The sequence below is a fragment of the Triturus cristatus genome, chromosome 9 (assembly GCF_964204655.1).
Source record: "Triturus cristatus chromosome 9, aTriCri1.1, whole genome shotgun sequence".
NCBI classification, from domain to species: domain Eukaryota; kingdom Metazoa; phylum Chordata; class Amphibia; order Caudata; family Salamandridae; genus Triturus; species Triturus cristatus.
Genome location: NC_140592.1, coordinates 658,785,609 through 659,073,966, shown reverse-complemented (window position 1 = coordinate 659,073,966; position 288,358 = coordinate 658,785,609). Strand labels below are relative to the sequence as shown.

The 288,358-nt window shown below is 45.6% G+C and overlaps 1 long non-coding RNA gene across 3 annotated transcripts; it reads right to left on the bottom strand.

The window, feature by feature from the left end:
• Nucleotides 1-81,660: 81,660 nt before the first annotated feature.
• Nucleotides 81,661-280,738, bottom strand: LOC146798452 (uncharacterized). 3 transcript variants are annotated; one of them, XR_014969169.1, is made up of 5 exons: nucleotides 280,405-280,738; nucleotides 170,998-171,069; nucleotides 82,319-82,403; nucleotides 82,146-82,228; nucleotides 81,661-81,907 (listed from the first exon to the last, which is right to left on the bottom strand). It is a non-coding gene; the product is annotated as an uncharacterized LOC146798452 (long non-coding RNA). The 3 variants fall into 3 exon arrangements; XR_014969167.1 differs by lacking the exon at nucleotides 280,405-280,738 and adding an exon at nucleotides 272,779-273,161; XR_014969168.1 differs by lacking the exon at nucleotides 280,405-280,738 and adding an exon at nucleotides 272,828-273,161.
• Nucleotides 280,739-288,358: the final 7,620 nt, after the last annotated feature.

The window sequence follows — 288,358 nt, the reverse complement described above, 5'->3', positions numbered from 1 at the left end:
GAAAGGGATATCGCCAGAAACATATTACAACAATATATAGTAAAAACTAGCAGTGTAAACAAAAATAATTTCATTATTCAGGAATTAACAATTCAACAAGAGGCAGAACAGAAATGGCAATCAACATTCATTAATAATAACAAAATCATTAATAATAACAACACAATCAAGGAGGTTTAGAAACCTCCTCCCTGCAAGGATTATGTAATGGAAGGGGTTGGGCAGACAAATTCAAAAAGGTAGTAATGAGTAACCATAATAAGTCTCTTTTAATAGCAAGGGTAATAGGATGAACATAAGCCCTGTCTAGTCTATGATTATAACAAACCCCATACCACCAGGCTTGATAAGAAATAAGGGAGGTATCTTTCCACGCTTTCGTGATCTGTTGAAATGCCACAGCAAGAAGGAGGTCAACAATGGAGGTGTTAACACTAGAAGAGGACCATATTTGTGAAATACTACCAAGAAAAATATGAGAAAGAGAAAAGGGGAAATTGGAAGAGAAAATGGTATTAATTTGTTGCCATACTTTACCCCAGAAAAGGTGAACAGCAGGACAGGTAAACAACATATGTTTAAGATCAGCTACCAAGGCCGAACAAGACCAACAGAGAGACGGGATAGAAGAGTCAATTTGATGTAATTTGTATGGGGTCATTAAAAGTCTATTGTATATAAAAAATAAAGTTTGGGTTGTATTTGCCGCTCTAGAATATTTCCTTATTTTGATCCAGATGTTATCCCAGGTAGAAAGAGGAAAAGAATCGTCTAAATCTGACTCCCAAGCGCACTCCACAGCAGACTTCTCTCGATGAGCAGCCGTATCTCGCAATTTTTTGTAAATCTGAGAAGCAGAGGGGGAAGAGTGTAAAAATGTTAAGGGAATGGGAGAAGAATTATATTGTATGGAAGCACCAGTAAGAGCGACATAAGCAGCTTGAGCCGCCGTTTTTAATAAGGTATACTTGGGGTAAAAAGATAGGGGGAGAGAGAAACGAGCTTGAAGAACAGAAAAGGGAATAAAAGATCCATCGTGAAAAAGCTGATAAGTCCATTTAAGACCAAGAGTTAACCAGTCATTCCAAAAAATAGATCTATTTTTGATTTTGATAAGGGAATTATATCAAATAGGAGATTGTAAAAAACGAGCACGATCATCTAAGTTATGCAAAATAATAGGACGAAAGGTTTTGCGAACGTGCTGAAGGATGGGAAGAGAAAATTTCTTTGGAGCTTGAGCCAAGGAAACAAACTCCTCAAACGTAAAGGGATGAAAAAAGGAGGATTCAACTTCTACCCACAAAGGCCGAGAAAAGGGATCAGGAATATGAGCAGAAATTAAAGAGGTAGAGTGAGTAAGGAAGAAGGAAGTGTGATACGAAGAGAAATCAGGAAAATTAATACCACCTAAATGTTTAGGAGATTTAAGTTTAGAAAAAGACATTCTGGCAGTTTTGTTTTGCCATAAAAATTTTGATAGTATGGAATAAATACTTTTGTAATAAGAGTTGGGAATGTTAACTGGAATATTCGACAAGAAAAATAAGACTATTGGAACTAACATCATTTTGATAGAGTCTAATCTACCCCACCAAGATAAGACCAAGGGATGCCATTTCTTCGTAGAAGCAGTAAGGGATGATAGTAAATTTTTAAGATTCAATGCTATAGTATCCTTAATAGAAGGTGTGAACCAGAGACCAAGGTATTTGATTTTATTTGGACTCCAATGGAAGGAAGAAGATAAAAAGTCAGCATGAAAACAGAATTTATTTAGAGGAAGGATTTCACATTTATCTACATTAAGCTTATAACCTGACACTGATGCATAATCCGAAACCTCTAATAAAAATGACGGAAGAGACGTATGAGGATTCGAGATAAATAAAAGGATATCGTCTGCGTATGCAGAGATCTTTAGCTGTTTATCACCATAGGGGAAACCAGAAGTTTCATCATTCATACGAATTTTAGTTAAGAAAGGTTCTAATGCTAGAATAAATAAGAGCGGAGAAAGCGGACAGCCCTGCTGGACACCTCGAAGAAGAGGGAAAGTGGAAGAGACAAGACCATTGGCCAAAATAAAAGACCTAGGAAAAGAATAGAGCAGTGAGATATAGGAAAGGAATTTAGGGCCAAAACCGAACCAAGAAAGAGAAGAAAAGATAAATTGCCAGTTGATTCTGTCAAAAGCTTTCTCAGCATCCAATGCAACTGCCGCCAATTAAGCCTTGTGGGAATGAGATTTACTTAAGACATTAAAGAAAAGACGGGTGTTATCAGATAAATGACGGCCTTTGATAAAGCCACATTGCTCTTTATTAATTAATTGTGGGAGAACTTTTTTCAAACGAAGTGCAAGAATCTTTGCAAAAATTTTATAATCTAGATTAATTAAGGAAATTGGCCTGTAATTTTTACAGAGAGTGTGATCTTTGTCCTCTTTAGGAAGGAGACAAATTAGAGCTTCCTGAAAGGAGCCCTCAGATTTCTGGGTTGCAATAAAGAATGAAAAAAGTTGATAAATTCTAGGAAGAAGCAAGGAGGAAAAATGGGAATAGAATTCTATGGTAAACCCATCTGGGCCAGGAGCCTTACCTCTTTTTAGAACTTGAATAGCCTCCAGAACATCTTTATGTGTTATATCAGCCTCTAATGGGGAGAAGTCAACATCTGAAGAGGAAGGTGAAGAAATGGAAGATAAATAGCGAGTAATGTCAGACAATAAAGGAGAGGACTCAGGAGTGTATAATTGTTGATAAAAATCCGTGAATTCAGCTAAAATATCTTCATCTTTATGAACCATAACATTGGAGGAAGTAACAATGGATTCAATTTTAGTACGCTCTTTCTTAAATTTGAGGTACCTAGCTCAAACCGGCTTTATTTTGTGCGCTGTAATATTTAGCACTAGACTTAAGTAAAAATAAATTGGCAGAATCAGTAGAAATTTTATTAAAGGACTGTTTAGCCTTAATAAGATCATCCAGGTCAGATTGTTTCTTAGAAAGATAAAAGGAGTGTTCTAGTTTTTTAATCTGTGTGTTAAGCAAATGAATAGATTGAGAGGCCGTGCGGCGCTTCCGGGCAACAAATGTAATAATGAAATCTCTAGAAGCGGCTTTAAAGGTATCCCAAATAAGGGAAGGGGTTAACTGAGGCGAGTCATTATCATCAAAAAATGAAGAGGCAAATTCAAGAAAGGCTTGTGTAAACTGCGGGTCCAATAAAAGAGAATTATTAAACCTCCATCTCCTAGTGCCTTTCACGGGAGGGATTACATCTAGATTTAAAGAGACTGGGGCATGATCAGAAATTAAAATAGAACCTATTTCAGAGAGAGTAATGTGTTGAGTAAGGGCTTTGGAAATGAAAATATAATCTAACCGGGACTGGGAGGAGTGAGGAGGCGAGTAGAAGGTGTATTCTCGGAGAGTAGGGTGGCAAAGTCTCCAAGAATCTACAAGTGCTCTTTGGGAAATAGTGGAGGTAAATAAAGAATGCATAGGGGAGGGAGAGAACCTAGAATCAGATCTTCTATCCAAAAAGGGGTCCATAACCATATTACAATCACCGCCGAAAATCAGGTAGTCATCAGTACATTGCATGAGCAGGGAAAGAATATGGGGCCAAAAGACTTTATCTGGAACAGTGGGAGCATAGATATTAATAATAGTTAGAGGAATTTTATTAATCAACAAAGAGACTGCTACCCACCTACCCTCTAAATCATTATCTTGGTTAACAAGATGAACATCCAAACTCTTATGGCATAAAATAGCAACGCCATTACGCTTCCCAGAACCAGGAGAGGCAAAAACATGACCAACCCAATGACGACGTAATTTAGGAATTTCAGTATCTTTAACATGAATTTCTTGTAATAAAGCAATATCCCCTTTTAAATTTGCTATATGAGACAATACTCTTTGACGTTTAATAGGAGAACCAAGTCCTTTAACATTCCAAGATAAAATATTCAAAGACATCTACAAATAAGAGTTAAAATGCAAATTGAGAGAAAAACACAAAAGTGTGAATAATTAAAGAAAGGATAACAAAAGAAGGAAAAACAAAACATTGCAGGCCAAAGAATTAATAATAAATATATAGAGGGAAATAAGATACATAACCATATATATACAACTGAAGAACTGCCATAAACACATTGTATTTAGAAGGCAAGGAAATTAAAAAGTAAACAAAGATATGAAATTGAAAAAGGTGAAGAGAAGGGAAATAAGAGGATGAAAAAGAGAGCCAAAAATTAGGTCGAATTAAAGGATTCAGAGGAGAGAGATAAAGAGAAGGAAAAGAACCAGGAATAAAAACAGAGAGAAAAGTAGAGAAACAAAGAAGGAAAAAGAAGCTAGGAAAAGCAAAAGAAGGACACAAAACAAAAAGAAGAAAGTAACAAGTCAAACGAAACCATTCATGTAAAAATAAGAACTCAATAGCAAAGGACATACCACAAGAAAACAAGAAGGATGAGGGTGGTGGAACCATACAGGGGAGATGGGACGCCGAACGGGAAACCTCAGAACAACAACGACAGGGAGGACGTCATCCAGGAAGAATGAAGGAAATAACATACAGAGGATCATATATCCAAATCTAAGGAGAAAAAGACAAAATACATATGTTAACAGTGTATAACATTGATGCCAAAATATAACAGAACATCAAGTAGTCAGCATAATGAAAACAAAACAGTTACGATCTGGATACATCCATAGAGTCATGACGACAGGTATTCAAAAATTGTTGAAGAACGGCTGGGTCTTCATAAGATGTAGTCTTATTGTTATAAGTCACTTTGAAAAGGCAGGGATGGAAAAGACCATATCTAGCATTGAGACTTCGAAGAGTAGGTCTCATTTCCAGGAACTTTTTCCGACGATCTGCAGTCACCTTTGCATAGTCCTGAGTGAAAAATAGATTGGAACCACGCCAAGAAATCTTTCCTTTTTGCTTGGCAGCTTGGAGTACCTTGAGCAAGTCAGTATATTCCAGAAAATATAAAATAACACCTCTAGGTCTCGCCGAAGAGGAGGAAGAGCTAGAGATCCGACCCAGGTGATGAGCGCGTTGAATGTTTAAAGGAGGAGATTCAGGAAGTCCAAGAAGAGACGGTAAAAATGACTGGAAAAATGAAATTGGATTAGCACCTTCAAGACCTTGAACCAAACCATAAATACGTAGGTTATTGCGTCTATTGCGGTTTTCCAATTGCTCAACCTGTTGCTTGAGGTGATCAATCTCTCTATGCAAAGTGGGGACTTGATTCATTGAGTCCACAGCTGCGTCAACTCTCTACTCAAGAACCACAACCCGTTGAACAGTATGAGACCAATTGTCTTCAAGACTTTGTAAACGCAAATTGGTTTCTTCCATGTATGGTTTCAAAGCACGGATTTCATCGGGGAGAAGCTCCATAGAGATTGAAGAAGGAGGATTAGGAGGGGACGGAGGATTAACCTTCTCCCTTTTTCCGGATGGAGAAGCCGCTGGCAGCTTAGAGACCTGTTTGGGACGGGTGCCTGAAGTGGTCGAACCTTTAGATTCAGAGGACTCAAGGGGTACTTCATCTATAGTGTCACGTAGGACATTGAAAGGGTTAGCGTCAGCCAAAGACGGGTTGCCAGCTTGCTGCACCCCATTACGAGCTCCACGCGGCATTGCCATGAGGAAAAGGAAACAAAATTCCCCTTAAAAAGTGTCAGAGAACTTCACAAGGAAAGGAAGGCTCGAATAACAATAAGACTCAATAGTAGAGGAGGTCCGCAGAGAAACATTTAGGAAGAATAAAAGCAAAAATGAACCATCCAATCAGGAAAAGAGACTGCAGTGAGCTTCTCAGCAAATACTACGAAGATTTCAATAAAAATGCCAACAGTAGTTGAGGAAAAAACCTTTGTGTACATATTAATAGCAGAAAGCCTGAAGATTGTAAGTATCAGGGCAATGGCAGTAGCAGTAGAACGAAGGATGCAGCAGGAAAACAAAATCAGAGGAAACAAAATGGCGGCCGTAGCGCTGACAGACGGCATTTGAGGAGAGAATATCACCTTATCATCCTAGAAACGCTCCGCACATCTTCGCAGCGGTAGCAGAGGCGTTCCGACGCTTAAAAACGCCGGTTTCGCGATCTGAAGCAAAGAAAAAGAAGCCTGGAGGTCCTTCGCCGTCTACGTCCCCGCGGAGCTCCCGAAGACGGCGGCCATCTCCAACGGCTCCGAAGCCACGCCCCCAGCACTGACATTTTTAATATCATGTATAGGACTATGTTATTTCTGATTGGAGCACAAGTACAGATATGTAGGTTCTATCAATTATTTTTGTATTTTTCACAGTTACACTTTTGTGTCCAATACGTCGTTTTACAATGTGCTGTCTTGTTTAGGGGGACCCTAACTGAAACGAAGACCTCGTCTCGCCTCTGATCATGGATTGCTCAATCATTTAGTTCTCTGGACCTGGTCTGCGCCACTCACTCGAAATATCCCGGTGGTAAACCTCCTGATGGAAGGCACCCCCAGGAGTCCACTTCGGGCAAGAAGGCGCAGAACAGACAGGGCAAGATAAAAAAAAGGCAAATTTTTTAGGAAAGGTAGACAGCTAAAAATGTATAAACATTACAAAACATTGAAATACCTAGTGTGTGAGCCCTCTGTTGGTCTGACCATAGGAAAATCCCTGAACAGGTGTCTATCTTTAATGCGTGCATTGGCTGTCAATCCAGCAACAGTTTCCTATCACATTTTAAACAGGTTGTCACCCAAATGCCCTCACACCTGCTCACATGCACCTCTTGACCAACAACCAATCCTCCATTATCTCCATCACTTAACTGATAGTTTCTTCGCCAGCTGGGCCCTTATGTCAAGCAAGTAAAAATGATTCCCAAGAAAAGACAATGCACCCTGACCTGATGAAACAACGAAAAAAACCTTCTTTGTGATGTTCTCATGTTCAATTACACCTATCCCTTTAAGCTGACAAAAGTGATGCATTTGCCTGTTAACCTTGTGTCTGGCAATTGCGTTGTATTTGACAGACCACCGTCAAACTTATCTAGAGCTGTCCAGAAAATATAAGTTCCAGACCATGACCTTCTTATCTCCTCCAAATCTGTTTTCATGACTTTGATCAAACCAAGACCTGACAGTTGCACTAAATCATCACCTGGGTGTATGATTAGCACATTAGGGCAGGGTCGCATTTTCACCAAGTCTGAGATCTGTGGTAGGAATTGTCCTCATCTCATACCTCTTTTGCCCCACCAGTCAATTTTAAACTCCTAAATTCTGAATGCTTCACTGCCCACTTTATAAACAAATCCCTGATAATCCAAATGGAGAGTAATGCCAAACTTAGGCCTGTGACACAAACTGAAATGAAAGACCATGTTAACTAAGCATTCACTGCATGCATTCAATATGGAATATATAAAGAAAGGTGGTTTGAAATCAGGGTACTAGCGCGCGTCAGATAAGTACATCCTATCTATGTGTCATGGATCTATAATGCGGTGCTTGCAAGGTAGAGAGAACCACCCATCTCTCTATGAAGTGGCCAGGCCGACCAAATCACACACAAAATTCCCCAACACACGCTAAAAGTTTAAGAAATTCAGTATTGACAGTTGTGTCTACTTCTTTTATTCTTCTTATAGTCGTAGATCCACCATTCTCAGCCAACACGTATTTCGTTGCTTATCTGGCAACACATCCCGCAATTTCTTCAGGACTAAGAAATCATGTATAACAAGATTTGCTGTAGCATAGTTACTCATCCAACTTATAAAATACATCACTCTAGTGACTTTCATGCAAGTATCAAACCATTACATTTTTCAAGATTCATCATTGGAAATCACTTGTGGAAACCCATGCACAACAGTAACAAAATGATACTTCAATAGTATAATTATTATTCATAAATTCTTCACGTTATCTATAACGTTTATGCACCCTGTACGAGCCTAAATCTGGCTCTCTGTAAACATCACTAAACATCTTCCTGCCACAAAACACCATTGTCTCCACATGATGTGCCAGCACCACCATGCCCTAATGTGTATGAAAAGACTATATACAAGTACATGAAATAGTGCATCAATATTTAAGTGATCAATGGTACTATTGAGAAATGTCATGGGTTCATTGAACAATAACCCATCAAATATCAAATTTGCTTGTGAACACAGTAGGAATATAGTGTCCTTTCTAGATGTAGTATTGTACGTAATGGATGGCAAAATACATAGTAGGTTGCACCGGAAGCCTACGGCATGTAATGCAGTATTACATGCTAGGAGTGCACATCCAAAACATCAGATTACGGCAATCCCTTTTGAAGAATTTACAGGTGCCAGATGAAACTGTAGTTATGATCCAGAATTTATTGAATGTACACAGGATATGATGGAATGTTTTAAGAGGAGGGGATATGATTCGAACATATGGCCAAAGCTAATAGGAGAATCAAGAATATTGCAAGACATGAAACATTGAGGGAGCATACCAAAGTTATTAAACAAGATGACAAAGTACGTCTGGTCACAGAATATACCAGTTCATAACAGATAATGATATGCAGTCTGAATAGACATTGGCATATTTTACAGGCAGATAAATTGCTTGAACGATGTATTACTAGTAGACCAGATATTATGTATCGCAAAGGAACTTGCCTCAAGAGATCTACTAAGTCCCACTTATCGGATAGCCAGTTCTAAGACCAACTGGCTTACCTGTCACACACATGGATTTTACAAATGTGGTCCTTGTGTAGTCTGTAAATGGGCTAGTGACAAGAAAAAACACTTTATAAGGGCCCAGACAGAAGAAATATATGATCACTTCTTATATGAGGTGTAACACCAAATATGTAATCTATATAATTGAATGCAGATGCGGAACGATGTATGAAGGTAACACTATTATATCCCTGAAGGAAAGAATGTCAGAACACATTAGAGCGGTCACATAGGGCCATATAAGGTATCCTATTTCCGCTCACATATTAGACTGTCTTACACAAGATGGAAGTAAGAAATGTTCTTTCTATGGAATTGAACATGTACAGAGGCATCCTAGAGGTGGCAATAGGGAATTGGCCCGAAGCAGGAGGGAAGCCATGTGGATCCTGAAATGATGTAGTGTAGAAACCGTCCTGAATATTGATCAGCAATTAAATCACTTTTTGGGGAAATTATATGTTGGTAACAATTGTAAAAATATGTCATAATATAGTACCACTCCTCTACAATGATGAATTCATATCGTTTATAGTAATGGAGGACTTACCTTGTGCGATTAACTGACTGAATACATTGCTTTATATCATACTCATTGTGAGATCCCCGGGCTTATTTTGGGGGGGATGAGTTGCTGGTATTTAAAGGATGAAATTATTTAGGATGGCGCTATTAACAGCATAACACACGGGTATTTCTTGTACACAAAGCTTAGATGTGATTAAAAGATGTATATTCTGTTGTGTTTACACTGTTGGATTTGCTAATATGTATTTGAATAATCTCAATCAAGGATATTTGACAACGAGTGATGATAAATTTGGGGTAGGTATGTACTTAGAATGATACCTTCTGGATCATATCTACATATGATATGCCTCACACCGACTCACGATATAGGTTTGTGTTGTATAATATACGTATAATTATACAGTTGGCTGCAGATCTGTTATCTACCGAGCAGCATGATTGCAGACTGCTGCCCTTAATCTAGCGAATTTTAGTTTATTTTACTTGAATGCAGAGTCACCTCATGTTTTCAACATATCTGCTACACTATAATTTTGTGATTAAGTTCCTGCCCCTCTTCTAAGTTTTGAGTATTACCAACAGCCAGGCCAGCTTATTTAGTAGAGCTATTCACTCTCAGCTAATTCCTTATTAGTTAGATTCGACAATTCCAAGATGGCGCCTGATTTTCAGCCTCCATCCTTGGGTCCTTTGTTAATTTCTATACCTGAGTGCTATCGTGGGAAGTTTATTTGAACTACTGCCTCTGACTAGACATCAGAATGGAGAAGGGTAGCATACTCGCTTCCACTAAACAGCATGATAACGACTCTGGTAAGTTATGGAACATTTAATGTTTGTGGGGGCCGTCTTACAATTTTGTTTTGCAACCCAAGATCACCGCTGTGGCCCAGTATGTTGTAAGAGGGGAGAGAGATCACCTTGGAGGTAGGTACATGGGTGACTGCTGGGGGACCCCTTTCACCTATCCAGGGGGCTGCCCTCAGGATGCGCACTAACAGTGCACCACCTTTTTTGGGTCACTGTCAGTGCGCCTCCTAAGGGCATGCTTACCTCTGTGCCCGCATCTATAATATGGTGCGGGTGCAGAGAGAAATTGATTCCCTCATTTGTATGGGGCCATCACCTGATACAAATGAGGGAAAGCCTTCAGAAAATCACTCTGGCGGTATATGTGTGCCAGCGCTATCAGAATTACAGAAGGGGCCACACAGGCATCTACAGCCCCATTTGTAATGCCTTAGTGCCCCGGGACATAACAAGCAGGCACACAAGCCCACTGCACCCCCGGGGGCACAATCTGTAATATGGCTCCTGGTTGTTGACATGTAAGACCTCCGCTCTAATATTGCACTAGACAAGCTTAAGCAACATTTTTAACATTTGACACTTCAGAAAATCCCCCCCTCCCACAAATGTCATACGTCATCAATCCATCTATAAACATAAGAGCTTAAATAACAAGCATTAGCAAAGCTCCTAGGTCTCGCTTATTTAAGTAGAGCTATTGACTTTGCCAAGGCCTTTTAGCCATGTTGGACAGCAGGTTGACTGCTGTTCAGAATGGCTAAAAGTTAGCAGTGTGGCATAGACTAGAGTGACATAGAGGAGAGTGGCATAGGGGAGATTGGTGTAGAGTTGTGTACAATGGAGTGGCATATGGTAGAATGGCACAGAGTAGAGTGGAGTGGCGTACAGTAAAGTAGCATAGACTGGCGTGGCAAAGAGTAGAATGGCGTAGAGTGGCATACAATGGAGTTGCACAGGATAAAGTAGCGTAAAGTAGAGTGGAGTGGCATACAGTAGAGTAGCGTACACTAGAGTGGCATAGAGTAGAGTGGCTAAGAATAAAGTGGCATAGAGTAGAGTGGCGTAGAGCAAAGAGGCATAGAGCAGAGTGGTGTGGCGTACGGTGGCGTGGAGCAGCGTAGGTTAGAGTGGCATAGAGTGATGTAGAGTGGAATGGAGTGGCATGCAGTGAAGTGTTGTAGAGGTGAGTAAATAGAGCACAGGGGTGTAGAGTAGAGTGGTGTAGCGTAGGGTGATGTAGAGTATGAGTGTGTAAAGTGGATTGACATTGAGCAGCATTGTATGGAGTGAAGTTGAGCAGAGTGACACGTAGTGGCGCAGCGTAGGTATACTGCAGTGGTGTAGAGTAGAGAGACATAGAGTAGATTGGTATAGAGTGGAGTGGTGTGCGGTGGCAAAGAGTTGGGTGGCACAGAGCGGTGGAGTAGAGTGGTGTGCAGTACAGTGGCCTGTGGGGAGTGGTGTGTGGTAGAGTGATGTGGAGTAAAGTAGAGTGGAGCGGTGTAGAATGGAGTGGTAGGGAGAAGAGTGACATGGTGCAGGGTGGCGTGAAGTAGAGGGGGTGGGGTAGAGTGGCATTGAGTGGAGTGGAATGCAATAGAATAGAATGGCATAGAGTGGAGTAGAGTGGCATAGAGTGAGGTGTCGTTGAGTGGAGTGGTGTAGAGGGGGTGGTGTAAAGTGAAGTGGCGTAAAAGTGGAGTCTGTAGGGTGCCATTGATTAGAGTGACGTAGAGTAAAATGGCATAGAGATGGAGTTGCATAGAATGGGGGGCAGTGTAGTAGAGTAGAGTGCTATAGAGTGGCATTGTGTTGAGTGGAGAGGGAGAGAGTAGAGTGGTATGGAGTAGAATGACATGGAGTAGTGTAGAACAGAGTGGAGTGGAATAGAGTGGAGTGACATAAAATGAAGTGGCATAGGGTGGAGCTGCGGAGTAGCAGGGCCTCGAGTAGAGTGGAGTGGCTTAGAGTGGAGTGGAATTGTGTGAAGAGGAGTAGCTTAGAATAGAATGGCATAGAGTGGAGTGGCGTAGAGGAGCATTGAGTAGAGTGGAGTATCGTGGAGTAACGTACAATAGAGTAGTGTAGGGTAGAAAGGAGTAGAGTAGAGTGGAGTGGAATAGAGTGAATTAGAGTGGAATTGTGTGGAGTGGCTTAAAACAGAGTGGCGTAGAGTATAGTGGAATAGAGTAGAGTGGGGTGGAGTAGAGGGGTGTAGAGTAGAGTGGCGTAGAGTGGACTAGAATGCCATTATGTAGAGTAGCATAGAGAAGTATTGTGTGGAATGATGCATAGTAGAGTGGCATAGTGTAGAGTGGAGTAGAGTAGAGTGGCATAGGGTGGAGTGGTGAAGAGTGCTGTAGGGGGCATTGTGTGGTGTGAAGTAGCATATAGAGGAATGGAGTACAGTGGCATGGAGTAGAATGGCATAAAGTGGAGTGGCACAGACTAGAGTAGCATAGAGTGGAGTGCATACAGTGGCATAAAGTTTAGTGTAGTGTGATAGAGTATGGTGGAGTGGCATAGAGTACAGAGCCGTGGAGTGATATAGAGTGGAGTGGCATAGAGTGAAATGATGGAGAGTGGAGTGGTGTATGGTAGAATGGCTTAGAGAAGAGTGGAGTGGCATAGAGCAGAGTAGAGTGGCATAAAATGGAATGAGGTGTAGAAAGGAGTACAGCAGAGTCCCATAGGGCAGCATTGAGTGGAGTGGGTTCGCGTATAATAGGGTGGAGTACAGTAGAGTGGCGAAGAGAAGAGTGGCCTAGAGTGGCCTAGAGTGATGTAGAGTAATGTGGTGTAGAGTAGAGTGGCATAGAGAGGTGTAGAGTGGAGTGCGCAGAGTGGTGTAGAGTGTGGAGGAATGAAGTAGACTGAAGTAGAGTAGGGAGGAATTGTGTTGAATAGCGTGGAGTAAAGTGGAGTAGAATAGCATTGTGTGGAGTGGAGTAAAGTGGTATGGAGAGCATAGAATAGAATGGCATTGAGTAGAGTGGGGTAAAGTAGAGTGGCATGGAGTAGAATGGCATAGAGTGAAGCAGAGTGGTTTAGACTAGAGTGGCAGAGTAGAGTGGCATATAGTGAAGTAGCATAGAGTGTCTTAGAGTGGCATACTAAAGAGTGAAGTGGCATAGAGTGAGATGAAGTGGAGTGGCATACAGTACAGTTGAGTGGCATAGAGTAGCGTAGATTGGTGTAAAGTAGAGTGGTGTAGGATGGAGTGGAATAGAGTAGAGTCTAGTGGAGTAGAGTTGAGTAGTGGAGAGTGGTCTAAAGAAAAGTGCTGTAGAGTGGTACAGCAGTGGGTGTAAGTAACTAAACATCAAAAGAGACGGCAGATAGGGTGAACGCAACATAAATATACCTAATACCTGTCTTAAAAGCAGACTGCACATTCAGGAATATACCAAAACGCTTATAAAATAAAAACATAGTGCATTGCAAAAAGATGAGGAAAAATAAAGACAGGGAAGAACAAATGTACTTGCTCCATGCTCCAGTGGGGAGCTAACACAAGAAAGAGAAGGAAGCCTACAAAACAGCCATGGCCCGTGCAGGTAAGAGCAGTGAGGCATGGTGGAGGGGGATTTCGACGGATGATGCTGAAGGAAAATGAATTAATTATTTAATTTTCCCTCGTCATCGTCGTCGAAATCCTCCAGAAGCTAAGCAATCAAAAGGTTACAAATGAGAGTGACAATGAAAACAACTTATGGTATGCTGTGGGCGGGTTGTAAGCCCACTGAATTGTAAACAATATGGTTTGCAGCACAGTGCACCCTCTGTTTTGGCGCGAACTAAAATATACAGGTAGAATCACAAGGCTACTTCTCAAGAACACTATTGAGGCTTTAAGGATGTTTCTGTCAGCTGTTCTTTTCGGTCTCCTCTGGTCACTCCTCATTTAGAAAATATATTGATTATATTTTAATTGCACTGGCATAGTAGGTTCGCCCTGTGTAACAGGGGCTTTAGTAATCAGACATCATAGCATAGGCAGCAGAAAGCTGCTGTATTATTGTGGGAAGGGAAGACAAATAAACGGCTGTCTAGATTTAATTATGTGGTGCCTCTTGGTCTTCATGCGGCTCCAGGCCTGCAAGCCTTCGTCTCATTTCACTGCTAGATTAATTATTGGTGGCATTGTTTATTTATACACTGGCATTTAATTAAGTGTCCCTGACTGCTGCAATTGTTATGAATTTCTAAGATTGCCTAAATGTTACATTCTGCATGAATTGTCATCACGCATTGGTGAGTCACGGCTTAAATTCGAAAAGTATTACATTCTAGAGGCTTGATGGACATTTGTGCAATTAGTTAGTAGGCATGCGTAAACACGAAATTATAAATTGTGTAAATATGAAATGATCGTGTTTACTGTCGTCCTCCAAAGAAGAAAGGGAAAACAATTTCTCCAAGCTTTTCCTGGGCTCGCACAACTTGAGAATTGGGTGGACCCCAAAGAACACATTCGTCTGTGATGCACTTGCCTTCTACCTAAAATGTTTCCTCTGGGCCCTGATCATGCGAGGGTTGGTGTTTTCCATCGCCAGAGAACACACACTTTATGCACAGGGGCCCGAATTACGAGTTGGGTGGTATATACCGCATACCGTAGTTATCAGGTGAGTTAAATTCAACACTCTTCCTTAGTTTTCGGCACCTCAAACGTTCCGGAATTTAGCAGAGTACAAGGGTACAGTATTTATCATTCCATATGGTTTTTAGTGTGTTTAGCGCCAAAATCCGCACGTTAATACTCTAGAAACTCTTAACATGTGCTGTCTCTCACAGTCAACAAATAACGCCGACCCCCAGGGTATCATTGTTTATCTGGTGTGATAAAAAGCACCTGAATTCCAACAAATTTAGAATCAGGGCCAAATGTGTTTTGTTATCCCTGGGCTGTAAGATTTCACATTTTTTACCAACCTACTTTCAGCTTTCATCATTTAATGTATTACATGACATGAATTGTGGCCTATGTTTTTGTTAGTTCACTTAGAGCTACAAGTATCACAATTAACTTTTCTTGGTGGTGATACTTTGAAAATGTTTTACTAGTGCACAGAAAAGCTTAGCAACTGTAATCAGAAGGGCCGACCTGGGTGAATAAGTAGGCATCATTCGCCCTCTGCCTAGTATGGCATTGGGATTCACAGCTGAATGATAGTTTACTGACTGAATTACAGCGCTTTAAATGGGATGAAAAACGTAAGAGTGGCTCTCTCAAATGTGTAGGCATAAGAATCATAAAGTACCCTGTATTAGAGGCGTGGCCTATGCAAACAAGGGCGTGCCCTGATAAACACGTGATCAGGAAAATTTACTTTCTGCTACTGCTAGGCTTGGAGAATCACGTGCACAAAGTGGGTACCTTGGCTAGTCACTTAAAATGGGATAGTTGTTTTGGTCTTAGGGCCCCAATGGTGAACAGCAGTGTCCACCACAGATGCTGCCAGTGGCGTAATGAAACTTGAGGGGCCACCAGGAAGGTGCAAGGAGGGGCCAATCAGGAGCTCTTGGGCCAGAGTACTGTGCTGAGGGGGCCCCTCTGCAGCCGTGGGTCCCCCGCACCGCGGGGGCTGCCAGGCCTGTGTTACACCACTGAATACTGCCCAATAACCATCTACTGTCACTGAACTAGGAGACAAGGACTCACAATCTCCATCTGCCTCTAGTCCCTTCCCATCAAACATTTGGAGTGCTTAGAAACTGGTTCAATACAACTAGTGCTTGCTCTAACACTCCTTGACTGGGCTCCTCACAAGGTGTGTATACTGCACGGGGGTAGGACAGCAGACAGCCCCACCCCTATGTGGTCCTGTACATCTGACATCTAGTCTTGCCTTTACGAATATATGTTTGTAATAAAATGTGACCATTGCCTGTAGAGTTGGGCCTCAGGCCCACATAATAGCAATGACGGACTCGGACACCGGGGTCTGTACAGTAGTAACTAGCCACGAGCACGTGCACCCGGGCCTTTTTATTAGCGGGGCCACGTCACTCGTGACACCCGTGATGGATGGGTGTCGGGTGCAGTGTGTCCAGCCCTCGAGGGAGTGGCTGGGGTTACAGCTTCCTGTGAGACACTAGAGCGTGTCTCGCAGGACACTACATTGCCTACCTCAAAGTTCAGTGTCCATTTATTTTCACTGCCAGAGCTCAGCCCATGCAGGTCTGGGTCTACTTAGAGCATCACTCAGCTATCACTGAAATTACAAGCTGCTCTCAGTTATAGAAATAGCTGCTGAACCACAGTCACACATTTACCAACGGTTAAATTTGGCATTCCTGGGGTGGATAAACTCGGAGGCGGGTGATTGAGTCTCTTCTGCCATGGGTAACATGGAGAAATGCACTCACCCCTAAATTTTTCACAACCGTTTCGGATTTTTCTGTTGTACAACAGAGTGGTAATAGGGTAGTAGGGCCATAACTATAGTAATTTCTTAAGGTAACGCATCAGGCAGTTTCAAACGAACGCTGAGCGCTTTCTCTTGAACAGAATGAGCCCAATTGTTTTTATCATATCTTGCAGTGACGTGCCACTTCTTAAGTAATCTGGCAACATAACACCATTTTTATCAAATTCATTTTAACAATAGATTCTTGTAGTTTTGACCGATTAAGTGCCTTTAATTCAATTATACCAGCTCAGAGATCACTCACAACGTAGTTACTTGAGCTCTCACATTGCGGAGTAATTGACTAAAGCTATAATAAGTTAAACGATGGAAATTCTATTTTTTTAAGGAAAACCAGCTTCATTGAGAAAAATGATACCATTAGCAGAAGTGACAATATCAAGTAGTATGTGTATATCATAGGAATGAAGTCAGCAAAATATCCTAAAGAATAGAAGTTGTTTAACATTTTCGAAATATAATGGGGAAAAAGGAGAAGGGTGGGGAGAGAAATGTATAAAGGAAGACCAATTTAACAACACTGTAGAACATTCCTAAAAGAATAGCGTTACAATATAACAGAAAAAACAAGCAATTATTACTAAGGTAGTGCATATGGCACGGAAACAGAGAATTCATGGCAGTTTAAAATTTTCAGATGAAGTACAATTAGGAGATTTATGAGCAACAACATTGACAAATGAAGCCAGAGGTAACCAATAGAAATCTGTATTAACAGATGGACAATAAAAAGAGGTAAAAGTAGTGTCTAATCTATGATAGTGACATACATTATACTACCTAGCTTTGTAAGAAATATTTAATGAGCATTTCCAATTGACAGAATTTCTTGAAAAGCCAGAACTAGCATATGATCTAACAACCATAAATTACTATAGTGTGAGTAGATATTTCCAGAAAGACTGCCCAGAAAAAAAATGGTCAGGGGAGTAATGGTCAACTTACATTAAAAATTAAGGAGAGTTGAGACTAAACCTTTTCCCAAAAATAAGCTGTTTGAAGACAATGGAACAGCAAATGCATAGGGTCACTAACATGGTGAATACAGGACCCACATTTTGAAGATGAACCCATGGAGAACCTAGCTATTGTGGAATGGGTGAGATATAACCTATGATAGAGAAAGAACAAAGACTGAGGAAGTAGAAGCTGGTCTGGAAGTTTTGTACAGTTTATCTAAAATCTTATTCCAAAATGTAATAGTCCAGGTACATCCCAAATCTAATTCGCATTGCATCTCTATCTTAGATTTGGATCTTATTGAAGATGAAGAATGAAGTTTGTAGATAGGTGAAGCTTTAGGAATAAAAGTAAGAATTGAACAAAGAGGGGACTAGGATAGTGAAAAAGAGAAAGGGTTAGACAATGGAGGAAGAACATCAAGGAGAAAGAGGATCATTATTAGAAAATAAATCTTTGACCCAAATAATACCTTTTGGTCTCCAAAATTTCCAAAATAACGATTTTTTATTAATAGTAATAAGATTATTGTACCAGAGAGGAGATTGTTGGAAGGATTCACAAGTTATGATCTGTGACTGAGAAACAGATTTCAGGGTGATACAACTGTGTTTAAAAAGAGGAGAAGATGTTAAAGAAGTCTTAGCAGAGAGAAGGATAAAACTTCACAGGGTAGAAAAAGAACTAGAAAAAAACATTCAATATCCATCCATAAAGGAGTAAATGGAGTTTGTCACATAGAAAGCCATCTAGAGCCTCGTTGTAAGCAAAAAGAATTATGATTTAACCAGAAGTCAGGGAAATTAACTCCACCTTATTGGTTAGATTTCATAAGGTAAGCAAAATAAATTCTATATTTATTATTCATCCAAAGAAATGTAGATAATTTTGAATTTAATTTTTTTTAATGTATCAGGGATAAAAACTGTGGTCATTGAAAGGACATACATTATTATGGGTGAAATCATGATTTTAATAAAATCCATATGACCCCACCAGGAGAGAAAGAGAGGATTCCAAGAGGAAAAAATTGATCTTCTCTATCTAAACAGTTATTAATGTTTTCCATTGTCGTATCTTTGATGGAAGGGGCAAACCAGATTGTGAGAAGTTGGCCTGGTATATGCTGTCCATTTATTATAGTGGACACCCTGTACCAGTTCAAACAACCCTTAAGAGGTAATTTAAGAGGTCAAAAATAACCTTTGAAAGCTATCCAAGGGTGTCATGACTTACCTTGGGTCCGGAGTCATTATGCTGTTGCTTCCTCGGTCCGGATGGCCGAAGCTGTGGGAGTTAACATCTAGACTACAATTCCCATGAGTCCGTGCACCGCTTCCGGTTTCCTGGCTCAGAGGATGGCAAGGATTTCCGGATGGAATCCTTAAGTGCGGTTACACGAATGGCTCGAGGCAGATTATTCATTCCTGCCAGTCGAGCGTGACCTGTGTCAGGAGTAGGGGTGGGCGGAATTTGCGGAATTAACCTTCGCAAATTATCGCGAGAATGTTTAAAATTATCGCAAACAAGCAGAAATATCGCGAAGATGCGGAAGTTTTTTTCCGGCATGTTCGCGAGATTTTCTGCATGGTTGCGGGTCGCCAACTTACCCATGTGGTTGCTTGCGGGCGCGGCCATCTTGTTTTGAGTTGTTCTCGCGGTGCATGATCGCGAGAAGAAAGACGTGATCGCGCGACGCATGACGTCACTGCGGGCGCGAACTGTCGCGAGACAGCGCAAATGGCTAAAAACAATACAACATCTCATGGAGAACGCGACCGGATCAAGAAAACTTGTTGGCGAACGCAGGGATTCAGGTAAGGCGATCGCGCGCGCGCAAGAATGTATCATTTTACAGCGCGAGCAAGAAACAAATTATCGCCAAGCTGCGGAAACCGGAATTTTTGACATTTTCGCGCTCTCCGCGGAACGCAAAAATGTCAAATTATCGCAATTTCCGCGAACGGAACGAAATTTTTGCCCAGGCCTAGTCAGGAGCAGTTCCTGAAGACCTTTAATCGACTGTTCTACGTTGGGTAACGTATCTGGGTTGGTGCGCAGTTGTTTGTGCGTACCTAGAGACTCTTAACATTTGCTTTGCATTTTCTTTGACTCAACGTTCTTGGTGCAGTGGTTTCTCTGGGCTGTGTACATTGCTTCTGATTGTTTAAACCTCTCTACTAACGTTGTGCATTACTTACACCTCAAGGAGAGGTTTCAGGTTTTCGGGTTGACGCAGTAGAGTCGGCGCTTCTTTCTTAACCTCAAGGAGAGGTGTTTTGTTTTTGTTAAAGACTTGTAGGAGTCTGTACTTATTTTCTTACATTTTGCTTATTTTGATCTTGGTGTCCTTGCCTCTTCCACCACTGCATGAGTGGGAACAACCCATGCAGATACTTCATTCATGAAACCTACTAACATGATTTATAGTATTGTGGCAAGGATTCATTGAGGCTCTCATTATACCATATTTTCTCTATTGCCAATTTAACAGGGGAGGATCTCTGGTGAAGTATCTTCTCTTCCCCTCTGACGCTCGGCATTCCATACCTTTTGGTAGGTACTGGTTCTTCTGTAAATCATACAGGAATTAGCAAGACTTATTGAGGTTGTTTTTTGTTCATCAAACCTTTTTGTGCCTTCTGTGTATAAAAGGATTGTATTCTGACGGTGCTTAAGGATTAATACGCATTACTACGCAGCCTGCCTTTATTTTTTTTACAAGTATATAGAGATCTGTCCTTTTGCTTGTACTATTTGAGGTGCTTATATGGTAGCTAATGTGTGTATGTCTCTTCTAGGTCTCCTTCCCCGCTGTTCCCTTCCTTTCCTTCCCCGCTTGATCCAATCAAAATTCTGTGTATTTTATAAGGCAGAATTGAGACAATCAAGAGGTGGACCCTAATTGAGCATCAAATCGACTCTGAGGTATTCACAGATGACAAAGCGGTAGCAGTGGAGAGCATTCTTCAGGCTTAGTCTTAAAGGAATGTTAAGCAGCTTGTTTTACTAGAATGCAACCTCATTGTATTGGTTAAATGAAAGGAGAACCACACAGTAGTTATATAAATATGCATTTATTAATATAACACACTCTAAATACTTCACAGTATCTGCTACATGCAGATAATCACAAAGCACGCAATACTGTAGCACAGAAACAGTAGTAAGTAGCACTAATACACAGTGGGTCTCCGGGGAGATCAAACCATATACTAAAATAGTGGTATAAGAACCATGACTCGAGCTAAGACAATGTCTAGAGGATGTAGAAGCGCTGGGACCCCAAGGAACCACTCAAGGTGAGTAAGTTCGGACCCCACGGAGGACGGGTGCAGTGTGGGAACACGACCGCGAGCACCGTACAATTCTATGGGAGAGTCGCGGTTGCAGTTTTAAAGTTTAAGGACTCTTCCCAGTGGCTTACGAGGAAGCCCTTTGGATCATAGAAGGTTGAAGAGCCACCCCACCCATGGATACCGTAGTACCAGAGTTACCTATCCCAGGGGAGCCGGGTGCATAGGGCTGAAGTGGTATCAGAAAAAGCAGTTGATCTCAATGGAGGACTTCAAAGAAATGCCACTGCAGGAAAGAAGAAACATGTTTGATGGAATCCAAAGGTGGATTCTTGATGAAGAGTGCATGAAAGCAGAGGGGACAGAGTCTGGGTCCCTCAGGAGTGACCAGGGGCTTAGTAAATGAATTCCCACCAATGTCGGGTGCTTCAGGTGCGTTGAGGGGGTTCTTGACTCTGCAGCTACTGGGACCCGGAGATGTCGATGATGACTAGGAGCCGGATACGAGCTGTCCCACGAAGGATGTCGAGTGCTGAGGGGTCGTGTCCAGCGAGAGCACCAAAAAGCCTTGGTGGTGGCAACTCACGAGGATGGTCAAGAAAGGTTATGGCTCGGACCAGCAAGGTCCAGGAGACTCACCAAACACAGTAGAGTCAGGGCAAGCCTGGACCATGCAGGGGAGCCCAAGAAAAACAAAGCTGACCCTCAAGAGGACCCGCTGGCCTGAGACACAGGAATCGCAAGGGGACATCAAGCAAAATTTACAAAGCAACAGCCCACGAAGCACTCAGTGCGAGGAGGCCAACGTTCTTTGGTGGAAATGATGCCAGAGGTTGGGGCTACTCGGAGACCAGTGCACTTGTTTTGGGAATGCCAACAAGCATATGCACTTGCAAAAGTATGTGGTGCACAGGGGTACAGGCATTGCTGCCCCCATGAGGGATTTTGACCTCCAACTTGGTGAGAGGGCAGCTTGGACCTTGAGAGACTTGAAAACCCACCACCTGTGTTGCTGGAGCCTTCAGAGTCCACAGGAGCTCAGGATCAGCAGACTGGTCAGTTGCGTTGCGGTGCCTGCGGTTGCAGGGGAGTGAGTCCTTCACTCCATGGGAGATGCCTTTGGTTGTTCTTGATGCTTCACAGGTCCTGCACAGAGCCTGTATGTGGCATGATCAGAAATCACAATTGGTTCCATAATAAAGCTTATGAGATTTTGAGCAAGCAATTTAGAAACAAAGATATGGTCAAGTCTAGAGAGGGAGACATGTGGTGCAGGAAAAAAGGAACATTCTCTACTGGAAGGATTGCAAATTCTCCATGAGTCCACCAAAAGATGCTGGGTGGTAAAGGAAAGAAATTACTTGTGCATTTTTGGAGGAATATATTTAACTGGGGATTGATGATCAATAAAGGGGTCCATTACTTGATACAATCACTGCCCAAAATAAAAAAGTCATCAGCATATTGCACACACTTCTTGAAGATAGCACGCCACAAGGAATTATCAAATTGAGTGGGAACATGAATTTTACAAATAGTCAAAGGGATATCATTAACAATTAACTGAACAAAAAGTCATCTGCCTTCAGTATCAGAATCCTGAGAAATAGTTACCAAATTTAAATTCTTGTGACAAAGAAGAATAACGCCATTTTTCTTATTCAAGGAAGGAGAAACAAAAAAAGAACCCTCCCAACCTCGTTTAAATTTTAAAGCCTCAAGTTCAGAAAGGTGAGTTTCTTGGAGAAGAACGAGGTCAGGAGAATATTTAGCCAAATGAGTTAAAATTCTGTGCCTCTTTATAGAGTTAATAACTCCTTTAACATTCCAAGAGATAACTCTGAATGGAACAACAAATAACAATATGTAGAAATAATCAGTCTTTTAGGATAGTAAATTCAACAATCATTAAAAATTCGAAAAAGAGGAAAGAAAGAGACAAAAGAAAAATTAGGTCAGAGGGAAGAAGAGGAGAGGAAGGAAAGAAGAAGATCAAAAAGGAGAGACAGTACATGTAAAACAGTTATGACTGCAAAAACATACCTGATGAGGATGAACAGTGGGAAGGGTTGACAACAGCACAGGGTAAAGACAGTGAGAACGCATCGACAGACGGACGAAACACAAACAAGAAAAAATATCTGGAGAGAACACCAAGGAACATGTAAAAAAGAAACAAATTGGCCAGTATAAGTGAAAGTAAAACAAGCGTACAAGATTAGCATGAGACTGCAATTGAAAAATTACACCAAGAACTAAAAGATTATGCAAGAGTCAGGAGTAAACATGAAATACAGTCATCTTAACGAGGAAGCAGAAGTCTCCATGGAGCTGGAAGAATGAACACTAATAAATTCTCGTAGATCTACAGTAGCAGTGAAGGGAGAATTTATTTTCTGAAATGTTACTTTGAAGAGACACGGGTGGAATAGACCAAAGCTTGCACCTAAAGAGTGTAATTGAGGATGGAGATCCAGGAACTCTTTCCGCATGGGCGCTGTAGCTCTTGAGACTAACCCCGGGTGTGGCTGGCATAGCGGTACTATGCGGAGGTCCATGGAGTTGGGAACAAACTCTGTGGATCTCCACTCCGCCACCCGCCTCCACCTCCCCTACTAAAAATGAATTATACATTAATAAAAATAAAAAATAAAAAACACTTACCTGTACTGTGGCATCCCCGGGCTGCCCTCCTCCTCTTCTTCGCCGTCTCTCTCCTACTAGGGTCGATCATCTCGCGAAAACTGCACATGAACGCATGCCCACGCATGCGCATTTCTCGCAAGAAATAGCGAGGGAGAGGAGGAGGGCAGCCCGGGAACACCGCAGTACAGGTAAGTGTTTCTTTTTTTTTGCAGAGTTTTATATAGCGCGAACTTGACCCGAATCGGGTATCAGAGCGCTTTACATAGCATCAGTTACGTTACACGAGGACACACATTCATTTTTGTTAGGCACAGGGAGATTAAGTGATTTGCCCAGAATCGCAGGATGTTCAGCGTCATTGCCGAGACTCGAACCCAGTTCCCCAGATTCCAGGTTGACCACCCTAGCCGTTAGGCCAACTCCTCTCCTCAAATGTATAATTAATGTATATTAATGTATAACTCATTTTTAATAGGGGGTGGAGGCAGGGGCTGGCCAACTCTGCTCCACTGCGGAGTCGGAGGTGTGCCTTATATTACGCGAGTAGGCAAATCTCCACACACTCCGAGGGTGGAGCGGAGTGCTTTACTCGCCCCTATTATGAGACATCCTGTGAGATGAAAATCTTACTTTCTTGCCAAAAAAAAGCTTTTTAGATTTTTTTGCTTTAAAGGCTTTCAGTAAGTCAATAAATTCCAGAAAAAAGATAATGACTCCTCTGGGCTTAGGTGACGCAGAAGAAGATTGAGAGCGTGGACCTAGACAATGAGCTCTCTGAATATTTAGGTTGTAGAAGATGGTAAGCCCACCATGTGAGGTAAAAAAGAAGTAAAAAAGGAAATAGGATCCATTCCTTTGACACCTTCTTGAAGACCATAAAGACACAGGTTATTTAATATATTGCTATTTTCTAAGTCTTTGGAGTGAGCCTTCAACAACAACACCTCTTTTTCCAAAGCAGAAATGTTTGTCACCTCATCTTGTACATCACTAGTACGCTGTACTAGATCTGAAACTCTGTATCCTATTTTAGACCATTGGTCATCCAGATTCTGAATGCACATATTGGTTTCTTCTGCAAATGGACGTAGTGCATACATTTCCTCAAGCACCAGATCAAGAGAGATCGGAGAAGAGGATTTTACAGGAGAAGGCGGGTTCTACCTGACTCTCTTGTGAGTAGACAAGGTCCTAGTCGGACCAGTTTTAGTAGAAGATGAGGTGGAAGACGACACATTAAGTGTAGATAAAGAGCACCTTGTTGGACAGTTGTCAGTCTTTAAGAATAGCAATAATTTTTGTGAGGAGGATGCTGCGTGATGAGTAGAAGCCTTGTTCTTCTTCCATCTGCCCATAAAGCGCTCAAATAAACTTTCCTGAACTGGGTGACAAAAACTGGGCAGAGCACTGTATAACGTGGGCCACTTAGCATGAAGGATTAAAAATATGTAGCATGAATACAGCAGGAAAGTAAAAAAAAACATACAGCACTAATAGGAAGCCATATAGTTTGTGAAGCAAGTCTTTAAAAGCAGAAAAAAACCTCCTGGAGAAGCATGCCAAAGAATGCAGGATAAAGGCCACTGAGAGAGAAGAGAAAAAGACATAATTTTGGCCTGAAAAGGGGTCAAAAATTGTTGCCACACATATAGGGCCACTCACCATGTCATCCGGTTCACAAATCAACGACTCATGCAGTAAAGAAAAGAAAACAACGGCTCCATATCTGATTCAGCTGTACGGCAATGTGAGAAGCTCCCGAACTAGGTGGCCATCTAAGCCGGTGGTCCGCACGCCTCCCAAAAAAGATGGAAGATTTATAAACATCTCGTTTTCATACGGCACTGCTTCATTTGGTTTTAAACAAACATCGTATTTTTACATTTGAATACTAAGAGTTCAGTCCAAAGTACTTTATTTCGGTAGATTATACAACCATGAAAGTATATTACAAAAACATTATTAAAAAAGTGCCATATAATTACAGGTCTTGACCAAGATTGTCTAATGCTCAACAATTAGGCCGTGAAGAAGAGGTAATATCAGCTTAAAACTCAGGCGCATATTTACAAGCCCCTATCGCCACCACAACATCACTTTTCAGAACGTGGCGGTGGCAATAGGGGCTTCGCCTTATTTACAAGGCAGGGTTAAGCCACTTCGCGTGGCTAAATGCTGCCTTGTGAATAAGTCACCCTTTCACACTATTCTTGGTGTGAAAGGGGAGGGCAATGGGTGTTGTTGTTGGTGTTCCACAGCTATAACCATTGATTTTGACGCTGCCCCATATTTACAAGGGTGGCGTAAATATGGGGCAGTGCCAAAATTAAGACCAAGGAAAACCTGGTCTTACCCTGGTGAAACGAGGAGAAATGTTACATTTTTCCTCGTTTTTGCTGTTTCCATGTGTGCTGCATTGTTCGTTTCGCACCCAAGTATCCTAGCAGCTTCCCTTTAGTATACCGCACCCATTGACTTACAAACCGAGATGATCGATCTTGTCCGAGGCAGTACATAGGTTGGGGAAAAGAAAAAAAAGTGGTCCACTGACTCCTCCGACCATAAGCAGAAAGGGCAGAAAGGAAGTACAGAATCACTTTTGTCCCATTTATTTGTAAAAGACTTGAGTGTCAGGGTGCTAATCGTAAATTTTAAGTACAAACATTTGGCTTGTAATTGCTGAATCATGTCCAGGAAGGATTCAAATCTAAAGAAGCATATGTGGTAAGGAATTTCTCAGTGGTAATCCTCGGATTTTGGTTTTTCCACAATTCTTCCGGCATAGAATCCCAGTATGCTTGCTTCAATTTTGTGAGAGTGCCTTTTGACATTTGGGTATGGAAATACCAGCGTTCCTCCATCTTTACAAACTCACACAGCTTTTTTATTTTCTTTAGCCAAACAATACGAACTCCTAGTGATTAGCTCTGCCGGCCCCTTTCTGTGAGGTTTCAATGTGGGTGTGCCGGAGGGAGGGTCAAAAGCTAAAGCTAGGAGGCCGTATTATGGGCTCAATTTTAGCTATTTATTGAGATATACAAACAAAATAAAGGTTCTTTTTTTTTTCAATTCACAGTCCGTTTTTCTTTCTTTTCTTTTCCTTTGTTCGTCTTCTTCCAACGTTCTCAGTGGTTGAGATGGTTTTCTACGTACTTCAGCCCCCTTTTGGTTTCTGTTGCTTCTTGGCGTGATTATTCATTTGCTGTTTCCTCAACGTCTCTTCTCTTCTCTTTCTTTTGTAGGTTTCATCACAGATGATGGACACACCCCAGGAGTCTCGGTTGAAAAGGAGAAGGTGGTGAGTATCAGATCCTCTTTAATATTCCTTTCTCTAGGAAATACCGCCACCAAACTGAAAGAGAAAAGAGAAATGTGGCTAAGGTTGGTGTTTTTTTTTATAGTGAGGAGGGTTTGTGAGGAAGTAGAAAGGACAGTGTCCACACATGCACCCAGATCCCTCTCTTTTCCTCTCTTCCTTCTTCCCTGTCTTTTTCTAGGGAGCAAGGAGTGGTACAACTTCTCACTGCTCAGTGGCTGACATGTATCAGAAGGGGGGTGGTTGGGACTTTGTGCGCTCGAACAAAAGAAACTGAGCAAATCAAAGAGTGACTACAAGCAACAAAAAATAACGTGAAAACAAATAAAGGTAAGCACTGTTGTCCTCCTTTAAAGTGCCAATACCGTTGTCTAAACTGTATCTGCACTGTATTTATATAGAGAGAGAGTCAATCCCCGCCCTCCTCCCTTGTTTGAGCACTCACCATGGAAGCCGCAACTCTTCTGAGTTGCGGCAACACTGTATCGGCTCTCCTGAGGGGTGCACCAGTCTTTGGACCAGTTCTCCGTGGCAGTCTTCTCGGTCCTCTTGGTAGTCTGGATCTTGGTGTCGGCGTGTGGAGTCTTCTTCCTTCACGTTCGGCGTCTTGACCTCCGCTCTACGCTGATCCCCGGCGTCTTCCTCAATTTCCTGCTTTTGTGCGTCGTCGATGTCCTCTCCCTCACTTGGAACCTCCTTTTCTTCGCTGATTGGTCTTCCTGTGAGGCGGACTTGTCGGCAGCCTGTATGGGGTAGGTCAGGAGTTTATCCCCTTGGTTCCTTCCCCTTGTCGCCGGATGCCCTCGCTCTATGCTGGTTCCCAAGAAGACGGCCTCAGGTAGGGATATAAAATTAGCTAGCATTAGCGCCAAGAATTTTCAATTCTATTAAAGACACGGAGGCGAGGATTATGCTTCTCTTTCTTATTTATTGCTACTCACAGCAGCCAATGAAAACTTTTCTTATGCAAAACAAACTACATTTCCCATGATGCATGCACCACATCACTTCCTGCAGAGCCCCATAAAAGCCAGTAATACCGGAACCAGTCCTCTTTCTTTGCTCCGAACCATAAGTCCAATAATTATAACAAAGTTCAACAACAGCTTCCAACGTGGAAGAAACCAGACCAGCTGGGAAGAACGTCAACTCCAAGCAGGATTACGACTAATCCATCTTCTTTTCGGATCCTGAAAAAACAGAGATAGAACAACCCATAACTTCTGTATAATCAGAGTATATATGCAAAACGGGTGGGCAATAATTACAATACTGTAATTTAACCGGGTGGGATAATCCTCGCCTCCGTGTCCTTAATAGAATTGAAAATTCCTGGCGCGAATGCTAGCTAATTTTATATTCTATTACAGGACCGGAGGCTTCGTATTATGCTTGTTTAACGCTGATTTGAAACAACAGAGGATATGTCACCTACCGGTTTATAATAAAATTGTTTAAACGTTGACTCAGATGACCAGTCTGCAGAATGCATGATATCCTGTACAGTAGAACCCAACATGAAGGTCTTAGAGGCCACAGCGCCTCGAACAGAATGTGCACCAAAGACCTGAGCATCTACACCAACTTCCTGCATAACATGTTTGAGCCATCTGGCTATAGTAGCCGCAGTCACAGGTTTGTACGGTTTTTGCAGAGCAATCAACAATTGTACCACACCATAGTCCTGGTACATTGTTCATAAGCCTTAAGGCATTGGACCACACAAAGTTTAGCATTGTCGGGAAAAGCATGATAATCCACACTGCGTGACATGGTTTTAGTTCTAGACGTAATATTAAACGAAACTCCCTCCGGAGAAAATACTCTACCTGTAATATCAAGAGCTTTAACATCCGAGGAACGTCTACAGGCCGCTAGGCAGAGCAACATGGCCAGTTTGGCTGACAATTGTTTCCTGGACAATATATTGTAGCCGGGCCATCTGTTAAACAGTGACAGAACCATCAAGACATCCCACAAAGAAGAATACTTTGGTTTGGGTGGATTAGCTACTCTGATACCCTTTAGCAGTTTACATATTAAAGGATGCATTCCGACAGGTTTGCCCTCGATCTGAGAGTGGCCTGCCGATATGGCGGAACGGAAGTTATTAACAGAGCGATACGCTAAACCTTCTGACGCTTTTTCTGACAGGAAGTTTACAATAAAGGGTAATCCTGCCTCCACTGGATCCACATGCTGTCCCATGCACCAACGAACCCAGCATCCCCAGGCTGAAGAATATCGTTTCCTGGTAGAGGGAGCCCAAACTTGGTTGATAAAGCCTGAAGCTTGTTCTGAAAATCCTGGCATTTGCCAACGTTGCCTGAAAGTCTCCAGGCCATCAGAGACAGATGCCCCGATAGAACCATCGGGTGTTTCTCTCCGTGAGGGCCCTGGAGCATCGTCGAGGACCATGGGATCCTCCTGGGGAAGTTGCAACTCGCCTCCAGCAACAACGGGAACCAAGGCTGCGACTTCCACAAGGGAGTCACTAATATCACTTCTGCTTTCTGGCGCATCACCTGCGTGAACACGCGAGGAATGAGAATGAAGGGTGGAAACGCATAATTCAACTTCTGAGTCCACTCCTGCGCAAAGACATCCGTCGCCAGCGCCAATGGGTCCGGCCTCCAGCTGAAAAACTTCGTCATTTGATGGTTCAGACTGGAGGCAAACAGGTCGTTCTCGCAAAACCCCCATATCTCCTGCAACCACTGGACCACCCGTGGGAGAAGTTGCCAGTCGCTGTAGTCCCTGAGGTGGCGAGAGTTCCAATCCGCCGCCACATTGGACTGACCCGGAATGTATTCTGCAATGACTGAAATCTGATGACTCAGGCAATAGTGACAAAAAGCCTTCGCTATCTCCACCAACATTGAGGACCTCGTGCTCCCCAGTTTGTTGATGTACCGCACCGCCGATATGTTGTCCATCCGAAGAAGGATGCAACATGAGACCTGCCTGGGAGATAGTGTCCGGATCGCAAATGATCCTGCGAGGAGTTCTAGACAATTTATGTGAAGATTTAACTCTTCCAGGGACCAACGTCCCCCTGTGGAAATATTTCCGCAGCGCGCTCCCCAACCCCAACGGCTGGCGTCGGATTCTATGACTACCTCCGGTAGAGAGCCGAAAATCGCTCTGCAGTTCCACGCCTCGACGTGGGCCAACCACCACTGCATCTCTTCCCTCACTTCTTGGGACAGAGGGACTACGTCCGTGTATGAAAGACCCTTCTGCAAGTGCTGAATTTTGAGTCGTTGAAGGGCCCTGTAGTGTAGGGGTCCCGGAAATATTGCTTGAATGGACGACGCAAGAAGTCCCACTATCCAGGCAATCCCCCTGAGAGAAACCCTTGGTTTGGTCAGGAAGGATCGAAGCTCCTTCTTGATATCTCGAAGCTTGGAATTTGGAAGACTGAGCTGGGCCGTCTGAGAGTTTATGACGAACCCCAGAAAATCTATTGTCTGCATGGGACACAGAACCGATTTTGGCTCGTTGATCACGAACCCCAAGTTCTGCAAGATACGAATGGTCATGCGCAAGTGCTGAACCGCCAACGCCTGAGACTGCGCCATGATGAGCATGTCGTCCAGGTAGACAATCATGAGAACCCCTTGTTCCCTGAGGTAGGCTACGACCGGTTTCAGAACCTTGGTGAAGCACCACGGTGCTGAGGAAAGTCCGAAAGGAAGGACCAAATATTCGTACCACCGGTTCCGTCATTGAAATTGAAGGAATCTGCGATGGGGACGATATATGGGAACGGACAAATAGGCGTCCTTCAGGTCCAGACGGACCAACCAGTCCCCCTGCTTCAATAGGTCTGCCAGCAGATGGATGCCCTCCATCTTGAAGTGCTTGTAAGTCATATAGTGGTTGAAATCCTTCAAATTGAGTACCAACCTGTAACCACCGCCTCTCTTCTGCACCAGAAAAATATTGCTGCAGAAACCGCGAGGGCCCTCGTCGCAAAGTGCTATCGCGTGTTTCTGCAGCAATCCTTCTATTTCTGAATCTATGAAATCGCACTCTAGTTGGGAAAAAGAAAGCTGTCTGGGCCGATGAACCTGACAGGGTGTCTGTAAGAACTCTAGATGGAACCCCTGAACTGTCTGCAACACCCAGGCGTCCTGCGATATTTGAACCCAGTTGTGATAAAACTGCTGAATACGTCCCCCCAATGGAAGAAGAAATAAGTCTGGAGCGCTCACCTGAAGACTCAGTGTTCTGGAATCCTCCCCGATAGGATCCCCTGTTAAATAGTCGCTTGTTGAAGCGCTGCCTGGTGGGGTAGAAGGTGCCACCGCGGGTGGAGTCCCACTCTCCCCTGCCGCGTCCGAAATCTCCTCGCTGAGGACCTTGGGAGAATTGACGGCCAAACGAGCGTCCCCGGCCTCGTCCGGCCCTGTTAAAAACCCCTGCATGGAATACCCGTTTGATTCCTACCTGAGCTTTGTCCAGGGTTGTGAAGGTGCCCACGTATTTCGCCACATCTTTGACGAAGCGGTCGGAGAATAGGTTGCCGTCCGCCAATGGGCCAGGCTCCGCCGCCGCCAACTCCATAAGGTTAGCGTCCATGCGCATCAGAATGGACTTTCTGCGCTCCGTGGAGATTGCGCAGTTGGCATTACCTAATAGGCAGATAGCCCGCTGGGTCCAGCCCGCCAATACATGGGAATCAATAGCGGTTCCCGATTCCTGCGCCTCCAGAGCCATCTCCAATATCTTGGCTAGGGGACCGACCACATCAAGAAGCTTGTCTTGGCACCCTTGCCATGCGCGATCTATACCCTTCTTGGGGTCCTTGGCAAACTTTTTAAGGAAAGTTAGCAGACTGGAGTCAATTTCCGGCGTTTCCGCCACCTCGTCCGTAAGATCCGGTCGGGGACATTCAGACCGCAGTCTGTTGCGCACTTCCTTGTCAAAGCTCTTGCGCAAGTTCTCATGTAGGTACGCTGCCACCTCCGGGGCAGGCAACCAATCCGAGGATCTAGGGTGAACAATATCCGAGGGGTTGAAGGTGAAAGGCGTAGGGGCCGCCTGTGGAGTCTCCACATTCTTAACCTTCCGAGATTTCTTCTTGGGAGGGGAATCATCAGGGGTGTCCGAGGAGGTGGAACCAGGTTCTGAATCAGTGTCCTGAACCCTCTCCCTCTCTGTCGCAGGGCGCGGGAGTGATGAATAGGAAGCAGAATGAGGCCAGGACTTAGGGCGTGGCACCTCTGCCGGCTCCTCAGTTGGGGTAGTGAAGCCATGATGCTTCGCGAACCTCTCCAGTTGCCTAGTAATAGGCCTCAATGCAGTCGCCAATACCTGCTGCACAGTTCCCGGAACTGCCTTCTCCAGGGCCTTGTTGACTGACTCCTGCACGGAAGCGTCCAGGGCCTCAACAATATTATCTTCGATGGCAGGTGTACCCACCTCCTCCTCATACAAGGTGTCATCCTCCTCATAGTGTACCCAATTTTCCATGGTGGAACCAAATTTGTAGACGTACTTGCTCATAAGGCAGCAGTAAGGAGGAGTAACAGGGGGGGAGCTAACCCTCAGCACCACAGCACCGGTACCTAGCTCCTCAGCAAAAGCTGTATCTCAATTATTACAGCCTACAGGGCGTAGTGGAGCCAAAAGAGCAAGAAAAGATCCAAGGAGGTGTGCTTCCTCCAGGCCCAAGTCATTTTTACAGCCAGCCAGGCGTAATAGATACTCTCTGTATGGAAATCAGCCTGGAATGGCGAAAAACGAAAGAAAAAACTACAGAAAACAGGCAGTTACGACGCGCGTAGCCCAAATCCTACCAAAATAGCCCAATTGGGCTACGCATGTGGAAACCTGAAGCAAAAACGAAAGTGACCGGCTCCCAGCGCACCGGCTTATTAGGAGAGCCTTCGCGCTATACAATAATGATATGCAATAATGATATGCACCCACCGAAGGCGGGGCGGTACCGTGCTGTTGTAAAATTGAAGCGCTTCCACGCGCTGCTGTGCAATCTACAAGGCGCGCTTGGGAAAATGCCATAAACCGGCGCGATGCCCCCACGCATCGAGCGCCATATGTATGGAACTCCGCTAAGTCTTGAAACCTCCCCGCTCCCAGCGGAGCTCCGTAGCACCCAGGGCGCGAAATCAGGCTCGTCCCGCAAAATCGGGCATTCGTGTCACAATGCAACGCGGCGTTAGAGAAGACTTTAAACCATACAACAAAGCGCCGCTGGCAGCATATAACGCATCAATCATCCAAATAAAGCATTTAATATTGTAGTAATCGAGAGCTCAACTTATCTGTCTGCGTGAGCAGCAAAGAAAGAGGACTGGTTCCGGTATTACTGGCTCTTATGGGGCTCTGCAGGAAGTGATGTGGTGCATGCATCATGGGAAATGTAGTTTGTTTTGCATAAGAAAAGTTTTCATTGGCTGCTGTGAGTAGCAATAAATAAGAAAGAGAAGCATAATACGAAGCCTCCGGTCCTGTAATAGAATCGTGGTTCTGATTGTATCCCTCCCTCACAGGATGTCATCCAAATAGCTACTAGTATGTCAGGAGTTTTAATAATACCAAAAAGGTCTATCAGCTTTAATGCTAAAACAAGTCATTAAGGTAGGATGGGAGAGCTCAGTGGCAAGTTAAAAAGTGACCTAACAAATAGATTTTCCATTCCAGCAGGCATGGAAGCATCGCCACAACTCCAGAGTTCAGCACTCTATGTAGCCCGCTGCTGTGGTCCTGCATACATTAATGAGCTGCATTACTGCTCCACTGGAAGCCGCCTTGTCAGCGGCGGTTTCTCTCTGGGGGCGGAAGTGCGTCGCCCCCCTGAATTTGTTGCCCCCTGCCTCATTGCAAATGTTAAATTATAATGTCAATATTTATTTAAATATTTAAGTTCCCTGCCACATTGTTCTTATTTTAGCCGCAGGCCGGCCGAGTGCACATTATGATTACAGGCGGATGCCTAGTCTTCCAATCATGCTTGGGGGGGCAACTTACAGACCGCACAAAGGCAGACTGGCTGTATGTCTGAAGTGTTAGTGTGCATGTCGGGTTGAACAGGGGCCTTCCTACGACCAAACCGACATGCGTACTTGAGGCCTTACCTACCAGCACAACCTAGTGAGCCGGAGATCACAGCTGCAGCGAACCGGTTTCCTAAGGAGTGGTGACTTTGTCCACTCCAGCCAGTCCTGGTGCTGCTCTTATGCTGTTTGCTGAAATGAACAGCAAAGGAGCAGTGTCTGGATTGGCTCAAGAGAGACAGGAGTAGGTGGGCCTAGTCTTGAAAAGAGTAGGTGGGCCTAGTCTTGAAAAGAGTAGGTGGGCCTAGTCTTGAAAAGACTAGGTTTAAGTAGCCCCGACTCACCAAGAACAATTTATAATTCAAGCTATCCACACCATCCAGTCCTGGTCCCAAGTGACCCACAAAGTGACCTGTAAGTGCTGCCTGTTAGGTTTGTCTGTATCTTTTAGTTTGGGTCAGATTGTCCATCTGTGGAAGGGCTTTTTCATTGGTAAGGATGCCTCGGTTTTGAATGTTTAAGTGTGGCTTACAAACTGGTGCTGGCTCTTCTGTGCTAATGAGCCATGCATAGTGATAATACATGTTGTTTGGATTTTCGAGCGTGTTTCATAATTGTTCGCAATTTTCTCTGTGCATGATTGTAATAAATACGGGAAGGAACGCCTCTGCAGCAGTTTAATGACTTTTCCGAGTACTTTCACTTTAATCTTTAAAAATGACTTGGTGCCATAAATAACTGTGAATGCACTGCTATTAGGCACGTTGTGGTTCTTTAATGAGCATTAGAATTGCTACAACTTTTGCTGTCAATTGGTTTGCATGACATATTTGTATTTGTGGAACTGATTGGTTAGCTTATTACATCTAAATCTGCACATTTTCTTCTTTTGGTTTTCCTTATCATGGGCCGGCCATTCTGAGTCAATATAACTGCACACTGAGCTGGAGTTACGGCTGCCTAGAACACTGAGTCCCAGAGCCACCTCAACATCCTGCAATTCTGGGCCAATCAATTAATCTCCCCATGCCTAAAAAAAGTAATGTGACTTTGTGTAATTGTACTTGGTGTAAAGTGCTTCGATGCCCTTGGGATGAGTTCACAGTATATTAAAAAAAAAAAAAATGTACACAGTAGAACACACTGAGCATGTATATTTAGATAAGTGATAACACTGAATCTTGCTAAAATCTAAGTGCTATTCGAAGCTAATAATGTTGAAGACATTCAAAGCTCCGTAGGTGTCAACACACGGAACCACATTTGAGGCAGGTTTTTAGGTCTCGGCTAGGCAGCGCATGCGCTGTCTCGTCGAGAGATGCTGTATACAGTATAGTGGGGAAAGCTCCACCCACTTTCCGCCTATCATTTTGATTGGCTGCAATTCTAAATGCTGCATTTTGATTGGTTTTCGGGAACTTAATCCCGCCTCCTGACGGCCATGTCGTCATTTTCCTCCTTCCGAGGCCATCAGCCCCTTTACTTCCAAAACAGTTTTGTTCCCCTGCCTCTCCCCGTTCCCTCCCGTAGTCCATAACTTCTTGGACCATCACCACTCAGACCACCCCCTCCCGTCCATGCCTTCTTTCACGCACGCACTTCTGTTGAAAATGCAATAGGTCTTGCGTAAATATGAGTCCTATTGCATTTTCAATGCTTGTTTTTAAATTAGTCCTATCGTGGGGCCGCACTGAGGAGGAGTAGAGAGCTGACACATGTAGAATGCCTGTGCAGAAGCGTGCGCAGTCAGACGTTGGCTCATTGGCCCAGCCGCTCTCCAGTAATCCCACGCTCTCTTGCCCATTGGCCCGGTCTCCCTCCACGCCGCTGTAGCGCCCGGGCCTCACGCCTCCTTTGCATCACCTGCCGGCCGCCGCAGGGCCGGGCCATGACCATGGAGCAGAGTGTGCTGCAGCAGACCTTGCAGAAGGTGAGTCTCGCCTGCACCGGAGATCAAGCAGCTGGCACGATCCCCGGCCTGTGCCCTCCCCCGAAGCCATTATCCCTAAAGCAGTATGTCCTATTATGTTAAAAAAATTAACTTCTGGAGCGCTCAAATGCCCGGGCCCCCCGGGGGAGTCTTCGCACTGGAGTAAATTTTTTTAATTTTCATTATGAATAAAACAACTACTTGCGACGCCAGAACTGATTGGGAGACACCAATGGAATCCACCAGCAGCTCAGCGGGAGATCCGGCACCCATCCTTGCTGCAGACTCCCAGCAGCTGACAGCACCAACCCCAACAGGATCCCAAAAGACACCTGCGCTCTGATCCCAGCCATAGATGCCCGGCGCGCAGCAGCTCCTCATTCCGCCCTGTAACCCTCTACAAGCAGCAGCACCACAGCACAGCACGAGACCCCCTAAACACGTACCAGTAACTCACACTAATAGGTGACAATAGTCCCAAGACCGGGACTGCCAGAAATTATTTGCATCCCTCCTTAGTCTGAAACCTGTAGCAGAAACCAGCATCACCTGTACCTCGCCCTAGCAGAAGACCCCATTACAGGTGCCAGTCCACACCCAAGAGGCAGCCTCACCAGCAGCTACCAGTACCCTCTGCATCTCACAGAAGCATCTCACGCAGAGGTACAGCCAACCACCCAGCAGATTCATACCTCGGGGCACCCACTCCCTCATTAGGAAAACAACACCCAAATGTCCCAGAGGGTGCTCTGTACTAACGGTACTATCCCAGAAATAGCACGCCTGACGAGTACACCCCTAACTCGGTCAGGTACGTCTCTCACCCCGGTACAGGAGTAGCCCAGCGGGAGTACCTAACTAACTCTACAGGAGCAGCCAAAGAGGAATACCTAGCTACTCCTGAAGGTGCAAACCGACAGGAGTACCTCACTACCCTTGCAGGAGCAGCCCAGCGGGAGTACTTTGATAACTTTACAGGAGCAGCCCAAGAGGAATAGCTAGCTATCTGTACAGGTACAACCCAGCAGGAGTTCCTCGCAACCCTTCAGAGGCGGTCCAGTTTCACTAGGCTTAGTAGGTGAAGGGTTGGCAGGAAGTCAGTGGGGGATTCAGTGAGTGGGTCGGGTGGCAGTAAAGAGTAGATCATTCAAGTAGTGACCAGTGAGAAGATGGTTACGTAGCAGATGGAGAGTCGTAGAATATTAGTGTTAGAAGTAGGTTTTTAGAAGTATATTTGGAACTGTTAGTAAGTGGGCAACCGTAGGGTGTAGGACGTCACTGAGGGGGGATCCAGGACATATTCAGGATGATCTGCAGAATGGCAAGTTATAAGTGCGTTGATCAGGGAATGCGTGGGTTGATAATGCATAGTCCCGCTTATTGAAGTAGAGCACAGTGTGAATTGGGTCGCAGTGCATGTGCCACTTCGGGTTCGATTACAATACTGAGAGTCTTCACAGATCCCAATGCCTGTTTAACTTTTACATTGTATATGTCCTTTGGAGTACTTCAAAGACTAACCAATCGATTGCAACCCATTTTCCTTTAAAAGTGGCGACCTGGCTTCCCATATAAGTAATAATGTATGAAACCTCTGACCGATCACAAGAGTCTTTTGCGCCTCGCAGTGGTGCATAAACTGTGAGGCTATGGCATCAAAGTAAAGCACAGGAACAGCAATCAGCGGTTGCCTACCGAAAAAGTGAGATCTGTGGGGACCCCCGACAAAGTAAGTACAAACATGGCTCAGATGCACGAGAAATTATTAATATACGAGACATACATTATTATATATACATCTGTCACACTTGTGCCGTTTCTAGGCTTTAATATTAAGAAGTGGTAATCCTAACAAATGTATGGTCCTTAATAAACTGATCTTCATTAAGATGACAGACTGAGTTGGCCTTACCAGGATTCGCACCCTTGGCATGTAGGCTATTCCCTATTTCAACAGTGAGCGTTCAAGATCCTGCTAGCTGAGTAACTATACTACCCAGAGACTGCTGTAAATGTACTAATTATAAGGTAATTGTGACATCTTAATGGTCCTGTCATATGAAATGCTCCGTGACTGTTGTGTAATACCTTTGTTGCAGATAAAATGGAGCTAAGATTAATTTATTAAGGGCTTTCTTGTCAGTCTTTGAAGACCACCAGCTCCTCAGTCCTGCATAGCAGCTGCAAAGAAGGCCCCTTTCTTCTGTTGGGCATGCCGGCCTGAGGAGATGGTGGGCTTCAGTGATTGCCTTTTGCTTGATACTGTATGTACAGCACTCGGTTGCTACTTAAGCTAGTAATTTTTAAATAACATATTTCTGCATCTTCACCCTCGAGCCTTCTCCTTAGTCTGATTTCACAAACTTTAGTTTGTCGTTTCTAAAATGAAATTGAACCCTGAATCTTGGCACTCCAAAAGTGAACGGTTGATGGTGACTAAACCTTGTTTTTTTCTATCTTATTATTGCTTTCCTGATACTGTGTTTTTTCTCGTCCCAATGCTGTTACTACTATCCTGCTAATTCTGCTGTTAGCGTGTCCTGCTAATTTCATTGTCACTGCTATCCTGCTAACTCTGCTGTCACTGATGTTCTGCTCTCACTTCTCTCCTACTGTTACCAATGCTGTCCTCCTCCTACTGCAGTCAGTATTTTACTAAGACTGCTCACACTATTGTCCCACTGCCATTGCTATAGTTACACTCCTATTATTGCTTTCCTGCTACTGTTTGTGTTCCTCACACTGCTGTTACTACTAATCTGCTAATTTTGCTGTTAGTGTGTCCTGCTAATTTAATTGTCACTGAAGTCCTGCTAACTCAGCTGTCACTGATGTCCTGCTCTCACTGCTCACATTACTGGCATACTAAATCTGTTGTCACTGCTGTACTGCTCACTCTTTATCCTACTAACTCTAATGTAGCAGTTATCCTGCTTATATTGTTATTACTGCTGTCTTGGTAACTATGCTGTGACTGCTATTTGTTACCTCTACTGTTACTGTTATATTTCTCACTTGCGTGTTACTGTCTTTCTGCAAATTGTACTGTCACAGCTATTATTCTGCTAACTATGCTGTAACTGCTGTATTGCTTATACTGCTGTTACTGTTGTACTCCTTATACTGCGGCTTCAAGCACTTTTGCTGACTCTGCTGTTACTACAATTTTGCTAACTCTGCTGTCCTTGCTATTTTGCAAACTGCTGTCACTGCTATCCTGTTAACTCTATTGTCACTGCTATATTGTGCAGACTGCTGTTACTGCTATTCCGTTAAGTTTACTGTGTCTTTCATCCTACTAAAACTAGTCACTGCTGTCACTACTGTGCTACTTACAGTACTGTTACTGCTATCCTACTAACTATATTGTCACTGCTTACTACTAACACTGCTATCCTGCTGACTATTGTCACTACATCGTACTAATCTACTGTCACTGCTGTACTGGACAGAACGTTGTCACTGCTAGTCCTGTAGCTCTACTGTTACTTTTGTACTGCTTATATTGCTGTCACTGCTATCTTGTTAACATTACCATTAATGCTCTCGTGCTAACTGCTGTCACTGCTCTCCTAAGAACTCTACAACCACTGGTCTTTTTCTCCTGCTGACTGCACTAATGATACTTTACCTGCTGTTTCTATTGTACCTATACTGCCATCACTGCTCTCCTGCTGATACTGTCTTTCTTCTCCTCTTACTGTTGTTTTTGCTATCCTGCTAATTGTTAACACTCCTGTTACTGCTCTACTGATAACTGCTGATACTCCCGTCAGTGCTATTCTGTAACCTCTGCTGTCACTTTTATCATGCGCAATCTATCACTGCTATCCTCCTAGCTCTGCAGTCACTGCTGTGATTACTCTGTTGCTTCTCATACTACTGACACCAATGTTATGCTATTGCTCTTACTACTTTTTTACAAATTATACTGTTACTACTAATGTACTAATGCTGCTGTCAAAAAGCTACTCATGCTCCCATTACTGCTCTCCTACTGCTATTCTGTTCTTCTTCTTTACTACTGTTACTGCTATCCTGTTAACTGCTAATACTGCTGTGAGTGCCTGCTGCTGTCTTTGCTATTCCTGGCACTTCTGTTACTGCTTTCCTACTTACACTTCTGTTACTGTTGTACTCCTTAGACTACTATCAGTGCAGTTTTACTAACACTACTATTAATGCTCTCTTGCTAACTTTTATCACTGCTCTCCTGGTAACTTATTAAATGCTGCTCCCCTGGTACTGCACACAGTACTCTACTAAAGCTACCAACACTGCTGTCACAAATCTACTCATGCCCCTATTACTGCTCTCCTGCTGCTATTATGTTCTTCTCCTTTACTACTGTTACTGCTAGCCTGTTAACTACTGATACCACTGTAGCTGTCTATTGCTAATGAACAAGTTACTTACGTTCCGTAACGCTTTTTCTGGTGGATACAGTATCTGCCTGTGGATTCCTCACCTTGTGAATATCCCATGCGCCAGCATTCCACTGAACTTTTTTCCCCAGCTCTCTATGCCGCCATGGACATCATAATACCTCGGCTCCGCTCGCCGACGTCACCGGAGCCATAAGAGAGCCACGTCGGCGTGATGACGTCAGTTCCACCCATTTTTTCCGTGCCTCCAAGGCGAACAGGTGGACCGACAACAGATTCAAAGTATACACAGTATACAACATTCGAACAAATATACATAGTACATATACAAAAAGGAAAGCTAAGGAACAAAAGCATTTCCTATAAGTGTACCAGATAAAACAACATGTCAAGCAAGGCATCCTATAAGGTATACAAAGGTGGACAACGGGGAGGCGGGTGGGCCAGTGAGGAATCCACAGGCAGATACTATATCCACCAGAAAAAGCGTTACCGAAGGTAAGTAACTTGTTCTTCTGATGGATACATCTGCCAGTGAATTCCTCACCTTGTGAATAGATTCCCACAGCAGTCGCACTCCTGGAGGAGGGTGTCCACCTTCCTATACCAAAAAGTCCTGCAAGATAGAGCGCGCAAAATGGCCCTCCCTCCTCATCTCAGAGTACAAGCAATAATGCTTTGCGAAAGTATGGAGGGAGGCCCAAGTCGCGGGTTTACAAATGTCTGCCACAGGAACACCCCTGGCCAAAGCAGAGGTGGAAGACTTAGCTCTAGTTGAATGAGCTCTAATACCTTCAGGAGGAACCTTACCAGCAAGGGCGTAGCAGATCTTGATGGCTAGGATGATCCATCTGGACAGAGTGCGCTTGTGCACAGCATTGCCTTTAGATTGTCCAACATAGCCCACGAAGAGCTGATCATCCAAACGAAAGTCCTTCGTTCTGTCCAAATAAAAGCTCACAGCTCTTTTTGGGTCCAATCGGTGAAGTCTTTCCTCCTCCTTGGAAGGATGAGGAGGTGGATAAAACACAGGGAGAGTAATGGACTGCCCCAGATGAAAGAGAGTAACTACCTTAGGTAGGAAAGCAGCCCTGGTCCTAAGAACCATCCTTTCAGCATGTAAGGTTAAAAACGGGGGTTTTGAACTAAGGGCTTGAAGCTCACTCACCCTCCTTGCCGAGGTTATGGCTACAAGAAAGACCGTCTTAAACTATGAAGGGGCTCAAAAGGAGACCCCATCAAAAAAGTCAGAACAAGATTAAGGTCCCACTGCGGCATTACAAAAGGAGTAGGTGGAAACCTGTTAGTAAGGCCTTTGATAAATCTTAGTACAATAGGAGATTTAAATAAAGACGGCTGATCTGGAAGACAAAGAAAAGCCGATAAATAGCCCTTGACCGTGGCCACAGCACAGCCCTGCTGAGCCAAGGAAACAGCAAACTGAAGCACATTAGAAACATGGGCTTTTAAAGGGTCAATGCATCTCTCTCCACACCATTTAACAAACTTAGATCACCTATATGAGTACATGGACTTGGTGGAGTGTCGCCTGGCCGATAAAAAAACATCCACCACATCAGGCGGGAGAGAGAAGGAACTCAGGTTGCCTCGTTCAATCTCCAGGCATGAAGGTGCAGGCTCTGGAGGTGGGGGTGAAGAACCTGCCCCTCCGATTGCGAGAGGAGGTCTGCCCTGAGAGGGAGACGGAGCGGAAGGGTGCGATGAAAGGTGAAGTAGATCTGTGTACCACACCCTTCTCGGCCAATCCGGAGCGACCAAAATAACGTGGGCCCGGTCTTGGCGAATTTTCCTCAGAACCCGAGGAATCAAGAGTATGGGAGGAAACGCGTAAAGGAGATGTGGGCTCCAACTCAACTGAAACGCGTCCCCCAACGTCCCCTGCAACGGAAACTGGAGACTGCAGAATGACGGGCAATGCGCGTTCTCGCGGGTGGCAAATAGGTCTATCCGAGGAGTCCCCCACGTCTGGAAGACGTGACGAACCACCTCCGTATGAAGCCTTCACTCGTGGTCGTCGGAGAACTGCCGACTGAGACTGTCCGCACGTACGTTCAGCACCCTGGCCAGATGATTCGCCATCAAGCAAATCCGATGATGTTGAGCCCAGGACCAGAGCCGTAACGCTTCTCTGCAGAGACGATACGACCCTACTCCTTCCTGCTTGTTGACATACCACATCGCGGTAGTGTTGTCCATCAGGAATTGAACCGACTGACCGCGAAGGGAAGGGAGAAAGGCCTTGAGCGCCAAACGTATCGCCCGCAATTCCAGAAGATTGATATGAGACAATCTTTCCTCTGGAGACCAAATACCCTTGATCTCCAGATCCCCCAGATGAGCACCCCACCCTAGGGTGGAGGCATCCGTTATCACTGTGGCCACCGATGGAGGAAGATGAAAGGGTTTTCCTTGAGACAGATTGCCCCCCACGCTCCACCAAGACAGATCCGCTGCAGCTTCTCTGGAGATCCTGATCGACTCCCTGAGATCTCCGTTGTGCTGATACCACCTCCTGCAGAGGCACCACTGGAGTGCCTTCATGTGCCAGCGTGCATGGTTGACCAACAGAATTCAGGAGGCGAACAGACCGAGCAGGCAAAGGACTGGTACAACCGCTCCATTGTGGAATATAGGGATCATCTCCTGAATGTCGAGAATTCTTTGTGGAGGAGGAAATGCCCGACACATAGTAGTGTCCATGTGAAGGGCTGCCACACCCGGCGTACCCGATGTTGGGATCTTCCCGCACTTTACCTCACAATGACTTACCGGTCAGGACGACCGCAACGAGGTGCAAAAACGTGAAGACGCTGTTTCCTTATGTAACTCTTCCCCCGTGTCCTCTGCCCGTACAGCGCCGTGACGCCCACACCGACGGAGTGAACAGAGGCGAAGCCAACCCCAGAAGTGGTTCAGCGAGGGAGGAGAAAAGGGCCAGAGAAACCAATGAGGGAGGCGAAGAAGCCGGAAAGAAGGAAGAGTGCCGAGGGAACCGAGACGAGGAAGGAGTAGTCGCAGGAGAACAGGAAGAAGAAGACGAGACGTGGTGAGAGGACAGGTGGTCCCCACCAGAGGTGGCTGAAGAGTGGCCGTAACTCAGGAGAGTTGCGGCGGAGCCAGTGAGTGGCCCGAATCAGGGAGAAAAGGGAGCGGGGAAGCGGGTGGTTTAAGGGTGTACAGGAGGGTGGTGGGTGGTTTGTAAGATAAAGAAAGGAGGATGGGGGGTTTTCTTTAATCGACGTATCGTTTTTCTGTTATTTCCCTTTGTCCTCACTATCGCACTCGGCCGGGGAGCGAGATTGGACTTTACCCCAGGAGGGTTGTATTTAATTTCATCCTCTGTACCACAGTATATGCGAGGGCGAGACGTACCTTCGCTCATAAAACCAGGGGCACCTGTAATTCACCTCCTCTCCTAATTGCCTGTTTCCCCTGTGCAAGGTATACACCCAAGATTCCTCCTCCACTACCTTCCCTCACAAAGAAACCAACCCCTCTTCACATTCCCTTCAAACCCTGATACCCCTGGACACCAACCGGGTATGGTGACGGTATTGTCTAGAAAGCGGGAAACCCAGAAACGACTGACGGCTTCCTTTTACTTTTCTCTTCTGAGCCTCCCCGGGAAGGACCATCCAGCACAAAGGCGGCCCAATTGAAAACGGAGGAGACCCGGAACCATCCCTGAAGAAAATCCTGAACAATAGCCGCGGAACCCCAAAGTCAGTACCTGGAGAGGCACCTTGCCTTAATTGTATTTAATAAAACAGTCCAACTGGCCCACTATATACAGCCTCCTCGTCTGTTTGTCCGACCCGCTTTCCCACAGTCCAGTACTGCCCCTATAAACAGGTTGCGTTGAGAGGGCACCAGGTGAGATTTGGGCACATTGATCGAAAAACCCAAGTCAAATAACAGTTGAGATGTTACATGCAGATGATGTTGCACCACCTCTGGGGACTCTGCTTTCAGAAGCCAGTCGTCCAGGTAGGGGAAAACCGGAATCCCCGACCTCCTGAGATAAGCAGCCACCACGGCCATCACCTTTGTGAAGACTCGAGGTGCGGTAGTAAGACCAAACGGGAGAACCGCAAATTGGTAGTGTTGCGACCCAACCGTAAAACAGAGAAACTTCCTGTGCGACTCCAGAATTGGGATGGGAAAATATACATTCTGCAAGTCGACCGACACCATCCAGTCTCCTTGCTGCAATACTTGAAGAACCTGTGCAAGGGTCAGCATCTTGAATTTCTCCTGCTTCAGGTAAAAATTCAAGACTCTGAGGTCCAGGATTGGACGCAATCTGCCATCCTTTTTGGGAATCAGGAAATACCGGGAGTAGCATCCCAGACCCCTTTCCTGCTCTGGAACCACCTCTATTGCACCTTTTTGTAGCAATGCGAGAACCTCCTTTTGCAGAAGAAGCAGATAGTCCTCTGAGCAAAAACCTTGGCAAGGAGGGTAAGGGGGAGGAAACTCCCGAAAGGGAAGGGCGTACCCATTCTCTACGAGGTTTAAAACTCAAAGGTCTGTCGTGACCGTTTTCCAACCTCGCAGAAAGTGGGACACCCGACCCCCCACAGGTCTCACATGATCTAGGATGGGGGATCTAGGGCTGCTTCCCTGAAGCTTCATTGGGGGCATAGGAGGCAGAAGATGAAGATGGGTGGTGCAGTTCGGGTTCCTCAATTTCCCCTTACTACCACAGACAGAGTGATTTCGCAGTCACACACACACATACACATCACACGCTGGTGGGGCCCATAACACCAACATTCATTCTAATCAATCTATCCGTACCTTTTACTCAGAAGGGGATAATCATTTGGTTCCGAACTACACTGCTTCCCTTGATGGGAAACCCGCTAACATAACTAACAAGGATCCCTCGCTTCTCTTCCCATCAAGGAGAAACAAATCTCGGTCAATGAATCATTTAGTTGGAATTAGATTAATGACTCCTTAATTCTCTGAATCAATCAATAATACATTTCAATGAAAGAACAACCCGACACATGAATTCAATTAATATTTCTTTATCTAAATCAAATGCAGGTTAAACCCTAATTAATACATTTTATCTTTTGTCATATTTACCTAATCTGGCTATTTGTCGTTTTCTAAGTCTGAATCTGGTCCTCAGTCAAATCATCAAAATTCTGTTCTATCATGCAGAGTCACCGTCCTCTCCGTCAGCATAACATCAGGATACTGGAAATGATGAAGTACGTTCTAAACGACCCTCTCTAGTCTACTATTATTTATACTAAAAATTACATTCTAAATGTTACAATCAATATTTTCAGAGCTTCTCATTGGTCAACTGAAATACATTCTAATACATCAGGAAACATTCGATGTCATTCCCACATATTAAAAGTTCCAAAACGAATGTATGGGAACGTTAGTAATCCATAGTTCAGGTTGCAACAATTTCTGTTGAAGGGTTGGCCTTTCGCCCGAAGCAGCCTTGATGGGCACAGCGATGACAGTTCATCGGCAGGTCGCAGCTGCTGAAGTTTGCGCAGGCGCGTTTCTCCTTTCCCTTCATGGATATTACTTCGTAAATGTCTGATTCACTCAGCGGCCATTTTATAGCAGGCCCAAATGGTCAACTTAAGCAAAGAAACACAAAATCGTCATTAATACATTGAAATGATTAAACAGTGTTATTTCCCTTGCTAATACCCATATGTGTGTGCATTTATCTAGCCATATGCCACGTTCAAAGCCATTAGTACTCGTTTATTTAAGCATAATTCACGACAACATCACATAAGCAACGTTTATCCTCTTAATATGCATACAGACTTAGTTTAGATATTATTTTTAGCCATGCAAAGCAATCCCACGTGTATTCTCTCGGTTAATAAGGTTGGTTAGTTTTTCATACAACACTCTGTTAATTATTATGATTAATCATTAGTCATTTTAATACAAACATACATAAATGGATTGGGTATATAAAAAGAAAACATTTTACCCGCTCCATCAATCCCCCCTTTGGTGATTTTATCACCATAAAATAAAACCCACAAAATCAATTTATTTTTCCCTTTTATGGAAATTCGAAATGTTTTCTTGCTTAATTATAATTCTGTTTCCCCTTCATCTTCTCTTTTTGTTTTGTCATACATACTCTGCTTCCATTCTTCCAATTCTATCTCTTCAAAATCCCTTTCTTATTTCTTTTCCTTCTTTTTGATAATTTCTCGTCTAATTTTCTTTTTTATTTCTTTTATGTCTGCAACACATACATCCTAATCTAAGTATTAATAATATGAAAATTACACACGTTAATGGAAATAATATTTTCCCTAATATAGTACTACCTAATTTACCTAAGAAAGTCTTAATAGCAGCCATCTTATTACTAATTTTAGTCCAGATACTTTCAACCTCCAGTTGTACTATTTCATCATGCAGTTCAGTAATATTCTTGATATAAACCTTTAGATCTTTGCTTTCATCAGGAATGTAAGTACAACAATGTTGAACTTTCAGCATTCCACAGACTCCACCCTCTTTTGCCAATAAGATATAAAGGGCAAGTCGATTTTGCATTACCATAACACGCATAGCAACCATTTCAGTGTTTACCAAAAGAAATCCTCCAGCAGTGCTTGTTTACAAGCGATCCACTATGGTTGACAATTTCCGAATATTATTTGCATTCAAAGATATTCCCACTGCTGGTATCAAGGCTCCAAAAATGTCACCTACAATTTCTAACCAAGTTTCTCTTCTACTACGCATTAAGAGGTTATGTGGTCCATTATTTTCTACTCTATCCATGTGAAAGATCTTTGGAAAGACCAGGCCAACATAACATGTGCCATACCAATGGTCGGGCAACCTGTAATAAGCCTTGTTCCCACAAATGTAGTACAATCCAGGAAAGACTGGATCCTCTCCGCCTCTAAATCCCCACCCAGATGCAATAAAATATGTATCATGACACTCACTTGTCCCTATATAATAATAATCATATTGAGATCTTTCCCTCATAATACATAATTTGCCTTTCTGTGGTGAATCTATAGCTATTGTTGGTCTAGCTTCACCTTTTGTCTCCCTTTTCCCGTCTATGTCCCAAACATTTTCTCCTACTTCATGTCCTTCTGCCTTTTTATGCATTTTCAATCTCCTTTCTTCAACCATGTCCAGAAATGTTTTCTCTTCTCTCTTCAAACTGCAAGTTAAATTGTTTCTAAAAATATGTTCTAAGGTTAGTTCTTTAGTTTCTATAAAAATCTCACCTAATAAATTAGCAGGTTTAGCAGGATTCAATTCATTATTCATGGGCAATTGTCCAAGAATGTTATCTACATTAGACAGATTATATTCTAATTTCCCTACTTGATAAAATATACTTGTTAAAACGCTACATGTTATTCCATAAGTTGCTGGGAGGTGATGATAAGTCACTCCTTCTGAAACAGAGGCAGGCAACTGCATACATACGTAGCAATCCCTTACATCCATTGTTTTTACATATTCATACAATAATTTTGAAAATACATTGCTAGAAAAATCAGTTATAGACCTATCCTTGTGTATATGTTCAATGCTTATTTTCAAAGGAACTACCTTTTGTGAACTCTTCACTACGTTAGTCATATTCTCTGTATGCCCTTTTAGGGTATCTAAAGTTACTTTGAAAGAGATCAAAAGAGCGAGTACGCTCCAAAGAAGCATTAATAACCCTGTACAACAACAACATATTTTACACCATCTTCTCATAAAGGTACATCTACTCTTGTTATCATCTATGTTAGCCATCTTGTTAAATTGACCGTGTCTTTTGACTTAGCCTCTTCTACTCCACTCCTTGTACTTTCACCTGAAAGAGCTAAGCACTCATCAGGTTATCCCAGTCCTTCAATTTCTTATTCAATCCTTTATATTTTCTACAAAGAGCTTCTTGAATTTACTCAGTTTGGCTTCACATCGTTTTTCACTTCCTTCTCATCATCCACATACAGAACTTCCTGAATTTCCTCTTCTTCTCCAATATCGGATAGGATAACTCTCAGGATTTCCGCTGTTTCTTCTTCCTCCACCACTTTCTGTAAAGTCTCCTCTGGATTTCCTTGACTATCTACCTCTTCTCCTTGTTCAGGCAGTGCCACATACGTCCATTCAGGTGACTTATACTTCTGGTTTGGTTTTCTTGATCGTTTGTTTTCTTCAGACACTTATGTCTCTCCCTCTTTTTCTTTGTGCTGACTTGTTACTTCGTTCACTTGTTCAGCTTTTGAGGGTTTAACTCGTGTCAATCTATATCTCAGTCTCTTTATTTTGTTTGGCCAAAGGTCTCCTTTAGCATTTCTTCTTGGTTTGCCTTCTTTACTGTTTCTTTCTTCGATCCAAGTTCTCTTTCTCAGAACTCGACCTTCTGGTTCACTGTCTTCAGATTCTGTCTCATTTGGCTTTTCTTTTCCACCAGCTACTTTCTCCACCTCTTGTGTTTGCCCTACTTCTGTCCCTCCTCGGGTCTCCGACACGCAATCTTTCTGCTTGCTGCTTGTCCCTTCACTTAACTCAGTGTTGGATGTCCCTACACCTCCTCGGGGGTCTTGCGCAGAAATCTGTCCCTCTCTCTCTATTTCTCTCCCTTCTTCTCCTTCAAGAATTTTGTCAGGTGGAACTTCTCTTACTCTTTCATTTGGTGTGAATGTCACTTCTGTCGAGACATTCTCTTCTTTTCTCTTCTTCTTTTTGTGCTCGCCACTGGCATTTTGCTCATCTCCAGAATCTGAACTATCTGAAATCTGCAATCTCTTCCTCAGGATTTCTTCTCTTGGAGCTGGAACTAGTCTTCGCTCCTCCCCTCCTTTCGAGATTTTCTTCTGTCTTTGAATTCTCATTGTCTGAATCAGCACTTGATTTCGAATCATCAAAATATTCTTTTCCAATGCTGTCTGCTGGATTTGGAACTCTCAAAGTGTGACTTGCATGTATCGAATTTTTCAGTCCAGCACACTTCACAGCAGTCGTTGTGGTCAGGATAACTTGCCTTGGCCTTCCCCACCTTGGAACCAAGCAATTCCTTCTTCTGTGGACTTTTATTCTCACCCAGTCACCTGGGCTCAGGTCATGGGCTGGTTTTCTTTCAAGGGTGGTGGCATCCGCTCCAACCTGGTGAAACACAGAATGGACTGGGTCAGCCAGGCATTTACAGTAATCCAAAATCATGTCATCAGTTATTGTCATCAATTTGTTGACTGGAACAAATACGTGTCTCATGGCCCGTCCCATGATAATTTCGTGGGGACTCAAACCTGTAGTTCTGACTGGAGTAGATCTGATTGTCATCAAGACTAGAGGCAAGACATCAGGCCATTTCATTCCTGTGGCTAAACACATTTTCCCTATTCTGTTTTTGATCGTACCATTCATTTGTTCAACCACACCAGAAGCCTCTGGTCGATAGGCACAATGTAGTTTTTGTTGTACACCCAATGCTTCACAAATCAATCTCATGATCTCATTGTAAAAGTGTCCTCCTCTGTCTGATTCAATGGTCACTGGGAACCCGAACCTTGGGATGAATTCCCTTAACAATAGCTTGGCCACTGTGATTCCATCATTTCTTCTTGTTGGGTATGCCTCCACCCACCTGGAGAACAGACAAACTACCACCAGAACATACCTTAACCTGTTATAAGGGGGCATTTCAATGAAATCTATTTGCATTCTGGTGAAAGGTCCTCCCTCTCGGCCTATTGTGCCTAGGCTCACCACTGTTTTCCTTCCCGGATTGTACTGCTGACATATCAGGCATCTTTGACAGAGACTCAGCTATCAACCTGAATTTTGCATTGTACCAGGTCTGCTTAAAGGCCCTTATCATGGCATCTCTCCCTAGATGTCCTTGGCCATGATACATCCGTGCAATGGTTGACATCATGCTATCAGGCATTACTGGTCTTCCATCCCGATACACCCACACATGATCTTTCTCCCTCGGTGCACAACCTGCTTTTACCCACTGTTTCATTTCTTCATCTCCTGCTTCATCCTGCAACTGCCTCACTTCTTCCCATGTTCCCACAACGTTAGTAAACATTATGGAGCAAGAAAATATTTCCTTTTCCTTTGCCCTATTGATTGAATACTGGTTTCGGGCACAGTGCTGAGCCATGTCATTGGCATATCGGTTCCCCGTAGTGATGTAATCACTACCTTGACTGTGAGCAGCACATTTTACAACCAACAGTTCTTTGGGCAACTGTATTGCTTCAAGCAATTTTCCCACCACTTCTGCATTTTTTATAGGAGTTCCACTTGAGGTCAGGAAACCTCTCTGCAGCCAAAGTTGGCCAACATCATGGCTGTCAGTTATCACAGTCACTCTCACATTCTTCCCAATTTTGCATGCCCTTGTCAATGCCACTAGTTCTGCTACTTGAGCGGATTTAATTCCTTTCAAGTGCGATGCTTCTATGACTGCTGCAACTGTGCATATAGCATATGCGGCACTCAGCAATCCTTCATCCGTTCTCAAACAAGATCCATCCACAAACAACACATAATCACTTTCTGGCAAAGGTAAATCTTTTATGTCTGGTCTGGGTTTCGTGCAAACATCAAGCACATCCAAGCAATCATGATCAACATCATCTCTTACCTCCACTCTCTCTGCATCTGGCAATAGTGTGGCTGGATTCACATTCACACATCTTTCCAAACTCACATTTGTTGCACCTAGAATGACCTTCTCATACTTAGTCAGCCGACTATGTGACATGAACTGTGTTCGGCTCCTTGTTAAAAGGATCGCCACATCATGAGGTACAAACACTCTTACTGGATATCCCATCACAATTCCTTCACTCTGCTCTAGGCTTCGGCAGGTAGCAGCTACTGCTTTCAGACATCCTGGCAAACCTACCGCCACTGGATCGAGCATTGATGAGAAATATGCAACTGGTCTCCTCAATCTTCCATGTTTCTGTATTAACACTGAGAGTGCACATCCGTTTCTCTCACTGCAGTACAACTCAAATTCTTTCTCATAGTCTGGCATTCCCAGAGCTGGGGCTTCACAAAGGCTGTCTTTTAATTGTCTGAATGCTGCCAATTCTTCTTTGTTCAATTCAAGAGGGTCTTTAACCTCACTTTTGGTCAACCTTACCAATGGTTTGGCAATCAGGGAAAAGTTATTTATCCACTGACGACAGTAGCCAACCATCCCTAGGAACATTCTCACTTCTCTTTGTGTCATTGGAGCTCTCATTCCTTTGATAATTCTGATTCTGTCTATTGTTACTTTCCTCAGGCCTTTTTCAATGTTATGTCCTAGGTATTGTACTTCCTTTTTACAGAATTGCAATTTTGTTGGAGATACTTTTAGTCCTCCATCTGCCAAATGATTCAGCAAAGCTATCGTGTCTGTTTCACAAGCTTCGCGTGTTTTCGAGGCCACCAATAGGTCATCGATATACTGGACCAAAACTGAATTTTCAGGCATTGTTAGACTTTCCAGAGATTTCTTCAGCAACTGATTGAAAATTGAGGGGCTCTCTGTGTACCCCTGTGGGATTCGGCACCATGCCAAAATACGCTCTCCAAACCGAAATGTAAAAATCGGCTGGCTGTCATAATGCAACGGAATGGAAAAGAAAGCATTACACAAATCAATTACTATGTACCATTCTGCATCATGAGGAATCTGATACAAAATCACTGATGGATTTGGAACAATGGGACAGCATGACACAACAATCTCGTTAATCTTTCTCAAATCCTGCACAATCCTGAACTTCCCATTAGGCTTCTTCAGTCCCATTATAGGTGAGTTACATGGACTGCTCATTATTTCCCTCAAAACCCCTTGTTGAATCATTTTCTCAATTAAAGGTGTCACTCCTTCAATTATTTCAGGTGTCAGTCTGTATTGTGGAATGTTTGGATAAACTAATCCTTCTTTTAGTGTAATTTTTACTGGATCTATATTTCTCATAAGGCCTACATCTTCTCCAGTAAAATCCCAGACTCCTGCTTTCACTGACTGCTTAAATTCTTTGTGTAATTCATCAGGGTTGAATACTGCATAAATTCCTGTAATTCCATTCGCTTGATTAGCTATTGTCATTTTATACAGTACATCCTCATCTGGTGTCTCAAATGCTATTCCATCTGGGGTACAGAATATAGTGCAATTCATCTTGCACAGAAGATCCCTTCCTAGCAAATTCACAGGACTGGTACCGCACACCACAAATCGGTGCATGTCTGTGAATTTCCCTATTTTATCCTTTACCGGTTCGGTAAGGTAGGTCCTAATCTGGGTGTTTGACACACCAACTACTTGGATTGTTTCATCCGAGAGAGGAAGTTTCTTTACATCTGCTGACCTGACAGTAGATCGCGTAGCTCCAGTGTCTACTAGAAAAGTAATGTTTTCATCATTAATTTTCCCATCCACAAATGGTCCTGTCTGATCTATTTCTAGAGTTGCGCCAAGCACGCACTCTTCTTCCTCCCTTCGGCACCGTCAATAATTCTCCTCTGACATAATCATCGGACCCGGGGAAAAAGAGAAAAAAAAAAAACCCCGGTATCCTAGCTCCAATTTATTAGGAGATCCCAGAAAGACAAATTCTTATTGGAGCATGATCTGGCCAAATCAGTCTTGGAAGTTTCATACAATTATGTCAGCCAAGCTGTGTGTGATGGGGCTTTAGCTTCTACCCAAACTTTGCATATTTGTCGTCTTGCGAGAATAATGGAGTAAAAAAGAAAAGACTTTGCCTGTCCATTTATGTTTTCCTCCAATCCAAAAATTATTAACGGGAGAGTAACTTTCAGTGATATACTTAAAATAGATTCCAGAGTAGCTGTTACTTCTTCCCAAAATAACCTAATAACCGGACATTCCATAAACATGTGTATATCTGAGGCAGCCGCCAAATTACACTTATTACATTTCTTCCCTGGAAGAAACTTGGACAGCCTTAGAGGTGAAAAATAGGCCCGGTGCAGGGTAAACAGGTGGTTACGTCTTAGCCAGGCTGGTTTCACTATTTTATAAAGAAAAGAAAAGGATCTAATCCATAAATCCTCACACTGAAGGGCAAACTCATTTCCCCATAACTTATCTGGTAAGATGAAATCTCCATCCGCCTCCTCTACCATAGACCAGTACCAGACAGCCACTTCTTTGCCCCCTTCTTGCTTTTCTACAAGTTGTTTTTCAAATTGGCTATATTTCCCCACTTGAAGACCCTTCCTATTCTGTGCACGTACCCAACTGTCCAACTGTAAATATTTAAACCTAGAAAAGGCCATACCCACCTTTTCCCGCAACACCTCCCAATCTTGTACCCTGCCATCCTCCAGTAATTCTCCCCATCTTTGAATCCCAGCGTCCTTTAACGGAATTGCTAACATGTCCTGCATACAAAGTGGGAGCCCGGGAGAATCCCAGACCGGCGCAAAGTTTGAGTAATAATGTAGCCTGACATTTTTTCTAATCTGAACCCAGTTTGATATGGCTGACTGCAAAATCTTTAGTCTAACTTTCTTGAAGTATTTCATGTCTCCAAACTTAAATAGAAAGCTATCCGGTAGTATGTCTACTCCCCCTAACATGGCCCTGAACATAACCCCCAAAGATGATATTGCGGGGGTTTTCAAAAGCATCCTTGAATAGGTTAGCTGAAATGCCCATGCATAATATAACAGGTCTGGCAAAGCCAACCCCCCCTTTTCCCTCCTCCTTCTCAACTTTTTCCAGGCCCGCCTAGCTGTTCTAAAATTCCAGATGAAGGAATTTATTTCTCGCTGGCATTTCTCCAATTTTTTCCGATCGAAGGACAGGGGAATTGAGTTAAAAATGAAAGTCAATTTTGGTATTATGGACATTTTAACTAGATTTATTCTCCCAAAAATCGAGAGTGGCAGAAACGTCCATGATCTCAGAAGTTTCCTACAGTCTGTAGCAACCCGATCTAAATTGATCTGTGCCAAGCTTCCTATATCCTGAGTGATACGTATTCCCAAGTATCTCATTGATGTTACAACTGTAGACTGTATATTTGGAACGTTCCAACACATAATCTCTGTTTTACTGGGATTGATGTCATATCCAGAAATTTGCCCAAATTCTCCTGCCTTTTTAATTACCATCGGGAAAGCTCTCCGCGGGTCTGACGTATACACCAGAATATCATCCGCGTAAAGTGCTGTCCGCTTCTCCCATTCACCAAATACAAAGGGAGGAATGTCCACTTCCTCTCTCAGAGCGTAGGCAAACGGCTCAATATAAAGGTTAAATAATAACGGGGATAACGGGCAGCCCTGTCTAGTGCCTCTAGTAATTTTTATCGAATCTGTTAAAGTGCCATTGACTAATATTCTGGCGGTGGGGGCACTATACAATATCTCAATTACCCGACAAAAGGGATCCCCCAACCCGAATCTTCTCATAACCTCCGCCAGATAGGGCCAGTTGACCCTATCAAAGGCTTTTGTGGCATCTAGGGTCAGGATGGCCAATGGGAGAGAGAAGGTAGTTGCAATATCAATTGCCCCCACTAAGTCTCGAGTATGGTCAGCCAACTGACGTCCTCTTATAAAGCCCCTTTGATCTTGATGGATTATTGATCCGATTACCTCCCCCAATCTTTTTGCTAAGATTGATGTAAAGATTTTGTAATCATTATTTAGGAGGGAAATCGGCCTATAAGACCCACACTCTGAAAGCTTTTTTCCAGGCTTTGGAATGAGAACAATCGTGGCCTCTTTCCATGATTCAGGAGAATTCTCCCCTCTCAAAAGAATCCCATTAAAAAGACTTGTCAATATTGGGATAATGACGGGGCTTATCACTCGATATAATTCTCCAGGTAGGCCATCCGGACCTGCCGCTTTCCCCTTTTTTAAATGGCCAATCGCAACTCCCACCTCCTCTTCTGAAATCTCCTTTTCTAAGCTAACCCGTTGTAGTGTTTGCAGGAGTGGTAAATCGATGTTATTTAACCAACTCTCCCTGGCTTCCGGGTCGTCCCGGACCTCTTCCTTGTATATTTCTTGAAAAAATTCTTGGAAAGCAGTTCCTATTTCCCGATCTGAAGTCCTGATAGTGGTCTCTCCATGTTTTTGGATTTCTTTGATATATTTTCTAGCCTGTTCTTTCTTAACCTTCCATGCCAGAACTTTTCCTGCAGCCTCCCCAAATTCAAAATTGGAAATCTTGCTCGCCTCCCATCTTTTAGTTAATCTTTCTTGTAATATGGTTTCAAGCTGACATCTCAGATTAGCCTGTTTTTCTGCCACCCCCAAGGAAGCGATATTAGGACCCAGCTGTTGCTCTATTCTAGCTAGCTCCATCTCAATGTTTTGTATCTTCTGCCGATAAAGTTTCCTTCTGTAGGTAGCTCTATTAGTTATGCAGCCCCTAATGAAAGCCTTCATGGTATCCCAAACTAAATTAATATTTGCCGAACCCAAGTTTATATCTAAGAAGGACTTCACTTCTGTTAACAGGAAATTGGTCTCTTCTACTTCCAGTAGTATCGTACGGTCAAAAGACCAGGAAGATTCTTTCTTAAAGGTGGCCCCTTGAAGATCAAAAATGATGGCCATATGATCTGACATATGTGAGGGAAGTTATTTAAGCCCTGTTAAAGAATCTTTTAAGATGTAGCTGAAAAGGGCATAATCAATTCTTGATTTGTGTTTATATTTAAAATTTTGAAAAGAAACTCCCAGCTTATTACCTGACCTTTCCCTCCATACATCTGCTAGACCAAGGTTTTCCATAATATCTAAGAGAGCCAATCTTGATTTCGATAGGACAAGTGCTCTTGAACTAGAAGATTTATCTAACAAAGGATTAAGGACAATGTTGAAGTCACCAACCCATATGACTGGATCCTGTGAAAGTATAAGGTGTTCCTGAATTACTTTCAAGTGAGAAGGGTCATCTTGATTCGGTCCGTAATACCCTACCAATGTTAGCGGAATACCCTCCAATAGTATCCTCGAAATTAACCATCTCCCACTGCGATCCTCCTTACATTCCAAAATCTGAACCTTGACTGGTTTTTTAAAGATAAGTAGTATCCCTCTGATATTAACCGCTTGGTCCGTGCATAGGAACGTCTCTACCCAACTCTGTTTTTTTAATATCTCAGAGACCTCTAGCTTTAATAAATGGGTTTCCTGGATGACGATGACCTGTGCAGAAGAATCTCTCAAGTACTGTAAGATTTTATGTCTACGGCTTTTCACTCGCAAGCCATTGACATTCCAGGATAGAAACCTGATGGAGATCATCATCTATAAGGGTTTATATTATTCATTCTTTTGTTGTTTTTTTTTTTGTTTTTGTTTTTTCCTCCTTTTTCCAGCGTTGCCTTCGACTGCCATAGAAAATATGATATCACATGTAATGCCACGAGCTAGAATAGACCCTTTCTCTAATGGTGTAAGGCTTATGAAAGGTACAAAAATCCTATCCTTTATGAAGTCTGGCTCTTGAGAACTTTTTATTGCTTTTCCCCACTTCCCCCTATTCCCCCTGTGCCCCCCCACCCCCCCCCTGGAAAACCCTACCTTCCTAACTCTTGCCAGATGTATAGCAAGGTTTACGTCTCTCCCTCCCGTCCCGCTCCTTGTTTTAAAGAAAGAAAAATAGTTTCTGTGAGTCCAGGATCTCTTTTCCTTGGGCTCCTCTCTTATGTTAGAGTAAAAAATCGGAGACAATACCTAGAGGGGAAAAAAAAGAAAGAAAACAAAAACCTAGTGCCTCCAAACGGAAACTTTGCTTTCACCCCATTGCCCCCTTCCTGTAACAGGGAAAGTAGGGAAAGAAAACTACTTGAAAGAAAAAAAAAAAAATAGAAAAGAAAACTGGAAAAAAAAGCTACTTAGGCCAGACTTTAAACAACCGTCACTTCAATTTGATCCAATTTTTCCTAGGAATTCATCTACTTCAGTAGGGGAACGAAAGTTATGCATCTTATTGTTATACATGACCCGCAGAAATGCGGGGAATTGCATCTGAACGGAGGCCCCAACCTCCCTAAGCTTTTGCATCCTCTGGCCCAATTCCCACTGCCGCTCCAGTGTTACCTTAGACAAGTCTGACCTAATTTCACAAATGAAGTCAGGACCCTTGAGAGACTTTGATTTTAAAGCAAGAGTCAGAATTTTTTCTTTCAAGGAATAAGTCTGAAAGTTAACCAGAATCTTACGCGGTTTAGTTCTGCCAAGATTAAGGCGGAAGGGGTCACGGTGAATCCGTTGTATATCATTTTCTAGCACCTCTGCGGTCTCGTCGAGTTTAAGTGAATCTCTCAAAAGTGTTTCTCTTTTTCCCCGGGTCCGATGATTATGTCAACTATGCTCCAGAAGATCCTGGGAAGCGGTCCCCCTCGCATGTAAGCTCTGGGTCTTGTCACTACTGACTGGTGCTTCTCCGTTTTTCTGCCTAATGAGGTAGTCTCCCGCCTTATTCAACAAATCCTGCCTGGAATACGATATGGCGGATAGACCGTCAAAATCAGTCTAAGGCAGACGTCTGGTGGTTGGCTCTCGTGGGTAGATGGAGGTATTGGCAAATGAGGACAAAAAAAAAAAATTCTCCTCTGAATCACTCTCGTCATTTCGCAGCCAATATTGTCAAACAGCGCTCCCACGTTGCGGTTTGTTTACCTGTTCTTCATTGTAGAATCCCACTTCTTTGCTATATTTCTGGGTGTTTCTGCTTTGCGGTAATGGCGGTTTTGGCACCTGATTCTGTGGATTAACAGCCTTCTGCTGTTGCTGTGTTGGGCCACTCACCTCACACTGCACCTGTGGTTTCAATGATGGATTTTCATTATTAGTACTTGGTGGATATTTACACTCGGATTTCCAATGCCCTAACCTTCCGCAATTGTGGCATGGAAACTTCTTTTTAGCTTCTTCTATATTACCTTTACCCTTTCCTGGGCCAAATCTTGGTTTGATTCCTGGGTTATTGGCTTGTTCGACTAACTGAGCTTCCTGTCGTTCTGCAACCTTCACTTGTGCCCACATTGCTTTTTCCTTTAGTTTTCGCTGCTTTGCCTCAATCTCATCACTAAAGTATTTGGCATGTCTTAGGATTTCATCAATTTTCTTGCTTTGCCAATCAACAGTGTGCTACTTAATCATTTCACTAATTTCGGGACGTAAACCATACACAAATCTGTACACAAAATGACTCAGATCCTTCTCTCCAAGATTCTCATCTCCACTAAACTGCTTGAAAGCTAGTATTAGTCTCTCATAGTAAGCATGAACTGATTCTTTCACTTCCTGATGCGTTCGATCTATTTTAACCCAATCTGTTTCTTTTGGAGGCACTTTATTTTTCAAAAATGCCATAACTTGTTCGTATTTTTTCATTACCTCGGGGTCTGGTGCTCCTGTTTTGGGATCTCTCGGGTATTCTTTGGCTGGTAAATCTATGACTATTTTGCATTCTGCCCATAAGTCTGCTGGTACTATTATATCAAATAGGCTATTTAGATTAATCCACAGTACCTTTGACAGCTTTACAAATCTGTCTAACTGTCTGTACCACTCGACGGGCTTTTCTCGCAATCGAGGGAAGTCATTTGTAAATGACAAAATGTCCTGTCTTGTCCATGGGACATGCACATATCCCCCTCCTGCAATCTCTCTCATGGGAAACTCTGTCACTACCTTTTCTTTTTCTCTCACAGGAAATGCTGGGAAAGTTCTGTCTGAGGTATCATCTCGCTTTCTAAACCACCTACTTTTCCATTTGTCCACATCTCCCCATTTTCTTAACAATGTGATTATGTCCTTAATCTGCCCTATTCGTCCTGCAGTGTTCAGATTTTCAATATCCTTTTCCGTGAAATCCACGCGGTAAGGCTTTTGTAAAGCTTTTACCTTGTTCATGTCAATTCCCATTTCACTTGCTATTTCTTCTAACCAGTCATGTAAATTCTTTGCTCTCCAAGTGACACTCTTGCATAAAAACAACAGCTCTTCATCCTGGTAATTTTTCAGCTTTTCTGTGGGGATTGTCCCTACTATTAATTCTTCTAACACCATGCGAAATTTTGCCACATCAATGGTTTGGGATTCTTTCTCTTTCCCTTGCAAGCCCTTCAGCCATTCGTTCAATTCATCTGTAGTTATACCTACTGATTTTTCTACATTCCCTGGTTCTGTCATTCTCTGTGGTTCTAATATTGGTCCTCCTACCATTCTGTTTCTTTCTACAGTATCAGGACTATAAAACGGGTTATTTGACACATGTAGTTCACCTTCACTCATTGTGTGTCTCCAAGGATTCTCCCTTGCTCTCATTAGGGGTTGTTCCGCTTGTCTATTGCTCACATACGGAACTGTAAGACCATGCTCGCTTTCTTTCTGCTTCTCAAAAATGGGCATAACTGGACCTATGGTTACAGGGACTGTAACTGCTTCTAGATTTTTAGTCAATTTTCTCTGTCAGTTCTAACGTGGTTTTTGCTAATTCCCTCGAATTTTCACTTTCAGCCTTATTTTCCATCTCTCTTTCCCTAAGGGAATTTCTTCTCTTCACCTCTGGAGTCATAACCTCTGTTTTGATGATTCGCAGGGTTTCCCTCACTGGAGTGCCTGAAGTTAATGTCTCTGATTCCTGTCTGTATGGAGGTGGGTTTTTGTAAAACATATCATCTAGGACATCATCCTCTGATTCATTTGCTCCATACCTTCTAGGTTCTACATTATGTCTTTTCTCTATACATTTCCATCCTTCATTTTCTCCTGCAGCCCTTACGGGAAATAGTCCTTCAGTCATACTTGCGTCTCGCCACCTTCTCATTCGATCACAATGAGTTTCGCGATCATTTGGCCGTCCAAACATATATCTATATCTACTGCCATTTCTCTGTTTTTCTCGCTCATGCATCTTGTCTTCCCACTCAGTCAAAGCCTTAAACTGTGTCGGTCTAGGCCGTGGATCTAAGCTCATCATTCTCTCCCGCAAGTTCCTTAAAATTGGCAAATTAAACGAACCATTTTCTGGGAATGCTAAAACTCCATCTTCCTTTGTATACTTTGCCCAATTGTCTAACCACATGCAAGTATGGTATCCATATTTCGCAACCATGAAGGATGCGGGTGTTTTCGTCAGAGGAAGTAACTGTCCTTCCCTAGTCACAATCTCTTTGTCTTTCACAAACCATCCTTTTATTTTACTAAACAAACATTTTTTCTTCTTTTCGACTGAATGATAATACATTTTCCTTTCTCCCGTGAACCCTTAGTCTTTTCTTCAACTGTACGATATTTAGTCCAATAGCAGCGCGACTCTCACTAACGCACCAATCCTGGGGTGTCTACGTCACTGTCACAATCCTCAAATCCCAGCGCGACTCACACTAACGCACCAATCCTGGAGCGTCTACGTCACCCTGTACTTCTCCAATCCTAGCGCGGCTTCACACCAACGTACCAAACCAAGGTGTTTTACGCTTCTGACTAGCTGTCCAATCCCAGCGCGGTCTTTCTGACGTCAGCAGTCGCTGCGGCAGCTCCTGCTCCTGACTCCTGTCTCCAGTCTACCCCTCCTTTACAAACTACTCGGTAGACTTTGTTTCAATTATACAATACCGTTAGTTACAACATATAAACATCTCCATTGTCTGCTCCGCTAACCACAGAATAGCAATAGACCTTTCCCACGAGAATCCTGTTTTTCCCGAGAGCAGCGCTTACCTCTGCCCTACTACAGAATCGTTACGTCCGTTGGCAAAGTAGCACATCCCTCTACTTCACCCTTCTATCAAGCATCAATTAACTGTTTCTCCAGATTTAAGACACATAGTTGGAAATGCAATGCTCCTGAGAAATAAAACCAGAGTTTCACAATTAACCCGAATGCTATTTCATTCACACACTTTCACACAAGAAAATGTAGTCCATTCACACAGAATCCTGTCTTTTCCGAGAACAGCGATCAGTCTGTCCTACCACAGAATTATGACATACGTTAACAAAGCAGCGCTTACCTCTACTTTGTCCTTCTAACAAGCTCAGAGAACACCTGCTACCTTTTAAGTGATAAGCGTTATAGGTATGCCAATTGGTTTCCTGGTACGTAAAGACCAAAATTTCACAGGTACCCTTCACTATCATTCACACTTCTCTCATACAGGAAATATTGACTAATGGTAACACACAGCGATGCTACCGAATCGAACCCAGACAATGCGCCGTGCAACTTCTGTTGTCACACGTTTTTCCCGTGTACCTACGGGCAACCACAATCCCATCTTTCCCGAGAGCAGCGCTTACCTCTGCTCTGCTACGGAACTGTTACCAATTCCCGACTTCCTACATCCCAGAAGCCGTGCAGACAACATAAAACTCAATACGACTTTAACATATAGTGTTAGTACATATATCAATACCAATCAATAATCGATCAGCTATATACATGCCAAACATCATTAAACCAAAACAATAAAAACCATCTCTAGCTACCAGAAAAACTGTTGCAGTTCGGGTTCCTCAATTTCCCCTTACTGCCACGGACAGAGTGATTTCGCAGTCACACACACACATACACCTACACACACTGGTGGGGCCCATAACACCAACATTCATTCTAATCAATCTATCCGTACCTTTTACTCAGAAGGGGATAAACATTTGGTTCCGAACTACACTGCTTCCCTTGATGGGAAACCCGCTAACATAACTAACAAGGATCCCTCGCTTCTCTTCCCATCAAGGAGAAACAAATCTCGGTCAATGAATCATTTAGTTTGAATTAGCTTAATGACTCCTTAATTCTCTAAATCAATCAATAATACATTTCAATGAAAGAACAACCTGACACATGAATTCAATTAATATTTCTTTATCTAAATCAAAAGCAGGTTAAACCCTAATTAATAAATGTTATCTTTTGTCATATTTACCTAATCTGGCTATTTGTCGTTTTCTAAGTCAGAATCTGGTCCTCAGTCAAATCATCAAAGTTCTGTTCTATCATGCAAAGTCACCGTCCTCTCCGTCAGCATAACATCAGGATACTGGAAACGATGAAGTGCGTTCGAAACGGCCCTCTCTAGTCTACTATTATTTATACTAAAAATTACATTATAAATGTTACAATCAATATTTTCAGAGCTTCTCATTGGTCAACTGAAATGCATTCTAATACATCAGGAAACATTCAATGTCATTCCCACATATTAAAAGTTCCAAAACGAATGTATGGGAACGTTAGTAATCCATAGTTCAGGTTGCAACAATTTCTGTTGAAGGGTTGGCCTTTCGCCCGGAGCAGCCTTGATGGGCACAGCGATGACAGTTCACCGGCAGGTCGCAGCTGCTGAAGTTTGCGCAGGCGCGTTTCTCCTTTCCCTTCATGGATATTACTTCGTAAATGTCTGATTCAGTCGGCGGCCATTTTATAGCAGGCCCAAATGGTCAACTTAAGCAAAGAAACACAAAAACGTCATTAATACATTGAAATGATTAAACAGTGGTATTTCCCTTGCTAATACCCATATGTGTGTGCATTTATCTAGCCATATGCCACGTTCAAAGCCATTAGTACTCGTTTATTTAAGCATAATTCACGACAACATCACATAAGCAACGTTTATCCTCTTAATATGCATACAGACTTAGTTTACATATTATTTTTAGCCATGCAAAGCAATCCCACGTGTATTCTCTCGGTTAATAAGGTTGGTTAGTTTTTCATACAACACTCTGTTAATTATTATGATTAATCATTAGTCATTTTAATACAAACATACATAAATGCATTGGGTATATAAAAAGAAAACATTTTACCCGCTCCATCATGGGTTGCGGCCAGAACCTCTCCGACCCCATTGTCTTCCTCTATATGACCTATAGAGAGGATTCTGCTGCTGCTGTTGTTGTTGTTGTTGAGGTTGACGGAAGGTACGAAATGAAGACCTCCCAAATCCTCTATACTTTCTGAAGCCAAATCCCTTAGCCGGAGTCTGTAAACCCAAAGACTTCGCAGTAACCCTGCTATCTTTAAACCTCTGTAAGGCGGAATCGTCTTTCTCCCCAAACAGTTTTTCTCCATCAAAAGGCAAGTCAACTAACGTGGCCTGAACATCCGCAGAGAAGCCAGAAGAGCAAAGCCAAGCTTGCCTCCTAGTGGCTATCGAAGACCCCATAATTCTAGCCACAGAATCAGCCGTGTCTAGACCCGACTGAATAACCTGCCTTGCGGCGGCTTGAGTGTCCGAAACACCCTACATAAAAAAGGCCTTCTCTTCTTCAGGCAGCTTAGGGGCTAATAGCTTCATCGAGTCCATCAGGGCATGAACGTAACGCCCCAATAAGCAAGTGGCATTAGTTAATTTAAGAGCCATGCTTCCAGATGAAAAGACCTTTTTGGCTGATTGTTCGGTCTTTTTAGAATCCCTATCCGCTGGTGCTTGAGGGAAGGCGCCTTGCTTCAAGCAGGAAGCTTGCACCACAAGGCTCTCTGGTGAAGGGTGAGAAGAAAGGAAGCTTGGATCCCCCGGAGCCACCCTGTATCTCCTTGCTACTTGTCTGGATACTGCAGGCGAAGAAAGAGGCTTGCGCCAAACATCCATCACTGGCTCTAAAATAGCCTCATTAAAGCGCAACAAGGGCTCTACAATAGACGATGGTGAATGTAGGACTTCAGTTAAAAGGTTTGGTTTATATTCTGCAGAGGGCAACTGTATGTCCAGCAACTCTGCAGCCTTTCTGATGACCGAATGATAAGGAGCCAACTCTTGTGGAGGAGAAGGCCTAGCAGAAGAATGCTCCCATTCTGGAGTAGTATCAAGTCCACTAGCATCCTGAATGCCTTCAAACTCATCAGTTGATTCACCAACCTCACCTTCCTCCACTTCCTCTCTATATCACTCCGCCTCCAAAATCCTCTGGGCCTCTCTTCGAGAATGGATATGAGGACCCGGCGTCGGCGGTGCCGTATGCAGAGTCGGCGGCCCCGAACGTGGAGTCAGCGGCGCCGGAGGAGTAAGCGGTGCCGGCCGTGGAGCAGATGGAGTCGGCATCGGAGTCGAGGGAGGCTCCGAAGAAGGCAACCGATCCAGACGAAGCCGGGATGGATCTCCAGACGGTGCCATGGAACTGCCATGAAGGAGCCATTGGCAAGAAGGGCATAAAAGGAGCTTGAGCATAATGCTGCGGCACTCCCAAGGTGTATGCCATTGGACCCACGGGACCAGATGGTGCGCCGGATGGGAAGGCAGCCCTTTGAAAAACCCCATACATCGCATTGAGGAAATGCGTTGGATCCGCACCCGGAGTGGGGAATTGTGGGTATGGGTTTGACCCTGAATTCTGTCGAGAAGTATCAGGAACCGGAGCCGAAGTGTCCTCCACTGGCGCTGCAGGTTCAGCTGGCACCAGAGAAAGCTCTTCCTCCTGATCCGGATCGGCGTCGGAAGCTGGAGACTCCACTGGCGCCTGTGACTGCGCCGGTGACTGCGCCGGGGACTGTGCCAGAGTCAACTTCGGCGAAGGTGTCTTCTCTGGAGACATGCGAGAAGGGGAAGGAGAAGGAGAAATAACTTCCTTGCTGAGGCGCTGAGGCGACGGCGACCTCGAAGCCTTACTCCTCGATGATCGGCGCCGAGAGCTATGCTTCCTGTTCTTACGGTGTTTCTTTGACATCGAAGAGTGTGAAGTCGACGACTCCAACCTCGACATCTCCTTATTCCTACCTCTTCTTTCCTTCTTCGCCTTGGCCATGAAGAGTTTTGCCTCCCTCTCCTTCAGGGCCTTGGGGTTCATCTTTCTACAGCAGGAGCAGTCATCCACATCATTATCTGAAGAAAGACACCACAAACAATCTTCGTGGGGGGCAGTAATGGACATGTGGCCCCCACATTCCCTGCAAGGTTTAAAACCTGACTTTCTCGTCGAAGACATGGCTTATCCAGAAACAGTAACCCACTGCAAGACAACAAAGTAGCAGGAGAGTGCTGGAAAACCGTTACGCGTCAACGGCGCGGAAAAAAGGGAACTGACGTCATCATGCCGACATGGCTCTCTTATGGCTCCGGTGACGTCATACGGAGTCGCAAGCGGAGCCGAGGTATTATGACGTCCACGTCGGTGTAGAGGGCTGGGGAAAAAAGTTCAGTGGAATGCTGGTGCAGGCAATATTCACAAGGTGAGGAATCCACTGACAGATGTATCCATCAGAAAATGCAGTTACTGCTTACATAGAACTTCTGTCACAACTCTCACAATAACTCCGCTATTAAAGCTCTACAAATACCACTGCTGTTCCTGCTCTCCTAATGCTTTTATTATTGTTCTCCTGTTAGTGCAGTTCTACTCTAAAAAAGCTGCTCACAATACCGTTCTACTGTTACTTCTGTAATCTTACTCCTATTACTATTCTCCTGGTGAAATTGTATTTGTTCTCCTTATATTACTGTTATTGCTAAACTGCTCAATCTGCTGACACTGCTATCATACTAACTTTGCTAATACTGCTGTTCTGCTAACACTAATAGCAATGCTCTAATGTTAACTGCTATCACTACTCCATTGCTCCTGCTGTAACTGTTTTACTACTAAATCTGCTGCATTACTATTCTGGTACTTCAGAAGTCATTGCTAAACTGCTAACTTATTCATCTGATACTAAACACGGTATATTAATATATTTATAATTGCAACTACACCACTAAACTCCTTAATATACTGAGACCAATTGGCATTACAGGATGTTCAGCTTCATTGCCGCAACTCAAACCCAGTTCCCCAGAGTCAAGGCTGCCTGCCCTAGCCGTTAGGCCAACTCCTCTCCCCTATTATGCCGATATAATCAGTGCGCTGCAGAGAGGCTCAGTCTCACTCAATTAACCTCTTCAGTGCCCATGACGAGATAGTCTCGTCATGGAGCACGGTTGCGCTGTGCCCATGACGAGACTTTCTAGTCATGAACCCCGCCCGCTAATGTAACGCCCGGCACAGGGCGGGGCACTGAAGGGGTTAATGAGCCCTAGGGAGGTGCAGCCTTTCGCCGTGTTTCTCTTTGTTTGTGCGTCTGCAGCAGCTCCCTGTAACGGGCCCGCCCCTCTGCTCCCAGTGTGTACCGGTCATGTCACCCTTACTTTACTGCTTGGGCTTTAGAACACAAGAGTGGTGAGAGATGCACCGGCGCGGAGTGCTGGGTGTCACCATCAACAAGGAGAAAGTGGCAGTCACGGCTATTGGGCCATAGTTTCATCTGAGTTTAACCCATAACAGGCTACCGTTGCCTGACAATACCGTAAATATGAACGGTGCACTTAGGAGACAGAGCCGGTCTCTTTAAAAGCCCTGCATTCCTTTTATTAACATGGTTGCAAAGCATGCTTTGTTATAGCTGCCCCCAAAGCCCTCGCACATCTAATGTAATCTAATTCCGTGAGCTTCATGTCTTTCTCACGCTCAGTTCCTGTCAGTAACATCTGTTAGAGTTGTAGTCTCGGCGTCCCCTCAGCATCCTGTGATTCTGGGCAAATCACTTAATCTCGTTGGGCCTAAAAAAGGAATGTGGCTTCTGTAATATAACAGGTTGCCAATATAAACTGGCGGTGCTCTTGCACACTGCTCCAATACTTCGTTTGTGCTATATAAAATGAAAAAAACGGAGTTTCAGGCAGTATGATGCTTAGACAACAAATCTAAATCAGAAGAGGGCAAGTGAACAAAAACGATTCAGTCCTACATAGTTTTTTCTTTAAATTGTAGGACTTGTAGTCCTTGCTCCCTCCACTATAAAACAGGACTACAAGTCTCAGAATTCAAAGAAAAACCCTAGATTGGAATAGCACATCAAAGATGGAACTGGGAAACTAGAATGCTATGAAGATTGTGTTTCACAGTGCTTTATATCACTGGTATTTGTACAGCACTTTCAGCCATCGTCGCATGTCATCATAGCACTATTTTCATCTGTGCAGAACAAAAGATACCATTGTTTAATAATGTGTGACGCGATTTGGTTGTGTGCAGGTGTTAGGTATTTTATTCACTCTTTGGTTTCAATAGGAATGTCTGTGGTAGCACTGCGCAGGGGTCTTCACAGTCACATAACATAATCAAAGGAACTGGTGCCACACAGAAAAGGATTCCTATTAATTACCCATATACCGATCCTGAGCGCATTTCCCATGTGTCTGTCTGTGTCACAATAAACTCAAAGTGTCACACATTTGGCTTTAGAATGACACTCCAGAGTACACAGTGAAACTATGGAAATGTCACATAAGCAAAGTGAAAACTTGGCCACTATGTAATTTTCTTTACCTTGGCTTCCTAATTCAATTTACTTTTAGGAGCTCGTCATTCAGCCTAAAGTTACAGCTAAGACCTCAGCATCGCACAGTGAATCATGGTCTGCAGTAAAATCAGGTTACAATGATATCTGGTGCTCTGCAGACGTTTTTACGTCTCGCCTGACCTAGCGCATGCGCTGGTCTGGCGAGACTTTTAGTAAGTAAAAATGCTGCCATGGCTGGCCTAGAGCATGAGTGCATGTGAACGGGCGCGCTCTTTGCGTGCCTCTCTCCGCGCCTCAATTACATTAAAATTAAAGCGCTGGTGCGGTGATTATAGGAAAAATAAAGAAATAGATGGTTTTTTCTATTTCTTTACTTTTGCTATAATTGCGGTACCTGCGCTTTACTTTCAATATTAAAAGTAAAGTGCGGGTGCCGTGATTATAGCAAAAGTAAAGAAATAGAAAAAAACATCTATTTCTTTACTTTTCCTATAATCGCGGCACCCGTGCTTCACTTTTAATGTTAAAAGTAAAGTGTGGGTGCCAAAAGCGAGACCTATTGGCTATGCCACTGCTTTTTGATCTCGTCACTAAGTCACAAAGGTGCCTTCCCTGCTTGCTTGCAGTTTATTTGCTAATAAGACATGCTGTGTGCCCACGTCCAAAGTATTTTCAATTAAGTTTTGCAAGTACATTTTTTGACCTTATCTAGTTTTATTGTTTTGTGCAGCACCTTTTACGCAAGGATGTTGTCATACCTTTCAGAATTTACTTTATTTGTGTTTTTCTTTAGCTTCTCACAACTGATTTTGAAATGACGTTTCCCTCCCCTCATCTCCTCAGGGTGGAAGCAGTTGCTATGAAATGGACTTTTTAATGGCTTTCTAATGGATGTTTTCTCCCACATATTCCTTGAGTGAAACCCTGTCCCGGTATGAGGCGCAAATTATTTCAGCAATAGCTAGTCACCGGCGTCCGGTTGGTACTGAATGATGACGTCTTTACAAGGGGAAGTTACATCAGTGATGCACATACGGGGCCACAGGAAAGAGTAATATCCATTTCTTTTTCACTATGCCTCAGTATTTGTGTGATTCTTCGGAGCTGTCATTTCTCAACTATTTTCCAACGTCTTTGTCGGGGTTTCTTGAGATTTTCGGAGCAGCTCTTTTCACAAATCTTCCAGCTTCAGGCCCAGCAGCTCGGCCATTAGCACATATTAGCGACATGTGCTCACCTGGAGTCTTGAAAGATCACGATACCAAGTAATTTCATCTGTTTGCCGACATCCACCTCAAGATACTCTGTGGGATAAAGGCTAAGCTGCCGATGGCCTTTCTCAGAGAGAAATCTCAATCTCTTTCCAGAACCAGACCCATTCATAAAGCCCTTCCACTCATTTGATGAATTAGCAGTAAGAACCCACGAAGCTAGGAGCAGACATAGGCTCTGGGACTTTTGTTTTAACTGTGCCACTACTTTTTAAACACACATTGGCATAGCCAATAGGTCTCGCTTTTGGGACCTTATAAGTGTTTAGCCATGCAACAGTTGATGTTGTTGCACAAAGGATAATGTGCTGCATAGCTAAATACTTTCAAGGTCCCAAAAGACGTTGGAGACAGGAGGTGGACGGTAGGTGAAAGTGTACTGTTAAAGACTAATTGTCAAAGAAAGACAGGTTTGATTCTGCTCTGAAGCAGCTCCTTAAATAGCTGACCTCGCTGCCTCTCCCTGACTCACCCTTTCGGTACTTTAGGCCTGGGGGAGGGGTTGGGAAAAGAACAGATATTGCTGGGGTATGCTCAGTCTTTCTCTATCCCTTGCATATTCTCCAAAGCTCTACATTCTTAAAAGACATTGCCATTTACATCACCAATAGCTCTATCTCCCCAAAAATGCGAGACCTATTGCATTTCTAATGCTTGTTTTTAATGTTGTTCCCTAAAAATGCACATTTCCTTCTATGCACTGTAAACATATTGATTGTGTCCAGGTTCTCGCTTTATTGAAAAGTAACCATCGTCAGAATGTGTGCAGGGCTGCCTGCGTGATAGCTTGATTGATAGTAATGTCCCATAATCTGCCTGCTCTCTGCCTCTGCCCCGTGCTTGCCTCTCAGGTTAATCCACTTTAATAAAGTCAACACAATTTGAAGTTTTGCACAGTAAAGAGTAGGCCAGTGAAGTCTTAGTCTCTGGAATGCAAACCATTTGTCAAGAGTGGACTCATATAACCGGGCCAGGTCAGGGCCCGCTTTTGCGCTGGTGGTGCCCTGTGCGACAATATTTGTTGGCGCCCCCCCATGGGCACCCCTCACGGATTTCCTCACTACCACCCTTTAACAGTGCCCCTTCAAGTCTCCATAACCACTTTCTTTCAGATGTATTTAATTAGTTATATAGCGCCTTCTATACTAGTGTACAGTGTCAGAGCACTTTCATCATGCACACATTACATAGGGACAATCAATCATTTGTGTGTAAATCAGTGTATAGGAAATGTTAAATAAGCCAGAAGACTACAAGGTGAGTCACATGTCATCCATAGTGGTAGACAGTATAGTTTGAGTGCTTGGTCTGGAGAAGCACAGACTCAGAATTTAAAACATAACCCCATGGTTGGGGGTTACATTTAATAATGAGGATTTTTTTTTTCCGAAATGAACCCTTTTTGAAAAATGAAAATAATAATAGACAGAGGAAAAAATCATAATGCTGTAATATACACCTTGCAGTTTGCATGCAGCTCTTTGAGAAAGTTATTAGCTCACTGTTCCATGTTAGGATTTTAACATCTACACTGCTAGGAACAAAAGGATCTCTCTGACAAAAGCACTGACCTATTTAAACTATATGCACTTTGTGATCTGCACGGTACACATTCTTTGCAGCAGGCACATTAACCCTCTGTGCTACAATAAAATGAGTTAAAACTTCCACTAGACAAAACTCCTTCCCTCTGCAGGAAGAACATGAATCACCTGAGTTAACTTGAAGTTTTTATCGTTGTATGAAACTTGTCAGAGGCCAGGACCGCGGCAGTAGGTGCTTTTAAAACCATAAAATACTTCCAAACAGGTGCCCCCCCCACCCGAAGAGTCAACACCCGGTGCGGTGGCACCGGTCACACCGCCCTAGAGCTGACCCAGTGGCAGGTAGTAGATGGCAGCGTTTGATGCTAAGTGGTGGGAATGAATGATGATGACACACATGGGTGGGGCTTTGGGGCAACCCATACCAGTATCTTTGTTCTAGACTCTATATAGCTCACTAAAGTGGTCTACCCTAGCCTCTGGGTGAACCACAGTGTCAACATGGCTATCTATTGTTTGTGGCTCCTTCACAATTAGTTTCCAAAAGGTCTTGCTGTTCTTATTATTGATGGCTTCGGAAAGTTCTTCCCACTGTTCTGACTCCCACCTCCTTTTGGCCTTAATCAAAGGTGACTTATAGGTTCTCTGGCAGGGATGATTTCGCTCCTTTCACCTCCTTTTGAAGCCACAATTAGTGTCGCTTTGGCGTGTCTCCAGAGTTTAGTTTTTGTTAATTTTAGATGATGCAGTGAATTACCACTTGTTGAGTGCTAAAGGTGACTGAATAAGAAATTTCGTCAAATGAAGTTTATATACCGATTCCTGTGTTATGGCCTAGTAAGTGACACGTTTCCTTCCGAAAGCACTTATTTCTCACTGAGAACATAGTTACTTAAGCTCCTGGAGTTAAGATCCCCTTCCTAAAACCAAAAGTAGTTAAAATATGCACGAATTACAATTGTACCTTTTCAATGTAGTTCTTCTGCTAAGGTATCATTTAGTTTTAAACAAATGCCGAATGTTTTAACTTGAAAAAAAGGACAAAAATCTATGTCAAGTCCAGAGGCTTCCGCTCATGCTTTTCTATCTTCTTTATTTGAGACTCAGAAGCCAACAATATATCAGTAACATAGGTACTACATATCCCATGAGTCTCTAAGAAAACCGTAGACAACAGCACTGTCTCAACCCACATATAACTGACATCAAGGAAACAACACCTCCTCTTTCTCCGCTACGCAGCAGCCAGTTAATTGCCATTTTCTTGATGTTGTTATTTTGGGGTATTATTTAATTTTACCATTTACTTCTTGTCTTTATTCAAGCAATAGTCTTACATGGCTCCTGTGGTGCCGCCTGTGAGAAGCTAACCTGGTATATGCTGTCGACTAATTAAAGTGGGCACCTTGCACCAGTTCAAACGACCCTTATGATGCATGAGGTCAAAGATAACCTTTAGAAAGCTAGCCTAGTGGTAGCTGTGGAGAGCATCCTTCAGGCTTAATCTTAAAGGAATGTAATGCAGCTTGTTTTACAAGAATATCACCTTCTATATTGACTAAATGAAAGGAAAGCCACACAGTAGTTATATAAAAATATGTATTTATTAATATAACACTCTTTAGTATCCTCTACACGAGGATAGAACACAAAGCACACAAGACGAGATCAATAGAACAGTTGTAAGTAGCACAATACACCGTGGGCCCCAGGGGGGACCAAACCATATACTAAAATAGTGGTATAACAATCACGGCTTGGATCAAGACACAGTCTAGAACATGTAGAATCGCTGGGACTCCGAGGAACCACCCAATGTGAGTAGATAGGGACCCCACGGAGGACGGGTAGAGTGTGGTAACACGACTGCGGGCTCCATACAATTCTATAGGAAAGTCGCAGTTGCAGTTTTAAAGTTTAAGGACCCTTCTAGGAGGACTTCGGTCAAACCCTTTGGAACTTAGAAGGTTGGAGAGCCACCTCACCCATGGATACCAGAGTTACCTATCCCAGAGGAGCCAGATGCAGAGGTCTTGAGTGGTGTTGGAAACCGCTGTGGTTCTCAATGGTGGGCTGTGAAGAAGTACTGCTGCCGTGAAGGTGAAGAGGGTCCGGAGGAATACAAGCCTGGAATATGGAAGGAAGGAATCTGAAAGCAGAGGGGACAGAGTCTGGGTCACTTCAGGGTGACCAGGGGCTTGGTAGTCGAATGCCCACCGATGTCGGGTGCTTTAGGTGCGAGGAAGGATGCTTGACTCTGCAGCCACGAGGACCAGGAGACGTCAAGGATGACCAAGAGCCAGAGGTGAGCTGTCCCACAAAGGATGTCGAGTGCTGAGGGGTCGGTGTCCGGCAGGAGCACCAACAAGCCTTGGCAAAAGCAACCCACGCAGGAAGGTCAAGCAGGTTGCGGTGTGGATCAGCAAGGCCCAGGGGACTGACCAAGCAATGGGGAGTCAGGGCACGTCTGGAGCAACCAGGAAAGACAACAGTAATCAAGATGACCCTCAGAGGGACCCACAGGCCAAAGGACCAGGAGTCACGAGGGGACCTCGAGCATGATTACAAAGTATCAGCCCACGGAGCACTCGGTGTGAGGAGGCCAGAGTTCTTTGGTGCAAATACTGCTCCCGGGTTAGGATTACACAGAGTCCAATGCACAAGCTCAGGAATCATCAACAAGCATATGCACTTGCAAATGGACGCGGTGCACAGGGGTTTTAGTTACGCAGGCCCCACGAGGGATACTGGCCTCAGACTTGCTGAGAGGGCAGATCGACCTCAGGGTCCTTTGGAAACCCCACTTCTGTGTTGCTGAAATCCGCAGGAGCTCAGGAGCAGCAGATCGGTCTTTTGCATTATGGTGCCTGCAGTTCACTCCAAGGAAGATTCTTCAGTTGTCCTTAGTGCACCACACGTCCTGCACAGAGCCTGTATGGAGCAAGGGCACAGACAAAGCTTTGGACGGAGAGGGAGATGAAGTCGGGCCCAGTCGAAGTCCAGCGAAGTCCAGTGTGTCCAGATGGTCGAAGGTCAGTGGTTTCTTCTTGTAGAATCTTGTCCATGTAAAATCCAAATTCTTACAGCCAGGTAAGCCCTTTTGTACCCAAGGGAGATGGTTGGACAGATTCGGGGGACCCTCCTCGGGGAGGGGCAGGACAGAGGGGTGGTTACACCCATGTCCTTTGTCCAGTTTCGCGCCAGAGCAGGAGACAATGGCTCCCAGAATTAGTTTGAGCTGGACTATGCACAGGGACACCAAATGTGCAGACTTTCAGGCACTCTCAGAGTGCACCCACCAAGCCCCAATTCACTAAATCCTGTCTGGGAGGTGGTCACACCTCCCTGTGACAGGATGCCTATTATGCTGCCTTCTCCTGCTCGAGCTTGGCTCAGCAGCAGGAGGGCAGAAATGTGTGTTGGGTCGGCAGCATCCATTTTGTGCTGTCTGGGACGAGAAGGCTGGCACCAGATGGATAGTGACCCCATGAAGCTCTCTTTGGAAGGGTGGAATCATACCTCCCACACCAGTTACTGGTGTGGAGGTATGATTCCAAGTTGTTTGATACCAAATATATGATATGTTTCTATGCAGCTGTTTTCAAGTTAGCATTTACCGCAAGGTTATATTGCACCTCTACCTACTAAATGAAGGGAGAACCACACAGTAGTTAGATAAAAATATGTATTTATTAATATAACACTCTTTAGTATCCTCTGAACGAGGATCGAACACAAAGCACACAAGACGAGATCAATAGAACAGTTGTAAGTAGCACAATACACCGTGGGCCCCAGGGGGGACCAAACCATATACCAAAATAGTGGTATAACAATTGGATCAAGACAGTCTAGAGCACGTAGAATCGCTGGGCCCCCAAGGAACTACCCAAGGTGAGTAGATAGGGACCCCACGGAGGACGGGTAGAGTGTGGGAACATGACTGCGGGCTCCGTACAATTCAATAGGAAAGTCGCGGTTGCAGTTTTAAACTTTAAGGACCCTTCTAGGAGGACTTCGAGCAAACCCTTTGGAACTTAGAAGGTTGGAGAGCCACCCAACCCATGGATACCATAGTACCAGAGTTACCTATCCCAGAGGAGCCGGATACAGAGGTCTCGAGTGGTGTCGGAAACCGCTGTCGTTCTCAATGGAGGGCTGTGAAGAAGTACTGCTGCCGTGAAGGTGAAGAGGGTTCGCAGGAATCCAAGCCTGGAATCTGGAAGGAAGGAATCTGGGACGGGAAGGCGGCACCAGATGGACAGTGACCCAATGAAGCTCGCTTTGGAAGGGTGGAATCATACCTCCCACACCAGTTGCTTGTGTGGAGGTATGATTCCAAGTTGTTTGATACCAAACACGATATGTTTCTATGCAGCTGTTTTCAAGATAGCAATTACCGCAAGGTTATATTGCACCTCTACCTATATGTCCGGCTGGGTCACAGACAACCCGGGAGAATGGTCTCCGAAGGCTGCAGAGAGTCTCTGCTCATGCAGGGGCGCCCTCTCACATAAAACCCATCACCCTGCCTTCAGGATTGTTAAGGCCTGCTACAGGGGTGACTTATAAGTTTTAAGTGTAGTGACCAATAGATATACTGAACCTATAGCTAAAGTAAGTGGTGCAAGCACCTGCTTACACCGGCTGCAGTAGCAGAGCTAGAGTTCCATTTTGAATGGCCTCTCATGGGTGGCATAATACATGCTTGAGCCCATTGGAGGCCTCTGGCATACCTATGCCTTGGGTACATGTGTACCATATACTAGGGACTGATAAGGGAACCCCAGTATCCAATCTGGAGTATAGTAAAGTACATGTATGTCAATTTAAGGGAGAATGCAGATAGACTGGGGTCCTGATTAGCAGGATCCTAGTCAGACAACAACAGTGAAACATCAAGCAAAAAGTGGGGGGTAACCTTAAGAAGCAGATCCTACTTTCCTACACCGCCCAAGCCACCTATGGTGGTCAGGGGTGTTGTTTGGCTAATCGCTAAACACTCCTTCATGCCAGCCCAACAGGAATCACTGCCTTCTATTGAGCTGGGTCGTGATGGAAAGGGGCTTTGTCTTATTTGAGATTGCATGAACCACGGATAGGCAGCTGCTTGTCGCAGCATTTCACCAAGGCCCAGCACTTGAGTCACGCTTAGGGTGCAGTGCACCAGGCCTGCCGCTAGTGGGCGCAGTCTTCAATACGAACACATGCTCCACTTTGCCTGACAACTCTTCTCAAGCTCTTGTTCCCTAAAGAGGCATATGTTTCAAAAGCACAGTCACAGTCAGGCAATTGATTTTCTCAGTCCAGTTAGTGCTCCTAATAGTTTAGGGTGGGCTGTATCCCTTATTAGCACTGTTTATCCAATGTAGGTTTCTGTTTTGGCAGAAGTCTGAGTATCTTTCTGCACCAACTTAACAAGAAGGAGCACTAGTGTGCCTTATTCTTTTCGGTTGACTGCCATCTGCAAGGACCTGTTGCTAGTTTAATCAGCATTTTGACCCGATCATAATTGCACAGTCACAAGACTCCATTTACTTGTAAAACAACTCAGCAAAGCTATATGTTCTGCCTAATGCTGGCAGTTTGGTGGAGGCAATCAATTATTTGCTTCAAAAGATAGTCTCTTCCACTTTGTAGCCTCTAGGAAGGCAATGTATTTTGCTTGCCTCTGCACAGATCATTCTACCCCAACAGAAGAAGATCCAAAGCCTATTAGGCTGCTTGAACGCTAAAGTGCCTCCCAAAACACCCCTATTTAGCCTCCTCGCTTTTAGACTGCATTCTTAAAATGTGTGCCGGCTCTGGACCCACCCTGGCAAGAGGATTAGTCTGGATAAACCTCTGCAGAGAAATCCTCCCTTTCTCGTTCCAGAGACATAGAAGACAGGGTAGATGTGGATCGTCTGGACCCTGGAGATGATTTGGGAGACATAACAAGTAATAGCAGTCCCTGGCCGGAGGTGGGTGCTAAATGCCCCAGACTGGATGACAGGAGCACTTTGAGGACAATACTCTAGTCAACATGAGAGATACGGAGAACATTTACCATCCCTGCTCTGCTAATTGGACTCTGGCTGACAAAGTTGCTCAATATTTGGGTGGCAGATTTCAGAAACCTATTGATAAAAAGGTTTGGAGTTGCTCAAAGTGGAGTGTCCCAGACATTCCCTAGAATGCAATGTGACAGTGACACTGGAGATCAATGCGAAGATGGCAATGTTCATCACTATCAATCAATCAATCAATGACATTTATAGAGCGCACTACATACCCGTAGGGTCTCAAGGCGCTGGGGGTGGGGGGGTGCCGCTACTGCTCGAACAGCCATGTCTTCAGCTTCTTCCTGAAGGAGAGGTGGTCTTGGGTCAGGCGCAGGTCGGTCGGGAGGGAGTTCCAGGTCTTGGCGGCCAGGTAGGAGAAGGACCTTCCTCCTGTAGTCGCTCTTCGGATGCGGGGGACGGCGGCGAGGGCGAGGTTGGCTGATCGGAGGTGGCGTTTGGGAGCGTGGAAGTTGACTCGGCTGTTGAGGTAGCTCGGGCCTTGGTCGTGTAGGGCTTTGTGTGCGTGGGTGAGGAGGCGGAAGGTGATTCTTTTGTTGACGGGGATCCAGTGCAGGTCTCTCAGATGTCCGGAGATGTGGCTGGTTCGTGGGATGTCGAGGATGAGTCTGGCTGAGGCGTTCTGGATCCGCTGGAGTCTCTTCTGGAGCTTGGCGGTGGTACCGGCGTAGAGGGCGTTGCCGTAGTCCAGTCGGCTGGTGACGAGGGCCTGGGTGACGGTCTTCCTGGTCTCGGTGGGGATCCACCAGAAGATCTTCCGTAGCATGCGTAGGATGTTGAAGCACGCCGAGGAGACGGCGTTGACTTGCCTGGTCATGGAGAGGGAGGAGTCCAGGATGAAGCCCAGGTTGCGTGCATGGTCTGTCGGTTTGGGTGCGGTGCCCAGGGCGGGAGGCCACCAGGAGTCGTCCCAGGCGGAGGGTGAGGAGCCCAGGATGAGGACCTCCGTCTTGTCCGAGTTCAGCTTCAGGCGGCTGGTCGTCATCCACTCGGCTACCTCTTTCATCCCTTCGTGTAGGTTGGCTCTGGCGGCGGCGGGGTCGTTGGTCAGGGAGAGGATCAGCTGGGTGTCGTCGGCGTAGGAGATTATGTTGAGGTTGTGTTGGCGTGCGATGGCCGCGAGGGGGCTCATGTAGACGTTGAAGAGGGTGGGGCTCAGAGATGATCCTTGAGGGACGCCGCAGATGACATCGGTGGCCTCTGACTTGTACGGTGGTAGACGGACTCTCTGTGTTCTTCCGTCGAGGAAGGAGATGATCCATTCCAGCGCCTTGTCCTGGATTCCGACGTTGCTGAGGCGCTGTACTAGGGTGCGGTGGCAGACAGTGTCGAATGCTGCGGAGAGGTCTAGGAGGATGAGGGCCGCTGTTTCTCCGTTGTCCATCAGGGCTCGAATGTCATCGGTGGCGGCGATGAGGGCGGTCTCGGTGCTGTGATTGGCTCGGAAGCCGGACTGTGAGGGGTCGAGGGATCCATTCGTCTCGAGGAAGGCGGCCATCTGCTTGTTGACGGTCTTCTCGATGACTTTGGCTGGAAACGGGAGGAGCGAGATGGGGCGGTAGTTCTTGAGTTCGGTGGGGTCCGCTGTGGGTTTCTTGAGTAGAGCGCTGAGTTCGGCGTGCTTCCAGCTCTCAGGGAAGGTGGCGGTGTCGAAGGAGGTGTTGATGATGTCTCGCAGGTGGGGTGCGATGACAGCGTCAGCCTTGTTGAAGACGTGGTGAGGGCAGGGGTCGGTCGGTGATCCGGAGTGGATGGAGTTCATCGTGCGGATGGTGTCTTCGGTGCTGATCGGAGTCCAGGCGTGGAGGGTGGTGGTGAGGGGTGGTTGTTCGGTCTTGGTGTGCGTTGGTTGGTTGTTGATGCTGTTGTGTATGTCCGCGATCTTGTTGTGGAAGTATGAAGCGAGGGAGTTGCAGAGGTCTTGCGATGGGGTGATGTCGTTGTTTCCTGCGCTGGGGTTGGAGAGCTCTTTCACGATGTTGAAGAGTTCCTTGCAGTTGTGTGCGTTGTTGTCCAGCCGGTCCTTGAAGGCAGTTTTCTTGGCGGCGCGGATCAGCTGGTGGTGCTTCCGGGTGGCCAGCTTGAAGGTGGCCCTGTTGTCCGGTGTTGGTTCTCTTCTCCAGACTTTCTCGAGGGCTCGGCAGTTCTTCTTGGAGCTCTTGAGTTCGTCGGTGAACCACGGGGCTTTCTTGCTGCCGGGTCTGCTGGGCGGGGTCCTCAGTGGGGCGAGTTCGTCCGCGCAGTTGCTGATCCACTTTGTGAGGTTGTTGGCGGCCTGGCTGGGGTTCGCTGAGCTGGCAGGAGGGTGCTGGCTCAGGGAGGTGGCGAGCTGGTCTGCTGTGATCTTGTTCCAGCTTGCGGGCGGCCTGTTGCTGGTGATGGTGGGTCGTCGTTCTCTTGAAGGTGAAGTGGACGCAGCTGTGGTCCGTCCATTGAAGCTCTGTGGCGTGGCTGAAGTCGATGTCTTTGCAGGATGAGAAGACGGCGTCGAGTGTGTGTCCGGCGAGGTGGGTGGGGGTGGATACCAGCTGCTTGAGTCCAAGATTGGCGAGGTTGTCGAGCAGGGTGCTGCTGTTGCGGTCGTTGTTGTTCTCCAGGTGGAAGTTGAGGTCCCCCAGGAGGATGTAGTCGGCGGAGGGGAGAGCATGCGGGCTGACGAAGTCGGCGATGTCCTCGCTGAATTGTGTGCGTGGTCCCGGGGGTCGGTAGATCAGGGTGCCTCTGAGGGTGGTGTTCGGGTCGGTGTGGATCTGGAAATGCAGGTGTTCGGCGGTGGTCAGGGAGTTGTCGGTGCTGGTCGTGAGACGGATGGTGTTCCTGTGGATGATGGCGATGCCTCCTCCCATCTGGTTGGCGTTGCGGTCCCTCCGGACGATCTTGTAGCCCTCCGGGATAGCGATGGCGATGTCGGGGGCTGAAGAGGCGTTCATCCAGGTCTCCGTGAGGAAGGCAACGTCAGGGGCTGTGGCGTCTAGGAGGTTCCAGAGTTCCACGGCGTGTCTGTGGACGGAGCGGGTGTTGAGCAGGATGCACTTGAGGTGGGTGCTGCTGGTGTTCGACTTGGCGGCTGCTGGTGCGGGGCAGGTCCGGATGCAGGAGAACTTGCAGGCGTGGCAGCTGAAAGGTCTGTGGGTGAGTCGTGGTGTGGCTTGGTGGCATTCTGGGGGTCGGCCGGTGTTGAGTGCGGTGAGGGTGGCGGCGGAGTACGTCAGGCGGGTAGATCGGGGTCTTCGTGGGCCAGGGGTCTGGCGCTGGTCGCGATCCGGTCGCGGACGGGCGCAGACGGGCTTACCTTTGGCGCGCCTTCGGCGCACAATCGGCGCGCCCGCTGCGCGTGACCGCTGCGCGTTCGCACGGTCGCCATATAAGGCCAAGTGCGCGGGTGGGCGGGGCAGCTGGGAGGCGGGAGCGGGGAGGGATACAGAAGGCAAAAGGGGCGGGGCTAAGCGGCAGTGGCGGGAAGCGGGGAGGGAGAGCGGGGCTCGGCGAGGTAGGCAGGCAGACAGGAAGGAGATAGCAAAACACGGGCACAATTACCAGAATACTTTCACAAAAACACTACATTTGTTAAGGATCCCAAGAAAGGGATTGATAGGTCTAGAGATCATGCCAGGCAAATTATCAGACATAAAGCGCCTTCTTACAAAATCCTGTGGTTGAGGAGGCCAAAGAGGCTGGCAATTTTATCTTCCTGTCGATCCTGTTGGGTGGACAAGCATCCTGGGACCAGTTTCTGGGCTTCACCCCTCGTCAACCAGGCTAGCTTAAATCCTGTGGTGCATACCCTTCCCATTTAGGGCGACAATGTGTTTCTAATGTAAGGGTATTAGATTTATATGCCAGGTCCTTTGCACCTGAAGGGATATCTTTTACTGTTATTAGAAGAACTAAAAATAGCATCAAAGTGGCATCCTACCCAGCTTTCTCTGTTACCCACAAACTTTGTGTGGTAACTGTCTACGGTCACATGAGGCAATGACAGAAGAAATTAGGTCACCTGGTACCAAACAGCTCCATATCTCCATACGTAGGCAGGCACTGGCACTTCCCAATTTGGAAGACACTCGACCAGAGGTGCAATGGTGTCTAGGGCCTCCTCTCTTTGCTGTTGCATGAAAGATATTTCACAGGCAGTGGAATGGTCTTCGGACTCAACTTTTAAACGGGACTTACTTTAAACCGGTGGTGGGTGTGGCATGACAGGTAGTGAGTAAAATTTTCATTAGCATAATCCAAAGCCTCTGGTCCTGACATAGAAAGTAAAGATTCCTAGGTATTGTAACTGTTAGAGGCAGTTTTTTAAGACCGGAAAATAGCTGGTCTTATAAATGGAGATAACACTTGGGGCCTCTTTTCAGCAGGTTTTGTTGCTGGACAGCGCTGCAAGCAATGTTGCTGTGCTTCCCTGCAACAAAACTACAGGGCAGGAATGCACACCATCAATTAGATAGTGCTCATTCCCGGGCCTCAGTCATGAAAAATGTTACAGTGATGAGACAAGACAGCGTTGCAACACTTTTCGCTACCCCCTTCTTGCGACTAACCCTGGGCGTAGTTTGCCTAGACACGCTACGCTACACGATGTGCACTTTGCACTACGTTGCGCTACGCGTAGCTATGCAAACTGCTTAATGCGGTAGGGAAATGTTGTTCGCAATGATTGCACTGTGCCAGATGCTTGTCCGCACTGAACAACCATTGCAAATGGCATCATACACAGTGCAAGCGGTCGTTTTCTGCCGCTCGAGTAGATTTGTACTCGAGCGGCAGCTTTCTCAACGCGGACTGGTAGTTTCTCATCACGAGCAGTCACGAGCACCCGTGACCACTCGCAAAGAGAAACCTGACCTCCCCACATTGAGAATCTCGCTGGGAGGTTTATTTTCCATGCTCGCGATCGGCAACTTGATGTTGCCGATCGGGAACGAGGAAAAAGTCTCATCGGGATGTTGTTTTGCTTGCTCGCGGTCGTCAACTTGACTTTGAGGACTGCGAGTGAACAAAAAATGCCTGCTACGCTACGCATTTTTGCACTGTGCTACATGTGATTCGCGAAGTGCGTAGTTGCGCTCACTACACACACTCCACAAGCGTAGCGTAGTTTTACGCCCAGGGTTACTTGCGACACCATGGATGCGCTGTATTCACTGGACTATTAGGGAAGATGTGCCAACAAGGGATTTATTCAAAAAAGCTTATTTCTCATCAATTATCTTTCAGATAATTCTTTGATAGTTCACTGTTAGTAAAATCATGAACCAGCATTCAAATAAATTGAGTAATTTGTGCAATGAATGCGCAGAGAATTAAAGCAACAGAATAAACACGGGAATATCTTGAAATCAATTTATGAATATTTTTTCATTTGTAAATCAAATTTAGCAGGGTACAATCAGAAGTAAAATTAATTCAATGCATACACATGAGAAAGGTACAGCACAATTCGACCTATACTTCATGGGTAATAACATCCATTCCTTTTTCAATTACAAAAGTTACAAGAATCCTGATAGATGAGACAGTCACTTAGAATACATGAATTATTGGGGAATTGGACAGTACAGACATTTCGGTCTTCTGTGATGTAAATCTCTCAGACCATCTTCAGGATAAAGGAAACTGCATATAGCAATGACCCCTACAAGAACATAATGTATATCATTACATTTATGTCATTCTAAATCAGATTAAAAATAAAATCAAAGATAACCTGTGTAACAATAATTGGCATTTATGCATGAAGATTGGTATTCTTCCACTAACATTTTACTATATCGACATCAAGGTTACAGTTTCTTAGTAAATCATCAATCAAATATAGGGGATATTTCATCCTATCAGTTTTTGAACAAATAAGTTAAAATCAAAGTGCTTACTTTTAATAAAAAAGCCAATCTTCAAAGACTTTTACAAAAATGGTTCACTTATCGGGACACTCACTGGTGCTCCTTTCCTCGCTCTGGAAATGAAACATAAATATTATCCCACAGTTCATTTTTCTTGATATTTATGTAATTTAGCCCATTTTCAAACAATGTATATAGTATACCTGTTGTATTGGATGACGGAGGAGTATTGTCGATTTCGTATGACGTATGAATTAATCTTGTCATTCAAAATTTGTCTCGGCCAATCTGAAAAAGTGACAGCATACTAGTTTCATCATGTCACCCAGATAATTCATACCAAAAAAGACATTCTATTGTAAACGTAACCAGGTTTGTGTATCTCATGTAGATATTAAAAATCAGACACCGCTGATCAAAGTGGTGATTTTCTATTCAGAATATATGAATTCATTCCATCTGAATACTCTATTTTGTTCTCAAAAATAATATACGATACAGCTTGAGTCCAAAGTTACTGTGTACTCGGCAAAAATGAATCGCCAGTGCGTCCATATCAGTAAAATCGGCTATGTTCAAAGCTTAGCTCATCATAAAATGTTTTTCAATATTTTGCAGTAGTGGCTACTCTTATTAAGAGAATATTGCATACTGCAATCCACTATTAGACGTTATCTTCTTCGTTTACGACTGTCCAAATAACACAGCGAAAAAACATGAGCCCACAGAATCATGTGAACGCCACATCAAGAAATGTTAAATAATTGGCGTTCTATAACGAAAAGATTACCATACTTGAATTAGTCGATACAAAGATACAAAGATAGTGGCAATCTAATGAGCCTCATAAAGAAGTATCAGTAAAGTAGGCAGTGATGTTAATTGCCTAACTTAATGACAAATAAATGCATAAACAGCGTTGAGGTATATTTAGCTCGCGTTTCATTCCGGCAGTGCAATATTGTTAAGTTACCTAACTTGACAAAATATAGTCAACACATGGACAGCGTTAGGGTATATTTAACTTACATTCAATCCGGCAAACGGACGGCAATCCCCCGAGTTAGACGATATAGTCGGAAGTAACCCGGTGAGGTGTACTTTTAAGTTGATATGCCCGGAAGTCAACCTTGAAGTAACCGGAAGTGATTATAACACCTACTCTGTTGGTGTGGCGGCCATCTTAGAATGTCTAATTGTTATAAAAGAACTATTATTTGCAGTAAAATCTTAAATCTTCTTTTGATAATCGTAACAAATAGACTTAATGTTTTCAAATTACTCAAAATATTGACAGTCCACTTTTATTAGCACAGATGTAACATGTCTAAAGCGTGAGGTTTGAAGTGTCATCATGCCATTTTAGTTGTCTATTGAATGGACATAGAATATGAAGCGTTAAAAAACCTTTGAGCCACTCAGATGTTCGATACAATATTTCAAATGCATGTCTTACATATAGACAATGATGATTAATATGTTTGTTCGGAATTCTTTATACAATACCTTTAACATTCATTACAGTGTGTGAAATTGCCCAATGGAGTGCACTCTAATCACGTATCCCTAACCTCGTACAATTATGTATGAAGTGGGTTGAGTAGAAAAATAGTCCTTATTAGACGCGTTACATCTGTGCTAATAAAAGTAGACTGTCAATATTTTGAGGAATTTGAAAACATTAAGTCTATTTGTTACGATTATCAAATGAAGATTTAAGATGCCCACCATTGGTAATCCTTTCCGTGCACCCCATTGTATAGTAGTATGCAATGCAGACCTCCCTATGTTGGTGCGCATGAGCGCCTCTACCATTCACAGCTCCAAGGGGCTCAAGGCGGTCTTCTCACACAGGTCAGCAACATGTCTCCATGCAACCTGCCAGACTTCACCACCAGGTATGGGCAATCGCCGTGCCTCAATGTCTACTGCCACAGCTCATCGACTCCACAGCTCCTCCGCATCCCACTCCAGGCTCCAGACGCAGGTCTAGCGAGGCATCACGGCTCCGGATGCAGGTCCAGCGATGCATCCAGGCTCCAGAAGTAGGTCCAGCAAGGCATCCATTCTCTAGACGCAGGTCCAGCGAGGCATCCAGGCTCCAGGCGCAAGTCCAGTGAGGCATCCAGGCTCCAGACACAGCTTCAGCGAGGCATCCAGGCTCCAGGCGTGGGTCCGGCAAGGTATCCAGGCTCAAGGTGCAGGAGCTGCGAGGCATCCAGGCTCTCATCCTGGTCATCCTGGATGTTGGGAGGCTTGAGGGGGGTGTTGATGTGTGCTGCACTTGGCCCTAGCTGCTCCATTCTGCATTTAATTGTTTTCTTTGCCTATTTTCTATTGGAGGTCGACTGATAGGCTATTTTTTCAATAGAGGCAAAAAAACTCACATTGGGCTGACTAACGCGTTTTTTTGCCGCTAATGGACCTTTCGTTGGTTTTCGCCTGCTAACGCCGGGATTCCTATCGCCATCACGCTAATGTTAGTGCCAGTTTTTGCCACCGATCCCTGAAACTATCGGCATGTAGCGATGGCTTGTAAATTTGTCGCTAACATGGTGATAGTCTTCAGCGGTATACGGCGGTAAGAAAACTGTCACTACCTAACCTTAGCGATAGTTTTCGCCAGTCCTTGTACATATGGCCCTAAGTTATTTTACAGATTCTTGTGTTTTGGCCAAATTAGTGCCAGAATTCCTTCTGAACACACGTATTTCAAATAAGATATTATTAAGAAAATGGTTGCTTATGCTCCCACGGTGAAGATCCATTTGCTAACACTACAACTATTTATAAGATATATGGTACAGGATAGTGGTATTAATCATAGAGAAGGTGCCTCTGGAAATATTCACTGTATATTTTTGCGGAACCAGTATTTATGCGGTGCTAAAGGGAGGAGAGAACCACCGACTTCTCCAAATTTCTGCAGCCTAGACTGCAACACAAATATGCATAGGGTTCCCTAGCACACGACAAGTATATAACGTAACAGTAGTACAGTAAGTTATTGTAGAGATGAGATCTTGACACAAAATTAAATAAGCGTGAATCTTCAGTCTTTATGAATCCTTGTCTTGATCCTTCTTTAATGTAAGACATTGTGACTGTTCCAAAGCCCAAATGCCAACACGTGTTTCATTGTTTCTGTATATTTGTACATACGGCTTTTTCAAGGCTTAGTAATCTTCTTTTAGTGCTTCTTAGCGTGTGGTCATACTTCCAACCCACACGATCCTCCAGAGTGGGTAGAGTTTCTAAGGGAGTATTCAAAAACGTTGTTCTTTGTCCCGATTGGTATGGCCAACTTCGAATTGTAAAGTCCCGTTGTCTATGAATCCCACAACGTACTCGAGGACGCCGGCGTGGGATTCATAGACAACGGGACTTGTTGGACGTAGTTGTGTGCCTTTGAAGTGGGGAAACGCTTCTAGAGGCATGCCTTTAGAGTACACAGATGCCCTTTTTGCAGGGTCATCCCTAAACTTTTTGCCTTTCTCCTAGCCTTTTGTCAGACATGGTGTTGGTGGTTTAAGGACTCTGGGCACTTTAGCACTGCTGGTCAGTGTAAAGTGCGTGTGCTCTCTGAGATAAATATGGTAAGATTGGTCTACACCTGTTTGGCCTATTTAATTAACCTGTCAGTCCCTTGTAAAGCAGTATCTCATATACCCAGGGCTGGTAAATTAAATGCTACTGGTGGGCTTGTAGCGCTAGTTGCTCCACCCACCAAAGTAGCCTTGCAACACCTATCTCAGGCCTCTGCCATTGCAGGGCCTGTGCGCGCAGTGTTACTGCCGCTGTGACGTGGCACCTAAAGTGTGTGCCATGTCCATGACCCCCCTTGTACTACACATGTCAGTCACCCCTAAGGAAGGCCGTAGCTAGCCCTAGCCCTATGGGCAGGGTGCATTGTAGGTAAAAGGACATGTACCTTAAGTGTGTGACATGTCCTAGTAGTGACAAACTGCCATTTTGGTTTCTCACTACTGTGGGGTTGTCCTCCCATAGGAATGCATTGGGGATTCCCTGATAAGTGTTTCAGTGGTATTTCCTCATATGAGAGGCGCAGCGTGGTCAAGTTTGGTATGTTCGGAATAGTGATAATAAATGCTACGCAATGGTGTGCACAGATTTATTATAACTATTTTAGAAATGCCACTTTTAGAAGTTGGCATTTCTGTGTGCTATGTGCCTGCCTGCCTGATGTGAATTGCATGTCTGGCTTTTGAGTGACAGGGGCTGGTGAGGTGTGTGTGGCTCCAGGCGGGCCAGGGTGAGTCAGCGCTAGGCTGAATGGGACATCTGCATTTGGAGTTGTGGGAGGAGTAGTCCCCTGACCCTGAATAGGATTTGCCTGTACTGTGCAATGCTGGCTCCACCCCCCCTGTGGCGTGTCTGATGACGAGCCCCTACCTGACAAAGGGGAAGAGGAGCCTTGAAAAAAAAGTGCTCCAATTCCCTCCTGAACCAGTTTTTGCTGGTTCCCCCCCAACCCTGTGCTGGCACAGACAATGGGAAAAGGTGATGTAAATATAGGGGCTGTGACCCCATGAAGGGTGTGCTGTTCCTGACTTGCTTGGGCTTGCTGCTGCTGGGGCCCAGGAGGAACCTCCATGGGGGCGTGCCTCCCTGCTGGAGGGCCCTGTGTGCTGGCCTCCCTGGGCCCAACTATGCCCCATGTACCCGAGAAGACTTTTTGCACCCTGTGAGCGCTTTTCCTTTTCATTTTCCAGGACCTTAAGGACTTTTTAGAACTCTTGCGCCCTGTAAGCGCTTCTATTTTAAGTGGCACCAAGAAGAGAAGCGCGTGATTTGCAGCGCTAAGCTGCAATCGTTTCCGAGGGAATCCTGACATGAGTATTCCCCTGCAGTGCGTGGGAAGCAGGAGCCCACCCTGCTGGATTATACCTCGGGAAGAGCGGGTGCCCACCCCGCGTTTGTGCGAGTCTCGAGGCGGGAGTCCACCCCACCTTTATGCTGTTGCGGGAGCCTACCCCATGGATTGAGGCTCAAAAACCGAGCAGGAGCCCACCCCGCATCGGTGCCTTTAGAGCGGGTGCCCACACCGCATTGTGTGCTTCGCGGGAGCCCACCCCGCACTTTGAAATTGCTTTAAGAGCCACTGCTCCGGGAGCGGCCCGGAAGCCAGGCGTCTATGCCTGGTTGTGGGCGGGGCCCCGAAACGAAAGCAGGAAGTCCGGAGCCTCGCAGGCTCTGCATCGAAGTCCCGGGTCCCGGGTCCCAGGAGGGCACCCGGGCGAAGTGAGGAGAGGCCAGGTGCAGAGTACGACAGGTGAGCTGGTACCAAATTGTCGGCGGGGCTTTCATGTCTGGAGAGAGCCCCACATGCTGAGTGAGGGAGAGGAGGCGCCTGGCCGGAGCCTCCAGGTCTCCCAGTGGAGAGAGACTTCCCCCAACAGTGGAGAGCCCCGGTGAGTGGGGGCTCAGATTGGGCCGTGTCCCTGTCGGCCTCTGGCCACGCGTTGGCATATTGGTGTTTAGGAGTCCCGGATTGGGGCTCCAAGGGCACAGTGGTGCCCGGGCTAACTCTGCATTCAGCTGCCCCACTTGACAGAGGGCAGCTGCAATGTTGGGGGCAATCTTGGCTCCACCAAGGCACATTGTCAGTGCCTGGAGCCGCGTCGGTGCTCCCTGAGGCCCTGTAGTGCCAGCGCTTGTTTGGTTTCCTCAGCTGCGCCACCGTAGCAGACAGCTGCAACTTGGGGCAAAGTTTTATTTACAGAGTCCCAGAGTGGGGCTTACCAGGCACAGTAGTGCCAGTGCCATTTTCCTTTGGGGGCATTTGGTTTTTCATGAGAAGAAAGAAGTGGGATACACTCCCACGCCCTGGCACATTTGCGCACTTTGCTTACACTGCCAGGCACGGTTTAGCGCCCTGATATTTCTGAGGGCATTTTTAACCCCAGTGGAAGGCCAGTTGGCCTGGGGGTCATTGTGGATACCTGCGTTTTGGTAGGGCGCAAGGCCCTAAGGTAATGCCCGCAGAGGTGGCATCATGTGGTTAGGCTTATATGATGATTGCATAATATGCTATATGCTAATGTGATTGAGTAATGTGATTTATGCCTAATGTGATTGCGTAATGTGATGCTTTTGATGCCTATGACATAATGTGTTTATGTTTAGGATATTTATGCATAATGTGCTTATGCTGGTGAGGCCTAGTGCGTAATGTGTTTATGCTAATGAGGTTTGCGCCTAATGTGATGTATTGCCTAATGTCACGCAATTATATTTTAGGATGGTGTCTAATGCTTATGTGATAATAAATAGGTCATTATGGTACCAGTAGTTACTGGTTGTGTTTTGCATTTACTTACCTGTTCTGATGGTTCTGACCGTGGCCCGATTGGCCTAGTCCTGTATATAATCCCCTGTGAATATTGCCAGTGCCAGTTAGCACAGTGTAAATGTATGATTATGTTTCTAATGTGTTTATGATAATACAAAGGCTATTTTTTATATAACCTTGTGTGGAGTTTCTTTTGTAGTGTGCCTAGTGTGTTGCTGCTGTGTGTGTGTGTTGCGCAAACGCTATACACATTGCCTCTGGGATAAGCCTGACTGCTCGTGCCAAGCTACCAAGGGGGTGAGCAGAGGTTATCTTCAGCGTGTAACTCCCTTGCCCTGACTAGAGTGGTGGTTTCTGCCTGGCTTTGGCGCAAGCCCGAGCCAACCAGAAATCCCCCTGCTAACACCCTGCCTTCCATACCCTACCTCCAGACTAACTACAAGGGGTATGCAGCCCTTTGTGTGGGAACAGGACACAGCCTTTTCAGGTAGTGTTTCCCTAACTTTTTGGTTTTTCCTCTTCTGGTTTGCTTATTCTCCCGTGGAGTCTCGAGGCTCCGAGCCCTTTCCCACTGTACTGCAATGTGAAAGTGTGTGCACTCTTCCGACACATGCTAGGGAGTGGTGCAGGCATAAAGTTTGCACACGTAGGTCAGGCCTGCCTTGGCGGCCTGGGTGTGCACTTTTACTGCTGGTGTGGTTTACCTACGTGTCTGACCTACTATTCCAGGCCAGTGTGCGTACTCGCACGGACTGTGTTTGAATGTGTATGACCTGACAGAGCAGGTCTGTGAGAGTGCCTTTACACTCGTACTCCGGGTGGCCTGTAACAAACATGGTCCACCTGGAGGTGGCCTTTCACCTCCACTCAGATGGAAAGTGAAGGGCTGGGCAGGCACCCATGGGTATTTGCTGCCCAGGTAGGAAGTAAAGACCCACGAGTGTTCCCTTACTATGGAGGCTTGCTCTTTCTTTAAGTTAGAATGGGGAAGGATTTGCCTGTATTTCAAGCTGCAATAATGGATTGCAGTGGCACAGCCTCGTGATGTTTCCTATCAATGGATTCGTTAGGCCAAACCCATTTCAATCGTAACAGGGAGCTTAGCGTATCTTGTGTGTAAATGCTACTTATGGAAAGTGTAGATTTCTATGAATCAAACCTTTTGTGTGCTATAGTGTTTGGTGCCGGTCAACACAGGAAGTACGGTAAGCACATCTGGACATTTCCTAGCGACAGCCATAAACCATTGGGCATGCAAGATAGCCGACCTCTGCCATTTGCGGGTCTGGTGGAATATATGGGGCAGAGATTGTGACACCTGCCTTCTGGGGCTAGATCAGGGCCCCCATAAAGATAGAGATCTGCATTCCATGGCCTCAAGGCAGACAGGACGGACATTTTGGGGACACATCTGTGGTTCAAAGGAATACCCTTTGAACTTTCCCCCAACTTCAAAGGCCCAATGGGGTATAACTACCCAGTGCCATACCACCGAGAGAAAAGATCCATTTGTGGCAGAGGACTCTATTGGGCACTGGGAGGATAACTGCCCGTGGAAAGGACTGTGTGCCTTCCTGAAAAGTGGCTGGCCTGGGACGACTACCTGCTGACATGTGGCACCCTGAAGTGGGCTCCCAAGGAACAGTTGGCTAGCCTTCTGTTCTCTCTGAGGTTTTAGGGATATCAAAGATCTCCTATGAGGAGCCAACACCATCTACCGGTGACATCGGGAGAGCGGTAAAATGCCAACATCGCCTGATAAAAGTTGGACAGCATGGTGTGAACTTGGAACTAATGAACCGTGCTTAGAGACTGGAGTGCCTGGTGTGGAGCTCAAGAAGTAGCCCGCATCTACGGCAAAGTGGTTTCTTTACTGCAGGGACCCCGGCATTAAAAAGTGGCCTGCTTTATCGGCTGTGCCGCTTTTCTCTTGTGCTCCATGTCGATTGCATGCTCATTGCGTGCAGTGTCCGATTCACGTGTTGCGACCATCGGAAGTGGGGGACACACCCTATGCAGAGTCTCATTCTACCTCGTGAGGCCTTGCTGAACTTGCACCAGTGTGTGTGTCTGGAATAGTCTGGTGCTACTGACGTCAAGGTGTACCAGACATTGTGCCTAATTTCCAGGGAGTTCTGGAATTGCAACTTTACTTCGTGTAACCTGAAGTATCTGGTGTGACTCATCTTGTTGTATACCAGACCAGGTGCCCGGATTTACGGGGCACCACTCATATCAACGTGTACCAGATGGGGTGCCTGCTTAAACCGAGAGGCTCCCCCGTGTGTTGTTTCACATTCACTGCTTGTTCCCTCACTGGCTCCATTATGGTGGTCCAACTGCCCTCTCCCCCATCTGGCCCTTCTGAGGATTTTGTGGTGCCAGGTAGGAGTGAGAGGAATTGAAAAGGTTGGAGGGACTCTTCTGAGAAGGTTCGGGAGCAGGTCAAGAGACTGCGTGACCCCATTGTGCTTCGCAGAACTGGGCTGGTGCCAGAAGACCCTGGTGGACACCTGCTTGTAATGAATTGTTGCTCTTTGCCTGTTTCTTCTTCTCAACTTATTGGTGAACTTCCTGAGTGGCGCCAATACCCCCTTTTGTTTATGTCTACCTCTTATTTATGCTTCCAGCTATCCCCACCTGCTTACAGGGACCCAGATGAGGTATGGCCTCAGACATGTTTGGCCTTGTGTCTGAGGGAGGGGCTGATGAACTGTCATCTGGGGTATCTGGAACAGTGAGGTGAATTGAAGGGTGGCTAGAGACTTGGAGCCATGGGGTCTGTGGAGTGTTAACTATTGACCTGTTTGGTATCAGTGGCACCGCATTAGGGTGTCAGGTGCGTTTGGTGTGTGAAAGTGTCCATACAGACTGGGCTGGTACCTATCGCATTGCTAGCGGTGCAAAGTGAGTGTGAGTGTGTGGGAGTGACCATCTTTGAAACCGCATGTGCTTCATGACACTGGTCAGCGGAGTTGGTTTATATGTTGTTCTCTTGCCGAAAGCACTTCACCTCTCAACAGTGGGTTTACCTGCGTGACCTTGTCCCGCAGTGCTGCTAAAAGTGTTATAATTCGGTGTATGCACATATTACTGATATCATTGTAGCCCATTGTGCACCCAAAGCCGTGTGAAATTGCATTATTAGGATTATGGGGGATGGGTCAGGGGCTGACAATGCATTGCACCGCACAAGGGCATCGTGTGGAGTTTAGAATAGAACTTTTCCCATGTGTGCATATTATACAGATCTGATCAACACGAATTGGGCCTGATACTGCTAGTAATATTGCCAAGTGTGATTTATGCCCTGAACTCCATTATATTCATGTTGCCTTGTTTAATGTATGTGCTGTATATAAATTACATTTCTCAACCTCAAGTGTGAAATATCTCTTTTGTGTCATGTGGTCTATTTATTGTGTATGAGTGCTGTGAGAAGGTGGCCTGATATATGCTGTCCACTAGTTCTAGTGGACACCTTGTATCAGTCCAAACAACCCCTTATGGTGATAGGTTTCAGACGACCTTTATTGAAAGCTATCCTAGTGGTAGCTATGGAGAGCAGCCTTCAGGCTAAGTCTTGAAGGAATGTAAAGCAGCTTGTTTTACCAGTCTATAATCTCTTGAACGATCAAATGAAAGGACAACCACACCAGGTATAAATTTAAAATATATGTATTTAGGTTAAAACACACCCCTCTAGTCTCTTTATGAGACAGGAGTTCGAAGTACTTAAGTTACAAGTGAGCAATCACCAGTAATAGCACAAATACCATCATCATCATCATCATAGTCTTTATTCGAATTAAAAATAATTCATACAAGACACAAACAAAACACAGTTATAAAATATCACAATCACTTGATAATATAAAATCTTTCCAATAAATGGATAAAATTTGTGAATAAGAGAAATATTAAACATTGCAGCAGACAAGATGATGTACAATACACAACAATAATAAAAGCAGTGATTAAAACGAGGATAACAAACTAATGGTGGCAGAATTATAGCGGAATTTAAGGCCCTACCTATGCACCTTCTCAGTGCATTTGAGGGCTTTAAGTCTGAGAGACCAAGCCCACCCCAGATATTTGGCTAAGACTATTGAATGGACTGGTAAAGTGCTTGTGTGTAGGATTCTAATAGCTACAGCAGAACTCCTTGTGCCCAGTAATTTACATAGAGGAGAGAGCCAATAACGTCTAGGAGTAGCGTATGCAGGGCAAACAAACAGAAAGTGGGCGATAGTTTCTTCTTTGGCACCACAAACAGGGCATGAACATGTGCTTGCACCAAACCACCCGCTAGTTAGGGCCCTGAGTGGAAGGGAACCTGCTCTAAGTTGAAAATAGAGTTTCCTATCCCTTGGCAAGGTGATCAGATCCCAAAAAGGTTCTAAAAGAGGTGTGACCTTTGCCTCTAAAAAACGGCTGGTCATCGTGGAGGAAGTAGAAGCGCCCCACACCCTGTGAGTTACCTGTTCCCAGTATAATGTTTTCAATAGCTTTTTGGGAGGAAACTCAGCAACAACTGGATCGTTCCATAGGCCTACCAACCCCAGAGCTTTTAAAGATTCACGGAGGTTCCTTAGCCACCCTATCTTATGGAACTTGTCAGCCTGAATTACGTCCATGATACCCATTGCGTAGGATCGGAGCTCAGGTGTAGTCCATAGTCTCCTCCAGTATAAAACCGGACGGAGATTGGCCAGGTCCTTAATGGCCTTTCTACCTAGATCGTAACGCAATAGGACCATTGGCGTGCTTTGTGGTAAGCCAGTAATGTAGCGAAAAAATTTGTTTTCAACGGCTGTTAAGGATGTTAGAGCATCAAAACCCCAAAGCTCTGCCCCATACAGGACCGAGTTTAGGGCCTTTGCCTCATATACTTGTAACGCTGGTTTGACCGGTTTAGTAAGGGATTTTTTATGCTCTTTGACCAGCGCTCCCGTAATCTGGGTGAGTTTCAACGTGGACAATTCTAAATGTCTGTTCCACCGATTATTGTGGGACACATGAATGCCCAAGTAGGTGAAGTTTGTTACCTCCTCCAGAATTTGGCCGTTCATTATGAGCTTACCAGTTCTATAACTTGGGTGTGGGTTGAATGTCATAAGCTTAGTCTTTGACACATTAACCTCCAAGCCATGATCTTTGCAAAAGTTTTCAAAAATTGACAGAGCCCTTTGCATGCTGCACGGGGTTTTAGACACTATAAGGGTGTCGTCGGCAAACATTAATATTGGTATAGGGGCTCCTGCCAACTTGGGAGCGTCGGTGTTGGCTTTAAGCATATAATCAACTACTCCGTTAATATACAAAGAAAAAAGTGTTGGGGCCATGGCGCATCCTTGACGCACCCCTCGCTCAACAGGAAACTCGGGGGGTGTTTCCCCCGGGCCGCCCCATTGTATTTTCGCGAAGTTAGGCTCATGCAGTCTCCTGATTAGAGTCAAGCGCTCCAGGGGTAAACCGAGCTTTTTGAGAACTCTCCAGAATTGCTCTCGGGGGACAAGGTCAAAGGCAGCTCTTAGATCAACAAAAGTGACGTAGAGACTGCCTTTGCCTAGTTCGACAACCTTCCAGAGCAATTGCTTAAAGCGAAACACCTGATCCACGGTGCTGGTGAATTTGCGAAAGCCCGCTTGGAGACTAGAAAGGATCTTATTAGCTTCAATCCAAGTGAGTACCTCATTCAGTACCATCCTCCCAATGACTTTTTGGATTGTGTCGATTAGGCTGATGGGCCTGTAGTTCCCTGGGAGGGTTTTATCACCCTTTTTATATATTGGGATAATGATAGCACCCCCCCAGGATTTAGGTACTGGGGCACCTTCAGCCACAGCATTCGCAATTAGAGTGATATACTTGCTCCAGGGAGCTTTGTTGTCAAGGAAAAGATCAGATGGAACACCGTCCAAGCCAGGGGCCCGCCCTGCCGCTACACAAGACAAAGCGGCTAAAACATCATTAGAACTAAAGGGCCCGGACAAATAAAAGACATACGGAATTGAGCCCAAATTTCTATAATGGGGGTCACGTGCATATTGGGGTTTAAAATACGCCAACCAATCTTCTTGAGTGACGTGGTTTGAGGGGTTTTCAGGCAAGCCCCCTCTGCCCCACTTTAACACATTCCAAAACAGTCTGGTGTCCCGGGCATAGCAAGCCTCATTCAAGTCAAGCCAGAACATTTCGTCCCATTTTCTTTTTGCTTGGGCGAGGCTTTTCTTGTAAGCAGATCTAGCAGATTGAATGAGAGGAATACTCCTACTAGAGAGGGCTTGAGCCAAAGTGCCTCTTGCACTTTTGCATTGCTTGTCATACCACCAAGGTTGCTTAGAAGGTGGCATGGTGCCCTTTCTAGATTGCGTGAAGAAGAGGGGACGTAGACCCTCAAAAAATAACTCATGTATTCTGATTGCTTGCACATTTTGGTCTTTAGTTTTCAAAATTTCCTCAAGGTTCGCATTGGTTGCAGAGAGATTAGTATTGATACAGGCCATTACTGAGGCATTAGTCTTTACTGAAGTCCATTTTAGCCTCCGCATATCGTTTGTTAGCACACACATCGAGTGAGCCAAAGTAGGTTCTTTGGTCAATGAGCGGAGTTTGCCCCACCATCTATGAGAAACACAAATGGGGTTGTGGTCACTCTCTAATCTAGGCTTCACCACCATATCTATAGGATGGCACCACAGCCTCAAAGAGCAAAGGACATAATCGATCCTGCTAGCTGAACGGCCATTATCAAAGGTGGGTGCTCCCAGCTTGTCTCCTTTTGTTCTTCCGTTCAGTGCCCGTAGGCTGCTTTCAAGGCAAAGTGCATTTACCTGAACTGCTGCCATGGACCACCTTTTAATAGCGGGTAGCAAGAGTACCGGGATACCCCATTGTCGGTCCTCATCGGGGTCGAAACCCCATTCGGAGTCTGAATCTAGAAGGGGTTCGAAAGTAACATTAAAATCCCCGGCTACGATCAAGTCCCTGTTGCACGATTTAGATTCTATGAGTGTAGATAAAATGTCCAACTCCCTTGACTTTTTCCCTTTCGTTCCCCGAAGATAGATGTTATAAATATCCAAAGAGCCCTTGTGATCAAAAGTTAGTCTCACTAATTGAATATCCAGGGACCCAGTGTCGATCACAACAGCGCGTGAAAATAAATCCTGGCGAGCCCAAATAATTAGTCCACCAGATGGACGGCCTTTCGGCCCTTTAGTTGCTGGGACGTAAAAATTCAAGTATCCCGGCATGAACCGAGCCTCAGAGGACCATGTTTCCTGCAATAGGCAGACATCATAGTTGTTAACAAAGCTAACCCATTCAGGTGAGTCAAATTTAGTCTTAATGCCAGCCAAATTCCAGGACAAGAGGGTGCCAGAGTGGTTACTAGGCCGTGTGGTGTCATGCACAATAGTCTGTCTAAGTGCATTTACCCTCTCGCTCATCACGGGTTGACGCGGCGATAGGGCTCTGGGTGATGTGTGTGGTCCTGGCGAGGCCAGAGAAGTAACCGCCTGGGCATCTATGAATATACTATCGTTTGCCCTCAGTGTCTTAAGAGGTAAGGGTATTGTCATACTATGGAGTTGTCATTGACAAAAATCTCGAGTGTAAAAATAGTTCAGGTTGTGGGCCTCTATACCAGATCTAGAGCCGTAGGGTATGTGGTCAGTAATGAACCTAGAAAGACGTGGGTCTTTGAAATTGACAATAATGCAATCTCCCTGGATGTTTTTAGGTTGAGAGCCTATCCATTGGACCCTTCTAACGAAAAGAATCCGACCATTCAGTTCGTTCGGGATTGGTCTGTGGATGTTGAGCCAGTGACTTACTTTATTTTTTAGTTGCTCAAAAGATTCATTTTTGTTGGTGGGAAGTTCAGGGACGCCCGTTAATACCACAACATAGGGAAAGGATTCTAGTGGTAGATGAATTTGGGCCGAGAGTGGGCTGGATGCATTACCTGGGAGGGCTATATCAACAGTCGTGCTCGGGTTTTCTAAATTCATAGTGTTAGTGCCCATGGGTGCTTTACTTGGCCGGCCCTCCCGCCTCGGGTGCTGATTATTTTGTAAAACTCCCTCCCGCCGTAGAGGTTGTTGGGTATTTGGAGGTGGCATAGTTAGATCTATGCCTAAACCAATACCTGTAGTAGTAGGAACAGGGGCGGGAGGTATGCCAAGTGAGGATGGTGCAGCAAAGGTAGAGTTTGCTTCATGGGTACAATTAGTTTTGGATATATCCCTAGTACACTGTTTAACAACATTCTTTAGCGAACAAAAATTATCCAGGATAGATTGTTCCAATTTATCAACTTTTGTTGCCACCTTTTCGATCCTTTCCAATAATGGGGAAATTAAGGATCGAACAATTCGTTCTAACTGAGAGACTATGTTGCTAGTATCAGATAAAAGGGGCACATGTGTGCTGGAGTCAATCGTGGAGGGATGGACGCTAGTGCTTGAGATGTCGGGAGGTACCGTGTTTTTAGATGCTTTGGGTATTTTCGCCAGCCTGCCGCCATCCATGGCCCCTCCCCTTTTCCTTTTCTGAATGACTGATCTGGTAGATGTAATTGATCTAGCCCCTGCTCTAGTCTGAGGACGGGGAGCATGGGGAACGTTGGGCACGGGTGTAGATACAGCTTCCTCCTCTAGCACTACATCCGTCATAACTGCGAGATCTATCGACCTCCCGAGTGAAGATGACAGTCGCTGAGAGGAATCAGACGTTGAAAGTGGTGTTACCTCCTCCCGCAGCTGCTCTCTAAGAATATTTGGAGATTTTACAAGAGCTAGCGGGCCCAATGATGAACGCCTGTCAAGCGAGGGATCAATCGAAAGGCGTCTTTCAGTAATGGCTATTTCATGTTCCAATACCGAGACAGCGCGAGTAATGAATTGGTCCATAGTCCCAGCCACTGTGGAGGGGGCTTTGAGACGCCTCCCCTTTCCAGCCATTTGACACAGGACCAAACAGGGCAATAGGCAACGACAGTCAAAGATTGCACAAATGACAATAGTCCGGGAGCTGTAACAGCAACAACTTACTTTTGGGACGTAATATCAAGGGGAGAGCCCAGCCCGGCCTGGTCGGCCCCGGACGGCCACAGACGGCCCACCCTTTGCCCGGGCTTAGCCCGGCGACGCCCGCGCGCGTCCCGCGACGCGGAGGAAGTGCCGAGTTTTTAAGCGCCTCCTGGCGCGGGAAACGCTATCGGCGGGTCTCCGGCCGCACAGACTGCTGGGAGTTGTAGTTGGTTAATCCCCACTCAGCGGCCGCTGTTGGTGTTGGCGGCGGCGGAGGACGGAAGAGTCAGCAGGGCAAGGCACACAGGGCGCACCAGGTGAGGCAAGTAACGGGAGTTAGCAGCGCACCCACAGATCAGCAAAGGAGCTCCCGCCAGACTTAAGACCAGAGTTCTTCTGCTTTTACCCGCGACATAACCGGCTTCAATAGCACAAATACACGTTTGGGCCCTAGGGGCGTACCAAACCATATACCAAAAAAGTGCTATAAGAACCACGACTGAACTAGACACAAGGCCTAGAGCCTGTAGAATCGCTGGGACCCCAAGGAGCCACCCAAGGTAGGAACACAGGGGATCTACGGGGACTGTATGCAGTGTTTGAACACAACCGCCGGTTCCCGTTATCTTCTATGGGCAATGTCGCGGTTGGAAATTTAAAGATTAGGGACACTTAGAATCGAGTCAGGACCAAACCCTTTTGGACTTAAGAAATTCTAGGGCTAGCACCCACGGGAGCATCGGAGTACTCGAGTTACCTCACCCACGGAAGCCGGGTGCATAGGTGTCTTTTGGTGTCGGGTCGCGTCGCGTCGTCGATTTCAATGGAAGCCTGCAAAGTACTGCTGCTGCCGTGAAGAGGAGAAGTGTCCGAAGAGATCCAAGCCAGGATCTAGGATGGAAGGAACCTGAAAGCAGAGGGGACAGAGTCTGGGTCACTAGCCAGTGACCAAGGGCAGGATGGACCAATGCCCACAGATGTCGGGTGCTTCAGGTGAGTTGACGGGTGTCTTGACTCTTCAGCACGAGGTCCAGGAGGCGTCAACGAAGTCCATGATTCGAGCTGTCCCACAAAGTCTGTCAAGCGCTGCAGTGTCGGCGACCAGAATGGACCCAACAAGCCTTGGCTACGGCAAGTCACTGGAATTCAGAGAAAGGACTGCGGTGCAGACCAGCAAGGTCTGAGGGACTCACCCAGCAAGGGTAAGTCAGGGCACGTCTGGAGCAACCAGGAAAGCCCAAGTAGAAGAGGAGTTGCCTTCATGGGGACCTGCTAGCCAACAGGCTAGTGATCGCGAAGGAGCCTCAAGCAGTCGCACTTGAAACTGGTCCACGGGTCACTCGTGGAGTGGAGGCCAGCAATCTTCGGCGCAAGAGGTGCTCAAGGCTGGGGCTACTCGGAGCCCAAAGCACAACTTCGAGGAGGACCAGGAAGATAGTGTTGCTGCAAAAGTTCACGGTGTCCAGGAGTCACGGTTCCACATCACCCGCGATAGCCATGGGCCTCAGCTTTGCTGTGGACTCAGGGTAGCCTCGGAGAAGTCTGGAAATCTACCTCTGGTGATGCAAAGACTTCGGCGTCCGGCGGGAGCTTCAGCGATGCAGACCGGTCAGTTGCTTCTTTGGTGCCTGCCAAGCAGGGGAGTCACTCCTTGACCCCAAGGGAGATTTCTTCAGATTTCTTCAGTCTTCTAGTCAGGATAGAATGTCGAAGGTCCAGGATATATGTTGCAGAGTTTCGTCCAGGATAATCTAAAGTCCTAGGGACTGGATTCCTATACTTATACTAAGTTTAGGGGATGGACTAACTCTAAGGCCCCACCTATGGGTTGGCTTGGAAAGAGGGGTGGTTACACCGATTTCATTTGTCCAGTTTTGCGCCAGAGCAGGGGCAGGTAGCCCCTGCAACCGTTTTGTACTGGACTATGCACAGGGACAGCAAACGTGCCCCCAGTGCAAGACTTCAAAGCACCAGAGAGTGCCCCCGCCCAGCCCCAATACACATCTGCCTGTCTGGGGAGGTGGTTACACCTCCCATCGACAGTAAACCTATTGTCCAGGGCTAACCTGACGGAGTTTCAGTCAGCAGCAGGAGGCCAGACCCGTGTCTGTGGCAGAGGCATCCATTTTGTGATGCCAGGGCTTTGGAAAGTTTTAACCAGGTAGAGCAGTGTGAACATGTCTCTTCCTCTAGAAGGGTGGAATGCTACCCCCGCTGCCAGGACTGGCAGGGGGGTGGGTAGTATTCCAAGATGTTTGGCACCAAACACGACATGTTTTGATGCAGCCATTCCAAAGTTAGCATTTACCGCGAGGTTATAATGCACTTAAGAGTATATGGTATGGCTGTATCACAGAACAGCCATAAGGAAGTATTTCCGAAAGCTGCAGAGGGGCTCAGCTCATGCTTGGGCACCCTCTCACACAAAACTGTCAAGGCCTGCTATAGGAGTGATTTACAGGTTTATATGTGTCTCTATATATAGGTGGATATAGGTAGCCTATACCACTGTAAGGGGTGCAAGACCACCTTACCCAGGCTGCAGTAGCAGACCTGTGGTGTCATTTTGGAGTGGTTCCCAGGGGTGGCATAATACATGCTTCAGCCCCTGGTAGGCCTCTGAGGTACCTATGCCCTAGGTACATAGTATACCATATACTAGGGGCTTATAAGGCACTCCAGAATCCAATTAGAAATGTACCTAATGTACATGGAAACCATTTTACAGAGAAAGCAGATAGACTGGGGCCTTGAATAGCAGGATCCCAGTTCAACTTAGTCATAAACCAGAAAAACACCAGGAAAAAAGTGGGGGCAACCATATAGTCAGATTCCACCTTCCTACAAGTGCTGTGCTCTTGCTTTAAACATTGCTTCTGAGGGACACCTGACTGCTCAGTGCCAAGCTATCCAAGGGTGAGCAAGGATTGTACAGTGTATGTAATCACTTGCCCTCGACGGGAGCGGTTCATTCTGCCTGGCAGAGGCACCCCTTCAGCCAACTGGACAACACCTTTAATATTAGCTATTAATATTTGATGGTGAGTCACAACCATCTGGTTGCTAAATATGGGTAAATGAAGCACATTGTATTTATCAGTGGCAGTACTATATGTAAGTGTTTGATGCACATAGCACAAATACATTTCTGGAACTATCATACAGATTTTGTATAAATGACTAAATTATGTGTATTCTAAGAAAACGTCAAGCTGATGTTTTGAACAAAATACTGCATGACCATAACAAATGTAAGGTTTGATTTGAGTGATACATCATCATTTACTGCTGATATTATTTTCTTTGTAGCAGAGGGCTGCTATATCATGATTTATGAACAGGCATGTCATCTTCGATACTGAGTAGGCTTTTTATAGCTTTCTCACCGTGACTATTGCATGAGGCCAGAGTCAGAAAAATGGGTGTAAAGTTTTGGGTTGGTTCTACAGTTTAAGCCTAAAATGGCTCTGTAAACTTAGTAGTAGATCTAGTGTCTTAGAGGTGAGATCGAGCTACACTGAGGAGCAATGTTCCCTCTAATTTTTTCCTCTATGTGCGGCAGTGTAAGGTCTCTGTGCACTGCAACCTAAGCTATGTGCACCGGGAACCAGACCACGCGTTTGCGCTGCAATTAACATGAATACTTCAGCCATGCCAAGTAGCACGCATTAGGCGTGGTCCGCAACACCACACTAAAATGCATTAATCACGCATTTCTAGCACCATGACAATGCCTGTGTACTAGGATTCAGTGATCGTGAGTGTTGGGGCTGAATTTACAGCAGTGCAGCAAGTGTTGGGCATACGGTGTTATAGGTGGGACAATGGAGAATGGAACGAGGGGCTTCCTGCTTGCGTCATTGTTTCAAGTAAGCATTTTACGTCATGTCTGATTACTCTGTTCTGATGTTGTGCAGCCGAGCATGGGAAGGGCTGTACTGTGCATGTCTGCCTTGGAGAGGGTTCTTGGTGAACGCTGTATGCACTCACAGGTAAAAGCATGTGACTTGCGCACGAGCCCCCATTAGCCCTGACTGCTGTCAGGCACTGACAGGTGTGCATTGGCACATGCGCCCCACGGATCCCAGGTCCAATGTGAGAAGAGGGGAGGGCGTGGCTCGCGCCCACAGGCCGTGCACTGGCAGCAGCTTAGGTGTGAACAGGTAACCTCGGAAAGCAGGCTTCCATCTGTGAGAGGCCAATGTAAGGGCTCCTGCATGCACAGGAACGATGAAGGGAATGCAGGTTTGTAAAGAAAGGTTCAACTTTAAATACAACAACATGTGCATCCACAGGAATGCTGAGGGGGATATGCAGATTTGTAAAGCTTTGTACTTTAAATACAACAATATGTGCATGCAGAGGAATGTCTGAATGTCGGGTCTCGTCTATGCACAGTATAATGCCATAGCAGACCGGGGAAAGGGATACACAGCAGAACTGAAGCATTGCATGTGCGCAGCTTGTTTGTTGGTGTGTGTCTTCTTTATGCTGATGGCCCAGAGCTTCCCTGCTCGGCTCAGCGATGCTGCATGTGACGCCTCACTATGGCCGAGGCCGTTAGCAACTCCGGAGTGTGGCAGTGAGACAATAGGAATTTATAGTATTAAAGCAGAGAAGCTGAGGGGGAGGCCTGATGTCTCATGCTCCCACTCACAGATACCAGAGAAGGCGCTTTCAGCCTGCCACTCCACTGCACTTGTGTTGTGTTTGTGTCTGCCAGTCTCAGTGCTGTGCGTCCTCCCCACTCCCTTTTGGCCGGGCATTCTTCGGTGCCTTGTCTCGCCAGGGTGCACAGTCACAGGTGATGCCGAGATCTGCACGAGGAGGTGTGCCAGGGCCCCAATGTAAAGAGTAAAATAACTCCCACAGCTGGTGCTGAGCCCTTCCCAGCCCTGTGTGCTGGTGTCATTGCACCTGCTGCACCTCTGGTATCTCCGCCCTCGACATAAATACAGTAAATGTTCCCATTTCCGGGACACCTATACACCGCCTGCACTTCGAGGAGCTATCCTTCTCTGGCATATAAGACCAGCCTCTCTCTGATACCTCCCTGTCCAGAGCTGACAGGGACTCTGAGTTATCACAGAGTTGTTCTCTGGTGAAGGAGGGGGCTGCACAGGACAAGCAGGGCACACACTGCACAAATATCCTCACAGGACTCGGGCAGAATCTGTGTTGATCCTCTCCCCCCTCCCCCAAGCAGCTGTTAATACCACCTTTATTAAAACAACTCCTCTGTAGTTTCAGGTAGGCTCCCTTTCCCTTTCATTTGAAATTACTTTTAAAGACTAAAACAGCAAGAAGGTTTTGCAGTTTTCAATGTGAGAAAGATGGTAACTACTTGTCTTTTGTGATGGCGAGAAACTTTTGAGAGAAGCGTGGGCAAATGGTACATCTTCAATTAAATTTGGGAAAACAAGAAGGTTAATAAAGCAATTGTGAAAGTGCAGTTATTACATTAATGAAGAGATGTCATATAAAATAGGTAGCTGCTTATTCAGTATAACCACAGAGCTTCCTAACATTGGTGGAGTATTGGGGGTAGGGCGGGGGGGCTGGGGTTCAAAGCATAACAAAGTGCACCTGGCTAGCAGATTGTCCATTTTTGTCAATGATGTGTGTTATTACAAAGCAAAACAATACCACCCTTCTCATGTGACAGAAATTGTTATTGTGTCCCAGAATGGGATGTTGAGTGGACCAGGAAGCATCGCCACCAGGCAGTTACCCTGCACCACCGCCCTGGCTGGCACATGAAGTAGATACATAACATGTTGATCTGATGGTGGCACAGAATGGGCAGTGGCTCGACATGTAACAGAGGAGGAAGGGGAAGGCAGACTTCCTGTCTGTGCCTGAAGTAGACCCACCCAAACCCCCACCCTGGATGGAACACCCTATCAAAAGGGAACGGAGCTCCCCGCCACCCCTCACATGGACACATGACTTGTTTGCACCTTGGAGGGTCTGGGCGGGGTTGAGGGGTCCAGGGACTGCTTGAGTCAATGAACTGCCCGTAAATCACGTAATAGGACCGTGAGTCAGCCAGAAATCCTCTCTCTGAAAAGAAGGGTCGAGTGTTTAAGTGTAATAATTTGTGTCATTGTCTTAGGTACAACAGCTGTAGCCTAGGGTGAAACATCAAAGCAGGGCATCCTCACCCCTATTTACCCCACGTAGAATGAAGGCTTTCTTTCCCCATTAGGGCGTCTGAGACGGTGGGTGCATGTAGCGCCCATTAGGGATCGATATTTAAGGATTAGCTGGGTGCTACATAAACTTGGTAGAAAGAACAGAGTGCCACAAATCGCTCCTATGCCCCTTAACGTGTCCACTCAGAGGCTGAGGCCGATCCGGTGTCCATGGGCACGAACCAGCTCTGTTGCCAGTCCTATTCACAGAGTGCCAGGTGCCAGCCTTCCCCTTCACTGCGGGCTAGGGAGCACCTCTTGCGGGAGGGGTGGGGGCCCAAGAGCAGCTGACTGAGGTGCACTGGAGGGGGAGGATGGAGCGAGTGGAACGGGGGGTCATGTGCAAGGCATACATTTGAGGTGTATATGAGCACAGCCCCTAAAATATGACCCTATTAGTCTTCCACTGCGAGCCTCACTTGGAGGCTGAAGAAACAGGAAGGAGGCATAAGAAGGGGGTTTGTGGGAGATGGACAGGGACGATGGTGTGGGGAAAGAGGCTTGAAGGTACGTGCTACTTAGGAAACAGCGGCTTTATGTGGCCTTTGTGGATCTGCGAGCTGCGTTTGACTTGGTGCCACTCAACTTGTTGTGGAAGACTATGCTTGACCAAGGTGCCCCGGCTGATTTGGTGACTATGATTGCCAGGTTGCATAAGGACACTTATGCTCAGGTTAGGTGGGGGGTAAATGGGGAACTGACGGAGAGGATTCTGATAGAACGCGGGGTACGCCAAGGGTGCGTCCTCGCTTCCACATTGTTTCTCTGTACATTAATGATGTGGTAAGCTGCTTAATGGATTGCAATAATGATGACCCCTCACTGAATAGCGCAAAAGTACCTATCTTACTCTTCGCGGATGATTTGCTTTTAATATTCACTACCCCCATGGGCTTACAAGTCTTATTGAATAAATTCCTGGGTTTTGTAAGGATAGGAAACTGGAACTGAACACCACAAAAACTAAATTTATGGTGTTCGGTAAAACAAGGGGTGGTATTCGAGAGGTTAAGATCATGCATGAACCTCTGGAATGTGTAAAGGATTTTGATTACTTGGGCTTAGGCTTAAGTGAGTCACTTAGCTGGGATTATCAATTGAGGAAGAGCTACTTGACCTTATGCCAAAGATCTAAATCAGTATTAAGATTCTTTAAACAATCTTACACCCTACCCCTCTCCCTGGCCCTTGAAATATATCGCGCAAAAGCCCAGAACGGAGCTCTGTATGGAGCGGAGATCTGGGGATTTACCCCTGTAACCCAGCTAACAACCTGCAAGAATAACTTTGCAAGGGCTCTGATTGCACTACCTGTCACAACATCACTTACCCCACCTTTTTGTGACCTTGGGCTAAAAAGAATCGGTGACTTGGTTGCCCTGAAACCCTTAATTTATTGTCTGCGCCTATGGACCACTCTCCAATTAACTGAATATCGTAACTCTTTACGGGAGGTCCTGGCACTTAAGGGGGCAAAACAAATTCCCTGGTTCAAGCATATCGCTAAATGGTGCAAGTCACTGAACCTAATGGGTCTATGGGAGAATCCAGAACGGGCTACCGGACTTGACATTCTGTCCCTTAAAGCTATTTACTGGAAGGTGGTGGGGGAGCATGTGAGAAGTTGGCTTGGTATATGCTGTTCACTAGTTAAAGTGGAGACCTAGCACCAGTACAATTCGACTCTTATGGTAGTAGGTTTTAGACAACCTTTCAAGAAAGCTATCCTAGTGGTAGCTGTGGAGAGCAGCCTTCAGGCTAAGTCTTTAGAAGAATGTAAAGCAGCTTGTTTTGCCTCATAATCTCTTGAATTACTAAATGAAAGGACACCACACAGGTATATATATCAAATATATATGTATTTATTACTAACAACTCTCTGCTAATCTCTTTATGATATTAGAAGTCAGGAACATATGCACAAATCAACATTTCACAATAAGTTAAGCATAAATATGGCTGGGGCCCTAGAGGCGTACCAGACCATATACTAAAAAAGAGACTTAGAGATAATGGCTTGTGAGGGGACAAGGCCTAGGGCCTTCAGAAGTGCTGGGGCCTCACAAAACCACCCAAGGCAGGTAAGTAAAGGACCCACGGGAGACACATGCAGTGTGAGAACAAGTCTCGTGGAAAGGATAAAAAGTCACCACTGCAGACCAGCAAGGTCTGAGGGACTCACCAAGCAAGGGTAAGTCAGGGCAGGCCTGGAGCAACCAGGGGAGCCCTTTGGAACTGTAGCAAAGTCTTCTGAGGACCCACAAGCCAACCGGCAAGGGATCGCGAAGACGCCTCAGGAGAATTCACTCAACAGTGGTCCAATGCACAAGTTCATAGAACGTCGTGAAGGGGTTGCACTCAAAAATAGTGCACGGTACCCAGGGATTGCGGTTCCTCATCACTCGTGGGGTCCACTTGCCTCAGCGTCGCTGGGGACTCACGATGGCCTTGGAGAAGTCAGGAAATCCTCTTCCTGGGCTGCAGGGACTTCGGACTCCTGCATGAGTGGGAAGTTTGCGACCGTTGATTGCAAGATTGGGTGCCTGCCAAGCAGGGGAGTCACTCCTTGACTCCAAGGGAGATTCTTCCGTCTTCCAGAGGTAATGGAACGTCGAAGGTCCAGGATTCTTCTTCAGAGCGTTGTCAAGGGATATCTAGTTTGCAATGGCAAGGGTTCCCTAACTTATACTGAAAGAAAGGGAGGGACTAGCTCTATGACCCCACCTATGGGAGGGTCAGCGGAGTGGGTGGCTACACCCACTTCCCTTTGTCCAGTTTCGTGCGAGAGCAGGGGCAGGTAGCCCCTTAGCCGGTTTGAACTGGTGTATGCACAGAGTAGCCTACTGCTCCCCCAGTGCAGGACTTCAAAGCACTCAAGGAGTGCACCCACCCAGCCCCAATACACTAAACGATGTCTGGGAGGTGGTCACACCTTCCTGTGACAGGATGCCTATTGTTGGGCCTCCTCCACTGCGAGTTTCGGTCATCAGCAGGAGGGCAGCCCAGTGTCTGTGACTGGTGGCATCCATTTTGTCAGGATTCTACCGTGTTTCCACAGTAGGTACATGTCTATCCCTCTAGAAGGGTGGGATCATACTCCCTCACCAGTTACTGGTGTGGGGGTATGATTCGAAAGCGTTTGACACCAAACACGACATGTTTTGATGCAGCCATTCCAAAGTTAGCATTTACCGCAAGGTTATAATGCACTTAAGAATATATGGTTTGACCGCAATCACAAATAGCCCCAGAGAATGGACTCTGAGAGCTGCAGAGGGGCCCTGCTCAGGCAGAGGCACCCCCTCAAATGGAAACCAAGCACCCTGCCCTCAGGATTGATAGGGCCTGCCTTAGGGGTGACTGATAGGTTTAAATGTGTGCGCAGGAAGAGATATAGTGAACCTATATCTCATTGAGGAGTGCTAACACTACCTCACCCAGGCTGCAGTAGCAGGCCTGTGGTGTCAGATTTAGTCTGCTTCCCAGGGGTGGCATAATACATGCTTCAGCCCCTGGTAGGCCTGTGAAGTACCTATGCCCTTGGTACCTAAGTTACCATCTACTAGGGGCTCATAAGGTACCACAGTATCCAATCACTAGTGCACCTAATATGCACTCCAAGTTGTTTAGAGAGAACAAAGAGGCTGGGGCCTTGATTAGCAGGGTCCTAGCCAGACTATAGCCAGAAACCAGCGTAAACATCAGAAAAAAAGTGGGGGCAACATAAGAGGCAGATCATATTCTCCCACAGAGCACTACACTAATAATTTAGCTAGTGGACAGCTAACAGCAATTTTTTTTATTATAAAATCCTGCTCCTCTTTTGAACCATTCCTTGACTTGATCTCGCCTTCACTTGCTAAAAGCCTATATGTCAGGTTTAGGTATGGTAACTTATTACTGAAATTTCCAGGGAGAGGGGTTTAGTAATTGACACCTGCCCTGCATTCTGCGAAGCTGACGAAACCGAAGAACACATATTGTTCGTCTGCTCCAAGTAAAGGCAGCTACGCAGGAGATGGATTAGACCCATTTGCCTTAATATGGGTGTCAGGAAGTACCAGATTGCGTTTAGAATTTTTAAAGCAGACACTTCTGGACCAATTGTTTTTTCCCTTAGTCGTTTTCTGTTATCCTTTTGGTTCATTCGTAAAAAAATCCTTTGTTAGTTATGATATTATTCTAAAAAATCTCCTGTGTAGTTATCACACCGTTTTAATCTTTTTTTTTTCTTGTTTTTTTTTTCTTTCTTTCCCTAGCCGATTTATATGGTTTCTCTTTCTTATGTTTGTTGGTTGCATTGCTCCTCTCCATAAGCATGATGGTACATGTATTCATGTTCCTAAATTGATTCGATATGTCATTTGTATTCATGATTGCAATGGTTTAATACTATTTTTATTGTAGATATATTTATGTTTCATATTTTGTACACTTTGATGGTTTTTACAAATGACCGAATAAAGATATGATGATGATGATGATGACCCTATTAGTCTTCCACTGCGAGCCTCACTCGGAGGCTGAAGAAACAGGAGGGAGGAATAAGAAGGGGGTTCGTGGGAGATGGACAGGGACGATGGTGTGGGGAAAGAGGCATGGGAGGCATGCATGGGAAGAAGGATAGTTAAGAGAGAGAGCGGAGCAAAGGAGAGGAGAGCTATAGAAAGGATGAGAGAAAGCAGGTATTCATTGCAGGCAGATTATTGGCACACTGAATAAAAATGTATCTTAAAAAGTGAGAAGGAACAGTGCATCCTGGAAGAGGGGGAGAAAGGCATGTACATACTAGACATACACACAGACATGCTCACACAAGCACACATATACGCACTCACACGCACGTGCACACACACACCGGCAAACAGACATACAGAGGCACACTCAGACACGTACACAGGCGCTTACATTTACACACTCTCACACGCACACTTGCTCACATAATATAAACCGAGGCCAGTCCTTTTCCTGTTCTCTTGATAAATGCATTTCCCTAAGCCTGAACAGGCTTGTCTGAAACATGCCTCGAGCGCGTGAGGCCCCATCACATTCTAAAGCAGGACGTTTGCTTTCAGACTCTGAAAGCACACGTCCTGTTGGAGACTCTCCATTTCTTTTATTGATAGTGCACAGCTGCGGGGCTGATTGAGGGCCTTTGCGAAAGTATTCGTGTTAATTGCAGCGCCGTCATGTGCTGCAATTAACATGAATACTATTTCAAGGGCCCACAATCAGCCCCGCAGCTGTGCACTATCGATAAAAGAAATACACAGTCTTCACAGGACGTGTGCTTTCAGAGTCTGAAAGCACATGTCCTGCTTTAGATTTGCTGCACTCCTGTCCTTAATAGTTTGTAGCTGCAGGGCTGATTGAGGGCCTTTGAGATAGCATTCATGTTAATTGCAGCACAAGACGGTGCTGCAATTAACATGAATACTTTCACAAAGGCCCTCAACAGCCCCGCAGCTACGCACTATTATGGAAAGAAATTGAGGAAGTGCCAATTCCACTTGCTGGTGAACGGGAGCCCTCCCGAACCCCAAAGACACTTGCCGCTTCCGGGATGTGCTGTGTGCATGCAAAATATTGTACACTGTGCACTCCGAGTGACTTCAGTGCGCGGGCGCGCGGGTGCGCACGCGCGCACGTTAAAGGGAACAGTGCTGAGGATTACTTCCAGTGTCTGTGTCTGAGATTGAAATCTAGGTAACATTTTTGTTTTTCTACACTCTCCATCCAAGTTGGTCTTTACTCACAACACATGACTAAGGACCTTCTTAGTCAGTAGGGAAAAATGGAAGGACTTGGAAGGTAGAAGTAAAGAAAGATGCTACCTATATAACTGTTTGTGAATATGTCAGAACGAGTAAAAGTAATCAAATATTCCCTGGAATCAATTCCAATTTATTTTGTCGTGTTTCATTGCAAGGTGAGAACATTTTATAGCCAACACGTGTTTCGCCCCATTACAATGGCCATCCGGCCTGGGGCTTCATAAGGGCATTTTGATTTGGTAGCTAGGATCAGAGGGGTAATCGGTCCTTACCCAGAAAATATTGAGGTCCAGTAAAGCGATGGAAAAGGCGTCTGTGGTCGTCAGTCAGCGTTTTTTTATTACTTTAACTCATTCTGACATATTCACAAGTACTTTAACAATAATGGGGAATGGGTTTCCCATTGTCATGAACAAGTAAATTTCACCAGATCAGTTCTATTGCCATTGGTTCACTGAGGCCTTGGACCCTTTACCCCCCACCCCTATATAACGGTTTGCAAACTCTATGGGCTCAGCCAATTTATTTTAAAATGATGCAGTAAAATGCACTACTATTCAGAGGACTTATTTATGCCCTACCAATTTCAAAGTGTTGAGTCTGTGTATCGGTTTGAATACGTGGATACCTAGCTCTCTCAGGTTTGCCCTGGTATCTCTGTAACAGTTAAACTTGTTGTCTATGCCTTTAGCAAGACCTGTTTTCTCACACTGTTTGCTCCCTTCCCAGTTTATGTCCCCCCTCCTCTCTTAGAGGAAAGAAAAGAGGGGGTGCTGAAGAGTTTTTTCTGTGAGCTCTGAGGGGGAGCCAGTCAGTGTTAATATGACAACTCCGTATTTACGCTGTGAAGAAATGTTGCTCAAGGACATGGGGTTTCAGCTCCATAAAAAGTGATGATGGGAAAGAACCTTGATCATCGGCCCAGGATGGTATTGCAGATCGTTGGAGCACAGGAGGAGAATGCCTGTTATCTTGTTTCTTCCTCCTGTGTTTTTGGTTTCCAGTTTGGCAATGCTTTTGCAGCATGTTATGCATACACCACTGGGAGTAGTCACGCTGGTCACCAGGTACAGTGGGTGCCATATTTGTGGGTGTTAAAAAGAGTGCAGCATTTGTTGGGCTGTGAGATCAGGTGCAGTAGCCTGCAGGCTGGAGACAGACTGTCATACTAAGAAAGATCTTCAATGAGGTGAGCTGCTTCGTGAAGGGTTCTCTTCCTATGCCCAGGTGCATCGCAGGGACGCTGACCAGTAAACCAATGGATCGAGGACTGAATGGTAGTTGTGAAGTCGACTTGCGGTAAGAAAGGCTTGATCCTGCAGCACACTGCTAGTTAACGCAAGGCAGTCTTCACTCTTGAGGACAATGTCAACCTTGAAGCTGAAATTCATGTAAATGTAAATAAAAGCCCAGGGGCTCATGACCATCAACAAACAGGGAAAGAAGCATTTATAATTCATCCAATTGAGCCAGCCTCGTATTTGTTATTTACAATTACTGGCACTTACAAGAAATGTCATCTTTGGGGTTCAGTTTGAGGTAAGCCTTAATCAGCCAAACTTGAATCATAATAAGCAATCTTGTGCATATCTTTAATGTTGTGACTAAATGAGACTTTACAAAGACTGTAATTCACATAGTGGTGGAATCAGACACCTTTATGATCAAAAGGACTCATGGGGTCTCTATATATTGATTTATATTTATGGGTAAGAAGATGGAGCTTTAATGGAGCCCCTGAATTATGGTTGGATCTGGAAATTTACATTTGGACCTATTTGGGTGGCTTGCATGAACAATTCTCTTGTATCCTCCTTCCTGTTCTTATGTCAGTTATGGTGCTTTGAGATGGCCATAGAGCTGCATATGAGTGTCTGTGTGCATGGATACCTATTTGTCTTCTGCCCTGCATTTGTGGATTTCGGTAGTTTTCTTGGTCTCTTTGTTCATGGATGTCTAAAGGATGCTGTTCTGTCTGTGTGTGTGTCATCTGTGTCACTGTGTACCAAATGTGTGTTTGTGTGCATGAACTACAAATATAAAAGTAAAACGTATTGGCTTTGTCAAGTCAGGTCAAAGATTCTTTATTTGGCCACTAAAAGCCGTAAAATCACACAGGTTAATACACTCAAAAACACAATTGCTAAAAAGATTACCATACATACGTACAGAATCCAAATAACTCAATTAAATTTGTCTAAGACTATTTGTACAGACAAGTAAGAATAAAAGTTGTTATTAAAAACGAGTACAGAATGCCACCCTGGATGTAAAATTCAACATATAAAGTGCAAAAGTGACAAAACATTGGCAAAGTAAACAAGCTACATAATCAAACCATACCATGCACAAAGAATAGACACATGTATTTCCCAGAAAGCATTAGAAGGATCCAGCCTAACTACACCATGAGCATCTTCTTCCTATGTCTTAGGGCCCCTATAAAGAAACTTTCAACACCAAATCAGACCTTAGGGGAGGAAAGCATTTGTAAATAAAATAGTGCAGGCCATTCTTGGACAAATTGGCCTGATCTAAGGAGCAGGAGAATACATGTTTTATGCAAGGGTGCAAAAAAATCACAGAAGAAGGTGAAATGTACAGTGTCCTGATGAGAAAAATTGTCACATGGACAGGACATTAGAGCACCAGGCTTCGTGAAGCCTTTGGGAAAGGCTAACAACCAGTGGATGAGGTTCGATCTGAATCTGGTTAGCACAAAGCAATGCTGCACATTGATGACCAGTGGTGTTATTATGGTCGGAATGTAGAAAAGCCACAAAATCTGCATCCAAGCCCAGATCCAAAAGAATCAACCTCAATTTGGATCTGTTAACATGGTCGAACGCCGATGTTAGGTCCATAAATGGCATGTGCAAGGAACCCTTTTTCGCTATTATGTTGTTCCTCACCACCAAGTGTAGGTTAATACATTGGTCTAGCATCCCTTTACCTTGCCTTAACCATAATGTAGGTCAGAAATGACATTAAAATGATCTAACCAAGAAGTTAGATGGCTCAAAATCACTTTCCCCATAATTTTAGCGGCCAAATCTAAAAGAGAAATAGGTCAGTAAGATGCTGGGTCATTCCTCAAACCTTTTTTTAAAAATAGGTCAAATAAAGGCCTTTGCCCAAGAAGAGGGAAAACCACACAATATGTGTCAATAGCCTGGCCCAAGCCAGTGGGTAAGCTTTATACAGGTCCGAAGGAACCCTATCCGGATCTCGCACTTTCCCACCGGCTAATGCCAGGATAGCTTTGTGTACCTCGTCAATATTGAGATGCGATGGCACACTAGCTGTACCGATGTCCCATAGACCTTCCTAGATCATCACCACTATAAAGCCCTTCAAAGAGGTGGACCCATCTTACTGCAGCTTTGGTAAAATCTGTTCTGGAATTTGCTGGATCCGAAAAAAGGGGGCTGTTAACCACTTCCAAGAACTTTGTGCTATCTGTTGCCCGACCAAGGGCCTCCCGAGCCTGTTCCCTGATGGACTTCTTCCTCTTTTAGATTACAAGTTTGTAGGCCCTCCTGGAAGACCTAACCCCAGCCTCGTCCCTCGAGAAATGTTTTAGTGCCAGTATTAAGTTCCTGTGAGCCTTGGAACAGGTACCATCAAACCACCTTTTCTCCTAACTTTAGACCTGCTCTTAATGGTTAGAGTATTGGCTATCTGCTTGGTTAATTTATCAAAAGCATCTAGAACAATTCTATCCTGCAGCCTTGTATCCAAACAGAGTGAAATCTCAACTGCAGACTCTGCATAGAGGTTATCAAGAAAGGTCTACGGTATCACCTTTTCCCACTCCAACATACGTGCTGGATCTTTTGTGTGGATGACAGAATTTGGATTGCTCCTACACTCCCCACCATGTGGGTCAGAGGTGTAGACTAATTCGAGCAATAAGGGATTGTGGTCGCTATGACTGCTCCAGGAAACACTCAGCTTGTGGTCTGCAGATGCTAAAGGTAAGAAGAGCATTATGAAATCCATGATACTGGAAAAAACCCTGCCTATGTAGGTGGGAACAGGAACGTTCACTCCCATTTGTTCAAGGCAGGACAAATTGTTGACTTCTAGGAGCTCTTCTATGAGATGACCTGATTCCGGGTGCTCAAGATGGGCTGCCAATGTTAAGAAATCCACATGGTACTTTACAGGAGACATTTAAAATGTCATTGATGAGTCTTAAAATCACCTAAGATTATGACCTTGTAATAAAAAAATTCCTCTCCCTGTATTGTTCGAGAAACCTATCTGATGCTCCTAAGTGTTCAGTATCACAATTTCTAGTAAAAGAATTATAAAAATGTACAACCAACAGAAGGGGGTGGTTCTCAAGTAGCAGCTCAATTGCTAACAATTGGGAGGAGTGACAATCTACCATTCTGGATTTGCAGGTTAATTTAAGTGAAACCAGAAGGAAAAGACCTCCCTTTGCTCTGTCCACTGTTGATCGAGATGCACATTTAAAAAACGGGGGGAAACCATCCAGAAAAAACTCTGGTTGTGTTCCTTGTTTCCTGTAAAGTGACTAGATGACAACATAAAAGGGACCTCTGCCAAAGCACATCATCTCTTTTAGACCTCACTCCTGCTATATTCCAGGACAGAATCTTCAAACAAGAGGGACCTGGGATCATAGGAGCTGGCTTGGGGGGTAAGATAGGTGCTGCCTTGGGGGGTAAGATAGGTACATTACCACTGACCCACAGGCCTTAGGCCCTGCAACTCATCCTGGGCGCATAATAGTCAATCATTGACATCTAACGCATCTAAACTTAGCAAAGGTTCGAATCTATTAGCTACGGGAAGTGCAAATCTTCCAGTATCATCCTGGGCAGACCTTGCTGGCCTAAATACAGTCTGTCTGGGGCAGTCAGAAAATAAAAAGTAAGTGGGATAGACATGCTGAAGGGGGACAGCCTTGGTCAATGTTTTAGAGCTTTGCATGAAGTGGCACTCAACAAGCGCTTTAGCATGAACAGGACATCTTACATTAACTACAACACAGTCCCCTCTCTACATTTTTCTTTACCCTGAGACCCACTCAACCCACTCTTCTGGCCATAATACTATAGGGAGACAGATTTATTAGACCCGGAGGTATCAGAGCGCTTTACATGGGGATCAGCAAGTTACAGGTTACATAATTACTTCAATTACAGGAGCCAAGTATAGACATAGGAGAAAAACATGAGATTACACAATAATATGAGATATTAGAGTGTAGCATAGCCAAGACACAAGTCGTATGGGGAATGAAAGGGATAAGGAATGAGGATAGAGTCAGGCAAGGTGGAAAAGTACTTCCAGGGGAAACAAAGCAGTCAAAGTGGAAGACAGACAAAACCGATCTGAGTATCGGTGAAAGTATACGAAGGGAGGGGTGTCAGAGACCATAGGGGAGGGGATGGACTAGAAGAAAAGGTAAATCAGGCGATCAAGGAGCAGTCCAGCAGCAAAGAGGAGAGGTCTAAACCGCCAAGATGGAGGACCCATAGAAGCCAATAGCATTATCCCAAAATGGCAGATATACAAAATCCAACAAAAAAACAATAAAAGTAGCTGGTTCCACGCAGGGCTGGAAATGGGGAGGTAGCCAAAGAATCAAGGAGGGAGGAGGTGGGGGAGGGAAGGAAACACAACAGGAGACGAGGAAAACAATATCAGATGTCCGGCTTGGTAGGTGACGGCCGAGGAGGTGAACCAGGCCCAAACTCCTCTATAGCTGCATAGGACAGCTCCACCGGGCATCGGCCAAGGTTGCTCGGGCAACAGATGTTGCCCATTTACTACATTAGTGCCACACCAATGAGTGACGTTGTGCATAAGATCCACTGTGGATTATTTAGATCCTTGTGTAATTGGTGGTACTCTCAGCAAGATTGCAATTAGCGGTGCTGAGTTTGGGGGTAGCTCTAGGGAACTCAAGGTTTCTACTTGAGACATTGAGAACTGTTCATGGTAGATGTGTGGGCTATACTCCCCTTTAATGATGGGGCCCCTTGCATGTGAACCACCTGAATGGTAGTGTCCTAATCGTTCATAGCATGGGTGATCCCGAACCCTTGGACCTCCCAAGGCGTCGGTGGCATACTATTTTGAGAAACCTGTTTTGAACTACTGATTACAAGAGGGGGCACCCCTTTGCTGGTGTGAGCCCAACCGCACGACTAGTCCCCTCAGCCGCGGACTCAATACAGGGGGTTGAGTCCCAGGTGCTGGCAGGGAGAAGGAATTAAGCTTCGCCTCTATGCCTTCCAATCATAGCAGAATATGGGGGCTATCAGCATGTTAAACAAAGATTCCAACCTGGGAAAAAGAATATCTGAAAGTTGTTCAGAATCAATAATGGCTGATGTAGGTGCCTTATTCTAGAGTAGGGTCGAGGAACTCTTTTCCCTCCAGTCCTCTTCCTTTTCATTGGGTGTCCATCCAGAACTGTGTCATCTTCCGCCATTAACTGACCAGCCATAGCATTTAAAACCTCAGTTGATGATATTGCAGCAGTTGGTGAAACTGAACCAGATATTACCCCTTCGGCCTCGTGATTGTCCTTTGAAATCAAATCCTGTGTAATTTTCCAGGTCTCCATAGAGAGCCTCCTCTCAGTCAGGGCTATCTCCTTTGTAATGACATTAGCTGTCCTAATTAAAAAGGAGTCTATAGTCGTTACAGTATCACCCCCTGTTGCCCCAACAGTCATTTTCCTTCGGCCCTTGATTATGGGCCTTGTACGCTTACAATAAAAGATTAGGGGATCACGGAAATATAATGAGTATATACTACCTCACAATATGTCTTATCAACTTAAGTCATCTGGATATCGTGTCCCAGCAGCAGGCTATGCAAGCTCTTAGAGCAGACAAGAGAGGGCGGGGCACTCCCCCAACTTGCAAGAGGCCACCATTAGGGTGCATAAAAAAATGCGAACAGGTTTAAAAAGGGGAATAAATAAATGAGAAAGAAAAAAGACAGTATCTTTTGGCAAACCAAGACGCCAAGAGACCTGGCCCAGCCCACCTCTCCCAGCACCTGACAGGCACAGACGGCCTGCTCTTGGCCCGGTCTTCGCCAAGGCACGAGCCCGGGTGCATCCTGCGCCTGTCCCGCACTGCGGGAGCCTCAAGCAGCCTAAGTACACGCCTCCTGGCGTGGGAGAACTGAACTGGCATGGGCGGGGGCTGCTACAAACTGCACTGGGGCTTTTTGTCCTGCCCCCTAGTCCTGGTCAGCAGGCGTCCCGTGCTGTGGGAGCCCAAAGCAACCTAAGTACGCGCATCCTGGTGCGGGAGAAGTGGCATGGACGGCGGCTGCCGCAAACTTCACTGGGGCTTGTGATCCTGCCTCTCGTCCTGGTGAGCGGGCGTTCCGTGCTGCAGGAGCCCAAAGCAGCCTAAGTACGTGCCTCCTGGTGCAGGAGAACCGGCGTGGGCGGTGGTTGCCGCAAACTTCAGTGGGGCTTGTGATCCTGTCCCCTCGTCCTGGTCGGCAGGCGTCCCGCGCTGCAGTAGCCCAAAGCAGCCTAAGTAGGTGTCTCCTGGTGCAGGAGAACTGGCTTGGCGGCCTGGGCAACTGCAATGGGGCTTGTGGTCCTGCCCCCTCGTCCTGGACAGCGGACTCATGGGGTCTCTATATATTGATTTATATCCTGATCCTAATATCCAATTAATGGACTCATTTTGAAAATCTTCAGTTGAAAGATAACTTCTATTTTTATATCCAAGGCAGTTTTTGTGTGATTGAAATACATTGCGACCTGGTACCAACGATATAGTAAAACACAAAAAGAACAAGATTGGAATCATAAGACAGACCAGCATCGTAGACAGTTATATAATACATGTCCTTAGGTACCAACAAATATTAATTAACACATTTCACCAACAAAACAGCGACAAGGGAAGAACGGAAGGGGACAGGTAAAGGACGTGAAGAGGGGAAGGGAGAAAAGTCATGAGAGAGGGAGGGAGATAGCGGAGCAGTAAGAAGAGAAAACTTTGGGGCGAGTGACATCAGTGTTAGGAGATAATCAGAAGAGATATAGACTAGCCTGCTAATCACGGTAAGTGGGTATCCGTACAAAGAAGGATGTATAATGGCGGCCTGCATTTCTGTAGCTAAAGATCAATGGTACCCCATAGTTTGTGGACTGGTGCAGCCAATGCGATTTCTGGAAAGTGATGTTGTCTGCTTTACGTGTGAAACACAACCTCGTCCACCATGTGTGGAATTAAATGTTCTTTGAACTCTTCCTTTACGAGAGCATGAGCTTTGTACCCACATCTAACAATAGGTCTAACAAGATAGTGTCCAACAATATAGGGTATGGGGGATCTTCTGATTCGTTTATTCCTAAAACAGCAATGTCAGGTGTGCTACAGAGCTGAATGTAAATATTTGCAATCGAAAAGCATGTGGTGTTAGTTGCTTTTGACTAGATTATAGCTCCAGCAAAGATCTGATTCTTTGAGACCCAGTTTAGGGATCCTATATCGGGGGTTCAATAGGCGGAGTTTATCGTCCATAGTTTGGTTTGCCCAAAGGCAGATGTAAATTTCACTTTAAATGGGGAATTGCATATGTTTGCCCAAGCTGAGGGGGACAACGGAGTAGAAGACTGCGTCAATTGATGCTGGCTCAAAAAGTTAAGTGGTCTTATAGTCAGATGTGGTCTGGCTTGAGGGAGAAGATTGTATAGTTTTGAAGCCATATGTCCACTGTTATTTTACTTTGTGAGTAGAATAGGAAGGTCTGGAGGGTGCAGGGATTTAAGTCTCTGGAAGGCCACTTTGTTTTAAAAAGTTATAGAAGTCCAGATTGAATAAGCCGAACTGTGACTGCAGTTTTGCGTTGGACTAAGGGCTATCGTGGGGGTCAAGGTCTTAGATAGTATTTAAACCCTTGTAAGTACAATCTTCCCAGAAGACTGATGTGCCCTCTATCTTGATTGCTTTATAGTGCCAAATGATGCTAAAAGGGACTTTGCCTATCTGATAACTTTTTATTTTTAATGGCTTATTTGTTCGTGAACAAAACACGAAATTTTGGATGAGCACAAGTAATAAAAAGACTAAAAATCAAAAGTTTGATATGTGAGAAATCTATGTGCTCTTTAGTAGAACTAGACATTTGTGCAGCTTTGTCACATATTTTCTGCTTGGTGAGCAGCTTTTCTGCACTCTACAGGAGCCAATCCCATGGCTGCAACCGGTGTTGTGCAGTGCAGCTCAGCCTTTGTCATGGTTCTGGGATAAAGGCAGCATGAATCACGGCTTTCTTAAAAGAACAGGTGCAGAGATAATACAAGGGATTGCATGCTTCACGGCTTAGCTTTTCATCTGATGGCATAGACATTTGTGTTAGGTGCCTGTGGGCTCACCAGCAGCTGCTTTTACTTTCCGTGCATGAAATGCTCCATGATAGCGTGACTGCTACAGGGACAGTGACTGACACCTGAGTAAGGTTTGTTTTTCAAACTAAGATAGTTATCGCTGCATGGGATGCCCTGGTACCTCTCTTTCTATGCCACTTTATTACTTTCATTCCTTTCCATCCAAATCTGATTGTCCTTCAACTAGATTAGGCGGACGCTAGAGTTTTTTGCCATAAGAGAAAGGGAACAAATAAGCTTCACCAAACACTCCCCTTTCTAGTACGTGCATGATCAAACACATACACAGAAAAATCCAGTACCATTTACAAAGTTAATTACATGTACCGTTTTCACAATTAAAGGATTAATTAAGCGTAGAAGTCACCCAAAGTGAAAACATTTTAAAACAAATTGCAAGATAGTATACATTGATTAACATTTAATTTAACACTTTTGATTGTTACTGATAAAAAAAATGTGCAGGTGATGCATATTACATAAAAGAAAATGACTTTAAAAAATGACAATGGGTCTCAAAGAATATGCCTCCTTACATCGCATGCCTTTTCTCCACATGCAATTACAGCGCAGTCATTACAACGTAGTAACAACGCATACCATTACCCCGCAAGTCATAACAACGACCTGCTCTAGTGGGGGCGCTGGATGTTTGAATAGTATAATTTACTATTCCAACTCCAGTATGTGCAACAGTAGGGAAGGCGTTGCCAGACTTGCTGGGTAATGCTATGCATTGTTACAACGTGGTTGTTGTAATGACAGCGTTGTAAGTACATGTGTTGAAAAAGATTTGTGATAAGCAATATTTACCAATCTCAAAACCATTACCAGTTCCAAATAAATACAAGTAGCTCATTTTATTTGACAGAGAAAGCATATGCATCCCCACAGCAGTGTTCAGGAGGCTGATAATTTCTAGGTTTACCCTTGACAGCACATGCGCTCTCTGCAAGACATATTGTTTGCATAAAGTGGACTTACAGCCAGCCCATAGCTTACCATTTGTTAGCTTCAGCGTCGCTATAATTTCCTTCGTACCTCTTCTTGTATTCAGCCCTCCCATGGAGCATGGACCACATACTTGTGCCCATCCAATGCTCCCGTTTTTGGAGCTGCTTTCTTCTTTGTGTTCAAGCACTCTATATGAGTGCCTATGTTTTCAGTCCGTCTCCCATATCCCTGTAAATGTAGCAGCTATTCTCTCCCACCAGTGTCCCTTCCATGTTGCTGCTTTTCCCTTCCACCCCCCACCATGTACTCTAAGCCACTGCACTCTAATCTATGCTACTACACTCTATGTTACTACTCTATTCCACTCTACCAGGGGCAACTACATCATCCCCCTACATTCTTTGCCCCCTGACTCCAGTAGTCGGTCATTTAGTTTAGGTTTGTTTTTTACCAGGGGGGCTGGCAGCGGCAATGTTTTCTTTGGTGGTGCTAATCAAAATGAAGGAGAGCACCGGGGCCGGGCAGGGGTGCGAGGGGCTTCACAGCAGGCTTTGGTTGTAGTAAAGTGCCCACGTCAAGTTGGACAGGTGCCTTTCAGCGTCCAACCCAACATGCGCACTTGAGGCTTCCAATGTCCAACACTAGTGAGGAGGGCGAGTTGCAGCTGCAACCCCTCGGTCTCTGAAGGAGCGCTGCATTTGCAAGCTCCAGTCAATCCAAAGGTGCAGCTTCCATGCTGTTTGATAACAGGAAGCAGCGTCTGGATTGGCTCCAGAGATGCAGGTCGTCCCCTGAGCTATCGCAACCGGCCCCGGTGGAGTTCAGCCTGTGCCCGCAATTTTCTTCCATCGTAATTACTGAGGCTTGAAGTGTATTAATCAGCAAGTCTTGCCCACACTTCTGAGAGTATTCACTGTGTAACCATTTCTGAAAATGTTTTATATTTAAAAGACTTTCAAGTAGCACAGTGGCCATGTACAGCCAATTACCTTAACTAAGGGCTTGTGCAGTAGCGCTCTGTGAGCTTCAGATGGCGCTGTTAGCATTTGTGCTGCTCTACTCCAGGAAGTGACCTGCCCAGCCCCAGAGCCTCCTGTTATCCAGCCAAGGATTTGTCCTCTGCTCCCAGGCCAACCCATCTTTCTTCACACACCGAGGCCCAGCGGCGCAGACGCATCCACTGATGCAACGCAAGTAAAGCCTCTCCGCGGCAGTGTCAGCTGGGAGTTTATTTGTGGTAGCATCAGTCCTAAAAAAAGAAGTGGGGGACACTGACGTCATGAAAGGTGGCTTGCACCATCAGACTCATTGCCTCCCCTCGCTCACCCCTTAGATGCGATTGCATCAGAGAAGCCAGTGCGTGAGCAGCGTTCTGTATGAGCTCCGATCTCGCCCCAGAGAGGCCAAAGAGTGAATGTGTGGCTCCATTTCCTCCAGTTATCGAGCTCCCGGTAAAATAAGTGGGGGGACGCCGTCCACCCGCGTGGTACCCTGACTCGAGCCCTGTGTAACATGAACGAGGCACTATTATCCTTGTTTAATTCAAGTACCACTGCCAGCCTGTGTGAGGATTCGGGAAAGAGTAAAGCTGCCAGTGAGCAGGATTCACTCATGTGTGTCCTGATCAAGTCCCAGCAAAAGTTGCCTAATAGTTAGAAAACTTGAACATGCGCTCTAAAGAGGTGAAAGAATGAAGCAAAGTGAATATAATGTACTCAGTGTGTGACCCTGATGCTGCTATTGCTGGAGTGGGGTTTTCTTTAAAAATCATATACCCTCTCCATTTTGCATGTTTAGATTAATAAGATTAATTAATTAATGGTACTTATACTAATGGTTTGCTGTGTGAATTGATCAACATTACTAATATAAGAAATATATGTGGGAAATTGCATTTGCATGGCCTAACTAATGACGTAAACTAAATGTGTATGCATATCAATGATATATATTCAGAAAGTGCATGATTGTGTGTTGTTTTCTGTGATTTGTGCTTTATTAATGTGAATATAACCCGCATTAAGTGTTGCTTTTGCTAGATAAATACATTCACATATGGGTATTAGTAAGGGGATAACAGATTATTAGTCATTTCTTTGTATTAATTACATTTTGTGTTTCTTTGCTTAAGTTGACCATTTGGTGGCCACAAAATGGCTGACGTCCCTGTTAGACGAGAACAACTCCATTATGAGCATCTCTGGGTGAAGAGCGCATGCGTCGCCATCAGCTGCCGCAACCTTTACATGACCCTGACTCAACTGTGACAACCAAGGCTATTTCCCGGGCTTACGGCCAAGCTGCTTTGAAAGAAACAATGAAAAGATACTATTGAATGGATTGGAACTATATCTAAAGACACATTATATGTATGGGAAAGGAGTCGAACTTTTCTCAATGGACCAATTAAAATTGTCTAAAATATAAATCGTTACACTTTGGAATGTAAATTTACTATAAAAATGGTAGACTAGAGAGGTTAGTCGTCATTCATTATCGGTGATTCGTTCGAGACCCTTCAGATTTCCTGACGTTATGCTGAAGGAGAGGACGGTGACACTGCAGGACAGCTGTTTTCCAAAGACTCTGACAGTATGAACTGTTGACCGAGATTTTGACTTAGAGGGCGACTTCTTAGCCAGAATAGGTAACTATGATGATCTAATTTGCTTGATTAAAACCCAGAGAATCGAAATCAATTATTTAGATAAAATTTAATATTCATAACTGTGTTGGGTCGTTATTATTTAAGAAAATGTATTTATATAAATGATGTTATAGATTTCGTTATCACTTCAATCTGCAGCTAGTAGATCCATGGCCTATACATGGGAGGAGTACTAAAGATGAAGTTTAGATCTTTATGAATAGGGATATGTAAGTACTCTCTTCCATTACAGCGAGTGGAACAATCACCTCTTTGAAACAGGTTATTCGATGGGTGTATGTTGGTGTTATGGGCCCCACCAGCGTATGTAGTATTGTTTGTGATCTATGACCTGTGACGAAGAGAGGGATTTTGCATTCCGCGCTGCATCACTATCATTTCCAGGCTCCGGGAAAGTGGATTGGTTTGTGACCTCTAAAAATCATACTTCAGGGTCTAGAGCAGTATTAGTATATTACATTAAATACACTGGGCTTCTTGTGTTTTTCTTTTGTTGTAACTGTTTCTTAAATTAACATTTTATTTGGGACACTATAACCAACATCAGTTTGTTCGATTAATATGGATACTGCGGAAAATTAATGTGCATTGGAATAGATGGGCAGAGGAACTGTGAAAAGCAGGATGGGCGAGCGAGTTAGACATTTAGGTAGTGTGACGGGAATGTTAATGAGTAGTCAGTCAGTTCGTCACTGTCAGTAAGTCAATTAATATTTTTTCTTTTCAGTTATATATAGTGCCCACATTGACCTGATCCCTACTCCTAACGCTTTAAAGAGAGCGCAAAAGAACGACGAAATGATCTATATTGTATGTGATGGTACTATTCTAAGGCTGGCTGAAAAAGGGTGCAGTTAGTTACCTCCTCGTTTGCCCAGGGCCCTGTTCGCTGCTATGCCAATCTATTGCTGAGCGCTCCATTTTTCCCCCTGCCATTCGCTTCTCACATACTATGCTAACCACATTGGCCAGAGGCAGTGCTGAGTGTACAGCGTTGTGCAGCATCGATTTCCCCCTCCTCCCTCCGCACTGACACTTGCCTGAGGTACATGGCTTCATCCTGCTTGTTCCCCTGCCCTCTCTTCTCGCTCACAGTTATGTGACTTAGATGACATTTGTTCACATTTTATGTTTCTGCAAAATCGTCTGTTTTCATTTTTATTATTGCCTTTCTATCTTTATCTGCTTTAATTATCCTTGGTCCTTAAGACAGCTCGAGAACACATTTGAAGTGCTTTTCTCTTATAATTACTGTCATTTGTTTATGGAATTCAATCTTTCTGACTTAATTCCTAATCGCACGCAGTTGAGTTTAGATGATGGCATTACTTAAAATCCTGGCATGCTGTTTTTTCTTCTGTGAAGCTATCGCTGTGTCGATGCATGCTGCCATCTCTTCAGTTTAATACATTGCTTTGACCAGGAACTGACAAGCGGCCATTGTAAGAAAGATGCTCTTTAGTGCCCCATCTCTTTAATTTCCCCTCTAATAAATAGAGGTTTTGCCTAAGCAATGTGATCCCAAAATAAGAGTGAACCCGCCTTTATTAATGAGCTGAAACAAAACTTGCAGAACACAAGGCTCACACTTGTCATCTGTAAGGGTGTAGTGTGTAACTGGTGGTCGTGCAGTTTGGGGAACACTGTCTTTTTGCAAATATATTATTAATGATCACAACAGGATAAACGTGGCTGTGCACATCCATCTTGTGTCTTTGGCAGTGGTATCCAAAGCTATTTTCATGAACAAGATAACCTATAGTTTTTTATAGTGGTGGTCATGTGGTGACAGCACCTAACCATCTTAGGTGCCTTTCGCCATACTGCAAAGGCAGTCAGGACTAATCATAAGCATGCAATACCACCGGGGGGGGGCGTGGCTTGGACGGAGAAGATGGCGGACGCGTGAGCGAGGAGCTCTGCACCAGCCGATCATTTCTCCTTCTGAAACCTGCGGCCGGGGCACTTTTAAGCCTTCTACTCCCAGTCGGGTTTTGAAGGACATCAGGAGGGCACTCGCTCCGCTTTTGAAGGATCCCAGAGTTCCGTGCAGTTAGCCGCGGCTGCAGACGTGGCGGGGCTGATGACGGCCGTGCTCGCTGACACCTGTGGCGGCCGCAGTATTAATTTACCTCCCGGCCGGAGAGCTGCGTAGCGGCCGCTTTAACCAGCGGGTGCTCTTCCCGGCGCCGGATGATTGCGGGGTCGCTCGGAGGCAGCATCGGAGGAATGCGCACTGCCCTTGGGCCACGGAGGGTGCAGTACCCTAGCACAACATCACTATAGGGCAGGGGCACGGTTTCTGGGAGGCCCTGGGCCCACGCCGGTGGAATGAGCTTGAATTGACGATGGTGTCACCCTGAACAAGACACCAGGAGCCGGATCTAAACAAAGAGCCCTGGACCTGATTGGGGGGGCAGGACAACTGAGCCCAGAGCACGCAGGAGTGGGGGACATGGCCGGAAGTTGGCGCTGAGGGCGGAGGGCGGCGAAAGTGCGCAACAGGTGGCCCTGTCTCTTCCATGTTGGACTGGGGCCTGCAGGGGCTCAAGCTGCCTTCCCCTCGACGGACTGGAGTGACCCCAAGCGAGAGACGACCCAGAGGTCTGCAGCTTGGCCACTGGGGGGTGACCAGAACTCAGGAGACGACCGGGCATACGAGTGCGGAGGTCGGGCCTACCTCGTGGCGGGGGCCCAATGGCCGACCTTTGGAGTGAGCAGGGGTGAGTCTTTGACCGTTGGGGACAGCGGGGGTGCGGACCGTACCTGCTTGGCGCTTTGCAGGGACTGCTTCACCGTTGTGGGTGGCCCTTGGTGACTCAGAGCTAGGGGTTAGTGCCCAATGAGGGCGCAGGTCCCACCGGGGATTGTCTGCCGTCATGGGGAAACCAAGTGGTTACCGAACCGGCGCCACAATGGACCTGGAAGATAGCACGCAAGAACAGTCACTGACCAATTCAGATGACCCAACTCAGCAGCAGCTCAACAAAATCTTGGAGGCGATTGCAGAAACCAAAGCCACCCTCCACCAAGACATTACTACGGTCGCAGTGGGGCTTGGCCTGTTGTGCGAAGAACACAAAAAACTGTCGGAGAGGGTCAAAGAGACGGAGTCTACCATAGCGGAGCTGGTGCCTGCACAGAAGGCATTGGAACAACAGGTGGGGGGCCTCGCGGACAGAGTGGGTCAATTGGAATGCAGGGCGGAAGATGCTGAAGGGCGCAACCGGAGGAACAATGTACGCGCCCTAGGCCTGCCAGATGGAACGGAAGGCGGTGATATGGTGGCCTTCCTTGAGAACTGGTTTAAATCTGTTGTGGCGCCGGAGTCCTCTCCTCCTTCTACACTCTTGAACGTGCGCACAGGGTGCCGGGCAGACCTCTGGCGCCAGGGAGACCCCCACGTCCGGTGGTGGCCCGTCTGCTCAATTTCCACGACAGGGATCTCCTCTTACATAAGGCGAGAGTGGACGGCCCTTTCACTGTTGATAACAGTAAAGTCTCACTCTTCCCAGATTACACGCTGGAAGTCCAGAGGAAACGGTCTTCATATCAGGAGGTCAAGAGAGCCTTAAGAGAGGAGGGCCTTCAATACTCCCTGATGTTTCTGGCCGCCTCCGCGTCATACTGGATGGGACCACTAGCGATGCATGGGACTGGTTGGAGACTTACAGGGGCGAGCAGTCCAAGTCTGGCGGCCCTAGGAGTGGTGGGCAGCAGCCTCAGGAGCAACGGAAATGGTTAAGACGGCGCATCCGTAAGGGGGCCTCCAAGAAGCTGTCTATATCACAGACAGTGAAAGAGAGGGAGGAGGCTCTGCGGGCTGTGGTTGATCTGATGGGGAGTCAGGGCTCATCTCCGGGTGCAGGGACCGGCACCTCTAGAGAGTCCGGCGACAATGAAACGGACACCTCCCAAAGCGATAGTGTGAAGATGCCTGAAGTGACGCCTCGCTCGGCAGATGACATCATCTGATGTGTCTGGTAACCTAGGGCGGAAGTGCTAACTAGAGACTTAATGTTTGAATGTAGTCCGTCTTGAGCCCTGTGCTGTGTCTTGCTTATTGTAGGCTGGTGCGCTCTCCCTGAGAGAACACTTCTTTTCAGTCCTTTCTTGCTCTTTTCTGCCTAGCCTACCCCCCGTTGAGTGCCTCACTAGGTTGGGACCTCACTTAGCACGTATTGTTACATAAGATGTTTGGGCAGCTGACCGTTGTTGGACCGCCCTGGGATCGGGGAGTTGACCACCATGGGGTTTTTTTCATTGTTGTTTTTATGACCTGGAATTATTGCAGAGGGGCGGAAAATTGCATGCAGTGGGTGGGTGGGGTGGGGAACCTGGGGGCCGGGATGCTTCTTGGTGTGTTACAGCAGGAATGGCTGGGGCTCAACAGCATATACGGTTCCTAACGTGGAACATTAGAGGGATGGGATCCATGGTGAAGCGTCATAATATTTACTCCTACTTGAGACGTAGGGACTTACACATAGCCCTCTTGCAGGAAACCCATTTAAACTGTGAGGAAGCTGGGAAACTGAATTAACGTTGGAATGGGCAGGTATTCGCGACCACCTGCTCAGCTTTTGCCAAAGGGGTGCTGATTTGGGTGAAACCGGGAGTTCCTTTTGCAGTAAAGAGACCATGGTTGGATGAGGGAGGCAGATATGTCCTGGTGGCGGGGAGACTGGCAGGGCGTGAGGTTACGCTTGGAGATGTTTATGCCCCTAATCAGGACCAGGTTGGCTTTCTGGACCTATTTTCTGCTGATTGATTGATTGATTGATAGGCTTTATTTAGATACATAAAATATCTTAAAAGCAGTTCAACAGTTAAAGAAAACAGCAAATACAACACTTTCCCAGAAAAATAAAATAAAAACAATAACTTAATAAATACAATTAATACAGTTAAAATCAGGATTAAATTGATACGGAAAGCCTTTTTGCACGAATCAACCAGGTCCACTTTAAGAATTTAGACACACCACAAACCACTAAAGTGGATGTGGCAGACAATAAAATACGTAGGGCCACAGTGTGATAGCGAGTTCCCAACTGTCTACAAAGTGGTGTGAGCCAGCGCCTCCTGAGAGAGCAATAGTCAGGGCATTCAAAAAGAATATGTGCCACCGTCTCGACCCGCGTGGAACAGAGGGCACAAAAGGGGGAGGGCTGGGGGGACAATTTCCACCGGGATATCAGGTCACCTACAGGTAAAATCCCTACTCTAAATTTAAAATATAAAGCCCTATCAAAAGGAATGGAAATCATGTCAAGATAGGGTTCGTAAGCTACCACGTCTTTAATCCTCAAAAAGGCTACAGTTGACTTACATAGGCGTGGATCGACAGTGAGTTTAAACGAAACCCAATCCCAATACAATTTCTTTAAAGTGGCTTTAGGAGGGGCAGATCGAGTAACCCAAGCTTCACCTAAGCCCAGCTCCCCCAAAAGATGTTTAACGTCCCTCAACCATTTAATCCTATACCAGCCCCCCCTTGACATCACCTCACACAGTTCCTCCGCATAGGAGGCTAATTCGGGCACCCTCCACAAGCGGGCCCACAGGAGCAGGGGACGAAGTCAAGCTTGGTCCGCAATTGATCTGCAGCCTAGATCCAACAAGACTGGAACTGTGGGTGTGCTCAAAGGGAGAGCCATCAGATCTTTCAAAAATTTGCTCTCCGATTTTGCAAGTACATCAAGATTGCCTGTACCCCACAACTCCGCCTCATACAAGGCAGCACTAACCCCTCTAGCTTTATAAATCTCCACAACTGGGGCAATAAATTGTTTTTTGAAAGAACGATGTTCCCTAAGCAACACACCACCCACCCTTTTGTGGGTAAGGAGCATCTTGTGGATATGCGGAGTCCAAATCATAGAGTCGCTAAGGCGGATTCCCAGGTAGTCAAACTCTGATACCCTCTCCGGGTGAGCAGAGTTCAAGACCGGGAGGCGCCCCAGTTTCCCAGGTGGATTCATGATCAAATATTTGGTCTTGTCAACATTGATCACCAATCCCCTAAGGGAACAAAACTCCTGGAAGCGGTTAAGAAGTTTTTGGAGGCCCTGGGGGGTCTTTGCAATAAGGAGGGTATCATCTGCAAAGAGCAGTGTGGGGATCCGAGTGCCCGCCAGGGAGGGTGCATCAGCAGGTTCTTGTAGCAAATACTCAACCACACCATTCACATAGAGAGAGAATAGGGTGGGAGCTAACACACATCCCTGGCGGACGCCCCTACTCACTGGAATTCTGTCAGTTTTCTCCCCATTCTTACCCCACCGCACCTGCGCATAATTGCCTGTGTGTAATTTTATCAGGAGTGATAGGATATAATAAGGCACCCCCAGACCCTGCAAGACCCTCCACAGTTCCTCCCTAGGTACCAGGTCAAAGGCAGTCTTAAAGTCAATAAAGGCCAGATAAAGACTGCCCTTGCCCAGCACCACCACCTTCCAATGCAGGAGCGCCAGTCTGAAGACTTGCTCAATGGTCCCGGTTCCAGAGCGAAAACCAGCCTGGAAATCTGACAGAATCTTATTATCATCCACCCATTGGAGGATCCTCCCCAGAATCACCTTCCCTGCCACCGTTTGGGATGAGTCAATAAGGCTTATGGGCCTATAGTTAGTGGGGTTGTCCCGACATCCCTTCTTGAATATCGGGACAACCTCCGCCCCTTTCCAGGATTCAGGTACAGATGCTCCCCCCATAATAGCATTCAATAGAGTGGAAACCAACTTCCCCCATTGCTTGGGATTGGCACGTAACAAGTCACCGGGTATCCCGTCAGGCCCGGCAGCTTTTAGGGGGACCAGGGACTTGATTACGAGCTCCACTTCTCTGTCAGTAAAGGGATCAGCCTCAGTGTCCACTGGCTCGACCACCAGAGCAAAGGAGTCATTAAGGACCCCCTCGGCAGGGGTATAAAGGGACAAGAAGTGGCTAAACCAATTCTGAGCTGGGATATTACATGTCAGCAATGTGCCAACAGGCCTATCCCTGGATCTTACCAAACTCCAAAATCCCCTAGCATTCCTGTCCAAGCTTGCAGCCAAGAGGTTCGCCCAGAACTTCTCCTCCCCCTCTCTTTTTGCTACCTTTAAAGTCTGGGAGTAATCTTTCCTTGCGAGCCTAATTGCAACCTGGGATTTAGATTTAAAAGCCCCTACCAGCGCTTTTTTCTTGACTCTGCATTTTTTTGTGAACCAACCCTGCGTTTTGGGCAGCAACTTCCTGTTGTTAGCACGAGGAGCCATGCTAGGGAGAATAAATAGGTTGCTCAGCGCCCTATTTAAGTCGCAGAAGGTCAGCGTGATCTCCTCAGGCGATCGGGTCAGCGACTCCAATTTGCACTGTGCTGCAGCCAGGAGTGCCCCTATATCTGCCACTTTCTCTTCGGACATGATAAGCTTAGCCCACTTCAGCCGTCTACCACAATTGGATGGGAAAACTTTGTGGGGATGTGGAGCTATATAAGATGATAATCCCCCCTTATCAGTTAACCACTGGGGAAAGAGAGCGAGTGAGAGGAGATTATGATCACTCTCAGTTGTTGGTATGATCTCCATATCCTTCAGGATGCTCCATAGACTTACGTCAAGAAGAATGTAATCTATTCTAGACGTATGGTTTGGCCTATTATAAGTATGAGCACCCACTAAGTCAGACCTGGACCTCCCATTAACAGCCCTAAGGTCAAATTTCATGTTGAGGGAATTAATCTGTACCGCCACTTGGGTCCACCTCTTGATGGGAGGCAGTGCGAGGGCAGGAATCCCCCTCCTGGAGTCCTCCTCACCACTTCCCAATGTATCGTCCAGGCCCAAAGGCTCGAAAGTACAATTCAGGTCTCCTGCCACCAAGATGCGAGATTTATTGGGGCGCTGCCTGAGCAGACCTTCTAATAGGTATATTGTGGCCGATAGTATACCACCCTTCGTGCCTCTGGCGTAGATGTTGAAGATGTCCAGGAGGAGGCCACCCCGTGCACCCATTATAGTAATATTGAGGAGATCGGGAGAGTTGGTGGGGTGCTGAACCACCTGACAATCGAGAGCAACATCAACCCATATGAGGAGACCGCCCGAAAGGCGTCCCTTCCCTGAAACAGGGGGGACAGCAGGAACAAAATATGTTGAATATCCTACCTTGTGGCAGGGCTCCCTGCACCATGTTTCTTGAAAAATGCAAATGGAGTAGCCCTCCAAAAGCGCATTCCAGTCTGGTAGTCCCAGCTTCCTTGAGATACCCGCGATGTTCCAGCTAAAAATCTTAAAGTCTGGATCCGCCACAACCGACTGCCTGCGGGGCTCGGTGTTTAGTGCCCCCTCCGTCAGATCTATAAGACTTGATCTACTGCCCCCACTTAGTCTTCCTGCGAGTGAGTTAATGTCCTGTGGTAGGTTGGTGGCTTCGTCTAACTGAGAGGGAAGAAAGGCATTGCTTTCACCCGACTCGTTTGGCAGAGGACCACCTGGGCTTTGGTCCCTGAAGGCCACCCTATGGCAAGTGTCGGTTCAATATCCTGACGGCCCCCCATAAGACCCGGGCCAGACTGCCGGTTGAAATAAATGAGGGATGACAGGATTCTCGGGATGGATAGGGTTATTGCTCCAACCCCCACCAGAATGTAAACCATTATAATTTGCGGCAGTCCTAGGGTAAAAATAGGTTAAATCTACTACACCAATGCTTGCCCCCCCAATTGCATACTCTTGATTGCAAATAGTTTGAGCAACCCTATTGTCTTTGAAGTTTACCACCACACAATCTCCTTCTAGGTGCTTACGACCATATCCTACCCACCCTACCCTTCTCACTCCTAGGATCAGCCCATCTAGACCCCTAGGAAGAGGTCTATTGATCTTTAACCAGTGCATGGTTTTATTTTTTAAAGCCTGGTGGGATTCATAATAATCATCCTTCAAAGTGGGTACGTTGGTAAGTATGGCGACATACGGGTGGCACTCGGGGGGCAAATTCACCGGTGGAAAAGTTGGAGCCGCTTTAGGGGACGATTCTTCTGGCTGGGTTTCTCTGGGGAGGTTAGTACACGTTCTGGTCGAGTGGGCTTGATCGGGACCATTGTCTTTGGCAATCCCATTCGAGGTTCCCTTATATTTAGGAGGTCCCTTTCTACCCGGCAGCTCAGCCCGGATAGGTTTCTTTACCGAGACTTTAAGGGGCTTAGGTACACTCAGTTGTGCTAGCCCTAATTGACTAGTACTACCTGAGGTATCCGCAGCCTGTGCAGCAGGTGCATTAGCCACAGCCAACATGTTTACAGTGTTTGCTGTATTAGAGGTGGTAGGTGTGTCCTGTGTGGATGCAGGGAACATCCGGGTGCCACTATCCCCTCCCTGTCCATCCTCCTTGATTTTAGAGTGCAGTTTGATATGGGTTTTCAGAGAGAAGAAATTATCCAAGGTTGCCTGTTCAAATCTATCCAACCTCTCTCCCAACCCTTTTACTCTCTCCACAATCGGGGACAATAATGTTATCATCAGATCTTCAAATTGTGTAATTGTTACAGAGTCATTAGGTGGAGCTAAATGACAGTCTGATGTTGGATCTACACATGCTTCCTCAATCATATGACCTGAATGATCTCCCCCCTTTTCCATCCCGGGATTTTTCGTGCCCAACCCCTCACCCACTTTAGTTCCTATTCCCCTTGCACCATACTTCCTTGGTCTCTTATAAAGTTTTGGGAAGCTGCCTTTACGTGGGCTAGCAATCCTTTTCCTTTTAGTATAAGTTACATTCTTGGATACCGTTAGTGGTAAGACAGGTGGCTGAGGGATATTAACTTGGGTAGTAGGAATAATAGGGCGAGTTGTTAGGACAGGGAATTCACTGGAGCATGGGTCAGAACTACTGCTATCAACGGGAGGGGGAATAGATATGGCTGCCAAGCTCTCCAACCTATCTATACTGGCCCTCAGAGATGCAACCCGTAAAAGCTCCAGTGGAGGGGATGTAATTGAAAGGGGATCTGAACTACATACAGGCGAGGTAACAAGCGCCAGGGAACCCAATGAGGACCGTTTCGACAGAAGAAGTTCTTGGGAGAGACGCCGCTCTGTCATTACAATCTCCTTCTCTATGACAGCAGCAACCCGTGTGATAAACTGATCCATAGTGCCTATAATACAGCTGGCTCCACCCTCACCTCCTCTCCTGAGGCTCTTCCCTGAGCGGGTGGACATTAACACAGGCTATAGTGGTAACCAGATATTAATAAGATTAGTAAAACCCCTATGCGTCTAAAGGTACCAGTGATGTTGTCAGGGGGGTGGCCCGACCCGGCCCTGGACAGCCCCGGACTGCCACAGACTGCCCGCCCTTTGCCCGGGCTTCGCTCCGAGCTTCGACCCGCGCGCGACCTGCGTTCGCGAACGTGAGCGTGATTAAATACGTATACGCTGGGGGCGTGGCTTGCAGGGAGAGCGGGCCAGGTGTCAGCTATTGGCCAGGCAGGGACTCCTTTGAGATGGAGTCCCTGCAGTAACGCTCGGAGCCCTGCTGTACTGCCACAAACCTCCCCAGCTGCCGTACGAACTACAAGTACTCCGCTGATTTGTCCCGTGAAGCGGACAAGGAGCTTCGCCAGGAGGTCCTCACTTTGGAAGAGAACATTCGCAGGTTAGATAACATTCAAGGTACAGGGGAGGCGGCTCCACTGGCATTGCAGGAAGCGCGGGCACGTTATAATACAGCCCTTGAACGTTTACGTTGTTACAATTATAATGAATACCTTGAGAAAGAGAGGAAGGGAAAGCGGGCCGTCTTTTAGCTAGATTGATCCAACCTGAACTGGGTGGCTCCCCTAGTACACAATTGAATACAGAGGCTGGTGGAGTGCAGTACTGCCCCGATGACATTAATGATTCCTTTGCAGCATATTATGAACTCCTTTATACGGCTCCGGCGGAGGTCCCTTTTTCTGTGATTGGAGAGTTTTTGGACCCTTTGCCCCTTCGGGTGTTGGCAGATGAGGATCGGGAGGTGCTGGGTGACCCAATTACCTTGGAACAAATTGAAGCCGCCATTCATGCGTTGGCAGCTGGTAAGACGCTGGGGCCGGATGGCCTTCTGGGCGAATTTCACCAGCGCTTCTCTGATATACTGGCGCCACAATTGGTCCGGCTGTATGCAGATGCCTATGAGGCCGGGGTTCTACCTGACTCCACTCGGAGCGCCCTCGTAATCCCTCTTCCGAAAATCAAGTTGCCGAGGGCCGGAGTCGAGGATTATAGGCCCCTTTTCATGCTCAACCTGGATTTCAAGATCCTGAGCAAGGTGTTGGCCGGCAGGCTGGCCCCTCACATGAAGGTGCTTGTGCATTCGGATCAGAATGGGTTAATACCTACCCGTAACACCTCCTATAACCCTCGTAGGCTTTATTCCATACTGTACCAGGCTGATGCTCCGCTTCACCCTCGAGCTGCGGTGCTTTCTGTTGACCTGGAAAAGGCCTTCGATACAGTGGGATGGAAGTTTTTGTTTGAAGTGATGAGGCGCATGGGGTTAGGAGACGAATGGATCCGTTGGGTGCGGTTATTATATGCGGCGCCCTCTGCCAGGGTTCGAACGGCTAGGACAATATCCAGGGAATACGGCGTGTTTTGAGGGACCAGACAGGGGTGTCCCCTCTCCCCCCTTCTTTTCGCCTTGGCGATCGAACCTATAGCCGAGACACTGCTGGGCGGATGCATTACATCTCCCTATATGCAGATGATCTTCTGGTCTATCTCGAGGATGCTGTGGTGGGCGCCCCGACGGTAATGCAAATATTGGAAGATTTTGCTGGCCTCTCGGGCTTGCGGGTTAACAAGGCGAAAACCTACCTATTCCCTGTGGCAGGCCCCATTCCTAGGCCGGACACATTGGCGCCCGATATTGTATGGGCTCAGCACACGTTTAAATATCTGTGTATACAAGTGTTCCATTCATTAGATGACTTGAAGGAGGGTAATCTCGGAAAGGCGGTGCGATCCCTACGGGGGAGTGATCAGTTTTGGCGCACGCTGCGGCTGCCAGTAATGTCCAGGGTCTCTTTATCCAAAATGGTCATGCTTCCACGCTTTTTGTAGTTTTTTGTCAATCTTCATGTCCTCATGCCTAGCCGGTGGATCCGCCCCCTGAATGCTCTGCTTCGGCATCTGGTATGGGGAGATGGCAGTTCCCGGGTGTCGCTGACAACACTGCAGCGTCCGGCTGCTGAGGGTGGCCTGGGTGTGCCGAATTTTGAATATTATATGCTAGTTGGTCAATTACAGTGGCTGGCGCAGTGGATAGAAGAGGTAAATGAGGAAGGTACATTCTTGGCACACCCGGATACCCGTCCTAGATTGGTAATGGCAAAATTGCTACAGCCTAGGACGCTTACACCATACAGTTCCTTTCTACAATGCACTGCCTTTCAGGCCTGGTGGCGATGTGGGAACAGAGGACGAGAGACCGCTAAATACACCCCGGTGCTGCCCCTGGTGGGCCTGCCGCATGGCGACCCCCAGTCCATCTTTACCGTCGAGCAACTGGCCCCCTGGACAGATGTGGGACTAGACGGGGCTGGAGATTGTTTCTTGGACAAGTCTCTAATTCCCTTTGATGGCCTAGTGGAGGATTGTGGTCTGCCCCCTGGCCAATTCCTGCATTATGAAGCCTTGGTCCGAACTTTTACACAGTTGTGGGAGGTGGGTAGAGATGAACCGGAAACACATCCGGTGCTTCACGCCTTGTTCACACTCGGCACGGCGAGGCACCTTGTGAAATGGTTCTATGTGGCCCTCCAGGAGGCCTCGGTACGCCCCTTGACCAGACTACGTGCTAAATGGGATGAGATTGGGGGTAAAGAGTTAACAGATGTGGAATGGCAAAGGGTCTTGCGTTATCCCAAGGAAATCTCTCGAAACACCCGCCTCAAATATATTCAGTTTAATTATACGCATATGGCCTACATGACCCCACATCAACTCAATGTGTCATATGGAGGTGAGGTTCGTTCTTGCCCCAGATGCTCTCACCCAGATGCAGACTTTGGTCACATGATATGGGAGTGTGATGCCTTGCGACCTTTCTGGGAGGCAGTCATGGGTAAGCTAACTGAAGTACTGGGCAGAGATTTACCTCTCACATTACAGACTTGCATTTTGGGTCTTTTTCCTAGGCCGCCGAAGTGTAAGGTGGGGAACAGACTTGTGGTCCTAGGGCTGGGACTAGCGAAACGCCGTATTGCACTGGAATGGAAATCTGCCAGGGGTCCACGGTTCGCGACCTGGCATAGAGATGTTATTGTGTGGGGTGGAGCGGAGAGTAGAGCACTCAGTTGGGAAGAATCTAAGGGTATGAGGAAGCTCCCAATGGCTGGCCAATGGAGGGAAGTGCTGGTGACCTGGGAGAATCCAGAGGGACAGGAGAAGAGGGAGATGGGTTCGGGCCCCGAATCAAATACGGAAGCACGCGCAGGGGCGTCTCAGCCTGTGTCACCTGCCGCTACTTTAGAAGGTTTGTGGCCCTGGTGGGGCAATATGTCCAATTGCTGAGTGAGTAAGAGCTTACAAAATCTGTGTAACCTGGAGGAGGCACCTTTATTGGTAGCTATGGGCCTCTCACCTATGTGTCAACCTGCTTGTTCTCTGCTGTAATTTCTTTCTATAAAATTCCCCCACCACAAGCCGAAATAGATGTACAAGATATGTTTCCCCCTCTGCAGAAGGTCTTTTCTCTGGTGTTTTGTTGTTGTTTTTTCTCCTTTTTTCATTTCTTTTGCCCCAGTTGGGCCATTTGTTTTGGAGTTATTTTATTATCATGCTATTGGAATTATGTTTTTGATAATTGAAGTGGAATTTTGCAAATTTGAATTGTTATTTGGGTTCCCTGGTAGATTGGTGGTTAGCCCTACACTGCACATTGTCAAGTATTGAGTAGGACGGGCCATGTATTGTGACCTATGGCAAATATTATGCATTGTGGCTATCCCGATAACTGTACTTAGGACTGTTTTGAATATGCCTATTTTATAAGACTTGTATTGCAAAAATTGAAAATGCCAATAAAGATACTTTTAAAAAAAAAAAAAAGCATGCAATACCACCGAAGCACACGCAACACAGTTTCATTACTCCAGTCCTTGATAAGAAAGTACACTATGGTCCTGAATGATGATATGTTCTGCGCTTTAATTCATAGAAAAGTTTCTGTATGAGCTGTATTCCCACCGAAAGCAACTGACGCGTGTTTCGTACACCAAGACTTTTTCAGGGCTGCAAAATCATCAGTACCCATAAGCATTTGTATCATTCCAACCTTTGTTACATATCCAAATATGTGTCAACATGCCACCATATAGTGAGGGCCACAGAAAAGAAAAAAGTGATGTAGAAAAGAGATCACAAACCATGCATATACTGCAAAAGAATTATGCTGTACATAAATCAATTTTATAGAAAAACCCTGTTTTTCCTTATAGGACAATGTTAAAAACACCAAGAAAAGACTCCCACATACATCAGAAAACACCTCATGCATCCAGTGAATAGTCAACCCAAAAAGAACAATCATTGGCATAGCCAATAGGTCTCGCCTTTGGGACCTTATAAGTGCTTATCCAGAGCTTTCGCAGTGACTGCATGCTGACTAATACACAAAACGAACATGTGGCATGCAAAACATGGGTATATAGCGTGTGCGGTATATTCATTCAACCAATCACAGCGTTCTCAATAATGTCCTGGCTGAAACCCAAATCTTTATGTGCTGGAAAGAGGCATGGCCAGCCAAGGGTGGAACATGCCCTAATGCAACCAAGGGAAGTGGGCTTCCGCTGGCCCTAGTTGAGGACCCTTGCACATGCTACACTATTTATTGTCACACACTGCTCCGGCGGTAGGAGATGAATACCCAGTTACTGATTGTGGACTCAGTGAACAGTCAGTTTCGCAATTAATTTTCGTGTTTTTAAAACTCAAATATGAAAAATGGAGCTGTACTACATAGAATCAAATTTGTACAGCACTTTTCTATCAATTAGTCATGTCAACTCATCGAGAACTTAAACTGCATTTCAGCATTTACCCAACCTGATTAATAACCTCACACCTGAACATGTCAAGTCAAGTCAAGTCAAAATTGCTTTGTGACAGAGAGGGCAGTCCTGGCCTTAGCACTTTTCCTCTCATTACAAGAGAGGAAACATGCAGATTGATCACTCTCACGAAATCAGGTTCACCTAAGGATCCCTGCCCACCTGTTGTTATGCACCTTGCGGCAGATCAGATTGCCGGAGAGTTATGCCCTTTAATCAACCAAGTAATAGAATCTGGCAATTATCCTATTAGCTGGAAGAGTGCAACGATTAGGCCACTATTAAAAAAACCTTCATTAGACCCTCTCACACTAAAAAACTATCGCCCAATCGCCGCATTACCTTTTGCAGCCAAAATTATGGCAAGGGAGCTAAACAAGGCACTGACTGAAGGATGTATGATGTTACAACGCATGCTTTTACAACGCATGCTGTTACAACGAAATTTTTACAATGCAAATGCAGTGACAACGCAAGTCTTTACAACGCAAGTCTTTACATCGACTTGCACTAGATGGCGTGCTAACATTAAAAAAGTGTAATTTACTATTCTAACTCTAGTCCACGTAACAGTAGGGAAGGTGTTTGGATAGTAAACTACACTATTTTTAATGTTAGCACGCCATCTAGTGCAAGTCGATGTAAAGACTTGCGTTGTAATGGCATGCGTTGTCAATGCATTTGCGTTGTAACAGTTTCGTTGTAATGGCAGTGCGTTGTAAAAGTTGCGTTGTAAAGGTTGTTCCCCCTGACTGAATATCTAGGCGTTCATAATTTACTTGACTCGACCCAACATGGTTTTCGGGCACAACATTCTACTGAATCAGCTCTTCTGGTGGCAGCAGAAGAGATTCGTAACATTGTGGACAAGGGAGGCAAAGCAGTCCTCGTGATGCTAGACTTATCAGCAGCCTTCGATACCGTAAATCATACGGTGTTGATTCAGAGGCTTCGGGAGATCGGTATCCAGGGGACCGCGCTGTCCCTGCTCTCGTCTTTTTTGGAAGGGAGGGAGCAAAACTTGCTTTGGGACAGGCTAGAATCAGACACCTTCCAGCTGCCATGTGGTGTTCCGCAGGGATCAGCATTGTCACCAACGCTGTTTAATATCTATCTGACTCCATTGGCGAAACTTATTAGAAAATATGGTTTCCTATGCTGATGACTCTCAGCTCATAGTTTCCGCGACTAAGCAATCCAAGGACATCGCCCTCAAATTTCACAGCTGTCTGACGGAAATTATGAGCTGGATGCAGCAAAACTTACTCAAGATTAATACAGAGAAAACTGAGATTATGGAGTTTGGACATGGCAGTCCCCTGTGGAACGGATCCTGGTGGCCAGTAGGTGCTGGGGAATGTCCCTGTCCCGTGCCCAAAGTAAGAAATCTGGGCGTGATATTTGACAACCAGCTGAATTTTTCAGCACATGTCAATAGCCTGGCATCCTCCTGCTCCTTTATCATCAGGACATTGCGTAAGATCTTTCCTTTCATTAGCGCGGAGATGCGTAAGGCGGTAGCAGTAGGACTGGTCCTATCTAGGCTGGACTACTGCAACGCTCTACTATTAGGGACAAATAAAACGTTGATAAATAGGTTGCAGACTCTCCAGAACGCGGCGGCAAGATTGCTGCTGGATATCCCAAGATATCATTCAATCTCAAGGGGAATTGCTGTATTACATTGGCTCCCTGTCCACTTGCGCATAGATTTCAAAGCCATTTGTCTGGTACACAAAGCGGTCTTTGGAGGTGGTGCCAGGGACGTGCAGAAGCTGTTCATCCCTTATACCACAGGCCGGGTGCTAAGATCTAGCACTCAGAGTCTCATTAAAATCAATCGGATCAGGAAAGCCAGATGGAGTGGTAGAGCGTTTTCGGTTCGGGCAGCAGGACTTTGGAATAAGCTCCCCCATCCTTTGAAATCAACACATATCCACTTCGCTTTCAGAAAAATGTTAAAGACACGGCTTTTTCAAGAGGTTACTATTTGAGGAATATGTCTCCCTATGTGTGGTATCAGCGCCAGGACGCTTCGGCATTCGATGCGCTATATAAATACACATCCTATCCTATCCTATCCATTATTTCGATAGCCAATATCTTAAAAGCATTTCTTGCAACTTTCAATTTATAAAAGCCATAAAAATATTTTAAAAAGAGACAACAATTTAAAAGGAATGAAATCCGATAAAACATTAAGTCATTAAATTCATCAATTTTTAATTGCCCTAAAGATTACAAAAAATGGTGGTAGTAAGAATGAGCTTGGGTAAGTAATAAATAAAAATTCATTGCAAGCCCTTCTTCACATAAAGCCCCCTTCTCCCCCCCCCACCCCTCCATTAGGTTGTTCTTGGACCAAAAATAGGGAATAAAGTGTCAGTGCATAATATCATGTGCAAACCTTCAAGATGAGAATATAGAGACATAATTCATTAAAAAACTCCATGCAAAAATTTGAACCTTACAATCCAGGCACAACCAAGATATTTGGCTACGCCACAAGCATAAAGAGAGCGCGCATCGGCCTTTAGAATACGTAAAGCAGTACGGTATTCGCGCGTCTTCAACTCTCTGCAAATGGGTTTAAGCCATCTGGTTCTTATACTTATGTAAGCAGGGCAGGCAAACATGAAGTGGGCTATGGTCTCTACCGGTGTTTTACAACAGGGGCACCCTAGTGGTGTCCGATGTGGGGTGCTCCATTTCGCAGTTAACTCTCTAACCGGCAGCGAGCCTACCCTAAACTGTATATAGAGTGCTCTATCCCGTGGTATTTGGATAAAATCTAAATACGGTTCTAAAAATGTGTATTGCTTGTGGAGGTAAAACTCCTCCGTCAGTCTGCCTACTCCTGAATTATTAAGCTCTTGGGCATTGACCCAAGCCCAGTAGCATCTTTTGAGGTCGGCCTTGCTAGGGGGGGTTTGTGTATCCCAAGCTTCCTTTAGGCCTAATGCGATAAGAGATTTTTTGAGATTGTGTATCCAGCTAATTCTTTGGTTGACATCTAAGGCCATGACTTCTGTTAGCGCGGCGGCGTAGCTAGTTAATTCTGGGGTATGGCATAAGCGAGCCCAGAATAACAAGGGTCGTAACCTAGCTGTGTCTTTAAAGGAGTGCCTACCCATATCTTTTAACAACGGTTTCAATGGCACACTGCGTGGAAGCATCACTAAATTTCTTAAAAATGTATGTTCAGACATGCAAAGAACATGTGAAATAAGGCTCATTTTCTGAAATGAAAGCTGCGGAGCTAAGGTGCCCCTTAACCGCCCTGTGTGTACTGCACAGTTTGAAGACATGACACGTGGGACAAAGGCCTACTTTCCCGGAGTGATGATGTGTTATAATCCCTCCTACGGGATGTTCTCTCTCATGTCAGTGCGTTTTATTCATCTGCATTGATCAAATAGATGTTTTGGATTTCCGATTAACAGCATCAGTATTGAAGCTCGGGCACGGTTTACATAGGGTACACACAGGTTCGATAGGCTAAGACACATTGCTCTGCATTCAGCCTTCTGAGCCTGACAAGTTACAAGTGGAGACATAATGTACTGCTTCGGAGAAATACTGCTCCTCATTACTGGTCAGAAGTACTATAACATTTAACTGGTTGAGTGCTCATGACGAGCCGAGCTCGTCATAACGGCCGTGGCCCGCCCATGTGCGATTGATTCCCCGCCTGTGCCGGAGAATTAATGAGTGGGCGGGGTCGTGACGAGCTCCACTGAGTCATGACGAGCTGAGCTCGTCACGAGCACAGCGGTTCCGCTGCTCCCCCCCCCCCCCGCACCGCAGAAAATTACCCCCGCGGGGAAGGGTTTAATGAGCTTCTCTCAGCAGCTGCCTAGAAAACCTATGATTGTTCACAATATATCTGAACCATTTCCCAACTAAATGAATTAGCTGTCCCAATTTATAATGCAGCAATGGAATCGGCCATCAAACGCCCATGACTGTGGTAAAGCGGGCCCGACCTGCACACTAGGTGAAAAAACAGTAGGTGGACGTGTATGAAAACATGTACTAGAACTTCTATTAGTCCACAGACCAGCTCTGAACATCAGCTCCGTCAAAACTCCAAACACAATGCATTTACAAGCAAGCCGACGGTCGAAGCGCGATACTGGTTTACCTCAAAAGCCACGGGGTTACAGATGCACGCCAACTCCAGTGTGTCCTCCTCCACTTGTGCGTTTGCAGAGGAAGTCATCCTCAGGACTGAAAGTGAAAACCGCCACTCTGACAAGAGGGGAAGGATAGAGAAACAAGCATTTACAATGCAATGGTCTCGGCAATATTATAGGTAGAGCTATTGGTATTGCTCATTATTTTTTTATCATTTTTGTACCCCTAAATAAATGGCATTGTCATTTCTATTGGCATTAGTTTTTTTTTTGCATATGTGATACCTATTGCATTAGCAGAGAGAGAGTGAGGTAGTGAGATAGAGAGAGCGTGAGGTATTGAGAGAGAGAGTGAGGTAGTGAGAGAGTGAGGTAGATAGAGAGTGAGGTAGTGAAAGAGTGAGTTAGTGAGCGAGGTATTTTCTGACGTAGTGAGATAGAAACAGTGAGTGATGTGAGATGGCGAAAGATTGAGGTAGTGAAAGAGAGAGTGAGGTAGTGAGGGATGTTGTGAGGTATTAAGATAGAAACAGAGTGATGTAGTGAAGTAGTGAGATAGAGTGATGTAGTGAAAGAGTGAGTGTAAGTGACTTTGTGTATTTGAGAGAGAGAGTGAGGTAGTGAGATAGAGTGAATTAGTGAGTTAGAAAGAGAGAGTGAATTTGCGAGGTAGTGAGAGAGTGATGTAGTGAAGTCTTGAGAGAGTGTGTTGTGATATAGTGAGGTAGTGAGAGTGAGATAGAAATAGATCATAATAGATGTTCTTATTACCTAAGAGCCATTTTATTGACATGGCTGGGATTCGAACCACTACCCCTAATAGGAGCGCCACTCTGTGACCTATTTTAGAGGTTTAAGAAAATACCTGATCATTTTCAACAGATTTAGGTCCGTTCCAGGCCTATTTTCACAGACCTGGTGACGAGAGGCACATTTGGCAGGCCCCGGCTGGAGGTGTGAAGCCCTTCTGCGTGCTGGGAAAGTGACACCTCCGCGGGGAGAGGAGGCCTGCCGTTCCTGCATGTGCCCCCGACGTGTGACCGACGCCCCGGCTCACTTGTGCTACCCGTGTGAAGAGCATTTGTAAGAGACACACTTTTTCACGCCTGGCCAGATGGGCAGCTTCTGCCAGCCGTGGTTCCCAGGCCTGAGGGGAGGGGGAGGTGCGGTTTCATCCAGCAGCGATCGCGCTCTTCAGCGTGCTCCATTGTGGGGGCACGTGGACCGCACCTCTGTAGGACTCCAGACCCACGCTTGGATATTAGGAAAACATCTGCACTGCAACCTCGACATATGCACACAACCGAAGTCGTGCTGACAACACCGACCCAGAAGCCCGGGTGGAAATCATCAACAAAAAGTGATTTCCGGAAACACGTCACAATTTCCAAACGCCAGCACCAACTATGTTGGTCCCACAGGGAGGGGTGGGGGTGACAGAGGTCTCAACAGCCGTCCCTGCCACGATTGGACGTACCAAGGGTTACAGATATGAATAGTGCAGCAAACGCAGTAGCACCAGGACCCCCAGGTCAAACCGGTTGGCCCGGCTGCGAAAGAGAGAGCAAACCCAACGGTTCTCGCCGTGTAGATTCTATCTCCTCTTTCCTAGACCCGCGGCGGACATTTCAATTACAGGCTGACGTTTTACGCTGTTCAGGGCGGGAAACGAGCAGGGAGCCCACAACCTCCTGAAAGCATGAATGCAGGAGGGAGGTGCAGGAACTCTGTAGGCCTCCCTGCTACCCTGCGGGGTCTGAAGGAAGATGGCACTTGGCACTGTTTTCGCTCTCCGGGAGACGCGCACTGAAGCCCTCGGGCGCCCCCGAGATGATACACGCTGGGAACGCTGGACACGCTGGGACCACAGGAATAAGGCAGAGCAAAAGGCAAGCACACCACTGCCTTTCTCCGATGCAAAGCAGAAATGCCTCGGAGAAACGCAGTGAGGGTTTCAGATTCGGGGGCGTGTTTCTTTTTCTCTCCTCTTGCCATTGGCAGGAGGAGAGAAAAACACGCCTAAAAAGGGCGTTGCTAAAAAGTGGAAAGAACACCAAAAAACACGCCCCCGAATCTGAAAAAGACGGAGCCTATTTGGAGGGACGGCTCTCTCCTCCAATAGCTGGCCTCCGTTTAGGAAGCCAGCCAATGGAGGAGAAGCTAAAAGAGAGGCGGGCTAAATCGCCACTCTAGAAAACATTAAATCTTCCGACTTCCGGTTCTGCCTTCGGCAGACCGGTAGTCCTCGACCTAAAAAGATTCAGAGTAAATTGAGGGGCTGTGTATGCAGTTCGGAAGCTTTCGTAAACTTTGTAAAAAAAAAAAGAGATACGAAAATTACATTTGCTTGGCGCGGTAGAAATAATTGCTTGTACTAAGATCAATCCCTCCCCATCAGCTCATGTTTGTCATGTGCACAACTGTTAATTGTTAAGTTGTGCAAAGTCCGCTTGGGAAACGGTGTCTGTCTGTCATTAACTTGAATGAATCTGTGAAACACGCAACCCCATAATGAGTTTCTTAATGAAAAGTAAACGTGCAATGCAGGAGTTTATTTTTTATTTATTAAAATGTTGACAATGACATGCACGTTTGAAGAGGCTCCTCCCTAGTTTCACTAATTAGCAGCTTTGCCGGACGCACTGAAGGGCAGACGGGGTGAATGTGCTGATAGAAGTTAGCTGATTAGCAGCAGTAAACGAACTCCCGTAGGGTGACCACAACATTTAAAAACACAGCAAACACAAGCAGAAAGCAACAATTAACAAGCACAAAACAAAACAACGGGGGGGATGGCTGCAGAAAAGGAGCGCATCGCCCAGCATCATCGTGCGCTCTGCTGAGGCCTTATCTCGGTTCTGCTGCCATCCTTTTGAAGTCTCAATTAGTAACATGATCCAAGGGAAGAATGCAGATGACACAATGCGTGCCACTGCTCGCTCCCGACACCAAAACGCTATGGGAGGAAACATTTAGACAAAAGGTGGGGCAAACACACGCCTTTGGCCAATTGGTTGCTTTGATGTTTTTGAAAGCCACACGCAAAGGCCAATAGGATTTCACAACCAGATGCACAAGCTTTCTGAAAGCTTTCTGAATGTCTGGAATGATTACAAGAGGCCTAAAAACTGCATATACTTAAAACTTGTATGTGATCCATGCTGAATGATACAAAAGTAGTGACTCTAACAAGTTCCGTATTCTCTGAATATGTAAACAAAGGTGTCCAATAGACCTGTTATTGAAGGGAGTACATAAATATTTCAAAGATTAGGGACATGATCGTAGGAGCAGTATAGGATACTAATTGTCACCACATTATGTAGAAAAAACAAGAAAACACAGTTTGACTCACCCCCAGTCCATTATCGACCCAATCTGGGTATGCAAGGGGGCAGCCATCCCTCTGAGATTCTGAAGTTTCATCCGATTATCTTGAGTATGCTGCCAATTAAAATTGCAGGACCAGGATAAGCCTGCCACTACATCAATCAATCAATCAATCAATCAATCAATCAATCAATCAATCAATCAATCAGTCAGATGGATTGTACAGTGTGACTACTCACCCTTGAGGGTCTCAAGGGACTGGGGGGGAGGGTTCTGCTAGTCCGTCGAAGGTGCTGTCGTTCAGTAGAAGAGCCAGGTCTTGAGGTCTTTCCTGAATTGAGGCAGTGATGGTGATTGCCTTAGGTGGAGAGGAAAGGTGTTCCAGGTCTTTGCTGGGAGGTAGGAGAAGGATCTTCCTCCAGCTGTTGTCTTGCAGATCTGTGTTACAGTAGCCAGGGCTAGTTGGGCGGAGCAGAGGTCTCTGGTGGGTGTGTGGGATGCGAGGCAGTTGTTGGGGTACACAGGTACCACATCGAGTAGGGCTTTGCAGGTGTGTGGGAGGACCTTGAATGTGATTCTTTTGTTGACTGGGAGCCAGTGGAGGTCTCTCAGGTGGCTGGTTATGTGGCTGCAGCGGGGGATGTTGAGGATGAGCGTTCTGAATGTTTTGCAGTTTCTTGAGGAGTTTCTAGGTGATGCTGGCATAGAGTGCCTTGCTGTAGTTGATTCTTCTGCTACTAAGTGCATGGATGGCTGTCTTTTCTGGACTCTGTGGGGATCCACTTGAAGATCTTTTAGAGCAGGCGTAGCGTGTGGAAGTAGGATGAAGAGACAGTGTTGATCTTGTGGTTCATGCTGAGCAAGGAGTCCAGGATGATGCTGAGGTTTCGTAAGTGGTCTGTGGGTGTGGGGGTTACAAGTGCTGCGGGCCACCAGGAGTCATCCTAGGAGTAGGGAGTGGAGCTCATGATGAGTACTTCGGTCTACTCTGAGTTGAGGTTGAGGCAGCTGTTCTTCATCCAGGTGGCAACAGCTTTCATTCCATCATGGAAGTTGATCTTGGCAGCTTTGGGTTTGTCGGTGAGGGAGAGAATCAGGTCAGTGTCATCAGCATATGAGATGATGTTGAATCCATGGTTCCTGATGAAGGCTGCGAGCAGGGCCATGTAGATGTTGAAGAGCGTGGTGCTCAGGGAGGAGCCCTGAGGCACTCCGCAGCTGATCTCTGTGGTTTTCGAGAGGAACAGTGGTGGTCTTACTCTTTTTGTTTGCCCGGTGATCAAGAAGCAGATCCATTCCAGGGCTTTGTGGTGGATGCTGGCGTTATGGAACCTTGTGCATAGGGTGCGCTGAGATATGGTATTGAAGGCAGCCAAGAGGTCAAGGAGAATGAGGGCTGCAGTTTCACCCTGGTTGAGGAGGGTGCGGACATCACCTGTGGTGGCACGGAGCACGGTCTCTGTGCTGTGGTTGCTTCAGAAGCCGGATTGGGAGAGGTCCAGGATGTGGTTCACTTCGATGAACTTGGAAAGTTGGGCGTTGATGGCCTTCTCGATGACCTTGGCTGGGAAGGGGACGAAAGAGATGGGTTTGAGGTTCTTGAGGTCCATCGAGTTGGCAGAGGGTTTCTTCAGCAAGAGGTTGATCTCTACATGTTTCCAGTCTTTTGGGAAGGGGGCAGAGTTGATGGAGCAGTTGATGGTGCAGCAGAGTTCGGGGGCAATGGTGGTGCCGACTCTGTTGAAGATGTGACGTGAGCTGGGGACCTAGGGTGCGCTGGAGTGGATGCTCATGATCTTGAGGGTGTCATCCATTGTGAAGGGGAATCCAGTTGAGTAGGATCTGTTGGGGTCCGGAGTCATAGGGTGCAGTGGTTGCGGGTGGGGTGGGAGGTCCTTGAGGCTGTTGTATATCTCCTTGATCTTGTGGTGGAAGTAGGTGCCAAGGTTGTTGCAGAGGTCTTTGTGAGGGAGGATGTCTGCTGTCTCTCTGCTGGGTCTGGGAATTCTTTGACCATGGCGAAAAGTCCTTTACTATTGACTGCATTTGCTTTGATCCTTTCTTGTAGGGTCTCTTTCTTTGTTCCTCTGATGAGGTGGTGGTGTGCGGTGATAGCAGTCTTGAAGGCTGAGTGGTGTTCCTGAGTTTTGCTGACCCTCAATCTCTTCTCGAACTGTCTACAGGTGAGTCTGGACTCATAAATGTCAGGAGAGAACCAGCTGGCTTTCTTGGAGTGTCGACTGCTTGGGGCTTTCTTTAGGGGAGCCAGAGTGTCGGTGCGGTCGGAGATCCATTGGTGAAGGTTGATTGCTGAGGTATTAGTGTATGAGGATGCCAGTGCAGGAGTTTTGCTAAGGGAGGTGGTGAGCTGTTCTTTATGACCTTGTTCCAACCTTTGCATGGGTAGCAGTGGGATTGGTGGTGTACGGTGGGTTTGGTGAAGAAGTGGATGCAGCTGTGGTCGGTCTACTGGAGCTCAGTGGTGTGGATGAAAGTGATGTTGTCACTGACGGAGAAGATGGGGTAGAGCATGTGTCCTGCTGAGTGGGGTGGGGAAGTGACCAGTTGTTTGACTCCGATGGTGGCGAGGTTCTCCAGCAGATGCGAGGTGTTTTTGTCAATGGAGTATTCCATGTGAAAGTTGAGGTCACTGAGGAGGATGTAGTCTGTGAAGGCAAGAGCGTAGGGTGCTTGGCGTGGTACATCAGAAAAATGGAAGCATCAGGAATAAGATAAAGTGTAAAAGAAGTTGTTAGCTGCTGGCATTGACTAGTTCTCAATAGGGGAGCAGCTTTCTTCCCTGTCAGAAGTTAGCGGTCCCTGTATGCTATGCACAGACAGCAACCATGGCACTGGAAGGTGCATGTGATTCAAAATATAAACAATCGAGAGAGGAAAAGATTATCGCCGCCATGTTTGAAGAGTATATTATGGGTGCTCGATGAGTTACTGTTGGGAAAGCAAGTAGTAAAAAAGATGTTAACGGCTAAGGTGGCGAGTTCACAGCTGAGTAAGCCATTCTTTTGCCATCTAGTCATCGGCAGCCCCTGTACATTGTTGTTGGGGTGCAGCAAAGTCCCTATGATGTGCATATGAGTGAAAAAGCTTGAAGTCAATGAAGGACTTGTTCCAACAAGAATATGGCACCGCCATATTTGAACGGTGTAAAACACTCAGACCCGGTATGCGAGTGGTCCCAATGGACAGTAATCATACAGGATCTGTGACGACGAACAAAGGGGAATATGTGAGGTATAAACATGTAAGTGTATGTGGTCGCACTAGTACTTTGTGAGGAATGTGCAATCCAAGAGTAAATGAAGCAAAAAATCAGGCCTGTGACATACAGGCTCCCGATTTGAGTAAATCCAGGCCAGTCACACAGTTCTATTTTGAACCGTCCTGGCTGTAAAAAGTCCAGAAGGCCAGTGCCTAATGAAGGCTGACTCATTCCTACATTCTATCCTTCGTCCTGGAGTAAGATCCAGCTTTTAATAGACAGCCAATCTAACCAAGAAAGTAAGAAGGCTGACTCTAGGTCCATTTGGTCTTTGAATAATTATGCCTCATTGTGTATTTTTAATATAGTATACGGCTGGCAGACTGCTAAAGCTGTAGCTAAGCCAGACCTACCAGTGGCAAGAATACACCCTATGGAACATATTCCTTTAAGCCATAACACTCCTGACACATTATAAACAGACGTGATACTGCAAATGATGTGGTTTCATGCTGCTCTGCTTACCTCACTGCTCAATGCGTGTAAGATACTGTCAGGAACACTGGCAGCTCTCGTGGGGCAGCACGTGCTGCACTGCACTGATCCAACAAGGAACTTCACAGAGGGCTGCAAGTGAGCCAAACACATCTCACCATACACTAGGCCGAGGGTGTGCTCAGTAATAGTGATGACAGGACATTCTTTTTCCTTTCTGAGTGTCTCTAAACACATCTAACTGTGGCTGCTTGCATTGTTCTGGTAAATTACACTGTTTGCATGTTTTCTAATGAGTGTTAATGTTAGCCTATTAGCAGTGAGATGCTCGCAATTACGTCTGAAAAGTGATCTCTGCTCTCTCACCCACTGAGCTGTTTAACACGGGATAGTCTACAATAAAAAAAGAAAAAAGCCTGGAACTAACTTTTAGCTTACATTTCACAACTATGCACTTTGGCACCATGACATAAGATACAATCATCTATTTTTCAGCATGGTGCACTGTGGGGCGTGTAGTTTTTTCAAAACAGTTTCACCCTAGCACAAAACACCAGTATACAAGGTGTTATTGGATAAAATATCAGAATTGGCCACTTCTCAGTTCTGCTTTAACATTTTACAAAGTTGCCTGGTCAACTGGTATACATTTGTATAAAGTCATCATGTCAGTTATTTTAAAATTTTGCAAAGTCGACTACTCCATTTAGAAAAATATTTATTTCACACATGAATCCAAAAGAAAACTCTGCGCATACATTTTGCGAGGGTTCACTCCTTCTCGCGCATCATGCATTAAACAAGCATTGGCAATGAGAATAGTTTTTTCTTATGCATATTGGAAACTTTTATACAGAGCTTCATAACACAATAAAGGTACAACATGGGTGGCAGCAGTAGAATGAAAAGAACATGATTCTCTCACACATACAACACCGGCAGCTAACACATTAAAGAGTGAATGAGAGGTGGTAAATGACTATTGTGCGATTTCCATAAACATAAAAGAAGTTCAAAACTTCTGTAAGAAACAGCTAAACCTCTCATGAAATAATTATAAATTCATGCACCCATATAGGATGATGAACCCTCACATTCCCTTAGTATAGTATGCTTTATCAGTGGGCTCTACATCTTCCATTGGGAAGCATTCAAGAGTAGCACTGGCCAATGGTTGTACAGTCTCCTAGTACAGGTTCCCTAGTCTGGGTGTGGGTATGCCACTTATATCGACTTTTGTTTTCTCTCTGTTAAACTGTCAGACCTACATTAAGATTGTATGCGGATGACATAAAAAATGTGTTGACTGGTGTCTCCCTACCACAAGGTTAAAAAAGGTAGCGCTTGACGGGGAATCCAACTTCTCTTTTCCATCAGCATGTTTTGGTGGTCAAATATTGCCTCTTGGGGTCAAGCGTCTACCCATGGAATATATATATCTGAGCTCAAATGCTGGGAAACAGTCTCTGCTTCCTAGTGTGTGTTCAGCAGCCTCAGGCTACATTTCTTGAAGAGGCCTGCTATTGGTAAGGATATCCACACATGCAGCATGTTTCAGAGGGCGAGTAATCATAGCAGGTGCTATCAGACAGGCCATGCCCACGCTGCCAAGCCACACTCACAGCTGACTACCTGTGGCAAGCGGGTGTGCATTAGCCTTGAGACTGCAAACCACACAAACAACACCAAAGCATCACCTGCATGGCTACCAGTACCAATAGGTCAGTGGAAGTAAGGCAATGATGGACAGGTCCCATAATTCTCTACTGCCTTGTTTGTGTTGCATCCTGTCTGGAAAACTGCATCATGGAGGCTGCTCTAAACTGCCGAGCGCCCATCCTGGACCTCATGCCCTGCTGAAAGGGCCGCTGGCTGACACTTTATTTATAGCTGAGTTTCAAACTTTTGCATAGAAAGTGTATTTTGGGGATTGTTTCACTTTATACATTAGGCTATATCACTGCACAAAGTGGCCTTTATTAGAATTAGTGAACCGTTCCCTTTCTACCGGAACAGTTTTACTATTGACTCAAGAGGCAAGTAATTTGTCTTGTTTTTCCTATATAAGCCTTCATTTATATAGATAGAGCAACATTATGGGGCCCCATTACACATGCGGTGCACTTTCCTTCATTGAGCCTGGCGCACCTTTAAAAAGGTGTGCCCGGAACAATGAAGGAAAGTGTGCTGCATTATTGTGAATGTGCTGCCCCCAGGGCAGCAGCGAACTCATGCTGCCCTAGGAGCAGCACATTCACGTGAAATACGGAGCTGCTGCTTTGGAGCTGTTCCATGTTTCACTGTCAAGGCGGCAACCCGCTTGGATTTTTAAAGGGGAATAGAGTTTCCCTTGCAGGCAGGTACAGTCAGAGACTGCACCTGCCTGCAAGGGTATGTCTGGGGGGTCTATGGGACCCCCTTTACCCCCTGCAGAGGGAAGCTCTCAGGAGGCGCACAGACAGTGCCCCACCTTTGAGGTGAAGCACTATTAGTGTGCCTCCTGAGGACTTCTTTGCCTCTGTTCCCCCATCTGTTATGCGGCGCGGGTGCAGAGGCAAAGGGATTCCCTCATTTGCATGGAGCCCACCCTCATGCAAATAAGTGAACACCCCCTTGAAGATAGCGCTGGTGCTTTATGTGCGCCAGTGCTATTGGTATTACAGAAGGGGCCACACAAGCGTCTGTGGCCCCTTCTGTATTACCAAAGTGCCCCGGGGGCGCACAAAGCGGGCACAAACACCTGTTGCACCCCCGGAACACTTTATGTAATACGGCCCATGGTCTATTAAATTATACAGAAGAGAGATTGTAGTATAGTGTGCGTCCTGAACTACATTATTAGAAGGTGCTTTCTGATGTGATGATCATGGAAAAGGAGGCGCCAGGAAGAGAAATATTCACCTGCGCTCACACTGATTGGTCGAGTTTGGAAGCCAGGATTAAAACCAGGATTCCTGATTAGACAATGTGAAATTCTGACACTGAATGGGCATCACATGCTTTTCCCCTTCTGCCCTGATGACAATTTCATTAATGACCAAACATGCAAGTCAATTGTGTCATGTGCCACCTAGTCAAGGCATTTATTGTTGTTATAGATGAAGCAACATTATGGTCTATTAAACTATATGAGAGAGGTTTCTGTACAATGTACATCATGAACTGAATTATTTGAAGGTACTCTTAAGTGTGATGATCCAATCAAGATTGTGATGAATTAATAAAAAGAGGCTGAGGGAAGAAAGTAATTTCTTTGGGTCACACAGTTTTGTCAAGCTGGGAAACTGTGACTAAAACCAGGGGCACTGGGTCAGGGCCGCAACTAGGTTTTGCCCTACATTCACAATATCCTCTGTATTTTTATTAGCTGAAGAAAAAACATTGCAACTACCCCTCTTGCAAGCTTCCCAACTTCAGAGGAAAGGTACAGCTAGGTAGCATAGGCACAAGCCTTTCCAATTACAGTACAGGTTCATACTAGGCAGCAGCACTGAAGGCTTTTCTTTCTCACAGAACTGAGACTGTATCAATATAACCTTTATTCGGCATGTACAAACAACCATAAAAACAATTATAAGTTTAAAATATAATTCTAAAAACAGTGCTTTAAAAAAAAAATACATTTCACAGTTATTCATAAAACACTCTATATCAAATACTTGTTGATCAATTATCAGAAGACAATGCCTTTTCCTATATTAATTGCTTTTAGAATAAATAATGCAACATTAAAACATATCCCAGGATCATTAGCAGCGAGTAGTTTCAATGCAGCTTTATACGTTCTCACATTGTATTTTATAAAAAGTGGTTTCAAATAATAACGCCTAAAACACAGATAAAAATTACAAAAGAGCATACGGTGCATTGTGCTTTGCTTAGATTGCCCATCACAAAGGCAGGGAGTAGAATCTAGGGGGCACATTTTCATCACAGGAAAAGTGACTAAATGGTGTACTATTCCAAGTCTCAGTCTAATCAATACAAACGATGTGTAGGCTTTGTCACCTGAGTTAGAAAATCTAAGTGTAACAAGTACATCATAGATAAAACATTCCAAATAACAATAACAAAGCGCCATGGCAACCAACTATGTTCCTCTTGGAGCTGCGAAAGGATAGACAACTTCTTCCAAGATAAACGTCATTATGACTTCTTTACAAAGATGTAGAGTCTGGAATAGAAAAAAGGAATATTGGTAGAGACTATTTCCATAAATCCATATAAGTAACTTTGATATAAATTAACATTGGTAAAACATCCACCAGGGAGTGGTGGGAGGGATAATGTCAGCCTCCGTTGTCTTTAATGAAATCAAGATTCTCTCTGTATGATAATTGGAGAATCGTCATTTCATTACAAGACCGGAGGCTACATTATGCAAGTTTAAAGCTCTGCAATGCTACGTTGCTTACATGTTCTACAGGTTTAAGATGTGTAGGGTGAGTTCCTCCTAGGACCATTTCCCCCCAGTTTCTATTTTTCCTAGTTTGGCACCCCAGCCTAGATTGCTCGCATTGAATTCCAGTGTGTGATGTGGAGTATTCCTGAATATTGCTTTCCCATTCCAACTGTCTAAGTTGTTGTGCCACCATAGGAGATCCTCTCGAGCTTCCAGAGACAGGGGATCGATGTCCGAGTACCAAAGACCTTTCTTCAGTCCTGAAGATTTTAGTCTCTGTAAGACCCTGTAGTGAAGGGGCCCTGGGGAAATTGCTTGAATGGATGAAGATAAGAGCCCTACTATCCTTGCTAGTTCCCTCAGGCTCACTGTGTCTTTGGACAAAACATAGGAAACTTCTTTATTTATTTTTGATAATTTCTTCGAGGGAAGTTGTAATTGAGTTAGAGGTGTGTTCACCTGAAAACCTAGAACCTCTAGGTTTTGTGAAGGGGTCATAATGGATTTCTCTACATTGATAATGAAACCTAGACTCTCTAGGAGATCTACAGTCCATTTCATGTGAGTCAGTAATTCTGCCTGGCTTTGAGATATCAATAAGATGTCGTCTAGGTAGATAATCAGACGTACTCCTCTTCTCCTTAAAGAGGTGACCACTGGCCTCAGGACCTTGGTGAAGCACCAAGGAGCTGAGGATAGGCCGAAGGGGAGACAGCGAAACTGGTAGGTTGTATTCCTCCATACAAACCTTGGGTATTTCTGAGAATCTGGATCCATAGTGATTGTAAAATAGATGTCCTTGAGGTCTAGTTTTATAAGCCAATCTCTCTCTTGGAGAATATCTCTCAGAAGATGTATACCCTCCATTTTGAAGTGTCTGTATACAAGGAAGGAGTTTAATTCCTTTAGATTTATTACGGGGCGCCAGCCCTTTTCTTTCTTTTTCACGAGAAAGATTGTGCTCACAAAGCCCGGACCAATATTTGAAACAATAAGAAACGCCCCTTTGGCTAACATTTGACTCACTTCGGCATCTACTAGCGTGGATTGTTCTTGGTCTAGTGAAAGTTCTCTGGGTTGTTTGGTCTGATAAGGAGTAGTAATAAAATCTATTTTGAAGCATTTTACAGTCTCTAGGACCCAGACATCGTTCATTATGGATGACCAATTGTGGCTGAAAAGAGAGAGCCTTCCCCCTACCTTTGGGGGGAAGAACCAAGAGGAGAGCTCATTACCTCGTTGTCCTTGATCTTGCAATCTTCCTCGATTGTTTCCGCCTTGTGTTCGACTGTTGCAGCCCCTCTGGGGGAAGAAGCTGTTATTCCCGATAGTATCTTGAAAAACCGCGTTGGTTTGTTGGTAAAGGACCTGTTATATCCACGCCGCGCAGCTGGTCCTGCCCTGACAGCCCTTCCAAAAACTCTTCCTTCGAACATGCGTCTCATGTTTGTTTGGGCTTTGTTAAAGGCGGAGAATGTGGAGACGTATTTACCAAGTGTCTTAATGAAGGTCTCTCCAAAGAGTAGACCATTCGGGTCTCCTTGAACATCTTTGTTCGCTAGATCTCCCAACTAGGGGTTCATGCGCATTAATTTTGCCCTTCGTCTTTCGGAGGTTAGATTGGCGTTAGCGTTTCCGAGCAGGCAAATGGCACGTTGGCTCCAACCTCGTAGGAGTTCAGTGTCAACCGGGATCCCATTCATTGAGGACTCCTCAGGTACATCCTCATCTTTTAGAGGAAAAAATGAACCTTCTTGCCTGGAAGATTTCAGGGGTTCGAGAAGATACTCAGGCCATTCGGGAGAAGCTAAAGACCTTTTGGACGAGTCTTGGGCTCCAGGAACAAGGAGAAGATACACTGGGGCTTGGAAAAGATGGTGTAGTTGGTGCGTGGAATGGAATATGGATCCTGTGGAGCCACCTGTAACTGACGTAGCCAACTTCCTAGCAGACCTCTTTAAATCAGGTCTTTGCTATAGAACAGTTAATTGCTATAGATCAGCAATTTCCGCAGGCCATTCCTTATTAAATGATTTCTCTATCGGTACTGACCCCCTAATTCGTAGAGTGATGAAAGGTATAAGACTCAAACGTCCCCCTAAGTCAAAATATGATTCTTTATGGAACGTTAATCTTGTCTTTGAACTTTTTTCTTCTTGGCCCGATAATTCTTCTCTTACGAGAAAACAACTCTCCATTAAGTTAGCTACACTACTTTGCCTTATATCTTTTAGTGTCAGATGTTAAAGCGCTAGAAATTTCTAATAGATTTTATTCTCCTGATGGTGTACTCTTTGAAATATGGAAAAGAACCAAAACAATGTCTGAAAATATTTTCTACCCTTTATTTTTTGACTGTCCCAAACTTTGTGTGGTAAGTTGCATGAAAGTATATGAACAAAAAATGAATGTATTTAGACCCATAGATGAAAAGCAGCTACTGATTTCCTTTGTTAAACCCTACAAGGCAGTCTCTTCTGCTACTATTTCTAGATGGGTTAGAACTGTTATGTTGGAAGCAGGTATATCAAAATTTGGTGCACATTCCTCACGAGGGGCTATGGCCAGCAAAGTTTTCTGGGGGGGAGGCTCACTCTCTGATATCCTTAAAGCAGCAAATGCTTCCACTTTTGTTAAATTCTACCTTAAACCTGTAGAGCATGTAAACAATGTAGTTTTGCGAAGCTTTAAACTTGCATAATGTAGCCTCCGGTCTTGTAATGAAATGACGATTCTCCAATTATCATACAGAGAGAATCTTGATTTCATTAAAGACAACGGAGGTTGACATTATCCCTCCCACCACTCCCTGGTGGATGTATACTTATATTTTAATTATTTATTTCAATTTATTTTTTTGGCTACCAATATTCTTTCTTTTTCAGACTCATCCTCCTTGTAAATTCAGATCGACACTGACGTCTATGGTGAAGAAGTTGTCATATCTTTTCGCAGCTCTAAGAGGAAGATACTTGGATGCTATGGCACATGGTTATGTTGATTGGAATGTTTTATTTGTGATGTAATGATTTTACACTTTGAAGGGCTGCATATCTTGGGCAGCAATAATAGTTATTGCATAATGTAGGCTCCGGTCTTGTAATGAAATCTAGGGGGCACATTTTCATCACAGGAAAAGCGACTAAATGGTGTACTATTCCAAGTCTCAGTCTAATCAATAAAAAACGATGTGTAGGCTTTGTCACCCGAGTCAGAAAATCTAGGACTCCCTTCCTAGATTCGATTGTTTGGTAAAATATGAAAGTTGATTGTTTCCCTACCACTCTCATACGGGCCTCTGTTTTATAAGTCAAAAATGCATCCTTAATTTCCTGTTTAGTTAAGGTAATCACTTGGCCTGGTTTTATTTCAATGTTTAACTTAAATAATTTACTATATATGTCACTTATATATTTTACCAAGGAATGCACTTTTTTTATCCAGGCAGAGGCAGTCCTTAATGATTGATTTTGTAAAGTTAGTTTCATCTTTAGCCCAGATAGATCTCCATAACAACAGCGGCTGCATAGCAATCAGATCGGCTAAGTATACGAATCCTACTTCTTGATGTATTACTTCTGTGGACGCTGTTTGGGTAAACTTAAGAGATGTTTTAAAAAGGAGTTTTCTTCTCGCAGCAGTATCTGGCTACAGTTATGACCCCACACCCCTGCACCATATAGGGCAGTAGCAACAGTTCAAGCCTTATATATTGCTAACATTTCCTTGAAAGGGTGATTGCCTAATTTTGATGCAAATCTAAAAACCCCATATGCGCTCTTAATCATCTTAGATCGAACATTGGTTAATTCATGTATCCAATTCCCACTGCCCGAGAAGGTTACTCCCAGGTAGCAAAAAGTGTTAACAGTTTCTACAGGGGTGCTATCAATAAAAAAAGTTTTACATTTCTTTTTTTTAGGACCACATATCATAGTAAAAGTTTTTGTTTTGTTAATTAGCAGTTTCCTTGCAGCAAACAAATTTGTAAAATTATCAATTCATCATTGTAGGCCTACCGGGGTCCTAGAAAGCAACACAGCGTTGTCTGCATATAGCAACACCGGTATATATTTAGAGGTGATTTGTGGGGTGTCTATCTGGACAAATTGCAAAACTTTGTCGACCTCATTTATAAATAACAAAAAAAAGAGTGGGGCGAGGATGCAGCTCAAGCGAATACCTCATTTTAAATCAAAATTTGGTGTACACTCGCCACGATGCCCATATCGCACCTTGCATGATAGCATCTCATAAAGCCTTGCAAGGAAACAGATGATCGGTTTAGGCGTGCCAAGGTTAAGCAGAGTTGGCCAAAGATTTGTGTGGTCAACAAGATCAAAAGCACTGCTAAAATCTGCAAAGCAAAGATATAATCTCCCTTCTTTGGTGCATGTATATTTGCCTATTAGTAATTTCAAATTAATGCATTGCTCTATCGTCCCTAACCCAATCCTACAACCATATCGCGCTGGGGAGAGTATCTCATTTTCATTTGCCCACTCTTCTAATCTCACTAATAATACTTTACTCATCACCTTTACTGACAAATCTAGGAGCGATCATTTTTTGCTTCTGACTTATTGCCTTTCTTATAAATAGGAATAATAACAGATTGACCCCATTGGGGAGGTATATTCTCTGTTGCGGCTGTATTAAAAACCCTAGTAAGAATGGGCCCCCATACATCTGTTGCAGCTGTATATACATCTACTGGGACCCTATCCGAGCCCGGGGCTTTTCCCCCCTGCTTCCCTTTAATCCCATATGAACCTCTTCAGTTGTGATATTTAGTGGTAAAGCAGGCCAAATACTCTGTGCAAGATGCTTCATAATCTGATGGAATAAAAATACTTAAGAAATGCGACACCCACGCTTCACATGTAACATGGAATAGCAATTCAGAGAATGAATCAAACTTTAAAAATGGCGAATTCACTGTTTCCCAAAATAACTTATTATTAGCTGTATCTGCTGCCGTGGATAGCTTATCCCAAGCTAGATCCTGTAGCTCCTTTTTCCTCACCTCAAGGAAAGATTTATAATTAAACTGAAGATTTTTCATTAGTGCATTGTCTCTTGGTTTGCAGTGTAGGGCCTGTTTCAGTTGATTTAGAGCTTGGGTGCAGGTATAGTCAACCCCCCCTCTACATTGCCTATTTTTCCCTAAAAGGAGCAGTCAGAATTCCATCAATATTAGTATTAATATTGGTCAAATTAGCTGTCAACTCATAGGAGCTAACAACAATGTTATGGCAATAGAAATCTCCATGCCACAGTTTATAACAATTTCATGCAAACATTTTTGGGGTTTCACACCCTCCCATTTAACACAGGCCCTAGGTCTAAATGCAGCAATATTAGTTATGGTACTTGGATGGACTATGGCTTTTGTACCCGAGAAGGGGACTCATTATAATACAGTTGTGACCACTCAGTGCTAGCTGGGCAACCCGTGGAGAAGAACACATAAAGCTAGCACTAGAATCAATTAACACATGATTGATGATAGATGCAGCATTCCTACCTATAAAAGTTGGTATTAGGTCACCGTTAATATTACTAGCACACTGTAACAATTCTAAATCATACTTGGCAATCATGAGTTCAGGGCTTCTCCATAATCATTGTGTGGGAAATGAATATAATCATCACCCTCTTCGTTCTTAACCCCACATACTTGAGTAGCCAACAAAGGGCATATTTAAATATTAAAATCCCCAACCCAAATAAATATGATGTTGTTGTTAATAGAACTTAACAATGTATTATCATGCCCTTTTTCCAACTCTAGAACAATACTACTGCGGGTTGAGTCAAACACATTATTATGATAATTAACCACAACCACATCTCTACTATCGTTACAATGTAACCACATGATTTGTGAGTGCGCTCCTATTGTGACAACCCTCTTTACAATTACCGGTAACTTTTTTGAGACAAGGATGAGGAGCCCATCCCTTCGCTCTTCCAGCAGGAGATGGTACTGCCTATAACCAGTGTGAGGAGAATCCTTCTATATAAATAGGGTCAATGCACCAGGTTTCTTGTAAGCAAATCATGTCTAGTTCGTTGATAAAATCTTGTCATCCCAAAGAATCATTGTTAGACCGGGCACCATTGGCGTGGGTCACCCTTCCATTTTTGTTTGTGCCTCAATGTATTTTTGTGCTGGTGTTAGCTGCTCAGGGCCCTGTGACACTGCCATCCAGTGCACAGGGCAAGTGCTCCCTATGGTAAAATGTATTATGTGAATTGACTTCCATGTTTGGCTTATTTGGTTTACTATCAGTCCCTAGTAGAGTGCACCAGGGGTGCCAAGGGCTTGTATATCCAAATGCTGCTAGTGGGCTCGCAGCACTGGTTGTGCCACCCACAGAAGCAGCGGGGTAAAATGTGTCTAAGGTCTGCCATTTCAGAACCTGCATGCAGGCTGGTACTGTCATGCTGACTGGGCAAGTGTCCCCACTTGCCAGTCCCTAAACCTTCCCTTACCTTCATATTAGTCACCCCTATGGTAGGCCCTAGGGCAGGGTGCATTGTAAGGATAAGGTAGGACATGCCCTGTGGTGTGTGGCATGTCCTAATAGTGAATTACACCCATTTTCGTTTTTCACTATTGAAGGCTACCTGCACTCCATAGGCCAGAATGGGCTGCTAGATTATAACACTCTATAATCCTAGCAGGCTCAGGAAGCATGGTAGAAATTCATGTTTAGTATGCCTGAACTCAGAATAATAAAATACATCTTTTAGTAAAGTTTATTTTAATATCCTGTGTTTGCAAATGCTGCTTTTAGAAAGTTAGCATTTGCTTGCCTAACCATTTCAGTCCGCCTCTGGAGGGGAGGGCTATCTTCTTTGTGTGTAGCCTGAGTGACAGGGCTGGGAAGTTCCAGGAGACAGGCTGGGGCTGCCAAGTGGTGAATAGAAAGATTACACCAGGATGGGTGGGAGGAGTGCACCTTGACTCTGAATAGGACAGTGCTCTGCCTCCACAATGCTGGCTCCACCCCCTGGGGAGCGTCTGATGTCTCTGCCCTGCCTTCTGAAAGAAGAAGCCAGAGTCTCAACAACAAAGTGCTCCTCACTGAAAAGAACTGGACTGGGATTATGCAAAGGCCCCCCTGGCCTGTAAAGACAAAAGAAACTTGGTATAAATGTAGGAGCCCTGCTCCTAAGAAATCAGATCCTGATTGAACCACGAAGAAACTCTGCCTGACTAGAAGGACCTGAAAGAAGCTGAAGGAGGAGTAACTTTCCCTGACCTGGGGGATTGGCCTGCAGTTGGTGCCTTGCTGAGAAAGGAGAGGAAAAGACTGAAAAAGACTTTGTACTTTGTTTTTCAACTATCTCCAAGGGCTTGGAAGAAGAGCTTGCCCCCTGAACTGAGTCCCAGGACCATTGGACTCAACTGCCTTCCAAAATTGAGTTGCCTGGACGATCTGTGCTTGTTTCCCGCTGGATTTGGCCCCAGTACGCCTCGTACTACATCCACCGCGAAGCCGTGTCTTTGCCGCCCGGCACCGTGCGTCTACGCTGATCCAAAAGCGTTAGTACGCGCCGTATCCCTCCCGGCTGCATTGCACCTAACCTTCCCCGCCAATTCGAGGCGTACAACCCTGGCTGCCGAACCCTGTACGCCGGACTCAAGGTCCATCGTCCCGCAGGTACGGTCCGTACGCTGCTAACGTACTGCACCGTGCCGTACTCAGAGCCGAGAAGCCGCAGTACGCTGATCCTCCCCGTACGCTGTACGGCGCCGAGAAGTGTCGCCGCCGATCCGCACCGAAGGTACGGCCCGAACGCCGACGCCACGGACTCTGCAAGCTGATCCGGATCATCTGCCCGTACCCCTGAAGGGCCCGTACCAACGCCGCGTCCCGACGCCGCGACCGGACCAGACCGAGTACGCTGCCGAACTACGACCCGGACCCATCAACTTGTCCCGCACTGTCCGTCGCGGACCCCACGAACTTAAGGTACTTTGTTCTGTTCGCACCGCAGCATGCGCTTCCCGGACCCCGGAGTCCGCACCGATTGTTGGACTCGTACTTTCTTTGTTTTTAATGCGGACGAGTCATACACCCAGGTACGAACCGTACAAAGCCTGAAAAGAAGCAGAATTGAGTAAAAGAAGCCTATTTTTGCATTTTAAGCCTTTTTGCAAGAACATTGAACTTTAAAATAATACTGTGGTCATTTTAATCGTTGTTCTGGTCTTGTGCTAAGCCTTATATAAAGAAACCTATTTTTGATATAACCTTGACTGGTGTCCATTTGTGATGTGTCATTGTATTACTGTATGTGTTCACAAATGCTTACCCTATGACGCCCTGAGAATAGTCTTGACTGCTTGCGCCACACTACCTGAAGGGTGAGCAGGGGTTATTTAAAAGGGTGATCCCCTTACTCTGACTTGGAATTGAGAGTCCCTGCTTGTCGCAAGTGCATACCTGTGCCAACTAGAGACCCCCATTTCTAACAATCATGTTTACTTATTAGACCAGCAATATTCCAAATTGCAATTTTATATCCATTTTCTACTTCAATCCCTGAGTTAACAGTAGAGGACTCACACTTGCTTTCCTTATCCTCATTTTGGTTAAAAATAGCTAAGGGGGTTCTCTCTATATTTGTGGGGGTGCACTTGAAATTTGTGGAGTCAGTTCCCGAATCTTTATCAGGAGAGGCAATGGCGTCTAGATATACCCCACCATGGTCAGCGTTCCCATCTTTAGCGGTAAAGATCTTAGCACTGAGGGCATAGTTGACTTCTTGTCAATCATTATCTTACAGGGTACCCAGGGCTTGATATCTATTGGAGACCGGCAGTACATATGGTGGATGGATTTTGAATTCTTGGGTCATACGTAGATGATCAGACCCATCTTCCCCGTATTGTGTCAACCTTAGATGCCTATAGAAGAAACCAAGAGGTTGTAATTGACATATTCTGGTAGACCTGAATCGGTGGGGTGGTTCTATCTAGGGTGTTTCTTGCCCAACTTGGATTTCATTAATTAAAAATCATACAGTCTCCTTTGAGATTTTTCCATAAGGGGCCAATCCAACTTACTCTTTGTGTTAATAGTATCCGGATTAGCACCTGCCACCGGGTACCCACAATTGCTTTCTAACCAATGTACCACTCTATTCTTTAGAGTGTCATGGGTTTCCTTTTGGCCTGGCTGCAAAGGAGGACATTAACTAGGACTGCCACATAAGGGCAGCATTCAGGTGGCAAATTATTAAAAACATCAACTTCTGCCTCGTGTGCAACATTATCTCTCATCTGGGTATATTTTACAGGTGATTGGTCCAGATCAGGTCTGTGCCTTTGAATTTGCTGGTCTTGATTTGTCGGGGTCTGCTGTCTTACAGTAATATTTGCCGACTCAGTTCCCCCGTATTTATGCCCTACAATTATTGGATCGTTGGTACCCCCGTCTAGTTCTCTACTTGTCACCTTGTTTATTACCCTGTCTGAGGTAACAGTTATCGGTGGCAACAGCTTAGGTACCCCCACTTATTACATCCTTCTCCTTCTCGAGGTTAGTACTGATGTTCCTAAGTGAGCCACTAATCTTGGCCATGTCACAGGAACTTTATCAATTTTTTCACGGATTGGATTTAACAAATCCTATATTTTAGATACTATAGCGACTACTATTTGTGCTGTTTGCATATTTAAGGAGGTGTCTGGGTCAGTTATGCTCTTACTGGCTGGGTCTAAGGACCTCTGAATTGGTTCTTTCTTGCCTTTATTGCCTCCTGCCATTACTTGATTATTCTTGCACCCTCTCTTCCTCTTTGGGTTCAGTCGTCCATCAAATGTACGAATGCATAGGGAGTCAGTGTGTGTAATGGGCTCTTGCTCTGTTGCACTTTGGGAGACCCCAGAAGCCTCATGGATCTCATAAGATTTGCTTCCTCCAATTGTGCATTCCCTTCTGGTACTAACCCACTACCATGACCTATTTAGCCTCCAACCACCACACCTGGTCGCAATGACAGCCGACGTTCTGTCCTATCTATTTCTTCAGTAATTTCACTAACTGCTCGTACCAGATATGAGCCAATAGTCGTGCATGAAATATCGGTTACTGAGTTTTGGACATGTGCCTTGTGTTTAACCATTTCTATCTCTTAAAGATGTATTGTGTCCAAACTTAGAAAAGGGGGACCCAAATATAGTATGAAGTATAAAATACTATACAAAAGTGAAAATACAAAAATAGGAAAAAGAATGAATAATGCAATTGGTGCTGTGTGTGTGCCCGGAAGTTGTTTCAGCCCGGGCTGACGGGGGAGGGAGGGGGGGGGGGTGTATACACTGACCGCAACCTGCCAGGCCAGTGCACAACTCTTGCATCCCCCTCTCTCTCTGCCTGCCATTGCGCTCCATGCTTCTGAAAGGTGATTAAAAAAAACACGTGAATTTGGTTTCAAATGTCCGATCCTGCAGCAGCACACTTCCAAAGACCATACATGACAGAAACCCGATTGAAGGCCCCATTCTCCCGATTTTTTTTTCTTTTTTTTATAAATCTCCCACTTTGCTCTTCTTAAATGTTGGCATGTATGCTGGTGACTTGCTTATGAAAAGAGGATATGGTGACACCTATTTGGATACTTTTGCGCCCTAATACTTGGATTACCAGGCTGTTTGACTTTAGGGAAAACTGATACACATAGTGCATTACACCAAAGAAGCAGCGGTACAGATAGCCTGTGGTTTGGAATTATCACCGTGAGCAAAGTATGACGTACCACTTATAGAGCCCTGAAGAAGTTGCGGGACTTGATACCCGATTAGTGACGAAACACGTGTTGGCTGAGATTGATGGACCTACGAAAAAGACGAATAAAGAAACTGACACTTTTGCCAACATTGACTAATTATTTACTTCTAAAAAGACATTAAGCGTGTGCTGGGGAATTGGGTGTCATGGCAGAGTTGTGCAAGCTTTCATCACTCACAGAACATGAACAGTTAAGGTGTGAGGGTTTTTTTTTGGGTGAGTTTTATATAGCGCAAACTTGACCCTCTAGGTATTAGAGCTCTTCACATAAGCACCAGTTGCATTACAGTAAAAATATTCATTTTTGGTGGGCATGGGGAGATTGAGTCATTTGCCCAGAAACACAGCATGTTGAGCGTCCCAGCCAAGACTCGAGCCTGGTTCCTCAGCTTCGAAGTCAACGGCTCTAGCCGTTAGACTGTAGGTTACAGACAGATCTCTGGAGTGGGTGCTTAAGTCACTGTGATGAATGTACAGATCGATGAGTGAGTCAATGTGCAAGTTTTTACAACGTTCTCAATTAGGTGATATTTCAAGTCAGCCTCGTGAAAGTCCTTCTGCTTTTAGTTGGAGAGGCACTGTTTGTGTTGATTCTGTTGCGTTAAATGTATTGAGAAATAGCCTTCACCTAGTAGGTCATTGTTATTTGAAGCAACAGCACTATAGTGCAACTAACTAAGCCTACAGCAGGCAAACAAGTGGCATCCTTTTCGAGAAAGATTGTGAATGCACATGCACCAGGCGCTAAGCAATCCCAGGCTCAGTGCTGCACCTGTTCAAAGTGTTGAGGGCAGCCAGTGGTCAGGAACACAGCAATGTTTTAATAAATCAATGCAAATGCATCTCACGTGCTGGTAGAATCCTTCTGCTATTCCAGCAAACACTGGCAAGATTTTCAAATGTATAATAGCAATACACACATGTTTCCATTACCAATACGGATGGAAGCGCAAATATTTCGCACTTTCGTAACTGCAATACACAACACACAGAATGACAACAGTCGCAAACTGCATTCTCTGAAAGATAGGGTATTGTTAACTATGTACAGAAACTGTAGGAAAGTAATCAGAAAATGTCATTTCCGCAGTAACATTGGGGCCTAGCTATCAATTGTGCAGCAGCTGCAATGAATGGCCTGGGGGACCTTTTGATCCCTGCTAGAGTTTAGGACAAAATCAGCAGTCAGGGGCTCAACTTCCTTGGCTGTGCTGGGGCTCATGACACTGCTGTTCAGGGATTCTTCATATATTGCATCAACGCAAATCCGACACAACACCACTTAGATCAGGACCTGAGTGAATGTAATGCGATCACAAGGAGTGCAGAGCTCTATTTTTTATCAGACCTTGCAGGTCACCATTTTGCATCACTCTTTGATCTTTCAGCATTTGATCCTGCATTACCACTGAACATAGTGGCAGAGATTTAAAAATGACATTTCTGTGAAAGACACAGCTCATAACACGAGCTGCTATTGCAGAAAGACGGTGCTTTTAACACAGGGTCATGGAAGCCTGTTTTAAATAGAGCTTTTGTGGATATCTATGGGCCTCCATATCAGAGGTTGTAAATAAAGGGATAGAGAAATCAACTCTACAACCACAAACTTGAATACATCTTTCAGTAGAAATTAAACTTTCTCTTCCCAGTCTTGCCGCCATGGGGCTCAAATTTCCATCTCTATTCATTTTCATTTTTCAAAATAACAAAAATTAAAGTAGGAAAAACAGCAATAAGGAAAACCAGGCAATTATCCAATGGAGTTGGATTGAAATCCTCCAGTGGTTGATTGAGATACGTGATAGAGCAAGAGCAAGCAACACTAGCAGTTGTTAGAGTAACTCCATGAGAGCCAGAGGTGATTGCTATTCAAGAGCCTGTCAGAGAGGCGTAGTGAGTCATCGAGCATTGATGTGTTTTATTTGAACGCTTCCATTAGCACCGAGAGACTAATGTCATTAGACCACTGTACAGTGACTTTGCTGGACAACCTGGGCAGTTGTATGCAGAATCAACCAGAAGAATAAATAATAATAGTAATTTACAAAATCTATAGGGGGCGTGCATATACATCAGAGCTAGCTACTTACAATGTAAGGCAGATACAAACAAGTCATTGATGTGGACACTGCAAGTGAAGGTTGTGTCAGACCTGGTGTCTTATTTACAAGCCCCTAGCGCCACCGGAGCATCCCTTTTTTTGACTCTCGGTGGCGCTCTAGGCAAGCACATATTTACAAGGCAGCGCTAAGCCACTTTGCGTGGCTTAGCACAGCCTTAGAAATATGGCCCTCTGCAATGCAGTTTTCTGTGGCAAAGGGGTGTGCAATGGGTGTTACTGTGGGCGCTTCCAGCAACACCCATGGTTTTTGACACTGCTCCAGATTTACAAGGAACTTTAAATCTGAGGCAGCACCAAAAACGAACTCCTTTCAAAAGGAGGAGGTAATGTGACGCAACGAGGAGGAATACTTTTATTTCTCCTCGTTTTTTGTTCTTTCTATATGTGCTGCATTCTGCCGCATACATAGAAGGATCAAAACTCCAATAATTATTGATTTTGATGCATGAAGGTGTCCCTTCATGCACAAATACAATCATTCGTGCAACGCAGGAAGCCTTGCACCATGGTCCAAGGGTGCCTGCGCTGGTGCTAGGTAGCTTTTTTAGTGCAGGGGTGAGCACAGGGATGCGCCGTATTCTCATTAATCCTGAACATCCCTACGTTTTGAAAATGACGGAGCTCTGGACAGCAAAATAGCTTGGAGAACATGGCACGGTGCCATTTTCATATAAATATGCCCCCTGGTTCCATAAAAGTACCCCTGGCTCTTCTGAGTTAATGAAGTTTTATAGGCAGTTATTCTCCCTATTGTGTCTAACGCTAATATATTTACAAAGATTTGAAAGCAGAAGTGTTCATTAAAGGTGCATAAAGTGTCAACATCCGAGTGTACCACTGCAAAATCATATCATAATGGGAAATAGGGAACAAATGTAGATTTTGAATGAGGTACACTTTAAATATACTCTTTATGATAAAAGTCATCTTTAAATGTTTCATTGTCATATATTGTCACTTTGCTATACTTTTCTTAGCTCAGTTTCTAAAAGCTCCAATACTAAATTAAACCTTCAGTTGCAAAATATACGAAGGTCAATATTTCTTTTTAAAAACCATTAGATGATTAGTCTTAACTTGATCAATTTAAATCTCTCATTATGTTTACACGTCTCCAGTAGGACTGTTCCACATTTCACACCTCAGAGAATGTCTTTTCTCACGTCTGTAATTTCATGACCGTTGATAAATACACTTATTCTGTCTCAATCATCCTCCTCAATCACTTCTCTTCACGCTTTTACACTATCGATCCATACCCCCATTCCATCAACTGTCACCCATCTGGTCATTGCCGACACAGCACCTGAAGGTTTCACCTCTTTCCATTACATGTTCTCTGTCACTTGATACTACCCTCACCTTCACCTAAGATCAATTTCTTGAAATCTGAAATACTTAACCTTCATCCCAGCTACTCTGCCCAATTCCACCCCCTATACCACTAACATCTTTACGTCTTCACAAGAAAACTATTATAGGCTAAAATGTAATTGTGCCATGTAACTTCAACATGTGCATGGCAGCCAGTTTCCATTTACCGTGCATCAGAAATGTTCGCCCGCTCCTCCGATTATAAACTTTTAAATATTCCTTAAACACCCCTGTGATGAGCCTGCTACCCCGATGATACCATGTACCACTAATGTCGGGTCATGATGAATTGGTCAGCCTACCAAGACCACCAAACTATGGAGCGCAGTCTTCAAAAACACATCTGAAAGATAGATGACTATCTTGCTGTCTGCAAATCTTTGAATAGCTGGCTACTTGTCAACTACCTTGATCTCCGCAGAAGCAGAATGGATGATAATTTCCCAATGCCCACCTGCCGGTACCTCCAAGGGGGAAAGGGGAATAGGATAAGAAGAGACAACTCCGACCTCTGCTGACTCTCTCTAGCTCCAATGGATTCCTGGTAGTCCTCTTCTGAATTGAAAACAATGTGGATCCTTGGATGGAGAGGATCTAATGCACAGAGAAAAAGAAAGAGAGAGAGAGAGAGAGACACACACACTAAATCAACTCCCTACATCTACAACATTCTAGCACTATGCTTAGTTCTACTCCAAACCCTCCCCATACCAGCGTTAGGAGGAGTTACTGCATCTCTTCTATAGAGATGGTACTGATTTCCAGTAAACAGATTCTTTGCTAGAATAGAGGAAACAGATCAAACAACCATTTGCGGATAATATTCAAATGCTTTCTGTAACTATCTTTCTTGGCAGTGATGAGTACTCCTTCAAATAATGCACTGCTTGGAATTTCTGAATGCTCGTGAATAGTGCTTACAATAAGAGTGTGCAAAAAGGAACAGGGGAAGGAACAGAAGGGATTAAAGGAAAGGAATGAACGCTTAAGGGAGGCAGAGAGTATGCTTCAGGCAGCTAGTGAAGATGCGCTCTTACTGTAGTCTTGATGGAGTCCTGCGAGAGATTCCTTTTCTGAGGCAGTTAGAAATGAAGGTTTAAGTAGCCACTGGGCGGAATCTCCACCACCGGCCGGAATCTCCACCATCAGGCCAGAATCTCTACCTCCGGGCCGGAATCTCCACCTCCGGGCCAGAATCTCAACCACGGTGCCGGAATATCTGGCCCGAGTGCGGACATAAAGTTGGTATGAGTAAGTGCATTCTGTGAATACCAAAATGAGTAAGTGCATTCCGTGAATACCAACATGAGTAAGTGCCTTCTGTGAATACCAAAATGAGTAAGTACCTTCTGTGAATCCCAAAATGAGTAAGTGCCTTCTGTGAATACCAAAATGGTAGTAAGTTTAGGATTTTGTAGTAAGTTAGTTCTGTGAATCGGGTGCTGAGTCTGTATCTTGAAATTAAAAGATTTATTACAAACTCAAAGAAAGACTAATATAATTCAATCTCAAAAACATACTGTAAAATTACAGGATTATCAAAGGAAGATCAAAGCAGCGTACAATATAGGTCCTCAACAGCAAAGAGCATGTAAGAATCTCTGTGGCAGCAAAGCAAAAATGAAAAAGATTTGATGACTAGACAAATGGTTTCAATCCTTCTCACCATACATGGAAAAGATTTGCAACATCTTCTGAACCCTATACTAAACTAAGGATAGGGGAAACCCTATTAAATCAAGGAAGCGAGAGAGGTGTCTGCACCAGCACCTCTGTAGATGTTCTATAGGTAAGGAGACATGTATACCATGAAGCCACACAATCAGAGCTGAGAGGAGAGGTCTGTATCCCTCCAAATTTAAAGGGAATCTGACTAACCCCAAAGTGGGTTCACTAATTAAAATGCAAAAAGAACATTCAAGGACTATGACCTCTTACATATCACAGTACTTTTCCAGTTCTCAGAAAGAACTTGACAACTTGAACACTACTCCTATATTCTGGTCTCTACTTCTGAAGCGTCCTTGGGTTCCTCCCTTTTTCTGATAGTACCAACTGGCGACACTCCCTTTGTTCCTCATTAAAATTATTTGACCTTAACAGCATTTTCTCGCCTCACTATCTCAGAAATAAACAATGTGCTTTTCACTAACTAATGAATGACTTTCGTCTGCACCTACGGAAGAAAAACATGCAAAAAAGCAGCTTTCATGTTAGTATTAAGGGGCATATACATCAAGGTAGGCTTTTCTTAGTCCTTAATTGCGATTATTAAGGAATCGCAATTAGGGACTCGCAAAAGCCTATGCATGTAGGAATTGCTAATCGCAAATTGAGAGTCGCAATTAAGGAATGGCTTCCCATTCATTCCTATTGGCCTACAGGCCTATAGGAATGAAAGAGAAATTGCATGCGCAATTTGCGAGTGCCAATAGGTACTCGGAAATTGTGCATGCAATTTCAAGGGTGCAAAGGTGTCAAAAGGACACCCTGTTGCACCACTGAAATTGTGATGGGCACCCATGTTGCACACACACATGCCCCAAGGGTGTGTGTGTGTGACCCGAAACTTTGAAAAATACACTTTAGTGCATTTTTCGAAGTTTCTGCTAAATACCATCAGGTTGAAATGATCGTTATTTAGCGGTCCATAATAGCGAATTGCCTATTTGAAATGCAATCTTGCATTGCATTTAAGGCATCGCAATTTGCGATGCCTTAAATGCAATTGCAATGCAATTGCAAATTGCAAATTTTTGCATTTGGGATGATGCATCCCAAATGCAAAAATTGTGGTCGCAATGGGACAGATTCTGTGAATCTGCTCCTTTGCAAACACAATTTCAAATGATACATGTGCCTCTAAATGTCTCGACTGCAAGTTTAAGGCCCACAATCGTGCTAACTTAACAGTTTTCTTTAAACCCATATTAGTTCTACAACCTACATATAATCTAATAAATTAAATCTTTAATAAAGAAATGGAACTATATTATACTGTACTCTTATATGTGGCAAAATAAACAAATGCATGTATTATTAATCAAAATGACAACTGGTCACAATTTACAAGAAAAAAATTGAACACACATATGATACATTCTTACTAATCCCTGGCGAATGCACTGCATTAAAATCATTTTAGCGCACCACCTTTCAATCAAAACCTATAGAAGATTAATATCAGCAATCCAGATGTTTCTAAAAATGGAAAACACGCTAATATGCACACACACACACATATATATCCAAGCACACAATAGATGCACTTTCTATACCGTTAGTACATCTTATCTCATTAGTAATATTGATTTACACGAGTACATAAGGCCAAATGTCAATATATATGTGGCCTAACAAAACGTGAAAGGATGGAGCCAAATTATGCTTCTCCAAGGGCATCTCGTGAAAATGCAGTTCAACGCCATGGAAATGGTCATTAGCACCACAGAGATGTGAACAGCAGAATATAGTTGCTTTCAAACTTACGAGGCTCCCCCATTTTTTAATACTCTCCCCTTTAAATTATTTTGAAATTTTCTCCCTACCTTTGTTCAGAACTGTCCTCAAAGATCTTCTTCAGTCACACCCTCGTCAATCCCAATCCTTCTTTGCGGTCACTGTAAATATACAGTAGCTCTCATTACATCCATCTTTTGTTCTATGTGCATCATATCTCATCCATCACATTTCACCAAATATTGTAGATGTTTTCACCTTTAATAATGTTGAGACTAAAGTATAATAGTGGTTGTTATGTACGTTTCTGTTCAGAATGCTTCAGTTAATACAAATACTAGGACTTTTAGGACTATAGTAATCATGGCAAACTCATAGTTCAACTCCCAGAAATGCAACGTGCTGTTGCTTAGAAAGCCAGGGTGAAAGTGTCACGTGACATGGACATGACATGGGGCTGCTAGCAGCACAGGCATTCTGATCAGACACAGTTAAAGAAAACATTGATGTACAAACTCACATCACAACTCCAAATGTTTGTTTACTTTACACCATTAAAATGTCATTTAAACCCAGACAACAGTGATTTACACAGCAAATGTGTTGAACACACACCGTGAACGTAATGTGAAGAACTGCAGAGTTGATGTGTTCCCATGGTGCATTCCCTTTCTTGGGAATATGATGTGTGGCAACAAAGCCATCCCAGAGTTCGACGTCTCCAAGAGCCAACATGGCAGTTCCATGCCTCAGACGTGCTCTCTCATGCCCCCTATGTCTACCCCTGGCCTGCTCGGCTCTAAGAGCAATCAACCCTGAACACTCCACTTGGCCTTCAGTATTGTATGACCCCATAGAGGCTGAAAACACTCCAGGTGTGAAAGGAAAGGTGCTACAAAGGACTGTAGAAACCCAAGTTCTCCACCCGGCAGACATCTAGGAGTTTTTTTTTTTTTTTTTTTATTTCATAGACCTTTATTACAGCATTACACAGTAGCACAGCATCACGCCTACAACCTCATGGGCCGGCTACAGTCGACAATGCCCCTCTTTTACTCTCACATATATACACAGCCACTTAACCGACACCCCCGGAGGTCCGGCGGCAAGGCCCTGCAACACATCTTGTATATCATCCCCTCTTGATGCTCATTAGTCCAAGGTCCATGAAGTTATTTTCGTTTCCCTTTTTTTTTTTTGCTCCTACACTGTATTGCAACAGCTAAGGCAACCTTGGGGTATGGATGTCCAGAAACCTAATGCTAAACAGAAAGCCATAATCGCCATAGTCCTGCCTGGTACACAGCTGTAATCTCTTACATAACGGGTTCTTAAGTCTGATAGGCCCTACGCGCATAAGTTACCCCCGCCCCAGAAACCCTAAGAATAAACAGCAATAAAGGGCTATACGCCAAGGAGACAGTCCTCAATACCGTCAGCACAGACTACGCCTCACACCTCTGTGGTTATCTACTATGTCACATATTTAGATATTTATACCAGGTCTACATACCTCCGCAACTCCCATGCGAGCCCCCCTGCTTTACAAACAGACCATCCACCACTTTCTCATCGTCAGTGCCACCAACGCCATACTACCTCGAGCAGGTAGACCATCTCAGCACTGCACCACCATCTCCGCCAAACCGATTTATCAACACAGCAAGTCCGTAGAGAGCCGCCACTAACTTTGTGTTATATATGCAGGACCTACACCTGCGGCCACCCGACCTCCATCTCCATCTGGATTGGCATTAGCTGCCAAGAATGCTCTGAACGGGTCCCATATGTCCCTGGGCCTACTGCTCAGCGGTTGTGTTTCGGCGTATATTGTGTTCTGGTCTTGACAATACAGTAAATCATCTATCCACTCCTTAAATTTGGGTGCACGGCCCCTCCCCCACCTACATGCTACCCTTCGTTTCGCTAGTAAAAGTGCAATGTTCCCAAATTTCCGATTCACCTTGGGGATCTGCATAGTATATCCCAGTGTGTGAAACTGACAAGAATGCCAATGCTGACAGATGTTTGTACTATTTGACTGTAGAAGAAAAGTGAAACAACTACGTCCGTACTAATTATTAGTGTTTTATTCACAATTGATCTGTTTTTTTCTACAAAATGAATTAATTTATCAAGATATTCTGATCTGGACACACAAACATGATTCAAACTGGTGAACACATGAAGAGAAAATATTTATGGACAACAGTTAATACATTTAAAACAAGAACAAAAATAGATATAAACACTGGGACTCTACTGCCCAAATGGCAGAGAAACGAATCTGACAAGCAATCTTAAACCACTCCTCATTCACACACACCACTCACACAAACAATTGAATTTAATATGCCTTTGGTTCTCATTGGAAACACCAAAGGGATCTCCGTACACGTAAACTTTAAAGAAAAGTACCGCTGACTAGGTTATACACAAAGTGTATTCAATTTATCATCAGTTTGTAACTACATAGAATCAAAAAACCCCAGCGGACTCGAAATACACATGACTGGAGAAAACAAAGAGAAGGTCTACGCGATTCGAACCCCGTTGGTTTTAAAATGGGGTTCTCTTCAGGACCATAACACTGCAAAGAGAAGAAAGGCAAGAGTAGATGAAAATCTGGAAAATGTGAGTGCAGGCCACACCAGACGCCTATTCTATAAGACTGAACTTACCCAGAGGGAAGTGCTTGACAAGTGCCCTTTCAGTATTTCAAAGAAGGATACACTGAAGGGGAGAAAGCAAAATCAAAATCAAAATCAAAAGTCTAGCATTAATAAAGAGTGCTTACGGCACTCTTTATTAATGCTAGACTTTTGATTTTGTTTTCTCCCCTTCAGTGTATCCTTTGAAATACTGAAAGGGCACTTGTCAAGCACTTCCCTCTGGGTAAGTTCAGTCTTATAGAATAGGCGTCTGGTGTGGCCTGCACTTACATTTTCCAGATTTTCATCTACTCTTGCCTTTCTTCTCTTTGCAGTGTTATGGTCCTGAAGAGAACCCCATTTTAAAACCAATGGGGTTCGAAACGCGTAGACCTTCTCTTTGTTTTCTCCAGTCATGTGTATTTCGAGTCCGCTGGGGTTTTTTGATTCTATGTAGTTACAAACTGATGATAAATTGAATACACTTTGTGTATACCCTAGTCAGCGGTACTTTTCTTTAAAGTTTACGTGTACGGAGATCCCTTTGGTGTTTCCAATTAGAACCAAAGGCATATTAAATTCAATTGTTTGTGTGAGTGGTGTGTGTGAATGAGGAGTGGTTTAAGATTGCTTGTCAGATTTGTTTCTCTGCCATTTGGGCAGTTGAGTCCCAGTGTTTATATCTATTTTTGTTCTTGTTTTGAATGTATTAACTGTTGTCCATAAATATTTTTTCTTCATGTGTTCACCAGTTTGAATCATGTTTGTGTGTCCAGATCAGAATATCTTGATAAATTAATTCATTTTGTAGAAAAAAAACAGATCAATTGTGAATAAAACACTATTAATTAATACGGACGTAGTTGTTTCACTTTTCCTCTACAGTCAAATAGTACAAACATCTGTCAGCATTGGCATTCTTGTCAGTTTCACATGTTCATTGGCTGAGCCTTGCTGACTGGAGCCACACCCATCTTTGTTCTTAAATCTTTAGCGGGTGTTTACTCGCGAGGTGTGTTAACCTCACAAATTATTGGGTCACGAGTCCGTGTGGATTCGTCTTTTGTTAATCAAATGATATTCATTTAGGTTCTCTCTGGATATCAAATTTAGGTTTTCAATTCTCCTTTACTTCTTTGGTACTTTTGCTTTCTGGATAATGACTGAAAAAGATGCTTTCGCTTATAGTGAAGATCATATTCAAAAATTGTTGAGTGCTCCTACCCTATTCGCCTCTGCCTCTCTGAGCGTGACAGCTAAATCTCAAAACGAATCAGATAGACTACTTCGTTTAAAGAAAAAACAAATACGGACGGATTTACATGGCCATTTTTTGGTTGAACATCTAAAAGCAGGGACAATCCCAGGAGGCCTTCAAATTCGCAATATCCCGGTCATCTTTACAGAGGATCCCCTCTATAAAAAAAGGTTACAGCTGTATAGAAATGAAATGAAGTAGAGACCTCATGGTCCTCACAGTTGAAACAGCCATCAGGATTTCGCAACAACAGTTGGAAGAAATAGCCACACTGGAGTCAGAAATTAAAGACAATCAATCAATCATTGACTGTAAAACTCTTTTGGAAAAAGTAGAGAAAGAGATCTTGGAATTCAAGGACTATACCATCAATCAAAAAGGCAATAAATTTGAAAAAGATAAAAGGAATTTATCTTTGGAAACTGTCTATCCTTATCTACAGGCAGATTTCTACACTAGATCAGAGTCACGGAGATTCCTTCCAGATTACCAAGGACGTTCAAAAAACCGTTTCATTACCTTTTCGGAAACTTCATCTTCCTCAGGTGGAGATACAGACAGTAGTGAAGGTCGTTCTTCCGCAAACAAAAGATGGAACTCTCAACCACAACAAGGACCTTCTTTTTTAGGGAGAGGCCAACAAAGGTCACGTGTAAGGACAAGATACAACAACCAACCTTGGGAAGTGACCACGCGCAGACAGCACTACAAAAGTTAAATCCTTCCCCCATTTTCAACTTGTCCACACGTATATTAACTAGAGAAGAGGAAAGCATCTTGGAAAAAGGCCTGACATTTGTCCCTTCAAGGACTACAGACTTCTTCAAAATGAAAACAGAAGCAATCGAATTCTGTAGAAAGATCAGATTAAAAATGTTTTTTGCCGAGACAGAGTACTCCTCTCTCAATGAAGTGACAGGTCTGAAGAAAAAATCAAACTTTTGTCCTCCAAACAGTAAGATCCCTAAGGAGATGCTAACGTTTGAACACAGTATACTATCTGTAATATCATACATGGAAAAGAAGTCTAAATATATTAAACATAACATCTCAAAAGCACAACGGGAAGCCTTAGTTACATTAAAAAACGACGCTTCTGTAACCATTAAACAAGCAGATAAGGGGGGCTCGATTGTGGTTTGGGGAACCACAGACTATACAACGGAAGCTCTGAAACAACTAAATGACCCAGTCTGCTATAAGCGCATTGCCAAGGACCCCACTTTTGAACTCCAAGGACATCTTTTTGAGATACTTGATAAAGGCTATGCCCAGGGATTCCTGGGCCCGAAAGAATACAACTATCTTCAAAACAAACACCCAAGAACCCCAGTGTTCTATATTCTTCCAAAAGTTCACAAGAATGAGACATCGCCGCCAGGTAGGCCGATAGTCTCGGGCTGTGATTCACTTAATGAACCCATTTCTAAGTATGTCGACCATTTTCTAAAACCTTTTATGGTCGAGGTGCAGTCTTACCTTCAAGACACCACGGACTTCATAAATAAATTACAGGAAGTCAGCTTTACAGCAGACAAAGACCTCATGGTCACACTCGATGTGTGCTCATTATATACCCAGATCCCGCAGGATGATGCCCTAGCTGTTCTTTCATACTTCTTGGACAAAAGACCTAGACCATTTAGGGTACCAACTGAATTCATAGTGGCGTTGGCAAGTTTTGCCCTCAAAAAGAACTTCTTTTCATTTGGCAGCAAATTCTTTTTCCAGATCAAAGGCGTAGCTATGGGTTGTCCCTTTGCACCTGAACTGGCAGTGTTGTACATGTCGATGTACGAACAAAAATTCATCTATAACGACAACCCATTTAAACATTGGATAACATCTTGGCTAAGGTTCATAGACGATGTCTTCATGACATGGTCCGGCGATTCCAACCAGCTGACGCGGTTTTTTGAGTGGTTCAATCAAAGATCCCCGGACATCAAATTCAGCATCCATTCTTCTAAATTGAAGATACCGTTTCTTGATGTTGAAGTGTTTCCCGCTGAGGGTCGCCTAGTGACCTCTTTGTACACCAAGCCGACGGACAGGAATAAGGCCTTGTTATTTTCAAGTAACCATCCAAGAAGTCTCAAAGAAAATCTCCTGTACGGTCAATTCCTCAGAATAAGAAGGAATTGTTTTTTCAAAGAGGATTATAATGCCCATGCTAATAATCTCATTGAAAAACTTAGAGATAGGGGTTACCTAAAAAAATTGGTCAAGTCTATCATGAAGAGAGCATGGTGGACACCGAGGGAAACATTACTAATGAAGAAAGAGAAATTGCCAATGACACGCCAAGTTTTCGTCACCACCTTCTGCCCAAATTCCAACCAACTAAAAAAAGCGATTTATCAAAATTGGCATCTCATTCAAAATCTAGATCCATCGTTAGAAAATTCCCCTATGTTCGCTTTTAAAAGAGAAAGAAATGTGGCCAACCATATAGTCAGGGCATCACTGAAAACCGGAATTAAACCATCATTAAGAGAAATGATGGGGCTGACACCCATAAAAGGCCATCATAAATGTGGGACATGCTCATGCTGCGACCAAACGGATGAGGGGTCATTGTTCTCGCACAAAGGGATTTTTTGAAAACATGAGACGTTTTCCAACTGCAAAACTAGATACGTGATTTATGGAATCAAGTGCCCATGTTCATCTTTGTACATTGGAAAAACCAACCAAGAGATTAGACATAGAATAACACAACATAAATCCCGGATCAGAAAAAAAGTAGAAGCTGCACCCTTGGTTAATCATTGGCTGAAAATGTCGCATGGAGAACAAGATCTCCGCTGGACAGTAATTTCCAAAATAGAACGCGATCCAAGAGGTGGAGATATGGAACTCAGGCTCGCTCAACGCGAAGCAATGCTAATTGTCAAGTTCGACACGGCAATCTCGGGGCTAAATGAATTATCAGAAATCTTTAGACTTTGAGGACATATCAACGACGTTCCCCTCATGACACATTAGATCAAGATATGGTTTCAGCATAAGGATCTTTCAATTTGCCACTGAGCTAACGTTCTAATCAGTGCGCGCACCCAGTTGGGCTTTCTTTAAGCTCTTGTGCCACCGTGACATCAAGGGACTATAATTCCCAGAATTCAAGCTGCATGTCGGTCCAATGATTTAGTGCCAAACGGGAAGGTTTTTAAGACGCTTAATTCCAGCTACAAATTGGGGAACTATACAGTTTCAGCAACGGACCTTTTTAATTGCCACTAAGGTAAAGTCTCAATCAGTGTGCGTATTTTCCTGCACATTCTTTCAGCCTTCCAAGCCCTTGAGCCAGTGCGTCAATAAGGGACTACATTCCCCAGAATTCCAGCTGCATGTCTAAACAGCGATTTAACGTCAAACAGGAAGAGCACATTCTGAAGCTTCCTTTGCCCGACGGATTTCTAGACGCCGGTCTACAGCCACGAATGAGGTAATTGCTTTCCCCTTCTACCGTTACTTTGGGACTTCTCCTGCGTAGTCAGATCAAGCGGAGCACAATACCATTTTGACTGATGTGGATTCTTATTTATTTCTAGTTTCGTCGCTTGAGGCTCGTGACAGAAATAGCTGCACGCCCATCTTGTACACTGTGTGTGGAAAAGCACCCAACCCTGGATCTAGGTATGTTCTACCCTCAGTTCATGAACATGGATTGCATTAGTTAAAAATATCTCGAGTCTTTTTTCGGATTCCGGCACCAATCCATAATTAATTATTTCTCCTCCTTTCCAGCACGGGCTGTCCCGCCCTGACTGGATTCTACCTCGAAGGATTGACTCTGCCCTTTTCTCATCCATACCTTCCTCCATTTCTTCTGGGTCTCATTGATGAGCAAGGTAATGACTGCCACCGGGTCCTTGCTGATTTTTCATTTGTTTTGAATTCTAAGATGATCCATGTTTTTGCCGTGAGCACTCTTTATTAATGCTAGACTTTTGATTTTGCTTTCTCCCCTTCAGTGTATCCTTCTTTGAAATACTGAAAGGTCACTTGTCAAGCACTTCCCTCTGGGTAAGTTCAGTCTTATAGAATAGACGTCTGGTGTGGCCTGCACTCACATTTTCCAGATTGTCATCTACTCTTGCCTTTCTTCTCTTTGCAGTGTTATGGTCCTGAAGAGAACCCCATTTTAAAACCAACGGGGTTCGAAACGCGTAGACCTTCTCTTTGTTTTCTCCAGTCATGTGTATTTCGAGTCCGCTGGGGTTTTTTGATTCTATGTAGTTACAAACTGATGATAAATTGAATACACTTTATGTATACCCTAGTCAGCGGTACTTTTCTTTAAAGTTTACGTGTACGGAGACCCCTTTGGTGTTTCCAATTAGAACCAAAGGCATATTAAATTCAATTGTTTGTGTGAGTGGTGTGTGTGAATGAGGAGTGGTGTAAGATTGCTTGTCAGATTCGTTTCTCTGCCATTTGGGCAGTAGAGTCCCAGTGTTTATATCTATTTTTGTCCTTGTTTTTAATGTATTAACTGTTGTCCATAAATATTTTTTCTTCATGTGTTCACCAGTTTGAATCATGTTTGTGTGTCCAGATCAGAATATCTTGATAAATTAATTCATTTTGTAGAAAAAAACAGATCAATTGTGAATAAAACACTAATAATTAGTACGGACGTAGTTGTTTCACTTTTCTTCTACAGTTAAATAGTACAAACATCTGTCAGCATTGGCATTCTTGTCAGTTTCACATGTTCATTGGCTCAGCCTTGCTGACTGGAGCCACACCCATCTTTGTTCTAGTATATCCCAGTAGCATCATGAGCGGGTCACGTTCAATCGTGTCGCCCAACAGAGCCGTCAGTGCTGTGTGTACCTGCGCCAGTAATCAGACACCCCTGGACACAGCCAAGCCAAATGTAAAAAACCAGCACCTTCCGAGTGGCAGCGCTCACATCTCTCATCGTCCGATAGTCGGAACCTCAGCTTTCTTTCGGGCGTGCAGTACAATCTCTGCAAAAATTAATAATGGATAATCTGTAGTCTGCAGCTGGCTGAGATCTGTGAAGTAAGCTCACAGCAATACGCCCACTGCGCCTCCGTTACGTCCCTGCCCATATCAACACACCACTGCCTGCGCGCTCTACACTCTACACTCCCACTTTGCTCTCAAATACTACGGTACAGGTGAGAGACTAGATGCCGACCATCCGCAGAGGTAAGCAAAACTTGCAAAGGCCTTACTATTTCAGGTTCCTCCGGAAACTGCGGTAGAACAGCCCTTAGCCCCTGCCTCAGCCGGATATAATAAAAGATGTCTAGCGGTGTAGGCCGACACCCCTGAAACAATTGTTCTTTCATTTTGAACCGACCGTCCATGAATAGATCGCCCCAGTAACGAATTTTCATCTTAGCGCACATCCCCCTCAACCCCCCTTCCTGCAACAAGGACAGACCCGGATGGTAAACTAGTGGCAAGGTCGGTGCGTACAAGAACTTAAGTGCAATCCTGCGTAGGATCCGCTGCCACGCATCTATCGTGCACGTCACCGCAGTAGCCGGCATCTCAATCACACTTACTGGGCCCTGGAGAATGCCCTTCAGTGGCAGAGGTCGAGCTATCCAGTCCTCCACAGCCAGCTGCGGCATGAATGGCGTTGGCGCAAACCAATGGTATGCGAAATGGGCTTGTGCACTCAGGTAATAAGCTAAAAAATCAGGGACATCAAATCCTCTGCCACTATATGGTTGGGTAATAATCGACCATGCTAATCTAGGTTGCTTACCAGCCCAGAACAATCTTAACAACTCCGACCGTAGCGTCCGAAAGAAAAACGCACCTGGATAGTACGGGATGTTCTGAAACAAGTATAAAAAACGAGGTAAGACCACCATTTTAATGAGTGAGGCCCTACCAGCCATGGTGAAAGCTAAAGCAATCCACCGTGTCACATCCTCTGCCAATTTAGTGATGGCAATGCCATAATTCAATCGTAACGTCTCCTCCCTCAGCTTGGATATCTGAATACCTAAATAACGGAGATCCGAGTTACACCATTCAAGCAGATAATCCAATGAGAAGCGGACCACCGCAGGAGTCAGGGGAAAAAATAGTGACTTCTTCCAATTAATTTGTATACCAGACAGTCGCCCGAACACCAAAAATTCTCTGAGCAGCGAATTGAGGTGAGTCTGCGGATCCACCACATACAACGTTAAATCATCCGCATAAAGTGACACATCTATTTGACGTTGGAAACACTTAAAGGCACTCTGCTTGTGCAGTTGTCGGATACGGCATGCTAAAGGTTCAATCGCTATTGCGATTTGCAATGGGGACAATGGGCACCCCTGTCTGGTACCTCTGGTTAATGAAATCGGGTCCGACATCTCACCATTAATTAGTACTCTTGCCTTCGGTTCAGTGTAAAGCAACTTTATCCATGCTACAAATATCTTTGGGAACCCCATCCTGTACAAAACTGCAAACAAGTAGCTCCACTCAACCGAATCGAATGCTTTGGTGGCATCAAGAAATATGGCGGCTACAGGTAGTTCCGGCGCTATTGTGTGGATTAGTGAGAACAGGGTTCGCAAATTACTGGCCGTAGATCTCCCAGGGACAAACCCAGCCTGATCTGGAAGGGCTATCCTAGACATAAGCAGGGAAAGCCTATTGGCAAGCACCTTCACCAATATCTTATCGTCGCAATTGATCAAGGAGAGCGGCCTATACGCCTCGCAGTCAGCAGGATCCTTGCCTGGCTTCAGCAACGAGGTAATTACGACCTCCCTCATGGACCCCGGCAAAATTCCCACCTCCAGAGACTCCTCATAGACCTCCTTGAGCACTGGGGCCATTATATCTATGTAGCATTTATAAAATTCCGCCGGCAGCCCATCTAGGCCTGTCGCCTTACCATTATTAAGCGACATGATTGCATCTCGTATTTCATCAAGTTCGAACGGGGAGCCAAGGAACTCCCTATGGTCGTCACTCAGCCAACAGAGCGCCACATCATCCAGGAAATCCCCAAAGAAAACTTCCCCGGCGTGTTTTGCAGTATATAGCTCCTCATAATGTGCAGTGAAGAGGCCTAAGATTCCCGTCGTATCCTGATGCGTGACACCTTCCGATGTACGCAGCTCCAATATGTGTGTATAGCACCGCGGACGTCGACCGATCTCGGCTAAGACACGGCCCGGTCTCTCCCCCTCGCAGTATCTTCGAGCCTGCCAATATTTACCTCTGAATTTGGACTCTCTATCTGCTTCCTTTTCATATTGCGTGAGCTTTTCTCTAAATTCCTTATGAACGGGGCCCATCGGCTCCCGGCCCATCCTGGATTCCAGCTCCTTAAGTTCTGCCTCTAATCTCGTAAGCGCCTCTCGTATGACTCTCAGTACCCCAAAGCTCTTTGAAATATAGTATCCTCTGACCGTCACCTTAAATGCCTCCCAGATGGTATCCACACTATCTACCGATCCTTTGTTACGAGGGAAAAACTCTGCGATCTCCTCTCCCAACTCTGTTTTAAACAGTGGATCCAAAAGTGCCGTGGGTTGCAGACGCCACGTTGGCGCAGCCCTCCCGTAACCCGGGACTACTACCTGAACCAGAACCGGACAATGATCCGAATAGGACCTCGGCAAATGCGTAACTCTACCTAAATCTACCATTAATCCGCGAGACAAAAAACAGTAGTCAAGTCTAGCCCATGTGTTAGCGTACGCTGTAAAGTGTGTACCCTCCCGTAGCCCAGCATGGACGAACCACCAACTATCTATCAGTCCCCCTTCCTCCAGTATACCCACCAGAGCATCCCGTGCATGTGTGTTGTATTGAGGGCTACCATCCGACCTGTCCAGTCCCGGGGCCAGTGCAACATTAAAGTCTCCTCCCCAGATAATATGCATGGAGCCAGTGTTCAGTATCTTTCCCCACAGCTGTGTGAAAAAGGCGGGCGAATCTACGTTAGGACCGTAACAGTTTACTATTGTGACTGTGTCCGTGCCAAGCCTGCCCCATAACAAGACAAATCTCCCTTCGGCATCCGTATGCTCACCCAGTTTCACAAATGGCACAGTTTTCTTGATTAAGATCGCTTTTCCCCTGGCATACCCGGAATATGAAGAGAAACTCCGTACCGCTGCCCATTTGCTAGCCAAGGAATAAGTAGAACGGGGGCTAAGATGCGTTTCCTGCAATAATGCGATTTGTACCTGATGCTGCTCTAGATAGGCCACTACCCTCCTGCATTTTTTTGCATTATTTAACCCTCGTACATTCCATGATAAGACTGTGAGTTTCGCCATCCGTGCAGTATTAGCCATCACTCATCAAATTCCCAGAATCCGAGTAGCCACATGACGTAAAGTACGGCCACCGTCCCATGAACCCGTATGCATATCAATAGACTCCACAGCAACCACAGCATTGGACTTTCAGGAATAAGCAAATCAACATTCCATAAACTTCTGCCACCAGCCTCCTCTGCAGGCAAAAACCCCACAACTGTCTCGAATCTCCCTCCCTCATACATGTACTCCAAACATCCGACCCTTCATTGAGCCCCATATGCCCTCCCCCCTCCCGCTGAAGCAAACCCCAACCTGCCAGCCATGTTCCCTCCCCTGCCCTCCCACAATTGCCCCAAGAACGAGGGCTGGTAATCTCCCCACACCCCAAATATACTCCAGGGTATTTCCCTTCGGGGATCATGTCTAGGTGGCATCACTAATCCCCCTCATTATTGCCAAACTCACAATGTGACTTGTAGTCTGGCCTGGTGACCCAGAGGGGTGTCCGGCGCTAGAACCTTAGGCATAAAAGGTACCTCATCAACAAACAGTGCTATCAATAGACAATAGAAAATAAACACCACCCAGTGTACCGGAGAAGCTTCCAATAAAGCGGAAGTCTCAGAATTTCCACCCAACTCTTTGCTCACAAAACTTAAGGAACAGCCAGTATTTGGGGTCCGGTGCAGTGTAGTCCTCAACCGATATCCCCATTCTCATCTCTCGTGCAACGTACACATATACACCATTGTTACAGTATACAATCAATGTTCACCCCACTCACTGTTCACCTTCCACCATCTCCCCGTGCAGTGGGTCCGGCTCTTCCTCCACCCCATCAGCAGGCCTGTGAGCTCGTTTGTAGTGCTTGATAAAATCCTCTACTTGCTGAGGATTCGGGAAAATGTTTTGTCTCCCCTGGTGCGTGACTCTCAGCCGAGCTGAGTAGAGCAACGCATAGTCCAGTTGCAAGTTTCACAGCTTGGCCTTTACAGCTAGAAATTTCCTGCGCTCTTCTTGGACCATCAGAGTGAAGTCCGGGTACAAAGTAAAGGAATTTCCATCATATGAAAGGGATCGCGTACCGCATGCTGCCCGCAGTGCCGCGTCCCGATAATTCAGCAACCGGGCTATGATGGGCCTGGGGGTGGCACCCGGCTTCGGTCTGGGACACAGGGTACGATGCGCCCTCTCCACTATAAATTGGGGAGAAAAAGCGTCAGAACCAATCTCCTCTAGTAACATCTTCTCTACGTAGTCCTCCATTTTGCCCACATTGGTCGTCTCCGGAATACCTACTATGCGGACATTATTACGTCGACTTCTCGCCTCCAAATCCTCGTTTTTGGCCGCAATAACTCGCAGCAGGTTGTCCATTCTGGATAACTGCGAGGTGTGTTGTGTCATTGTGTCCTCCGAATCTGATATACGCTGTTCCGCTCCTTTCAGACGTTCCTCAGGATCATCCAGTTTATGCACCACCGCATCCATGCGCGACGACATCCTATCGACTATGTCAGCAATCGTCGCGAACCCTTGGCGCATCTCGCGCAAAACATCATGTAGGTTAGTCGCCGCGTCTGGCGAAACCCCCGCAGCTCCACTCGTTCCAGCCGGGCTGTGAAGTACCTCCCCCGGTTTGGTTGTCTTCTTGCTAGAGTCAAACGTGAGCTTGGACTGTTTCGCGTACGTCCTGCCCATCCTGAGCGTCAGCCAGTACAATATATCGCCCCTCTAGGCTGATCACTCTGCAAGTCCCCAGCCCACAGGCCCACTATGATACAAGCAGCCGGAGGCGGCGTGGGGAGGGAGAGGATATTCCAGCGGTAACGTATGGTATGCTGCCAATGCGTCCCCACTCTCTAGTCTTAGGTCCTCAGGCCGGGCACTACTTCCTCCACCATCTCAGCTAGCGGCGTCGGAGCATAGGACAGTGCTCCCCGCCGTCACCAACGTCGGACGGGAAGGGACGCGCCCGCCTCCTGAACAACAACGGCGCCAATCCCTGCGTTCAATCTCCCCGCTCCGCCGTCCAACTCCAGCAGGCCAATTCGAGTAGGCTATGGCAAGGAAGCCCCATGAATCTCCCACTGCACCGCAGTCGAATCCAGAGACTCCCCTCCTAGGGCATCACTCCGTGGCTACAATCCCACTAGCCAGTCCGGGGAGCGAGGCCACGTGCGCTTTCACCTGTTCAGGCCAACACACAGCAGCAGCGTTCTCGAAAGTGCCAATATTGTCCACAGCAATCTCCCCGAATGTAGTATGGTGAGCGAGAGGCCATACACGCAGAAATCTCACAGTCCCAGGCACCACGGCCCCCGTCCGCCAGCCCAACTCCGCCGCACCCTTCTGCCGCGGTCCACGACACCGCACCCACCTTTTCCTGGGGGACCTCTTCAAGGCGCCAGTGCCTCTGGTGTGGGAAGGGGGGGACCGAAGACTCACCACCACACTTCGGCAGGCGGAGAACTTCACACTAGTGGGTATGCGCCTCCACCACGTAGATTTCAGGGCCTCACATCACCCGGGCAAGCTCGGCATTGGCAGCACCAGCCCCCGGCCCTCCAATCATCACCAGTACTCCAAGGGGGGGGGGAGCCTCGCCACCACCTCTCCCAGTTGTAATCTTCTCAGTGTCCCCGCGTTCCGACCCCCCCACAAGTACGGTACCTCTGGGCACGTCGCTCTCCTTCCGCAAACCAGAGGCCTACGGCCGTTACCACAGCCGCGGCCTCGCCTGGGAGCAGCAACCCGTCAAGCGCCTTCCTTACTTCAGCCGCTCCGTCCACCAGAACCTCCAGGGGGCCTTTCTCCTGCGCCACAGCTTTGACAACGCTCAAATTCGACCAGCCGGCACCGGGTCCCACACCGAAGCTCCGTATGCACTTTCAGCACCAATGCTTGCCTTTTAAGGACATTTTGACGGATATTTGCCGCCGGACTGCGGGAGCCCTACACAAAGGCAGCCATTCGCTAGTGCGCCACCTAGCTTCCCCAGACATCTAGGTAATTGTTCTGGCTACTGTGCGGCCGGTGCTGCCAAGGAGTAGATGACGAGCTAAGCTACCCATAAGGTGAAAAAGAGTTATGATCCAAACTGGAATATATGTACTCTAGATATGAGCTCACATGCAGTTTTCTTTTGAGGTACTGGTGCAGTTTCGTGTATTCTTCATCCAGCAGGAGAGAAGTTGGCAAAACAAATGTTACACAGGAGCAGTAAAACCACACCCAAGAGACAATTGTGCTCAAACCAGTCTCATGGCAATACCTGAAGTTACTTGTGTATTCAAGATAAGAACTCACATGCAGTTTTCTCTCGAGGTACTGGAAACTATATTTCGGGTAGTTTTGCATAAGATCCAGTCCCTATAATGTTATGCATTTAATTTCACTACACCAATATGTAAGTAAACACAAGCATGTGGAGGAGGATTACTTTAAGCATTTATAAACCAAACACCCCATTGTAGTGCTTGACTCTCATTGGGTAGCTTTGCAGAGCATTCCAAGGCTTACTCAAGGGAGGTGGTGTGGGCTAGTAATCTCCATTCACAGATACAGAATAATAAAACTCAATAAATGATTGTCCAGTCTGTGTTTTTTCTTTTGAAAAAGGAAAAAGTACATTTATTACACACACACTGCCGAATACTATGCTACATTTTACAAATATACACAAGCTGATGGAAATGCTTCAGGAATGGAATTGTGTAATCATTCTTACCCCTCTCTAAGGGAGGTCTTGAGCAAAAAATCACGTTAGAACATTTACTTGTATTAGAAGTGCAGTAATGGAATATCACTTTGAATGAGCGCGCACTTGGGCAAAAAAGCATGTTTACTTGACATATGAGTGATTTTCAGCATAATTACTTCATTAAAGCATTCACAAGAGAATATGTCTATGCATGTGCAGGTGATCTGTCTCATTAAAGTTACTTTTAACATGCAATATCGCATTTATCAAAGCCCCTGAGGGCAGCACAATTATAGTCACAAAATGTATGCAATTATAGTTCTTAGGTGTTTGCAGCATCAACACTTTTATAAAAAATAAAAACATTCCATCCTTGCAAATAGTCGCTTAAGGACATCATGTTGGTAAGTGCACATGATTAATTACTACCTTTCACCCCTAAAATGTGTCTCTTAACACAAAAAAACTCACATTAACCATTTTCAGGCTGCAACTGGTTGCATGCATAACCTTCGCCCCTAGAAACTAGAAAGAATCTCTCACCCAGCTGAAAACCAAAAGCGCCAGCCATGGAGGAGCTGAAAAATGGATGTAAAAGCTGCGGAGGAGATGATTTTGGGGTCCTCCCAAACCTTGGGTGTAGATGGCATACAATGATCTAAAAAACGAGCGCATGTCTTGCAGAACAATTTGGTGGTAATCCCATCGTCCTAGGACCACCACAGGCGAAGATATGAGCAAAATGATTTTGAAAAGAAAGGCCCCTCAAAGCATTTTCCAGAGTCAGATTCCTGGGCCCTGATGGCAGTCAGGGGGTTTCTCTTTTCATTTGTCAATGGTGGCTGCCTCCAAGTCCAGTGTCTAGCAGAAAAGTACAACCAAGTGAGCTCTCTCCCTTGCGCAGGATCTTTTAAGTGGGGGCAGGGGTGTCCAGCAGGGCATTAACTCTGGCTTATCGTGATGGGTCACATCATCTGCCCACTGCTGCTCCAACCTCCCTGCACAGCCTTCTGGGATAGCTCAAGATGGCGTCACCCAGGATTCACTTGCCACATGGTCTCTTGGGGTCTCAGCTCCACCCCTCTCTGACATCCCTGCTAGGGCCTCTCCCCAGCAAAACTTCAAAGGAGCCCCACCTCTGGTTTCTCCCCTGAGGTCTAGATGCCCTACTTTATTGAGTGGCCTAGGCAGGCTTTCTTCCTGGCACAGGATGACAGCTGGCTGATTGATGCATAGCAGTGATGCAAAGCAGTCCACACCACCCCTTTCTTCCTATATGTGACAAATCTCTTTTGCTATGGGCCGCTCTTGATCGCGATCGCGATCACTTTCACGGCCGCTTTGATGTTCTCCGCTTTAATGTTCTCCGTTAGCCAATGCTTGTTTTCCTTTGTACACAGCCCCAGTGCTTGGCTACATAAAACGTTGCTGCTCTGCTGCATGGCTACTTTCTAATCTCCCTCAGGGTTGAGGTGGTTCTCCCCGATTAGTTTCCACAAACAACCAACCAGAGCTTTTTGAAGCACTTTTCCACCTATATGTGACAAATCTCTTTTGCTACGGTTCCTCTGTGACACTGTTTCTTTTCCGGTGCTGCGGTGTCCTACCTTAGCCTCAGGAAGCGGAGTCTGCCACAGGCAGAGGCTTCATTTGCTCACCTACAGGCGAGCTGCACACAGGATAGGGAGATCAACAGGATGAGGCAGCAAGCACAGAAGGAGCAGGGCTGAACAGCAAGTGAACAGAGAGGGAAATCCCACACGCCAGAGGGAAGCAAACAGAATACAAGAATAGGGAGACATCAGAGGCTAAGAATTACCGCTGTTCTAATTGGGTGCAGGTCTCATCCTTTAACTGGATGCTCACTCATTGGGGGAAAGTCTCACTTCAAGAGTCTAGTTTTTAGACTGTCCTCCATGAGGTACCACCGCCTAACTGATTTGGTGAAGTCTCACTCAATGGACCCAGCTACAATAGCATTAACCACTCTAGTCTCACACTTAGCAAAACAGCACAAACCACACGCCTCAGAATTTTCTGCGTAATGTCCCGCCTCTGGAGTGACTGTTGCATCTTGCAGCACAGCCTCACTCACTGTGTGTAACTCTCACTTCGTGGAACACAGTCTGAACCCTTAAATATTTCTAGGTTCCTGCAGCCACTATTCACCCAGCAGAAACTGCATTGCTCAGTAACCACCTCAGCAGAAGCCAGAATCTCGCACCGGCAGCCAGTACTGCAGGTAACCACCCACCACCAACCCACACTGTGCAGTACGCACAAGACAGCAACATCTGGTATGTAGGTGCGGTTATAACTTTATATCAGAAATCCGTAATAAGAGTGTCATAAGAGTGGACACCAGAGCCCTATTCAGAACAATGGATTGGCACCAGAAGGAAAATGGTGGTCCACGTAAAAAGCACGTGGAGTAAGCAAATTTAAATACATCAAAAGAGGTGGGACGTGGCTTCAACAAATGCAAAAGTAAAATGTGTTTTATAGTACAAAGCAGTGTCATCTTCATATAATAAGGTTGCTGCATCCTTTAGCACCCGAGCACGCACACACATACACACACACACACACAATTTTTTGCCTAAAATGACCGCGGCTAGACAAATGTTATTCTGCATTTGCTGAGGCCACAGAGCCATACTGCTTCAGGCCTCGGGTTATTTTCAGATAGCCTGTTATGATCGCCGGTCTGTCTTCAGACCAATTCTGCACCAAATGCACCCACTCCACCACCAACCTGCTATGTTACGTTGTCGCCCACCCTTCTCTCACCTCCTTTACATGCACTTCATTTGACGTCAAAGTTCCACAAATCTATTACCATGCCTACTGGCATCATGTCTGGTCTGACCCCCAAACTGCTGCCCTTTCACGGTGCCTTAAAGACTTACACTAAACAGCAGTCAAGCAAGCTTACGAGTCTCCAGAGCTACACAGAATAAGAAAGGAAGCAACTAAACCATGTAAAATAGCAAAGTTCAGCAACACAACAAAAAAAAACCAAGCATTGGCATAGCCAATAGGTCTCGCCTTTGGGACCTTATAAGTATTTAGTTATGCAGCACAATATCCTTGGTGCAACAACATCAACTGTTGCATGGATAAGCACTTATAAGGTCCCAAATGCGAGACCTATTAGCTATGCCAATGCTTGTTGTACAATGTGGGTAGCTGTGGATTTTGGACCTGGGATTGGTCACCATTCAGACATTTGGAAAAACTACAAACCTAGTGGATCCCCAGGTGATCCAGCTTTCATAGATTGCCCTTACATTTTCTTAGTCACTATGCTCTTCAAAACGACAGTGTTTTCTTACCCAGAAAGCCTTACAAACCTCAAACTTTGTCTAAAAACACCAATTTTCATTACATGTCAAAATCCCTACCAACCAGAGTTCCCATGTATCTCCAAAAACAGTACCCCACATGTGTGGATGGGCCTAGCACCCGCAACACAAAAAAACCCTAAAAAAGCCATGGAGAAATCCTACTTCACTAATAGAAACTCTCCCTATTTTGAAATGTAGGGCGCTGCAGAATTTGACCCTTGGCTCGACCGAAACATACCAAACCCAGACATTTTTAAAAAGACACCCAGGAGTTCAAGATGGTAGAACATTTGTTTATCCAGAAGGACTTGAAAACCTCAAACCTTAGCTAAAACAAACATTTTGCTCACATTTCTGTGATGGAAAGTTCTGAAAACTGCAGGAATCTACAAAATTCAGACCACCCAGATTTTCTACATATCTCTAGATAAAAACGATACCCCACATGCGTAGCTGGGCTGTAGAGTCTCACAAAGGCCCCAACCACTTTACGGTCCATTCCCATGCCTTTGCACCCAGCACACACAATGTTGCTGATACTACCAGCCATAGGACCCACACAATACAACTCTCACATCAACATACCACCGCCATTCAAGGACTAATCACATTCCAATGCCACAGGTAGGAAACATTAATCACACCACAACTCTCCATTCATCAGCCAAGATTAATACAACAAACCACTAGCAAACGTCTACACACATATCACCAGACATGATGTGGGTGGGTGACTCATCTCTGAGAGCTTCACAACACCCCAAAGAAAGAAATCTAAACTAACTTTTTCTTTCCTGTTCATGTTTCTGTCTCCATCGAAGTCCTGAGTGATACCATATGCAAGTCAAGTGAAACTATACTAATGTATGTATGTGGCTCCCACCTTAGGCTCAAGAAGACATGTCTTCCATGCACCTTTAGAGCAAGCGATATGCTAAATACATCTCCTTCCAGTGTGTGGATATAATTAGAGGGTGTCTTAGGATGTCTCCAAACATGACGCATTCCGCAACAGTCTACCTTTGAAACTAAGTTAAACATTCTGGAGCAGACTGTCCTAAGTTCCCAAAGAACACTTCCAAAATGACTGTGCTTTAGGGTTTGTCACACAGAGTGCTCTATGACATTGTGGCATATGTTCCAACCACCGTTGTGTGCTCTGCTGTGACTGCTATGCATTTATCATACAGTGAACACAATATCTGCCATGTTCTGACAAAGGATAAAGGTAGAAAACCGGCCATATGCAAGACCAAGGTGTAAAGATTTTCCAAACTAGGGGGAACAATTTGAATGGCTGCTTGCCTTGTCAAGTAGTGGCCTATGGAAGGTATGTATTTGGGCACAGCCATTGCAAGGTACATATTATAAGTATGATTGCTCCACTTCAACTTGGTATGGAACACAGTGAAGCAAGTTGAAAAACATAGGCCTGGCTGAGATGTGCACTAGGGAGGATAATACAGACTTTTATGTCTCTTTCCTTACTTAGAGAAAACCTGACATTAATGAGTCTTTTTCTCTGTTGCAGGAGTGCTGTTGACAAAGTGCCAATCCTGCAACCCTGCAACATCCTCCACAGCTGATAAAGTAGAGGTTTCTGCTTTCCAAAGCAGTAAGACTTTCAATTACAACCTACAAGGAAATACATTGGCCTTCCTATGGTGGTCTGATGGTAAACCACATACGGATTTTATGTTGCCAACTGGAACAGGTGGGTAAACAACTTCATTTACCACTTGCAATTTTTAAGACTCATATATGTGGCTGAAGTTTCTGGTCATTCTTATCCACTTGACCGATGAGCTTGTAATAAGATACACAGTTGAGCTTGTGAACTTCTGTCAGCTGATTCCAAACTGTGGCTAGGGATGTTCTCTCATCATGAATTGTAGTGAGCATGTATACATCCTGCCTGTATGAGAATTGGATTACAGTCAGTTCATCGGAACTCAACAAAGGGTTCTGTGCTTTTTGGAGCTTTTTTCAAACAAGCTACTAAGGGACTCCAAAACGGCAAATTTTCACTGTACCACAAGACATAGCTCCATATTTGATTAGTTTGCTGAACATCTTGATGCCTATATAGAAGATGTCCATATACAGGTTACACCCTTTCTGAAGGAGTGATTGGACAAGCTCCAACACAAAGATTGCACTGATTCCTCGGGCGCAAGAGCAACATGCAGGATTTATAGTGGAGTCCTTTCAGGCTGCATATATAACCAGTAGAGCTCAAGCACAGCATGCAAATCTTGATACCACAACAAGCTCTTTTGATTAGCATGTACTGTTTGTTTTGCTTGGAATGTACTGGCTTAAAGCACAAGCCCATTATAAAGGATCAAGGACTCATTAACCCCTTCGCTGCCAGGCCTTTTCCCCCTCCTGTGCCACTCCCTTTTTTGGCTATTTGGGGTAGTGCGTGCTGAGGCCCCTGTAACCTTTTGACCGCATAAGGTATCCACGCCAAATTTTTGTCCTTTTCTTCCAACATCATGGGGATTCTGAAGGTACTTAGGGTTTGTGGATTCCTCTGGAGGGGTCACAGAAATGAGCCAAAATACAGCAAAATTTAGTTTTGTTTTGGGAAAATGGGAAAAACGGGCTGCAAATGAAAGCATCTGGGTTTTTCCCTGCAAATGTTATCAAAAAAGGGTTTGTGGGGCTGAAATCACCATTTTCCCAGCTTTTAGGGGATACCAGAATTTTATCAGAAACCCAACATTTTTTACACAGTTTTGGCATTTTTCTGGGACATAGCCTATTTTTGCTATTTTTTGTGCTTTCAACCTCCTTCCAGTTAATGGTAGAAATGGGTACAAAAGCAATAATGGATCCTGGAAAGCTATACATTTTAGAGAAGTAGACAAAATTCTGAATTCAGCAAGGGGTCATTTGTGTAGATCCATCAAGGTTTCTTTATAGAAACTAACAGTTAAATATAGGATAAATTGAAAATGTGTTGAAAAAAAGCGCCTTTTGTGTCAACGTTTTCACCTGTAACTTCTTCTAATTTTGACAGCTCTTTGAAAGCAATATACCGTTACATCCGCTGGACATTACTGGTTGTGGGGATATATAGGACTTGTAGGTTCACCAAGAACCCGACGAACCCAGAGCCAAAAACTGAGCAGCAACTTGCAATGGTTTTTTATTATGTACCGGGTATATAGTAATTATTCTGTAAAAATGTGTACATTGAAAAATCGGTATGAAAGACACCTATGTATTTCTGAAATGGTAACAAAATATAGAGTTTAGAAACAGTAGATATTTGCACATTTCCGAAATTGGGAAAACTCATACTAGCATGAGAATTATCAGTCATTTTTTAGAATGACTTCTTTTTTACACAATGTCTTTCATTTGGAAGGCAGAAATGCATCGAAAGTCAATAGGTAATAACAGTTCCTTTACAAATCTGAATTACCCTAAGTCTCCCGATAAAAATGATACCTCACTTGTAGGGGTAGGCATAGTGCTCATGACAGGAAATGGCTCAAAACCCAACTTGAACACACCACATTTTCACAATGCAAAATTACCATTTTTTAGCAAAGTGCCTAGCTGTAGTTTTTTAACCCTAGCTCTGCCGGCACCTACGTAAACCTAGCAAACCTATACATTTTTTAAAACTAGACACCCAGGGGAATCCGGGATGGGGTGACTTGACTGCCTCCCATCAGGTTCTGTGACCCAGAATCCCTTGCAAACCTAAAACATTGCCAAAAAAACACCTTTTCCCCACATTTCTCTGGTGGAAAGTTCTGGAATCTGCGTGGATCCACAAATTTCCACGCACCCCGCTTTCCCCAAAGTCTTCCGAGAAAAATGGTACCTCACTTGTGTGGGTCAGCCTAGTGCCCGCGACAGGAAACGGCGCAAAACTTAAGGTGGACACACCTCAATTTCGTAGCGAAAAATGACCCTTTTTTGGCAAAGTGCCTAGCTGTAGTTTTTGAACCATAGCTCTGCCGGCACCTAGGGAAACCTAGCAAACCTATACATTTTTGAAAATTAGACACCCAGGGGAATCCAGGATGGGGTGACTTGACTGCCTCCCACCAGGTTCTGCTACCAGAATCCCTTGCAAACCTAAAAAATTGCCAAAAGAAACACATTTTCCCCACGTTTCTGTGGTGGAAAGTTCTGGAATCTGCGTGGATCCACAAATTTCCACCCACCCCGTGTTCCCCAAAGTCTTCCGAAAAAAATGGTACCTCACTTGTGTTGGTCTGCCTAATGCCTGCGGCAGGAAACGGCGCAAAACGCATCGTGGACACACCTCAATTTCACAGTGAAAAATTTACATTTTTTGGCAAAGTGCCTAGCTGTAGTTTTTGAACCCTAGCTCTGCCGGCACCTAGGGAAACCTACCAAACCCACACATTTCTGAAAACTAGACACCCGGGGGATTCTAGGGAGGTATGGCTTACGTGGATCCCCCAACGTTTCCTTACCCAGAATGCCCTGCAAAACTCAAATTTAGCGGAAAAAAACACGTTTTTCACAATTTTTGTGTGGGAAAGTTGTGGCATCACCGGGCTGACACAAATTTCCTACCACCCAGCGTTCCCCCGGGTCTCCCGATAAAAACTGTGCCTCACTCGTGTGGGAGGCCCAAGCACCCGCGACAGGCAAGGGCCCAAAACGTATTGAGGCGACATGAAAATTGCCTACCTCAAAATGACCTGGTTTTGCAAGGGGGGGGGGGTCACCTGGGTTTTTGGCCCGGTGTTCGGTGGCCACCTAGGGGAACCTACCAAACCCACACATTCCTGAAAACTAGACACCCGGGGGATTCCAGGGAGGTATGGCTTGCGTGGATCCCCCAACGTTTCCTTACACAGAATGCCCTGCAAACCTCAAATTTAGCTGAAAAATTCACCTTTTTCACACATTTTCGTGTGGGAAAGTTGTGGCATCACCGGGCTGACACAAATTTCCTACCACCCAGCGTTCCCCCGGGTCTCCCGATAAAAACTGTGCCTCACTCGTGTGGGAGGCCCAAGTACCCGCGACAGGCAAGGGCCCACAACGTAGTGAGGCGACATGAAAATTGCCTATCTCAAAACGACCTGGTTTTGCAAGGGGTGTCACCTGGGTTTTTGGCCCAGTGCTCGGCGGCCACCTAGGGGAACCTACCAAACCCACACATTCCTGAAAACTAGACACCCGGGGGATTCCAGGGAGGTATGGCTTGCGTGTATCCCCCAACGTTTCCTTACACAGAATGCCCTGCAAACCTCAAATTTAGCTGAAAAATTCACATTTTTCACACATTTTTGTGTGTGAAAGTTGTGGCATCACCGGGCTGATACAAATTTCCTACAACCCAGCATTCCCCCGGGTCTCCCGATAAAAACGGTGCCTCACTCGTGTGGGAGGCGCAAGCACCCGCGACAGGCAAGGGCCCAAAATGTATTGAGGCGACATAAAAATTGCCTACCTCAAAACGACCTGGTTTTGCAAGGGGGAGTCACCGAGCACCGGGCCAAAAACCAAGTGACCCCCCCCGTGCAAAACCAGGTCATTACAGCCTGGGGGGGCAGAAAGGCTGTAATGGTGGTGGGTGGGTGGGGGCATTGGAGTGCCCGTTTCGGGCAGCCCCCACCCTAAAAAAAACCTGAAAAGAAATCCCTGGTGTATCGCGGGCTTTCTGCCCCCCCCGAAGGGGCAGATTAGGGGCCAATGCCCCATCTGCCCCCCGGGGAGGGGCAGAAAGACAGTGATAATTGGGGGGTGGGGTGGGGGCATGGGCCTGCCCGTTTTGGGCAGCCCCCACCCCTATTTTTTTTAATTTTTATTCCCTGGTGTCTAGTGGGCTATTTGCCCCCCCGGGGGGACAGATTGGGGGCTACTGCCCCCATCTGCCCCCCAGGAGGGGCAACAAGACTAAATTATGCCAAAATTATTTGGGGGGAGCAAAGCCCCTTGCCCAAGGGGCCGCTCCCCCCTCCCTGGTGTCTAGTGGGTGGATCCCTGCTTGGGGATCGCACTCCTGTGGTGATCCCCAAGCAGGGATCCACTGGGGAGGGTTACCATTGGAAAGGGGAGATTCTCCCATTTCCAACGATACCTCTCCCATCTTTCTACGTGCTCAGGGGGCTGAGATAGCCCCCTGAGCACATACAAAGTGAAACTGAAATGAGCCTCTTGGCTCATTTCAGTTTCAGTTTCAGTGTAATGACGTCGGCGCGACGTGCGCGCCGATCGTCATTACACTGAAAGCAGGGGGTGGCCTCGGGAGCCGGGGAAGCTTTTCCCCAGCTCCCGAGGCTATTTTCAGTAAAAGGGAATCCCTCTGGTGCCCGCACCAGAGGGATTCCCCAGGGAATGCCTCATGACGAGCTGGACTCGTCATGGGCACAGCGCGACTGTGCTCCATGACGAGTCCAGCTCGTCATGGGCACCGAAGGGGTTAACTGCTATATTCTTTCCAGGAGTATACATTTCTGTAAGCCTGGCAGATAAATGTTCCATAATATGCAGAATTTTTAAGACCCTTTGATGGTCTGGACAGGGCAATGCTGCAGAATTATCATTGAAAAGCAGCATACAATGGAACATTTTAAAAAACTGTCTCTGCCCGTGACTGGTGTAAAGCTGGGTATTGCCCATATCATGCAAGTAGACCAGTAAGAATTTATGCTTGATTTGTGCACTATTGGCTTTTTAGCATAAGGCCCAGAAATAGTTTCAACTCGTCAAGTGAAGGGGAGTACACTGGTGTACCCTAGAATGAGACTCAAGCGGGCCTCAGTGCTCTCTCAGAAACTGTTTGGCATGCGCATATATTTGGTGCAAAATGTCCTCAAAGAGGTCAACATTCAGTATGAGATAGACCTGGTCAATTGGCATAACGTTTGCAGTATTGAATTTTTATCTAGCATTTGCATGAATGGGGGAGTTTAGTGTTGAACTACATTGAGGGGGCTGCCAAGAAAGCACTCTCTCTGCGGCATCCCTACCTGCTCTCTGGATTAGTCAACCATGCTACTGGCCCTCTACTGTAAAGATTGTGCTTGAAAAAGGGGATGACAACTGCCATGACCATGTCCACAGAATTACTGGAAGACGTGTTGTCATTGCTGAGTAAACAATTGCTTCTACATCATGCTCTATGATCCCCTGCCTTAATTGCTTCCTCAGTATCAGATCCTGCCTCAGAGCTTTCCACCATTATTTGAGTTAGGGCATGGGCATGGGCAACAGTCAACCTCTGATACGCCCGCTCTGTTACCAGTCTAAAACTTTCAACCTCAAATACTAGGTCCTATTTGAAAGGTAGAAGAGAGAGAGAGAGAGAGAGTGTGTGTGAGTGTGCGTGCGTGTGTGTGTGTGTCCCAACTGCCACCTCCCTGCCATAGTGTTACAATTCAAAGTAGGGGTGAGCGGAACTAGCAGAGTATTACTCCATGGAATTCCACTGCGTTACATAAAAAGTTGGCGAGATTCAGCGGAGTTCCACCCACCCCTATTCAGGAAGTAGAGTTGTGGTTACTGAGCCACAATATTACTGCGCACTGTCGTCGTTAGACATATCCTGTCCATATGCTATTTGGGCCATGCACAGAACCGAGCACAAAGTGTTTTACTCTCTCGGGTATCGTTAAGAGAACATATGCAGACAGTCCACATGTTCGTCCATGTTAACGGGATCAATACATGCTTAGATTCTCATAGAACTGGGTGCTAGCATCTGCAGCAGCAGTGTTTTCAAATTAGCTCACATTTCAGCTCTGCTGTGCTGTAGTTATGCATATAATGATACTTGCTGCAGAAGTGCAGGGGATGTCTACTCCTCCTGCGAGCAGAGAAGGCGCTGCTGCTGATGAATTGGCAAGGAGAGGAACAGAGGGGACAATAAATACTGTGTGCCCAGTTAATCATGGTCAATTGTCGCACACATGGAAGCATCAACTACATGCCTGGGAAACCGAAGAGAGAAATGAACAAACACCCCATGCAGGCCAGCCGGACTCAGCCTTCACGGAGATGACTGCAGCTCATGAGTGCTGTGGTGTGTATGGGTTCAAAGAATAGAGAAAAAATAAGGGTGCTTGAATGTTTCCAGCAGACAACTGACCATGTGAGCAGTACTATGCAGGATCCTTTGGTATGATAAAGCATGTGTTAGATAAACTCCGTATAAGGATGCTTTATGGAGCCAGCTTCTTCTGACCAGTTAGTCAGAGCAGTATTTAATCAAAGTGTGCAAGCATGCAAGGGGTTCTCTGTGAAAGTGTCTATGCAGGCATAAGTAAAGGGTTTGCTTTTGTTTTTTCTGCACATTGTAATAAGGGACGTTTCAATGAGCTACAAAGCTACTGTCGGTTTACCTAAGACTAGCGGTTGGGGGTAAATTCTGGCAATCAGCAATTGGCGGAGTTTTTGTAGAACTCCGCAAACTCTGCCAACCGAGCAGAGTTTACCGCCCAACTCTAATCCAAAGCACTTTTCCAAAGAAGCTGCAAGAGACACAAAAGAACCATTAAGACTTCACCTGGTCGCATATGCAATATCTCAGTATGTATTGTGGGACAAGGGGTGAGCTCACTCCACCCATTGATCATTTACTGCACCATTCACTCCAGCCATTGCTCATTCTGCCATTCACGCTGTCCCCTCCACCATTTCCACTGCCCACTGAGCCACTGCTCATTTATTGTGCCATTCACACTACCCACTTTAGCCTCTTCTCATTTATTATTGCATTCATTGGGCAGCCACCTTTCTTTTATAAAAAAATATCTGACCATTTATTAATGCTTTTCCGTTTTGGAATAGTCAACAGCTTGTAGATAAATATATTTCATAAAAAATTGTCAGGAACCCTTTCTAACAGAATAATATCACTGTTTAATTTTAAGGCACAGGACTAATTCCAATACCCAACAACAACAACCAACAATAACCACTTGATTATCCACCAACTTTGGGTTCCGAAGCAGCATGCTTCCAGCCATAAAGTGCTCAATGCATCACCAGGGGTATTAAGCGCTATATAAATGCAATTACAGTTAAACAATATACATGCTTAAAAACAAATAGTTTGATAATGCTTTAATAAAGAATTACAAAATGAATAATAATATAAATATAACAGTAGAAAAATAAAATTCACAAGCAAATATGTCAAGTATAAAATACCATAGATAATTGAATAATAATAAGGATAATTTATATCAATAAGGAAGGCACGAGAATTAATACTCTAGAGAACAACAAGATAAAATAACACAGCATTTTTGTTATTGTTTTCGTTTTTTTGTGAAAGGAAGAGAGAAGAGGGAGAAAAAGAATTAAAGGCAGAGGAAAGAATAGCCGGTTGTAAAGGAATAGATGATAGAGGTTATAAATGTAGTAAAATGATGATCAATAGCAGCAAAAAATTGAAAGGATTATGGAGGCTCAAACAATACATTAATATCAGGAGAGGAATACTGTTTTCTAGAAAGTAAGGAGGAAAAGGGCATCAACAACAAATTACGTTTGATTAGTTGCTGTGTAGAGGTAACAGTACCACAGTCTAATCTATGGTGATAACAGAGCTTATTCCACCATCTAATGGGGGTTACTACCCAGGCATACTTACAGCTAGATGTGACAACTTGTAATGCAATTACTACTGAAATATCAACAGACTGTCCCATCATAACAGAATTGTTCCATATTGAAGAGGAACCACCCTGAAAAATTTGAAGTTTATTAAATAGAAGTGAAGTAGAACAAATATTAGTAAGTTTAACCCCTATTTGTGACTAGAAAAGACTAAACTAAGGGTAATCAAAAAACATATGAAAAATAACACTTTTCTCTTCGATATATGACCAACATGCACTGTCAATTTACAGTTTGTACCTACATAAGGAAGAGGAAGTAAGATATAGTCTATTATAAAAGCAAAATTGTTTCTGTTTGGTGCTGGCAGACCAAGTGGTGATGTGGATTTTAGTTAAAATGTTATTCCATAACTGTGCCGGGAATATGTGTTTAAAATCAGTTGCTCATTGAGATTCAGCACCAGTAATCGGTCTGTCAGAGGGGTTAATTTGGTTATTGTCCATATTTCTATATATAAAGGAGGCCTTAATTGGAATTGTAAAATTGAATGTGGGAAAACAATTATCTTGAGCATGGTCGTGAATTGGAGTGAATAAGGGTGATTGTAGGAAGTGGGCTTTAAACTGGTTATAGTTTGAGAGAGAGCATGTAAGTAGACCAAATTCAATTTTGAGTGTAGGAAAAGGAAGAAGGCAGGAGTCGGAAAAAATTGATTCACTGTGACGATACCTTTTTGGAAGCAATCTTTCCAGAATATAACTCTAATATTGATTTTAAGACGTTTACTATACCAAAGAATTGACATCAAAAAGTTTTCATCATCCGAACGTAAACTTGTGATAAGTGGTTAGCTAAAGATATAGAGAAAGTAAAAAGAGGTGAAGAAAAAGGTTTGGGAGGTTGTGAGATATGAACCAAGGGCTGAAAGGAAAATGTGGAGTAAATGGAGCATTGTTATCATTGCCAGATAGTAGGAGTAAAACCAAAATCTTCGATCAGAAAAGTCCAAACCTGTTTAAGATCAAAAGCAGAATTGCATCTTTTGAAATTGGGAAAATGCACCCCACCAAGTGGATTGTTGAAGTTTAAGTAAGAAAATGTGTGCTTTTTAATTTTTTCACAAAAATTTCCAGACGGCACTATTTAAGGATTGAAAAAGGACTGAGTGAGTTTCACCGGGAGCATGGCTAAATAAGAATTAATTATAGGCAACATCATCATCTTAACGGTGTCCAACCGGCCCCTCCAAGATAAAAATCAAGGAGACCATTGTTCAGAGATTGGGAGTATTTTTTGCTGAAACTTAGCCATATTAACCTGTATGGTGTCATGTACGGAGGAGGAATTTATGATACCTAAACATCTGATAAAGGTTGAAGTCCAAGTAAAATCCGAGTCCTTAAATATTTATTAAGGGGGAGTACATCTGATTTGTTAATGTTTAATTTGTAGCCAGACTTTGATGAGTATAACTTTAATAAAGTATACAATTTTGGAAAAGTTTGTATGGGATCAGATACAAATAGAAGGAAATCATCGGCATATGCAGCAAATTTGACCTCAGTATCTCTATGTCTCTATGTAGAAATTACTTGATTGACGCTTTCTGCCCAAAAACGGTTCTGGAGATAAGATGAACAATAATGGAGAAAGAGGACATCTCAGCCGAGTGCCTCTATGCCACTGAAAACTATGGGAATTGATAACCATTTCTAAAGATAGAAGTGGTTGGTTAGGAATAAAGTAAACTGATGCATTTTAGAATTTCGGGCCAAAAACCATGCCATTTCAGTGCCCTAACCATAAAGTACCAATTCACCCGGTCAGATGCATTTTCGACGTCTAAATTGGGGAGATGCATGTAGTGGCTAGCTAAATAATTTTAACAATTGTTCTAGCGTTATCAGTAATATGCCTCCCCTTGACAAAACCAGATTGTTCCATACTAATAAGTTCTGGAAAAATAACATTAATACTTAGAGCCAACAACTTCGCAAAAGTCTTACAATCTGTAACAGTTAGCGAGATCAGTCTGTAATTCCGACACTGGGTTAAAGCCTTATCTTTTTTGGATCAAACAAAACATAGCCTCAAGAAAGGAGCTGTATGCCTTGTTGATGGAAAGAAAATGTTGGAAAAGTAATAAGAGTTTGGGGCTAAGTAGACTCAAGAATTTAAAGTAAACTTTCTCTGGATACCTATGTGGGCCAGGGGCTTTGTCCTTGGGTAATTTTGATAGTGCATCAATAAGCTGCGTGACTAAGAGATCTTTTTCCAGAGACGAAAGATCAGCAGATATATCATGATTTCTGGATATAGAGGTAAAAGCATTTATCTAAGGCTTCTTCTGTAAGGGAGGTATCAGAACTGTAAAGATCAATGTAGAAATAAAGGAAACATTTAAAAATTGCTGGGTCAGTGTGATGTCTGACTTCATGTTTATCTTTAATAATATTCATTTTTGATTTTTGTTGTTTAATTTTAAAAAATAGTTAGCTAGGAGCCTTCTTTATTATATCCCTCATAATATTTGATGTTGATTTTTAAAGGACTACTGCTTATGTGTTTAATAGAGTTTTTATTAATTTGTAGTTTAGCAATGGTTAGACGGCCAATATATTGTTGCAGTTAGAAGTGAAGTACTCATGTTCTAATTCTTTAATGTGTTTCAGCACGGAGGAAGCCACATGGTTAATATTAACACTTATGGCTGGGGGTGAGCACCAGACATGTTCCAGGGAGCTCCGCTGCCGGCCCATCTGGAATCCATCATTTCTCCTGCCCATCCTGCTACATATATACCACAAATACACCCCTGTTCCTGGTGATACTGGGGGCCATGCAAGGGCGCAAATTGGGGTGGACAGTGTCCTGCTGTGCTGGGCGTGTGGCCTGGCTGGGGCCTGGCGAGGTGCCTGTTCAGGTGGCCCTGCTGTGACTCCGCACAGCTCCTGCTACTGATCGCTGGGGCAGGGGACCTGGTCGGGTGTGTGCGGCTGCAGCAATGACCTCATCTTGGACTGCCATGCCCGGAGGCTGTGTGAGGGCCAGCTGCATGGAGGACTGGGTGGCGACCCTGTCCCGTGAGCGCTTCTCCCTGGCAGATGGGTGGCCGGAAGGCCGGAAGGGTTCGGCTGTGCTGACTGAGGAGTCCATAGCCTATTAACTGGGCGGATGACATATTTCTGACGGGGCTGGCGTGCGGCTGCAGGGCACGCCTTGAACCCCTGGAATCCTGTGACCCCGGTGCCGGAGAGATCGATGATGGCCGCACCATCACTAGGCAGTTGATGGCCTGTGCAACAGGATTGGTACTAGACTCGCTCTGGGGTGGATTCCTTGGGCGTGCTTGTTCACGGCTTGTGACATAGAGGGCCTAGAGGGAGCACCGTCGCTACCTTGCTTAGACCTTTGAGTGTTGTAAACACTAAGAACCCTGAGGTCTGAAATTACCAGAAAGGCAAAAAGAAGAGTAAAAAGGTGGTGTGTGAAATGAGAAACAAAACAAAAGCCCAATTCACGTAGTGAAAGGGCAATCCCTTTTAAGGACGTAATCCCTCACTCACCCTGGGTGACATGCTTCATCATATGGGATTCTCCTCCCAGAGAAAAATCCTAGTTTCTCTGGGGGCTACAACCCCCTCTATGAGAGGGAGGAGCTCAGGGATGTTTTAATTGTGCACTAAAGGATAGACTAAATCCACATATGAAGAGCTAAGTGTGAGTGAGGGGTGCAGTGCTAGCAAAATGATAGTGCAGTGAGGGTATATGAAACTAGTCATGGGACGGCAAGGAGGATTCTCTTGACAACACCGTACCGAAGCTAGATTAAAAAATGTGAACACCACTAGTCAAATGTAGGCAATGGTGCTATACAATAAACAAAGGTCGACATGTTTCAGCCACAACGCCTAAATAGGCTCGGCTTTCATCAGGACCACTATAGCTACTGCGAAATGATAAAGAACTGTGTGAGAACTACACAAGAAAAAGGATACCGTGAACACCCAATGGTTGCTTGAAGGGTGTACGTCACCTTATCATCTCAAACATCACCTAAACAAAAGAAATTCAGTGTGAGAAAAAAAGTTGGTTCCAAATGCTGAGTAATATAAATGTAAAAATTTAATAACTAAAGGCATTGGCCACTCACCCGTAAAAACTGGGTGGGATATTAACCTCCACCTGGCAACCGCTCAGGAAGGGAACACCGCTCTGAAAAAAGATGTAAGACTACTCAGGAATAAGGTACTTACATCTCATGAGCGAATGTTGTGAACATGTGAACTAATAATCTAAAAACAAGGGAGACTGATATCTTCACTAAATGCACAGAGTGCTGGTTAATAGAAGAACCGGGTTCTTCAACATGTATATATGGTGAACAAAACTCGCTATGATAGTCAATGTAGACAAAACAAGACACCCACTGTTGATATAAGACTCTGTAAGATGAGTCTATGCTTGTAAACATAGAGCGAATGAGCTCAAAGTACCTGGCACTCGTGTGCGTGATATTCACAACGAGTAGCCAAACATACCAAAAATGAATTGACCGCCTTTAAAATAACTAAGTACAAACTGAAAAAAGAGTAGGCGGTATACACGCAACAACACATATCAGAACGCTTATCCAGACGCCTACCTCTCCGTCGGGGAACCGGGCCGAAATGAGCCTGCAGCCGGAGGTCTCGCGGGACTGGACAACGTCCGATAAGAAGCGTTAGTGTCATCAGAAACCGGCCAATAGGAAGACCCGTTAAAAGAAACCAAGTTAAAGGAACCAATCAATGCTGCTCTACCGCCTGTGTTGCTTATTGTCACGGTAACGGGTAATGCAGCCGAAGATGTGGTTAAGCTGAGAAAGAACTGCGCGCCAGATATAAATAAGTAAATAAGTAAAGGTGCTTATTTATATTGTGCGGCTGAAGAAAAAAAGTTTAACAAACGAAATGTGGAGGGATACTAGTTACGTAACACTAGCTCCGAAGGAAAATGCACAAATAGAAGAACAGATGCTAGCTCATGCTGTTGAGCTTATGCACCGGCTTACTTCAATCAAAACGGAGGAATCCTAGTTAATAAAAGCACTAGCTCCGTAAAAGACCTGCGAGTGCTAGTCTTAAAAGATGGGTGTGCAGAACAGAAATAAAGCGTGCTACTATACCAAAAACAATGGATATCCTGAAATAGCGAGACAAAATCGGACTGCTGAGAAAAGTAGGAAAATGTCAGTCTTGACAAGCAGTCTGATTAGAGTGGTTCAAAAGGGCAAGTACTGAGTGGCACATCAAGGAAGCCACAGAAAAGGAGAAGCAGCAGTGAGTCAGACCTACGTACAGCATATTTTATTGGCTCATCCCATTTACAGAATGTGAAAGAGTGCGGGACCAAAAAATAGACTCATTGCATGAAATTCACAGTGACAACCATGGAATATCGTCATTCAGTCCTTTGACGTGCGTGTTAAGTTTATAAACCCACCTTTGCTCTTGTTTAAACAGAAAAGAAGAGCAATCTGTCAGATGGGGTGGTATGAAAGGTTTGTCAAGGACTGTCCAGTGCAGGTCATTGGGAACATGGTTGACCGCTAGGAAATGATTGGTGAGTTTGGTAGAAGAACGGCCACACCTTATGGTGCTTTTGTGTTCCAAAATACGGGTTTTTACCCGACGGGTGGTCATTCCAACATATCGTAACCCACAAGGACATGTTATAAGGTAGATCAAATTAGAGCTGTTACAGTTACTGTGACTTCTAAGAGTCCACGGTCTGCCTGTGCCAATGTCGATCTCTTTTGTCACAGAAGTGTGGCTGCAAGCCGCACAAGAACCACATGGGTAGTGTCCCACAACTGGTGGTAGACCCCACAGGGTGTGTTGAGTACCTGTTTGATTAGTACGGGGGCGGGTGTGTACCAGTTGATCCCTGATGTTACTGCTGCGTTTAAAAGCAAAGAGGGGTCTCGGCAACCTGACATCACCTATGTTCAGAATTTTCCAATTCGTCAAAATGATTTTTTTAATTTGATTGGAGAATTGGCAAAAGGTGTGTACACAGGTCAGCCTGTTGTCAGAAGATTTGGGGACCTTGGGTTCTAATAGAGCCTCACGATTGTTGTTCGCAGTGCGTTTGGAAGCTCTACGGATCAAATGTTTGGGATAATGTCTAGCCAGTAGTTGTTTAGATAGATTGCTCGCATGTTCCTTATACTTGTCATCTGAGGAGCAATTCCTTTTTAGGCGCACAAACTGACCAAAAGGCAAATTATCCCGCAATGCCCGTGGGTGAAAACTGTCATATTTCAAAAGGGCATTCACCGCCATGGGTTTTCTATACAGCTCCGTGCTCAAGCCACCATCAAAGGGGGTTATCAATATGTCCAGAAAGGGGAGCTGGGTCTTGGAGTACTCACAGGTGAATTTCAAGAAGGTGTCACAATTGTTGAGCCAGTTTTTGAAAGCCAACAATGAAGATAGTGGTCCGTGCCATAGTACGAACACGTCGTCTATGTACCTCTTCCATATCCTTATTTGGTCTTTGTATGGATTGTTGGTACCGAACACATACTGTTCCTCAAAGACATGAACATACAGATTGGCCAGGCTGGGAGCAAAAATGCTCCCCATTGAAGTGCCTGACACCTGCAGGAACAGCTGTTCCTCAAATTGAAAAAAGTTCTCTTTCATGGCTAACTTAGCACATGACATGATAAATGAAACTGGAGTGATGGAGTCCGGTGGATTGGCCAACAGGAGAGTTTCGATGACATCCAAAGTCTCATCCTGGGGAATGCATGTATAAAGTGACTCAACATCGAATGAGACTAAAAATTCTGTCTCACAGTCAAAGGATAAGTCTTTGAGTAGGATCAAAATGTCCTTAGTGTCCTTGAGGTACGTAGGCATTTTTGCCACAAAAGGACGTAAAAAATGGTCTGCAAATGAATTAAAGTGGATAAACACTCGTGAGTGTGATTTCTTTAAAGTCAGAACCTTGGTCCAATCAACCTCTGCATTGATAGAAGGACCTTGAAAAGTATCCATAATACTTGGTGTATCTAAACTGGCTTGAGCTATGGTGTCATCGAAAGTTAAACCCAAGCGTTCCGCCATGATGATGGAAATAACTATAGTATGCAAAAAAAGGGAAAAGTCAGTCTCAACCTAAAAATCAGAAAAATTGAGCCCACAAATATATATGTGTGTGTGCGCAAAGACGCACGAGTGTTTATCCATGGAGCAATCATGACTGAGTATTTGAGAGCCAATTGCGCTCCCACAGGACTCATTGTGACTAATGCACCAAGATTGTTCCTAGATGACAAAATTTTCCTCAATGATTGGTCCCTAATAGCTTGGAAGTGTACCAGAGATTGGTTGATCCTCATCATCAGCACTGCCAAACGAGTTGCCGATGCTGTCTTGGTCGAGATTCAGGCATTAGAATCACAAATTAAAGTGACACTCACAGGCGCTCTTTTCAAGAAACAACAAGAGGAATCCAACAAACATAACAAAGAATTCAAGGATTCGGTATTGATGACTAAGATCAATAAATTTAAAAAGGATTTGGCCCGATTTTCCCTGGAGAGAGTGTATCCATACACTAGTGCTGACTATGTGCCCCCTCAACTCAATCGGCTGGGTCGCAGGTATGGGTCCGACTACTCCACATCAGGGAGTGACGATTGGTCAAGTGGGTCAGACACTGCCTCAGGTGAAGATTCCTCATTTAGAGGTAACAAAAAGAGAGGTAGGGGTAACAGGAGAAACCTGCGAGGTGCACCAAATCCCATGTATCCTCCTCAGTGGTGGCCTCCTGGTCCATACAACTATCCACCCTTTCCTCCTTTTGGTCAACCCTGTCCTTATCCCCCACCTCCACAAATGTATTCCAACCAGCCTTTTTTAGGGTTTGGCCGAGGCCGGTCAAGGGGAAGAAGACGAAACCAGGTCCACTGGGCAGACCAACAACCAGCAACCCCGGCATCGAGCTCGAGAGAGACTCCGGTGGTCCCGAGCACGAGCACAATTTAGTCATCAATCTATCCAAGAAAGTTCTCACACAGGAAGAAATGTCCCTCTTGAATAAAGGATTAGGTTTTGTTCCTTCTTTCAGAGGCGATTTGTTCTCCATAAACCAAGAACTTGCTCTGTTTTTCAGAAAGATCCGCTTGAATTTCTTTTTCCGTACAGATCCTAGTACCTTTTCTGATGACCAAGACCTGAATACGGGCTTGCGGAATAAATCAACATTCAATCCCTTGCCTAGTCAAGTTCCTTCACAGGTGCTTACATTTGAGAAAGCGGTGACCTCACAGGTGTTAACTACCTGTGCATCTGAAAGCCGTCAATATCAAAACCTTACTAAGTCAGAGCGACAAGCTTTACGATCTCTTACTTCTGATGAGACAATCATGATCAAGCCGGCAGATAAAGGTGGTGCCACGGTTATCATGGACACCACCGCTTATCGCACCGAATGCTTGAGACAATTGGAAAATGCTAACTTCTACCAACCTCTCATTCAAGATCCCACTAAACGATTACAACAGACTATTCAGATCATGGTGAATGAAGCCAGCACCAATGGTTGGATCACCACAAATGAAGCCCAGTATTTGGTTAAAACCTCGCCTATCGTACCTTACTTTTATATTCTGCCTAAGGTGCACAAGAATGTGAGTCCCCCACCTGGTCGTCCTATTATCTCTGGACTAGGGTCCTTGCTGGAACCTTTATCGGCATTTGCAGACCATTTTTTACGTCCTTTTGTGGCCAAAATGCCTACGTACCTCAAGGACACTAAGGACATTTTGATCCTACTCAAAGACTTATCCTTTGACTGTGAGACAGAATTTTTAGTCTCATTCGATGTTGAGTCACTTTATACATGCATTCCCCAGGATGAGACTTTGGATGTCTTCGAAACTCTCCTGTTGGCCAATCCACCGGACTCCATCACTCCAGTTTCATTTATCATGTCATGTGCTAAGTTAGCCATGAAAGAGAACTTTTTTCAATTTGAGGAACAGCTGTTCCTGCAGGTGTCAGGCACTTCAATGGGGAGCATTTTTGCTCCCAGCCTGGCCAATCTGTATGTTCATGTCTTTGAGGAACAGTATGTGTTCGGTACCAACAATCCATACAAAGACCAAATAAGGATATGGAAGAGGTACATAGACGACGTGTTCGTACTATGGCACGGACCACTATCTTCATTGTTGGCTTTCAAAAACTGGCTCACCAATTGTGACACCTTCTTGAAATTCACCTGTGAGTACTCCAAGACCCAGCTCCCCTTTCTGGACATATTGATAACCCCCTTTGATGGTGGCTTGAGCACGGAGCTGTATAGAAAACCCATGGCGGTGAATGCCCTTTTGAAATATGAAAGTTTTCACCCACGGGCATTGCGGGATAATTTGCCTTTTGGTCAGTTTTTGCGCCTAAAAAGGAATTGCTCCTCAGATGACAAGTATAAGGAACATGCGAGCAATCTATCTAAACAACTACTGGCTAGACATTATCCCAAACATTTGATCCGTAGAGCTTCCAAACGCACTGCGAACAACAATCGTGAGGCTCTATTAGAACCCAAGGTCCCCAAATCTTCTGACAACAGGCTGACCTGTGTACACACCTTTTGCCAATTCTCCAATCAAATTAAAAAAATCATTTTGACGAATTGGAAAATTCTGAACATAGGTGATGTCAGGTTGCCGAGACCCCTCTTTGCTTTTAAACGCAGCAGTAACATCAGGGATCAACTGGTACACACCCGCCCCCGTACTAATCAAACAGGTACTCAACACACCCTGTGGGGTCTACCACCAGTTGTGGGACACTACCCATGTGGTTCTTGTGCGGCTTGCAGCCACACTTCTGTGACAAAAGAGATCGACATTGGCACAGGCAGACCGTGGACTCTTAGAAGTCACAGTAACTGTAACAGCTCTAATTTGATCTACCTTATAACATGTCCTTGTGGGTTACGATATGTTGGAATGACCACCCGTCGGGTAAAAACCCGTATTTTGGAACACAAAAGCACCATACGGTGTGGCCGTTCTTCTACCAAACTCACCAATCATTTCCTAGCGGTCAACCATGTTCCCAATGACCTGCACTGGACAGTCCTTGACAAACCTTTCATACCACCCCATCTGACAGATTGCTCTTCTTTTCTGTTTAAACAAGAGCAAAGGTGGGTTTATAAACTTAACACGCACGTCAAAGGACTGAATGACGATATTCCATGGTTGTCACTGTGAATTTCATGCAATGAGTCTATTTTTTGGTCCCGCACTCTTTCACATTCTGTAAATGGGATGAGCCAATAAAATATGCTGTACGTAGGTCTGACTCACTGCTGCTTCTCCTTTTCTGTGGCTTCCTTGATGTGCCACTCAGTACTTGCCCTTTTGAACCACTCTAATCAGACTGCTTGTCAAGACTGACATTTTCCTACTTTTCTCAGCAGTCCGATTTTGTCTCGCTATTTCAGGATATCCATTGTTTTTGGTATAGTAGCACGCTTTATTTCTGTTCTGCACACCCATCTTTTAAGACTAGCACTCGCAGGTCTTTTACGGAGATAGTGCTTTTATTAACTAGGATTCCTCCGTTTTGATTGAAGTAAGCCGGTGCATAAGCTCAACAGCATGAGCTAGCATCTGTTCTTCTATTTGTGCATTTTCCTACGGAGCTAGTGTTACGTAACTAGTATCCCTCCACATTTCGTTTGTTAAACTTTTTTTCTTCAGCCGCACAATATAAATAAGAACCTTTACTTATTTACTTATTTATATCTGGCGCGCAGTTCTTTCTCAGCTTAACCACATCTTCGGCTGCATTACCCGTTACCGTGACAATAAGCAACACAGGCGGTAGAGCAGCATTGATTGGTTCCTTTAACTTGGTTTCTTTTAACGGGTCTTCCTATTGGCCGGTTTCTGATGACACTAACGCTTATTATCGGACGTTGTCCAGTCCCGCGGGACCTCCGGCTGCAGGCTCATTTCGGCCCGGTTCCCCGACGGAGAGGTAGGCGTCTGGATAAGCGTTCTGATATGTGTTGTTGCGTGTATACCGCCTACTCTTTTTTCAGTTTGTACTTAGTTATTTTAAAGGCGGTCAATTCATTTTTGGTATGTTTGGCTACTCGTTGTGAATATCACGCACACGAGTGCCAGGTACTTTGAGCTCATTCGCTCTATGTTTACAAGCATAGACTCATCTTACAGAGTCTTATATCAACAGTGGGTGTCTTGTTTTGTCTACATTGACTATCATAGCGAGTTTTGTTCACCATATATACATGTTGAAGAACCCGGTTCTTCTATTAACTAGCACTCTGTGCATTTAGTGAAGATATCAGTCTCCCTTGTTTTTAGATTATTAGTTCACATGTTCACAACATTTGCTCATGAGATGTAAGTACCTTATTCCTGAGTAGTCTTACATCTTTTTTCAGAGCGGTGTTCCCTTCCTGAGCGGTTGCCAGGTGGAGGTTAATATCCCACCCAGTTTTTACGGGTGAGTGGCCAATGCCTTTAGTTATTAAATGTTTACATTTATATTACTCAGCATTTGGAACCAACTTTTTTTCTCACACTGAATTTCTTTTGTTTAGGTGATGTTTGAGATGATAAGGTGACGTACACCCTTCAAGCAACCATTGGGTGTTCACGGTATCCTTTTTCTTGTGTAGTTCTCACACAGTTCTTTATCATTTCGCAGTAGCTATAGTGGTCCTGATGAAAGCCGAGCCTATTTAGGCGTTGTGGCTGAAACATGTCGACCTTTGTTTATTGTATAGCACCATTGCCTACATTTGACTAGTGGTGTTCACATTTTTTAATCTAGCTTCGGTACGGTGTTGTCAAGAGAATCCTCCTTGCCGTCCCGTGACTAGTTTTATATACCCTCACTGCACTATCATTTTGCTAGCACTGCACCCCTCACTCACACTTAGCTCTTCATATGTGGATTTAGTCTATCCTTTAGTGCACAATTAAAACATCCCTGAGCTCCTCCCTCTCATAGAGGGGGTTGTAGCCCCCAGAGAAACTAGGATTTTTCTCTGGGAGGAGAATCCCATATGATGAAGCATGTCACCCAGGGTGAGTGAGGGATTACGTCCTTAAAAGGGATTGCCCTTTCACTACGTGAATTGGGCTTTTGTTTTGTTTCTCATTTCACACACCACCTTTTTACTCTTCTTTTTGCCTTTCTGGTAATTTCAGACCTCAGGGTTCTTAGTGTTTACAATACTTTAACTGGGGATCTAACCCTGTGTGGTCTTAAAAATTTCCCTTTGACCCTCCGGTTTTGAACCGTTCTGTAGTAAAAAAAAAAATAGACCTTTGAGTGCCCTGACCATGCCAGCTCGGTAGATTCCCTGCATCTCCCTCCGGCACCCTGCTACATCTAAGGTAGAGGAACACCCTGGGGGCCCGGTGGAGTTGTTGGTGCGCTCGGGGGTGATCTGTGGCTCCATAGACTTTTGACCGTAATGGTGTGGTGTGAGCAGCCTTCCTTTATGGACATTGCTCTGGGGGATAAGGAATGCCCCTGGAAGTGCTCGCCCCTGTCAACATGCTGGATTCGGGTGTTGGACCCCCTCCTCCCATTGATGCCCTGGACATGTGGTGGTGTATTTCTGTGTTGAACTGAGGGCCCCTGGTGCACGCCACAACATTGGATTGGTGCCCTGGTGGGCACTGAGGTGCCATGCCCGAGGCTCCTGGTGCATTTGCTAGGGGCCCTGCTTCAGGTAGCAGCAGTTGCTGTGGTGGAAGTGGGGGCATTGGTACTGGAAGCGCAGGACCCCTTACTTGGACTGCATGACAATCTAGACTACTGAGGGGACTGCCAGTTCTGAATTGCTTCTGGCGGTGTTTGTTAGTTGCTGCTGCCCCCTTCTCATGCAGCAACCACCACGGGGATACCCCCCTCACTTAATTAACACCACCTGGATGCTGTAGACTGCCCATTGCTGCTGCTGACCATGTGACAGATTAGCCTCTTACCTACCTGGTGGTGCTGCTCATATCACCCTGAAGCATTGCCTGCTCCCTCTCCCCAACTCCCCAATTCCCTAACTCCCCTACTATATCTACACCCCACCTCCCTGAAACACTTGGCAGACCCTGCTGGTCATTCTGTGGATGGTTACTTGAGTGGGTTGCATCCAGCCCTGACCCACTCTATCTGTACCAGGTTCCTTGGAGGCACAGCTTGACCACAGAGCATGCCTGCAGTGCCTCGTACACTACACATCTGTTACTTATATAGTCTTTCCGGTTGGTGTGTGCGATCATGGGTAACGACTAGGCCTGGGCAAAAATTTCGTTCCGTTCGCGGAAATTGCGATAATTTGACATTTTTGCGTTCCGCGGAGAGCGCGAAAATGTCAAAAATTCCGGTTTCCGCAGCTTGGCGATAATTTGTTTCTTGCTCGCGCTGTAAAATGATACATTCTCGCGCGCGCGCGATCGCCTTACCTGAATCCCTGCGTTCGCCGACAAGTTTTCTTGATCCGGTCGCGTTCTCCATGAGATGTTGTATTGTTTTTAGCCATTTGCGCTGTCTCGCGATCATGCACCGCGAGAACAACTGAAAACAAGATGGCCGCGCCCGCAAGCAACCACATGGGTAAGTTGGCGACCCGCAACCATGCAGAAAATCTCGCGAACATGCCGGAAAAAAACTTCCGCATCTTTGCGATATTTCTGCTTGTTTGCGATAATTTTAAACATTCTCGCGATAATTTGCGAAGGTTAATTCCGCAAATTCCGCCCACCCCTAGTAACGACAGACCACAAAGGGGGGCTCAGCAGAACAAAATGGAACAATATATGGCATAGGGGAGGAGCTGAGGACAGATCCTCCCCATGAGGCTCCCCCGAGGATGAGAGCCCACATTTGGATTCCACTGGGGCACAAATACTTATGACCATAGAGGCCTCGAGTGCGGCTGTGCAAGCCAAAATAGACAATGTATTCTTATATGTTGGATTCTTGCGATTTGATCTCTGCACAGTGGTGGAGAGGTCCCTAACTACTGAAAACTAGGAGACTGAGCTGAAGAGCATGGTCTCTACTCTGAAGACAGCCTTTTTGGTAGAGTGTGCTCATCGTGCCCTCACCCCAATGCCACCTGTGGGATCATCACTCCGACATTTATTGCAAAGATCCTAAACTACAGGGATCGTGACTGCATACCTAATGCTACCCGTTGAAATGGTGACCCTACATTTGATAATCATACCATCCATATCTTCCCACACTATACTTGCTTGGTGCAACAAAAGAGAGCATCTTTTGGGGGTGTGAAACAGAAGCTGAGTGCAGCAGAATTGTAGTACATCCTCCTCTATCCTGCTAAACTGAAGGCCATTCATGGGAATCGCAGTCATTTCTTTACCACTCCAGGCGCTGCCTGGGATTGGCTTGAGGTGGGGGTGGGCCATACCCTCACAGGGAGCAGGGGAGCACTGCTCTAAGTGCCTGAAGCCGACAAGCAGTGGGTAAACATGGTCAGTGGGGCATATGTGCCTCCTGTTCATCCCAACATGTGGTGGTACATCAAGATGACTCCTTGGATCTGGAGCGGCTGGAATCAGACAGTGAAAGGAGGAGCCCGCATTGCTTGGATCCATTGCAGCTACAGGCTGAATGCGAGGTGGAGGAAGTAACTACCTCCAATTCTGACATTAGTACGGCTGATGTTATGGAGGAGACCTGTCAGACTTCAGACTCCTGAATAATTTGAGAAATGGTGGACTGTATGAGCTTGCTGTTAGTTGCTGGAATGGGGAAGCTATGCGCCTTGTTCCTGTGGTAGGGTACCAGTGCTGACTTGCATATTGCCTGCCATTTTGCACAGCAATTTTCAGTTTGTTGACAGCTTGAAAGCTATGAATTATATGATAATTGTTGTTCTTAGGCATCTTATTGCCCGCTGTCACAGCCCTGACATCCAGTGAGCAATACAGGTTAAAGTTCAGGGATACCCAAACGGCACAGAATCAAGACTGGGTAGATTTTGTAGATTGTGCTACTAAGGCTCTGGAAGGTTGGTTACTTGGCAGCAAAGTGCATGACTTTCAAGGATTGTACAATTTGATTATGAGGGAGCAGATCCTTAATAATTGTCAGAATCAGCTGTTGCACCAGTACCTGGTGGACTCAGATCTGACCTCTCCCCAAGAATTGGGAAAGAAGGTAGACAAGTGGGTCAGAACCAGGGTGAGGCAGAAGGTACAGAACCAAGGTGGTGAACCCAAGAAGCAAGATCCTAAAAACTCTGACAAGGGTGGGGAGAAGGGTAAAGACCAGAAGTCTTCACAAGGTGTCAGCGGAGCGCCGTCCTCAGGATCTGCATGAAGATTGTTTATTCCACCTCAGAGAAGCTATAATAGCACTGAAGATTGGAGAGGCCAGGTGAGGAAAGGTAAGGAAGGGGATTGCTGGGAGGGAGATCTGTAAACAATAAGAATAGATACACACACAATACCAAACACATATAGTTCAGCCAACCTTGCAACTGAATATGTCTTAAGTGTGCTCCAAAATCGAGAACTAAACAACACTTCACAATAGGAGTTTAATTGAGAATGTGTCTCAGTATACAGGTTGTTTTGCCAGTGAGATCTTGTTCATTCACTAAGAAGAAAGAACATTCCTAATGTAGTAAAACACATGCGCGCTTGTTCACCTCACAAGCACATTTAATCAGGTTATTAATAGTGCAGGTAAGAACACGAGTTTTCAGGGAGCACACTAGTAATTTTTGTCCACACGATTTGTGCTTGTTCAACTTCTTCACAAGCGCAATCAATGAATGCCCCCTTAAATAAATAGCACGCTTGTTAAGTTGTTCAAAAGCGCAATCAATGAATGCCCTTAAATTAAAGACCAATCGCCCACATGAAATTATATCCTTGGGCTAGGTTGGATAGAAGAAGAAGTTGAACAAGCACAAATCGTGTGGACAAAAATTACTAGTGTGCTCCCTGAAAACTGGCCACAATGTCTAACACTGGCCAGGCCCTGGACTCTGGAATAATGGACCAGGTGCCTCCCAAGAGGAGGAGCAGTAGGGTTAAGGCAGTGCCTTCCCCCCTGACACAGAATGCAGACCAGTCTCCTCAGGGAGATGATCTTGAGACTGAAGAAGGAACTGTCCCAGGTTGAGTTCTTGGGGATAGGGGGAACTTCCAGGTCTGATCTGAGCCAGGAGCAGAAAATCTGGCCCTCTCTTGACCCCCTCAGAAAGCACGCTGCTGATGTGGCTGCTGGGAATGCTAGTGGCACTCATAACATTTATTGGGATGATAGACTACTTTACTCAGAGAGTAGAGACCCCAAGCCTTGTCGCATCCAGGAGGTTGGTTATACCTCTGAAGTATAGGGGCTTCCTATTGAAACTAGCCCATGATATTCCCCTAGCAGGACACCTGGGCCAGACAAGACTTGGGACAGAATTGCCCCTCACTTTCACCGGCCCCACATGTCTGAAGACACTAAGTTGTGTCGCTCCTGTGTGACCTGCCAAGCCAGTGGCAAAGCAGGTGGAACCACAAAGGTCCCCCTGATACCACTACCTGTGGTGGGGGTTCCCTTTGAGAGGGTTGGGATTAACATTGTTGGTCCCATGGATCCTCAGACAGCATCTGGGCACAGGTTTATACTGGTGGTCGTGGACCATGCCACCAGGTACCCAGAAGCCACTCCCCTAAGGACCACTACAGCACCTGTGGTGGCAAGAGCTCTCTTGGGTGTATTCTCAAGAGTAGGCTTTCCTAAGGAGGTAGTATCTGACAGGCATGCAAACTTCATGTCTAGTTACTTGACTGCTATGTGGAAGGAGTGTGGAGGGAACTACAAGTTCAGCACACCCTATCACCCACAATGCAATGGTTTAGTTGAAAGATTCAACAAAACCTTATAGGGCATGATTAAATGTCTCCCAGAGAAGCTTAGGCACAGATGGGACATCCTTTTGCCCTGCCTTTTGTTTGCCTACAGGGAGGTGCCACAAAAGGGGGTTGGTTACAGCTCTTTTGAACTTTTGTTTGGCCATCCTGTTAGGGGTCCTTTGTGTCTGGTGAAGGAGAGATGGGAGTTACCTCTCAAACCCCCTAAACAGGAAATTGTGGACTTTGTACATGGTCTCCGCTCCAGAAGGCTGAGTATATGAAAAAGGCAACCAAAAACCTTGAAGGCTAGCCAGGAATTACAAAAGGCCTGGCAAGACCAAAAGGCTGTACTGACTGTTTATCAGCCAGGACCGAAAGTGTGTGTATTGTAGCCTGTGGCCCCAGCAGACCTCCAGGACAAATGGAGTGGCCCCCATACAATTGTTGAACAGCAAGGGGAGGTCACCTACTTGGTACACATTGGAACCCCTAGGAGTCCCCACAGAGTACTTCATGTCGACAGACTTAAACCATATGTTGACAGGGCAGACATGGGCTTGCTCATGGCTACTGATGAAGGACAGGTGGAAGAGAGTGACCCACTCCCTGACCTGCTTTCTCAGAACCCTGAAGATGGGTCAGTTGATGGTGTAGCCTTGGCAGGCAGCTTCACTGTCCAGCAACAAATTGACTGCAGAAAACTTCTCAGACAGTTCAGACATATGTGTTCTCTGGCTCTAAGTCAGACTACCTGGTGCACTCATGAAGTGGACACTGGGAACAGTCTGCCTGTGAAGAATAAGATCTACAGGCAACCTGACCATGTCAGGGACTGTATAAGGACAGACGTCCGAAAAATGTTGGATTTGGGAGTTATTGAACCCTCAGATAACCCTTGGGCTATTCCAGTAGTCCTGGTACCTACACCTCACACCAAAGATGGCAAGAGAGAGATTAGGTTTTGTGTGGACTACAGGGGTCTCAATGCAGTCACTAGGACTGATGCCCTTCCCATCCCCAGGGCAGATGAGCTAATAGATACTTTAGCCTCAGCCAATTTTCTAAGCACATTTGACCTGACAGCTGGCTACTGGCAGATCAGACTAGCTGATGACGTAAAGCAGAAGACGGCATTTTCTACCTCTAGTGGGCACTATCAATTTGTGGTAATGCCCTTTGGTTTGAAGAATGCACCTGCCACTTTCCAAAGGTTGGTGAATCAAGTCCTTACAGGCCTGGAAAACTATAGTGCAGCATATCTAGATGATATTGCTTTCTTTAGCTCCACCTGGGAGGAACACCTGGTCCACCGAAGGAATGTTTTGGAGGCCCTGCAAAAAGCAGGCCTAACTATCAAGGATACTAAGTGCCAGATAGGACAGAGTCAGGTTGTGTACCTGGGCCACCTTGTAGGTGGAGGCCAGGTTCAACCATTGCAGAGCAAAATCCAGACCATAATGGACTGGGTTGCTCCAACTACCCAGACTCAGGTGAGAGCCTTCTTAGGCCTGACTGGGTACTATAGACGATTTGGCAAGGGGTATGGATCAATAGTGACATCCCAGAATGACTTAACCTCTAAGAAAATGCCCAAAAAGGTTCAGTGGATAGTTAGCTGTCAAAAGGAATTTGATGACCTGAAGCAGGCTATGTGCACTTCTCCCATTCTGCAAAGTCCTGACTACTCCAAAAAGTTCATTGTCCAATCAGATGCATCTGAGTTGGGGGCAGGGGCTGTACTGTCACAGTTGAATGATGAAGGTCAGGATTAACCAGTACCTTTCATAAGCAGAAGGTTGACTCCCAGAGAGAAATGTTGGTCAGCCATTGAGAGGGAGGCCTTTGCTGTGGTTTGGGCTCTGAAGAAGTTGAGGCCATACTTGTTTGGTACTCACTTCATTGTTCAGACAGATCATAAGCCCCTCTTATGGCTAAAACAGATGAAGGGGGAAAACCCCAAACTTCTCAGGTGGTCCATTTCCCTACAGGGGATGGACTATACAGTGGAACATAGACCTGGGAGTAACCATGCCAATGCAGATGGACTCTATTTCCACTTAGAACATAAAGACTCAACTGATCAAGGTTATTTTAATGTCCCTGCGTTTGGTGGGGGATTGTGTAGGAGAGTAAGATCTGCTTCACATGTTTACCCCCACTTTTTGCTGGTGTTTCACTGTTTTTCCAACTTTAGTCTGGCTGGGACCCTGTTATTCAGGGCCCCAGCCTAGCTGATTCTTCTCTAAGTTGATTCCATGTACTTTAGGTACACCACAGATTGGATCCTGAGGTACCCTTGTGAGTCCCTAGTATATGGTACACTATGTACCCCGGGCTTAGGTACCCCAGAGGCCTACCAGGGGCTGAAGCATGTATTATGCCACTCCTTATATCAAAGCGAAACAAAATGAATGTCAATACGCTCTCAGGAAGGAGGCGACACACAGGGAAGAGTTTTCCAAATCTTTACTCTACACAACGCGTTTCGGCGAAAGCCTTGGTCACGTGTAGTGGTGCAAAGCATTCCCGTCCTTAATAAAGTTCGATCTCATTACAAAGCATAAACACAAACATAGGACACAGTTCGCTACTATGACTATGGCATCCATTTTTAAGTGGTGTAGATGTAATACCGTTCCTCTACAAAAAAGTTAATGGAGTGTTTCAGCCGCAAATGAAATAATACATTGCATTCCAAACTGTGTTGTTGCATAATGACCAACACATAATAATCAGTTATACATTTTTGTGGAACATAATCACGATAATCCTAGTGAAACACTGTATGATAACACAACACATCGTTTATATATTGGCTCCAATCAGTATTATTGCAATCGAAACGCGTGTCAAACATAAATAAATCATAGTTCACACAAATTATGCTTCACTAAATTAAGCTAAATTTAGCTGTCGTGATTTGAAACAGTAATGGCTCACTGGGATAGGTAAAATACCTCAGGCTAAAAACCTTGGTGGTCCAGCAGCCAGCGTTTTTTTTGAGAGAAGCACGAGACACCATAACAACAAAAGATATGTTACATAAAATTATGTGCTGCTGGTCTCAACCTACTCTACCATAAATGTGTACGTTGCCTCAACATACTCCCATAATGGGTATTGTTGTCGCAGTCATAAGTTGTCTGTATAGGATGGGCCACTGCCCCTCGATCAATACTGATCACCATGTTATTACATTGATCTGTCTGAAAGTATTTTACATACAAGAAGGCAAAAGGTAATTCTGCAGCATACAATAATGTGTCATATCCATCATGTTTATATTATCTACTGGCGGTCGCAAGTAGATAGTTATAGTTAGGACCGTGTTTCCATAGGAAATCTGAAAATTCTATTTTGAATAACTTTGGCGCCGGTTGACGAATCTTTGCGAAATTTTCAAAACTAATGGGGCGCTCCGTTCAGCTCCTACCCTGAAAGTCTCGGGACGATTCGTCAAGTGGGGGCCGAGAAAAAAGGGGGGTCCCAAAACGCGTTTTCCCCATGCATTTTCCCATAGGACCTTTAGTCGAAGGTACAGCCCGAACGGCTGAACAGAATTACTTCAAATTTGGCAGAGAGGTAGTCCTCAGGTCAGGGAAGTGCCTTGTGCAGGTCTATTGTCAATCTGTTCAGTAGTTCCTGAGAAAATAGCATTTAAAAGCATATAAATATCTATAAGCGCGTACCGTGCGCGCACCGTGCGTGCACCGTGCGAGCCCGTGCGAGCACCCTAACGTGAGCAAGCATAATTCTGATTGGTGGTTACATGTTAGTCAACGTTCGAATCGGTCGAAATCAGGAAGTGTCGGCCACCATTTTGTTTGTTTTCAGTCCGAGAGTGAAAAAGGAAGGTGGCGAACGTGAAAAGGGGGCAGGGTAGAGAGTTCCTGACCCCCTAGCCTTTGTCAGGGTGTCCCTGAAGGACCCCGAAGGCAGAATTTTTTTTAAAATTTTTTTTAAAAAAAAAATAACGGGGGTGCGCGCACGGTGAAAAACCAAAAAAAATATATATATTTAGTAGTTTATTGTAAAATAAATATATAAAAAAAATAATAATACATACATAACTTAGCATTTAAAAAACCGTACAAATTCACTGAAAAAAACATAGGTTTCATACACGTTATAGTTAGAAATTAGCATTTAAAAAACCTTGCAAATTCACTTAAAAAACCATAGGTTTCACACATGTTATAGTTAGGTGGATATTTCACTCATAAAAAACCAATGAAATTCCCCCGTTATAGTTAGTTCAGATAACTATAACTCGCGCGACCGCCACTCTATCACAAGGATGATGTCATCAGTGATGTCATGAGTGATGTCACTGACCATGTCATGAATGATGTAATATGTGACGTCATCAGCAGTGCATTGCGGGCGCGCGAGTTATAGTTATCTGAACTAACTATAACGGGGGAATTTCATTGGGTTTTTACGAGTGAAATATCCACCTAACTATAACATGTGTGAAACCTATGATTTTTTAAGTGAATATATATATACACACATATAAACCTATAAGTCACTCCTATGGCAGGCCTTATCAATCCTGAAGGCAGAGTGCTTGGTTCTTATGTGAGAGGGTGCCCCTGCATGAGCAGAGCCCCTCTGCAGCGTTCTGAGTCCATTCTCTGATGCTGTTTGTAGTGCAGCCTGACCATATACTCTTTTTAAGTGCATTATAACCTCGCGGTAAATGCTAACTTTGGGATGGCTGCACGGAAACATGTCGTGTTTGGTGTCAAACACTTTGGAGTCCTACCCCCCCCCACCAGTTCTGGCGGCTGGGGTAGAATTGCACCCGTCTAGAGCGAGAGAAATGTACCCACTGGTATACCCCGTAGAAACTTAATAGAGCCCTGGCATCACAAGATGGATGCTGCAGCCACAGACACAGGTCTGGCCTCCTGCTGCTGACCAAATCTCTGGTAGGGGAGGCCTGGACAATAGGTTTCCTGTCACAGTGAGGTGTAACCACTTCCCAGACAGGCTTATGTGTATTGGCGCTGGGTGCTTTGAAGTCCTGCACTGGGGGCACATTTGGTGTCCCTGTGCATAGTCCAGCTCAAACCGGTTCAGGGGTTTCTATCCTCTGCTCTGGCACGAAACTCTACAAAGGAAATGGGTGTAGCCACCCCTCTCTCCAAACCCTCCCATAGGTGGGTCCCCAGAGCTAGTCCAACCCCTTCCTTAGGTATAAGTAAGGAACCTCTGTAACCAGAACTTTAGATATCCCTGGACAAAATTCTGAAGCTGAATCCTGGAACTTCGATGCTCTACTCAAGACTAGAGAACTGAAGAAATCTCCCTTGGGGTCAAGGAGTGACTCCCCTGCTTGGCAGGCACCAACAAAACTATTTGCCAGTCTGCATTTCTGAAGCTCCCGCTGTACTCTGAAGTACTTAAAGCCCAGGAAAAGGATTTCCAGACATCTCAGAGGCCGACCTGAGTCTCCAGCAAAGCTGAGACCCGCAGCCCTCGTGAGTAGCATGGAACCAGAACTCCTGGTTAGCGTGCAGTTTTGCAAGTACATTGACTTCTTGACGTTTCCTGAAGTTGTGCCTGGGGTGACTTGTAGCCCCCACCTCGAGCACAGAATCCACCTAAGATTGTTGGCCTAGTCACCCTGTTTGACCCGTGGGCCAACATTTTGTGATTAATCTCGAGGTCCCTTAGCGATCCCTGGTCCGTCGACTGGTGGGTCCCTTTCCTTGGGCTTCCCTTGTTGCTCCAGATGTTCCCCGACTCCCTACCAATTGGTGAGTCTCACAGACCTTGCTGTTCTGCAATGAAGCATCTTTCTCGTTTCTGCGTGGGTTGCTGTTGCCAAGGCTTGTTGAGTCCAATCCGGGCACCGATGCTGTAGCACTCGACATCCTTCATGGGGCAGCTTGAATCCAGCTCCTCGTCATCCTCGACGCCACCTGGTCCTCGTGGCTGAAGAGTTGGTGGAGCTAGTACCCCATCACCACTGTGATCATCGTCGTCAACATGTTTCTGCCAAGATGGCACTGAGGATTCGTGGTATTCATCAGGACGAAAAAACTAGGGCTCCTATCTTTCCAAAGTTGGTCAGATATTACCACTGTATAGGGTGGCCTGTGTCATCGTCTAACTAAACGGTGTTCTTTAAACCTCAAGGGAGAGTCCAAGTTTCTCCATGGAAAGGGAGTAAGAGAAACTCCTATAGTCACACTTGCCTCAAGGTGCGTCCCTCGCTGTCTGCCTAGGTGTGTGTGCTCCTCTGCTCCAATGTTAACATCAGGGGAGAGGAGTACACCCTAGTTTTTTCGTTCTGATGAATTCCACGGACCCTCAGGGCCAACTTGGCAGAAACATGTTGACGACAACGATCACTGTGTTGATGGGGTACTAGCTCCCCCAATCCCCACACCTAGCTTTTAACACCAAGTAAATTCCCAGCAAATAAATGTATTTCGGCTTTTACATTGGTTTTTAAAATCACTTTTCTCACAGCCCCCACTTAGATATTAGAAGTGCCTCCCTGTCTCCAGGTGTAGGCCTCCTCTCTACCAAACGCGATTTCTAGAGAGCAATTTATTTGTAGTTTTCGGTCACTAGTCCCAAATAACTGTTTCATTCAGGGTAACTTCTTTGTGTGTACATAATAGGTTGGAGGCCAGCTCACCCTGGATACCACGTAGCCTCTAGTTCCTTCCCCTGGAAACCCCCAGGATGTTGTGTGTTCATATAGGGACTACATCACTCCCAGTCCCAGCCATTTGCGCATACTTGGTAAGGTCATGAGAGGCAGTTTTGTGCGTCCACAGATCTGGTAGCAGATCTGAGGGTTTTGAATGGGTCCAATCAGTTCAAATGAAACACATTTGACTATAGAACTGATTACTGGTTTTCTCTGAGATTCAAATTAACTGGTCCGAACTCATCCTGGTTCCAGAAGGCAAGGTGGCTGGAGAAAAATGACCTTAGTATCAATAGGGATCTGTGTGCACACAAGAAAATGAGAAGTGAGGTGTGCGGCAGGGATTGATGGGTATTGAAGTAGCAGTATAATGCAGTGGACGGATCTCAAGAACAGTTATTACTTGGCTTTAGCTCTGTGGCTTGTGTGGACGATAGTTATTGTATTTTTGTTGATATTCTTTGATGTATAAATCCGACAAGTGTGTTAGTTGATATACATGTACAGTATATAGTAGAGAGAGATTCCTCAGGTTAGATTACTGAATGTTTTAACTTGTCTGCTGAGATAAAGTGTACTGTGAAACACTATCAGTCACATCAGGATAGGGACTTAACATTTCTATTGTTGAAGTGTATTAATTGCACTTGGTGGCAGCTCATTCCTTAGTTTGCAGGAGTGAGCCGACTGGGTGTGACAACTCCGGACGGTCGAGAGTTTACCATAGTGTGAGAGTAGGTAGTCTTCTTGATGTTATAAAGGTTTCATGATAAACAAAGAACTATAGTGAAAAGTAAGCCTGGCAGTGTTTGGGTGCTGCGTCATTTTGGTGTCACGCAAGGATTGGCTGACAAACGCTGTGGCAACGCTGCAATAAGGTGACCTTTGATAGAGCAAGTTGTGAACACAACATTACAGAGAGCTTGTGAAACTGAAACAAAAAGCAATTGAGAGCTTGTCAGCATGGGTAATCCCTTTAAAAAAAAAGAAAGATGTGAATAAGGAAGAGAAATTTCCTCCCAAAGATACACCAGCTAGGGTAATGTTGGGAAAGAAAGTGTTACACACGTGAATGTGGCTTAGTCAATGGCACAAATACATGTCCAAAGATGGAGAGTTATAGTTCCCACTGAGTGGGAATTTCCATATTCCCAGAATAGAAGACTTGAGACTAAGAATGTACGATTTGAAACCCAAACCCACACAGTTTGAGGTTTTAAATCTTTGGAAGCAGATCTGCAGTAGTGTTAATTCATGGGAAAATGTGCAGGATGATGAGATATAGAAAAAGTGAAGGAAAGAGGTAATTGAGACTATTGTAGCTTACCCATTGAGGGAGAGTGAGGAGACAGCAAAAGAGAACCCCAGGGAGATAGGGAAATCCAAAATCAAGCCAGAAGCAGAAAGTAAGGAGGAAGAGGATGCCTTCATAGATGAGCTCCGCACAGAAACATAATGTCACCCAAATTAAAGCTGTGTTTTAAGAAACTTGGAACATTACAATGAGAGCAAATTGCTCTATATATAAAAAAACAGTGAGCGTAGTGCAAGAGGCTCATACTAATTGTTTGTTACTATTACCATTGAGCTGTGGTTCTTTTGAGAGGATGATGAATTGATGATGGCGGAAGTATCTGAGGTATGCACAGGTGCTATTAGTGAAGATGAATGGAGAAATGCAGTTTTGGAAGATGAGAAATTACAGATGTTGATAAAGCCTATACCAAGTAAAAGAAGTTAGAAAATTTCAGAGAAGTTGAAAGGGTTCAAGAATTTATGGGAAGAACTTTCAGTGTTGAATGGAATTGTGAGGAGGTGTGACAGGCTGGTTGTACCGATTAACTTGCAACAGTGACTGTTGCTTTTTTTACATGATGGTCATGGTGGCAGGTCAGCCATGAACAGGAAAGCCTGTGTTGATTTTTGGTGACCAGGCATGGATAAAGAAATTGAAAGATTTGTTCATGATTGTGCAACATGTACTTGTAGTGGCAAGTCATGTATGTTGCAGGATACGACCATAAGTCCAATTGCACGTCCTTAAAGAGCATGGGAAAAGGTAGCCATTGACATATGTGGCCTATAAATTGCTTACCAATCAATGGTAGATTTGCCATTGTAATGATGGACTGCTATTCAAAGTGGCCCAAGCTAGCATTTATGAGGGCAGTAAAGTCTTCCAATGCAATTTCTTTTTGTGAAGATATTTTTAGAATGGAAGGTTGTCCAAAGGTGATTTTGTCTTACAATAGTCCACAGTTTGTCTTGGAGGAGTTTTAATAATTTCTCAGGAAATGAGGAGTCAAACATTACAAGACTGCAGCGTGCCATCCCCCTGAGAATGGTATGATTTGCAGCGTACCATCCCCCTGAGAATGGTTTCGACCATATGTTGGGGGAAAATGTTCAGTTGGCAGACTGTGTTAATTTGTGTTGGGAGAAACAAGTTAAAAACATGTTGTGGAACTATAAACCACGCCACAGTCTGTTACTGGGGAAAACACTTTCCTTTTGTTAAAAGCAAGAGTATCATATACGGTGGTGGTACCAGTTTAGATGGCGAGGACAAATTGGCAGAAGGTTGAGAGTGACATCTCTTGTGTGAAAGAGTGAGGACATATCAAAGTCAGTATGCACTAGGACCCAATTCCAGATTGAAGAGAAAGGGGAGAATGCTTGAGAAATTAATGTATGTAAGAATATGTTCTGGAGATGTAGGTAGAAAGGGTTTATCCAAATTACCTTATCCCAAAGATGTGCATGATGTGAAAGGTAATATGATGAGAATTTCAAATGGACAACGGTGAAACATGAGAAGAATCTTGTTATGTAATGAAGTGGAATGATGTGAATGTACACTAAATACCCAAGCACACATAAATTATAACTGACATTGTTTATGACGTAGTAACATGCAAGGCACAAAAAATCAATCCATTTCGTTCTGTTCCTTTCTTTCTTATTTTTAATAGATCTTCATGTTTTCAGTCAGTATGCAGTTCTCAAGCCAACACGTGTTTCGTCGCCTCAGTAAGTTGTACATGCGACTTGATCACGGCTAGGTAGAGAATAATAATTACTTAATTTAGTTGCATAACTTGTTACTCGCAATTGTTCATTACTATTTAATAAAAAAACACTCAACAAAAGTGCAACCAGGGGAATAGGAGTGGCGCGGTGCCAGTTTCCATGTGAGCACCTTGTAGTGTAGTGTTCAATCATGCACATAGTGCCATTTGTGACATCATAATCACGTTTTTTGAAAAGAAAAAAGGTTTTTGGGTTTTACACATTTATATACGCAGTAAAAGCACATATTAAAATAGTGTTTAAGATGTGAAAGTGCACTTGACGGTGATTGACCTTATGATGAAAGTCCAATTCTATATGAGTCATTGCACTAGTATTCTTCATTCTAAACCTGTAACGTCACCCAGTGACAAAAACCGAAACACCACCTCTGATATAAGTAACAGGTCTCATAGTCATTAATGGTTCAAAAACCACTTAACACAAAATATCTCACTGACCTGAAAAGAATCGGTATATATAGATCTGTGCGGAGAACAAAAAACAAAATATTAAACACTGGAACATTCCTATATATAAAAGTATTGATAGGCAAATCCTCTACGTAAAATGTAATCAACTTACAACGATTCAAAGTAATAACCTACTTGAAGTGAGGCGATAATTCCAAGCCACACTAGTTCTGTGGCGTGAAGAGAAAACCCTGTAGGGACTGTAAGGCCGATTTCCGTTAAGTTTTCTTTACTTTGCAGAAAGATTTCAAATCTATTGAGGTAATGGGCAAGACAAAAACCGGAAACGTACCTCATTTTAGTATAGGGCAGTGGCAAAATTTCTTAGAAGAAGCCAACATTACGTATCTGCAGAGTTTACAAAGAAACCCTGGATTGTCGGGCTATAGCACTTAACAGAACGGGATAAGTCAGAGTTGTAAATACCTGTATTAGGTGAAAGGTCGATCCGCCGATACGCGTACTACCCTCCTCACGCCGGACTCCAAAATGCGAGTGCCGGCGAGTAGAAATGCCTCTTGTTATGTCAGTTCGGAGAAACCACGTGATCGCGTAACCAGTGCGTGGTCACGTATGTTACAGGGGAAGCACGGCCCCCATCTTGGAAAGTGCAATGTATAGTTGTACTGAATAGTTACGTAAATTGTAAGAACCCCAATTAAAATTAATTAAAAAGTTCCAAAGAACAACCAAATTTCAATTGTTATTCCCGAATCTAAATTAATTTCTTATGAGTGGAGTCAAACTACCGCATAGAATCTGACAAACGTGTCGCTACTAACTTTATAATAAAGTTGCAATCGATATAGTATATATGGGTATGGTTGTAGTCTGTATCCGGAAAAAGGGGTGAACACTAAAATCATTGACAATCTATTTACTAGCTGTAGCGCTAATACCCTATTAGAAGCGGTTATTGTGGAGCCGGCGGCCATATTGGGAAGGGTATAACCCTCTGCTATTCCTACGGTATAGATTGGTGTATTAACACGACTTCTGGGTCTGCATTCAAAAGGCCTCTTCAAAATCTAATAGCTGGGTCTACAAACATAATATACATTTAGTAGCCCGAGAAATCATAACAATGAAAAGAAGGAATCTGCAGTTCGTTAATCGGTAAATGTCCAGAATGTGTTCTCCTTAAATTGTGTATAGGGTAATTGTTTCGTATATACTTCAAAGATAATTGCATACGCTTATCTGATACATAAGATTCCCCAGGTGTCTGGACACTGCCAAACGGGTATCTGACTCAGTTTAATAGCAAAGGATTATAGATAGTGACTATTGTGGATAAATGACATCAATATTCGTGACTTGTATTCACACATGCTATCTCATTGTCAACATTCACCCCAACATCAGTCGTCTGGGGAGTACTATTCGACCATTATGAGAGAGGATTGGGGAACACATGAGGGCGGTCAAACAGAGCGACCAAAGGTACCCCATTGCGACGCTCATTGCAGAATGCCATGCGCAGGGACCACATAAATATTTTTCCTTTTATGGAATACAGAAAACTCTGAGGAACCCAAGGGGCGGTAACAGAGAACTGATGTTACGCAGAAACGAGGTCTCTTGGTTTCTTAAATTGCAGACAACTAATGTTAGAATGAATGTTGACAATGAGATGCACTATTTCCTTGGTAAATAAGAACTACTGGGTGAATGCTCGTGTGTAATTACATTTTAAATGTTGTTTACGATCATGATGTGATCTGATATAAATTTAAGAATATGTATGGCATTTCCAGTAACTTAAGTGAAAACTACTTTCCCAGGAGATGTTAACATGAGTAATTAACATTTTGGATGGGACCAAACGTATATAAATATTATCAATATATATAACAACGTAAATAGAGAATATTATGATAGCATGTGTGAATACAAGTCACAAATATTGATGTCACTTATCCACAATAGTCACTATATATAATCCTTTGCTATTGAACTGAGTCAGATACCCGTTTGGCAGTGTCCAGACACCTGGGGAATCTTATGTATCAGATAAGCGTATGCGATTATCTTTGAAGTATATACGAAACAATTACCCTATACACAATTTAAGGAGAACACCTTCTGGACATTTACTGATTAACGAACTGCAGATTCCTTCTTTTCATTGTTATGATTTCTCGGGCTACTAAACGTATATCATGTTTGTAGACCCAGCTATTAGATTTTGAAGAGGCCTTTTGAATGCAGACCCAGAAGTCGTGTTAATACACCAATCTATACCGTAGGAATATATATTTTTCTAACAGAGGGTTATACCCTTCCCAATATGGCCGCCGGCTCCACAATAACCGCTTCTAATAGGGTGTTAGCGCTACAGCTAGTAAATAGATTGTCAATGACTTTAGTGTCCACCCCTTTTTCCGGATACAGACTACAACCATACGCATATATACTATATCGATTGCTACTTTATTATAAAGTTAGTAGCGACACGTTTGTCAGATTCTATGCGGTAGTTTGACTCCACTCATAATAAATGAATTTAGATTTGGGAATAACAATTGAAATTTGGTCGTTCTTTGGACCTTTTAATTAATTTTAATCGGGGTTCTTACAATTTACGTAACTATTCAGTACAACTATACATTGCACTTTCCAAGATGGGGGCCGTGCTTCCCCTGTAACATACGTGACCACGCACTGGTTACGCGATCACGTGGTTTCTCCGAACTGACATAACAAGAGGCATTTCTATTCTCCGGCACTCACATTTTGGAGTCCGGCGTGAGGAGGGTAGTACGCGCATCGGCGGCTCGACCTTTCACCTAATACAGGTATTTACAACTCTGACTTATCCCGTTCTGTTAAGCGCTATAGCCCGACAATCCAGGGTTTCTTTGTAAACTCTGCAGATATGTAATGTTGGCTTCTTCTAAGAAATTTTGCCACTGCCCTATACTAAAATGAGGTACGTTTCAGTTTTTTGTCTTGCCCATTACCTCAATAGATTTGAAATCTTTCTGCAAAGTAAAGAAAACTTAACGGAAATCGGCCTTACAGTCCCTACAGGGTTTTCTCTTGACGCCACAGAACTAGTGTGACTTGGAATTATCGCCTCAATTCAAGTTGGTTATTACTTTGAATCGTTGGAAGTTGATTAAATTTTACGTAGAGGATTTGCCTATTGATACTTTTATATATAGGAATGTTCCAGTGTTTAATATATACCCGTTGGGTTTTTTGTTTTTTGTTCTCCGCACAGATCTACATATACCGATTCTTTTCAGGTCAGTGAGATATTTTGTGTTAGGTGGTTTTTGAACCATTAATGACTATGAGACCTGTTACTTATATCAGAGGTGGTGTTTCGGTTTTGTCACTGGGTGACGTTACAGGTTTAGAATGAAGAATACTAGTGCAATGACTTATTTAGAATTGGACTTTCATCATAACGTCAATCAACGTCACGTGCACTTTCACATCTTAAACACTATTTTAATGTGTGCTTTTACTGCATATATAAATGTGTAAAACCTAAAAACCTTTTTTCTTTTCTAAAAACGTCATTATGATGTCACACATGGCACTATGTGCATGATTGAACACTACACTACAAGGTGCTCACATGTAAACTGGCACCACGCCACTCCTATTCCCCTGGTTGCACTTTTGTTGAGCGTTTTTTTAATAAAGAGTAATGAACAATTGCGAGTAACGAGTTATGCAACTAAATTAAGTAAATATTATTCTCTACCTAGCCGTGATCAAGTCGCATGTACAACTTACTGAGGCGACGAAACACGTGTTGGTTTGGGAACTGCATACTGACTGAAAACATGAAGATCTATTAAAAATAAGAAAGAAAGGAACAGAACGAAATGGATTGATTTTTCGTGCCTTGCATGTTACTACGTCATAAAAAATTTCAGTGATAATTTATGTGTGCTTGCGTATTTAGTGTACATTTCTTTGTTGCTTTTGCCACAAAATTCTGGAGAGGCGGGTGGTTCTCTCTAACCTTTAAGCACCATTATAACTAGAGTTACTATTCGTAATATTTGGTGAATTTACCTTTAGGCGCCTTTAACCTATCACCTATACAACCATTTCTATTGAATGACGTGAATGGACTGGGACTGAAGTTTCATTAAGAAATGAGACGGATAAGAGAGTATGGATGAGCTGCAAGAAACTAGAAGATTATGAGTGTACTTAATTTCAAGTTTCCTCTTCTACTTATCTGTTAATGGTCATGCTAAAAAAGTTCAATGTTGGAAAAGTAATGTTGCTAAGCTACTGGTAACCCAATGTAATTTAATTTGTGTATAGTGCTATGTTCTTTATTTTGCTGTTAATTTCAATTGTTTCATGGGAAAGGGGGTTGTGTTATATCCTTGGTATATAATTCTCTTTATTGCTCCAACTTGAATGATGGGGTAAGTTCTGTAAAGTAGGGGAGCAGGAAGGTGGCAGTTGGTGGAGATATGGTTGCCTTCTAGGGGTTGTTACTTGTGAATGAATGAACTGGATCTGTTCAACCACTTCTCTTGTATCACTGACTCAAAAAGTATTACAGTCTGTACTCGATGAGGTGATCCAGATTAGTATTAGCTTGTCAATCGGCAAACAGAAAAGTTCTTTCTTGAATGTGGTGAGGAAAGGAAAACAGTTGCTCCGGTCAAGAGGAGAAAAAGCCATCACAGAAGCTCACAGTCCCTGTGGTCAAGTAATGTGGATCATCTAACAGATTACAGACCGTTGTACTACAAACTACTAGGGCTAATTTGGTCTACACAAACTGAAGCTGGAACTTTTTTTGAGATGTTTCATTTTGGACTATGAGCCTTGAGAAAGCCCCAGGCCTGAGCATCATCTAAGGTACGAAACACGTGTTGGCTGAAACTTCTTACACTTTGGTTGAAATTTCTTATACTTTAATGTTTCTGAGGCTGAAATGTCCCTTATATTCTTAACAATAGTCAAATAAGCTATTGTATGACCAACTGTATATCATGAATTACTTGAGATTTATCTCATATGAGCAAGTGCTCCACTGCATTTTCCATTGTCTCCCTACCTTCTCCTCCGATTAACAGTTATCCTGTTGGTTCTAATGGTTTTTATTGTGTAAAGACTAAGATTTTAAGAGCGCTAAAGCGGGTTGTTGATTCTTGCATTAAGCATACCTGTATAAGGGTTAATGTACTTATGACTTTTTCTTGTATAAGGATTAATGTACTAATAACTTTTTCTTTTGTTGTAATAATCAAAAAGGTGTCCAGTGCATAAATGTTGCAGATACCTGACATACTGGGGGAACCCTTGATGATATGCTGGCTATCCCTGTCATCATAGTGGACCAGCTTTAATATATTATGGACGCTTATGCCAAAATGGTCGCTATACCTTGAATAAGTGTGGTCCATCCTTGAGATATTGTAGACATTCTTTATTACATGGTGACTATCCCTGGCAGAATAATGCTGTTAAATTAAGCATAATTGGGCATGCTTGGAGACACTCACATTATCCATTGTATAATACTGGCCGAAACATGACAATTTGAGGGTAACTGTGAAAAGATTTTTACTATCCCTGGGGAAATAGTGTCACCTTGTTAACCTACTGTAGTCATCCTAGCAACATTCTAGCTATTCCTGACATAAACAAGGCACTTCCTTGACATACTGTGGAAATTCTTGATGAGTTCTGACTATCCAGGGCTAAATAGTACATTCTGGCCAACCCTGACATAATAGTGACCCATCCTTGACATATTCTGGGCAGACCTGTCGGCATTCCAGCTACCCCTAGAACAACAGTGGTCCACCCATTGGTAACATTATGATAAAAGTGGACCATCCCTGAGGGGTGGGGATGGCTGGATCCCAAGATGGCTGCCATAGCTTATGATCACAGCTGAGATCCAGTACTTTCTGCTGACCGCATTTCCCAAAGAGGGTATCAGACCTCAAGGTCGGTGATAGACTTGTGCCAATGTAAAGATTACACGTGTAGATTGCTTATTCACACATATGAGTATAATGAACTAATGGTTAGAGAGTGATTTAATAGTGTGTTTAATTTTGTAGAGGCCTGATCCCATATACGTAAAGGAGAAGGACCTGTTCATTTTCTTATGTTAGCTAATGTTGTAGGCTGAAAATGATTCCCTTGGTAAAGGCTTTGGGTTGCAGGGAAATGTAAAATCTTAAAGACGTGAAATAGTTTTCTCGTTCTTATGTTTCTGTTGCAGGTGCAAGAACATATAGCTCGTTAGTGAGAATAGGTCTTTGTTTAGGAGTTAGGATGCTGTGAGAAGCCAACAGGGGAGTCCATTGGAATGTGGAGAAGATACTTTCAGCGAGGAAGGTGCCTGGGATCCAAGGTCAAGCTAACGGATGTTGGAAGCCATACAAATTCTGATGGAAAACTACCGAGAGAAAACCTGGCCGAAGAGGTGTGCTGAAGGGCGTGTTTTACGATTTTGGGGTTTTGTATTAGGGACAGTGCCCCGTGGGTTGAGCAGATGAGGTTTAGGCGGGAAGCTAGAAGGAGCATCTTAGATCGAGCTCTGACTAAGTGAATGTACTTCTTAGGAAGTCTTCACTTCTGACACCTTTTTCTTAATTTTCTTGCCTAGGATGGGAATGCTAAGTAGGGATGTCACCTTAGAGACAGTGTAGGGATAGAATGTTTTTCCTTTGACTAATGATTCCTAAAATAGATATTAGCCTAACTATCGTTTTCTTGATGATTTTGGAATCAGTAATTCTTTTTGTCTTAAGTCGGATGAGAATCCTGCGTAGGCTTGCCTTTGTCTTAGTGCCTATTTATCTTTTACACCTTGTACTGAGGTGTCTGTATGTTCAGCTATTTTTGGTTGTAATAAAATCCTATAAATTTTAGATTCGGAGTCAGTAGTCCTTTCCAAATGAAGTCTAACTTTAGTGATTATGTTTTGATAATTATATTTCCTCCTCTCCACACTATTTAGCAGATAAAAAGATCCTGGCGACCTGAGAGGATTCTTGGAGATAACCAAGTAGGCAAGAATCCGGCCTTATCAGCACTCAGGTGAAGGGTTTGTAACCCAAGGATGCACTGCAGCGGGTGCCCAGCGAGAATACATGTGCGAGTGATATAGGAGTGGAGGCGGCTGAGACTAGTGGCCAGCAGCATGGACACAAATGGAAGCAAAGAAGAAAAAGAGAGAGGATTTTTTAAAATCTCAATAAGACTGCTTCTAAGGAAAAGATTATGGAAACAAGGTCCACCAAAGATGGCGAGAGGCTCACAAGGGGTGGGTGCCTACTGTGAGCTCAATCTCAGCCCTGAAAACAGAACTGCTAGAGAAAATTGATTCTGAAGAAACTGTGGGCCAAACCACGGATAAGCAGTTTAGAGGGCCTCGATCAAAGAATATTGTCAATGGAACCAAGAACGGTCACATTAGGGGCAGGCTAAAGGCATTAGTAGCGTTGGATGACTTGAGTTGCAAAAACAGTGAGGTGAAAGAAATGTTAACCTTCAAAGTTCACACTACTGAGGCCTTCCTGGAAACTTGACTTGAAACTTGAAGTGTTGGATAATGTGTGCAGGGTAATGAATCTCAGAGTACTTTAGAGAACTTGAGGTGCCTGAGGAGATAACGAGCGGAGCCCTCTGTGACTGGATGAAGGCTATTCTGAGTGACTTTCTGGACATGATGGAAGTTAAGGTACTTTAATAGTCATGAGAGTGTACAGGCTACCTGCAAGGTGTGGAACAAGTGTCTGAGGGAACCGTGGGATGGTAATGGTAGTAGTATAATCACATGACATGCAAGACCAGATTAAATGCCTGACCACGCAGAAGAAAGTGGGTGTGAGAGTTGGTGGAAGCTAGACCTTTATTCTCCAGGAATGTAAGTGTGAATACACCAGCACAAAAGTTTTTGGGGGGGAGAAACTGTTTGTGGGTACAACATCTGAAGGAGAGATATGATTTATTACAGATGGAGACGGCCAGGTCATTAATGGAGAGACAGCATTTGGACAGTGGGTGACTCCTTGACAAAGGGACTCTTGTTGCAGTTCCAAGACTATGCTCTGGTGGACCAGGTCAGAGGTCAAGTTCAGGGTGCCTATGCAGGGTGCTCACTAGAAAGAAGAGAGGTGAGGGTGACATGGACTAAGCAAAGATATGTTTTGTGATTTTTGCTGTTCTCTCTCCTCTTTCTCTTCTCAGTCATTATGCTGTGAGGCAGCTGCAAATGAAAAAAAATGAAACTTGCCACAGGGTAACTAGTTTGTGCAGAATGATGGCAACAACAAAGTTATCCTGTTGGCTCTGTTGTTCTTTATTGCTTAAAGAAAAAGATTTTAAGGAGCACTGAAGTGGAATGTCGATTCTTGGTTTAAACGTACGATACATGGCGTTATGTACTAATGATTTTTCCTTTATAAGTAATCAAATGGTGCTATTACTCTGCAAAGCAATTATAACCCTGGGGCCGTATTACAGATGGTGCCCTGGGTGCGCACCGGGCGTTTGTGCCGCTTTGCACGTCCCTGGGGCAGTTGTGCGGCCCCTTCTATAGTACCGATAGCGCTGGCGCACTTAAAGTGCCAGCGCTATCAACAGATGGTGTTCCCTCATTTGCATAGGGGCGTGCCCTATGCAAATGAGAACATTCCTTTGCCTCTATGCCCGCGCCATATAACAGATGCAGGTGTAGAGTCAAAGAAGTCCTCAGGAGGCGCACTGACGGCATGCCATTTAAAGGTGGTGCACTGTCAGTGCGCCTCCTGACAGCAGCAGTCCTCTGAAGGGGGTAAAGGAGGCCCCATGGACTCCCCAGACATCTGCTTGTAGGCGGGTGGAGTCACTGACTATACCTGCCTGCAAGGGGATCCCTGAACCCCGTTGAAAGTGCAGGCCGGGGCCGCCTGCACTGTGAAAACACAGAGAGGCTGCTCCGTGTTTTCACATGAATGCATTGCCCACAGGGCAGCGCGAGTTTGCGGCTGCCTTGGAGGCAGCACATACACCATAATGGAGCACATTATCACTCTTTGCACCTAGCGCACCTTATGAAAGGTGCGCCATACACAAACAGTGATAATGTGTAATATGGCCCCTGGTATTCCCTCTTTGGAGAGGATGTAGTCTAATGGCTAGAGCGGTCGACCTCAAACCTGGGGAACCAGGTTCGAGTCTCGGCAACAATGATGCTCAATATCTTGTGATTCTGGGCAAATCACTTCATCTCCCCATGCCTAACAAAAATGAATGTGTCCTTATGTAACGAAACTAGTACTCATGTAAAGCGCTGTGATGCCTGATATCTTCGGGTCAAGATTGCGCTATATAAAACTCTGGGGGAAAAAATTCCATTTTGATACCAATAAATGAGGTATTCAAGGCACTATGATATGATTAGCGCAGTATATCTAATGATAGTCTGACTAGTTATGGTGTATTAAACGGTTCGAAATCCCCAATTATGTTTAGCACGACAAAAAGGGCCGAGAACTGAACCGCCTCCATCTTGGATTGCGGCTCTTTCGCTTGGGAATCACGTGGTCTCTTCCGCACACCCTCTGCTTCCCCCTTGTCTTGCATTTATTAGGAGACAGGCTGAGTTGCTGAGAAGCAAGGTCACATCTGCTAAAAGGGAGTATCAAGCAAATTCCTCTAGACCTGGGACGAGAAGGGAGTCACCCTTTCGACCTTCTCTGTAAAGATAGTAACCCTTTGTATGTGTAACCGAAACTAGAAATAGGCATGAGCTCATTAGGGGCGCCAGGACTAACTGGTACTTTTCCACATATAAGGTTTTGTATGCTGTACTGATAATGTATAAAAGTGTGTTACTGTCAAGGAGCCAGCAGTCTTCCTCGGCGCACCTGATGGGTGAGGATCGACGAGGCTCCTCTATATAGAGTTCTGTGGTGGCTAATAAACGATTGAACCTTCCACGTTGCCAACTGCTCCTTATTTTACTTAATATAGCGGGCCAATGGTAAGTGTGGCCCTTGGAATAATTATTTGGACACAACAGTTGGCGACCACGAAGGGACCCCGTGAAAGGGTCTCCCCCCCCCCGTATTTGGGTGGTGGGATTGGAGGCGTCCTGACCGGTTGGCGGGAGAGGAGCCTGAGGATTTCTCCCTCCCTGCGCGACTTTTTGGTACGTCCCCTGCTGCTAGTCACCCTTCACCGGGGTCCTACGGGCCTAACCCAGAAAATGGACTGATTTGGTCGGGAGGAGTTGGCAGCGGAGAATGAACATTCGTATCTGGGTGCACCCGGTGAGTATTGATTTGATTTGACGCACGCGTTGTAAACGGTGCATTATTGGTTGAAGCACGCGTTGAAGACGGTGTGCTATTTGATTGATTTAAGAGCATTCGTTGAGAACGATGTTTTTTTTTATTTTTGAACACTGATTGCATTTGTTTGAAGCTCGCGCTGGACAGCGGTGCATTAATTTGAAGGCACGCACCGGAGAGTGGTGTCTTGCTTGATCGGGTTAGCAGTACAGTGGTTTGACTCGAAGTACGTACAGATTGTATTTGATTTGATTAGAAACAGCGCGCCGGAGGAATATAGACGGATTGCACGTGGAAAGACCTGCGACCTAGACTGGGTAGCCACAAGGCATACTCCTGACGGGGCAAGTTCCCGTTGGGGGCTGGTCTTAGTGGTGAGCCAGGAGGGTGGCCGGAATCCCGCGTGCAGTTTGGTGTCTGGACTGTGAACCAGAGTCGACGGGCTTGGTTCTCTGATACCGATTGTATGTTGTGTATGAGTTGTGTTGATTGTTGTTTTGTGTATACATGTTTGAAAACTAACCAAAATGTCCTGTTTTAGTAAACTGAATTGTTTTGGCTGCTGCCGAACAAGTGACTCCAGATTAGCTGAGAGCCAACCCGCCCCGCCGGAGGGCAGTCCTAGCCATTTTATGTATGTCAAACATGGGATCTCTCCTTTGTTGTTCTGCACTCTGTGGCATAAGTATACCAAGGGAAATGAGGAGTTACGATGGCCCAAGACGGGTTCGTTTGATGAGAAAAAAATTGAGTTCCTACAGGAACAACTATTTTCAATGCGAAGTAGGCAGGCCATGTTCGACGCTCTAATTGCATGGCAGAAGGAGGCCAAACAACGGCGAATAAGGGAAGAGAAAGTAGCTAGAGCCAAGGCAGGACAGAACGTTACTCAGAAAGCTATGGCCTATGACCGAGAAAGAGTAGAAAAGGGATTGGATTGCATGAATCGCGAATTTAGATTGAAGGTTGATAAGAGCTATGTGACCCGCCCGAATACGGAAGATGAAATAGAGGATTTATTGGACACTAGGCCACCGCCCCCTTATGTACCACAGAGGATATATCCGGAGGTGTCAGGGGCCTCGGCCCCGGACTCAAATATATCCCTGGGGGCCTCGGCTTCGGCACCACTACTACCCCTCCCTCCCTACCGAACCTCTCCCGGTTGCCGACATCTGTGTCTGAAGTTATGGCCCTGCTGCCTAATTTATTGACGGCAGCTGCAGCCGGGACCCCTCAGCTGTTGCCGGGGTCAATGTCTTCCCCTTCTGTTCTGCCCTCCTCCTCCGCCAGTACAACGCCGGTAACAGCTGTGACTACTCCAATACATCCGGCCAGTCTAACGGAGGGTAGGAGGTTGTTCACTCGTTCTGCCTTGGGAACGGAAGAAAGGGAAACTATTGCCACACAAGCATCCCAGTGGATGCGACATCCTATTTATACTCTTGCTGATATTTGGAGTACCATGAGAGACTATGAACCGGTGATGCAACAGCATGCCCTGGAGCATATGGCCAACCGTCTTATTTCTGTGTGGGAACAGGTACACCAGGAAGGGAGAGCTCCGGCTATATTACATGATATTCTTGATCAAGTTCACAAATCTCAGTTGACGCCGGAAGAGGTGTATGGGAAAGTGCAGACTTTGGTTTCTTATAGAACTCGTTTGCAGTCTGCCATTCCCGCCGGATTCTCCCAGTTCCCTATGCGAGAAGTGCACCCTATCTTCCATCCGGAAGTTGCTGAGGTGGTGGATGCCCACGGTGTCGTTACCCGCCCGGGAATAGACGCCCGGTTCCAGGAACAATGGGTCTATACCCCCTGGAAGCGGAGTGAGGTATTATCCCTAAAAAGCCAGTTGCCAGATCCTAGAAAAAACCCCACCGCATATTACAAGGAACTGACCGAGGCCGCCTCGTCAGCAGTAATGACGTTGGCGGATATTGAATTATTCTTTGCCTTATTAGTACCGGTGGACATTTGGCGCCAGGTACATGATCAGGACCATGTTACGGAAATTGGTGGGACATGGGACCAACTGAGAAACTGGGATAGAGATCGTAAACCAGGGAACAAGCTCCGACCTGAGATACTGACCTTGCCTGAGAAAATAATAACTTATATGCATTCATTGATCCCACCCAGGAAAGTAGATTGGGACAAGCTGACGGCCTGTAAGCAAAAGAAGGACGAGAGTGTATCTGATTTTTTCACGAGGTTCGAGGGAGTATTCATTGACTTCAGCGGACAGGACTTGGCCACGGAGGGGGGTGTGCGTTTATTTGTCAATAGATTCGTAACCAATTTGCTACCTGAGGTATCGGCCCGGTTACAGGCAGCTGAGAGTACCTGGACGACCACCACGCCTTCCACAATATTAAGCATGGCTCAGTATTATGAGCATCGGGAGAATGAGAGCAAGGATAAGACAGAAAGAAAGTCGAAAGATTTGAAAACACAAGTGTTACTGCAGCAAGTGGAGAGGGGTAGAGGAAGAGGAAGAGGGTTGCAGAATTTCGCTCCAAGAGGGGCAGGACCGACGCAAACGGCTGGGCGAACAGATCTAGGCATAAATCAATGTGCTTTTTGTAAAGAGGAGGGGCATTGGAGAGCACAGTGCCCGTTGTTGTATGAGCAGAATACTGCTTCAAGAGGTCGTGGACGGGGAAGGATGAGTGGGCATCGAGGTGGATACACGAGACAAGAACAGGCAGCCCGAGGTGAGAACAGTCAGAATTATTTCGACCAAAGCCAAGGTAAACAGTACTACAATGACGGACGTGTAATGGACGAAGACACCGGGTATACTCAAGCATAGGACAGCCAAGGGCAGAGCAAGGGGCATGTGTCAATCCCGATAGATCAAGCTGGACCTTATGTCCATGCACGATTGTTGGATGCATCAGGTAAGTTTTTGGTTGACACAGGGGCTATGAACAGTTCTGTTTCACGTGCCCTGGTCCCGGGGGCCGCTCTGTCTGGCCAGACCAATGTGTCCGTGGGGTTCTCTGGAACTCCGGTGGTGAGCCCCATTTCTAAGCCACTTTCCCTTACTCTGGGACCGGTTACGATAGAATCGCCTTTCCTCCTCACCTCCCAGTGTGGGGAAAATCTCCTGGGTATGGATATATTAAAAAGATTGCATGCCCGCATCTATTGTTCCCCTGATGGAGTTTACTTGACCATTCGGAATACCTCTATCCCCTCTATTCAATGTTTTTCAAAAACGGACTCCTTACCCCCTGAGCTTGCAAAACTCCCGAGGGATCTTTGGGCCCTGGGGGACACTGACGTAGGGTTCCTGCAAATTCCCCCGGTGTCCATCACCCTGAAACAGAATGCCCAATTGCCGAGGATCCCACAGTACAAAATAGCCCCCGAGGGAGAACGCGCTTTACTGGCCATTATTTCTGATTTGATTAGAACAGGGGTGGTGGAGGAAACGACTTCCAATATTTGCAACAGTCCTATTCTTCCGATTCTTAAACGAGCCCCCGTACCCCAGTCCCCTGATTATGCTGGTACCTACCGATTTGTGATTGATTTGGGAGAGATTAACAAGATTGTGGTACCCCAATATCCTGTGGTACCAGACATTAATTCCATTTTGACCATGATTCCTCCCACTGCAACCTTTTTCTCGGTGGTTGATTTGAAGAATGCTTTCTTTAGTATTCCCATTCACCCAGATAGCAGACACTTGTTCGGTTTCTCATTGGGAGGCCACAGCTTTAGATTCTGTCGCGCCCCCCAGGGGTATACCGAAAGTCCTAGTATCTACAGCCAAGCCCTAAAGAGAATCTTGGATTCTTTACAATTGCCGCCAGGTAATGTCCTATTGCAGTATGTCGACGACCTCCTTGTGGCCTCCGATACAGAACATGGTTGGCGCGATGCCACGGTCACCCTGCTACGGCATTTGGCTACGCATGGTAACAAGGTGTCGCTCTCTAAATTTCAATATTGTCGACCGGAGGTGACCTATCTCGGTCATCTCCTGTCGAAGGAGGGAAGACGGTTGACTTCTGAGTGTATCGCAACCATAACTAACATGCCTGTTCCTCGCACGCAACGTGATGTCCGCGCTTTGCTTGGCATAACCTCCTACTGTCGCCAATGGATTGCTAACTATTCCCTCTTGACTAAACCTTTCTTATATCTAACTACAAAGGATGTGCATGAACCTTTACCTTGGACTGATGAATGCCAGACTGCTTTTTCCGCTCTAAAAACTGCTCTTTGCTCTGCTCCTGTGCTTGGCACCCCTGTCTACCGGAAACCTTTTGTGCTCTACGTGCATGAGGTGGACGGTTGTTCTCTTTCAGTGTTGACACAAGACTTTGGTGGTAAGCAAAGGCCTTGTGCATATTTCTCGGCGGTTTTGGACAATGTCGCCAGAGCACTTCCCAGTTGTCTGAGGGCTGCAGCGGCAGTGGCTGTAGCAATCAGACAATCGGAAGGGCTAGTCCTGAATATGGATCTGACAGTGATGGTGCCTCATGCTGTGGACGTATTATTAAACAGGACACAGACGCAGCACTTAACTAGTGCGCGTCTTACAGGGTACGAATTGACCCTGTTTGCACCTCATATAACAATCAAAAGATGTGTTAATTTGAACCCTGCCACCTTGTTACCCCTCCCTTCGTGAGACGGTGGACAAGACATACATGATTGTATCTTTCGAACTGAAGAGGAAACCAAGGGCCGGATAGATCTAACTGACACCCCACTATCTGATGCCCAAGGAGAATTGTATGTTGATGGGTCATGCTTCAGATTACCGGATGGTACGACAGCTGCGGCTTATGCGATCACTACCCTGCAAACGGTAGTTGAGGCAGCAAAGATACCATATCGGTCGGCCCAGGCGGCCGAATTGGTTGCATTGTTCAGGGCCTGCGAGTTGGGGAAAGGCTTAAGGCTAAATCTCTACACCGACAGCCAGTATGCGTTCGGTGTAGCACATAGCTTCGGGAGGTTATGGGCGGAAAGAGGATTCTTGACATCCCATGGCGAGAAAATAAAGAATGGGCCATTAGTTGAGCGATTACTAGCCGCATTAACATTGCCCAAGACCCTGGCCATAGTCAAATGTAGTGCACACAAAGTTATAATTGATGATGTGGGTAAAGGAAATTCCTTTGCGGATCGAATTGCCAAGGAAACGGCCCAGTCTGACGCAGGGGGTTTTAACAACAACATAGATAGTGTGAAAGAGCTACAAAAGGAGGTGACCCCGGAAGAGCTGACATACTGGCAAGAACAGGTGGGGAGGCTTGATGAGAATGGATGTTGGACTGACTTGTCAGAGAGGTGTAGATGGTTACTGCCAAACGCATTTTTAAATGCGGTAGTAACCATGGCCCACGGACCTTCGCATGTAGGAGTTCAGGGCATCTGTGCCACATTGGATCCTGTCTGGTATAATGTTAATATCCATAAGACAGCTAGGAACTTGGTTCAGCATTGCATGATTTGTCTCCAGCATAATCCTGGGGTTAGTATTCCCGTCCTGGCGGGTAATTTTGCGCCACCCACTCTGCCCTTTGAAGTACTCCAAATGGATTACATACAGCTAGAGCGAGTTAACAATCTGAAATACGTGCTAGTGGTGATTTGTACTTTTAGTAAATGGGTGGAGGCGTATCCCACGAAGGAAAATACTGCCCTGGCAACTGCGAAAGATCTGGTAAAAGAGTTTTTTCCTCGATATGGGTTGCCACGGGTGATTTGGAGTGACAACGGGACTCATTTTAATGCTAACTTAGTTAAGTATGTATGCAAGGGTCTGTCCATCCAGCAGAAGTTTCACGCAGCCCGACATCCTCAGTCAGCGGGCTTGGTTGAGAAATATAATGGGATTTTGAAGTTGAAATTGGCTAAACTTCAGGACACGACAGGATTAAAATGGCCTGATCTCCTGCCCCTGGCCCTATTGTCCGTGAGAACTACTCCCCATTCCCGGAGCGGTATCTCCCCTTATGAAGTAATTTTTGGCAGACCTGCCAACGTGTGGGGAGTACCCCGGCCCAAATCCTTCAGGGACATTGATCATCCTATGTTGACTGACTATTTGTATGCTTTGACTAAAGATCTCCATTCCATTCATCAACAGATATCTGCCGTACTGCAGCCCCTGCCGGAGGGTCCTGGACACAGCGTGGAACCTGGACAGTGGGTCTTGGTTCGAAACTACCAACGAAAATCGAGTTTGGATCCGCGCTGGTCCCGGCCGTACCAGGTGCTCCTGGCAACACGAACGGCGGTGAAAGTCGAGGGGAAGCAGCACTGGATCCATATCTCTCATCTTAAGCGAGTTCCCCTCCCGTTGCCCAGGGAGCAGCTTGACCAGGAGGAAGGCCTGCCAACTCAGGGCGAACCCAGCACTAGAGAACCACTTTCCCCGGACACCCGCAGAGAGGTTGACGGGCGAGGGGAGAGTGCTGTGAGCCTGGAAACCCCTTTTTGTGGCCACCCAATTGCTCAAAGCGAGGCATCTGGTCGGGAGCCCAGCTCCTCGTCTGACCCCACTGTGCCCGTTTTGTTTGTGAATCCTGAAACCCCTGGTCGGGATCGATATCACCTGCGGCCCCGGAAATAGGGAATCCCAGGTCTAGCCTTGGCGAGTGAAGTCGGAGGCCTCGGCAAAAGACCTGAGGATTGGTAGAACACTGGACTGAACTCGTTGAGAGCATGGAACTTACAGTAAAGCACTGTTCAGAACGAAGATAGAGACATTGGTCGGTTGGTGGGGGCCCAGGTGGAGTTTCCTTTCAACAAGGGTTGTGTCAAGTGCGACCCCAACGTGAGAAGTTTTCTTATCTTTTTACTTTTTGGTTTCTCTGAACGATAGGAGTCTGCCTGTGAGGCTCTATACGGACACAGGAAAGAAGCACCCTCCGGCAGGTCGGACTGCTTGTAGCCCCTTTTCCCGAGATTATATTGGACTTTTAGTGAGAAAATGTACCCTTTTGCTCGTTTTGTCCCTGAAGAAGGGCGGCCCATAGTACCGCGTACCATTCCCCCGCATTTGCCAATGTTCTCCTCATGGAGCTTACGTGTTAAAATTGTTTTCATTTCAATACTGATTGTATCATTTGTACTATGCTTAGGTTTGTTTATATATCTAGAGTTCCGTCATCCTGTGCACACCTTGATAGTATCTACCCCTGCTCCTAAGGAACATCATTTCCAGACTTTTGCCCCTCATAAGGAAAGACACCGACAGACATATGTACATAATGCCTTCATTGAGATGCTACATCAGACTCATAGTTCCACAAATGTTACTGATTGTTGGGTCTGTGGTCTTCTCCCGTCAGTGATGCATAAGCAAGACTTGTTCATATCAATGCCCTTATCTTATCTAGGTAGTTGCGAAGCCTGGTTCAAAATGTTATCCATGCTTTATGAACACTACACTATAGATGAACGTCGATTCTCAGAGAAGGATTATGCCTTGATTCTAGCCTATATAGAGAAACACCAAGGTTTTACTCCTAATGCTGAGGGGACGGATGGTACCCTTGATCCTACCACCTGTATGAACGTATACACTGATCATGAAAATGATACCTGGTTGAGGGATGAAGTATTGGATTTCATGACTTTTAACTTTACTGAGTATTTCAAGTATTTCCAGGAGCGAAATGTCTCAGATGAGAAAATCATTCCGGTCCCGGTACTGAATACGTCCTCCTCCTTCTGCGTGCAGGGTACTGGACATTTATTCGTAGGTTATAGTAGATGTAATTACACTTATAAACTGCAGACTTTCAGTAGTCCCCCAACACTCACCCCTCCCAATGTTTATTTTGTGTGCGGTGAAAACGCATACACTTGGCTACCCAGAGGATGGGCAGGTCGATGTTACTTATCTTTCCTTTACCCACCGGTCTACATAGCTCCTTCTGATTATCATAAGTCTCATTCCTTAAATCGGCGGAGCCTGAAAGCTGAAGCCGCCAGTAATGATGCCACTGACCAGACTGACACTCCAGCCCAACACTTCGTTGATATCATAAAAGGAGTGTTGCCCATATGGGGACCCATCCTCAATAGTAAAGAAGTTAGGAGGCTATCTAGAGTGGTGGAAGGGGTGGTTAATGCTACTGCAGGAATATTAACTAATATCACAGTGGAGCTCCAGGCGACCCGGCTTGTGACCCTTCAAAATCGTCTTGTTCTAGATGTTATCCTAGCTGATCGCGGAGGAGCTTGTAGAGTCATCGGCAGTTCCTGTTGTGTATATATACCTGACTCCGCCCCTTCTGTCCATTTAGCCATTCAGAAACTGCATCGGCTAGCCTCTGAAATTCACACCGAGACTGGTACTTGGTCTTTGTCCGGGTGGTTTTGGGATTTGGTGACCACCTGGGGATGGAAGTTATTTATGATTCTTTTGGGAATAGTAGGGTTCATTTTCACCTGCTGCCTTTGTCTACAGTGCGGGCCTGCTTGCTGTGCATATTGCGCTACTCAAGTTCGCCGATCCATCCCTAGGCCCAAGCCCGTCCAAACCAGAATAGATACCCAGCGGGCTCAGAAGGAGACGCATGACTTAATGCAGATCGATGAGGGTATTTTCGAAGACTGACCCCGTTATTAGCTATGCTGCGCTAAAAGGGCCGTTCTGAGGTATTCAAGGCACTATGATATGATTAGCGCAGTATATCTAATGATAGTCTGACTAGTTATGGTGTATTAAACGGTTCGAAATCCCCAATTATGTTTAGCACGACAAAAAGGGCCGAGAACTGAACCGCCTCCATCTTGAATTGCGGCTCTTTCGCTTGGGAATCACGTGGTCTCTTCCGCATACCCTCTGCTTCCCCCTTGTCTTGCATTTATTAGGAGACAGGCTGAGTTGCTGAGAAGCAAGGTCACATCTGCTAAAAGGGAGCCAAGCAAATTCCTCTAGACCTGGAATGAGAAGGGAGTCACCCTTTCGACCTTCTATGTAAAGATAGTAACCCTTTGTATGTGTAACCGAAACTAGAAATAGGCATGAGCTCATTAGGGGCGCCAGGACTAACTGGTACTTTTCCACATATAAGGTTTTGTATGCTGTACTGATAATGTATAAAAGTGTGTTACTGTCAAGGAGCCAGCAGTCTTCCTTGGCGCACCTGATGGGTGAGGATCGACGAGGCTCCTCTATATAGAGTTCTGTGGTGGCTAATAAACGATTGAACCTTCCACGTTGCCAACTGCTCCTTATTTTACTTAATATTGCGGGCCAATGGTAAGTGTGGCCCTTGGAATAATTATTTGGACACAACATAAAACAGATTTAAAGTGACACACCTCTGAAATATTGTGGAATTTCTGGTGACACTATGTCCGCACCTGGCATATTGATGCTCATCCTTTAGAGAGAGTGTTTGTTCTTGCTTAATAGTCGCTAAACATTGCATAATGATGGCCCCGGCAATATGGTGTATTCGTTACTTATCAAGGTCATTGCTAACAAAATTCTGACTCTGAATATCATAATGGTGGTTAAAATGAATCCCATATGAAGGACATCCCTTCTATTTGACGGTGATGATACAAGGGTACGAAACAAAGAAGAAGCCCATGGGTGACAGAAATTCCTCACATCAGCCCTCATTTTGCCATTAGGTGGGGTGTGACTTCTTCCCCCAGCAATCATGTGGCACGAGGAGGAGGGGCACATAATCACTGATGTGCTATAGGTTATAAATTCTTACCGCAGTGCTTGTTCCCTGCATTAGCCCCAATTTTGCCCCTAGCCGGGGTTGGAACTTCGTTTCCCAGCAATCATCTGAGCATGAGGAGGAGGGGCACATAATCACCAGCATGCTATAAGCGCTACAGGCTTTCTGTAGCACATTACGAGCGAAGACCGGGCCAAGAGCAGGCCTGTCTTACCCAGACCGCGCCTGGCCATGGCTGGGTGTACCATGGCTGGGTGTACCATGCCTCTAGGCCCTGCATCAGGAATAAGGGCTCCTTTCTAAGGTAAAATTTCAATTTGCGGTCTTCCAGTAATTATTCTCTTCAGTCTTGGGCCCATTTGTTCAGTTCTCCTCCAATATTGCTCTTCTGATGGTTCTTTTTAGCAGCATGAAAGTGTAAAAGGGAGTACATTTTCAAAAATCTATTTAAAAGATACAGTGTAACTCAATATAGTTGCGCCATAACTTAGGTCAACAAACAAATGAAGGCTAGCCAAAATGTATTTCAAATTTAGAAATAGTTGGACATACACGAATCTCAGCATAAAAATACAGAGGAAAGAGAAGAAATCAAAATCTCCTGAAAAGATTTACTCAGTGCAGCATAAAAGGAACCACAAGTTCTATGACTATCATACATGAAATCAGGAAGAAAATATTAAGGTTCCCCTGCATCTGCACTTCTTCGGTATAAAGTATTTAATGCTATCCATCCCTATTCTAACGCTAGACATGGCATCCCTAAATCAGCATAGAAGCAAAAGGTTAGGGTGAGGAAAGGTGTCAGTGGTTAGAACCTTCCTAAGAAGTCACTCTACCATAAGATTAGCCAGCAGCATGAAGGAAAAGATCAAGATAGCACTCAGGTGCTCTTAGGGAGAGAGGCGAAAGTGATTGAGGTATCTGTCCCTCTCTACATCATATATGCAAAGTTGTATTCAGAAAATGTCCCATAATGCAATTATCACACGTACTCTACGGCAGGCTCAGCCTTGAAATTTCCCATGACGTGGATTCCTTTAATGGCCTTCTCCATGTACACCCCTCTGCAACAGTTTTTCCTTAGTCTTTTCTCCTTCTCCTGTGTGAATGCACCTCTCTCCACCTTATCTTTGCCAGGCCAAGGTAACCCCTTCACTACTCAACTATTAAATAAAACGATACCCTTACTCTTTACTAACAAGCCTTCCTCAATCTGCAATGCAAAACATGGGAACAAGCAACATTCTACAAAACTCACATGAGAACCTTAGCATGAACTTCAGAAATGATTTAATTCAGAATGTACTGCAGACTCAGGCCTACAGCTTAGGCTAAAACAATGAAGACACTATGGGGCCTATGCATCAACAATGCCATTTGCGATTCCTTATTAGCGAAAAATAAGGAATCGCTAATAAGGAATAGCAAAAGGCTATGCATGTAGGAATTGCTATTCAAGTAGCGATTCCTTAATATTCCTTATTACCGAATCGGTAATACCGAATCGGTAATAAGGAATACCTACCCATTCATTCCTATGGGCTTGGAGGCCCATAGGAATGAATGTAAAGCCAGTCTGTATTAGCGATTCGGTATTACCGAATCGCTAATAGCGGGAGCACTTTCAAGGGTGCCAGGGTGTCAAAAGTACACCCTGTTGCACCCCTGAAAATGATATGTGCACATATGTTGCACACACACATGCTCTAAGGGCATGTGTGTGCGCAACATGAAACTTTGAAAAATGCACAAAAGTGCATTTTTCAAAGTTTTTGCAAATTACCATGCAGTTCATCTTCATGGTAATTTGCTCCCCCTATTAGCGAAATCGCTAATTTTTTAACTTTGATGCATTGCATTTAAGGAATCTCACTTTGGGATTCCTTAAATGCAATCGCTATTTAAGGAATCGGTATTTAAGGAATCCCTATTTAAGGAATCGCTTAAATAGCGATTTCTGCTTTTGGGTTGATGCATTGGGATTGGGTATTTTTTACTTAATACCGGGAGCTATTACCGAATCGGTATTTTACCGACTGGATTTTGGGTTGATGCATGAGGCTGAATGTTATTTGTTATGTGGTGCTGATTTTGGAAGGGCGCTAGGACCGCCTCGGACCAGGAGGCAGGGAGGGGCGGGACTAGGGAGGTGCAAGGGGATGCCCGGGAAAAGGAACAGTTAGTTAGACGCAGGCTAGCGATGAAGAAGGTCGCGTATAATAAAGAAAGAGTTGAACCCTCACATGTGTCTGCGTGGTACCTCCGCCGACACTACAACTGGCGATGAGGGTTGGCCACGAAGTGCGTGGTGCATGCCTGGATGGAGGGGCTGCATGATCAAGCTCTGCGAGCGTGGAGTGCTCCGGACGAAGATTCGGCACGAGTCGGGAGCCCACCCCGATCACGTTTGTGTGTGAGGGCTGCGACGCGGGTGTCGACCCCGGTTGCTTATGAAGCGAGGCCTGCTGTGACTGCGCGTGGCGAGACGTGTCGACAATCTGGGAGCCTACCCCGATCGTGTGCTGCCCGCTCTGAAGTGGATGGTGAGTGGCGGATCGTTTGCGGTGCCCCCCCCCCTTCGGTGGAGTTGCTGTGAGGCGGACTGCTCCGGTAGCTGAGATTGTGATCTGGGTGCCCACCCCTGTTGTGTGCTGCCTGCACTGGAGGACTCGTGGTGAGTGCCTCCCCTCAAGGGATACGTGTGGAGCAGTTTGTGGACTGACTGGAGAGCGGTGGTCTGCGTGTGGAGATCGAGCCTGGAGGGGCGTGTGCAACTGAGGCAGCCATCTTTGAGTCAGGCACCTGCACCTATCCCCTGCGAGGTCATTCCGGCGGCCATCTTTAAGTCAGGCAGAGGCTGATTTGGGCAACAAGCATTGACACAAGCAACTGCAAGCCCTGAAAATCATCAAGCATTGGTAAAATTAAAAGTGAGAGTAGCAACAAGCATTGGCACAAGCAATTGCAAGTTCAGAAAATCATCAAGCATTGGTAACATTAAAAGTGAAAGTAGCAACAAGCATTGACACTAGCAATTGCAGGTTCAGAAAACCATCAAGCATTGGTAATATCACATTGACAGTGGCATCAAGCATTGACGCATGCAAGTGCGATCCTGGACAATCATCAAGCATTGGTAGCATTAAAGGAAATCGTTTCAAAGGCACCATCAACGGTGGCAAATGGTCCCTGTCATGTCGACGTCACCGGTCGGCCAGTCTGGGTCTACGTCGCCTATCGCTGGGCAGTTGGTGTGTCCTTCCTGCGCCCACCTGAGAAGTTGGTCCTTGAAAGTGGTGGAGGCATGGGCCTCCGATGGAAAGAATGGCTCGAGGATTTCGAGGATTTTATGAAAGGGTCGCAGGTGGTGGATCCTGGCCAACAGCTCATAGCGTTACGTAACCTGATAGGCAAGGACGCTGGGCAAATAATAAAAGAACTTCCGGCAGCGGAAGCGGCATCCTACGCCTCTGTGTGTGCGGCGCTCAACAGAAAATTCCTTCACAAACGCAATATAGACTATGAGAGGTACACCTTCAATCTTACTGCTCAAGAGAAAGATGAGCCCACAAGCTCATTCATCACCCGCCTCAGACGTTTGGCTCGTTACTGCGAATTTGACTCCTTCTCGACAGAGGATGCTCTACGCCTGCGGGTCATTGAGGGGTGCCAATCAGAATCGCTGAGAAGGAAGTTGCTAAAAAGGAGCTATTCCCTCGATGAGATAGAAGAAATGACACGTGTGCATGACCAAGCGGAAGAACATGCAAAGAAAATGGAGGCTGGGAGAGGCGAGAAGCGTGAGCAAGCCTTCAGAATTCAATCACGCACCGGACTCAGACGCTCACCGGCAAAGCACAGGCCGTCTAGTGACAAGAGGGCACAACCGTCGATGCGTAGGAGACATCGTAGCTCCAGTCGCAACAACAGAAGGAGGGATCGGCGGCTCAAGTGCTATCGCTGTGGGTATGATTTTCCTCACACAGATGGGTGTCCCGCCATGGGTCAGGAGTGCCGTAAGTGCGGAGGGGAAAATCACTTTGAAAATGTGTGCGGTAATCACAGAAGGCGCACATCAAGAGGCCATGACAGGGCTTCTCGATCGGCTGGCACCAGACATCAGGCCAAGGCAGTACAGGATCAGGTGGACTCGTCAACGGGTTCCTCTCAGTCCAGTTGTCAGTCATACAAAAGTCACAGACAAAGGCACACGTCGTCTCAAGACTCCAGGTCACTGTCGCCCATCTCGCAAGACAGTGACGAGTATGTATGCATGGTCGCGGATCCTGACCGACTCAAAAAGTATCCCCGACTAAGTATACAAGTGGGAAAACATCATACGAAGTTTGTCATGGACAGTGGAGCTTCCTTGAACTACCAGTAGCAGATTACCAGCGAATCAAACCTCATCCATTCCTGCGCCCTGCCCATGTAAAAGTATATACATGGATGTCAAGAAAGCCACTCCCATGCTTGGGGAAATTTTCTACGCAACTCACATACAGGGATCGGACCATCCCCGCACACATTCACGTCATCGAAGGGCCAGAAGCTGACTGTCTCCTAAGCCTTCCAACTGCGGAACGACTACGCTTGGTGGACATCCTGTATTGCGGGGATGATGAGCTGGATGTGACACTGAAATTTCCAAAACTGTTCTCTGGCCTGGGGAAGATGACTCGCTGCCAGATTCGATTGCATATCAATGACCAGGTAGCGCCCATAGCCCAGCATCACCGGCGGATCCCGTTTCACCTGCAACAAGCCGTTGAACGAGAGCTACAAGATTTGCTGGATGCGGATATCATCGAACGGACAGAGGGACCTACAACATGGGTCTCTCCGGTGGTTGTCGTGCCAAAGAAGGGCGAACTGGACTAGGTTAGGTTGTGTGTGGACATGAGGGTGCCCAACACTGCCATTGAGCGAGAGAGACACCCAGGGCCGCATATCAGTGATATGATTGCGGCACTAAATGGAGCCACGATATTCTCCAAATTAGATCTAAACAAAGGGTATCACCAACTCGAGTTACACGAAAAATCAAGATACATAACGATGTTTTCCACTCATGTCGGCCTGTTCCGGTATAAGCGACTCAGCTTTAGTGTGTCATCCGCGGCGGAAATATTTCAGGAAGCCATCAGGAAGGTCATCCACCACATTCCTAACACTCTTAACTACAGTGATGACATCCTCGTGTACGGGTCCACCACACAGGATCATGACACTGCATTGGAGCGAGTGTGCCATGCCTTGTTGGAAGCCAATCTCACTCTAAACAAAGCTAAGTGTGATTTCCACAAATCCACGCCAAAGTTCTTTGGCCCCATCTTCTCGCAAGCAGGAATGAGAACGGACCCAGAGAAGGTGGCAGCGCTAAATGATACCCCCAGCCCCCGAGATGTAGGGGACGTTTGATCTTTCTTGGAATGGCTAGCTACTGTTCGCGTTACATCCAAAACTATGCGACAATCAGTTACCCGCTGCGGCAGCTCACGAAACAAGGGCACTCGTTTCAGTGGTCAGCGGAGTGTGAACGGGCCTTTAAGGACATCAAGGCAGCTGTGGAGTCTGCCGACAACATGGCATATTTTGATCAAAAGAAGAAAACGGAAATTACGGTGGACGCCAGTCCAGTTGGTTTGGGAGCAATACTGGCTCAATATGAATCAGAGGTAGACCAACACCACATAATCGCGTACGCGAGCAGGAGTCTGACGGAGGCCGAGAAAGCATACTCACAACCAGAGAAGGAGAGTTTGGCCGTTGTCTGGGCTTGCGAACACTTTCACATTTTTGTGTACGGCAAACACTTTACGCTAATCACTGATCATCAAGCTCTTATTACCATATTTGGCAATCCACGGGCAAAAATGCCCCCCAGAATAGAACGATGGGGTCTTCGCCTTCAAGAGTACACATATACCATTGTGCACAAGCCAGGCAAAGCGGAGAATCCCGCTGACTACATGTCGCGGCATCCCAAGGTAACAACATGGTGCAAATCGTCGGTGGCAGAAGAATACATTTGCTTTGTGGCAGACCAAGCACGGCCACCAGCTATCCCGGTCGACGCCATCATCGATGCTACTCTGGAGGACGCCACGCTGATAGAGGTGAAGAGGCGACTGCTACACAATGAATGGAGACATCTGGAAGGTAACGATCAAAACAGCGAGGCTGACAAAACCGAGCTGGCTGCCTTCAGGCACGTGAGAGAGGAACTGTCAGTGGCCCCCAATGGGTTAGTGTTAAGGGACACTCGACTCGTCATTCCCAGAAGGCTCTGTCAGGGAGTAGTCAACTTAGCCCATGAAGGTCATCGCGGAATTGTGGCTACCAAGAGGGCTCTGAGGGAACGAGTGTGGTTCCCAGATCTTGATGAACTGGTAGAAAACACGTTGAGAGACTGTCCTCAATGCCAACTAGTCAGCCGGCCTGATCCTCCTGCACCCCTGCAAATGTCCAGACGACCGGAAGGGGTGTGGCAGCAAGTGGCAGTAGACTTTTTTGGTCCATTCAAGTCGGGACAATACATCTTAGCCATAATGGATGAATACTCTCGCTTCCCCATTGCTCACATCATATCATCCACCCGAGCTTCAAGTACGATACCTGTGCTAGATGAAGTATTCGCGGTCTGGGGCATCCCCATAACGGTGAAAACAGAGAATGGGCCCCCGTTCAATAGTCAGGATTTTGCGGACTTTGCCAAGAATCTAAATTTCAGACATCGCAAAATCACGCCTCTGTGGCCTCAAGCCAATGGGATGATTGAGAGATTCATGTCCACGCTAAAGAAAGCCATTCAGCAAGCAGAGGTGGCCCGGCAAGACATCCAGACAGTGCTCAATGAAGTTCTACGGGCATATCGGAACACTCCTCATTCCACGACGGGGAAATGTCCCGCCACGCTAATGCTGGGTCGGCCCGTGCACACCAGGATCCCGATGACGGAGTGGTCTGACAAGGCCGTGTGGCCAGAATCAGACACGGACGACATTGCTCGAACGGATCAACTCAAAAAGGAGAAAATGAAAGCGTATGCGGACCATCGTAGGAGGGCTGCTCCATCTGGGATCCAGGAAGGTGACTGGGTCCTGGTGAAACAGGAACAGCATAAGAAAACGGACTGTCGTTTTAATGAGACTCCTCTGGTGGTCGTCAGACAAAAGGGGACTATGATCACTGCCGAGTCGGATGACAAGAGGATAACCAGGAACGTGACTCACTTTCAGAAATGTAGTCCCACGGTGCGAGAGTCTCTTGGCAGTGCCAGCCAAAGGGAAACCGGTCCCCGTGAAACTGAGACCAGTGCTCTGCCACCAAGAGCGGAGTTGAACGAAGGAGGCAGTGATCGTCCTGGAGTCGATGGTCGTCCTCGCCGACACATCAAGAGGCCGAGTCGGCTGATCGAGGAACTGTAACTATGTTGATGTTATTTGAGCATGTACATCAAGTATTAGGATGAGCGTTTTGAATTTTGTTAAGAAAGGGGGAGATGTAATGTGGTGCTGATTTGGAAGGGCGCTAGGACCGCCTCGGACAAGGAGGCAGGGAGGGGCGGGACTAGGGAGGGGCAAGGGGATGTCCGGGAAAAGGAACAGTTAGTTAGACGCAGGCTAGCGACGAAGAAGGTCGCGTATAATAAGGAAAGAGTTGAACCCTCACATGTGTCTGCGTGGTACCTCCGCCAACACTACATTTTTACGTTTAACATTTCCATAAAATCATTAGCATATGCAATAGACATGCTCCTTAAACTACATTAGTACATTTATTCCATCCACTTCATCAGCCTTAGAAACATTAAAAATACATTTAAAACGTCAGTGTGGCACACCACTAATGAGCCCTCTATAAGTGAATTACATCATTTATACATTTTCAGTACAATTCTATGCATAATTTGTTAGGCTTCAAATTGAATAGTGTTAATTTCACAAGAACAGGTTAATTGGTTCACATTTCTTCAACACCTAGGTTCACCGAAGCACTGAATAGTATGTGAGTGCGTACTACAAGTGATAACATTGCACTCCTGACAGGTACCTCATGTAGGATACGAATTTCCACTCTATCAGTCTTCTGTTTAGTTCTTGTGTCTTTGGCAAAATGGGGACAAGTACGGCTCAAGAGATTCCCCTGGAGATGTTCTTGCCTAAGAAGTCAAGTAACCAACCTTCAAATGGTAAAACATTGAAAGTAAGTAATGACCTAATGGAAGAGATGAAGTCCATATTTAAACCAACACCCTTCAATCCCGAAGTAAATGGGAAACTCTTGGCAACATTTTTTTAGAATTTTTTTTTTTTTTTTATGGTAAACCAAGGATCCTCCAAGTATCGCTAATGGATGTGTGCAGAGATAGTTACAACAGATGGAGATAGCTAGTGAGTCTGCTCCTTTAAGAAATTCTTGTGATATTTTAGTCCATTGTGAGAACCACTTCGTCATTGTAGCTGACCATGATCAAGACCCTCCCCAGGCCCCATTGACCTGTTAAGCTGCAGCACAGGGGGGTGCCTTTTAACCTGAACGTTGTAAAGGTGGTAGATGCTCTAAATTGAAGGGGCTTAGGGAACATGTGACGTTATTAACATCACAATTTTCATCAATTACCCTTTTGCAGCAATTGCCCCCCTTGATTACCATGGGCAAAAGCATTGTTTACCACGGTCTGGAGGGCAGCTTGGCCCCTCTTGCAGACCATCCCTTCTGCTCAACAGGTTCTTAATCCAACCTCTTGAACAAGGCTACTCCCGGAATGGAAACTGAGCTGCAAAACCCTGGCTTTTCACTTAATTTGCTTGGGCGTTGCAAGGGACCACACATCTTGGAAAGGAGGTACTCTAGCCCTTTTGTGAGGCTAGTAAATCAAGCACCCCAGGCAGTCACATCATATGCCTAGCCCAAATATGAGCATGCCCATAGATTTCCATCAACGGAAATTCCTTCATTCAATGACTTAGGCACTAAGAGACTGGGGTATGGGCAGTGTGGTTTATATGCATAATGTGCCTAAATTCCCCAGAATGACAACAGAAGGATAGGATTCATTGACTAACAAAGTAGTGCAATGCTGCAACATTTTTGTAACTATAGAGGAAGGGGCAACCTCTGGGGCCAGTGGATTTATGTACTCCTGATTCAGAATATGTAGTGAAGCCCTGTTGTTTTGCCTTGCCAAAGATGACTGTATAATGCCTTGCACCGATGCATTTTTGTTATCAATAAAAACAGTTTTTAAAAAACAAAACAAAGTAGTACAATGGTTGCGTAGTATGAGCATATTGAAATCACATTAGTATCACAGAGCTTGGCGGAGGTTTTAATTGCCTGGGAAGTTCGATCATCTTGTACATTTTCTTCCAATAGTAAATTTAAGTTCTTCCCTCCCGAGATCAGGGCAACTTCACGGCAATAAAATTCCACCTTCCATCTGTTTTCTAATGAGACCCCGCCCCAGGAACCCACTTACAGCGAGTGACTCAGTGAGGGAATAAGTGAATAATACTCTGTTCAACAAGTCAATAGTTTTTCTCCGATTCCCCTTGATGAATGGAAGATCCTTTCCTGGAATGTAGCCAGGCTAAAATAAAAACTGCTGACCCAGAATGCGTGTCTTTTGTTTATTCTTTTGACATTGACATTTTTCAAGAAACATGGGGCCTCATGTAGGTAGCCAAATACCGGTCGGTAACGGCCGATTTTCGGTAAATATGCCGTTACCGACCGGTATTCAGACAAGTGAGATGTAGGAGTCCAAAAACCACTTTTCGGTAAATATGAGGCGGTAAATACCGATTCATATTTACCGAATTCCAAAATACCGAATCAGATTTACCGAATACATAATTAACGATTCGGTAAACATGAAGTGGTAAATATGAAGTGGTAAAATTTAAAATGACATGTAGGAGCACTCGGTAATTAAGAAATCCAGGAAAATCGGTAAATAAGAGTCGGTAATTAACACAGATTGAAAGCAGGTGGTAACCATCAACAGTGCAGATAAGCAATCCCAAAATGCAACAGCGTGGACAACATGCCCGCTATGTACGTCATTGCAAGGCGCCTACATCTACAGGCAGCAGGACTGAGGGTTTGGCGACGGGAGGAACGCATCTACAGACAGCGCATCACACTATTCCAGCTGACTGATGCAGAGATACATGAGAGGTACAGGCTACACCCCGAAAACATCATGGCCTTAATCAGGGACCTGCACCCACTCCTGGACCAGCCAATAAGAAGGGCGCACGCCATACCCCCACATGTGCAGGTGCTCTGCAGCCCACATCTGTTGGCATCCGGCAGTTATCAGGTGGTGACAGCTGCGGTGGGTGGTGTATCCCAGAGTTGCCTGTCCCGTTCCTTCAGGAATTTCCTGGATGCCATGATGCAGAGAATGCACCACTACATCAGCTTCCACAACACACAGGCTGCACTGCAGTAAACAAAAACAGACATTTCTCACATGGCACAGTTCCCCCATTTCATTGGCTGCATTGATGGTACACACATCCCAATCTGTCCACCAGCTGACACAGAGCACATCTACAGGATCAGGATGTCCACCCACTCCATCAATGTGCATACCGAATTGAATGATTTTGTGAATGGTCCTGTGGGTGGCACAACCAAAAGGTGGGCGTATGCTATTTACAACGAAGTCTGCAAGTTGTCGCACAGTGAGGCGGCTTCCAGATTGAGAGCTATTGACCAAGCAAACATGGAGAAGGCTTTAGCCGTTATAGATAATAGCTTCAGCACTCTCTCTTCTAGGATTCATACATGAGACAATAGGCACATGCAAGTACACGGCGCATGCAATGTACAAGCCCCGAATTTGGCGTGCGTCCTACGAGGTATCCCAGTGCCTGTGATTACACCTCCTTTCACTCTGCTTGCAAACGGTATTTATTTCATGTTGAATAATGAAGCTTGCTGCGGGATGTGAGTGGGAATCCCGTACATAACTGTCTCGCATAAAGTTGTCTGCTGCAATACTGTTCTTCTTCCACCCCCGCATGTGCGGCTGGATGTTTCCATCTGGCCTTCGATTCCAACCTTGAAAGCAGAGTTCAACAAGTTGAGCAGAATAGAGCGCTATTGTCCCACAAACAGGTGCCTTTGACTTCCTCTCGTGAAACATTTGTCCTTCACGTTGCTAATACGCGCACTGAGGTACAGGCGCCTCTGAATACTGACCTCCCCCTGCATTTCGGCTCTTTGATCCAAACTATTTTCAATGCCTCGTCCACGACCGGCCTGGCTCATTTTTTAACACATGTGGGCTCGGGTCTCGTGACCTCTTTCCAACCTATTTTTGGTGTAATTCCGGCATTTGTTCATTCACTGTTCTCGAGCATCTTTGGAGGTGTCCCGCTGCTCCTGGCGCTAGTGGCAGGTGTGCTGCTTTTCCTTTTCGTACTCCGGAATGGCTGCTCCTTCTGTGCCACACGAGCACCTGTCCCGTCTGCATCTTCTTCGTGATAGGATGCTTGACTTTTATGGTACTCTGCCATTGGCGACTTTGAGCCTGGCTTATGGATTATCCTTCAGGTATTCCTACTTCACCTGCGTACAACCTGTATTACACTGCCTGGATTGTCCCTTTGAATGGCCTCTGGATTTGTGCTTGACCAACATGGTGTCTCCGGTGCCGGATTTCGATCGACTGATGAGGCCCTTAGTGTCTCACGAGTTGTCCTGTTCTGGTGTCCGGATCATGGCGTGTGGTGCGGCGCATGGTATCCTGGGTAAGTGGGACATCTCAGCGGCAGCCTACGACTTCTTGTCCATGAGCTATTTGGAGGAACATTCCGGGTGCCCTCTGATTGTGCTAGAGGCTCCGTTGGTTGGAGAACACGTATGTTCCTTTTCTTTACTTAAGTGGATGGCTGAGACTTTTAGTGGCCCTGCAAACGATTTTTTGTTGGAAGCCGTGGCCACATATGCTGCCTATACATTCATGGATTAACTGGATTGTCGTCCATTGCGCCTGTGCTACTGGACAGCACCCTGGCGCAACATTTATTTCTTTTATTTCTCTTTTTTCTCTTCCTGATGGTAGGCTTGAGTTTTTTACTATACTTGCATTGTGTCTTTTTGGAATTTTTTGCTGCAATTAATTGGACTTTAGGACTTTGGCGCTGCATTGGTTACGCCTTGTTCTGCTCTGACGAAACTGAACTCTGCGTTCTCTCTTTTCTTGCCTATTAAAATTGCTTCGCTCAAGGGGGCGTGTAGTGAGTTCTCCCTGAATACGTACATACATTGTTCAGTTAGCATAACCACGTTGAATGTTATGTAGCCATCTTTTTGTCTTTGCACACGACACTGCGTTTACATGTTCTTTCTTGAATAAACTGCTGACTCGAGACTTCCTTCAGACGAGTGCATTCTGTTGTTCCCATCCCAAGCTCTGCGCAGCGACCTTGGTCTGTACATGCTGTGACACACAGTCTGGAATTTTACACAATGCATGTTTTCCACTCTAGGTTGATCGACCCACTATTTAGCCATGACACACGCGCAGCTGCAAATACCTGACAGTTGGTGCTTTTCATATCACAGACATCATGTTTATTATTCAGACCGAAGACGGGCCTTCCTGCGAGACGGCTCCTGATGCTCCTGTGATGTGATTTCACTGAGCTGATTTTTGAGGTATGGGGTCCCCTATTCAAGCCTAAGCGACCTTCTATTATAACATAATTATGATATTTGCTACTTAGTTAAGGGAAGGTGGTAGTATCCTCGGTATTTTCCGAATCGCTAAATACCACCTCGGTATTTTCCGATTTGGTAAATACCACCTCGGTGTTTACCGATTCGGTAAATACCACCTCGGTATTTACCGATTCGGTGAATTCCGATTCGTGATTACCGAATGTTACCGAATCGGTAACTGTTACCGAATTTTTACCTACATATAACTTAACGATTCTAATTTAACGATTCGGTACGGCTCGGTATTTAAGAAACGGTAAAATTTATTTACCTACATGAGGCCCATGGTGTTTTGACCCTATCTTCAGATCAGGGTTTGCAAACTACTTCTGCAAGGCAATTTCTGGGGGAAAGAAACGCCCTGCTGGCGGTCTTGTAATATGGGTTAAAACGTCCCTTAATTGTTGTCTTAAAAGGCTCCCCTTAAATTCACTTGAGATCCTAGGCCTTCTATTTCAGTTGTTGGAGTCTCTTTACATTTTTAATGTGCATAATAGACCATGTGGCCATAACAGAAAGTTGTGCATATTTATTAGCCTTGAGGAATTTGTTGATTGTATTTTGCCAGGGGGTCTGGCTATAATCTCTGAGGAATTTCATACTACTTATGAACCTATTGATAATTCTGACCTTGGCATCTACAAGGAGGAAGATAAGGCCTGGGTCATACTGCAACTAGATCTAGCACCGCTAAAAAAGAACTCTGTTCTAGCGACTCAACTTCTGGGGCATACATTGAGCCTTGGTCTTGGAGCCTGTAATGGCAGATCCCCCTCAAGTTTTTTATGGAGGACATATTTTTATGCAATATAGCCAATCCAGTAGAATTGATGATATCCTTCTCTCTTTGGAATTATAGCCATATATGGTGAATATGACAGATCATTCCCAGAAGTAAAGGAGACCATAATGTCCTTCAGCTGATAATGAAAAGGTCCCTACTAATAAAATGCATGCATGTGGGCTTTGTGGACAGAAATCTTTCACTCCATTCTCAGACACAAGCTATGGGCCATTAGGGGTAACACGGAAGTGCCTGATGGAATTCTCTCAATTATGATAAGAGTGCATGAGCTAAACTTTCTTCTGGTTAGGTGGTGTAGAAATGGTAAAAAGACAAACAGTTTTTAAATCCAGAAGGAAGGGAACCAGGGCTGTTCTCCTGGCTGCCACTTTCTTCTCATTATATATAAATGACATACAGTCTGATTAAAAGTTTGGCGGTGCAGGAGTGGGGTGGCAGGCCACCGCCCCACTCCTGCATTGCCAAACTCGACCGCCTGCCAGATTAGATGTTTTCTCCTCCTCTGACGGGCGGTCCTTTGATGTTCCTATGGTTGTGCCATTTAAAAAGGCACCACAATGGGAATGTCAAAGCCCATTCCTGCACGGCATGGACTATGAAGTCCATGCCATGCAGGAAAGGGGAAGCATGTGCAAAGGGGGCACACCATGTGCCCCCCTGACTTCATCCCATGGGCCAAGAGCAACCAGAGGGCCCTGTAGGGCCCCATTTGCTTCCTCACTGCCGCCCTAACAAATGCGGTCGCAGTGAAGAAACTTGTAATATGCTAGGCAGTGCCGCAGTTGCACAACCAAGCATATTGCTGCCTCAAGTGTCTCCGTGCCAGAACCAGGGATTGAGGATCCTTGGCGGCTGCAGTGGTCCACTTGCGGTCTGACCGCCACACTCATAATACGATGTTCGGACCACTGGTGTGGCGGTACCCGACCGCCACCACACCTCTACTATGGGTTTGGCGGTCTGATGGACCGCCAGACTCGGAATCAAGGCCTTAGTGAACTTCCTGGACATTCCTAGAAACGAAAAATCATGGCATTCAATGTCCCGACATTCCTGCTTGCGGACGATACAATGCTCACATCTAAAACCCTATCTGGCTGGCATACTTTAGTGGACCTCTTTTTGTTACTCTGTGCCAAAAGGGGTATGAAACTGAATATCAAAAAGAGAAAATGTATGTCTTTTAACCCAACCACACCCAGGAGGTGCAGTATCCAGGCGTACAATGAACTGCACGAGCAAGTTAAAGACTCACTAATAAGTACGACTGGCCTTAGAGAAGAACACACTTAAACTCCAGCAGGAGTCCAGGATGATCCTTATGACGACAAAGAAGACCAAGGCTAGGTCACTCTCCCAAGAAGCTGAGATACTGAATGCTAAGGCCTAGGGATCAGTCATTTATGGTGCAGAGCTTTAGGGCGATGATGCAGCTAAGAACCTCAATGCAGTAGAAAATAAATTCATGAGGGCTTTGATGAACCTTCTACAAAGCACCCTCCCCGTCGACTGGTGCAGTTCTTAGATGTGGGTTGTTTTCCAATAGCTTTAGTAAGCAAACTTAGACCTTACTGTCTAACACAGATTGTGGTCCAATGATGAACTGACAGCATATAGGCACCTTCTTGCTCAATTAATTTGTCTGAATGTCTGGTGGAAAATTCCTTGGCTGAGGTTTGTTAAGGATATAATTTTCAAGTTTGATTTAGCTGCCCTTAGGAACTCGCCTGATGATGCCACCTCTATTCCTAGATCTGTGGTAAAAGACCAGACTAAAGTATTTTTTTGAGGGAAGAGGAATTGAGGAAATGTAATTCGGGCAGCTGGACAGACAGTTTTTTTTAGAAAGTGGTTCAATTCTTCAAGCCTTTTCTAGACAAGATTACTTGTCCCCTAACCAAGCAGTTGCTTATTCCATTTCAGTGGCGTAGCAAAGGGAGGGCGGATTGCCCCAGGCGACACAAGTTTTAGGGGCCGTGGCCTCCCCCCGTTCGTACCTGTGCCGTCCCGGGGAGGCACACGAGTGGGAATCGCCAGCCCCCCACGCTCTTACATGCAGGCAACCTAGGGCCGCAAACTCCGGGGTCTCCACGGGTAGCCAAAGATCTAGCTACGCCTTTTTAGATATGGAGCATTACCCATCAACAGTGTCTTCATCCGTTGAGGACCCAATTCATGCTCAGGCACTTTATGCCCTACTTGTAATCTGGCGGACGAAATCTTACACCATTTCTTTTTCTTTTGTAAAGCCTATGTTATCCCTCACAAGAAGTAGATTAAACCAATGTGTCTTTCATGAGATATTAGGAGAATAGAACATGCGCTGAGAATAATGAGCTCTGATATGCACGAAATTATCTAAATCAGTCTTGCTAAATTCTTATTCTCCGCATGAATTATTCGCAAGAATGCTTCTGTGCTGAGGTTGACCAGTGACCCACTGTGATTACATTGCTTATCCAAGAACTTTTGTTAAGTAGTGCTTTCTTTGCCCTTATTCTAATTATGGTACTTTAGGAGAATGTAGGTGCAGTCTCAGTTGATTGCTGGTGTTATTAATAGTCAGCTCCTTTGCATCCGCACTTTTTTAATACTGTTAATACTATAATGCTATAATGACTTATGTTTTTAGCTTAGACACATACTATGTATGTATTGCTATGAGCTATTTTACTATCGCTGATTTGATCTCGATTATAACGATTTTAGTTGACTGTTTTGATTATGATGCATGAAGTTTTTAGAGATTTATAATCTGAAATAAACTATCTTGATAACAGAAATACAATATTTGTTTGGTGAGATGGCAAGCTGATGTGTGTTTACTAAAATTTAGACTCTGTTCTTTGGAGCATACAGTTTTATTATGAACATGGCAAGCGTATGTTTGGAGGCATTACGCTTATTTGTCTAAGATGAAACTATTGTATTTCATTCTGAAGTGTATGTGTTTTCAGACGCATGCAGCCTTATGTTTCTAACAAAATGACTGCATTTCAGAAATGCTTTTGAAGCTGATATTTGAGCGACAATTCAGCCTGAGTTTGGCGAAAAGGGCAGACAATTCTGACACTTTCCCTCTCCTTTCTATCTTTCACCCTTTCCTGTTCCTTCTCTTCTGTTCTTTCTTCTCCCCTTCCTCTCATTTGTCTCTCCTCTACACTCCATTCACGCCTCCCTCAAGAGGATACAGCGCCAGGGCCCAAGAGACAGTGTCTAAATGATTCGGAGCAGGGGACTTAAAGTAGGCCCCTAACAGGCTCCATTCACCGGTGCCACTGCACCACTGATAGCTACAACCCTCCTCATATGACTGAGAAACAATTAATACAAATAAATATTAGAGGTGGAAATATACTTTAAAAATGGATGTCATACCCACTGGATGTTTATGGGAAACCGGACACATATTGACTCAGATCTATGATGCTCCCCCCACCCCCCTTTGCCAGATGCATTCATAACTGCCATACCCATAGGAGGGGATGAGATACCGAAGTCTGCACCTTAGACAGGGAACACCAATCCAGAACGTAAAGGAGATGAAAGCGCCCAAAAACAGAACGCATAAAAAGATGATGAACGAAATGAAATGGTAGCTACATTTCCTTTGATGCTGTGGCTGATGCTATACGTGTACAATGTTTTTTTTATGATGAACAACTTGTAAAAACGTATTTCTCCACTGAAAACATACCAAGATATGTTAAAAAAAAGTATTTATTGGGGAGAGTGAGCCCAAACACCGTGGGGGTGGGGAGGGGGGTGATTTATAGGGGACGCTTGCCTCCTCATCAAAAATTTATTGAAATATATCCCTAATGCTCATTAAAATCCTCTGTAACTTTGCCAATTTATGTCAAAAATGTGCTGTAAAATGCACAATTTGGCCCTTATCTGTAAAAAAATAAAATAAAAATAAGACCCCGGAGGACATTAGATCAATCGGTACAGATCGAGGCAGGTATTTTCGCTCAATAACTTCAAATGTGCACTTTCACTAGAAACGTTCAGAATAACCTCATTTTAAATGCAATTCACAAAAGAAGACATCCCACAAAGAGGTTTGACAAGCAGTCATAAGCATATTTCGCCATGTAAAGGACTAATCAGTGTGTGAGGCATATGACCATGCAAAGAAACATATAAAAAAACTCCACTATGGTTACATTACATGCTTGAACTTTTGTTTGCATTTTTGATGTGAAGCATTCTCACTGAAAAGCAGCATCCACACAGCTCTTTGGGTCAAAGGGGGGTGCAGCACAAACCACAAAACGCTCTAAATGTGTGAAAAAGGCAGCATTACTGAAGACAGGTGTGTACCACACAAACATGTTTCTTGGCGTTTGCCGTACAAAGCTAAACCTCACTATACATTTGTTCAGCTACCTTGCCTCTTGCCACCAACCCTAAAGTTTCCCCTTTTTCCTTTCCTTGCAACTATTTATAAACCCCCACTCATTCATTAACTGTTGAACTTTAACCCTGTGACCTCCCAAAACATCTACATAACTAAGCATTTCCTATGTTAACTTCCCCTTATTGCCTGCTTCCGGAGTGACTTGTTCCCAACCATACACTTAATCTGTAAACCTATAAAAACTATTTACCAAACACCACGCACCTGCTTCAAGTGACAAAGTACAACTTCCTCCCTAGCGCACCTGTGCCCAACAAAGCTGCCCACACTCCCCAGTTACTATCTCAGCTAACCCAACCCCCCCCCCCAGCAGAAGGGAAGGCAGGGGGAAACATTTTCAGAAATCCGCTGCCTACCCAGAACTACAGCCGGCTGCCGTGTCACCTTACTAAAATGGTGACACGGCATACTAAATTTCCGGTTTTAAGGCCCCCTACTTCCTCAGCCCAAAACAGGAAGCCCAATGAGCCCAACTAGGCGCTGGGCTGCTCCACTGGCCCAAAAGCCAGGGGTAGGCAAGCCTCCCTGTGGTCGCCCACCCCCCCAAAGCTCCATTGGGCCAAAGGTGGGGCGCAGCACAGACCACAAAACGCTTTATATGTGTGAAAAAGGGCGCTTTATTGGAGACAGGTGCACCTCACAAACATGTTCCTTGGCCTTTGCCGTACAAAACTAAACCTCGCTCTACATTAAGTTAAGCTACCTTGCTTCCTGTCCCCACCCCTAAGGTTTCCCCTTTTTTCTTTTCCTGACAACTATTTATAAACCCCCACTCAATCATTAACTGTTGAACTTTAACCCTGTGACCTCTTACCTACCTACCAAAACATCTACCTAACTAAGCATTTCCTATGTTAACATCTCCTTTTTGCCTGCTCCCGGAATTACTTGTTCCCAACCATAAACTTAACCTGTAAACATATTAAAAACTATTTACAATACGCCACTCAGAAAAGTCCATGTCTGCCTCTGACTTTTCTTACCCTCCCCAACCTAGGACATTTTAGGATACCTTTTGATATTCAAACCCCTATCTAACCTCGTTAATCTGTACTAGACATAGCTCCATCCAGAAGCGGGACAATTGCACCACATCATCCCTGAAAAAATATACTGCTGCGTACCTTAACCCCGGATGTTCTACTCTCCCAGTACCCTCCTTATCGCGAAAGCTTCATGTCCCTGTTAATGTTTCTAATGGCTCTGTCTATTGCTGCAGGCCTCTCGTTCCCCCCCTCACTGTCACCTGGAAATGAACTTCGACCAGATGATATAACACCCCCAACACTGATGTTTACATACCAAAAGGTCCCTTTCCATTTGCTACAAACAGAGGGAAGCCCCTTACTCACCTCTAAGTCCTTTACTCCCAGGGGAAATATCAGAATCAGAACCTTTCCTTTTATTAACTTATTAATTGTGTAGTCAATTCATGCAAACTCATGCCACCTTTCCCCTGCCAATTAACTTTAATCTCATCTGTGTCCAGGCCCAGGCACAAACCTTTCCCTTTTTCCAATTCATAGCGCTCCGCCCATTTACAATAAAATGCCCATATCCATGTGGACAGTTCCTCTGTCGCTGACATTGCCACAGCACCTTAAAAGACACATGCGTAAATATGTGCACACTAAGCTGTCCCCAACCCTGACTCTCCCCCTTAATGTATTTTAAAACCGTCAGCTCTCCCTCACCCCAGAAGCATAATCCTGTCCCTTTTCCCAGCCCTCATTTGCTACATCTGTTGTTACCCCGATCCGAAGTGGATAATCACCCAGGGCCTACCTCAAAACAATTATGCTCTACCAGCGGCTGCTCCTCCATTGGGGCGGAGGGGCGTCACCCCACTGCTTTCTCGCAGTGCGAGAAGCAGAAACATAAAATGGTAAAACTACCATTTTATGCTTCTGCTTCTCGCACTGCAAGAAAGCAGTAGTGCCTGGTTGGGGGCAGGCAGGTGGGCAGTCCTGCTCGGGGCAGGGGGTAGTGGCTTGCCCACTATTGTGTGTCCTGACTGTTTGGTCCGCCTGGGGCCGACCAAACCAGTCATGCGCACTCTCCCTTTTTCTCTATATAGGCTGCATTCAGCCTACAAAGACTAAACGGCCTCCCTACAGGCGCCCGGCTGGGCACTGTCTGCACCAATCACCAAGCTGCCATTGCAGCGTTGTGATTGGCTTAGGGGAGGGAGACTACCTGTGGAAAACAAAAACGCAGAACCAGTCAGGAGCAGCAGGATCTGAGGCGGCGGCACATGATCGGGGGTAGGTTTTTTTAAATTTGAATTACCATTCCGCTCCCCCCCATGGACCTGCGCACCCACCCACCCCTCATGCCAGCCGCTACCCAGCTGTGTAACATATAACCTGTCTTAAAGTGCTGTGAGATCGCAGCACAGGGGCTGTATGATGCGGAACGCACCGCGAGGCTCAAGGATAGCGTGGAACCTGCCTGTAAAGCGCATTGAGGTCTGCGGAAAGTACTGTGATAGTTGGGGTCAGAAGAGGGCGTTTAGCATTGAATGCAACCGTAAAGGGCCATGACATCTGAGGATAGACGGAGCTGTCTGTATGGTTTGTCCATATAGTGCTGTGAAGTCTGAGGATAGTAGTGGCTATATAATGAGAACCGTTGGATAAAGTGCCGTGATTCTGATGACAAAGTGAGCGGTTCAACATTGCACGCACCTGTAAAGCGCAATGCGATCTGGGGATAGAAGGAGCTGTATGATATAGCACCTGTCAATGAAGTGCTGTGAAGTCTGAGGACATAAGGTCATGTGTTATCACTGAATGTCTCTGTACAGAGCTGTAAGAGCTGAGGATTGAAAGAGGTGTCTAATGCAGGACCTGTCTATAAATTGCTGTGAGGACTAGGGGTAAAATGGGGAACTAGGGGTAATGAGGACTATGTCTGCAAAGCGCTGTGAGAACAAGCCGCGCTGTATAATGTGAAACGTGTAAAAGATGGGGCAGAGGGCTGGGGTAAGAATACACAACCGTCCTACTGCCACCCCAAATCCCATCTCCAGAAACATTAATTATAGTATTGTAAAGCATCCAAGACCATAGGTGCACCCACTGCCTCTGTAAGGATGAGAGAAGTACAGTTTAAGCCCCTAGACAGTGCCTTGTAGTAAAGAGCGCTACACAGGCATACTTATCCAATAGGTTCACCTCTGCTATCCTTGGAATAACACCTGTTCCTATCAAGTTACACTTAGTCACCGGGGAGCTCAGTTGCCCAGGACGCTCCTAGCACTATTTGAAGGCTGTGGTGGCCCCTTCTAAAGTAGTGTAGAGTCTCACAGTCTGGCTACTTCGCTGCTGTGGCATGAAGTGCCCGGGGCATGGGCATTTGCTTTGCTGTGAGGGTCCCCCATCTCTTTGCTGCAGTCACAGACGAGGTGACCGAACATGACCTGTGGCCCTCTGAGATGAAATTCAATGTGGCTTGCGTCAACAAGTGTGAAAATGTTCTGTTGTTTCTCTCCCATCGTGCGTTTTCTATTAAATTCCACGAGAAAGCATGACTCTTTATAAATCAAATGCATGCAGGGGTAAACGCCCTTCTGTCAGAGGGACGTAAGTGTCAGTCAGGGCATCAAGTGATCTTATGCCCTGCTGTGGGGTAGGGGCAGTGTCTTTACGGGCACTCTTTGGCTTTTGACCTTCTGTGGGTTGAGGCTGGCATTAAAGCAACCCCTCTGTGCTCAGCACGTGCTCTGCGATGGCAGCAGAGTTCACCGTAGTGAGTGTTTATGTCCTGCTCTGCGACGGGGTTGGGGTGGGATCAGAGGACACTCTGGGTTTATTATGGCTTCGTCTGGGGTGTGGTTGAAGTCAGAGGGCATACTGTGAGGTAAGGTCCTACTCAAAGGGTGAGCTGGTTAGAGGGGACATCTCGTAGGCTCGGTCTTTCTGTAAGTGACTTTTGGGTGTGCAGGGTTGGATTGGGATCCAAAATTGGCCCACATCTGCGGATTCCATCTTTTTTCAAAACACAGCTTCAGTATTTTAAGTGTTTTAAAAGGGGGGGGGGGGTCTATAAAAGAGTCATGTTTTTTAACTTCACTGAGATCAAACAAAATATTGCCAGGACTCTTTGTGCACGGATTAGCTCACAATGGTGAATCACCCCTGAATGCAAGTGCTCAGGCCCCCTGCTGAATCTGTATATATTAACGGGCTGGCCAACAAGAGACTGGGAATGACACCTCCACCCCGTTTGTAAAAGGGTAGTAGTAGAGGCCCATCTGCCTACAGAAAGGCTGCTTAGGCCCCCCACTGTGCCGGTGGCAGCATCTGAACTGCACAGACACAGCCAAAATCGCACAACCGGCTGGCCAAAAAAGCAGCCCACATCTGGAACTCGGATACCGGCCCATTGCCCCAGTGCCCGCCTTAAAAATCCAACCCTGGGTGTCAGAGAGCAACATTCTTTGGGCTGAGGTCGTGCTGTGGTGTGGGTTTAATGTTCCATGACATAGGCCCAGCTCTGGAGTGTGTCTGATGTCCAAGGGTATCCTGTTGGTCTCGTGTCAGTGGGATATTTGGGGCTCATGTGTTTCTCTTGCCCTTTCTCTTGAGGGCCAGACAGGACCCCTGCTTTAGGAACGGACTGGAGGAGCGGATGCGGGATAGTGGGGCTTCCCCTGGAATTTGACCTTTGGCACCAGAAGATAGTTGCCCAAATGCCACGCCACGCTGGGTACTCCATTCACATATATAGTGGTGCATCATGTTCGTCACCCCATAGCCAATCTGCCCCACCCCTCTTTTCCACAAGTGAAACGCATCCCCTTTGTTCCAGGGGTGCCCGTAGCTCGTTCAATCTTTCCGACTTTTCTTCTCAGGGACACCTATATTTGGAATCCCAGACACACCTATGTAAACAGCTGCGCGCATTTACATCAACATATACAAAGATTGTCCCCTATAGCTCATAAAAATTGGCAATTCCTTAAATGATTAATAATAAACCGTAATGCTTTATTAACCTTCCTGCTTCCTCAAATTTCCTTGAAAATGCACCATTTGGCCACTCTTTTTTCAAATTTTTCTCAGGGAGAGAACCCGTCTGAACCCCCCGTAGGTTGTTCGGGCTCGCTCGCTACACTCGCTTCTGCCGCAGTGCAGTACGACAATAATTTTATGCCTCACCACTTTCAAATGTCACCAGCCGCCACTGTGCTCTACGCATAACCCGCAATAGCTGCGCTGCTGACACCATGTTGCCCGAAAACCTGCAGAAAAAACTCCCCCTTTCTTTGTCCGGCCCACTCTTAAGATATGCAGCCCCACATCACTGGGCATGCTTCCCCAGCGTCTGTCTGATCCCCTTGCCCCATCATTCACCTGTCTGTCCCCTCCTACCCAGCAATTCCAGAACTCAGAAAAGCCCCAGAGTACCTCCATTACGTCAAGGTGTAAAACCATACTTTATCCCCATAAATCCTGCAACTCCTCCGAATGACGTGTAACAGGCTTAACACTAAAACCATGGCCACCTGTTGCCTCACTCGTGGCCCAGCCCTCTTCTCTCTGCCCCCACCCTCTAAAATGCGCCTGCCTAGTTCACCCACCGAGGGGGCATACCCCCACCACAGCTTCCACATGAAAGCCATCCCTGCCAGCGTGCCCACAGTAGTGACCTCTAACAACCTCTGTCAATCCTTGACAACATAAACTGTACAGCAAATACTTCCCTTTCCCACCTATCTGATCTCTTCTGAGCCCCCCTCTAAAAATTCCCACCATGCTTGTTCCTGCACTCCATGGGTAACTACCACCAAAGACCCTACCTGGCTTGGCACAAAATATTGTGCTTCAAACAACTTAATACCAACTTTCGCATTGGCTTGAGTACCTGTGTTGCCCCTCTAAAAATAACCCTCTTGTGCACCCACTCCCCTGTCCCCATAAACATTTCGCCACATGTGTAAATCTCCTTCTTCCCTGCTGACAAGCGGATGTCCTTTTGTGGCAACATAAGGCCCGCTAATGACCTTCCCAATCTCCTACAAAGTGTCCTTCCTGTCCGTACCACTCTACATGCAAATTTAAGCTGTCCTAAAGGCACCTGTACCTTTCTAACCATCACTTCCCATCTAGCCAGCATGTCGTCTATCACCATCACTGTTAGACCTGGCACCTTGGCGTGAGTCTCCCTTCCACTTTTTGCTGATGTGCCTCATTGTGTTTTGTTGGTGTTAGCTGCTCAGAGCACTGTGACACTGCTGATCAGTGCCACAGTGCAAGTGCTCCCTTTTAAAAATGTATACATTGATTGGTGTCCATGATTGGTTCATTTGGTTTACTGTCAGCCCCTAGTAAAGTGCACCAGGAGTGCCAGGGCTTGTAAATACAAATGCTGCTGGTGGGCTTGCAGCACTGGTTGTGCCACCCACAAAAGCGGCCTAGTAAAATGTGTCTAGGATCTGCCACTGCAGAACCTGCGCGCAGTCTGGTACTGTCGCGCTGACTGCGCAAGTGCACCCACTTGCCAGTCCCTAAACCTTCCCTTAACTACATATTAGTCACCCCTCTGGTAGGCCCAAGGGCAGGGTGCATTGTAGGCATAAGGTAGGACATGCCCTGATGTGTGTGGCATGTCTTAATAGTGAATTACAGCCATTTTCGTTTTTCACTATTGAAGGCTACCTGCTCTCCATAGGCCAGAATGGGCTGCTGGAATTACTACACCCTGTAATCCCAGTGGACTCATAGAGCATGGTAGAAAGTCATGTTTAGTATGCCTGAACTCAGAATAATAAAATACTTCTTTTAGTAAAGTTTATTTTAATATCCTGTGTTTGTAAATACTACTTTTAGAAAGTTAGTATTTACTGATCTGGCCATTCAGTCCGCCTCTGCGCTGTGTGTGTGTGTGTTCTGCCTAGCAACAGTAAGGAGCAGGGTTGGGGAAACCCCAGAGACAGGTTGGCTGCCAGGTGGTGGGTAGAGAGATTACACCAGGATGGGTGGGAGGAGTACACCCTGACTCTTGAATAGACCTGTGCTCTGCCAGCACAAAGCCGGCGCCGCCCCCTGTGGAGCGGCTGATGTCTCTGCCCTGCTGCTGAAAGGAAAGCGCAGAGTCACCACAACAAAGTGCTCCAAAAACTGGACTGAGCCAGGCCCAGGCCCCCTGGCGCTAAAGAACAAAAGAATTGGTGTATAAAAGTAGGAGCCTGGCTCCTAAGAAATTAGATCCTGTTTGCGTCAAGAAGAAACTCTGCCTGAAGGAGAAGGACCTGGAGAAGCTGAAGGAGGAATACTGTCTCTCTGCCTGAGAGACTGGCCTGCAGTGGGTGCCTGTCTGCTGGAAGGAGAAAGAAAGCCTGAAGAAAAAGACTTGAACTCAACTTGTGCCTTTGCAAACACTCTCCAAGGGCTTGCGTGTGAACTTGCCCCCTGATCTGCGCCCCAGGAACAGTGGGCGCTACTTTCCAAGAAGAAGAGGAGCTGCTGGAGGTGGCCTTGAACGCTGGTCCCCGAGTACCTGTGTGCCCCCCCTCTATCTGAGCACTGCGACTGCCGCCCACCGGGGCTGCTGTGAGCACCGTAAAGGCCTGACTGGCCCGAGCCCAGCAAGCAACTGCCCCCCGAGCCGTAGCTCGCACAGTGAAGAAGAAACTGACCAGGCTCCGAGCACCGAGCCTCTGCGACCCCCGGGTGTGGAGGCCACTGTGAGGACCTGCGACGCACAGAGCAACTCCGGAACTCAGCCGACAGCGCGACGCGCTGGCGAAGTGCCTCTGAGGCTGCCCTCGACTTCTGACCCCGTGGGTAGGTGTGTCGCCGCGGAAGAGTGCCCCCACGAAGCATCCGGGTCCACGGAGGAGCCGGGACCCAGACGCGACGTGGGACACTCGTGTGCAACCCCTGCAGACCGCAGCGAACATTTGCCCCCAATGAACAGAGTATTTCGCGCCCTATGCGTGCTTGACGCGCTGCCTACTGCCAGCCCAGCATCGGAAGCGGGTCTGCTCTCACCTTGAGCTTCGCCGCCCTGAACTGCCCAGTGAGGCCGTTCGCCTCTCACCTGCCTGCTGGTGCTCCGAGTGAACCGGATCAGCCTCACAAAGTCACCCGGGAAGGAGGGGTCGATCACCCTGCACGGACCGTGCCTTCCGTGAAGCCCGCAGCGGCGCTCACGCGAGTAGCGTGAGCTTTGGCCTGCGTACGTTCGACGCGCCCTCTCCGGAGTACGGCCCGTGTGGTTCAAGGCCGGTAGTTGCGCGTCTCACGCGAGAAGCGTGGGAAACGGCACGGCGGCTGAAAAATAGCGGTAAGAAGCAGCTGAAAGCACTACAAAGCGTAAGAATACTCTAAAGACTTCCTTTGAAACCCAAGTGTGGCCTTTTAAGATCTATGGACTGCCCTTAAGCCTACAAAAGTAACTGGAACATAATATTGCCAAGTGAACTGTATTTATGCAACCTGCCTGAAAGAAGACCTTTTATATAAAGAACCATATTTTTGATAAATACAGCCTTATGTCTTTGTGTGGTGGGGAGGTGATTGTTGTGTGGGACAATTTGAACGCTTAACCTAGATGCCCTCTGGAAATTTAGCCTGACTGCTCGCGCCACGTTACCTAGAGGGTGAGCAGGGGTTATTTTTAAAGAGGTGATCCTTTGCCCTGACTTGGAGGAAAGGGTCCCTGCTTGTCGCAAGTGCATACCTGCGCCAACCAGAGACCCCGGATTCTAACATTGGTGGCAGCGGTGCGGATTTACGGATTTGCGTTCTTATTGTCTGCGCAGTGATTGCTAACCATTGCACAGTGGACAGTCCAGTAGCTTAAGCCACAGAACTTTTAGAATTTTAATTTCGCTTGCCAAGAAAAAAGAAGATCCCTTGCGTTTGAAGCCATGCCGGGCTCAAACATCACAGAGAAAACAGCATCTGAAGCCTCTGGAATGGAAGAGGAATGGGATGCATCAAAACTGGACAGCTACTCCAGAACCCAACTCCAGCGGTTCTGCAAGGAACTCAAGGTTCCACACAGAGGGTGCAAGCTCAAAGGACAACTCCAAAAGGCGCTGAGAGCCTGGATGGAATCAAGGAATGCAGCGGATGATGTTGTACCTGGGATTGTGCCAGTAGAGCTAGCAGAGAGTGTCCACAGTTTTGGCAGAGGCCTGTCGCCAGAGGAGCTGGCAGACAGACAGGCCGCAAGAGATCATGAGGTTACTTTGGCAAAGTTGAAATTGAATGGCCAAATGGAGCTAGAGAGCAAGAAGATGGCTCTTGAAGAAAGAAAGCTACAGATGGAGCACGACGCCAGAATGAGGGAACTGGCAATAAAAGAGAAGAGTTTGGAAAACACTCCCTCTGGTGGCAGCGCAACGCCGGTGCAGGTAGAGTCAAGGGTGTACATCCCAAAAGATGTAGTTAAAGAGTTCTACAGGAATGATGACATAGGGCAATGGTTCCGGGCCTATGAGGTAGCCATGTCCTCCCACCGGGTCCCTGAGAAAGACTGGGGAGCGGGGTTGTGGGGGCGGTTTCTCAGTGAGGGGCGGGACACACTTTTAGATTTGCCCTTAGACATGCAGAATTCTTACCCCCACATGAAAGAAGCTTTAATGACCAGATATGGGCTAACTCCTGAAATGTATAGGCAGAGGTTCAGGGGGTGTACCAAGATTACGGGGGGTACGTATGTGGAGTATGTGACCTTTTTCTGCAGAGCACTGGATGGCTGGGTGAAGGGTAGTAAAGTAGATGATTACCAAGGTCTCTTTGATCTAATTGCATGGGAGCACTTGTCGCTTAATTGTTTTCCTGAGCTACGCCAACACCTGATAGATAGCAAGCTGACTAACCCTAGGAAGCTTGCTGAGGAGGCGGACCGCTGGCTCAGCACCAGGGTCCACAAGGGTCCCGTGGGAGACTCCGCCAAGAGTGGGCAGGGTCCCCAGCAGAAGAATGGGGGGGACAAGGGAAAACAGAAAGGGTTCCAAAAAGGCCCCCAAAGTAATCCCCAAGGGAACCAGCAGAAGGGTTCTCAGCCTCCCCCGACCCCGAAGCAGACAGGGGCCCCGACAGGTAAACCTGTTCCCAAGGGGCCCCCTCAATGTTATAAATGTGGTGAACTAGGTCACTTTGCCAGTGATCCCAAGTGTCGCCAATATGTGAAACCCGCACCCACTGGTGCTCCACCCAGGCAAGTGGCTACAGTAGCCTTTGGGGAGGAGGTAGAAGTCCAAGGTGGGTGGGACCCCGTCCAGATGACCTTAGTCTCACTAGGAGACAGTGAGATGGTCCCCCAAGCCAACTTGCCCTCTAACACTAAGAAATATGGGCAAGTGGTGACCGTCAATGGGAAGAAGGTAGAGGCTCTTAGAGACACAGGAGCCAGCGTGACTGCAGTGCGGCAGCACCTGGTATCTCAAGAGCAGGTCGTACCCCATGCCTATTGTCGGGTTGTCAATGCTGACAACACGGAGAGTCATTGTCCAATGGCTCAAGTTCCCTTTGAGTGGGGGGGGGTCTCTGGTACTCTGCAAGTCGCTGTGAGAACTGCCATGCCTGTAGACTGTCTCCTAGGGAATGACTTAGAGAGCTCCCCTTGGGAAAAGGTGGAGAAGACAGCCCATCTGCGGATGGTGGGTTTACCTGATTGGGCGTGCGTGACCACCCGGTCAATGGCAGCCAGTAGGGGTGTTGAAGGGACCCTGGAGCCTGAGGGAGAGGCCCAGGAACCGGCTTTAGAGAGAGGGCAAGGGAGGCACGGGAAACCGGCTCCTGAAGTTCCCACGGCCCAGGAGGAAGCAGACCTTGAGGGGGATGCTCTGGAGCCTACCGGGGAACAGATAGCCGAACTGGGGGACCTGCCTGAGCTGACCCATTGGCAGCAAGAAGGAGGCCCCTCCAGGGAGGAATTCTGCAGGGAGCAGAAAGAGTGCCCCTCTCTAGAGGGTATGCGGCAGCAGGCTGCAGCCCAGGCCAATGGTGATCAGTCCGGAACTCACTTGATCTACTGGGAGAACGACCTCCTGTACTCAGAGCCTAAGGTTGCTGAACCTGGGTCAGCCCGTGCGCTGGTGGTACCCCAGAAGTTCAGAACCTTCCTACTGGGGCTGGCTCACGACGTGCCATTAGCAGGGCATTTGGGGCAGGACAAGACCTTTGAAAGGCTTGTCACCCACTTTTATTGGCCCCAAATGCGCAGGAGTTCTGATACTCACTGCAGGACATGCCAGACTTGCCAGGCAAGTGGCAAGAGTGGAAGGAAGCTGAAAGCTCCACTCCAACCTTTCCCTGTAGTCAGTACCCCATTCCAGCGAGTGGGGATTGACATTGTGGGGCCACTGGACCCCAAGACAGCCATGGGCAACAGGTTTATCCTGGTCTTGGTGGACCATGCCACCCGGTACCCTGAAGCCATCCCTCTGAGGACAGTGACGGCCCCCGTGGTGGGACGAGCACTGATGGGAATTTTCTCACGAGTAGGATTCCCTCTAGAGGTGGTGTCCGATAGGGGGACCAATTTCATATCGAAATATATGAAATCCCTTTGGCAAGAGTGTGGTGTGACCTACAAGTTCACCACCCCTTACCATCCACAAGGAAACGGGTTGGTTGAGCGGTTCAACCGAACCCTAAAGGGCATGATCATGGGCCTTGAAGGACCAATGAGGCGTAAGTGGGATGTCCTCTTACCATGCCTTCTCTTTGCGTACCGTGAGGTGCCACAGAAGTCTCTGGGGTTCAGTCCCTTTGAGCTTCTGTATGGTCACCCTGTACGTGGACCTCTGAGTCTGGTCAAGGAAGGCTGGGAGCAATCTCCCAGGAAACCTCCCCAGAATGTATTTAGTTACATGCTGGCCTTCAGGAACCAGACTAGGCGTTTCAGGCAACTTGCTGAGGCAAATCTGGAAGCCAGCCAGGAGGAAATGAAGCGGTGGTACGACCAGAATGCCACTCTGGTTGAGCTTCAACCTGGTCAAAAGGTATGGGTCCTTGCCCCTGTGGAGCCTTGTGCACTCCAGGACAAGTGGACAGGTCCCTTTGAGATTGTGGAGCGCAAGAGTTCTGTCACCTACTTGGTGAACTTGCAGTCTCCTAGGAACCCCTTAAGGGTCCTACATGTCAATCGCCTCAAGCCCCACTTGGAGAGGTCCGAAGTGGGCATGCTCTTGGCCACCGACGATGGGACGGAGGAGGAGTCAGAACCTCTTCCTGACCTCTTGGTAGCCCCCGAGCAGGACGGGTCAGTGGATGGAGTTAACCTCTCACCCACCCTGACCCCTGAGCAACAGGATGACTGCCGCCAGCTGCTGGGGCAGTTTCCTGACCTGTTCTCCCTGGTTCCTGGTATCACAGATTGGTGCGTCCATGATGTGGATACAGGAGACAGCTTACCTGTGAAGCACAAGGCTTACAGGGTAACTGACAGGGTCAGAGCCTGCATCAAAGAGGAGGTCTCAAAGATGCTTGCTCTTGGGGTGGTTGAGTCCTCCAGCAGTCCTTGGGCCAGCCCAGTGGTCTTGGTCCCAAAGGCTGCAGCGCCGGGTGCCACACCCGAACTCCGGTTCTGTGTGGACTACAGAGGACTCAATTCAGTCACGAAGACTGACGCGCACCCCATCCCCAGAGCTGATGAGCTCATCGATCGGTTAGGGGCTGCCCGGTACCTTAGCACGTTTGATCTAACGTCTGGGTACTGGCAGATCGCCTTAACTGATGGGGCCAAAGAGAGGTCTGCATTCTCCACACCAGATGGGCATTTCCAGTTCCGTGTCATGCCATTTGGGATGAAGAATGCCCCTGCCACCTTCCAGAGGTTGGTCAACCAGGTGTTGGCTGGACTGACCGAGTTCAGCGCAGCATACCTGGATGACATCGCAGTGTTCAGCGGCACATGGGAAGAACACCTGCAACATCTCTGGGAAGTGTTGATGGCACTGCGCAAGGCAGGCCTCACGATCAAGGCAAGCAAGTGTCAGATCGGGCAGGGGTCCGTGGTGTACTTGGGACACCAGGTGGGGAGCGGCCAGGTGGCGCCCCTACAACCCAAGATAGAAACCATCCTGGCTTGGGAGCCCCCAAAGACCCAGACGGAGGTGAGGGCCTTTTTAGGACTCACGGGGTACTACAGGAGGTTTGTCAAGGGGTATGGCAGCATCGTTGCCCCCTTGACAGAGCTGACTTCGAAGAAGCAGCCCAGAAAAGTGATATGGACTGACACCTGTCAGAAGGCCTTTGACACCCTGAAGACTGCCATGTGCACGGCGCCCGTGCTCTTGGCTCCTGACTTCTCCAAAGAATTCCTAGTACAGACAGACGCATCAGAGCATGGTGTAGGGGCTGTTCTCTCACAGATGACTGAGGAGGGCTGGGACCAACCTGTAGCCTTTATTAGTAGAAGGTTACTTCCACGGGAACAAAGGTGGAGTGCGATAGAGCGGGAAGCATTTGCTGTGGTCTGGGCGCTGAAGAAGCTAAGACCCTACTTGTTTGGGTCTCACTTCCGGGTTCAGACCGACCACAGGCCCCTCAGATGGTTGATGCAAATGAGGGGTGAAAACCCAAAACTGTTGAGGTGGTCCATCTCCCTACAGGGTATGGACTTTACGGTGGAGCATCGCCCTGGCACAGATCACGCCAATGCTGACGGTCTGTCCAGGTTTTTCCGCCTTAGTGAAGAGGAACTCCCTGGGGTAGGGTAGTTCCCCCCACATTTCAGCTGGAGGGGACACGTGTTAGACCTGGCACCTTGGCGTGAGTCTCCCTTCCACTTTTTGCTGATGTGCCTCATTGTGTTTTGTTGGTGTTAGCTGCTCAGAGCACTGTGACACTGCTGATCAGTGCCACAGTGCAAGTGCTCCCTTTTAAAAATGTATACATTGATTGGTGTCCATGATTGGTTCATTTGGTTTACTGTCAGCCCCTAGTAAAGTGCACCAGGAGTGCCAGGGCTTGTAAATACAAATGCTGCTGGTGGGCTTGCAGCACTGGTTGTGCCACCCACAAAAGCGGCCTAGTAAAATGTGTCTAGGATCTGCCACTGCAGAACCTGCGCGCAGTCTGGTACTGTCGCGCTGACTGCACAAGTGCACCCACTTGCCAGTCCCTAAACCTTCCCTTAACTACATATTAGTCACCCCTCTGGTAGGCCCAAGGGCAGGGTGCATTGTAGGCATAAGGTAGGACATGCCCTGATGTGTGTGGCATGTCTTAATAGTGAATTACAGCCATTTTCGTTTTTCACTATTGAAGGCTACCTGCTCTCCATAGGCCAGAATGGGCTGCTGGAATTACTACACCCTGTAATCCCAGTGGACTCATAGAGCATGGTAGAAAGTCATGTTTAGTATGCCTGAACTCAGAATAATAAAATACTTCTTTTAGTAAAGTTTATTTTAATATCCTGTGTTTGTAAATACTACTTTTAGAAAGTTAGTATTTACTGATCTGGCCATTCAGTCCGCCTCTGCGCTGTGTGTGTGTGTGTTCTGCCTAGCAACAGTAAGGAGCAGGGTTGGGGAAACCCCAGAGACAGGTTGGCTGCCAGGTGGTGGGTAGAGAGATTACACCAGGATGGGTGGGAGGAGTACACCCTGACTCTTGAATAGACCTGTGCTCTGCCAGCACAAAGCCGGCGCCGCCCCCTGTGGAGCGGCTGATGTCTCTGCCCTGCTGCTGAAAGGAAAGCGCAGAGTCACCACAACAAAGTGCTCCAAAAACTGGACTGAGCCAGGCCCAGGCCCCCTGGCGCTAAAGAACAAAAGAATTGGTGTATAAAAGTAGGAGCCTGGCTCCTAAGAAATTAGATCCCGTTTGCGCCAAGAAGAAACTCTGCCTGAAGGAGAAGGACCTGGAGAAGCTGAAGGAGGAATACTGTCTCTCTGCCTGAGAGACTGGCCTGCAGTGGGTGCCTGTCTGCTGGAAGGAGAAAGAAAGCCTGAAGAAAAAGACTTGAACTCAACTTGTGCCTTTGCAAACACTCTCCAAGGGCTTGCGTGTGAACTTGCCCCCTGATCTGCGCCCCAGGAACAGTGGGCGCTACTTTCCAAGAAGAAGAGGAGCTGCTGGAGGTGGCCTTGAACGCTGGTCCCCGAGTGCCTGTGTGCCCCCCCTCTATCTGAGCACTGCGACTGCCGCCCACCGGGGCTGCTGTGAGCACCGTAAAGGCCTGACTGGCCCGAGCCCAGCAAGCAACTGCCCGCCGAGCCGTAGCTCGCACAGTGAAGAAGAAACTGACCAGGCTCCGAGCACCGAGCCTCTGCGACCCCCGGGTGTGGAGGCCACTGTGAGGACCTGCGACGCACAGAGCAACTCCGGAACTCAGCCGACAGCGCGACGCGCTGGCGAAGTGCCTCTGAGGCTGCCCTCGACTTCTGACCCCGTGGGTAGGTGTGTCGCCGCGGAAGAGTGCCCCCACGAAGCATCCAGGTCCACGGAGGAGCCGGGACCCAGACGCGACGTGGGACACTCGTGTGCAACCCCTGCAGACCGCAGCGAACATTTGCCCCCAATGAACAGAGTATTTCGCGCCCTATGCGTGCTTGACGCGCTGCCTACTGCCAGCCCAGCATCGGAAGCGGGTCTGCTCTCACCTTGAGCTTCGCCGCCCTGAACTGCCCAGTGAGGCCGTTCGCCTCTCACCTGCCTGCTGGTGCTCCAAGTGAACCGGATCAGCCTCACAAAGTCACCCGGGAAGGAGGGGTCGATCACCCTGCACGGACCGTGCCTTCCGTGAAGCCCGCAGCGGCGCTCACGCGAGTAGCGTGAGCTTTGGCCTGCGTACGTTCGACGCGCCCTCTCCGGAGTACGGCCCGTGTGGTTCAAGGCCGGTAGTTGCGCGTCTCACGCGAGAAGCGTGGGAAACGGCACGGCGGCTGAAAAATAGCGGTAAGAAGCAGCTGAAAGCACTACAAAGCGTAAGAATACTCTAAAGACTTCCTTTGAAACCCAAGTGTGGCCTTTTAAGATCTATGGACTGCCCTTAAGCCTACAAAAGTAACTGGAACATAATATTGCCAAGTGAACTGTATTTATGCAACCTGCCTGAAAGAAGACCTTTTATATAAAGAACCATATTTTTGATAAATACAGCCTTATGTCTTTGTGTGGTGGGGAGGTGATTGTTGTGTGGGACAATTTGAACGCTTAACCTAGATGCCCTCTGGAAATTTAGCCTGACTGCTCGCGCCACGTTACCTAGAGGGTGAGCAGGGGTTATTTTTAAAGAGGTGATCCTTTGCCCTGACTTGGAGGAAAGGGTCCCTGCTTGTCGCAAGTGCATACCTGCGCCAACCAGAGACCCCGGATTCTAACAATCACCATAAGCAGCTTCCTCTCTATCGGTAGGCGTGCCTCCATAACCTCCAAGTCCAAATCAATAACCGGAAGTGACAACACTGTACTTGGACCTTTTATCTTCTCTGGTGCCAAAGGACCCCCAATTTCCCCATGAGCTCTTGTAACCTTGTCAGCTGTTGCTGACAGTCCATCAAAATGGGTTGCCCCACCAAGAAGAAGTTGTCAAGGTAGTGTGTCATCATCTCTTTTCTGATCTGCCACGAAAAGCCCATTGGAAAAAGAAGTTGAAACACTCAAACAGGCACAGGATATGGAGCAGCCCATTTGGTAGCGCTTTGTCCACACTTATTTGCCCGTCACCATATGCAGCTTCTTCGCCATCGGTAGGTGTGCCTTCATCACCTCTGAGTCCAAATCAATACCCAGAAATGACAACACCGTACTCAGACCTTGTGTCTTCTCTGGTGCCAAAGGGACCCCCAATTTCCCCATGAGCTCTTGTAAACTTGTCAGCTGTTGCTGACAGTGCATTGAACCGGGTTGGCCTTCAAGGAAGATGCCGTCAAGGTAGTGTGTCACCGTCTCTTTTCCAGTCTGCCACGAAAACCCCATTGTAAAAAGAAGCTGAAACACTTAAACAGGCGCAGGAAATGGAGCAGCCCATTGGTAGCGCTTTGTTCACACTTATTTGCCCCTCAAACTGAATACTGAGCCACTGAAACTCATCGGGGTGTACTGGCAGTACACTGCAAGCAGACTTTATGTCACCTTTTGCCATCAGGGCCCCAGTTCCTACCCTCTTCCCCCAGTCCTCTGGCTACATCTACTGACAAATATGACCCTGATGTCTCTTCTTCTGCTATAAAACATGTACTGCTGGCCCCTCTGGCTATGAACCATTGTTGAATCAATCGAAATCGCCCCGGTTCCTTCTTGGGTCCCACTCCTATTGAGGAGATTACCAAATCCTTTGTATGCCCCTCCGTTACTGGGCTTCCATGCACCCCTACTCAACTTCCTTACGCCCTTTGTCCCGCACTACCATCTTGCGTGTGCTCGCTGATTTCATCATCATCATTTCTTTTTTTTATTTTGGTGTGTACACCATAAAAGAACTAACACATATAAATGCAAACGATGCTAAAACAGTCAAGAAAAGCTAAAAGTCAGGATAAAAACCAATTTTGAATAAAAAATTAATTTGAGATTTAAAACAGTGAGAAGGTTAATCACATAGCTTAGAATATGTAGAAAGCAAAATTGCGATCGCAAACGCCGAAATTCGCTGAATTTTGGCGTTTGCGATCGCAATTTTGCTAAGTGGTATGTAGGAATGCAAATCTGCGTGCAAAATAAGGAATCGCTAAATTTGCGATTCCTTATTTTGCAATTGCATTTAAGGAATCGCAAATTTTGCGATTCCTTAAATGCAATGTAAGAAGCACCAAAAATGTGCAATTTGGCCTTAAGGAATCGCAAATTACCACCAACTACAGGTTGGTGGTAATTTGCGATTTCCTTCAAAAATGCATATTTTTGCATTTTTCAAAGTGGCATGTGGTGCACACACATGTCCTTAGGGCATGTATGTGTGCCACATGTGCACCCATGCTCATTTCAGGGGTGCAACAGGGTGTCCTTTTGACACCCTGGCACACTTGAAATTGCATTCTCAATTTGCGATTCTCTAATTGAGAATCGCTAATTGAGAATGTCTTCCCATTCATTCCTATGGGCCTCTAGGGCCATAGGAATGAATGGGGAGGTATTCCTTAATTGCGAATTGCAATTTGCAATTTGCAATTAAGGAATATGTAGGATTTGCAAAATTATTTGCTAATCCTACCTACATTCCGTTTTGCAATTCTCTAATTGCGATTCCCTAAAAATTGCAATTAGAGAATTGCAAGACACGTTCTACCTACATATGGCCCATAGTCCACTGATTTCAAGCTGTCCGCCCACCTGTCATACCGAGGCCCCGTGTACCCGAGCCGGAAACCTTCTGTAACCCGACACCTAAGAGGGCAACATCTTCCCATGTGGGAGAATGTGCCAGCCATTGCTCTAAGCATGGCTGTTTGATGGGTGTACGAGCCTTTCCCCATAGTGCCCTGTGCTCCTCTACCCCCGCTGCCCCCTGCTTTATGCTGAGTCCCTTGTCTGAACTGCCCCCTTGCCTGTTGTATCCTGCCCCATAGCATTGCCCCAATGGGTGCCACCCTGCACACTTCGAGCACCCTTCCTGAACTTGCGGTACTCCCTTGTGCCTGCTCCCTTTATTGAAATCCCAACAGGTCCCCTGTACTCCCCCTGGGGTTTTGGCTGTATAGCCCCCCTTTCCCCTCTGGTGGGGTGCTTCTGAAAAGGGGCGGTATACCAACGGAAGTCCGCTGGCCTTGTAAGTGGTCTTCCCCCACCCAAATGCCCCCATTGTTTGCTGATACAAGTCTGTGTCTATCTTCTGGCTATTTCTCGCATTCCAAGCTCACAAAATCAAGACTGCCGCCGACCAATTTGATCATTGCTACATTAGGTCTTTTGCCAACTCCACTTTTTCCTCTTTCGAACCCTCTTTTGTCCTAAGCTCCCTGTGCTGCAACCTCAACATTTGTATGTACTCCCCTTTCCAAACCTTTCTTTTCACTGCCAACCTGGGTTAAGGTTCCGAAAGCTTTGTCACTCCCCTGTATGGCAGCCTTTTGAGAAGTACCTCATGTCTCTCTTTTGTCTCCACTAACTGCGCCCCTTCACTGTTGTGGTCTTCTACTTTCGTCTCGTTCTTACCAGCCGCTGTCTCCCTGCCTTTGTCCTGTCGATGTCCTACCACCTCCCTTTTTATTCCATCCCTATCCAATTTGTGTGTTCTGACACCTACCTCTGTATCCTTTACCTAAAGCCTTTCAGCTGACGTACCTCCCCCTTCCTGTCGTCTTATATGCGTCCATCTCTGCTGACACTTTGCCGTTTCAAGACCTTACAATAAATCCCCCTTTTTCGCCCTTACCTGGCATCAAGGTCGGCGTCCACACTGGATCACACTGCCTAACCAGTCGTGCAGGGGTTCCATCTTGCTTGCCTGGGGCTGCCTCATTATTTTCTTTTCAACCTGAAATGGACTATGCACATTGTTACTATGCCCCCACCCCCTCTTTCTGTTCCCCTTCCTCCACAATGTCTCCTCCCACAAGACTCTCCTCGTCGTAATCCATTGAAGAGGCTACCCGCATATTATCCCATGCCCTTGTGCCTCAGCCCTTTTCCTCCCACTGTGAAATCACTCCTCCAGGTTTTAACCTGTATACCTCTGGGCAATTCGCCCTTCTGACCCCTTCCAGGGCTCTCGCCCTGCATCTACTGCCGCTGTCCCTGGGGCCGCATTGACCCATTGGGGTTGTTGTACCACCGCTAACACCTCTGCTCGCCCTTTCATTGCATCCTGCCATCCCTCGATGTGTTTCGTCTGTCCGCTTTTGACATTGCCATCACTTCCTCTCGGTAAAGTGTAGCTGCATGCGACTCACCTGAGACAGTTACCTCCCACACCTGCTGACCCTGTCATTGAAAAGTAAGGTCCAGCAAACCGCGGTTAATGACCCTGCCCCCCCCCTCTCGACACATTGCTTGGACCCACTTCCCAAATCCCCCTTCCCCACCCTATCGTTTTACTCCACTCGACTTGCCTGTTTCCTCCCCACCCCTGTCGAATGCTCCTCCTTTCGCTGCACCGAGACCCCCCCTCCACTGTCCCTTCAGCACATATATACTTTGGCTGGTGGACCAAAGGCACCCCTTGTCCCCCCGTTAGTCTCCCCTACTTGCTTATCCTCATCGTTCTACTCAGCATAGCTGCCACTATGGCAGACGCTGGGTCCCCTTGTGTCCCTTCTCCCTGTCTTCTACCTCTCCCACCTCTCCCACTCTCATGGACTGCGGCTGTTCCTCTCGTGCCCCTCCTCCAACCCTGATCTTGGCCCCTCTGCAGCCCTGTCCAACCCCCTCTCCCAATCTCCGTGATGGTTCAACCCTCCATGTGGGCCTCGCTTGCACCACCCCCCTTATTGGGTTTCCCCCACCCCCCTTTCCAGGCCTGCTCCTTCCCCCTCCCTGTCTCCCAGGGACTTTCTGATTCCCCCCTCCTTCTGTCGTCCCCTTGCCCCGAAACCACCCCGCTCCTTCTGAAAATCCCTACTGCCCATGCCCCTCCCCACCTCCCTGGAGGATTCCTGCTCTATTATGCTGGCTGCGCCCCCCCCCCCCCTTCCCATTGCTGCTGACGCAGCGCCGAAACCCTGGTAACGGGGAAATCAAACCTGCACCGATATCCTCCCTACAGCAGACCAGTCGTCTCACGCATTCATTGGTGCGGCCCATAACACCAAATCTCACATACTAACCATTCACCTGGTCGGCACACACAGTTGGAAGGATGAGCGGTTCAAGCGCTCAACATGTGGGGGGAACACTTTATAACCTATAGGGAAAGAAAGTTAATTTACAAAATATACATCATTACCCTTCTGCCTACAGATCCTTAATCCTGAACAGGCACTCCCTCCACGTGGTCAATGGACCAAATAGTTGGATTGGTTGATGGTGATTTAGAACCAGCTAAAACACATTCTAGGTTTTAATCTTACCTTTCTCAATAAACCACAAACTCATTTCATGTTAATCAATATCTGTTTATCTAAAATTCTGGAAAAATTATTTATATCAATTTTCAAATATAGCGCAGAACATCATATTTACCTAATCTGGCTAATCGGAGTCCTCTAAGTCATTGATTCATATCGCAGTTAGTTATCGAAGTTCCGATTTCTCTGCTCAGCACGCTACAGTCTCAATTGATCGGCATAGACCAAAGTTGTGCAAGCATCTGTCAGTGCCCATAGAATTAGGAAAGTTCGCAGTCGTCAGCAATTGGGCATCATCGAGATCGTCTAGGATTCAAGGAAAACGCAGCAGTCTCCCTAAGTCGCTGTCCTCAACAGCGTAGCGTAGTATCGGGAAAAAGCATCTCGAAAAGCATCTACATACCCTCTCTATTCTACCGCGCATTTTTATAATAAAGTCAAAGCAAAAAGATACATTTTGTAATTCCAATATGGTTGTGATTGGCTGGTTAGGAACGTTCGATAGAGTCATTTTAGAATATTGGTACAGTTCAAGGGGTGATGTCACAGGTTCAGTCCGTACTGGTTTTATGAATGTTCATTGTCTTGTCACTTGGCTGTCGTCCCACCGTGGCCTTGCCTTAGTACAGTAGGTTACGAGTCATGCAGAGGCTGCAGTCATCTTTGTTGCGCATGCTCTGTTTGCTCCGTGCCTCGTCGGACAGTGGCTATTTCATCGTGTCACGTCGGCGGCCATTTTGAGATTTAGGCCCAAACGCCAACTTAAGCGAAACAAACACAAAAGAGTAATTCATGCATAGAAATAATAAATCTAATGTTAACCTCTTACTAATCCCTCTATGTGCTTGTATTTATCTAGCGTATAGCAACATTTTAAAGCGTTTATATTCACCCTTTTACGTTGTCTTCTGGGGCAACATTACAAAAGACATCACAAAGCAACATATATCATGCAATATTCTATTCAATATATATACTACTGTTAGTATGCGTACGGATTTTAGTCATAAGGTTATTTAGCTATACAATATGCAATCCCACGTGTAATTTTGGATATTTAGTAATGTTGGTTTAATATTCATGCAAAACTCATTTAATAATATTATAATTAATAGATTATTTAATTAGAATTTTTATACTAAAATGGGGGTGGTATACAAAATGTTGTACTACCCGCTCCATCACTGCTGCTGGACAAATCTCTGCCCAGAAATTCCGGCTTTGGGGCCTTTCCCACCAGCCTCCTGGGATTTCCCCCCAATCTGACACTTTTGCACCAGTGGTGTGCTCGAAACCAGCCTTGGGGGGGGGGCTGTTGCACCAAAGGCAACTGATTCTCACTTCCCGCTGCTCGTGTCGCACATGACCTCAACGGTCGCTGCGACCACATGTGCCTTTCCCTTTACGTCCCACCCACTCCCTTCATGAACTTGAGTACAGGAAACGGTGTACCGCCCCCTCCTCTCTTCGTTAAATGCTTCCAGCCGCTTTTGCAATGCGGCCGCACACACTCACCGGCGTGCGTTCATTTCCCAAACATTTTCAGAAATCCCCTGCCTACCCAGAACTATAACCGGCTGCTGTGTCACCTTACTAAAATGGTGATATGGCATACAAAATGTCCGGTTTCAAGGCCCCTGCTCCCCCAGCCCAAAAAAAGAATCCCAACGAGCCTGTTACAGTTAGCAAGGGGGTAATACGCAAGTTGCGCTCATGTCTGCAGACGTGAGCGCGTCGATATATAATAAAGGGGCGGGCGAACGGGGCGCCAGTTCGCGCCCGACAATAATACCGGTGTGTGTGTGTTTATTGCGTGCCGAGCGCGCTACGCCCCAACTAGATGTATGTGTGCGCTGCTGGCCCCCCTCTCCACAACCAACGAGGGTGGAGAACATAACACTGGCGACGAGGGTGGGCCCCTGCATCAACTTCAGGAATCTGAGCAGACCTGTTAACCCATGCCACCGGCCTCTGAGCAGCAGACACACCCCTCAGGCCTGGGAAGGCATCGCTTGGCAGTGCAGCACAACGACCCTGCCTGTAAAGAGCCATCAACAAATCACGTGAGTGGCAGAGTATTGTAGTCACAGCAAGCACGTGGGTGGTTTTTTCTGTGTCACGATGAGCGACACTGAACAGGCCGGCCCTGCACGGGCGCTGCCCCATCACCCCGCGTCAGGGGTCTTGCCTCCGTTCAGCGAAGCCGCTGACCCCACGACAGCTGCCCCGCGATGGCATACCTGGCTGGATAGGCTGAAGAACTATTTCATTGGGTCAAGGGAGACAGATGGAGCGGTAAAACGATCCCTCCTCCTACACTATGCGGGGGAAGAGGTGTACCACCTATTTAAACACCTGCCTAACACGGGGAACCCAGATGACTACCCAGCAGCAGTGGCGGCTCAGAATGCTCACTTCGACCCCCAAGTCAACCCAGACTATGAACACTTTAAACTACGCCAAGCGAAGCAGCGGGAAGGGGAATCTGTGGATGCCTTCCACACGAGGCTGAGAGCCCTCGCGGACACGCACCTCGTAGGGGACAGGGCCAAAGAAGAGATCCGGGCGCAACTGATACTGGGGATAAGGAGTAAGACGCTTCGAGGGCTGATACTTCGCCAACCCAACATCACGATGAACGAGATCCTAGTCCTGGCCAG